We start from the raw sequence: 288,171 nt of genomic DNA on the forward strand, positions 1-288,171 counted from the left end.
TGCAAGATGCTCTCCAGCACTGACACCGACTTGTGGGTGCGTGACCCTGTTCTCCCTAGCTCACAGCAGGTCATCAAGCAGGTCACCCCTGTCACAAGTGGGGTCTCCCAGGGATTGATATTGGGTCCAACACTATTTAATATCTTCATAAGTGATCTGGATGATGGGATCAAGCGTACCCTGATGAAGTTTGCTAATGATACCAAACTGAGTGGGGAAGTGGACACTTTGGAAGGAAAAGTCACCCTGCAGAAAGACCTGGATAGCTGGAAAAGTGGGCTAACAAGAACCGTGTGAAGTTCAACAAGGACAAGTGTAAGGTCTTGCACCTGGAAAAACATAATCCAGGAGGGGAGCAGCTCTGTGGAAAAGGACCAGGGGTCCTGGTGAACAAGTTCAATATGAGTGAACAGTGTACTGCAGCAGCAAAGAAAGCCAACAGGATTCTGGGTTGCATCAACAAGGGCATCACCAGCAGAGATAAAGAAGTCATTATCCCCCTCTGCTCATCGCTTGTCAGGCCACACCTGGAATACTGTGTTCAGTTCTGGTCCCCACTATGCAAAAAAGATATAGACAGGCTGGAGAGGGTCCAGAGAAGGGCCACAAAGATGATCAAGGGACTGGGAAGCCTCCCATATGACGAAAAGCTGAGAGAACTGGGTTTGTTCAGCCTTGAGAAAAGAAGGCTTAGGGGTGACCTTATCACCATGTTCCAGTCTTTAAAGGGTGTCTACAAAGAAGATGGAGACTCCCTTTTTACGAGTCACATAGAAAAGACAAAGGGTAATGGGTACAAGTTACTCCCAGGGAGATTTCGATTGGACACAAGAGGAAAATTTTTCACAATGAGAACAACCAGCCATTGGAATAATCTCCCAGAGATTAGTGAGTGGATTCTCCAACACTGGACACTTTTAAGATTCAGCTGGCCAGGGTGCTGGGCCATCTTGTCTAGACTGTACTTTTGCCAGGAAAGGTTGGACCAGATGATACCTGAAGTCCCTTACAACACGGTATTCTATGCTTCTATGATCAGCCTTGGGCATTATCTGCACGACCTGGCCACCTGTAGAAATTATACTACTTTTTTAGTTTTCAGTGCATTTTTATCCTCCTGCTAAATGCAATAATCAAATGCTTAGGCTAGTTTTAAAAAAAGTTAGTATTTTCCTATGAAAGGATTCATGATGACTTTTGAAGGCAGTCAGGCATCTCTGTTCTCTCATGAGGCTACCTTTGTAGCTTTGATACAGCTTATCAGCAAACCAAGCTGGAATTTACAACACTGAAATTAGAGAGATTCTTCCTCATTATTTCCCATCATTTTTATGGTTAGCCAAGGTGGCCAGTCTCTCCACATGAAGGCTGAAGACAGATTTTTTTTCTGTCAAAGCTACATAGTTGTGGAGGACTAAGAGGAGACAGTTAAAAATAAAAAAGCCACCTAATATCATTCTTCCCTACCTAATCATTTTACCAATAAGTTGATAACTTGGACATCATCTTCCAGAGCTCTGGAACATGCAGAGTTTACCGTGTGGCCAGGCACACTTTTGGCCAGTACAAGCCACTCCTGTGCCTAGCAGGTCCCAGGTAGGGTTCCTACCAGGCAGCCTGCATGTAGCTGCACTGCTTGGACACCGTGGCTGTTTACTGAGACATGGGCTGTTTGCACTGTTTGGCCTCCGTGCTGAGGCATGTTTAATGCTTATAGATGTAGCAAGCAGTCTTGGCTATACAAAGTCCTTTGCATTGCCCAAGGCATCTGCTGGCTGTTGCAGCACAGGTGCAAGGATGCATCCGAACAGCCCTGAGCTCCCTGGCCTGGGCTCAGGGCTGGCTGAGCTCAGCTAGCTTAAAAACAAGATCTCTCCAGCCCAGCAACTCCATGCTGGGAGTCCCAGGACACGCCGGTGCAAGCGCCCAGCAGCCACAGCACAGCTACATGGGCTCCAGCTCACTGCTAGCTGGGCTCAGCCGATGTGGAGGGCAGGCGGAGCCAGTGCAGCTGCACAGACCTCTGCAGACCCTGGAGTCAAGGCAGAGCTGGCACTTTGTCCTCCACCAAACTCTGGCTGTTTTTCCCCCAGTGCAGCAGATTCCTCTGGTCAAGACTTCCTATGTCATGGGTCCCTACTCTTCCTGCAGCCAAGATGGCTGCTCCTGTCTTTTTCTACTAAAGCCCAGTTAGTCCTTGGGGCTTTTTGTGAGTATTGAAGCAGATTTGATTCCCTCTCTCCTCCAGGAGGCATCGGGTAATTCCAATTGTCTGCTGTGATGCTGAGGCTGACTCCCAAAGCTACTCGGCCACCTCACCCCTTCATTGAGACCTCCACCAAAGGCATATAGGAAGGGAACAGTGCAGGCAGGACTTGAGGGATTGTCCTGTAGCTCTGAGCAGTGCTCCCCAGCACACTGACCAATTTTTGCAAGCTTTTCCGGACTCCTCCTATTGTTTCCTTCTGATTTAAACAAGTACCAAACTACAAGAATGATGTCTTACAGGTTTGATTAATTCTGTGTCTTTTGAACCCTCACTTGCAAGAGTAGCTGCACTGGGTGAGACCAAGTACCCGTTTGGTCCAGTACTCGGTGTCTGCTGGTGGGCAGTAGCAGATGCTCGAAGACAAGTATAAGAACAGTATGGGCTCATGGCAATGCTTCTCCAGCCTCCAACAGTAGGCACTCCTGAAGCTGCCTGAGCAAGAATTACTTAATACAGTTAACATCCCTGATGGATAGTTTCTTTTATTAATATGTCTAATCACTTTTTGAGGCCACTGCAAACTTCTGCTATCCATAACAGCCCACGACTGTGAGCCCCACAGTTTGATTTCACCTGGTTGTGGTGTTGATATCTGCTACATCTTCAAGCAGCTCATCAGTTCTTTCAAAAAAAGAGACAGGCAAGAAACTTTGAATTTGTTGGCAAAGAAGGGAAATTTCCTGAACCAAGTTATTCTGTTTCTCCAGACCAGCAGCTCACCAACTCTCTGAACCCTACTCATCCATCCCCTACTGACATCATCACAAAAGCAGTCATCCCTCAAAAGTACAGTTTTCTAATCTATATGTTCCCAAATTATTCTATTTCTTCCCAGTTTAAGTGTAACTCTTGAGGATCAGTCTGTTTTAACAGACATGCTCCACAATATTACACAACAGAGGTACAGATGTGCCTTCCTGGCCAGCACAAACCAGCTCCTGTTCTTTATAGTCACCAGTCAAAGAACAGTCCTTCCCCCAAGGAGAAGGACTCTCTTTACACAGGGTCTCAGAAGTGGAGTGGCTCTTCTGACTCACTGAAAATGGATACCCATGCACACTTTGTATTTTCAAAGCTTCTGGCCTTGGGTGAAAAGCTGCTATGTAAAAACCCTCCTAGCTAACACAGGTCACCCAGAGATGCTACTGCTTACTACTGTAAGCATGGAGCACTGTCTCAGATCATATAGAAAACTGGAATTTTTTCCTATGTTTTAATACTGGAAAAATTCCTCTCTTTTTATTTGGGCCAATAAAATACAGGCAATGTTTTCTCACCTTCCTATTTTACTCCTTTCCAAGAGAAATTAGATTTTTCTTCGTTTGGAGGAGAATAAATCCCTAGACTGGAAGGGGATCCCCGCTTTCCCCTGTCCTGTAACACAGGGGGACCCCCATACAGTCAGATACTATTTTACCTATACCCTTCTACAGATTCTCCAGGCAAAGAGAAAAAAGCAAGAGGTTTCTAAATTGAGGATAATTACTTCCCAGAGGAATAAAGCACATACATGTAGCCTGTATCTCTCATTTTTTCCACCACATTTCAGACTATTTTCCAATGGACTTAGAGGCAGGACGAAACAAGAAAGCAACTAAGTATTCCAGCTTCTAAAGAGCTCTGTATGCATTTTGTAGCTCTAAAGTCCTATGCCCAGCATAGGATGACGTAGAGATCTGGAGCGTAAACAAAAATGAATGATTAAAAAAGAAACACACCATGTTTCTAAGCAATAAATTAATTTCTGCTGAATGTACTATAGAGCTTTCCCTCTCTGCAGTGGAAATCAAACATGAATACTCTGATACAGAATCCTGACATAGCTATCCCTGTAAATCTTTCTTGGTTTGTGTAACATGGGAAAACATGATCTTTCTCCTTATTCTGCTCAGTGATTTATTTGCTGTTCTGTTAACAATGACTTATTTTCTTTCCACTAGCCCTTTAGTAGAAGCTATAGTTGACTGAAAGCACAGAACAGCTTTTGCACAGTGCATGTTATCACACTAAGAAAAAGGCTTAAAGCATGCTTTTGCATCTTTGTATCACTGTGAAGACAGTATTGTTCTTCAAATGACCACTATGTTTACAGTGGTCTTAAAAGAAAGAGAACAGAAATTAAATATAAAATTATCTCCATTATACTTGTTCAGACAAAGGCCAGCTGAAAATACAGCTGCAAGTAGCTAGAGCAGTTGCAGTTTTATTCAGCAGCTGGCCTTAGAGAAAGACTATGAATTTAAGATATCAAAATGCCTAAAGAAGAGTTGGAACACCTCCACAGTTTTCTCAGAATTAGGTAAACTCATGAATCTTGCCATCTTGAGGGCTATTTCTGAGAAAATGCCTGGGGATGGAGATAAATCTCATCAACGAAGCAACAAGACTTTAGGAAGACAAAAACAAGTGTGTATGTGGGTGATATTATGAATATTCATGGAATTCATTGCATTGCATAAGGTAGCTGTTACACATCAACAGAGGTAACCATGTCAGTAACTGCCAATATTTTATTAAATTTAAATCCAAGGAACGGGTCCACTATGAAATTACAAATGTGGCACTTTCAATAGCAAGTGCAACAATCAGTCTGTACTAGAGAAACCATTAACCACATGTATTCATAGGCTTTGGGTATGATATGCCACTAAAGTAGTACAATCTATGAAGCATTAACAACTTCATATGGAATCATAAAATTATTTTCACATAATTATCAAAAAAGCTGCAGAAAAAAAAAAAACACCATCTGACAAGGGACCAGCAAGGAGGATTCTTCCTGCAGAAAAGCAGAAACAGTCTATAGTCCTGCACAGAAACGGTCTCCTCATGAACCAGTGCCCACCTGCAAGACACAGAATGACCACTCCTGAAAACAACAGGCCAGATAGGTACACGGTTCTGGTGAAAATGTCCTGCATTCAGGTAGCTGGCAGATTTTAAGCTGCATTCAGAAAGTTGCTGGAAGCATAGACACTATTCCTACAAATAGTATTAAAGTCAAGTCAACTCAAATAGAAATTAAAGCTTCTCTAATTTTGTGTTCTCACTCACACTTTGGATGACTCACATGCTGTCTACCTTAGTTAAGCAGGTCTCTCTCATGACCCTAGTCCTCCAGACAACTGCCCTAGGTACCATTACAAGCTACCCATCCCCTGAGTAAGCCTATGCATGGCACTGGGCTTCATTTGGTACAGCAGTCATAAGAGAATGTGGGTCCATGAATTTCTCAAGTGCTATTGAACGTCTTAGAAAAAGACACCCCCTCTTACTACAAACTGCTTAATATTTTCTGGCAAAAGAGGTCTCAGAGGACATGGTAGAGAAAAATATGTAAAGGAGAAGGCAGACAGTTCCTAAAATATGTCTGGTTTACTCCATCTTGTGCGTTTTGTCCATCATAGCATAAAATAAGATAATACTCACAAGTCCTGGTAAAAGTGTTTCATGGCAAATGCATGTCAGTCTTTGGGATTTGCATGAGGGAATGAAACAACATCAATAATAAGGTAACACATAATTTCGAGTGTTTGGACCTCATCAATCCACATGCGCTTCTTGAAGCAGTGCAATGCTTACCCTATGAAAACCTGTTTAAGTCACACACAAGGAATTGCACCGAATCCAATACTTGTTGTCAAACTGAAGAAGTGTTTTAGTTTGTGAAGAATTAACTTTGCCTCTCAAAAACCAGATGTGGATCTGCAAAATTACTTAAGGATAAATTTCTTTCCTTTTCTTTCCCATTAATCACAGTCTGATTTATTCAATTTAGTTAAACATGGACTTTTTCATGGATTCTTAAAAGAGAATGGATTATAATGAAAATGCTGTGGCATTATGAACATATATGGAATTCTTTAACTGGACATCACTAGTAAGTGCTGCAAATGTTTGGTATTATGTTAACATTTAATTGGTTTTGATCATTCATGTTTTCATTCCTGAGAGAATACTAAATGAATTTTTGGTGTGGAAATATTATCTCTGGTTTTATTATTCTAAAGAAAAACTGATGATACTGTAACAGTCACAAATAAATACATCCACAAAGTAAAATCTTTTTAGTTATAGATTTAAACCTTTTTATTTTGTCTATACTTGAAAAAAACCCACACAATTTAAAATTAACTGTAAACTTTATAGAAAAGGACAAAATAACACATAAGAGATATGGTCATTCATTCGATCTTTGCATGGTTAATAAAGTATCTGACCTCAATATTCACTACTACCAATAGAAATTTTTTCCACAATGTTAGTAAATGTTGAATTAGGCTCCAAATAGGTCATTCAAAATCTCATAGTTGAAAAGCTGAGTCATTCTAAAAAGGAAACATTGAATAAATAAGAAAAGGCACGTACTATGGCCCTTCAAACAACATCTTCTTTTTATCTAGATACCATGATATAATTTTCCCTAAAATGGAAAGTACATCACTGCTGATATTGAACTATGGCAATCATTCATTCATCACGTGTATCCAAACGGTACCTGTATCTGACTGCAAACTGAAAAAGCAATATCAGCAAAGGAAACACTCACTTTGGTTTTCTACAAAGAAAGAAAAAGTTACGTGCTTAAGTACTTGTGACCCCATGTAGGACTCAGCTCAGGAGCTGCATCTCTCCATTCTCTGACACAGATGAACTTTCTGGTTGGGCTACCTTTCTACCTTCCTGCTTGCCAGAACTCTCATGAGTTTATCAATCCTTGTTATGATATTAATGAAACCATCAGAATAGACATACAAAAAATAACAGACTCTACATCTCAACAAAGTACCTAAGAGTGGCATGTATTATGAACAAGTCCTTGTGTGTTGGATGCAGGTAACACTGGTCTCATGTGACAGCAAGAAGAAATGCATGGAGGAGTTTGCCTGCTTTACCATAACTCCTAGTCACAAACAAACCTATCCTCAAAGTAGAAAGTCAGGCCACAGCCCTGGGCATCCTATCTAATTCTCTCATCATGTTAGGTGCTAAACCTAAAATCAAAGACATGTTGTATATGTTGTAGTTAGGCATCTGTGAAAATGACTGCAGAGATTACTTATATCTATTTTAATGCACCCCAAAAATTAGTTTCTTTATCAACTCTTTTGGAGAGAGATGTAAATGATAGAACCTTTATGCTCACTTGGTTTAATGATATATGTTTTTGGGTGTGCTCCCAGTGGCCCATCACCCAGAACATTTGAGGGAACCAGAAGAAACTGCCAGGAGTAGGAGAGCTCAATAGTGATCCCACACGATTTAGGATTATTTAGGATTTTGGCAGCATACTCTCAAGTGAGCACAGCACCATGTAACAGCCGAACGAAGGAAGAACCTGGTTCATCCCAGTGTTAAAAAAATGACTGACCTTTGAGCAAATCCCCTGGTAGTTGTATATACCAGAGCAGGCCTGAAGTAAAGACAACAACAACTTATGTCTGGTGATGACAGTTAAAACCAAAGTCCTAAAACATGTATCTGCTGAACAGAGCCAAGCAAATCATGAGCTGGTGCCTCTGATCAAAGGCCACCAAATAAGAGCTGCAGCATTCCTTGGCACATTCAGGAGATCCCATAGCTATTTTTGACAACTACCATGTGGTGGCCAGCCAATATATTCTGCAGATGGGCAGATGATCACATCTTGTTGCCAAAAAGCTTTAAGAGATTTACTCTCTTAAAGAGACCCATGGTATTTCTAAGCTCTCTCCCAGGCAGTAGCATCTCAGCACAGCATGAGCTGCAACAAAGTGTCCAGGAGGTGATGGGGCACTTCAGCTCACTTAAAAGTTAACGCAGATCTTACGGTGCTCTTTCAACCAATTCAGGGGACACCTCAAAGCCACCCGTAGGCACAGAGGAAGGATCGTGTCAACGCCATGAAGGTGCCTTTGTCATGGATGAAATCTGTTTCAGGGCACAGACATGCTGTTTTGCAGTGCGTCTCAGGCAACCAGTGCAAACATAAATCTGTTCAAATTTGAGGGGTGCTTTATACAGAGCTGAAGTCCCTTTGAGTAACACTCTTCTGTCAGCAGAAAATAAATCGTGTGGATATTATGCCGACTGAGCATCCCTTTTAGCATTTTCAAACACAATGTCACGTAGGAGGATGCCAGAGAAGTAGTGAGAAAACAAAGGAAACGGCAAGCCAGGGTCTTGCAAGTCTCCAGTGGAAATTGTTTTCATGTCAAATGACATAAGTGTCAAACATGAGTCACTGCTGCCATTTCTCCCTGCCCAGAAGAGGGAAATGTATACTCTGTGGTTAAGTCAGAGCAGGACAGGATGATAGATATTATGCAGTTTGACTCCAGTGAAATGAGCTGTTAGGGTTTAATAAAGGTATCTCTCTATAATGCATATTACATTTCCATAGCACTCCATGAAGGGCTGGAAACTGAGCCTTCCAGCCAGTGTGAGTTTACCAACATTTCAGTGACAGAAAGCAATACTCTTGGAAAGCTCTCCAGAACCACTGCCTGCGTTTGGTAGCTGTAATGACTAATACAACGATGTTTTAAAAACAGCATTGGAACAAGAAAACTGTAGTTCTGCTTCATTTTCGTCCCTGATTTTATGCCAAGTGTCAGCAATGACTGACAGTTTGATGCAAAGAAAAGATTAGGTTGGGATGTTATTATTTAGACATAAAAAAGACGAAGCACCTGCAAAAGTGTGTACACATAAGACATGTCTTTTCTTTTGAGAGCATGGTCTTATATATAAAGGGCTGCTTAAACTGAAAGCAAAGTGGGGCAATCCTCAGCCATTGCAATATTTTGAGCAAAGCTCCACCAGCTCACGAATGCCAAGAATCTGGCCTATTGTCTGCCTTTCAACTCCACTTCATTGTCTGTGAGATCTGCCTTCAGTTTACCCAAGTTTAGTGTACTTCAGTAACTCAGTCAACAGAGGGAAGTAGATGGCAAACATTCCCTCCCAGAAGCATGGGCTTACTTTCTGGCAGTTTAGCAACATGAGAGCCGTAACTGCTGCAAATCCTCCGGCCAGCACCACTGTGCTTTGACATCACTTTTCCTCTCTAGTCAAGGCATCACTGCCTCTTAAAAGTCAAAGTAACCCGGTTAGTTTTCAATACCAGCAGTGTACGTGGTTTGAATCATATCTTACTTCTTCAACGATTTGTCCAGAATGAAGCATCTGCCAGGAAAAAAATTTGAACACTGGTCCTTCCCTGCTCATCTGGGCATCTTAGAGGCATGCGTGTCATTAAGATCACACTGTGTCATCCCTTGCTTGTGATGCGCAGGCTGGGTTATCTTTGACATTACAGGAGAAAGTTCAGGGGCCATGAGGGAGGATTTGCAGTGATGCCTGCAACTGCTGTTGCTTTTTAGGTGTGCTTGTATGTGAGCCTGCAGCACTCTGACAGTTTAGTGTGACCACCAAATTTCACTTTTCAGACTGGGCTTCCCACCACTATTTTCTCATTTTTTAATAACAATTAATTCAAACCTATTGATAGTGACTATTTCAACTGAGCATAAACATAACCTCTCATCTGGAATAAGCATTTGCAGGAGTGTAGCACTCTCGCTCCATAGACATGCCAGTACAGCTCCAGAGCAGAAGGATATTTATTGACACTAGATTATTTTCTGTAAGGGATCTCTTAGTGCTCAGTGGCACTGAAATTATTATTTTGCAGTTTTGACCACATAACACTTGATCCCACAGGTCCCAGGAAGAAAATGCACTCTTGGACTGCAACAGGGATCTCATCCCCAGGAAGACAGCAGGGTGAAACTTTTAATTATTACCCATTGTGCCAAGCCTCTGCACAGGTTTGGTTTTGTTTTGGTTTTTTAAAGGAACTCCTCCTTCTCTTGTGCCCTACGTGTTAGAACTGAGCCGAGACACAGTTGCTGGCCTTAGAGGGACAGGAAAGAAAACCAAGGGGAGTCAGCATACTGCACCCCAACCTGCAGAAAGCCACAGAGATGTCAGGAGACAATACACACTATAAAGTCCTCCACTGGAACAAAAGCACCCTCATTGCACTCTCATTCTCTTTTAAATCAACGGAGTTGTAAAAGTTATTTCTATAGGCATCTATTTTCTCTCTCTCCTAAAATCTTATGAAAGTGTTTCCCAAACAGCTCCATGGCTATTGTGCAGCCAACACCCCCACCCCAAACAGCACTCCTTCGCTCCCATGGGCCATGCCACTGAATACAGCAATTGCTCTGCTGCCTCACAGCCTTCCTCCTCTGTCTCGTTACAGTCAAAGCATAAACCAAAATTGTTCCAGAGATACTAATCTGTAATGTGTTTTCTGTACACTCCACAAGAAGAGACATAACTGACATATTTTTGTATGTCCTCCAGAAAAGAATTTTCCTTCTTGCTCTAGAGAGATATAGTGTTTCTTTCCTTACAGAGGATCCCTAAACAAGTCTCCTATCCAAATTACAAATTTTCCTGACATCATCATGAGGAGACCACTTGCCCAAGGTTATAAGGGCTCCTTGTTCATTTCCTGAACAGGATCTTGCCATCACTGCAAGGTACAGATTGGCCATTTGAAGCAACTGAGCCATGTGTAGGCACAAAGGCTTTGCTGAAGCATCTAGTTCTTTATTTAGTGCTACACATTTGTGATTGTTCCTGCTATCAGGCAGTAGAATTACAGAGGCAACAGAAGGGAAATAAGCCATTAATAAGGGGAAAAATAACCTACTATGGCACTGCTTGTGCCCAGGGAAGACTGTAAGAGCACACCTGTGTCTGTAGCAGTTCAGGTTCTGCGACACCTTGCACAAAAAGAGTGATGTTTGATTGCCAGCTTCTCATCCAGGTAATTACGTTCATTTCATGAATAGAGGCAACTTCAGTCAGAATAAAGGTCCAGCCCAACTGATTGTGATCCTACCTCTCGTGTCCAAGTTACTGATGAGTCACACAGGGTTGGTAACCACCATGACATTTCTGGTAAATGAAGAGGATTGAGGGGAATATCGTCTCCCTTCACACATGAGCCTTTTCTCAACCTCAACCTCTTTCAGCAATCCCAACCATGCCTTTAACTCCTCTCAAAGCTGCACTCTAACTGCCAATTTTCACATCCTAGACATTTTTGTCACTGCAAGATTTTCCACTGGGATCCAAGCTTGCACCTCCCCATGTCCCTACCATGACCCAGCGCCACACTGACAATCTGTGCCATCTCAACAGAGCCTTCAGTTGTGTATGCCCCACCCCAAGCTCCTCCAATGGATACTTTTCTCTCCCTTAAACTCACTGTTGTCTAGATCTGGTCCATATGAAGGTAACTCACATGTGTCACCAATTATCCCTCCCTGTTGAAGGGGTCTAAGCAACAAATCCAAGACCTTCAGCCCTACTGATGAACCATACACGTGATGATCTGAGACATTGTAAGGGAAGCTATGCCTTCAAATAATTTATTTAAGACCTAGTACATTATACACAGAAGACTATTAAAAATACAATGTTGAGTTGTTAAGTCAAACACACAAAAACACATCTAAGGGGAGTATTAATTTTGCCTAACCACTGGCTGGATTTTCTTTCATCAGGGAGTAGTGAGGGGGTCTAGTTGTTGCTGAAATAGTTGAATGTGTTAGGAGACTTTGGAGTGTGACATACACTGTGGGAACTGGATTCTTTTTTTGCTTCCATTTTCTTAAGTGCTGTAGGAGACTATGAAAAGGCTTCCTAAATATTCCTGGTGCTCTTCATTGCCTGAAACTCTGACATGGGAAGTAGCTCAGTCTGATGTGAAGAAGTACGCACCCTCTGTGTCTTTCAGAAAGTCAAAAGCAGCTGTGCTTTGAATCCAGCAACTGCTGCAGAAGTCCTGAAGAAAAAAAAAAAACATCACAGTTTGCAACACCTCAGCCAAGCAGCTCGATCAGCTATTCAACTTTCAGTTTTCTGAGTCCTAACTCCCTATCCAGAATGTAGTGCTACACTTCCACGAGACATTGAAAATATCATTTAACTTTGGGGGAGCAAATGTAGTAGTGCTGAGACTGAAAAGCCCTAGGGATAGGGAGAAGGAGGCTTATTAAAAAAAACCTCCTCTTTCGAGTCAGGCTTCAACACAAAATGAGTCTCAACTATTCCCCTGTGCCCTACCCATTCCCCTGGAATACATTTCATTCTGCAGCTTCTGCGATCTTGAAACAAAGTGTGGCTAGATGCTGGGTACAAGTTCTGTGTACAAATTTATCTTCATCATCTCTCACTGTCCCACAGGATTAACAGCAGTATTGCAACAGTTTAGTACAAATGAGTGAGAAGCAGACGATATCGCCAAAAGATTAAATCTGAGGTGGCACTAGCCCCTGGAAAAGTCTTCTCTAGCCTTTTTCAGTCAGTCAGACAGTTGTTAAAGGAACCTCATTTGGGGTGTGTCAAATACAATCTCATAAAAATCTCCTTTTTGATGGGAGTTTTGGGTTATAAAAGTTAATGCAATGCAGATAGCTGAGCTGAACAGTCTGTTTCCCAATAGTCTCTGGTATAAAAAGTATTTCATTATATAAAGCTTGAATCACAGCTTTCTCAGCAACCATTTGATACAGACTGGGTTTCTATCTCACGCAAGGCAATGAAAATAGTAGGGAGGAAAAACTGCACTTCCTAGCAGAGGACCTGGCAATAAGAATGGATTTTAAAACTTTTTTTTTTGTATTAGAAAGTACACAGCCAAAATGAAAGCTAAAGAATAATTTTATCATTGCTCCCTTTCTGCTTAAAAAGTGCATAAAGTCAGACTGTCTGGCTAGCACATTATGAGGATATTGATGCTGTTCAAAAAAAAAAAAAAAAAGTGAAACAGGGATTTTTCTACCCGGAAACCTGATGCGTCATTCCTTCAGCTTTGTCCCTGGGGACAGACCATGGGAATTCCCAGTCTTGGGCCCCTGTGGCTCTCAGCCAGCCCTGTCATTGAAGCTGTGCTTTCAGCCTGGGATGTTGCTGTGCTGCAGGGGCACAAAATGAGGCCTGAGTTTGTTAACTGGCAGGATGAGGTTGGGCCTGAGGGGGCTGGGTAAAGAGTCCTGCAGACCTCTGTCAGCACCACGGAGAAGCAGGAAGCCTTCTTACTTCCCAGAGAGGAGATAAAAATTGGACAAACATTGCCTAAAACAACAACAACCCAAAGATTTTTAAAGCCCCATAAGAGATTTTGCTTTAACTTCTTTCAATGAGTATCTGACTCATTCGGGGCTCTCACAGCTTCATGGCTGGTTGGGCTGGAGTGGACACATGGGATTTCAATCATCTCCTTTGAAACAGGCAAGGATTTAAGAGATGAGGGAGTGACAATCATTTAGCTTTAGATCTACAACCACACCTTTCAGTGTGCTTGATTGATGTGGTGCCCCAAATCTCGGGACACAGTTGTGGCCACATCGCAGTTCAGCCCCTGGCTTCAGGTGGGGGCTGCACCTGCCCCTTGCTGAACCCATACTGGTTTATGAGGTGGAAAAGATCTGTGCAGCTGGAACTGAAGTACTGAGGGTCAGATCTTGGAAACCTAATGGAAGGAAAGGGTTTGGCTTCAAAAGAGCTGCTCTTTCTGCTAGAGTGGCCTTTACAACATGCCCCTGAATAAAGCACCTTACCTCTGCCCTCACCAACTTAACGGATATTTGTTGTTGTCCAACAGGTATGTGCACCATTTGCATCTCCACTGATTCCATTTCTTAACAGGTTAAAGTTTAATTATTATTATTCCTGGTGCTATTTTGGGGGGAAAAAAGAGTAATTTTGTAATTGCGTGCTCCAGAAAACATGAAGGTCTCTGAGGAACCCAAACTTCCTGTTACCAATGCCTTAAACTTTGCCCCACCTTTGGGAAGCACAGGCAGCTCATGGAAGAATGTCATCCACTCTAACAATTGATTTTCTTATGTACAATAACGTCAGACCTCTTAAATAAAAGGCTGACCCGTCTCCTTCTAAAATAATTCGTCTGTTTTATGGAGTGTTGTTCTGATTATATACAATTCCCACAAGAAGGGAAGTACCTTTAAAATAAGGACTATTCAGTACTAGTACAGGATTTCCTCTTGTTGTTGATAATTTCCTCTTAACAGAAGACGCAATGAATCCCAGAGAAATTCAAAGGGGCAATCTACAGACAGTTAGGCATCTACATTATACGGGGAACATTGTTCAAACACATTGATGTTTTCCTGATGAAGTAAAAAATAGATCTACCTGCTGTGTAGCATGTAAAAGGGTTCCTACAGCACACACTTCAGTTCCCTTTGCTACATTTTTAATCACTATCCAATCCCACAAGCTTTTACATAACCATTGCTGAACAACAACAGATGACAATTATTCTCACTTCATCTTTTGATCTTGAAATTCAGCCTCTGAAATGGTCTCTCTGTTAAAGACAGGCTTGGTGATAATAAGAAGCAGTATTGCCAAGTTACTATCTGCACTATCAATAGCAGATATATAATACAAAGCAAGTTAGCAACTCTGCGTTCTCTCTACCAGATGTTCCTTATCTCAGAAGTGGGCTCCATACTTACTTTCACTAGAAGAGCTAGTTTTCCACTACAGGTCTGAACATGCACCTGCCCTACTCACCTGATGGTGAAGGAGACCTCATACTTACCTAGATGGCTAACACATGCCCAGAAACACCATACCAAAATCCAGGAGCTAAGCAGCTGCACCAACAGCTAGGCGATAGCTGCTGATGAAGTCTGTGGGATTTGTGGAAGCAGCTGCCGGTCACTAGGCGCTCATATCAGTTATCCTGATACATCAGATTCTCTGTCAAGTTGGGTCACAAGCTCCCTCTCATGCACGGACCATGCTTTAATTCCTTGACCTCTGTACACTCACTTGACCAGATTGTACAAATGCAATCTGTAAATCATGCTGTGATGCATTCTTATAGCCAGTGATAATCCATCTGAGCCCTGGTTCCTCCCTAGCCAGCGACATGACCCATCAGATTTGATGAAGACATCCACATGCATTTGTTTCAGCACCTTACTGGTTTTAAATCATGTGCCTCAGTTTTTGCACATTGCTCATCTGATTCTGGCTTACTGAGCAAAATTATGAGTACTAAGAGTATTACCTTCCCCATTCTGAATCATTTACATACTTGCATCCATCTTATTTTGTCATCTGACATCACTCATTTCCATATCTTTGCAACAGGCAATGCAAACAATGCAACTCTTCATTCATCTGTTCACAGCCTCAGTTTTCCTCTGATCCTGTGCATCAGCCTTCCTTCCTGCTCCCTGCCGCTCTCTCACAGAGCTGTTCCACCAACTTTTCTACTCCCAACATCCTTTCTTCGGTGAAAGCAGCTCAAAACAGAGAAACACGTGTAATGTCAGTGTTTAACCTGTTACTACTGTCTCTGCCTAGATTTTACAGCTTACCTTGGAGAAGTACAAGCCACCTGGAAAGCTCCAAGAAGCCTTTCCAATGAAGAGAGAAGAGAATGGTCTGCAGAGGCCTCCCTGTGTTGAGGCTGCCCCGACAAGCAGCAGTGCAGAAGATGTGCAGAACTGGCTCCAGCTACCCCCCCCCCCCTTCCTTTCCAGGAGGCTTCATGTGAAGAAAATGACCTGGTGAAAGACTCTGAAAAGCTCCAAACAATGTAATGTGCTTAAGGGCTCTAAAAGCAGGGCAGAATGCCCCTAGTGCTCAGCTATTTTGAACACTTATATAAGCCTCTCCTGCATTATACAGTTGTGTTACATGATGTGTTGAATAAAAAAAAAAACCCAGCTGGAAGAGAACCTCTGTCTATGAACTTTGAACTGCTGGGAAGGCTTGGGCAGGCTGCACACAGCACGGGTCAAAGCAAGGCAGTTTGGTCCCCTCCTTCAAGCCGCATGAATAATTAGTAGAATTTGCTAGAGAAAAAATTGCGTGGGACTAGCTGGAATACGAGAGAAAAACATATAATACCCAAGCACTTCCTTAATAAAAGCTTTCACCAAATGAACACTTCAGACTCCCAAAAGACACCTTCAAGTATCTGTATCTTACTAGGCATTGACATTTCAACATTTATTACCGCAGTCAAACTACTATATTGCAAGCATGAGTCAATGGCTGCATCTTCTGGCTCCAGAAGAAAGGGACTGTTCTAATTTTTATTTACAAGCTGGGCAAGTGGAGAGAGAGGCATTCAGTTACAGGCAATGCACACACTGCTCTACGAGGCCAGGTAGGCTGGTTAATACATGGACATATTCATGCCTTAGCGTACTGAGTCACAAGTACCACAACCCATCTCTGCAACCTTTCATGTAAGGCCTCAGAAAAAGGCTTTGTAAATCATTTTTGTTGCCTTCCAGCACAAAGCTCATGACCTCCACATTATTCACTACAGACTTCCAGCTCCACATAGAGTATGTCACGATCCAAACCGGGAGTTTCTGGCAAGAAGCGCTTGTGAATATGCACACAATATAAAACAGGAAGAAGGATTTCAGTTTATCTGTGCTCACTTGGGCTTGTTTGTTGCTTGGGAAAAAAAAAACCTGGCAGGCTTCCCACCACTGTGCAATAGTCTAGGAAGGCTCCTGTCACCTGGGGACTCACATGCTGATGTGTGAGTGAAGAGAGCAATAGCCAGGATTCATGGGGTTTTCAGCATGATCCTAATAAACTCTGTCATGCTACTAGTGTTAAGATGGGAGAGCTGAACAGAAACTGTCTTAAGAACTACTGACAGCTTCTTTCCAAAAGCTAAAAAATGTCAGTTTCATGAGCTATCCCTTTACGCCAAAGCACGTAATGGGTTTCCAAAGGTTTGTATCTGGTTTTATGCAGCATTTACCAGCCTCTTATATTTATTCTGCACTCAAATCCAACTTCCTCGATAAAGGCAGATAATATTAGCTTATATGAAATACCACATCATCTTACATCCCACACAAAGCTTTAGCTTGAGGATTTCCGGACAGACACAGTTCATCCAAAGCAATTGAAGTAGCTGGGGGGGTGGTGGGGGGTGTCACGGGATCAAGTCACATATGCATTTCCTTTCTTCTCCAGCATCCCTCTGGTTAAGCTTGTGCTCCTGAATTGCTCTTTTGCAATAGGGTAAACAAGTAAATGTTATGGGCTCGGGAGATATCTGTTGTCTATAGAAGAAAGCTTATTTTGCCTTTCTCAGTTTGTCTTTAGAAACCTAGCATCCTATAGGAAACAAAAGTAGCAGAACATCTCAGAACTGTAGTTTCTGAGAAACAACAGCATTTGTCATTCATATAGAAAATTTCCAACTACCTCTGTCTCTTGATGAAAGGAGAACAAGCACTGCCATCCCTTTTCCACAGGTGACAAAACAGATACGGATCAAGTGACTGCCAGGCATGGCTTCCTAAGTTAGCAGCACAAGTAGTAATACAGCCCTGGGCTTCCAAACCTGATAACAATCAGTAGATTTTGAGTCTCTAAAAATTAATGTAGACTTACAGCAAAAGTTGAATAAAATTAGTACTTTTCATTAATACCTTTCCCATTGGTAATGGAAAGAGAAGACAGTGGATATAGAGACAAACACCAGCAGCTAAACTTTGATTGCACTCTCTGCTTCTGAAGTCCATTCAAGAGTAGGACAGTGGGACAAAAATAATTATAGGGGTCTTTCTACACAAAAGAGCCAGCTATTTAGAGGCAGGCAAAGTCATTTGAATGTCAATGAAATAACCATTAAAAGGCTGAGAAGCATGGCCATTTATTAAAAGATCTAAAGAATAGTTGCATGCACTATAGCAATCTTCTAGGTAGGAGTTGTTAATTTGGTATAAAAACCTATTAGGGACAGGGCAGAGCATAATTAAACAGGAGACAATACACACTGTGAAAAGGAAACTGGATTTGGAATTTTACAGCCTCTTATTTCATGTTTCTACATGAAATACTATGCTCTGTAATCTCTCCTTAATAACACCTATGTATTTCTAGCTCCCACAGTGGCTTTTTGCGTTTCATTTCTAGCAGTGGTCTCCTGCAGCCTAGCGAGGAAGGTAAAACAAGGTTACGCACTTGAATGCCCTCCCACTCTTTCCAGCCTCACGGCAATCCTTATTCCGAGAAAGCCTCTCATCAATGCCACTCCTTAATTGGCCCAAGAGCCCCTCTTTAAACAAAGCTCTCGTCTCCCACAGGGCCGAGCTCTTTCTACTATTCAGGCAGAGCTAAATCCAGACAAGGATGGGCCATTTACTAATGCAAGCGTCCTATAAATTCAAATGCACGGGATAGTGAGGTACTTCCAGAGCTGTTGATGTTCTGCAGGTAGAGATTTGCAGGTAGGACAGACCGCACCTGGAGAAAACCTATCTACGTGTAAGCCTGTCAGGTTGTTACTTGAAGAAATAGTGTAAGACTCTAGTAACACTGCTCAGTAACAAATACAGGATCAGCCAGAGACCTTGGGTAGATTCTGCACTCATGCACTGAACATGAGCTAAACTGGACCGTTAGGTACAAAACTTTGTTACAGAGCTATAGGACAAATAAGGATTTCATGAGTTAGATAGGAAAGGACTCCACATTTGTAAAGATCATCACTTTTTAATATTAATACAAATCAGTAAGAATATTCAGGAGCAGTGCAGCTTTAACCTCTTCATTAGCAGTAATCCTGGTCTCTTTGCTGTCTGGCCACACACTGCCAGGCAAGTGGAAGTGACACACAAAATTGATCCTAAATTTTCATTCCCTTGACTGTTATTCTGAGGCACTGCAGTTCTTTATGTATACTACACTAGCTGAGTATACCGTAATATTTGAGAAAAAAGTAAATACAAATCCCCACAGCAAGACTAAATAGCAATTATTTGACATCTCCCGTGATACCCATAGGCACAGAATTCTCCACTGATACATATCAAACATGTCATTTAAAATAATTTGTTCTTTCTCCTTTATTTAGCCACAACACAAATACAAGAGCAGTCAAACCCCGTCCAGTGGAACTCACTAGATAAACCTGTTCAGATTAAGATTCTCGTGAAATCAAGCAAAATATACATGTACACGCACACACTCTCACGCACACAAGAATGCAGCACAGCCCTTACAAAATGAGGAGTGGCACTGAACTGCACCTAGAAGTAAAATGCAATAGAAAAATCAACTGGTTATGATACATCTGCTAAGCAACAAGGCTGTGCACTGAACAGGTGCCTGCTGTATCATTCCATTGGCTGTTTAAATACCAGCATCACTCCTTTCAGGTGCAAATTTGAAGCTCACAGAGGAAAAGTGTCAGATGTCAGTTACCCAAGAATACGGGGTAATGGAACAATTACTCCACTGTAACTCAAAGCAGAACCTGGCCCTATGAAATAAGTATGCGTATGACCTGCTCCAGCCGGAAGACTACTGCAGGTGACAACTTTTTTTTCCCCTTCACTTCCCCAGCAACTAAACCCACCACTAATACAGTGTGTCATTTGGCTTCTGCACCCTTCCCACTCTAGTTTGCTCTAAAGCACATACTGCTCCTTTTGGTGGAAGAAATAGTGTAGCGGTTCCGAGATGTGAGTAAATGTCCACTAGGGACTAGAGTAAGACCACCAAATACACCAAACCACTGCAGAAGAAATAGAAATTGGGCTCTTAGATAGAGGTGGTCAAGCTGGTCCATCTGATTTGTCAACGCTTTGTTCAGAAATATAAGACTCAAATATAGTTTACAAAAAGTAATTCTTTACAGAACATCTCAGTGTCAAAATACTAACAAAAACACAGTTTGTTAATGCTGAGAAGAGTGGTCTTGAAAAAACTAATAACTAAAGTAGGCCGTTGCTAACAGTAATAGGTGATATCTCTTCATAGAAAGGCAGTCTGATGTACTCGGGAAAAATGAAACATTTGAAATAAACTGTTTACAAAAGTGATTTAAATGCTCAGCACAGATCTAACACAAGTGTTAACAACCACTATTGTAATTTTATTTTTGGACAACATCAGCAACTATTTAGAAAAAAACCAAAACTGCTAATACAAAAATGTAGAAAACAAAAAGAAAAATCCAAAGAGACAGTTTTTAGACAAACTCAGTTAAGATGAAGCTGTACCTTTGTCCCAGTTACTAAGAACTTCAACTTTTAAGTGTTGCATAACCCAGCTCAGCTAGGTTTGTAGGCTTCCCCACCCTTACTAAAGAGTTAGTTCTTAGAAGGCTCCAATCTCAGTCCCCCAGGGTCTGTATGGTTTGCTAAGGGTTGCTGACTGCGTTGGTGCAGACGGGCTCAGCACGTTGGGGGACAGCAGATGGAAGGAGCCAAACGAAAAGGGGAACGCAGACAGAGACGCCATGGAGGAGAGAAGAGGAGGAGACAGTTTGGTAGTAGACGTGACCACGGGGAGCACTGGTCCAACGCTGCCATTTGGGGGCACTCTGAGTGAGGAAGTTTCAGGATGTGGGGCGGCAATTCTGGTCTGGTGATGTGGTTCCGTGGAAGATGCTGTAGTACTGGTATTACCGTGCCCATTTTGAGCCAGCAGCAATGGGTGAGATATGTGAGGGTGATGTCCAAAGGCACTGCCCCAAGGAATGTGTCCAATGCCAGTGTGCGCACTACTTGCTGCTTCCCGTTGAGAGGCGTAGTTATTGAGATGAGACACAAGTCGAACTCGCAGAGGATCAGAGGCATCCAGACCCTCTATAATACTAAGGTATCGAGCAACTTCAGCCAGGCACTCTCGAAACCCTAGACTCCGATAGTCCATAGCCAAAGCATGAGCATCAAAATAACCTAAGAGAAAAGAACAAAGAATGGAGTCTTAAGATGCTGTTTTCTAGTCATTGTCTACATGTAGCCTCCCCACTCCACCCTCCCCTATAAGCATATTTCACTTGGATGTGGTTAGTATTCCCAACCATAGATTAGCTGCCAAGGTCCTTTTTTTTTTTTTTTTCTTTTTTTTGTCTAACAAGCTTTTCTTTTATATCTGTGCTGTGATGCTGCAAGTCCCAAGACCAGTCACAGACTGCCATTTTTAAACTGAAATTGCACACTACCACTGGAGGAAAGTACTTTTGTTCTTTTCATGTCTCCCCAGTGCAAGCAAAACCACAGCCCAGTGAAATTCATTAGAAACACAAGTCCTAACTTATCAGCGGAGACTTCTGCAGGCAGAAGTCTCTTCTCCTAAAAGGGCATTTCACCATTTTTTGCTAATTCTCTTCATTTCATCCTGTATTTTTTTTTTCTAATTTCCGTTCTGAACTTCCAGAAAGTTAGAGAAACAAAAACTTGACAACAACAAAAACTTTGTGTTCTCCAAGTTGCCAAAAGCCAATTCACAGTGCTGACACACTGCTAGAGAGACTTGTAATCACTCTCCCTGGAACAACCTGAAGCTAGCACTGTGAAATGTTTCAGTGTTAGTGATGCTGCAAATCTTTTCAAGTAGAAGAAAGTCCCAAATTCCTGATGAAACACCAGAGAGTTTCCATTCACTTTCTCCAAGCGCTCCCACAGCACACCGCACGCCAAATGCTAAGGAACGCACTCCTCTCACAGCACCCTCTGCAGAGCTGCTGACCCACTGTCAGGCATGAAACTTTACCTTTCCCTCCTGCTGTATGCAGCATTTTCAGGTGATCAACAGTCATCTGCAGAATCTCTGCCTTCTCCAGCTTGGCTGATCCCTAGGAGAGAAGGGGAAGGCACGAAACTTGTTAGGCAGAATCTGAGACGTTAACGAGGGGCGACTCTTCCTCCCGGGACCGGGGGGAGGCTGTGCGGAGGGTGACTGGACGCTACCTGCTTCTCAAAGGCGCTGGGCACCAGCCTCCTCAGCTCGGACAGGCTGTTGTTGATGCGATCGCGGCGGCGCTTCTCGATGATCTAGGGCAGAAAGCGGGGGATCAGGGGGTGGGCGGGCCGGGGCTGAGGGGAGCCGCGGCCGGCCGGCAGGCACTCACCCCTCGGCGCCTCTTCCTGGCCAGGATCTGTGAGGTGGTGGAGGGAGACATGGAGCCCGCGGCCGAGCTCAGGTTCCTGTGGGGAGCAGCGGGACACCGGTCACCAGAGGCACCGACGCCCCGGGGAGGCTGGGGGCGGCGAGGGGGGGGGGAGGGAGTCGGGGGTCCGCGGGGCTGCGGGGAGAGAAGGGGCGCCGGGCCGCCTCACGGCGCCCACGCTGCCTGCGCTCACCCATTCTCGTCCGCGCTCTCCTTCTCCACCTCGATGGCCTCGTCCAGCTCCTCGCTGTCCGACGAGCTGTACTCGGGGTGCGCCCGCTTCACGGCGGCGGCGGGGCGCGGGCGGCCGTCGGGGAGGCGGCGGGTGGCGCGCGGGAGGAGGGCGCCCAGCGCGCGCCCCGCGCCTCGCCCGGCGCCCGTCTCCCCCATGGCGTTCCCACGCCTCGCCCCTCGCCCGCCGCGAGCGGGCGGGAGAGCAGGCGGACGGGCGAGCAGACGGACGGGCGAGCAGACGGACGGGCGGGCGGGCGGGCGGGCGGACGGGCGGGCAGGCAGGCAGGCAGGCAGGCAGGCAGGCAGGCAGGCAGGCAGGCAGGCAAGCAGGCAAGCAGGCAAGCAGGCGGGCAGGCGGGCAGGCGGGCAGGCGGGCAGGCGGGCAGGCAGGCAGGCGGGCAGGCAGCCGGGCAGAGCACGCCCGCCGCCGCCCGCCACCCAGCACCGCCACGCGCGGCCCCCGCCACCCCCATTGGCCGCCGGCGCCCCGGTCTCAGCCAATTGCCGCCGGCCGGTCGCTGGGCCCCGCCCTCTCGGCTGGGCGCGGGGCAGCGGGGGAGGTGCGGCCGCGCGCCGCCGGCCGTGGGAAAGCGGCGAGGGGCGCGGCGTGCGGCGGCGCTGGCGCGGGGCGGCGCGCGGCAGCGGCGGCCGCCGCGTGCGGGCCCCGGCGGGGGGGGGCGGGAGGGACGGGGGGGGGGGGGGGCACGTCCCCGGCTGGGGAGCGGGCGGTCCGGGTGGGCAGGGTAGCTCTGGGGCGCCCCGGGGGTTGCCTTCAGCCCTCACGCCGCGGTCCCCGGTAGCCCGAGCCCTGCGGGTTGATTACACCCCGCGTAGGCGAACGGCCTCTGCCGAGGCCGGCGTGGCGGCGGGGCGCTGCCCCGAGGCAGGCTGCAGGGGCCCTGGCCGTGCTGCGTGAGCAGGAGGGGGAGCTGGAGCGGGGGCAGCTTGCGCTCCTTCGAAAAAATGAGTTAAATGGGTGGCTAAACCCCGAAAGTTGAGGAGGCTTAAACTTAGGGATTTGGGTTTGTTTTTTTTTTTGTTGGCAGTGCAAAGGAAATCACGGCGTGTCTCTTGACTGTGCCTATCTAAACCGCAAATCTGCCAGCCAGATCCTTTCCTTGTTCCCCACTCCCCTGTATTTTGGAGGTAGGGAGAAGCAGGAGCAGTTTTTAAGAAACTGAATGCAAATGTGCTTTGCTGTGCAGTTGCTGGCAAGGAAGGAGGGATGACAGGAAAGGTCAGCGCTGCGTGCAGTGTGTGCAGAGCTCACAGCGAGTACACGCTGCCTTGCACTAAGCAGGGCCCAGAGCCTGGATGCAGTATTCCTCCAAATTGCCATGTTCCCCAGCACAAGTCCTCTTCATTCTGCCAGCTTTCTCAGGCTGAGGTACTGGCAAAATGGGACAGGTGAAATGAGGGTGTACTCTTTGAGGTGGTTTCATAATAATTAAATTTTCATTTACATGAAGCCTTTCAACTAAGGCTCCTTTTCTAAGTTGATTCTTTCATATTTTGCAATTGGATGGGCTGGAAGATAACCAAGACGTGCACAGTGTGACAGCAAAGAAGCGATGAACCCAAGTTTCCCCATTTCAAGACCCCGGAATAGCTGCTTTTAGCCTCCCACTTGTTTAATTAAAAGTTCCTTACACAGAGTTGCTGCAGATTTTGTGGATTTGCCCATCTTCTTGCAAAGCATGTCTGGTACGGAGGGAAATGGAAGCAAGGACCAGGCTAAAGGTAGTAAAAGAACTGCAGTTAAGAGATAGAAACAGTCCTGCAGCCACCTCTAAGTAGCTAACAGAAAGCAATAGAAATATTCTGTTCCCACATTATATTTTTCATAAATCTATCCTTTCTGCAGTGCTATAATTAAGCTTGTGTCAGCACTTCTATTACATCCACCTTTCCAGCCTCTATATTTTTGTTGTGAATCATCTCTGTCTGCACCACTTGCTTTTAGAGGACCAAAAGCAAGGTCAGTGAAAGGCACAGTGACATTTATGCCTTTTTGACCTGCAGACTACACATCTGACTTCTCCCATCTAGGCATGTATATGTCTTCTTCCTACTATGGGGGAAAAAAATGTAAAAGTTACTTGTCATTAAGCATTCACTGCTTGTGAGCAGAGGTCTGTGCACCCAGGTCCCCAGCAGTCACATCCTGGAGCTGGTCCCCATCCTTAGCTCTGTGAACCACTGAGGCCAGGCAGCCTCCAAAGATGTTTTCAGAGCTTGTGTAGACACAGACTTCTCTGACTGATTTACAGGAACGAGCAGGTAGAGGGTAGCTGGGCCTCAGCATGAGCAATTGCAGTTGGCTATCAGCTGCCATGGGTAGATAAGAAATGTTTGCCCGTGTGTGCTTTTAATCTTTCCATCCAGCACTAGGAGGAACAGCAGAGCGGAGACTCAGGTTTGAGACATGCAGGAACTGTTGGTCACAACTGTCCCTTAGAAGGGAGTGGTGTCACTTTTTGTGTGCACCCCCACCCATTTTTCTTTGTTGAACACCTCCTGCGGTGATTTTGGTGCTAGTCAAAGTCCCACTGAAAGGGAGTTGTTTATTGCTGCTGCAGGCTTCCCTCCAGCAGAGACCTGCCACTGCTGACCCTTGCTCTAGTGTATGCGCTAAATTAACTCCCATCCCCTTCCTTTAGGTCTTCTCTCCCAAGGGAGCAAGTGCTTTGAAGAGTAATCCCGTCAACCTGTCACCCCGAGTCCCGGAAACTTGCTGTTACTATGGTTACTGTGCCCAATTCAACCGGTGGCTCTGGCACTCGCATTACAGACAGGCAAAAACATCAATGCCCCCCCCCCCCCCGCAATCCCCCATGTATATCAAGCTGCAGCATCAGCTCTGCAAGCAAGAAGTTGCTGCTCCAAATCTTGTATTTTTCTTTACTGACTTCTGGCTGAATGGGTCGATTGTTGGTGCCAGTGACACAGTTCAAAACTAGTTATCACGGCTCGAATGAAAGTGCTTGAGAAGTGAATGGGAGGGACAGAAGAGTTTTTTAGACTTCTTACATGGTCTGTTAGCAGTACTATGACTGTAAATGTGTTTTGTCAGGAGCTGAACACTGAAATTCACATCTGCACATCTCTGAGGTCCAGATATCCAGTTCAGAATTTAGTCTTGGGTGCTCTTAAAGCATGCTGGCCCCAAGTTCTGCCATGCAGATGCTGTGCACCTTTGTGCTGGAGCAGCCACTGCAGCAGCAGAACCTAAACATTATGCGTTCACACTCGTGCATCTCTAGTGATGTCCAGGTCATCAAGACATTTCTCTTCAAGCTGTCCAAGAACGGGGATAATTTTTACATCAAAGTCCTTACTGCAAGCAGAATGCCTCAGCCACAACACTTCTGCTGCAGCATAGGTTTCAGCTCTCATTTTTTGGAAGAAGTGTATAGCTATAAATAAGCAAGACTAGCACTGTCAGCGTATTAACAGCAGCAGCACAGATAGATTTCTGTTCTGGATGGCTCTGAACAATGCAGGTAGTCTTTGCATTTACCTGATTAGGCTTCAGCTCATCTCCAAAACCAGACCTGGGCTATAACTGTGAAAAAGGCTGATCTGTGAACGCACATTCAAGCTGCTAACAGGCAAAGATACCTCATATTCAATCAGCCCTCGGATTGAGGGGGAAATGGGCAGATTGGCTATTCTATCACCTGGTTTCCTTTCCAACCAATTCAACCCCTTTTCTCTTTTTATGCAAGCCTCACTCTTAGCCAAGGCTCTTACAGACAGCAGTTTCTTCCACTAGACATTCCTTCTTCCATTCCCAAAGCACAGACTGTCCTGTGCACTGAAGGAGGCCAAGACCCTACAGGAGGATTGAGGCCAGGTCCTGTTAATTAATGGCTGTCTCATAATAGATGCAAAAGGAGGCTGACTTGGGGTGGCGCAGTGTAGAAAATTCTGGTTTGATTTGCAGCCACCTTTGCTCTTAATTACAGGAAAATGATGTAATATCCACGTGTGTAAGAGTGTACCTTGTGTGTAAAATCATACAAGAAATTCAGTAACATGTTATTGGCAGGACAGCCTCTATCAGCATTGCCAAATGCCAGAGGGGACAATGGCCACAGATGTGTGTCACCTACAGACACCAGCACACCAGTGACAATTTTCACCATAGATGGGCACTTTATTTATTCCTGTGTTCATTCCTCAGTATCACAGTACAGTTTGCACCAGATATCACAGAGTAAAACCATCTTTTGCTTTTTGCTGATCTTTTTTCAGCCAAGCTCTCTGTAGTTTGCCAAAATAGTTTTCTTCTGTTCCTACAGTACTTTTCTCATAATTGGACCGAGGAATAATCATACAGAAATTTGCTCTGGTTTCCTGCTGTCAAAATCCTCACAGTCCATCAAGGAACAGCCCGACTAGCCATTTTCCTGTTCAATTTTGCTTCAGTGTTCTAAAAGCAGTGTTCAAACCATGCTTTTTTCTGTTATGCAGTGAAGTCCCTGCTCCGAAGAGTTTACAGTCTAAGACCTACTTTGAGTTTTCTTTGCCAGTAAGATGCAGCTTTGAGAAAAATGTACGTGTGCTATTCATTCTTGGTAGGAAACATAGGATAGAAAACAACTCCCGGACCTTCTGTTCCACCATGCAAACTGTTATTTTAAAGTATACTCTTTTAAAGGGAAAACCTGACTTTTTGGCAAATAGAAGCAATCATTTTTCCTAACGAGTTTCCTAGAACTAAATTTCATCATGCAAAAATAAAAACGAAAGTTGAGCATGCCCTGTAGCTGTTGGTAAGTACGGTTTGGAATAAAGCAAATCAGAGTAATAGTTTATTGCTTTTGAAGGTACCAGCTATTAAAAGCTTTGATGATCATCACACAGACAAGTTAAATGAAAATGGTGGATGTTACCTATCTGACGTGGTGAGCACTGACTCTCAGAAAAGTGTCTCTTTATTTTCTCTCAGATGATAACTTGTATTCACCTCACACCTTTCTGCCATAGCATTTACTAGACACCTGCTGTCCCACAGCGATCAGCCACCTGAGCAAAAGTTAGACCTGGGGAAACAACCACTACATAAGACATCCCCAATCACAGCGTAATGAACTGTGAGGGGATGTTTAGCATGTGTGACAAGAGTGAGAAAGTGCCAGGGATTTTTAATTGCCACAAGGCAGTCAGGATTTTGGCTGAGGTTTCATCATGGAGATCCTGGCAAAGTAACCTGATTTGCTTACTTTAGATAAACTAAAGACTAAGCTTGACTGGTTTGAATGTGAAACCCTATTCCAGGCAGGCAGAGTATTTGGACATTGGAGGATATCAAAATCAAATCCTATTATCTGTTGTCTCTTCCATTACATTATGGAATACCAGGATAAAAGTAACCAACAGAAATGCCACTCTGGTTTTGCCAGAACAAAGTTAGATACTGAACCTACTTTTTGTTAGGGAAACTTTTATTTCCTAAATAATCTACATGTGTATCAGCATCTGACCTGAGAGTTTTTGACTCCAAACTGAGGGGTCATGAATCATCTTATTTTGAGATTCAAGCCAATTTTGAAGTGCCACAAAAACACAGTAGCAAAATAGCAACGACCTGCTTTGACACTGAGAGTATTTTCCTGTGAGGTGCCTTATTTCAGTCTTGCTCACAGTACTTAAAAACTGCAGCATTCCTACGGTTTTCAGAAAAGTCAAGACTTGTGGACCCTGCAGAGCTGACCAGTATAGCAGTGCAAAACCAATATCCTGTGTGGATCCAATGTTCTCAGAGTGACCTTCATTTCATCTGCTTTTAAAGAAGAAAAATTATACCGGGAGAAATAGTTTTCTTCCAAAATAACACCCATCTGAAAGATTTATTCCAGATAATCTCAGTTATATGGGAACAGGAGCTACCAAAGCAGGATGCCAGGTCAGCTATAGCAGTAACTTTGCATGCATACCCAGGCCTCTCTTTTGATTCATACTGCTGTAGCTGTGATAAAAATCCCTTGTGTTTACTTGTCACAAAACCAAATCACTGGGACATGCCTCTCGATACATAACTGTCTAAGCACTGCAATACCGTGATGGTGAGCTCTGTATGAACACCTCCATGGTCAGTATTAATGATGGTGCTCTAAAGCAAGTGCAAACAGTCACACGCTCTTAATGCTTAAACCACAGCAAATGTGTTTAATCCCACACAATAGCCCCGTTATAATATGTCTTAAAGCTGTGGTCAGCTGGGGAAGTGCTGACCACTTCTCACATATATAACATATACCAAACATATTCAGCTTGGCAGGAAGACAAGAAGCTGGAAGTGTCACAGTGGAGCCTAGCCCCCTGACAGCATGAGACATGTGCTTGTAAGCTGTCTCAAGGAGGATATTTGATTGCCCTCTTTCTTCTTCTGCCTCTCTCCCAACAAAAGTGGACTGACCTCCCCCATGACCTGGCAAGTGCTGAAATTCCCCAAACACATTTTTCTGTTGTGCCCCAATGCTGAACAAAAGGAAATGAATCAGCCTCGATATACTTGAAGTATGGAATGAAAATAATAGCTGGCTCTAGCTCGTCCTGCAAAACGCCGATCTTCACCTCCTGCCCAGCACGGTTTGCACTGCCTCCCACGCTTATCTGCTGTATTGTCGGCAGTTCTTTCGTATTTATACACTTATTTATTTATTTATGCCTTTATTTATTTATTTGGAGAAAGGCAGAGTGGGGGGCGCGGGGGAGGAGGAGGGGGGTCTATGTAATTGCAGTTTACACTGCGTTCCCACGCTACTATTGTTTGTGACTTTGTTTCCTATTCCCATCACGTGTGCTAATTAGTTGGAGCTGCTGGCTAGCTGGGAGGCGTGTGTCTGGAGTAAAAGCAGAAAGATCACTTCCTGGAGGGATCTAGGCAATCTGAACAATTCTTTGCTTTACTTTCAGCCCGCTCCCTCTCCCTGGCTTTACCACTCAGGGAAGAGAGAAGAAGTGCTGATTGTCAAACGCTAGCCATGGGAGAGGCACAGATTTTCTCTTCTGAAAAGGAGCAACTCATAGAGTCAAAGAAAATCGGGCTGGAAAGAACATCTCATCTGTGTTTAACAAACCTGAATTATTTTTTTTTTCCTCCAGAAATCCCCAGTGTCTTTCTGTTGTGGCTAAGAAGGTAAAAGCAGCATTTTAAAAAATCCACTGGTTATTTTAGCCTGCCCTTAGGAAGTGAGTCAGATTTTTATGGCAAGGCTAAAGCTAGCTCATGCCATGGCTTGCAAAACAAAATGAGACCCAGAGAGAGAGAGAGAGAGAGAGAGGGGGGGGGAGAATTACCTGAGTCATGGCATTTGCTTATTAAGTGCAGGCGCCAGATGGTAAGGCCAAGTCACATGGCAAGACCAAGTACCTGTGCATGGATCAGGTTTTAGACTCAAAGTTTGATTTGGTTTAGGTTTTTTTTCCTTTTAGATCTCCAATTAAACCCTCCTACCCATAGCCCTGGTGCTTTTCAAATGTCGAGCACACTAGACCCTCAGATCATGCAGGCAGCATGCAGCCCACACAGGCACCAGGCTGGTGCCCCTCCGGTGGGAGCTGCCAGGGTCCCACCGACCCCTGGTGTCCCATCAGTGGCCTTGGCCAAAACCCATCCCTCTCGTTTGCTCAGCAAGCCCTGGGGCCATGCTCCTCTGATATTAGTAGTCCTTGTCCCACTGGTCTAGAGTGACTCTCCGTGTTCTCCAGTTTCACATGCTGAAGGAAAAAGTGGGGGCTGAGAGCATGTGAGCAAGGGCAAGTGCCGCAGCTGCACCAGGCAGGGGAGGAGTCTCCTGCAGTCAGTGACCCCTTGTAGGGACAGTCGTAGCTGGGGCTCTTCTCATTTCAACCGCGGGCAACTGGCTTGAGTGCCTAATGCCTGTGTTTGCATCACAGTCAGGCTCAGCAAAGACACAGGCGTGCTGAGGAGGAGGCACTTCCTATCCTCTTATGTTGAAGGGGGAGTGCCAAGTGCTCACCCAGAAATGGGAGAAGGTCTAAGACTGCATTTGCTTCCCTTTCACCAGGCACAAGCTTGTGAAAGCAGAGGTTTCCTAATGATAACCATAGTCAGGCTCAGTGCAAGTATAGCCTGTGCTCTCCTATACAGCTTCGGTAATGTCTAAGGAAAAGCCCAAAGAAATGGCTATCAGTCTGCCCTGTGGTTGTGGTATTGCAGCTAGGTAAAAATCTAAATTTCCATCCTCTGGGAAATTCCAATATTTCTACACTTTTGTTTTGGTTTTACTTGGGTCAGGGAGAATTGAAGTATCTTAAGTCTGTTTGGTTTGGGGTTTTCCTGTCCTTTCTGTGGGGAAAACAAGTCCTAGGTTTGGAAAGAGTGAAACACTTCCCTGTGAGTCAGCTCAGCTTTAAAGGGCATCTCTTTAAGTGTCACATTAATACTTGGACGTTGTCATTTATGTCATCCCACAACCCTGTTTTTTGTTACAGACTGGCCCCCCTTTCTGGGTTACCTGTCTCATGATACCCTCTTCAGCTCAGGGTACAGGAAAATATTTTGAATTACTTAAGGTGTAGCCTGGCTGGCTGGCCCAGAACAAGGCTGGGTAATTTTCCTGCTGTGGAAAGAATTGTTTTACAGAGTCACTGTGCAAGGCTTCAGAGCTGTCATCCTCACACCATCATGCACATCCTGCTTTCTGTTCATAACCACTTCTGCCATTTACAAACACTTCACATCCGTGCAGTAGTTCCAATTGCTTTGGTAGGTAAATTGGGAAAATATTTGCAGTCTAGCTTTTGATGAGATAAGGAGCTAGAATTTCAGGAGAGATGTGATCAAGTAGCTGGTGACCCAGCCCTCTGCAGATGAGCAGGCACTTCTGGTGCTCCAGTAGGTCACAAAGCACAGTCTGCCTTGGAGCCAGGTTCACCCACCGTGAATGTGGAGAAGCTTCATGAGGCAAAGACCTGCAGAGTCCACCCTGCATCACAGCCTGCTTTACTCAGGAAGCAGGTGGCCAGTGAGGAACGGACCCTATAGAAATATGGAGGGCATTCGCATGTGCATTGTTAAGTTCATTATTTGCATTAAATAAGCCCTGACTTGGCCCCAGGTTTATTTCTCTGGCAACCATGAGAAGCAAATAGTCCTGAGCAGTGTCCTGTTAGATCTTCCTTTTCGTGGTGGAAAGCATCCCTCTCCTTGTGAATGGCTACAGTATTACCGACGGAAAACTAGGCTTTAATGTAGCACTAACTGTCCATAGAGTCTGCAGCTTTTTGCACCTGTGGTCTTCCACTGGCCTTAAACATTAGAATTTGTTATGAATTATTTCTTTTATAATACAACTCACAAACAGTTCCAGCCACTGACCTCCCAGAGAGATTGCTAATCAGGCAAAATTGCACTGCAGGGAGTGGTGAGTGCTGTGTTCAGATATCTTTCAAGGATTTGTGAGGACCACCAACATCTTTGCACAAGTAACCTGAACCAAAGGAAAAATAATCTAGCAAAGCAACTCTCTGCACTGTAACAATTACAAAACTTCATCAGGACTTAATCTAGTTAATGATTTTTTACTTCTTGCAACTCATTATTTATATTTAGAAATGAAAATGTTCCAGCAAGGACAAAAAACCCCAGCCCATCAGTGAGTCATTCAAAAGCTCTCTGTTCTTTTTCCTGTTTTCTCACTGAATATGGAAAGCGGCTCATGATTTCTGTCCTGATATGCAAAGCCTATTTGAGACTGGTTTAACTGCCTGAGGGAGCTTCACTCAGACTTCATGGCCACAGTTGCCTACAACAGCTACTGCAATGGAACAACAGAGCTCCAGCTAAAAGAGAGGCTTCTGGGTGTATTGGTCACGATAATTGCAAAATGCTCTGCAAAGATACCCACCCCTTTTGGAACTACAAATTAAGTGAACGCCCTCATTTCAGCTTTCTCTGTGTGTGTATACCGGTACCTTATACTCAGTTACACACAAAAACTTTAAAAATAGTGCTTTTCCATAGTCAGCAGAATTAATCAAACCTTGTTTCCTATGGAGTGAAGCTCTACATCCTGATGCTGGCGCAGTATCTGTACCTGCCAGTTCGCTCCACGATGCTGCTGCCTGTGCCCACAGGCTGGCATATGGGCAGGAGGCAGACTATGCTGCAGCGGGCACGAAGGCCTGGGCGTGCTGACTACCCAGATCGACTCCTCTGGCATGACTAATCTAGGTTCCTCTTCTTCACCAGTTTTGCATAAAGCCTGTAGAACCTTCATTAGTTTGAATCTGTCATTTGTCAAAGGCAGTGAGCGTTGGCCAACAGACTTCAACGTTATTGAGTGGGGAGTGACTGATCAATAGACAGATAAACAGCAAGGCAGATAAATGAGATGGTCGCCAAAGGCTGGTTAGCAAAGGAAATCTATTTAAAAAGAGCCTCTTTTGAGTACTAAAATGTTTCCCCATGGATTAGGAGGAAGAAATTATTTCTCTCCTTAGAGGTAGCGGTAGCAATGATATTGCTGTAGACCTGATGATCTAAATAAATGAGATGCAGGGTTTTTTAGGAAGAGTCAATATCTTTAGATCTAAGATTAGTGTGCCCAGTTTATCCACTTTCTCAGCATATCACCTGGTGTAGTGAAAGATATTCCCTTTATTTGCAAACTTAGCCTCTCTTAAGGATTTGGACTGGAGTAATGGGCCTCAGAGTAGGTACACAGATTAGATAGTTAATCAGTCACTCGCAGATTGTTTCTGAGATAGGAGAGCTTTCACACGCTCTCTTGGAGAGTTCTCAGGTTTGTGATGACTGAAAATGGGGGGATGGTTTCAGTACTGCATTTACAACTACAGGAATGTAGAACCCACCTTTACTTGAAAATATTTGCATAAAGCATTCAGGTAATATAAAGGAAACTGATTACTTTATACCAGCTGGATTACAGCAAGCCAATATTGACTTCAGGTTTTGGATGTCAGCAAGATTTATTTTACTCGAGGTAAATATTGACTGTGGCACAGCCAAGGCCAGTATTTACTTTGGAGGAATATCAATCTTATGGCTCAAAACTGGAAGTCGATATCTTCATTGTTATACTTTTTCATAAATACTAGGGAAGGGGGGCTTTAACTAATGGGAAACATATATATACATAATTTAAGAGAGTAGTTCTGATGCAGTGAAAAAAAAATATGGAAAGAAGGTTATTACCTCGGACCAGTAAAAGATGGGAGCTGCTGAAAGGAACAACACAGATGGAATATTATAATTCCCAGGCAAACCCTCCCAGCAGACACTGGTTGTTGACCTCTTGAAAAATAAACAGCAAGAAATGTAAGCGGTAGCTGCCATCAGGAATGGTATATTGTATGGAACAAGAATTTCTGTTCCCAGCCTCCTTTGAACTGTCAGTTGGTTTTGCCTTAATACTCTGTAAGCCCTACAAAATACAACACGCCTGCTCTGTTATGGGGTAAGTTTAGAAAGCCATTGAATTGTGCTTATTGGAGTCTTTGTCACTAGTGTCTTTGTAAAGAAACACAGCATCTAAACTTAAACCAAGAGGAAGACAGGGAGTCTGTTTGGATTTGGGGTCACTAATGCAGAAAATGCTCTATGTTGCTTTTCACTCTGTTGGCAAAACTGCGGAGGAGGGCATTAAAATCCATAACTATTATGTTATCCATGAAATCTCTTGGCACATACACACACACACCATCTTCCTTGAGGCAATGTACACCACTTTCCCAGTTAAAGTGCTACAAGAATATAAAAATAGTCCCCTGCTCATGTCAGTGATAGTCCCATTAATTACAGAGATAGACAAACAGCCTGCAGGATCCCATGGAGCTGGAAGAGGAGGGTTGCTCCTCAGCACAGAGACTAGGTGTGTGCAGGAGGTGCTAACAGGTAACTCCAGCTGTGAAGAACCAGCCACCATCTGGACAAGTCTACGAAGAACTACGGCTGGTTTCCCCGAGGCCTCGCTCATGCCACCACATTGCTGCTGGTAGCAGGATGAGTTTGATGCAGGCTAGCCAAAATACACCTTTTTAGATAAGAAGCCCATGGAGTGATTCCTAGCCAGGTACAGCTTGCAGCTGCTGGAGCTGAGACCTTCTGACCTGGAGCTCAGCCCCCTCCAGATGACACAGGTGTTCATGGAGTCAGAATTGGGTCTCTGATCTGGAAATCCAGCCTTGACATGGACGCCTCTTCCAAGCAGTGCCAAAGACCACCTGTAAAGAACAGGTACCAGCAAAGAAGAGCTACATGGCCCTGGGCTGCTTCTCACCTGCCTGCTGCATCAGGAGGCACAAGCAGCAGTGGGGACACTCACTGAGCCCACAAACATGACAGGAATCAGGTCTCTGCAGCAGGCCATTTGCTACCTCAAGAAAATCCGTAGTTGGTGGCTTACAGCTGGATTTGCCATCATCTTTGCTTGCCAGCCTTAATGTTTGCCTTTCAAAAGCTCTACAGACTTAGCAGCTGTTGTGGTGATTGCTGTGAAGATCCAAGCTGAGCTTGTTAGAAAAGCCAGCCTCCTTGCTTCATGTGTTATTTGTCTTTGTATGTTGCAGCCCCTCTGAAATGTAGACATCAGAGCTGAGAAAACTCATACCAGCCTTCCTGCATCTGTCCACTCCCTCGGCTTCTCTGTGCTTGTGGGAGCTCTAAGCGTCCAGCGTAGGCATGTTCCTGTCTAGAAGCCTTGCGTGAGCAATGATGGCTCTTCAGACAGCTTTCAGGGAGCTCAAATACCATGAGGAGTTGCCCACGTCATCCAACAGCAACATTAGCTTAGGTCCACCCTCTCTTGAAATAAGTGACTCTATATATCTGGGATCAGCAAATGTCAGCTTGTTATGAAATGACTTAATGAGATTAAGTTACTGTACGTTAACAAGATAACATCGGGGTAACATGATCATTTATTGCCTTTGATCAGGCAGCAAATTGCTGTTTTATTAATTTTTCTTCTTCCTGTATTTTTATGGTTTGGTCTAGAAGGTGGAAAAAATTTTGGCTATGGAATTTTACATTTTTGAGGTAATAGATGTGAATTTTGTCCCTCAATTCACATTAAAATAATTCACTCCTGACTGATGCAAGCGCCAAGAGAAACACAATGGGTTTGGAATAAGATACTCCCCTGCATGACTGCCTCAGAATATTGTAGGAGGGAACTCTAGAAAGTAATGGACAGCAGTCCTTTCATTACAGCATCTACAAGACAGAGGGTTGTTTAGGAAAAAAGATAGTTGTCACACAGAGGCATGTGGTCCTCAAGATGAAAAACTGTCACATGCTGAAAATTCATCTGAAAGCAGCTTGTCTTGTGAAACCCACTTGCTCTCGTAGCGGCAAGGGGCTCAGTTTTGGCTCAGACAATTGACTGTGTGTATGTTCACCTTGATCCGCTGTAACTTACAGATCACACCTTTTTTTTCCATGCAGACTTCTTCCTTTCCAAGAGTGGGACACATCTAACCCCTTCCCGCATGCCAGGTCTTCAGCCTCAGTCTTAAAATAAACGTGGGTTCTCCCAGTGGGCTCATGTGAGGGGTAACCAGGCTATAATTGGGTCCCTCGGGAGGGTTTTACATGAAGAGGAGATGAGGTTTGTGGCTTTGTCCAAGCCAAGGAGCTGAGGGAGGAAATGAGCGGGGACCCAGGAGGAGCTCTCCCTTGATCTCACCTCCCATGCCAAGAAAGGCATAATGATGCATTTTGAAATGAATATTTGTCTTCTGTTCCTGGCGTTCAGAAATATTTCACTCCCTGTGTTTGTGTAGTTTTAAGGCTTCCTTGGCTTTAGTGAAATCCCTTCCCTTGCTCAGATTCATAACATTTTTTTATAACTGGCCATGCTAGAGGTCTGGAACGCCGTCCGCCTCTTTGGGAAATAATTACCGTTTGTGTGGTCTAATAAACGGTCCCAGAGGGTTCAACATGAAATAGCCAGGGTCTACAGGAAAGAAAACTATGTGGAAACTCGCGCAGCCCCACTAATCTGCAAGGAACAAAACAAAGTTGTACCCTGGGGTAAGAACCAGTAGCGACTCGCTTAATTGCTACCATGTCAGCGTGTGAAACTACTACCTCCACACAAGCTAATGCAAACCTGATGCGGTTAGATTTCTGATTAAGACCAGCTAAATTTCACTTCAAACGAGCAGATAATCCCCGCGACAGATCTGCTGTGCAGCCAGGGCTGTGTTTGTTATCTGAGCCTGGTGAGGCAGCCGGTGGGGGGGACACAGACACCCCAGGGCGGTCACCTTTAATGTGCAATGGGTATATATAGGGCAGCCAGTGCCTCTGAATCCATGTCTCTCCCTCACCCGCCTTGCTTATCCTGCCCGTGCAGGGGAAGCTCAGCTGGAAAGTGATGAGAGCAGAAGGCGAAGCCCCTTTGATTAGACCACAAAGGGTCCTCTACATTTCAATCCCGTTTTCTTCTTTCCCCTAAGAAGGTATGCTTCAATGAGGGCAGCTTTACAAAGTCCCCCAGGTCCAGTAGTCTCCACTGTGACCGCATGAGGAAGGACTGCGAGTGCAGAGGACGAGGCCACACGCTGCTCTGCTGCCCCCGAGCAGCACAGATTTGGGCTCAGAAAGTCATAACTCAAACCCCTGCTTTGTTCCAGCTGCACAAGCCCCAGCAGGGCCAGCCAGCCCACCCGGAGGCAGTGATACCATGGCCAAGACAATGCTTGTCTCCCCTCCAGCATGAGACACCCTTCCCATGGTGGCTCTTCCCCAGATCCCTGCCCCAGGCTGGTCTGTGCAATGGCCTTGCACTCCTTGGATTGGATTTCAAGAGCAGCTGATGAGCTGCTCCAAGAGCAAAGTCCTGACCCCACAAGCGCCCTGGCCGCCATCCCAGGGCATTGCTCCCGGTGTGCGCCGAGACGTGCTCACGCTGTCCGGCCCTTCAGCGCCTGCCCAGTCACACAGGAAGCCTGTGGTAAAGCCAGAAATAAAACTGTTGCCAGAAAGACCTCCTGGCAGTCCTGTGCCTGCCTTAATCACTAGATTGCACTTCCTTTGCTTCACCCGTTACACAAGATTTCTCCTTTTTTTTGGTATTTTCAGTGGGCCACTCTCCAGTTTCCAGTGGGTTTCGGACATGGTAAATAACAAGGCTTCTGTTTGTTTCTTTTAGGTGTACGTGAACACTTTCAGATACAAATTCCTGTAGTCTCTGAAAGGAATCAAAATTCAGAAGTGTGGAAAGCTTTTCTTATAATGCTTTCAATCTCCTGTAAATCTTTCCTTTTTTAATTGTATTTACAGAAAAGTGTACATTACAGTCATGCCGTAGCACCCACATTACACACTGCAGCCACTGAAGGAGAGATCCCATGGGTGCCTGGTGGTGCACCAGGCACCTTTTAGTATATGGCAGAGGTGTCCTCATTCATCACCAGTGGAGATGCTATGGAGATGTTAGGTAGGTGCAACAAGGAGGGGCAGTGCCAAGACGTTGCCCAACTCTGCGTTCTGAATGCACCATATATTTTAAAGAAAACTAGTTTTGTTTTATCTGAAAATATGGAGACATTTCATTATTAGCTCTCGTGCAAGGAAACTCTGTGTTTGAAGGCAGTACCAGGTGCGTTGTTAGGAGGAAAGGGGCAATAAAAGAGGAGAGAGCAGCTGTCTGAGACTGGTCAGAGGAGCTTTAAGTAGGTGAGAACAACTACCCAGCTTCTCTTCCAGGTCCCTCAGGGTCCTGTGTCCACAGCTCTTCACAGGACCCCTTGTCTGGGTGGCATGTGCAGACAGGAGAGGGGGGCCGTTTATCTCCTGTGGCCAGACAACATCCTGAACAACTTCTAGAGGAACAGGTGTTGAGGACCACAGGCCATTGCTGCTGTTGTCAGCAGCAGGGGAGCCGGCCCACACTTGCAGTTACTCGGTAGATGGTCTCTGAAGGCGTGCATTTGCAGATGTCCAACTGGATAAGCTGTTTCATCGGTGACCTCCTCTCCAGTGCCCCTCTGAGACTCACTTTCCTCTGCCAGCAGCCGATCAGCTCTGATGGGCACACCACTCCATTTCTGCAGCATCTCTCTTTGCCTGCCCAGGAAGAAACGTCCTGCTCTGCAACCCTTTAATGCACACTAGCTAATCTCACACACCCAGCGAGCCGGTGCCGATAACAGAGTTGACATCAAAGGGATGAATCCCATGTCTGATTTACACTGCCCGACCATAAATTAACTGAACTCTACCCCCGGCACCCCATCCTTATGACCTCTGAGGTGCTATATTTACCAGGGCACTCGGCATGCTAAGTCAATGTGGAAATTGGGTTAGTCATACTTTCCTGGAAGTGTGATCTTGCCCTGCTTGGCTGCAACCCGTGAGCTTCCCCGACGCCACAGGCACTTTCAAAACTGAATGCTTTTCCAGTGGAAAGCCCTCCTCCTCCATTGTGAACCAGGACTGAAACAATTTGCATTGCGAGCCAGAAGGAATTCAGGTTATAAAAAAAAAAAAAAAAAAAGAAAAGAAAAGAAGGGGGTGTGCTGAGGTGGCTCAATCACTGCATTTCACACGGAGGTTTGCTTTCAGCTGAGAAAGGGATCAGTGCTTATGTGAGATAGGAGAGTCCTGCAGAGAAGTCACAGGACTGGGTTGCTCCCTAGTTGAACTGCTGCATGTCTCATGAAAACTGGGGCAGCCCCAACACAAAATGTAATTGCTGACCCTTAAAGTATCATGACAATGAAAAGAGAAATTATATTGCTATCAGGCAGTAAACAAGAAGAGTTAGCTGCTTCAGGTAAATGAATAGTCAGGATCTCATCTAGCCATGATAAACTCAAGTTGTCTGAAGGACAACATTGGCGTGTTCCTTGCTATTCCTATTGGGTGGGTCTTCTGTGAAGTTATGGGGTAAGCTTTGGAGGGCCCCCATACTAAACATTCAGACTCCAAACTGAATTTTCAAAAATGTTGGCAAGTTGATAATATAGGAAAGATTCACAACAAGTTATTGAACAGCAATTTTATTTAAATTGTGTTTTAGAGTAAATTAACTAAAATACCAAAACTAAGTTATATCTCAATGACTTGGATCACATCAAACTTTGAAAAACTGAAGCAATTCTCTCCAAAATCCTGTTCTGGAAAGAGTTCTGCTTTGAGGAATTGTTTGCTGTTGCAAAATGCTCCACAGAAAACTCCTGATGGCCCGAGTTTGTGGATTTACACTGATTCAGTCCTGATAGCACTGGAAACTCAAAGGTGAGTTATTTGACCTGCATGCCTTGACCACCCTCTGCAGAACCACAAATGGACCCCATGCTGCCTCCTGCCCTTCCACACTGCATCGGCACCTTCACACTCAAAGGCCAAAACCTGCCAAAATGTCTGAGACTCAAACGCATCTGTGGCTCTAACTTTCTACCTCATTTGATGGTTACTTCTCATAAAAGGCCATGAAAAATGATCATAAAGCCATGAAAACTTTTCTGACTTTAAAACTTACACAGTATAAAAGTCTGTTTTTTCACAATCTTCGCTGTTCTGTACAAGAAAATGCCTTCTGTAAAGCTCTGCTGTCAACTAGCAGATTCTTCAAAAGAATTTGTTCCTCTCTTTTCAGGACAACAAACTTCTTAGCTACATCTGCAAGGAGGTGAAAGTAATCTTGCTTTGCCCTGCAGCCCTCTCAGAGGGGTACCTGATGGTGTACAGTTACTCCTGAGTGACAGCAGCAGGGACCAGAATCAGTGACTTATTCAGCAAGTGAGCTGTGATGAACCCCAAATCAGTCAGCAAGCTGGAGAAGCACCTCCTTTCCTCCTTGCAGTCAAGGCTTTTGAGTGATGTAGCACTGAACAAGGTTTTCTAGTCCTATACATGGGGTCAACCTGAAAGAGTAACAGCTTCCCTCCTGGAAGTCCTAGGCTGACCTGGGAGACTTCAGCAAAAACCATCTACAATGTACAAAAAGAAACGTTTTCCAGTGGTTAGCGCTAGCTGGAGGAGGCCTGGTCACCGGCCAAAGAGTGGGGCACCTAGACCCTATTGTTTGCCCACAAGGCTGTGTCAGCTTCACCAGAAAGTTGGGATGATCTCCTCCAGCAAGTGTAGGCGAAACAACAAGATCAGGCAGTGATTTGGTGGGTGACAGCACAGCTGTGCCCATGGCAGCTACCGGAGCCTGAAGGTAGAGAACTGGGGGATGCTGCCCCACGTATCTTTCAAGTTTTCATTTTATAAGCATAATAATGCATGAATATCAAAACCACATGAATTTGGGGGTTTCTGTCTACCAACAACTTCTGGAACAATTCTTACACTCTTTCCAAAAGTGAACAAACTATAAACAACTGTGAAATTGTAACCCCCTCCCCAATAACATCGCAGACAGCACTGCAAGGTACTCTGGGTAAGATACCCTGTCTGGACAAGGCTTGCAGCAGCCCGGGCTCAAAGCTCCCCTTACACTGAGTAACACAGACATCTCTTACAGAAGGAGACATAAAGATCTATCCATCTTCATGTGTCTTTCCCTGACCTTGGCTGCCCTGCAAGCAAGGGAACTGAGCAAAAGATGCACTGCAGGGGACACTTTCCTTGCAGAGTCTGCCAGACTCTGTCTTGAGATTTAATTTCCTGTGACCCAAAGCAATGTCAGAGAGTCTGTCATGTGACAGGTTGTCTGTGAACTGGGAGTGCCAAACCTCTTGCTGTAAAGCTCTGGGTTTACTCTACCTGGACTATGTCTGTGTTCATAAATAAACAGGCCAGGGCTCATGAGGCCAAGTACCATGACACTCCTTATATCCATACAGCTAAACTTTCTTTCCCCTCAAAAGAGGGTGGACTCATTCCTTCTGCATATCGCACACTGGATGCTGCTGAGACAACGTGATTGCACAAAACCATGCTGGTGAGACAACATGGACAACCATGGGAGACTGGCCAAGCCGAGTGTCAGCCAGCTTGAAATCCTGGTGCTGAGGGACATCCTGCTGTGAACATGGATCCTGAAGCTGGTCTGGCTGCAGCTGAGACAGCTGAAGCAGTTGTGTGCAAAGTGTTCACCATCCCTCCCTCCCTCTGACCTCAGCAGCTCTGCCACCATAGCTGTGGGCATTATTTATCCAGGCCAAGCCAGTCAAACCTGAGTTTGAATGGTTTTGGTAGGACTCCTAGGTTCTTTGAGGACCCAGGTCATTCAGAGAGACAGGAACAAAGGACTGATTTTGCAATCAGCTGTGATGTCTGTAGGAGGTAAAATGACCTGAAGCCGGGGAAGTCTCCCTCTGGCTGATGTGCAGGCAGGGGATGATGCATGGCGAGCCTCTGTGTGCCCTTCACACTGAGCACAACTCATTCACTGCTCGCTTCAGTCTGCAGCTCAGTGTGACAAAATGTGAAGGCACCAAGGGTCTGCCTTTACGGGGAGCATTGTATCAGTGGAGACGGTGGGGCTCCAATCCAGTCTGTAAATCCCTAGGAAGAGCAGGAAAAAAATGTCTCTGGTTTATATATTGCAGGGTGACTTGCTACAAATCATAGTGTACCTCTCTGTCTTTCCCAGTTCAGGACCCACAGCTGCATGAGCTTGGCAACTGCCTCTCCCTGCTGCGAGCCGCTCCGGTTTTCAGCCGGGCTGCAGAGATCAGCCTCGCAGAAAGTCTCTGAGACTTCAAGAGCTGCAAAGCATAGGTCTGATCCTGCCCCATAGCTGAGGGCAAGCTGCCCTCTGGAACTGCAGAGTCCAGGGAGCCCTGGCTCCACTGTCAGGCATTGTCTTGCTCTTTGGCTTGTGTTTTATTTGTGAGAATTAGCCTGGAGGTTGAGAAATTACAAATGGACTGGCCAATGTTTGTGAGTAGAATTGAGCAGAGGCAATTATGCAAAGCAGGAGACATTGGAAAATCAAATTAAAAGTACTGTCCTGGAAAGTGGGTTGCATAATAAAAATAACAATTAAAAGAAAAAGAAGAAATCTGGTCTCTGGATACAAGCCTTTATGGTCATTTTCTGACCCCTGCTCACCCAGCCCTCAGGGAGATGTGCAAGCACAGGCAAATAAAGGGGAGGCCAGAGGGCCGCTTCTTCCCCATCGGCAGGTCCCTCTTGCGGCGGGGCGGTGGAGGGCGAGGAGGGGTGGTGGCGGGCGAGGAGGGGTGGTGGCGGGCTAGGAGGGGTGGTGGCGGGCTAGGAGGGGTGGCTGGCAGGCGCTGAGGTGTGATGGCCCCACAGAAGGCCACGCATTGTGCGCGGCATGGCGAGCCGGCGCTTTGGTGCCAGCCAAGAAAACAAATGCCTTCCCGCTGTCTCCTGGAAATGCTTCCACCGCTCCTGCTGAGCGAGTTCATTTCAAAGCCAGCTGACTTTTTGCCCTTTCTAATAGAGCTTAAAATGTTTCTGTTCTCCAGCTCCCCTCCCCGACCCTCAGCTCGCAGGCATTAATACCGCAGGTTTGTGAAATGCCAGCGGAGTATATGGCAAATCAAAAGGATTAGGAGGGCGATTGGTATCTGAGGGGGCCGGTGGGGTCTTAAGATTCTTCCCCACAGCGGTAGTGAAACGCTATAAACGCGCAAATCTTGAAAGGTATCGGTTAAAGCCAGCGAAATCCCCTTTGGAGTCTGGCCCCTCCAGCTGCGGGGCTGCCATCCCGCCTTTCCCACCCCGGCCATTTTCCTTCTTTTTTTTTTTTCCCCCCTTTTTTGGCCTTTCTTCCCAGCCGCGGGCCGGGCGGGCGGCGGGGGCGGGCGGCGGAGCCGGGGCCCCGCGGAGCTCGGCGGGAGGGGCGGGGGCCGCAGCCCTCCCGGCGCGGCGGCGGCTCCTCCGCGGGCCGGCTCTGCCCCGGGCCCGGCCCCGCAGCTGCCCGCCCGCCGCCCGCCCGCCGGCCCCCGCCGCGGCCGTGTGTGTGTTTAGGAGGTGCCGTTTCCCACAGCTCTGATCTAATGCAGCTGTAATTCAATCTCCGTGTGACCGACACTCCGCCGGCGCTCTCCCACCCGCCGGCAGGCTCCTCTCTCCCAGGCTGTGTGTGTTACACATTTACACTGTCAATCTGACAGGCTCCCCTCAAACAACCCCTCTGTATAGATTTACAATGTCAATCAGGCGGGCTTCGGGGGCTGTCTGCGGCAATAACTCCCGCTGCTGCCTCCCCTCCGCCTCCGCCGCGCCCGCGGTATAGTCACCCTATACCTGCCACTCAGCCCCGGCAAAAGGACTTTTGTTTAATGGCATTTGTGTGCAACCACAAAGAGTAAAGGCAGCTGAGGCTGATAAGGCTGAGAACCTGAAACAGATGTAAAAGAGATCAGATCGAGTTTTCTGCGGATCCTCGACTCCTGTAGAGATTTATGACCCCTTTTAACCCCATTTTAAATAGGTTAAACTGGGCTTGTTTTATACGGACGAAATGAGACTTGTGTAGAAATTGACCCAGAGGAATGGATCAGCCCCCCAGTTTTGCTCCGTTCCGTATCACTAAGCCAACCCCTTCGGCCACCGCTTTGCTCGTCGTTTGAACACTTTTCAGTGATCTCATTATAACTCACATCCTCCGAAAGATCGCAAAGCTGCCAGTTGACCTTTAGCCCCTGAAGAGTCCTAATTTTGGGTTGGCAACTTACAGCTCAACAAGTGAGGCAAGGCAGGCGGACAATAGCGGCAGCCGAGGACGGGGAGCACGGCACAACAATAAGCTGTCCTTGGAAGTGCTGGGCTGCGATTGTCATCCCAGACACAATCATGGGAGACTTGGTTGGGATCGTTTTCTTTTGGCAGACAGCTTTGAACTCTGCTTTTCCCTTCCTGCTTCTCCGTTAATTATAAGTTTCTGCTTCTTCCCAATGACAGATGAATCCGCCAGGGGCTAGAAAAACCAAAGGGACAAATTCTGCTCAGTTAGCACCACTCAGACTCCATCCACTCGCACCAGATTACTCCAGATTTACACCAGAGGGCCTGAATTGAGAGGTGAATACAGCTTAGTAGTTGGCCAGTGGTTTGTACAAAAGGCACAAACCAGTCTTCCTTGCAGAAGGTTTGGCAAAGCGCCGTGATATTCACTACGGATAACAGCAAAGCTTTTCTGCTCATTTACTGCCACAGAACTGCCCTCTTCCTCCTCCTCCTCTTCCCGCAGGCACCAACAGCACCAATTTCTAAAAGATCCTGGGGGTCATTTCTTGAGGGCTACACCAAAACTGGAGCCCCCAGTAAGACCCATTCTGCACGTCGCATCCTCAGGCTGGGACACAGGCTGAGCTGGGGCAGGGCAGTGCTGGTCCCTGGGCTGCATTTTGGGAATCACCAGCCAGTATAGTTGGGCTGAGCCTTCGGCTGGAGCCCTCTAGCTCCTGCACTGCCCAATGGAAGCGGTGGTGGCTCTGCAGCCCCCTTACAACTCCAATGCCATTGCCCTTACCTGTGTTTTTTTTAAACAGGAGTATCACAGTTTCACTGATGTCAGGAAGGGGCTTTTAAAAAAGTGCTTTTCCCACTGTTCTCCTAAAATGGAGGCTTGAAACAAAGCAAGACAGAAGCACTTCCATAAGAAGAACCATGTGAATTATTTTCCTTTCATGGGTATTGCTGACTCATCACAGTTCTCCAGCACGCTGAGTTTTTGAAGCCAGCTGTAAGAGGTGAAATATATTTCATTTCTGTCATACAGAGCTTCTTCTGAACCCCTGTGTTTTCTCTGGTTGGGGATGGAGGTAGAAGAGGAAAGTCCTCTAACAGCAAAACAAAGACTGTTCAGCTTGTGGCTGTGCCTCTGCTCTCCCACGCATGCACCTGTGTTCCCAAGCCTCTAACAACAGCATCAGAGCTAAAAAAAGCTTTGCTGTGCTCAAAGGAAAATAAGAAATGTGACCATCCAGCCTGGGAGGGAGAGAGAGAAAACTTCTAACTAGAAGTCATGTCTCAAATCAATATTCATAAGGCACATGCTACGGGAAAGATCTCCAGAGAAGAAGAAAGAACATACACATAACAAATAGAAGTGTCATAAAATAGAAATGGAGGCCTCTAAATTTTCCCACTTTTGGGGTGGGTATTTTCTGCTGAACTTCTGCCCAGCACCTGACTCACACCCATGCAAATGACCACAGATGCCAGTATTTTTCCCCATGTTTTGCACATACATGAGAGAATTCAACTTGCAGCGAGGGGGCAGAAAACCAAGTTTTTGCCACAGCTGCCAGTGCTGTGGGTTCATGTCCATCAGCAAAGTCCCAGAGCCGGGAAAAGGAGGCTCTGCGGTGGGTACGCTGCCTCTCTGGGAGCATGTCTGGCAGCCACGGTGGGGCCCGGGCTCAGCCCAAGTCCTGGCCTCTCCTGTCCCGTGTTGCTGGGGGGGTTGAAGTTCCTCTGGCTTTGTGCAGACAATGTCCCAGCACCAAGAGCAAGAAGGCACAAGGAGATCTTGCTTCACCAGCAGGAGACCAGGTAGAGCTCAGCCTAACTCCCTGCTCCCGTCATCTCTGCCTCAGCCTGCAAATTAACACCATCACCCTAAATCCACAAGCTGAGCAGAGAGAGTTGTTTTTATTTAAAGGCAACATAAAAAGCTTATAAAAAAGGTTAAAAGCCCCATATAATTATCTTATTTTATTTTATTTTCAGTCCCGTGGTATTAATTAAAAAAACATTACCCAGCTTGAGAATTTGATTCCTTCTGCCTGATATGGGGAAGGAAAGGAATCTCTCTTGAGAAAGGTCTCCAGAGTCCTTAATCACCATTTAGGGGCCCTGCTCTTTGAAGGGCCTTAGAGGAACAAAGTGGTTTGGGGATTAGCGAATGGCTTTTATTTCTTCCCTAATGATGAGAAAAGTGCAACGAATGCCTAGGGCAGATGATAAATTGAGTCAGAAAATGTTGCACGAGTGCCCTTTACTAAGCTAGAGGATCAGTGTCAACAACATAAAAAAATGCCTCTGTTTGCTCATAAGAAATAATGTTTGAATCATTAAACAGTAGAGACGGTATTGGCCATATTTAACTGCCTTGTACCTGCAGCCCCTTTGCAAACAACCCCTTTGAAGTTACTTCAAAGGGTCTGTGCACATAAGGAGAGGCTGCGGTATCAGTCACTTCATTGGTTACTCACAGGACTGCGGAGCAGAGCACAACAGGGCTGAGCTTCCTCTGCCCAACAACCTCATTCAGGGATGGGAGTGAAAAGGAAGGCCATCCAAAAGCCCCTGAGAATATTTTACTCCAAAGAAGAGAAAGAAGAAAATACAGCATGTTCCCTTTGACGTTGTCCCCCAAGCCACTTTGAGCCGGGGTTTCCTTCAGCCATGGGAAAAAAAACAAAAAAAAAATTAGTTCATTCTAGGAAAAAAAACCCTAAATAGTCATGATGCTCTGTAGAATGTTTCTGAAAGCATCTGTGGCGAGGCTGAGGAATCCAGGATGGAGCCAACGTCCCCAGAAGTCATTGGAGACACTTCCGGGTTTTAGAAAGTGCCAAGCCAGGCTTGAGTCAAAGCTAGCAGGCAGCACAAGTCAGAAAGCTCTGCTGGCAAGAGGGGTACAGATCAGGAGCTGACTTAATAGAAAACAACCAAATCTGCAAAACAGACTGTAATTTTTTTTTCCTTTCATAAGGCTGAGGCACAACTCCATCTCAGAGTGCAGACAGGAATTAACCCACCCAATGATACACCAGGATTTGTGGAAGCACCTTTTCTTCTTTCCTTCTTTTTATAGACAATTTTCCCCTTTTTGCACAGACACCGTATGAGTCATAGAATTCAGGCTGTGTGTGCTGTCCAGATAGGCAAAGACGGCATCAGGATGCTACAACTCATTGTTTTTTAACTTGGAGGAATGATACAAGTTCTTTGGGTAGATCTGGAGCTCAAATCACCTTCTTGGGAAACTATTGAGATACTGGCAGGAGGCTAATTTTATGTGTTCATTTTACCTCTCCGTTCATTAAAGAGGAAGCGTACAAAGACAAGATGTTCAAAAGTGCAGTGTTTTTATGTCTGGGGTTATACATTTCAGTGATATGTGATATCCTTTTCCTACTTATTATGGCCGTTTAAAAAGTTCAAAAGCACCTTCTGAGGAAAGACACAATATAAATACATGCTACATGATTTTACTCTGCACGATATTCTTAGTAAGTAACCATCGCCAAAGATGTGTAAATGTCCTTCCTTTTTTAAAAATCTAAAATCAGTTTTTAGGTTTTTATGTTTAGAGGATTTTGGGTAGGATGAGGAATCAGGCCAGAACCTCAGGATTTCTGAGATAATTAGTATTTTTAAATGATGAAACAGCATGAATAAAAGTGCCAATAGTTTTATCTCCATGGAGACAAATAAATTACCTGCTACTACAGCAAAGCAACCTGGTTAGCACCTTAGCTATTTGTAAGGAGTGAGAAAAACAATAGGGCAAGCGCTCCCCAATTAGCAACTGGCAGAGAAAGAAAATACGTTGTAGTGGAGAATGAAGATTTAGCAACATGCTTTACTGCACATTACCTGAATGTATAAAATAAATGCTGAGCTATCATTATTGTCTACATTAAAATACCTATACTGTGCAGGTGAAATAAATGGATGAAGTGGGAGAATTACTGAGGAATTTTAAATATAAGGAGCTGGAGAGCTTGTGTTTGCCTCTTTTGCATGAAACTAAACAAATGTGGGAGCAATAGCTTTTTGTTAAGGTTGAAATCGGAAGCAAATACTTTGACTAAGCCAAGGAAGTGTAGAGATTAGGAAAACATTGTGGTCAAGAAATGTAAAGATGGATGCTATATAGACCTCCAAAGATGCTGAAAGAGAAATTTAGGAGATGGTTTTTACATGTGCCAAGAATGTAACACTGCCAGTCTTCACGTCTGTGGAAAGGAAAAGTGGAAGCATGTATCAGTGGTTCAAAAGGGCTTCTAGAAAAAATGAAAATGGGTTCAAAAAAGGGTTCAGGCAAATTGTCGTGGCTGGAGGGAGTGGAGGAAGAAAGCGAGAAGGAAAGCTTCATGGTGAAAAGCAGTGCCACAGCTTATGAAGCCCTTAGGTCATGGGAGGGCTAGGAATGGAGACTTGATTTCCAGGAATCAATGCCATGGTGGTCTCTTCACAGACCAGAAAAAGGGACCATTGCCCTTAATCAGGAGCAAGCTGGAGGATGTCTGCCTCAGACGTAAGACTGGTGGGGGAGTAGGTAGAGACAACTTTGGCTTTGGAGCTAGTCTTAGGAAAAGGGATCCTTCTGCAAGGTAAGAGTTAACCCTGGAAGCATGATTGTGATCCTGGAAACTGCAAACACATTGTGAATAGCCAGAGAAGTTAAACACACAAAGAGAGAGAGAATCCATAAAGAGAGCAAAATCAATTGTAGTAAAGTGGAGACAGGGATGAGGGCAATAGGTTCAGCGTCGCTAAGTAAAGATGCAAGAGATTAGGATGAGCAATAAGCAGAAGGCCTTCCAACTATAAACAAGCTGGGAAAAGACGACTCCGGGAAAGCTGTACAAATAATCAGAAATTACTTATAAAGATACTTAGAGGAGCAAAAATAAATCTTGAATAGAGTCCTTCCAAGAGAGCTTGCAGAACCGTCACGTGGCATCAGGTGCTCAGAGAAGGGCACACTGCCCCTCCCCATACCCCCCTCTGCCAATACATGTCCAACGAGTGAGGCCATACAGTGGCATCCCTATAGAGCAGACTGAGGTTTGGATCTCATTTCTGTAGATGCCGGAGGTTGTGTGAGCTCTTAAGGAATCCTTCTAAAGAAGGATAGCATGGGATACAGGAGCTTCCTGGGCAGTCAGGTTTTGATTTCATCTGAATGAAAGAAAGGCAAATAGTGGAATAAAAAAAAAGAGATAAGCCAAATTTACTCTATATTTTATTAATATTTTGAAATGTTTTTTTATACTGAGTTGATGAACAGGTTAATAGACAAGCCAGGACATGAAGCTTTAATCTGTCAACTACCAGTGTTTCTTAGACAACTTTTCAGCCCTCCCAGTCATGATATTTTATGTATTTACATAAGAAAACATGAAGTAGAAAAGCCTGATAATTTTAATCTTCTTATAGCCTGAATTGCTGCAGAGAAAAAAAGGGAGAAAGATGCTTTTTCATTATTTCCTTCTGGGAGAAAATCAGATACCACATGGTCATAAAGCCCTGAATTGAGAGCGATAACAAGTCCCCTTTCCCAAAGAGCTTACAATGTGGAGAGGGGGGAAAAAATGGTTTTGTGTGTAGAGGGGATAAATGGTCTTTTCATATCCAGAAATGCTTTATTTTTGTATGAGTCATAGCGGTTTGAGTAAGTCCTTTAAAATGCCTCACATTTTGGCTCTGGGCATGGAAAGCCTCTGTCAGAAGTCAAGTTTCTTAAAGTCACTCGAAGGATGTGTATGAGCTAGGGAAACTCAGAGCCACTTCTGCCACCGCAGACCCCATCCCAGGTCACTGGCTGTGGTGGCACTGGTGACCCCGCAGCCATCACCACTGGGAGCTTCAACATGTGCACATCAGCCTGCTTGGGTCACACCAAAGTGATATGGCTTTCAGATGTGAGCAGGGACATGCAAGCCCATCCGTGGAGGTGGAGACTAACTAGTGCTAGCAACCAGTTTTGGGGTGTTCAAGTGATTTTTTTTCTTTATGTTGTGTTTTTGTCTAGAAAATATCCCTAGGGATGGCAAGGGTGGCTCCTGCAGGGGAAGTCTTTTGTGCCAGCATTTAAACAGGATTTGTTCAGGATGCTCACACTTAATTCATACCGTTCCACATTTTCAGAGCCTTTTTCAGTCCTTTTACCTAAGCCTGAAAGCTTTCAATTGTTTCCTCAGCGTTTCAAGATTGGAATCAGCTCAGGTCTCTGGGTGGAGATATCCTCTGGGCCACAGTATTGTTGCCCTGTCCCCCGCGAGTGGCCGCGTTTGCTAGGATGCCCAGCAGGCCTCCCTGTGGAGCTGTGCAAGTGCTGCTACAGCTGTCAGGGATGTACATGGCCGATTCCAGTCTGAGGGGTTTGGAGGCATGAAAGAAAGCAGAAGTGATGGGAAGCTTTGTAGCCCTCCTGGCTGACTTTGCACCAGCCAAGAGTACTTCCCCATCCGTCTCCCTGGGAGAGGCAGGGGAAAGAGGTGGGAAGAGCCTTCAGGAGCACAGATATCTGCCACAGCTCTTGTTACAAGGTTTCTGGATCACTTCACGTTTCCCTTTTATCACTAGGAGCCATGCCTGAGGCATGGAGAAGCCCCCACAGAAAACCTGCTCTGAGTAGCTTTCCTTCTGCAATCGGAATTGCTCTGAATTATTCTGGGGAGGGAGGCGGGGATTTTCAAGCAGAAACTTTGGAGACAGCACTTCGGATGATGAAAATAATTCCCTTACCCAGTGGAAGAGCTTTGCACCTACCCTTTGGCCTGTCTGGCCTCTTTCAAGGCTGAATAAGAGTTATTAAAACTTCTGACAGTTTGCTGTAAGCCAGGCCTAATGTTGAAGCAAGGCTATCCCTGAGGATTTTATTGAACTACATATAAAAATAAATGATACAGTCAGTACAATAGCCCTGCATTGCCTCTTTGATACTAAAATCAGCTTTGTCCCATCTATTCACCTTCTAGTACACTTTGAATATGTCTAATGAGAGATTTCCACCACGGAAATGAGCAGGAGAGGCTGTCCTGTCGCTCAGACACCTTTCTCTCATTGCAGCCACCAGACTATGGCTGGATTTGTTCCTGACATGTTGGTGCCACATCTACCACATAATCACATTCATTAATGAGCCTCTCTCCTATTCTGAATGTTACTTGTCACATGAGGAAGGTGAATCTATTATAAGGTGAGTCATGAAACAGTCAAGACCAAGCAGAAAAAAACCACAGAGATTCCCTTAACAAGCAATGACTACAGGATGCAGCCAAGAGAAGACAGTCTTCAGCAATTATAATGAAAAATCATAGCCAAGACACCAGTGAGATCTGAATTTGTCTCTTTTTATCTCACTGCATTGCTCTGCGGCCATGACATCACCTAATTTAACGAAGTCCATCATTGCCCTGCTATTAGGCACTGGCAAGGAGCTGCAGGTACCCTGCAGAGCTCAGCACTGCCAAGAGGGAAACCTCTGAGGGTGCATTTTTGCTCCATTCAATCAAACCAATTTGCTGACAGACCAACATGCGTGTGACACACTTAAAACCCCTTCAACCTGCATTCCCGAGAGGAGAGCTCCTGAGTTTATAAGGATATGGCACAGCCCAATCCTGCTGGTATTTAATTGCCAGCACCCTCTGTAGTAGGTACCACAGTCACCATTCCCACCTGCCAGGCTAACCCCAAAACAAGCACCGGGGCTGTTCATCCCACAGGGCACTCCACCAGGAAATGTCCAACCCAAAGAAGCAAATTGCAGTTCAAACTGGGGGGCTCCTGTGGCTGTGGTCGATAAGGAGCACTGCCCAATTTGCCTCCAGGACTGTCATCAGGGTCAGGTAAGTCTCTAAATTATTTCAGAAAATGAAAACAGCTAATAAAATTTGGAGAATGGATTTGCCAGAAATATGAGAAGAGAAAAAGCAGTAGTGAGGCCAGGACACCATCAGGTTTTAGGAATAGCCCAGCATGCCTTGGGCATCTGATGGATCCTCAACAGTGCTGGTAGTTTCTGATCTGCCTCCCTCAAACACCTTTTTCACATGAAAATGTCTGTGTAAGCCATGACCTCAGGATACAAATGCCACCCCTTGCATCTCAGGTCCTTGTCACAGTTCTGTGAAGGCACTTGGCCATTCTCAGCCTGTCCCCCTGCTTGTCTCACCATGCCAGAAATGAGGTTCAGACTAGACTGGGCTCACAGCAGCACTGCCAAACACTTTTATTTTTTCCAAGGAAACATATCTTCTGATTTGAGTCCATCTATACATCTTCTCTGGTTTTTTACCCTGTTAAAGAAAAGTTTGAAACAGATATTGATATAGCTGGATCAGCTCCACTCTAGAAATTTAGCACTTTGAACTGTTCTCAGTTGGTACTTCTAAAAAACTCTAGTCCTTGTTTTTTTATCTCAAGAATAACCCTGCCATGAAACCAACACGCTGGGTTTCCTAAAGCAGGACCACCACTGTGCCTCTTATTTAACACCAATGATCAGATCCAGATTTTCTTCCATGAAGACTCAAGAATATCTGTCATCCTTCACAAAGAAAACAACAGTAGATAGATATTACATGACCTTTCTTTGAGAGTAACATGTAGTTCTCATGCACACCTTTATATCTGCCCCAGCCTGCATGCGGGTACAGCTGTGAGTGAGCAAGGGAGGGAAATGAAGAGCCAGGAAGGACCATGGAAGACAGGGCAGGACGAAGAGGAATCTTCCCTCTGCAGTACAACATTATCTGACACTAGCATCACCTTCCTCTTACCTGCCTTAGCAGCAAGACCTCATTCTGTGCCCTTAAACACCCCCTTTGATTTAGAGAGGAGACCATCAACCAAAGCTGGAGCTTGCAGTAAAAAGCAGCGGGTGGACTTTAACTCCTGCTGGACTATTAATACTCTGTGGTGGTAGTGGTGATGGTGGCAGTGGCCACAGTGGTGGCCACGGTGCAGGGTTGCCTGAGCCTGGGGGTGGGATCCTGGGTGCTCTGGTCGGAAGAGAAGGGCTGGTGCCAATGCCAAAGCTGAAGCCAAGAAGGATGACAAGAAAAGGTGAAGCAACCATCAAAGCCTCTGGGAATGCTGGTGTCCCCTGTCATGGTCGAGGGGCGGGAGTGGGAGTTGGTTTGGTATCTGCAGAGGGGAAAAGAGAAAGACAGTTAGGTGAGAGGAGGATCATCCACATCGAGGAGTGAGAAGGAGAAAGGGGATCTACCCGACCAGGTGACTGCCAGATTTTTCTGTACTTTCTCCCACAGCCAAGAGAAATCCTTCTCCAGACCCTGCAAGTTCATGTACCAGTCAAGCTCCTTTCCATTCATCTGTTGACATACACAATTGGAAAGTTTCAGAAAGATCTAGTTAAACTTGATGTAAACCACAGTCATATTTTCTACAAACCTCCCACAAAGCCTTTCAAACCTAACCTAAACCTAACATTGCCAACTCTCCTGAGATTTTTCTTGATGTCTTGTGATAATGGGTGTTTTTCCTTAAAGCCCCAACTCCCAAAAGGTAATCATTATGTAAGAATCTCAGCTTTCATTAAAAAGTTGATTTCTATCCCTCAGGGCCATGAAAGAAAGCACAAAGTTGTGAATCAAGCAAATCATACTGGCTTAGAAAACAGAAGATAAATCAAAAGAAGCCCATGGTAACTACCATGCCCACAGCTCAACATAGCTCCTGGGCTGGGACAGCTGGGGCAGTTACTGCAGGGCTGTGACTCTGTTCTTGGGTGAACTGCTCAGTGCCACCACGCACTGCAAAATAAAGGTGTATAAACTTTTATTTGGTAGTTGTTGGGTGATTGGATGTCTTTGTTATGTTTTATTTTGGAGTGCATAGAGGTACAAAGAGATTCACCAATATAGGCACACACACAGGCACATACTCACATCAAGTATCAGGTTTGCTGGTGTAGACACATCATCATTTCAGTTACACCGATGTAAAACTCAGACAAATTCATCAGTCTCACAAGAGTCCCACTATAGATACTGTGTTCAGCTCTGGGGCCCCCAACATAAGAAGGACATGGACCTGCTCGAGTGGGTCCAGAGGAGGCCATGAAGATGATCAGGGGGCTGGAACACCTCATTTGTGAGGACAGGCTGAGAGAGTTGGGGTTGTTCAGCCTAGAGAAGAGAAGGCTCCCGGGAGACTTTATAGCGGCCTTCCAGTACTCAAAGGGGGCTACAGGAAAGATGGGGAGGGACTTTTTACAAGGGCATGTAGTGGCAAGATGAAGGGTAATGGCTTTAAACTGAAAGAAGGTAGATTTAGATTAGATGTAAGGAATAAATTCTTTAATGAGAAAGTGGTAAGGCACTGGAACAGTTTGCCCAGAGAAGCTGTGGATGCCCCCTCCCTGGAAGTGTTCAAGGCCAGGTTGGACGGGACTTTGAGCAACCTGGTCTAGTGGAAGGTGTCCCTGCCCATGGCAGGGAGGTTGGAACTAGGTGATCTTTAAGGTCCCTTCCAACCCAAACCATTCTATGATTCTATAATGAGGCTACAAAAATAACCTGAAGATTCTTAGTTTTCTGATCACAATATTGGGAACAAATGTTACACAGTAAAAAATGACAAGTGCTTACATGTGGCCTCCTGACTTCTCTAACTAAACTCCTCTGAGTACAAAAAAGGAGACAGAAAGAAACAATTTAACCCTTGTCCTAATGTGGAAACACATTCAAAAAGAGCAGGAGCAATAGGACCTGCATCTTTAGCTTGGCATCTCTGTCAGTCTTTTATATACAGATTTCAATCTCACTTCAGTGCATGCTTAAAGTGTTATATTTTAATTCTGAAAACATAAACATCTTTTTTTCAGTACAGAAAGAGCTGGTTGTTCCCAGCCATGAATGCTTTGGTGATTCCTTTCTGCCAGTGAGGGACAGTGTTTTTCAGAGCAAGTACATCACTGACTTTGCTGCCCAGATAAAGGAAAACACAGAGGTAGGTGCTGCACTCCTGCATTGCTACTGTTTTCTCTGGGACCGAAGTGAAGTGCTATAGAAAAGGAGCAGGAAAAGAAATTTCAGATTGATCAAAAAGGCAAAATTTTTTGTGACCTTTGAAACAATACTGCAGAAATACAACCATCTCACGAGCAAGCACCAGACACAGCAATATTAGTAAGCTTTGCATCAAGGGACTCAGTCCAAAGGTTTGCTTGGAGGAGAAAGTGCTGGTTTAAAGGTTTTTTAAATCTTAGCTCACATGTGTGCACACCCTGCTCAGCAAATATATTCTGAGCCTTTTCTCTTAACACTTCTTATTTTCTAACTAAGATAATTGAATGACTCAGTGAACATGGCTGGCATTAAAATCTTGGGGGAGGGAAAAGCAGAGGTAGCAAGCTCTAAATCCTCTGCCAAATCCCCTTTTCATAATTTATAGTCTGTCACCACTTTATCACCGAGAACTGTCCCTCTTTTTCTCATTCTCCAGGCTTCTTTCCCAGTGGACAGTCCATGCCAGCTGTCTCGGCAGCAGGAACGTCCTTTTTTTCCCAAGCCTCGACCTGTGGGAAAATCTTCATTGGCCAGTAATTGATTCCACCCTGCCAGCTCCATTACTTTACTCTACAGTCAAACTGCCAGCAAGCTGGAGACAGGCAGCCTCAGCCCTCCCCTGCTCCCACTATTGAAGTCCGCTCCTACCCAGGCCGTTAGCTACCAGGGATCTGAGTTGATGTGTCAGCCTGCCCTGCAATTAGCACTAATCTGAAAATTGGCCTTTGGTAGCAAAGCCAAGCACCTGACAGCTAATTGTTGATGTCAGATTGATGTGCATTTAATACGGAAAGGTTATTTATCAAAGGGTACCTTTTTTCTGTTGGTCTTGGTTTGTCTCTGGATTGCCACAGGCGCTTACAGCCCACAAACCAATAAAGATCTTATACTTCATTTAACTTAAGGAGCCTTCTAAATACCCTTTTCAAAGTCTCAGTGTAGGGCAGTGCAGTACTCATCTATTTATATTGTTTATAAAGAAACCGCTGCTAACCAAGCAGTTATTGTTTTAGTCTCTTTTTTTGGAATCAAAATATTGGGGGGCGAAGAAAGGTTGATAACAGAATAGCAACTGCCAGCCAGCCCTGGGATTAAAAATGAATTAAGTTTTGACTCATCCCCAGAGTCTTGCCAGCCCTTCTTTACACCAGACTACTTCAGTGTTTACAGTATTACCTACGCTTTCCCTGACTGCGTGTATCACAGAAAACACACAGGGAAAAATATCGGTCTTGTTGATTTTAACACAGGTTTTGCCACAACAGAGCGGGGACTTCCCTGGTGGCTTTTCAGAGACTAAAGGACACGCTCCTTCATGTCCTGACCCCATCATCAGACAGCAGAAGACAAGCATCGTGAGCATGGAAACCCCTGCAAGCTGCCATGATGTTGGCTGATATCTATCTACTGTAAAATGGGGTCTCTTGCTTATGAAGGCTGTTATCTAAATGCTTTCCAAGAGTGTAGTGCAATCACTAGACTGAAAACAGGCTGCACTACGAGCATTACCATTGGGAGCATCTGCCTGATGCTGCACAAGTTACCATCTAGCACCCGTGTAAATAGCTTAAAAAAGCAAACCCACCAGGTATTTAAACAGAATCACGTTTGTTCAAATTGGACATGCATATTTCAAGTCATGATAAAGTCCTGCTAAAACAACATTAAAGTTTTGCAATTGTTCAGAGGAAATTAATATATCCTACAGGGCCTAGAAGGCCAACAAACATACTAGTGGCACACATAAAACTCTAGCACACAAGCACACAAGCTAAGGAAAAAAAGCTGATGGTTTTAAATGAAGCAAAAGAGAAGACAGTCTCCAGCACGGAAAACATGTATGAAAAGTGGTAAATCAGACAGGACAAAACCACAACTGTTTGATACAAATCATATTCTGACAGGGAAAAGAAAAGTACCAGTGTGAGTTCTGTGAAGCAATTGATCATATTCATTTCACAGGTGGAGGAAAACATTTTCCATGTATATTGAATGTATCTCCTTTTTGAATGAAGGTGGTCAAATATTTCACAATGTCTCTGTCTTCTAAATACTGTGTTTTAAAATATAAAAGTATGTAATTTTTATTCTTCCACTAACTTCACACTGCAAAAATTTAACAGAATATATCCAACTGTGCAAGATCTAGAGAAGGACTTTCACACAAAAAAAAACTTTCAAAAGAAAAAATTAATTCACATTTCATTACTTATTAGGCTTTGCCTCGATAACAGCATCTGTGCATTACTTTCAGTATTAAATCTTATCCTCTGCAGTGAGGTGTTTAAATAATTTGACAGATTAAAAAGTTGGAGGTGAATGAAAAACACGGTAGAGTTTACTCGGAGCAATGAATGGGGCAGTATGAGCAGATGAAGTGGAGGCACCTGACTTACTGGGGCTGGGTGTTGGGGCAGGCGGGAGCTGCTCTCAGCACCCAGGATCCAGCAGAGCTGATGGCGAAGTCCTACACATCCTGGTGTTCCCCTGACAGACAGACAACAGACAAAACTCTCATCACCGTAAGGGCCACTGCTTTGCCATGCCCACTGCACTCTGTTGAGACCAGAAATCACGTCACTTGCTCTGATGGGTCCTGGGCACACTGGTCCTCTTGGGCAGAAACTCCAGGCCACTGCAGATTTTGGGAGAGCAGCCCCTGCCCAGGGCTGCATGTCCCAGCTGCAGAGCTGTGCGTGGAGCGATGGGCTGCCAGCAAAGGCTGGGCACATCCGCACGCCTCCGCCACAGCGTGTCCTCCTGCCGGCTGAGCACCGATCCCCGACATGAAACACTCCACCTGGCACCCTTGCAGGCAGCATGTAAACTAAGCAAATGCTTCATATTAAATATGTGCTTAAACCCCTCTGCGTTGGTCCTTGTCCGGAATTTAAAGATGTGTTGGAAAGTGTTGGCAGCATTGCTTTCAACTTGGCCAGCGAGGAGATGTTGAAAGCTACACAACTGCATCCACACTGGAGTTCTGAAATGTGTTAATTAAGACATTCTGTTACCAGCCCTTTCCTTCCTATACAAGACAAAACCCACCGGGTGAGAAACGTGTCTGAAATGATTCGTATGTTTTAATGCTTTCCTGAATATGGATCAATTTTAACACTTTTTATAACACTTGTATCTTAGCCAAGACAAAGCCAATGACTCCAGTCTGATTCAAGCACATGGTTAGCACCCTCCGCTGAATAGCTCCTGGAAGAGGAGAGAGTTCAGGAAGTCATCTCACTTACTCCCCTGCTCAGGGCAGGAGAGCAGCCAGGTAGATGTTTGTCTGGGCTGTTCTTAAAGATTTCCAGTAACAAAAGCTGCACAAATTCCCTCAGGCAATTTTTCCTACTCCTTCAGTTTCCTTACTGATAGAAATGATTTTATGAAGTCTAATGCAACGCTCCCCTATCACCATTTAAACCATCGCTTTTCTTTCCTGTCTTCCATGGACATGGAGAACGCTGCTCCCCACAGCTGATGTGTACGTAGTTGAAGCCCTCTATATTGTCATTAGTCCAAACAACACTGATTTTTCAATACTTCCTCAGAAACATATCCCAGGCCTCTGAGCACTGTTTTCTTCTGCATTCTCAACAACTGACCTACCTCCTTTTTGCAGTACTGAAACTAAAATTGGAACTGGTGCCTCAGTGGAAGCCACACATGTGTGAGCAGAGTGGAAGGATGAGGCTGTAAGTCCTACCAAGCTATTCTCCTATTACATGTCCCAGTAGGACACTTGCCTTCCCTGCCATAATGTGACAATGCTGAATTGTTACCCTCTGCAATGACATTTTTGCAGAACTGCTGCCCCTCCTATAGCTGCACTTTCATCACTTCACAAACTGGGAGAGACACTGGGCCCAGGTGCTTCCCCACCACCCCTCTGCAGCACTAAGAGTTTGGGCAGGATTCCAGAGGGCAGTTCTTCCCCAACCCAGATATCTCTCCACACATCATCTCACATCACAGGGACCTCCCTCTCCCCTGCAAAAATGAAACTCCCACCCAGGCCAACTCCCTCTGCAAAAGTCACCCTGGCACCCTCCAGACCCCACATGGCTCTCCCTCCTGGCAAGGTAGGATGGACCTGACACGGAGGTGATGCACATGTGGTGTGACAGACCCACTAAGATTTCCTACATGTGGACAAGCATCCCTCATGGACTTCACAGAGGGGCTCTTTGGGAAGGGCCAGTTCCATGAAGGCATCGATTCCTTCATTGATGACAGCACAGAAGCATTGTCTTGGAGAACACTCTCCTCCTGCAGAGCTGAGGGCAACCAGCAGACTTGAGAACTGAGGTGCACATGCAAAGGACAGATGTCAGAGCCTGACTCCATTCTCCTCACCTTTGAATACAAGGAAGCTAAGAGCCCTGCTCTCCCACCACTCAGTTGGCAAACACGGGCACCTCTGGGGTGGCTGCAGGTGGGTTTCTTTCTAATTCCTCCATGACAAGCCCCAAAAGATGGTTCTGGTGAAAGACTGTCCTAGTATCATTCTTGTTTGCAATTTACATAATGTAAATGCTATTTCAACACCTATCAGCATACATCCTGGTATGGAGTACAACAGCTGCTAGTTCAGCAAGAGTTTCAGCAAAAAAAAGGGGGAAATTTTCATTATATAAAGTTTTCTCTTACTTAAGTATTAATATCACTCGATAATACCTATCCCTGTAATCTGGAACAAGGGTTTACTTCTTAGGATGTAAAAGCTTCTTTCTATCAGATTGGAACACATGTGTGTCTTAGTTAGCTTATATCTTGAGTTACTTAAAAAAGAAGGAAAAAACCACAATTTTAGCATCAGCTAAAATGAGGAAAAGATCTCAGCCTGTCCAACCAAAACAATGACCTGATGCAGGACTCAAGTCTATCGGGTAATGCTCAAGGGAACATTTTAAATAAGGAAAAAAGAGTGGAAGTGGGAAAAAAAAATATCATCATTGTATTCTTATTCAGTAATGTTCCTCCACTAGCATTAACAGCTTATCTCGCCATCTAAGCACTTCTAGATAACAGACTGGGTTTTATGTTGAGTACAGGCTGTACTAAGTCACTAAAACCCTTCTATTGTTAAAGATTATGTAAAATGGTCAATCAAAGTGTCACTTCTTCCTGCTGTTATGTTGCATGGTTCTTTATAAAAGCCAAGCATAAAGGGGGAGCAAAGAACTGAGATGTAGAAAATGGCACATTGCAGAGCCAGCAGGCACTCGGAACATCCCACCACCACAGAGATGCATTTCAGAGGGTCGTACCACAAGGTCACCTAAGTGAAGAGAGAAAAATATCCAAATTAAACTTGTTTAGTGAATTTGTTCTTGTAAAACCATTTGAGTTTAGCAGCCTGTGCACCTGCAGAGCTGCTGAGGACCTTTCCACGCCTTGGCTGGTACAACAGGTCCCAGTGCAGCACAAATGTGGAAGACGAAGCTGGAATAAGTGTGGGAGAAGTACACTTTTCTAGCATTTCAAAATAGATTTCTAGATATCTACACCATGACCATCGTTCACAAATAAGATGTCAGATCAAAACAATGAAAAAACATTAAATTTGTTAACCAAATTCAAAAAGTTGCTTGCTTTCGTAGTTGTTGGTGGCTGATTTTTTTTTCCCTGAGTGCTTTCTGAGGAGGCCTAAGCTGCAAGGTGGCAGTTGCAGTTTGGAGCTCCATGGCCAGTGTTTACGTGCGATGGGAAACAGCTCCTCTGAGTCAGAGAAATCCCACAGGCAGGCATCATGAGCAGCAGGGCTTTGGGGACCAACTCCTCTTCCACATGAGGGTAAAGTAATCACCTCAGCCATGGAAATACCCAGAGATCTTAGAGCGGCTTTGACTGCAGGAAGATTGCTCAGAAGAGGTGTGTGTGCCAGGCCTCAGAGAGGTGAGAGGTCTAGGTAAAGAGGATAAATTCAATATGTTGTGGCCTCTTCTTTTTTCCTTTTTTTTTTTTTTGAAGATGCCCGTTCTCCTTCACAGGCCAGCTCAGGCAAAGTGATTTTCAGGCCAGTCACTGCTCCTAGGTTAAACACAGATATGCATTGATAAATGCCTTGGAGGATACAGCGCTCTTGAAGCCTATCCAGAGGAATGGTGGGGTTAGAGGAATGTCATGGATGAAGCTCAGTTTTAGCCAACCGCAGCTGGTTGACACAGCACATCATAGGATGTGGCCCAGACACCTCATCCGAGAGCAGATCCCCTGTTTGAGGTGGATGACTGAGATAAGAACAGCTGTACTGGGTCAGACCAGCATTGCCCAGCTTCCAACCATTGGCAGATTTGCCTCAGCCAGCAGCGGCTTCTGTGCATTTAGCAACCCCTGACAGCTTTCCCCTCCTTCAATTTGTGGAGTCTCCCCTTCAATCTGTGCACATTTTCAGCTTCCCCAGCATCCCACAGCAAGAAGCTAGCTAAGCATCATCCGAAGAATGTTTTTTTTCTTCTGTTCACTCTGAACTTGCCTCTTGCTGCCTTCACTGGATGCCCCTATTCCTTGCACTGGAAAAACAATCAATCCCTACCATAAAACAATGTTACAGACCTCTATCACACCTGCTCTCAGTCGTCTCTTTTCCTCAGCACCAGAAAGACGCAAACCAGTTGCATCTCACCCTTAATTCTCATATTCCTGGGAAAACTGAGCAGGCAGGAGAGCTGCATACATTTGTGCAGGGCTGAAATAAGCCTTTGTTAAGTATTTGCTTAACATACAAATGCCTTTCACATTTCAAGATAAACAAATCAAACCTATGTTCTAATTAAGGAAGGGATCAGATTATGTGTTTTCCCCCCAGCAGAGATTTTCCAAAATTTCTGCTGATATTCTAAGCACATGGATTGACAGGGAGGGGAGATGGGTGACAGAGGGCTTGTGCTATTTGTGATTTGTGCTAGAGTACATAAAGAAAAGGCACAAAAAAATGTCCAAGAGTTGGTCAAGACTAAATACAGTTTGTATCAACAAGAGTAGCAAACCACCAGCACATCTCATTTTCACCTGCTATACATGGGGGCCTGTCATGATAGATTTAAAGGAAACCTGTGTATCATTGCACCAGGATACATGTCCTCTTATATACAGCATGCACGCACACACAGGCATAGCTGTATCATGTGCTGGCAAGTAATGGAGAAGTTTAGCAAACATACCTGAAATAGCTCACATACTTAGAGATGCCAAACAGGCTCATTACACCATTTCCACAGGGTTTTTTTCCCCAGCTCTCAGCATCCCCCAGCCATTCAAACGACAGTTGTTCATGTGGGCTTGCACTCTCACACAGTCATCAATTAGAAAGTGACGACTTGAAAAACTATCATTTGTCACTACAAGCCAAAACAAGCAGCCCTGCTCCTTCGTGCCCAGCTCTGATGAGGAGCTTCCCCAGGCCCAGGCTCGCTCTGAGGCTGTACAGTGCTCTTGCCCCCTGTCTGGTGCCTCTACTGCCTCCTCCTCCTCTTCCTCCTCCTCCTCCTCCCTCGTTTCTTGTCCACTGCACCCACCCTCGTACACTCTCGCCTCCCTCCCTCCCTCCCTCCCTCCCTCCTTTCCTCCCTCCTTTCCTTCTAGCCCTCTTTCCCAGGCTTTTGCAGGGAGTAAAGCTTTCTCTTCTCTTTTCTGCCTCTTCCCCTTGCTCCAACTGCGTCTGCTGGCAAATCACCCTCCCGGGTACTCACGACAGCCGTGATAGCTGAGCAGCAGCTACAAATACCCCAATACAACATAACTGCTGTGTTTTGGGAGCTTAATCCTGCTGTGCCCCCCCATTGCAACAGCACCCAAAACAGAAATCTAGTGCGTTCACGAAGAGTTGATTGATCAGCGAAGAAGACGGATGTCCAAATCTGCTTTGCAGAAGAACCTGCAGGGTTTATGGAGCAGAGAAGTTACCTGAGCAATGCAGAGAGGGTGTCTGAGCGATTGTACAGGATGGCCCAGTTAAGGGTGGGGAAGATAGGCTAGAAATGGCAAAGAAAAAAGGAAAAGAGAAGTTGAGCTGTCATGAAGAAGCTTCTCGATGAAGAAATCTAAGAGACAAGACGGGGAGTGGATCTTCCTTTGCTGTAGCCATTTAAAACTGGACTGGCAGTTGTGCTAGGCACTGCACTGCAGAGAGGTGGGGAGGCCCTGGAGAACAGTCCCCTGCAAGCCAGACAGGGCTGGTGGCCCTGATCCCATGCAGTGGGACTTGGGCTGGGGAACCTCTTCTTCCACAAGCACACAGTGTCCTGTCCATCCCAGGGGCAGCCCTCACAAATCCCTCCGGCGCCAATGAGGCCCTGAAGGAACCCCGTTCCCCTGGGGCGGGGGCTTCTCCTGCGCTGCCTGGGGGCTGCAGCATATGGGAGTCACTGGGTTTGGCCTTGCAGTTCAATTAAATTAAAAAAAAAAAGAAAAAAAGAAAGAAAAAAGCCCTAGCCCCCTTTCAGGGGAGGGCGAGGAGGGGGACGCTCTCCCCGGTAGCTGCCTAATCACTCACAGGGTGACGGCCCTACTCCTGTCAGCACAAACTAGCAATTACGATTAATGGGCTGTGGCAATCGGATCTCGGCACTAACAGAGACAGCAGGTCCCACCATTTGCATGCAGTAAATTATTCAAGCTGTCAGCTGTTCGGATGTGAATCGGTAATGTTGCGGTTAAACGCTGGCCACATGGCTAATTCGAGGTGTGCCCACCAGCCCCCGCACCGGGGAGAAGTGGCTCTGTGCTGGGGCGGGCGGCACAGCTGTGGCATGGCACAGCCCCGGCAAGCCCCACGCTACCCCAGCCAGATCCTGGCTGTTGCAGCGCGTGCACGGCTAACGACATGTCCTTCTGGGAGCAAAAAGGACTGGGAAAAGCTCAACAGTCTCTCATTTAGTTTAAGTTTCAAGGGACTGTGAACTTGAGAAGATGGGGAGAGCTGGATGCCAGCAAGCAAGCTCCAGTGACTAAACCTACCTCCACCTGCAGCCATGGCCAGGTGTTTCACAGGAATCAAATGCATGGCTGGACTCAAAATTGGAGTATACTTACACTAAAAATGTAGCATCATATAATAAACTCAGGGTTTGCCAGTTAAACCTGATTTTTAAAAAGCCAAAGGTAGTGCTCCAGAAGGGCCTCCATTCAGGTGAGCATGCAGTGAGTACCTGGCATGAGCAAACACAGCCCACTCCAGCTGAACTAGATGTGCACTGCCAACATCCCATGCTGCCTATCTGGCTGCAAGAGATGTGCCTCAATGTACGCACCCTCATGTAGAAAATAATTCTTTCAGAATAACCCTTCAGGGTGGAAAGACTGTCCTAAGGTGGAAAGACTATCTTAAGCTCAGCTACTGCTTTTCAGGAGCACAGCATGAAGAATAGCGAACATGGGGCAGAAGGGAGAAGAGAGTTATTTGGAAAGTAATGGGAAAAAACATCATAGGCAGTTGTCTACTTGCGCATCGATCCAGTTCTTCATCCCTCTTTTCCCACGAAAAGAAGGGATGGTGAAGGATCTGGAACAACACCAAAGCCAGGACCAAGCAGTTTCTTCACTAGCACCTCAGTGTGGACAACTGCAGCAAAGTCCTTCATTTACACTCAGATCAGACTTGTTTTATGCAGGGGTCTGCCCGCTTTCACTGGCACACAGCCTGAGAGGGACTATATTTCATGTCATTTCATGAAACTGTTCAGAGTTGTCCAATATGGCTCAGTAACCCAGAAGCACCTGTACCCTTGCTAAGCATCATCCTCCCAGCAAACATGCTGGGCTGCAGTACTGGCAGCTTTCTTGGGAGTACTTGGCTTTTTCAGCTATGCAGGTCTTTTACTAGAAAGGAAACATTTGATTAAGAAATATAAATCATGACAGACATTCTTCTGAGGAAAAGAAAAAAAAATAGATCCTCAGACTTTCAGCATTTGAAATTGAAAATGAAGAGAAATAAAAGGGGGATGGCAAATAGTAATACTCTGTAAGCACAGTAGCGTAAATTGGTAGGAAAGTCATGATAATGAATAGCAAAACCTAACTTTAAGGGCATGAGGTCACTTTGCTAAACATGTACCTACCTCTGAATGTATGGGCAGATCAAGGTGCCTGTGTCGGCCCGATCTCATCAGTACTGAGCTCACATCTGTTTGAAAATGTCTGGGCATATCCCATTCAGTCTGCCTGTATTTAGGACAAGTAATTAAGAGAGTGTGATTGTCAGAAGGTCAAGCTATTTCATGTCTACAAAGACTTAAAATCCATTCAAATGCTCAAACGTATGCACTGAATAGTCCCATCGTGACCAAAGGGCCATGTAGCAGCGTGGAAATTTAGGCAGCAGTATGTGTTTTCGCACATCAGAACCATATTTTTATCCTCATTGAGGCCCAGAGTACTTATGCATATATACACTAGCAGTAAAACAACAGAGTGATCCTTTATGACAGTATGACCATAATCTAACTTGACAAATGCAGTCGTCAGCATCCCTTAAAGTAAATTATAACTACGCCCCCTTGGCTAAATCCTGAGCCCTTTCAAATAACAAAACAAACGGCTCTCTCCCAAGAGTTGTGTTCTCTGCATTGTATTTTCTGACATGCTTTCCCACCATCAACCTTTCATCCTGTTGAACTAATTTCCATTGTAAGCGGTGGAAGCCAGGGAGGATAACTCCCGTTAACTTGACGTTGGTGAAGTGAGGGTCTGCCCAGAGGAAAGTCAGTAGAGGGGGCACATCCCTGGCAGGGTTGGCCACCAAGTCCCATATCAAGGAGCTCAAATAGGGTAATATGTACATACAACTGTGTTTTTCTATAAATACCAGGTAAGCTGAGGCTAATGAGTGGGAAAATGTCCTCCCCAGCTGATGATCTTCAGAGCTCACAAGGTGCTACCATGGTTTGCATCAAGGTGCTTAGTCGCAGCTCTTCCAGCCTGGTGCCCTCCCTGCTAGCAGCAAACAAGGCACCCAAAATAAAGTCAGAGATATTGCAATTGGTTCTTTTACAGGAGGGACTTGGCTGAGCTCTGGGTCTTACCATGACGTTAAAGGGAGACGTAGCAAGGTGCTGACACAGACACTGCTGTGGATGGCCAGCAACACACTTTTATCTTTGTGTATAAATTGAAGAAATATGCCTTTTACATCCTATTTTCTCCACCCAGTACCCATGCACATTTGTACTCTGTACTGTACACTATACACCTCTCTGGGTTGCACAAGGGACCATGCTCTTGTTCCACCCAGTTTCATGCACCTGAGACTCAATCCTCCTCCACAAGACCTCCTGCCCTTTCAAAACCATTTAATAAATGTGGAACAATAATGGCACTTCTCCTGAAGACAGGACCCCTGGCTCTGTGCATCCCAACTGGGCCTGGCCCTCCACCAGGAGTGAAATGGCAGTGATGCTCTCAGGGATGTGTGGGTGCTTTATTGCAGGGAGACTTCCCGTGCAACACTTATACATCTGCAGGGAGGATGGATAGATCCCGAGATGAGCAGGAGTTTTGTTAGCTTTGTTTTCACTTTGTTCTCTGTATTTTCTTTACCCTAATGTTTTGGTTTTCACCTGTAAAAATCCAGCTTTTGCTTCCCTTCTGATTTGTGTGTCAGACACAGCAATGCACAAAGCTGTATTGACATTAGTATAACTCATAGAAAATTTAATTCCACGGCCTTGCCAGAGCCTAACCAAGGCTGTCAACGCTGTCATAGCTTGGATGGATAGGATAGTTCGAGGAAAATCATTCTTGTAATTGGCAGTGGCAATTCATTAGAAAAACCCTTCTTTCTGCATCAGTGTTGGCTCTCATCCCCAGCCTGTGTGTGGTGACAATTTTAGGGGCAGACGAAGGCTTAGGGTCCTGCTCACACATATAGCTTGCTTCACCAGGAGAACGGCTAAACCTGCCAAACCCTAACCCTGGGGTTGCATCTTGCCCCTAAGCTGTGCCTGGTGGCCTCACCCATGGGCATCCTCTTGCCCCAGTGCTCAGCAGCACTCTTCTGCTGGAGTTAGAAAGGCAACTGCCCCCAACCCATGACAGATGCCCTGCCTCCCTCCCTCCCACTCCCCACCCCTGCCGCTGTAAGCACATCTTCCAAAACAAGCAACAAGAATGACCAACTAGCCTTAAATTGTACAAACATCAGGGTCAAAGTTGTTTGGAAACTCACCCAGGAGTGAGTTTCTGGGGTGGGACGTAGCAGAGCAGCTGTGCAAGAGCAGCAGCCTCTCCAGATGGCTCAGCAGGACCCAGGGAGGATGTGTCCATGGCCTTAGCACACTGCATCTATCTTAAGGTATCCAATGTTGACCTTGAAAATCATCTTAGATATGGACCTCTCCCACTCCCATGCTTTGTGTGTGAAGCTTTCAGCAACAGGATAAAAATCTGGACGACTAACAGGTTTATCACATCATGCTTTAGTCCCCACTGTACACGTCGGCCACTCCTATTGCTGCCTAGAGATGCAGTGAGAGGGTTTGTCAGCCTGTCCAGCTTCCAACGCAGCCAACTGCTGGCGCGTACGGCGGGAGCAACAAAAGTGCTCTGCCATGCTGCCTCTGCGAGCCCTTGCCCAGCCGGCAGCAGAGCAGAGGTCCCGTCTGCAGGGGACAAGTAGGAGTCAGCTGAAATCCTTCTTCCCCGTCCTAACAGCTGAGGATAAACAAGCCAGCCTGGCGTGCATGGTCACTGCTGCCTTTGCCCCATTGGGGGTCTCAGATGACAGTATCCAGGCACAGAGAGGAGATCTTCACCATGTCATGTAAACAGGGTCTGAAACAGTGATCTTGAAGGCGCAGACCACAGCTATCTGGATGTGGCTAACTGCAAGGTTGAGTCCTGATCAAAGTCAGGAAGGATTCAACCAGCCAGCCTACCCCCTGCACACCATCTCAGGTACCCTTAGGTGACTCGGGATCAGTGGTGCCCACAGATGCAAGACCCTGGGGGGAAAACGTTTACACCTGCAAGGCAGCTTCTGCTCACTGCTGTTTTCAGAACCTCAGCAGATAGAAAATAGCAGGTGCATTAAGCTCCAAAATAAGATTATAATGTTGTAAATTAAAATATGCTCAGCTCTCCACATACAGTCAAATAACGAATGACGCATGGAAAACAACAGGGGCTCACATTTGTCTCAGGATGATCATTCACAGGATGCACAACAATACAATTCCACACACAGAAATCAAAGAATCTCTCTGAAATGAAAGATCTGCTCTTTCTGGGTGGGTTTTTTTTTTTTTTTTCCAATAAAGATTTCCAATGTGCTAAAACCCTTTATAATAATAATTGGGAAAAAAGTCTCTGGGAAATTATCGGCATGAACTTTCAGGGCTCTAAATTAAGGCCAGCCTAATTTTCCAATTAGGCAGCTTGATAGGCAAGATGACATGTGCAGAGTAGAAGGGCAGGCTCTAAACAGCATTTTTATGAACATTTCTCATGCCTGCAGCAGCCTTTCTATACCCAACAGCTGAGGAGTGCACTTTCCCATGCCGTCAGGGGTGAGGAGGTTACGACTCCAGCATTGTGCCCCTTGTTTTTCACACAAGAACCCGGCGCGCCGCAGCTCGCTTGAAAGGGTCCAGCGCCCTGGAGAGGGGCGGGTGCCCCCGCGCCCCCCCGGCGCGCGCTGCCGCTCCCCTGCCTGCCCGGCGGCTCCCCTGCCTGCACCCCCCCAGCCCCACGCCCACCACTTGAGCGGGCAGCTCACTTTAACCCACCATTGAGGCAGACGACTGGCAACGCTAATTGGGACGGGGGGGACCTTTTTCAGAGTCGTTCAGTCGGTAAATGAAACTTCAGCTCCCTGGTGATCCAGCGTGTGCAAAGAAGCCGCAGCCCGAGGTGCAAAGGGCACAGCAGAAAGATTTTGAGCCGACGCTGCTCTTTCACAGCTCGAGCTGTCAGGCAGCTGCCTGCCTTCGCCCGGTCCAGCTCTCGCCTCCCTGCTGCTCGCCCAGCAGAGGGAAACCCCGAGCACTGGGGCGACACATCCTTCCTAAGCTTGCTGAAGCCCCTGCCACCCCAAATGCCGCTGTGAACACAGCGGTGGTCTTCTGGGGGCAAATGGGAACCCAAATTGGCACGAGCCCCTCAGTCACAGTCGGCAAAGTCTGGCCCTCAAGAGACAATGAAATCACATGCCAACGCCTGCTTGGTGCTTACACGATCCTGAGCAAACCATGCCAGGCCTATTTAAATGTCCTTCTCTGGGTCAAGCAATTTAACAGCTAGATCCATGCTAGCTTGCAACAAGCCAGGGGAGCTCATGCAAGGGCTCTGGCAGATGGGGAACGCAGGAGAGGACGTTTAAACATAAGAGTCCATGGACCACTGCCACTCTGAAAAACCGTCCTTGAAGAACAGCTGTGCCAGCTGCAAGAAGCTTCTGGCAGCCACATTGACAAAAACTGCCCTTTAACTTGGTGTGGCTGATGCCAAACTCTGAGCTAATACACACCCTTATCACAGTGTACTGGAGCCTAAACCTACGGAAAACTAAGTTTGACTGAACCTATTCTTGATTTACCCATACACGCAGTAGGAATAAAGCAGACTGAACGACACCTTCAGTGGAAGGGGGAGAAGGCAGCAGCCACATGCAGCAGCCACACACAGCAGTCAGTCTCCCTTTCACTACAGGGAAGGCCATGCTGAACAAACAGCAAGCCAGCCTCGAGGAGATACAGAAAGTACCAATTTCCACCTTTGCCACTTCTGGAAAACTCCAATTCCCTGCACCCCTTCACCAATTGGATCCCAAAGTGAACATCATACCCTCCTAGCGCAGGAACAGATCATCTATTTCCATGCCAGGGCATATAGAAGAAGCTCTAAGCTTTCACAAACTTAGAGAAACAAAAAGAAGCAGTGTTCAAACACAGTGGTATAAGAAAGAAGATGCCAACAGATCACAGAATCACGGTATGGTTGAGGTTGGAAGGGACCAGGCTGCCCAGGACCATGTCCAGATGGCTTCTGAGTACCTCCAAGGATGACAACTCCACAATCTCTCTGGGCAACCTGTGCCAGTGCTCAGTCACCCTCACACTGAAAATGTGTTTCCTGATGTTCAGAAGGACCCTTCCCTCCTGTGTTTCAATGTGGGCCCACTGCCTCTGGTTCTGACACTGTGCACCACTGGGCTCCTCCTGCAGGATGTTTTTGAAGATAGGAGTGACATTTGCTTTCCTCCAGTCCTCAGGCACCTCTCCCAATAGCCATGACCATCCAAAGATGTTCAACATGATGCCCATATGCTCACCTGTGTGGCAGGTCAGGACATATCCTGAACTCTCTTCTCTGATGTCTCTGTTTCTAGCTTTTGGTAACCGGCACATTAGATTGTGGCCTTCAACTTGAGTTAGCTTTTTGTTGTATTTGTATTCGATCTAGTAATTTTGATGAGAAGATGACAACTCCTCTCCCTGGGAAGAGATGTATTAAGCCCTTAACTTTGTCATGCTACTGGATCAAGACTGTGAAGTAACACTTAAGTTCCTGTATGTGACATGTCTTAAACCAGGTTTGAGGCTGACAAGACAAGCAAAGATTGAACCAGCCGAGCTGCTGTTACGTGAAAGAAAGGCAGTCAAAAGGGAACTGCTATCTAACAGAGCTGATTATTTCAATAGTGCTTTGATTTCTCATTAAAGACAGGAGAAAAAAAGACCTTTTTCACTACTTTAAATGTCAACATTTTAAAAATAATTTAAATATGTGGCCACGTTCAGAAGTTAACCCAAAGCTACAGAGTGACTACAGCACCTACCCCAAAGGGTGCGTATGCCTTGGATCGATTAACCCGTTTGGGAAGTGTAACTCTTGGCTGCACTTGACACCCAGCCTGCTGCAGCCAGGCTGCAATGTTAACAAACGGCTGACTGCCTCGCTATAGCTGATGTGCAGAGCGAGTGCATCAGCCTGGTTAACTCTGATCGAAAAAGACACAGCCCAGAAGGAAACAAGAACATTTAGGATTATTTAAGAACTTAGTGATGTTAGTCTAATACAGTCATATCAGGGATAGTATTTATTTTGGGTTATGGCCAAATGACAATGTTATAGCCTCAGCTGGTCAGTCTAGACCCTCCATACATGATAAACACTTGCCCAGAATGCATAATTTACTGAAAAACACATGCAGAGTGCATGCTTGTATCTAGCAGAAATGCTCTCTAGTCAAAACAGAAGACCTGAAAAGCCTTCCCAGCATAAGGGAATAATGTCAGAAAAAAAGCTTAAACAATAATTTGCCTGATTTATAAATGTGACAGTATTAAGAAATGAGGAGGAACCCAAACTTTCCAGAATGCCCTAAAGAAAAGTAAAATGTAAAGTATTCTTTTCTTTAGAAACAAGCTCAGTGCCAAAGCTTTGGTGGCAAGATGTTAATTTGCTCTCAATAGGCAGGCCTGATTTCTTCAGCATTTCCCTTCTTCCCCATCTCATCACCTAAAGGCCTGGAATATGAAAGGGCAGACAAGCCCAGAGGGATTTACTAGGTCTTGTTATAACACATCAGTCATCAAAAGAATATTGAACTATTTTAATTTTTCTTCCAACTTCACATCATGATAAAGCTATTTTGCTTTCCAAGTATGTGTAAGGTGTTTTAATGTTCTGTTTGTAAAATAAAAGATAGAATTTTAGGAAAACCTATTAAAGTCTTCAAAACAGGAACTGAATAACACAGAAGGCAATGTATTGCTTCAGCTAAAACCCAAACCAGCTTTGGTTCAATTTTTATTAAAGCTGATCTTGCTTATAAGCACATCTGTAAAACCAGAAAGCACTACGGACATTCAGGTATATTATTTGGGTGGAGTAATAAGTGGATGTGGGATATGGTAAAGTTCATGGGCACTTCAGTCACAGGCTCAGAAGAAGTAAGCATCCTCCTAGCAGAATGTGTGGCAACATTTCTGGCTTGTGTAGAAGTGAAGATTTGTACCTGCCCACAGCTACCTGCTGCTGAATCACCGTGCACTCTATCGCCAGTGTGTATGTAGAGCACCCGACTGAGCGGCGGTGGCATTCCGTGCTTTCTCAAAGCACTCAGCGTTACAGATTCAAGTGTAAATTTTACACCACACCAAGCATGAACTACAACTACTTGAAGTGAATCTGTCACGCTCATCCAAATCTAAGTGAGAAATTTGTCAATTAAGAGATGTGGGCAGCACGCAAAGGAGTATCTGATAGAGAAGGATGGAGAATTGAGTATCTGCTAATGAAGTGGGGTTTGTGTTGTTACCTGAGAATTTTCAGAGCAAAAAAACCTTAAACGCTTTCAAAAATCAAGACTGTTATAGGAAAAAAAACTTCTGAAAAACAGATCAAGAAACAAAGATCTGCTAACACCAAACGTCTTCTCAGCAGCAGCATCAAAAAAATGAATTGTGCGAGATTAAATCCGTATGATTTTAGCAGTTGTCTTTGCCCATCTGGTCAGTGCTTCAGAGTAAGACAAAATTACAAAATTTAGAAGAAAACACAGCATGGTATAGAGAGAAATTCCTGATTTTGGCAGTCAGATGAACATAGTTGCAGAACTCTGCTTATACCGGCCTTGGGATTCTCAGCACAATAATGGATTTACACTTACAGCCACAGTCTCGCTGTGTTGAATCAGTAGCATTCATTTGGTTAATATTAGTAATACAGGTAGTATACTTATGTGATAAGAGTATTGCAGGTGGTGGAGCAGGCTAGACACAGTGTTGCAGGAGCTGCCGGGACGGCTTTACCCTTCCTTTATGTTAGTAGAAACAACTATCCTCATACATGAAATAAGGGTGACCTCCAAACAAAAGGTCAGATTCATGCAACTGCCCAAACCAAGGCACATGCAAGGCCACTCAGGAATCTGAACTATGTGGACAAGGGGACTTCACTGTGCATTGTTCAAGGAGAATGGGTTGTACACATGATTGTGTGTGTTTGGCAGCAGAAAATGCAAAGAGAAGGAGCAAAAAGGCATGTGGCCATGAAGAAAAAGGGAACTCCTGGGGATAGGTGGCAACCACCAGAAGAGCATCTGCATTTGTCATGGATGGCCCTAGAAATACCTGTTTGCATTATCAATTTCTACTCTGATAAAATATTGGGAGTATGAGAACAGTCTTAAAGACACAAGGGCATGCAATTATACCATCATGGTTGTAATGAACATTGGAGGTTCCTTACATTGCGTTAAGGACATGTAGTCTACACATTCTTGGCATACGTAGGTGTCACAAACATGAAACACAACCCCAACAGCCCACCACAAAGACATTCAGAAATCCCTGCTCTGTCATTATAATTCTGCATTTGGGAGTTGTACAGAATTGAGGCAATGTGTGATGGGCACAGGTTACCCCAAGGAGAGACTCCTACATTGGACAACTCTTGTCTGAACAGGTTGGAGGTCCAATAAATATCTGCCTTGAAGGTCACTGGAGATGAGCTGGGAGAACAACTGGTTCTCCAAAGCCCAGAACAGCTAGCAGCGGCCTAAAGCCATTGAAGGTTCAACCACATGATTTGAAAGACTGGGTCAGTTTATGTGAACCTGTGGGTTTCCAAATAAAACACTAAGCTTGATTTGAAAGAGCAACCACTACAGTCTCTAAAAGCCACTTCTCTAAAGGTTATCCAGAGGAAGATTTGATAAAATCACTATTTGATACCCTACTGTGAAATAACTCTTAGCCTGCCCCCAAAACGTTAATGCATATATTTCCTGCCAAATCACTCTTATTTAAGGTTGATCGAGCATGTAGGATGAGGTACATTCAACAGACAGGATTTCTCTTTGGTATTTTAAATCCCTTCTGGCTTCTTAAAAAGGCCTTCTTTTCCTACTCCAGTGCTAGGGTAACTCTTTACCTGGAGGCTAACACCCCATGAAGTTCATGTTGAAACTCCCCTAATTAAGATCACTGAGATGAATGAGCAAATTAAAGCAACAAAATAAGCTCACATTGCTTGTTTCCTCTCGCTTGGATCCTTACTGATTTCAGAAACAAAACTTCAGTTTGCAAAACTATAAAAGGATCTGCTAAAACATGCCCATTCTCTTCAAAATGATTATGCATTTTCTATGTGATTCCTCCTAGTATTTTTGGCAAATAACTACCTTATATTAAAAATATTTTCCTTGACAGATCACGCGTGAGATGTATTTTGGAAACTACCCATAGCAGGTGATGTCTGCACTATACTCCTCGGTGTTACAAAAGGGCAAAGGTAGGAAAGGAATTTTCTTTTGTTTCTTTTGTCAAGTTTTTATTTTGGGCAGAGGAGTAAGAAAGAATCAAACCATTGTGTCATAGGGCTGTGACTGCAGGTAAAAAGGCACTTCAGCTTTCCTTTTGCTTTTCTTTCTATATGTTTTCAAACAAAAAAAAAATAAAAGGCAACAACCTTTAAAAGAGAAATGACAATGTTTTTGGAAAAGACCTCTAAGCAGATTAAAGCTTTTTTATCCTGTTCTAAATGAATTTTGCTGGACCATATGAAGACTTGCAGAGTTTGGGTGGCAATCTGACCCACAGCTGCAATCTAACAGAATTGCTCACAGTTTCTGCTCTCTGATGCCAAGTATCCAAGTATCTCTCAGATGCAGGCAAGGAAAGGGGTGTGTGAGCTGTGGCAGCCTGGAGCGGGCTCCCTGGTACTCTGCTTGTTCAGGGATCCCTTATCTCCTCTTCCCTCACGTGACTGAAATACCAATATAGTCAGTCATAAGAGGCAGAAGGAGCTATACCTTCCCTTGCTGGCTCCATCACTGCTCACATGGCCTGCTCCAGCAGAAAGATGAGGTGTCTGTAGATTTGAGTAATATATGCTTAAGCCAGTGTGCATTTTGCTGAATTAGTACATATAGTGAGAAACACATTGTCACTGGACAGTCACTGCAGACAAACAAGGCATACCACCTTAACAAATCTCATTTTATTCCAACATTTTGGAAAAATACTTTAAGATTAAACAGGCTTTTTTTTTTGTAATTCAGTGGTATAAATGGCAAATTTCACTTGCCCTCACCACACCTGCAAGGCACTAGGCAGATCACAAATGACTATGCAGAATTCAGACTTGGATATACCAGAAATCAGAAGAAATGCTCTCTGATAGCAAATGCTCCAAAAAGATACTGGAAAAACCATAGCATGATTCTTTAGTTTTGCATTCAAATACCCATTCCATTTATCTTAAATATACTTACAGAAACCCAAAACCTACAATGGCCTACTACACCAAAATAGTTTCTTTTCCTTTACATTAACAACCAGAGAAAACTTACTAACACACATTGGAGAACTCCAATTAAAGCAAAGAATAATCTCTAGTTCTTCAGGCAGACTGAGATAAAAGCATGATGTATTATAACAGAGATTAAAACCAGTATCTGCAGTAAACATTCTGCACTTCAGCTTGCAAATCAGGAACCCTTGACATCGTTCTGTATGAAACACTGTACTGGAAGGAGCACCGCAACAGCAAGCTTTGGACTTCCTCCATGGAAGTACAATGTCTTAAATCAATGTTGCTTTAGGATGGAAAGATGGACACTGGAATTCTTTATACAAGAACATGAAAACAGTCAATTAATATTACCTACAGAAGCTCAGTTAACCTTTTACATTTAAATCAAAAGAAAAAGTGCTAGAAAGATGAGTGAATAAAAATAAAGCAAGAATCAGGTACGATGTGCTTATTGTCTTTTATTGATCTCATTATTTACATAACCATATGGACAGAAACTTTTATTTCCCAAAGAAACATTTAATTTGCATAATTTGCTATAGGGCACAAAATGCATTTATTTACATGACATTTACTCCTTTTGCTTTGTTTGCTTGCTTTCCACAAGCCCTAAAAGCACCGCATCAGCTTCCAGCAATGTTGTATCAGTAGTTGCACCCAAGAATCTAGATGTGAGTTCAAGATCCAGCAGTCTCAGGCGTACTCGGGTTCCTGTCCGGTATTTTCTGTGAAGAAAAGGGAAGGGGGAGAAAAAAGTTTTGTTAAGCAACAGTCTTGCAACCCCTAAGGCTGCTCTTCTGTCTGCAGACTGAAGTAGCAGGCCCACAGAAAATAATGTGCTGCAGTGGAAGTCCAACACCGTTGTAATGCATCAGCACTAAAACGGCTGGGACACGCTCTGCGACGCTGCAGAACCAGTCTCTGTTGATATAATCCTGCCCATGGAAGAGCAGATACCACCAGATCCGCTGAGGGAATGCAGGCTCTATAGAAAAGCAGTTTATTATATAGGAAACTGTTTGTGTCTTCCACCAAAATATTTTACTGTATCATCGGCTATCATGAACACAATTATCTGCAGGACAACATACCATTAAAGGGGAGGACAAGTCATCATTACATCACTAGTGACATTGCTATTATTAAAAAATATAATGCCAGCTAACTATGGTTTATATTTTCAACTCTGGGCCTCAGGCAAGGGATCTTTTCTTGTCTTACCCCCACCTCCAAAGAGTGGCTATCATCTACAAGTTTTTCATTACATATAATTAAAAAGAAACCCCACAACTATTGTAATGAAACATTCTGCCTACAGGGTTGAGTTTTATTGTTTTATGCTCTTTTTTTTCTTTTTTTCCTTTTAAGTCAGAAGATGCGAGTGTTTCAACGTGTTTTAAAAACAGACCCTGTGTCAAGATGGTCATGCCGAATTAGTGAAGATTTCTGAAATACTAGCATCTTTTATAATGCACCTGGAGAGCTACTGATCAAAGTCCAGCAATAAAATGGAGAATTATTCTTATTTTGAAAGTTCAAGCCATACTTTTTTTTTTCCATAGTCAAAACATAAAGAGCTGAAGACGCATCAAGCTTGACCACCTTGAGCAAAAGCAAGAGAAAGTTTGAAACATTCTTCAGTTACAGACTGGAGAAAATGTAACAGGGAAGTCTGGTCGCATGCAAATTCACCTTGCTCATTTCCACCTTCAGCTTGGGCAGACAATCTTTACTGTCTGACAACTGTTTGCTAGCACGGAGCAAAACTGAACCGGGTTTCAACTTTCTTCGGCACATCAAACCAAAATCCTTTTGGAAAACTAAACTTCTTAAGAAAAGATGCTGGATTTGTATTTATCTCCCCCCCCCCCTTCCCCCTCCCATTTTCTGTCAATTCTGTCTTACATTAAATTCCTGTGGCTCTTGGTTAGTCCTGGGTAATATACTCGATTACGTTAACAAACTGCAAAGGATGATCAGTTGATACCTCCACCCTGAACAAGTAGTTACATAGGGTACTCGGCCAGCAAGGTTTCTGCCAACACTCATCCCAGTGAATCCTGTGATGACCTGCACAAATCAACACAATGGAAATACCACACATTTTCTTAAAAACGTAACAGTGAAGTCCTTCATCTGTCCAAAATGTGAGTAACCACTGTTGCAGTGAAGACTATGGCACAGCTACCAAAGACAGAGAACAGCTTATGTTTGGTTATTAAATGAATAGCTGGTAAGGATCAATTCTGCCCCTTTCTCTGTAAAATACTTGCATTTCAAAACAAAACAGTTTCACAACTGATGATAATTATTCATGAAAGCTAACATGCAACATTTCAGAGGAGTAAGACAAGGGCAAAAGAAAATTAAAAGACAATGCCTAAGACCTTAAAAATGGATGGTATCTTCTGGGTTTTGTAAGGCTTAATAAAAGAGAAAGTTCCCCAAAGAAGTCAGGACGTTTTGAGATAAGAAGGGGAATGAAGAGGAAATCTCCTCATTGAAGAACCTTAAATGAAGATACCAGCTGACTAGTGATTTTAGCCATTTGGTTATATGGGAGTAATCTCCAGAAAATTCTTCAGCATGAACCAAACCTTCACCTTACTGACAGCTGCTAGCTAGACGGCTTGCCTTTGCATCCAACCATAAAGTTATCCTGATCCCTAATACTATCTTTGCCATAAATTATCAGACTTTTCTGCCTTTATCAACGAGTATGAGGAGTGGATGAGACATGAGAAAAGACAAATGTTTTTTTAAAAAAAGAGAGATTAGGTTTTGGGAGAAGGCAAAATAAGAGGGAGAGAATGAGAGGGAGAAATGGTCTGTGGAAACAGAAAAGAGGGAGCAGGCACCTTATAACGAGAAAAAAGAAGGCCTGGGAAGATACGAAAGAGGGGATAAATGGTAAAGCAGGTGACAAAAAACCACTGAAAACATTGCAGGTAAATAGTGTAGAAATGAAGGAAACTGTATACAGAGTCAAGCCACAGAAGAGGAAAAAAGTCACTTGAAAAGTAAAGACTGCATAAAACCATTAAAGTTTGAGCGACACTAAACTCAGACTGAACTACAACATTCTGTGCTGCTTTGAAAAAGATGGACATGTTTTTAACCTAATAAAACTTAATACTAGAACTAGTGGTTCTGTGATGAATTTTAAAGACCAGTCAACCCTCTGCCTTCTTCTCCTCTCCTTCCCCCTAGAGGAAAAGCAGCTCACCAATAATGTAAAGCAGGATGCTACTGCAAAAACTGGCTTCAGGATCCAACACTTTTCTACAGAAGATCAAACTGAATGAGGTTTAAATTGAATTAGAAGTCCTCTCTCTATTTGACAGCACAGAGTGGGAGAGGTATCGAGCTCCATCTTTGTAACTGAAATACAAAATACTACTTTCATCACGGAACAGCTCCTTTTGGACTGGTTGCTACACTATAGTGCTAAGTATTTTGCAAGTGAACAGATGAAACTAATTTTTTCTAATCAAACCTTTAAAAGTGCTATTTAGAACCAAGGAGGTCCATGAGGAAAATCTGTGAAGAAACCGTACGTCTCATGATTAATACATCTGATTTAATAATAAATTAATAATCATAAGCATGACTTCACCCATTTTAGCATTATGAAGACTTTGTTCATTGTACGGTCTGCAGAGAACTTTGCTCAAATTTCCACACAACTTTAGCATATATTTGTAATGCAAAATCCAAGCAATCGTATTTTCATAAAAAGTACAATAATCTTCAATGTTGCTTCAGTAACTCAAACAGATTCCAGATACTTTAATCATACTTAACTCAATTATTAAAGAAGGTTTACCAGGAACAGCACATCTGCTTACAAAGAGATCCTGAAGAACAACACTTTAAGGAGCTGACACAACTGCCAATTTGTATGAATATAAACGTTTGGTTTCGTGACAGATGTTCCCTCCAGCTAAAACACTTTAGAATAAATGATTAGTGGAAGATGTAGAAAAAGTAGAAACATGAACACAACATGCAGTGGTGGTCTATCCACCACATTTAGAGCAAGAGGAAATGATAGGCTTCTCTATGCATAGTAAGCATATTCTATCCACAAAGGTATTTATCCCTAAAACAGATAAAACTATCCTATGGTTAAAGCAGAAGCTTGAAGCAGGACCCAGAAACAAAGCAGGCATTTTATTATTTTCAGGAACAGTGTCCTAGGAGACACAGAACACCAGTGTAAAAGGAAAGAAACCATCTACCCCATTTTGCAAAAGGACTTGCTTTATTTTTAAGTAACAATGCTCTTATTCAAGATCATCCTATCTCATGACCATCAGCAGGAACCATTAACCTTCCCCCAGTCCCCAAGCACTGTGTTTGTCAAGGATGCACGTGTTTTCTTCCTACCACTTCCTATTGCCAGGTAAGAGTATTAAATTCAATTTGAAGTAGACAAAGGTAGTTTAGTTGCATACAAAAATGAAGGTACAAGAATATTCTACAGAACTTAAAACAAATATTTTACAAGTAGAGTCAGCTTTCTCCAATTCTATAGAATTTATTTACAAGAGCTACCCATTTTAACCCTTTGGGAACACCAGTTTTGCATGGAAGGACTCTGCCTAACTCCCAGCTTCAGAGGTGGAAATCCACCAGCTGCTGTTGCTGAGCCATGACCCCGTCTCAGGCCAGTGTCAGTAGAGCACCCACTGAAGCATCCACCAGAAACCTTCACCTGAACTTCAGACAGGGGTCAGTGGGCTCCGAAAAGCTTTCTCTAGTTTGAATGAGTGCTTGCAGGCTCCTCTCCATCTCTTCCAGCGTGGGCAAAGCCCTGGGTACAGGTGCAACTTTCCTCAAACACCCACTTCCAGAAGATGACTTTAAGTTGGAGGCAAACCAAATAACTGCTTCAGTGTTTTTTGTAATTTTTGAACTGTCATGGAAAAGAATTTGAAAAGCAGCAAGATGAAAATCCTTTTTCTTACGTGAACTGTTAAGCCTGTACAACCGTACATCACCAAGGTAATACAGTATGTATGAGCACAGAGAAAGCATACAGTACAGCCTTGCTAATGCTGCTTAAAGAAACTTAAAGCAAATACAAGAAATGAAGGTTTATGTCCTCTTATTACATTGAAAGTAGGGCCTTTTATCTTTGCACGCAAATATCAAACTACTGTGTCTTAACTTACATAAAGTAGGTCTTCTCTTTGCTGAACACACATAAATGGCACAGCGTGCACTTCCAAACTTAAGCAACTTGGAAGCTTCCTTCTGACTGACTGTATCCCTTTTATTGCAATTTGGTCCCTATTCCAATCCTTTCATTTTTGCACTTAAATCTCTCAAAATCTTAATGATAAATTAAATAGCCAAAACCCCAAAAACTCTTCAGTCAAGATTTTAAACCTGCAATTTTAAAAAGGTAAGTAATTTTACTATGTGCCCTTAAAATATATGAATAAACAAAACCCCCAATATTTTTACATAGTAAAATCTGAGGGGGAGGATATGGAATGACGTCTTTCAGCTTTTGCTAACTTTCAAGAACGCTGAGGGGGAAATGTTCTTTTCTTAATTTAAAAGCCATTTCAGGCTACAGTGAAAGGTTTACAAAGAGAGTTAACTTGGAAAGCAATGAGCCTGTAAAAACAAGGAGGCTGTAACTAAAAATGTGTTTTGATCCTAATTATACCGTTTGCTACCAAGAAAATGGGGCACTAGTTTTGCAGGTGTGCAATTTCACACGTAGAGGAAGCATCCTCATTACTACATGGCAATAAGAATTTTATTCAAACTCTAAATTATAGGTGTAGACATTAAAGCATTTTGTTAAACTATCCAATATTTAAAACTACATGTGATCACAAATTAGCAAGCAGTCCTTTTTCTATTAAACTACAAGTTATTAGTTTAAAATTTAAAGCAACAAACCTTCTATTCTTGGAAACAGTGCTACAAAAATAACAACGCAATTGCAGAAATGGTTGAGTCTCACCAGGTCTTGGCTAGTATTTCCCACTCATTTTAAAAATGCATTCACAGATACGCTCTATTCCCTACTATAAAAATACAGGACTGCTATTTTGAGGCAAATGGAATATTTTAGCTTTTATTCCCTCTATTTCATTACTACTTTTCAGTCTCCATTGCTTCCTTTTGGAATGATAACCTTTGCAATGCAAAGCTGAAGGAATGAGCTAGGGCTGGCTACAACTACTCTCACCCACCATTCATTCTTCCGCTCCATCTGTCCCACCCCTCACAAACATGCAATTCTTAATGGAGTAGGAAGGCAACTATTAAACCTGGTTTATAATTCCTATACCGAGGGTGTCATTTAGAGAATTAACTTTAATTTTTTACATCATTATTTTTTAACATCTCCCAACACATTCTAGTGACGGCTTTCAAAAACTGCAATAAAAGGAATCCCTGGATTATCTCCCATACAAAATAGATTAATATAAAAAACTCCAAAGATAGGGTTAGAGTTGAGCCACGGTACTCCCAGAGAATGCCATGAGAAGTCTTGATGTCTTTCATTTTCCTACTGTGAGAATTTCAAAGTGTGTTTTTCAGATCTATTTTTCAAGAGGTTTTGTTTCAGTGCCTTAACAGTACAGTACAGAACAGTTTACAAGATTCTTAATGGTTTCGTTTTCTTTTTTTTTTTTATTATGTAGAAGACATCACATTATCAACCTCAGAAAAAATACATCTAAAAAGGTAATGAAATAAATTTTACCATCCATTTTCTCCAGATTTTTTGTTCACCATTCTTACCACCATTCAAATCCACTCGAAATTACCCTGTAGCTCCTCATTAGTAATACTGAAACTATGATGCATCCCCAGATGCAAGCCCACCTCTAACTGACCCCAGCCAGCAGCAAAGCAGTGCAGCTGGGGTGGGACAAAGCTGTGTGTGGAACAATTCATCTTGTTTCTCAAAAATGTTTTGAAGCATTCACAGATGCTGCCCAAGCCCACATTGGTCTCAACTTTATCAGCAAAGGGAGGCCATATAACTGGCTTAAGGAGCTACCCTGGCACAGATCTATATGATTTTTGTATAGGTCACCCCCTGATGCCCTACAGGGAACAAGCTCAGCAAGAGCACACCGCTTCCCAGCAAGCCCATTCATTGCCAGTATACATAAAATTATTGTTCAGAAGAAATACGGATGAGATTTGCAGATTGCTGTCAAGTCGAAGGCAGCGTAGTTCAATGCAGCAATCTGTATCTTGCTGAAGTGGCTTTCTCCAGTGAGGTACACATTGCACATCTAGTGATGGGGGGACGGCGATCCTCCTTACAGCAGCTCAATAAAGCAGTCATAATACACACACACACCTCTCAGTATGAGCTCCTAGGCAATGCTGGGGCAAAAAGACCAAATACTAGCTTTGTACGTACAAGCAAGACAGCAGAAAGTGGCAGTAGAAAGGTGGTGTGAATTCTACAGAGAGCGGAACATGGTATAGTAAGAGAGATACTAGGAGAGTGTGTCCTCCTGCCTACCTTTCTTTAAAGGCTACTAAAAGAAGGACAAAGAACATGCATAAAATTGAATAACCACGTAAAGATGTTGCTATGTTATTAAAAAGATTGAGCTGTCTATACCTTTACAGAAAGAAAATACTGGTATTAAAAGGTGCTTAAATTTATCTGGGAAAAGCATGTAATGGCAGGAAAGTGAAGTCCAACAAATGCAAATGAGAATCACAATTTTGCCAATAATATTGATGAGCCACTAGAAAAAAACTCCAAGCACTAAGACTTTGCAGCCATTGATGGCTTCAACTGAAGAGATCTCAAAACAGATGTGTTAGTTCAGTTCAGGATAACCTGCTGAAATGTCATGTCCTGTGATACAGTGAAGTCCTGAGAGATGACCTGAAGGTCCCTTTTGGCTTAAATTTTGTTCATCCATGATTTATTATCACAGCACCTAGTCATTCAAATAAAGGATGGATGCTCAAAATAGGATTCTCAAAGCATCTTTGTTCTCTGCAATCAAACACTTCACAAAAAATGCTCCAAGGTTGCTGGTTATATTCCATCAGAAAATGCAATATTTCTTCTTACGACTCAACAACCCATTGCCACTTCAGCTGTATTTGTTTCCTACTTAATTTGTTTTCCCCTTTCCATGAACTAAGCAAGCAAACATGCTCTCATTTCTTCTGAACATTTACCATTTGTGACACCTGCTTAGTAATTTTTCAGAATATTTTTGCTGCTTGTGTCAAAGCCATCCATTTACAAAGGAAAAGGCTAATACTCTGCTAGATACAAGCAGAGATCTAGATACTCTGCTAGATAAAAGCAGATAAAGCCTCTCATATTCTTGGAAGCATTTAGCAGAATGCTGTAAACCTGTGTGAAACCATTGGCTTAAACAACAGTCATTTTCACCTTGTGTTTTCTAACAGTGCCTAAGTAGAGCCTATGGCAAGCATCCTTAAAACCAACAGCTCCTTTATGCATCTGAGGAAGTCCAAAGCCAAACCTCACTTTGCTCTGACCACTGCTAAAGCAGAAATTTTAAATGAATACCAGAAAGAGTTTGGGAATATTAGCAAGATCTTGATATGAAAAACACCCTGAAGCATCTGAATATATCCCTGGTCATCTGGAGTTTACAGAAGCGCGCGCGCACACACACACACACGCGCGCGCACACAGACGTGTGCATGCTCTCTCTCTCACATCAACTGTATGTACTGACACTTGGTGGGAAGATTAACTACACTGGTAAGAGCAGCAGAATTTGAGGGTCACCCCGTCATTAGGGGGTAAAAAACCATCTCCATTTATACTTATGGAGCTGCCCAAAACTGTAGCATATTGGTCAAGCCCTGGCATCTTCATCCTATGGGACCCAAGTCCAGGGACCCTGTCACCCTTCCCTGTGTCTCCACTGTTGGCTATTGAGATGACTGGCAGCTGACCCAAAGCGGCACAGACACAGGTGAATGAAACATGGAAATTTTCATTCCTATAGCTAAAATAAGGTAAATGCAATATCTGACAAGAATTGTTTTATGATTGTCATGGAAAAGCCCTGAGCAAACCACAGTGAAGACACTGTCAAGCTCTGCTATTACAATATCAATAATCTATGGCATTTGTTTCTATGACAGCAAAAAAAATACAGCCAAAGGTGCCAAACATTTTAATCTAATTCTGTTCCACTCAGTATGGACATTTAGACTCTCTGTAAAACCTTCTAAAAAGTAATATGCTTGCCTTCAATTCAGACAAAACCCAAAGTATCCAATATTTACTAGAAAAGACCAAAACCATCTTGCTGCAATTTTTGCTACAGTCTTCACAAGAATCAATATGCATTCACTAAAACTTTTGGGACAGGATTGTTCCCTTTTTAGAGAAGGAATCCACAGAATAATCTCTATTTTAAAATGTACTTCATATCACATCAAAGATGAATGCTATAACCTTTTCTCTATGGCATGGTGAGGTAAGCTTTGACAAGTGAAACTTGCAATAGGTGGCTCCTGTCTTCTAAGAACTTGTATCAGATATAGTTATGTCATCATACAATAATTTATGCCAGATGCGTTCTCAGTCTATAACGTAAAACATACCCTTTAACTTGAGAGGAAACATCACTCTAAAATAAAAGAAACCTGAGTCTTTAGTCCAAATTGTTGGGGGTTTTTTCTGCTGTTTACGAAATGAACTATTTTGATTAAAATATTGCTTTGTAACTTACAAAATGCTAAAAAATAAAGATTATATACTTAAATATATAGAAAAGCTAGCCAATTATACTACATTAAAAAAATCCCATAGCCCTTCATGCTTATGGGCACCAGAAGCCAGGCAAACTGCTTAAAAGATGAAAGAAAAAGGTAGCCAAGTGAAGGAAAAAAAAAAAAGCAAACAAACTCATGTGAAGCATGCTCTAGCTCATACTGTTCTGTCCATCTTTCCACAAGTGATCTCTATTGCAGTTCCTGTCCCTTCCCTTTCCCATGCTGGGACCTTGTCTCAGTCAGATACTTTTCACGTACATACTCCTAAACCTTCAGCCCTCCAAATCTCAAATGCAGTTCCACAATACTATTCTAGCTTCCTCTTAATACACACGGTCTCAATATTAGTTTCTACACTTTGTTCCCTTAATCATTATTTCTCCTCTGATCTCTCACTGTCTCCCTGGGATCTCTGACCAGGCATTTCCAGTTTTCTTTTTCTACCCCAGGAAAAACTATTAGACATTTTTTCTTGTCCTCTTTTACTTACTGTCTCCACACTGATCCTAGTCCCAGCCCATTTATTCAGCCGACCTCATTCTTCTTTCAGTTTCTTACCCCATCACAGTTTTTTCTTTCACCAGTACCAACTAAAATCAGTTGTCCTCTTTTTCTTGCAGTGCTGCTCAGTTTTCTCACTCAGCTGATTTCAGTTCCCTTGTACCAGCCATCCTGGCAGGTCTCTTATAAGGGATTAAAAATAGTAGGTTTTGATAATCCAGACATGGTTATTATCAAAATTCAAATCAGACTGTGTAGTGGTTTAGCCCCTGCTGGGGTCTGAGACCACGCGGCCGCTGCCCCTCCCCCACAAAGGGAGTGAAATACAAAGCCCCAAGACTGAAATAAGGAAAGGTTTAATACAACAGTGCAATAGCAACACAACAAACAACAGCAATAACAATAACAGTAATAGTGATAGCAATGAACAGAGCAAAATAGCTACCAAATACAGCAGTGGGAAGCACGATGTACAAAACCACGAGTGCACCGCGCTCCGCGCCAGGAAAATGTGACCTGCCAGGATGTGACGTCCGCATGGTATCTGAATAACCCGGCTAGAGCTCCCCCCCACTGCTGGGGAAACTTAACCCTATCCTGGTTAAACCAGGACATAATCCACCCCTTTATTCTATACCATGTGCGTCACATCCAGCTGCCACTTAGCAATGAGCATTGACAAAGAAAAATTAACAAAAGCACAGTATAACTCACGGTGTGTTTTCACCCACAATCAAGTCCCCTTGTGGCACGCATCGGACCTCTCCATCCTTCTGCATCACCCACCAGGTGCACCCAGGTCCTTGAGCAAAAACAATCCTGTGGATGGGTTTGCCTTTGCCTGGCGCAGGACTAACCCAGACCATTTTTCCCAGCAGGTCCCTCATGCGCACCACAGGGACTTTATCCCCGTCCACAACACGTGGAAGTTTTGACTGAGCCAGGCCAGCTCGATTGGCAGATCCTCTTGTGTTCACTAACCAAGTGGCCTTTGTCAGGTGTGTGTCCCAGTGTTTGAAGGTTCCACCCCCCATTGCTCTCAATGTAGTTTTTAACAGCCCATTGTAGCGCTCGATCTTCCCGGAGGCTGGTGCGTGGTAGGGGATGTGGTAGATCCACTCGATGCCGTGTTCTCTGCCCAGGCATCTATGAGGTTATTTCGGAAGTGAGTCCCGTTGTCCGACTCAATCCTCTCTGGGGTGCCGTGTCGCCACAGGACTCGCTCTTCAAGGCCCAGGATGGTATTTCGGGCGGTGGCGTGGGACACTGGATAAGTTTCGAGCCACCCAGTGGTTGCTTCCACCATTGTGAGCACGTGGCGCTTGCCTCGGCGGGTCTGTGGCAGTGTGATGTAGTCGATCTGCCAGGCCTCTCCATATTTATATTTCATCCATCGATCTTCATTCTGCTGGGGCTTCACCCGTTTGGCTTGTTTGATTGCAGCACACGTCTCACATCCGTGGATGATCTCTGCGATGGTGTCAATGGTGAGGTCCACCCCTCAATCTCGAGCCCACCTATATGTTGCATCTCTGCCTTGGTGGCCCGAGGTCTCATGGGCCCACCAGGCTATGAACAGTTCACCTTTACGCTGCCAGTCCAAGTCCACCTGAGCCACCTCAATCTTAGCAGCTTGGTCTGCCTGCTGGTTGTGTTGATGTTCATCAGTGGCTCGACTCTTGGGTATATGGGCGTCCACATGGCGCACCTTCACAACGAGGTTCTCCACCCGGGCTGCAATGTCCTGCCATACTTCAGCGGCCCAGATGGGTCTGCCCTTGCGTTGCCAGTTGTTCTGTTTCCATTGCTGCAACCACATCCACAGGGCACTTGCCATCACCCACGAGTCAGTGTAGATATAGAGCCTCGGCCACTTTTCTCGCTCAGCAATCTCCAAAGCCAATTGGATGGCTTTCACCTCTGCAAACTGGCTTGATTCACCTTGTCCCTCAACAGCTTCAGTGGTTTCTCGTGTGGGATGCCATACTGCAGCCTTCCATCGTCGATGTTTTCCCACAATGCGACAAGACCCATCAGTGAATAGGGCATATTGTTTTTCTTCCTCTGGCAGCTCGTTATATGGTGGGGCCTCCTCAGCATGTTTCACCTCTTGTTCTGGTGACATCCCAGCATCTTTGCTCTCTGGCCAGTTCATGATCATTTCCACTAATCCTGGGGGGTCGCGGTTCCCTATTCGAGCCCGTTGTGTTATCAACGCAACCCATTTACTCCATGTGGCATCTGTTGCATGATGTGTGGAGGGAGCCTTTCCTTTGAACATCCATCCCAGCACTGGCAGTCGAGGTGCCAGGAGGAGCTGTGTCTCAGTGCCGACCACTTCTGAGGCAGCTCGAATTCCTTCATACGCTGCCAGTATCTCCTTCTCAGTCAGGGTATAGTTAGCTTCAGAGCCTTTGTATCCCCGGCTCCAAAAGCCTAGAGGTCGGCCTCGGGATTCCCCATCTGCTCTCTGCCAAAGGCTCCAGGAAGGGCCATTCTCCCCGGCTGCGGTGTAGAGCACGTTCTTAATCTCCTGCCCTGTCCGGACTGGTCCGAGGGCCACTGCCTGGGTAATCTCCTGCTTAATTTGTTCAAAGGCTTGTTGTTGCTCTGGGCCCCATTTAAAATCGTTCTTCTTGCGGGTTACGTGGTAGAGAGGGCTCACAATCAGGCTGTAGTTTGGGATGTGCATCCTCCAGAACCCCACAGCGCCCAGGAAAGATTGAGTCTCTTTTTTGGTGGTTGGTGGGGCCATGGCTGTTATCTTGTTTATCACCTCCATTGGGATGTGGCGACGCCCATCTTGCCATTTTATTCCTAGGAACTGAATCTCCCTTCCAGGCCCCTTAACCTTCTGTCGCTTGATGGCAAAACCAGCCTTCAGAAGGATTTCAATTACCTTCTTTCCTTTCTCAAAGACTTCCTCAGCTGTGTCCCCCCATACAATGATATCACCAATGAACTGCAGGTGTTCTGGAGCCCCACCTTTCTCCAGTGCAGTATGGACCAGTCTATGGCAAATGGTGGAGCTGTGTTTCCACCCCTGGGGCAATCGATTCCAGGTGTACTGGATACCCCTCCAAGTGAACGCAAACTGTGGCCTGCACTCTGGTGCTATTGGGATGGAGAAAAACGCGTTAGCGATGTCAATCGTGGCGTACCACTTGGCTGCCTTCGACTCCAGCTCATACTGGAGCTCTAGCATGTCCGGCACTGCAGCACTCATCGCTGGCGTAACTTCATTCAGGCCACGGTAGTCCACGGTCAGTCTCCATTCGCCATTAGGTTTTCTCACTGGCCATATAGGGCTGTTGAAAGGTGAGTGAGTCTTGCTGATCACCTCCTGGCTTTCTAGTCGACGGATCAGCTGATGGATGGGGACCAGGGAATCTCGGTTAGTACGGTACTGCCGCCGGTGCACCGTCTTGGTAGCAATTGGCACTCGCTGCTCTTCAACCTTAAGCGACCCCACCACCGAGGGGTCCTCTGAGAGGCCGGGTAAAGTGGACAATTGCTCAACCTCCTCCAGGGCAGCTATACCAAAGGCCCACCGGTACCCTTTTGGGTCTTTAAAGTACCCTCTCCTGAGATAGTCTATACCTAGGATGCACGGGGCATCTGGGCCAGTCACAATGGGGTGCTTATGCCAGTCCTTCCCAGTTAAGCTTACTTCAGCTTCTAATAGGGTCAGCTGTTGGGACCCCCCTGTCACTCCGGAGATGCAGATGGATTCAACCCCACTGTGGCTTGATGGCATCAGAGTGCACTGTGCGCCAGTGTCTACCAAGGCCTTATATTCTTGTGGTTCTGATGTGCCAGGCCATCGGATCCACACCTTCCAGTAAATCCGATTATCCCCTTCCTCCACCTGGCTGGAGGCAGGGCCCCTCTAATCCTGCTCACCATCACTCACTTGATCTAAGAGTGACTCCTGCAGGAATGACTTACTGGTCCCCTCAAGAGGGTCAAGCATACTGTTGGCCATTCTATTCTGTCTGGGGGATTTCTGACTAGACACTGGAGCTGCATCTCTCTTGGAAGACTCCCCTTTCCTGGTGGTCTTCCCTTTCAGTTGCTGTACTCGTGCAGCTAGGGCGGAAGTGGGCTGTCCATGCCACCTTCTCATGTTCTCCCCATTGTCGCGGAGGAAGAACCACAGGGTGCCCCGTGGTGTGTACCTTCTACCGCCCTTCTCTTGGGTGGGGAAACGCCTGCTTCTAATGGCTGAGACATCGGCCCGTGCAGGTGAAACATAGGACATGTCCTGTTCCATTTTTTGGAGCCTCTGAGACAGTTCCTCTACGGCTGAAACCCAGGCATGTTGGGAGGAAGGGAGACTTCCCTCATAGTGCCGGAGCTGCATAGTCACTTCATCCACTGTCTGATTGTCTCGCCACCAGGATGCTGCTGCTAATGCTTTGGAATGTCCCTCTGGTCCACTTTGCAGGAACTTCCGCCACATCAGCTGTGTGCAAGGGACCTGATCTGGATCCAATGGTGACTGCTCATCATTCAGATCACCATAGATCATATCAAACACAGCCATTTCCCTGAGGTTTTGGATGCCTTTCTCCATGTCGGTCCACTTGCCTAACCGACATAGAGAATCATCCTTGTAGGGGTACCTCTCCCTCACAGCGAGCAGGAGTCGCCTCCAAAGGCTGAGGGTTTGAGCCTGTTTCCCTATTGCCTTGTCAATACCAGCCTGCTTGGCCTCTCTCCCCTCCAATTCCAAACCAGCAGCTCCAGTATCCCAGCACCGGAGCAACCAGGTGCAAATTTGCTCGCCTGGACTGCGGCTGTAATCCTTCCGCATATCTCGCAACTCACTGAGGGATAGAGATCGGATGATTACCTCCGGCTCTTCCTCCTGCTCTCGTGATGGGCCTGGTTCATTATCACCGGTGTGCACTGCGAGGGGATTTTTTGGTATATTTGGTTTTCCATATCGGGGCAACTGATACTGGTACTGCTTGTCCCTTCGGCTCAGCTGCTGTGCTGGTGGAGGCGACCGGTACTGGCGCTGCCTGTCCCCCTGGCCCAGCTGCTGTACCAGCAGGCTCACTTTCAGACCCTGCAGCTCTTTCTCCCCCTTGAGGGCAGTGATCAGTGCTAAGGGCGATGCGGTAAGCATGGGCAAGCCCCCAGCACATCGCAGCGAGCTGCATCTCCCGGGGTTTGTCAGATTGGCAGCACACCTTTTTCAAACACTCCACCAGTTTATCAGGACTCTGCACTTGTTCGGGAGTAAAATCCCAGAACGTTGGGGGTGACCACTCACTCAGGTACTTGCCCATCTTCTCCCACACACCTTGCCATTTATAACTATCTGCCCCCGGGGCAGGTTTCCGGGTGGTGCTATTGTTGGAGAATTACCGCATGGCCCAAAACAAGATCTGGCAGGCATTTAGAAAGCATTGTGCCGTGAACACAGTGGCCAGGAGGCTCCAGGGATAGCTAAAACTCTCAAAAACCGAGAGAATCTCTTCCCCTGGCTCACCCATAGAGGGGCTGAGACCCCAAACAAAAGACCAGGCAGCAAACAGGTAGTGGTGCACCCCCACAAGCAGCGAAACGAGCCCATTATAAGCAGACAGTAACCAGTAGAGCAAAACAAGTCCCTTGATACATTTTCCACCGAGAACAAACACCAGCACTGGGAACACACAGGGGATATGAGGATTAATCCAGCCCCACCACGCAAGCAAATTGCCCAGCATTGCAAACATTTCCTATCAAACAATACAAGTAAAACCAGAAAAAATTACACCTAACAGATTGCTCTAACACTTCTCCTTTTGTCCTTATTTCAGTCTTCTCCAGCCTCATGTTGGAGCGCCAGAGTTGTGGTGGTTTAGCCCCTGCCGGGGTCTGAGACCACGCGGCCGCTGCCCCTCCCCCACAAAGGGAGTGAAATACAAAGCCCCAAGACTGAAATAAGGAAAGGTTTAATACAACAGTGCAATAGCAACACAACAAGCAACAACAATAACAATAACAGTAATAGTGATAGCAACGAACAGAGCAAAATAGCTACCAAATACAGCAGTTTGAAGCACGATGTACAAAACCACGAGTGCACCGCGCTCCGCCCAGGAAAATGTGACCTGCCAGGATGTGACGTCCGCATGGTATCTGAATAACCCGGCTAGAGCTTCCCCCCCCACTGCTGGGGAAACTTAACCCTATCCTGGTTAAACCAGGACAGACTGTTTCTCCCCCTTGCTGTCTGGTTAATGACACTAGCTATGGGAACAATGACAATGAATTTTAAAACCTGCCCAGCCATGGTGCTCAACCCTCAAGCTTTGTACAGCTTGGAGAAGCTGTCACACAGGAAATTCTTCAGCAAACCAGGATAATTCACATACTGTCAGCAGGTTTTTGCAGATACGTCTTCTAACCTTGCTCCGACGCTCCCATCTGTGCTGATGGTAAGTACTGTCCATGTCCCTTCTTTGTCTTTAAAGCCCATCATAGCTATAAATCGGATTTATTCTTCTCTTGGGTGAGCTGGATGCAGAAGATGGGTGGGGAGGCTAGAATGGCTATCCAGTGGCAGTGAGTGCTGGTAACCGTGTTAATGTAAGGGCTGCCATATACAGACAGACAGAAAATGGAGCTGCTGAACAGCTGAAGCTGAATTCTCAGTTGCAGTGAATCCCACAGAAGAGATGTGAAAGGTGCTAAAGATGGGGGGGAAGGCTGGACACTAATGGTTTGGGGTCTCAGAGAAAGACTGGGAGGGGGAAGCAGAGCCTGGAGGAGGTACAGGTTGAGGAATACAACTCTGGAGAATGTGGGTGAGGTTTGTGGAGAATACTGGGTTGGTGAGAGTTGGTGAGTTTGAGCGAAAAGGAGGAAGAACTGGATGGGGCTCCAAGACTAGAGGAGCTGGGGGTACCATACAGTTCCCCTTTATCAATCAACTAAGGCTGAGGAAGGACTGCTCCTTCCCAAAGGACTGCTGAAAAGTACCAGTCTCTTCCCCTCAACCTCCCTACTCCCATGCCTTTTCCCAATTCTCATTTTGGCTGTTGGGGTCTATACAAAAGCACTGCCTGCAACCTCTGGCTTGCTCAGTCACTCCTGTTCACCTGTGGCAAAAGTCAAGTCACATTTACCTAACAGTTGGTCTATAAGATGCAGCATATGCAGATTGCTCAGACAACTGCAAGACACTCACTGAAGAAATAATCAAAGATATTAGCTAAAAATATCTGACAGTATCAACATCATGGTCTGACAAAGTTAAAAGAGGATAAAATGGGATCTTGCAGGAAAAAAGCACCATTGTAACAACAGATTATAAACCTATTTCCAGTGCACACAAATCATCTTGAAGCACCATGGAGTGTGCAAATTTAGAATATACGCCTGCATTTAAATACAAGAGAACATTACCCAACATTTAAGGTATGTCAAGTAATACTTCTTTAAGTTTCCTTGTCAGTGTCCATTTAATCTGAATGTCCCAGGAACAATCTCAGCTACTTACATTATGAATGAACAATACGGACTAATAGTGAACACAGTTTTTTATGAAAAAGAGGTCATGGTGCTCCTGTAAAAGGGACATTTTCAGATTTGCTCAGGAACATTTCTTTGTAAGCTAACACTTGCATTATTCATTCAAATGGCTTTCACAGTTAATAAAAGCCTATTCAGAGACAACATGAAAATCCTACTGGGGAGTGGTGCCTTAAAAATACAACTGGTTTGACATCATCAGTTTGATTTTCAAGAACTGGCAAGAAAGAGTGTGAAGCGTGGGGAAGGCTCACTTCTCTGCAGAATGCTATGCACCTGTCTTTGAGAAAACCCAGTATTTGATGATTCCACTTTCTGCTAAAAATAACTAATATTAAGAGATCTTAACTGGAGTCTGGAGAGAGCCAGTTTTGCAAAAGGTGTGTTTCAGATTTTAAGAAAATATGTTTCATGAAACACTTGAAACAGAAGAGGAAAATGTATAAAGAATATCCATGAAGAAGACAGTGGGTCTAGGCAAGGAGTTAACAGTGAGACAGCTCACCTAGCAAGCCACAACTGTTGCACACAATGATGTCAGGAGTGAGCTGAGACTGGTAAGGGCAACTTTTAGAAATACTAAAGGGAGGGAAAAAGCATACAAAATAGCATGAAACAAGATATTACCAGACACTACTAAGATATCAGAAATTACAAAGGTTAACCTAATGCTATAATGCTTGAGGTTAAGGAAATACAGACTATCACTGAACATAATTATCAAAAGGAACTTAGAAGTAACATCAGAAAATTTAGTTTTGGAGGCAATAAAGATGAAATGAACAGCTGGATATATCAAAAGACATGCAGGCAAAAATGACAGGTGCCACAGAAGTAGACAAGGAGGAATCCCCAGGTAAAGCTAGGAAAGAAACTGTGCTGCTGGGTACAGCAGCAGAACATGTCCTGAGTTCCTGAAACCAAAGGCAGCAGAAGGGTAGGAAGGGTTTCCAAAGGAAATTCTCTTCAAGGGACACCAACACAGGAACTTGCATGCTTATAGTTTTAAAAGGTGGAGTGAAAGAAGAGGGAAAACCTTAGAGTAAGTATAATCTAAGCAATACAGTAAAATTGAAGAGACAAACAACCAATAGGCCTCGGGGATGAAAAAAGCTTAATTAAGAATAGTAAAAAGTAGGTGTATTCGTGACAGCAGAACTGCATCCAGTGTGTGGAGTATACCTGGAAATGAAGTAGCAACAACTGCCATGGCACTGTATATGGAAAAGAACCATCTTCCTGATCTACTTGTTTGCCTTAATGCATTCTTTTATAACCACTTTATCGTCTTCTGGTCAATAGTGAAACCCTGGTAAGTTTTCATGAAATACAATACACAGACATGGAATGAGAAAACACACCAAATCAGGCTGTGGTTCTTTTTTTTCTAGATGTGGAAAGATGAAAGCTCCACAGAAAATTAAACCATTACATCTTTCTCCACAGTGAGGAAACTAGAGATAGATGAAAGTATCTGGGGAAAAAAGGAAGAAATAGAGTTTCTGTCGTTAGAGGAACAAACTGAGAAACAAAATAATTAGTGGTTATTATACAGAGTCAGGTAACTTTCTCCTCTACACTCTCACCTCCAAATTCTCCCTATTCTTCAAATTCTCCAAATTCTTCCTCAAGGAATTTTTAATCTATAAACTCTTTCTTGAGCCATTCTGAAATGGAGCCATACCTCATTTTCTCCATCTTAAGCTGCAGTCTTTCAACTGGATCTACATAGGCAGACCTTTCACATCAGAACATATTTATTATGGGGGTATAAAACTGCCAACCAAAAGTATTAAAGTCATGACAAAATATGTGTGTATTTCAGGAAATGAGATAAAAAATAACATGATATGGACAAAAGGAACTTAATCTAGACCGTTTCTCTTGCTCAGTACCACCGACAACAGAAGAGTTGGATTCAGAGCTTTAGGTTGGCAACATCATCAACTGTGTCCAAAGAAGCACCGCATTCTCTGGCAGGCTGTAGCACAAGAAACAATTTGAAAGGGCTATATCCTTTTCTGCATGAAAGCTCAGGCAAACACTTAATGCTATTAGTTTCTAATTTTAAGCTGTTTTCTTAGAACCATTACATAGAAAACAAATGTCCTAAATATTATTTAGAAGGCACGTATTGTATCAGATCTTCATACAACTAAAAAAGGAAGAACTGAAAGTATGACAGCTCTATCTTCACAGTCAGACCACTTTTGTTATCTCACCAAATATCTCTGGTAAGACTTCTACTCAACACAGCAGAACCACTGCACATGCCTGGGAAAAACACTGTGACAGCCCAAACTATGCCAACCATACCTTGTACAACTGCTTGCCAAGGAGAGAGTGTTATTAGCCAGGCTTGGCTCAAACAATTCACTGCCCACAAAGCTACTTTAATGTACTGTCTCTACTGGGGCAAAAAACACAGTAATCCAACAATACATTACGATACTTTCCCATCACTGCAGCAATTCCCACCACAGGCAACACTTTGTCTCCAACAAAGAAGCCTCACATTCTGCGCCTGCAAAAAAACCTATCCACACTGTAGGGATGCCAAGAGGAACATCTGTGTGCTCAGAAGGACACAAAACTGGCTTTTTGTGAGCGTGTGTGTGTGTGTGCGCGCCTGGGTGAAAGAGATGGGGGTGGGGAGCTCACAGACAATAGTTTGTGTGACTGCTTGGTAAGGAAATGCTCTTTCATTCCCTTCCTCCTTCCTTTAATTTATTTTTTAATCTGAACAAGGGCCTCAAACAGCCGCAGCACTTATCAACTACTTCTCTAAGCCCAGTGAAAAGGGTTAAGTTTCTCTCACATTACTAGTTTTAGCCTGGATTTATTCTTACCAGAAAGGATTTCTTTAGGTGTTAAACACATATATCTACTTTTCATCAAATAATCTGAGGATTCTGGGTCTACTTGTCCCTTTAGCACAAATTATTATGACTGCAATGTAGATCTTATTCATGAAATGCTTAATTACAGATAGTAAAACGTCTCCTACAAGACGGATGCATTTGTGGGCTTTGATTATGAACAAAGTGAAGTTTAAAAAGGAGGAAAAAAAAAAAATCAGACAAAATACTTTCTGAACACTGGGTCAATCACTTGGGAGAGCAGTGCAGGAGAGTGGGATCCAGGAACTTGAACTACCATGAAATTAAAGCTGTAAAGTAATGAAAACCAGCCCAATGGACGCAAGTGATTATAGAAGGACCCTCTACAGAGGACAAAGACCATCGCTTACCAGTAAGCATTTACATTTTGTTTTTATAAGATTCATGTTCAGTTGTTAAATAATCCAAAAATTCTTTTCTGATGGATTGAAAAATGCTGATTTCTTCTCCAGTTTAGAAGGTGCTTTCTGGTGGTGGGCCTGTCCTGGCCTAGTCACATTTAAAAATGTTCAAGTTCCTGGCTACATGCAAAAATCAGAAGAGACTGTAAGGTTTTTTTCTGGAGCCATGCTTACTAATGCCATATTCTCCTTTTTCTTCCTGCCCATTCTCCAGCTACTCCTTCACAACCTGTGTGGTGCAATCCAATAATCCGACAGAGACCATTAACAGGGACTGCTTCATGCCTCATCTTTAATGCCAGCAGTACCTCCAAAACTGGGAACAAGCGTCCCAGGGAATCAATTAGCAGCGACTTATCTGTTCTCCCAAATATTTGTAACTCTTTAACCAAGGGTCTGAAATTACATCCCCTTCCCTTTGGGGAAAACGGAGCCAGGAGATGTAAATCTGAAACAGAGCTCAGCCTTTCCATCAGCCTCTCAAGCGCTCACATTGCTGGGAACGTGCTCGAGCAAAACAGGCAGGTTTTGACATACCTGTCGCATGTCAGACAAATACGACATTTTCTGCTCACAGTATGCAGTGTTATCTTAGCGTGCCTTCTCCAGAGAGGAAATGTGAGTTATAGGAGCTCCTACAACTCCTGTCCATGAGGAAAGGGAACAAAACACCTCTGTCATCTGGGAGAGGTGTCCATGGCATTTTACTCTGGATTGAGTTGCTGGTCCAGCACTTCCACTTTAGGACGCTCAATGCAGAGAGGGCTGAACTCAGGCATGCAGAGTTCAGGTCAGCAGGGCACCCTGGGTGTGGGAGGCAGTCCAAGCACCTTTACTGGGCAGATCTTGACTACCAAACCATGCAGATCTAAACTGCTTCTCTATGGTGCCAGATCCGAGACAGCTGCACAAGTCTCCCAATACCAGGAGCTCCGAGGTGCACGGTGAAAAGTGCTTTTCAGACAGGCAGTTAAGGACAAAGAAAACTTTTTAGCTCTTGTTTATCTAAAACTAATCAGGACTGATTACACATTTCTGCACTGGGCTCCAACTTCCAGAAGGTGTTATTGACCCAGGTCTAATGCTACATGAATGGGAAGAGTCAGCTCTAGTTCAGCATTGCACTTAAGTGAATATGTCCTGCTAGAACTCAGGATGTGAAGGGCTATGACAAGCACTGTAAGAAACCAACCCGCATCTGAAGGGGCTCGAGGTGAGTGGGCCAACATCTCCTGCATGGAACCACTTGGATTTACTTTCTAGTGCATCCTGCTATAGCTGTGAGATCCTGGCAAATGGAATAAACTGGACATCTCTGCCCCAATCACCCTGGAAAAGAGGTAACTGCAAAGAATGAAGTCCAAACTAGGACTTACTTAGATAAAACACAACTAAATACTTGAATAAAGTTAGAGCATTTACTTGGGCTTAGTACTGTGTGAAAGAAAAATCCTTCACCTGTTCTATGCATGAATAAAAATTACCAGAAAATAAAAATAATTGCTTAACACAGTATCTGTGTATGTGCAGACAATATATTTTGATTCTCATTTTGCAGATTTCAGTGAAACTAGTTGATGTAAGTGCTCATGAAAACAAGATTAAAATGGTTGAAGTCAGTCAAATTAAGAAACACATATGATTCTTAGAGAATTTTCCGTTTTTCCCCTCATTGTTATTGCCAAATCCTCAACCTAGTTTCAGAGCATGAGTGTGCTAGGTGTTTTGTGCAAATGTGTCCAGAGATGGCAAATCCTGAAATATCTGCAAACTAGTGCTTGCATTCTCTAAGAGTTCTGGTCCATGTCATTGACATGGATAAGCTTAGTGATTTCTGTGGGACTACCATACAGCTGTGCAATCTGCCTGCACAAGTGGCTGCTGAATTGGGGCTAAAAAAAACCCCAAACCAACCAAAATAATGAAAAACGGATAGAAAAAAATAAGAAGGCAACATCTCTCATTTGCTGGACTTTTTTCAGACGAGTAACTCTTCTTTATGAATGTAACACGTTTCTATTCTACTTCTCCTGTTTTCCTTCAAACTTTAGGCTGTTAAACTGAAACTCCCCATATAACTTCCTTCACTACTCCCCTTCTCCTTACCAGCATTTATTTGACTTTAAAAATAAAGTGACCAAAAGTTTCTCTAGCTGGTGTCACAGGATTCAAGTATTCAGTGAGAACATTTGCTCGCAGCTAATGCTCGCACCAACTCCTAGAAGACCAAGCACCTTGGCCTATATCCTGTATTACTGGAGTGAAAAAGGGAAACTGTTAAACTGCTCTCTCATTTGCTCTCTGTTACCTACCACTGCTATAGACTCTACACCCAACCCTTGATAATACACAAAAAATATTCAAACCCTGTATCACGATCTCCTTAATTCATCACTGCAGTTCCTTTGTAGTGCCTCCAAGTCCTGATCTTCAAGCCCTACTGCCAAACTGCTCACTACTTAAGAAAATAAAAGTCCACATCTCCTTTGTGTGCAGTAATTCTGGAAGGGTCTTCACTTGTTCAATCAGAATTTATTTGCACTGCGGCTCTGAAAGATTTCCCCAAAATTATATGCAAAATCACAGGAACATACTTCAAGTCTCCTCCCCATTTTTCTTTTATGTGCAAAATATTCTACTGAATGTTTATGTTTATATTCTTATAAACACTGAAAAGATATTTCAAGACTCCAAAGATTTCAAACACTTATAAAATGCAGTATGCCTTTTTATAAACACAGGAAACCATTCTACAGCAAACTGTAATCAGATGTTTGGTATGTTCACCTTTAGTTTCTGACAAGAACCAACGAGTTTTGTATTTTAATAGGTTTTGAAGTTGTTCAGGAATAGTAAACTAAATACATCCTGCCAGTGAATTACTGCAGACTTGAAGAGTGGTGGCACACATGAACGAAACAGAGTGGTTTTGGAAATATTTGCAGAGAAGCCCAGCACATCCACCCTTCCATACACTTTTCCGGGTCACGCACCCTTTTGCTTTCCATTTTTAACCTTTTACTCTCTTTTTGTCTTCCCAAGCAGCCTTGAAAACCTCAAACGCTTAACTTACCACCCTCAAACTCTGAGGAACTGTGCTATAGAGAGCTGTGGTAGAGGCTGTGCATGCACTGGCTTTGCTGCGGTGAGCTATCTCAACAGAGCTGAAGGAGAAGGTTGCACTCATTTGCAGTTCATGTTCTTGTCCTGCCCTGCATGTAGTAGGCACGTTGGAGTCTATGAGGCTGGGACTGCCTGGTCATACTCACCCAGCACAAACCTGAGCTGCTGAAAGGGCAGGCTGAGCCTTCTTCATTCACCCCCACCTGACCACTCCTGATGCTGTCCTTGTGACAGGGCAAGCTCTCTGGCTGCCAACCTGATCAGGAACTGGATCCATTTGAAGACTAATAAAAGGAAAAAAAGGGCAGTTTTTTTCTCCTTCAGCTTCCTGACCCAGCTCTAAATGCAGCTGCACAAGGGAGATGGCCAGTGCAAGTGGCTGAGGATAATGCCAACATGGACCCTGCCTGCTTCTGCTCACAGCAGAAGACAAGGCTATAAAAACAGTTTGGAACCCCTCCATCTCTCTGTCCACTGCTAACTGAGATAAAGAGGAACTAGTTAGCTGGAGAATAGGATAAAAGACGACAGACTTTGCCTGTGTACCATACTGAAGGGATTTCATTACAGCAAATGAAAGTCAATGGAAAATTGTCAGTTTATAAGCCTGGAATAAAATGGGCACCCACAATGTTAGAAACTAGTCTTGTAGCAAAGGCAGCCCTTCGTTTAAATGCCAACTTTGTACTAAAGATTCAGTAATACTAATAAAACAAAAACCAGTTTTGTCCCAATCAATGCTCAAATAAGCTTGGTCATTGAAAAGGGACCTGCTTATCACTTCCATCTATCTCAGAACTCAGAGCTTGTGGTTATATTTGTTAGCAAAAGTAAGAGATTTCAAGACGACTGCTTCCACGCCTTTCTCTTGTTAGTCTTTTCCTTCCCTCTGTCGTTCAAGAATTTCAGCTCCTACTATTGCTTACCTTCTGGTGGAATATGGTAAGACGCAATTAATCACGATAACAAAATCCTATTCTCATTTGTGAGTAAAACTAATTGTAGTACAGTATTTCTTCTCCATCACCTTAGAAGGTGCCTTGCAGCTTTCCCACAGTATCAAGTTCCCGATACATGCATACGCACAGAGAGCACCTAGGTGACGACTCATTCTGGCTTAACCTACCTTTCAAACAAACTTCTCCAAACAATGTATCATCTGCATTTTAAACGGGGGGGGTGAAATTCTACCACTCTCTCTATAAAAAGGACAGGGAGGTTTATTGTACTCCACAAAAGACTTAAGGAAAGTATTGACGGTCCAAGCAATCCGTAATACTCTTGGGGTGGAAAGAATCGTTCTGAAAGTTTTCTCACACGAGGAAAAGGAAAAAACTACACATAAATGACTTCGCCTATTAATGTGTGAATTCCATGAAAATATTTTATCAACTCTGAAAGAATTTACTTATGCATTTTAAAAGATTATGCCTGCAGTAAAACACTTTTGAAGCTGATGGTGTTAATTATAATAATGACTGTACAAGGCAAAAACAGGCATTCAGTCACCCAGGTCAAATTCAGTTTCTCTTATACTTGGGAATAAACTCAGATTACGTGGGTGATAAAACATCCACAAAGCCCAGAGCATGGCTGAGCACCAGGAGGCAGGTACAGGTTTACGTTATTACAGGACTGATCTTCAGTACCTGCTTGGCCGTTTATCACCTGCAGAAATTCAACCAGCAACCAAGACACACAGCATATGTCCATCCACGGAGACACGTACGTTTGGCACTGTTACCACCACTGTACTGCAATGCTTATGGACCGAAACCTTAAATCTAACTCCAGTAAGGCTGACAGTATTTCAGCACCTTATCTATCTACCAAGTTCTTTAAGCACATTGGACTTGAACCTTTTCAGACCACGTTTTAGCCACATTTCACTTTGTCCCATTTCAGCATTAACCACACTTATGAAGTTAAGTGAACTATTAGGAGACACTTAGAAGAAAGCATGCTGGTTAAGGTGAAGTTATTCAACCCCAGTACTGATGTATGTGCACAACTAACACACAGAGAAAATTATGTCAGTTAAAGTCATTATTTATTCCACGTGGTAATTAAAAAGTCTGAAATGGAAATGTTTAAATAAATTAATTAACTTTCCTTTTACAATACGTGATCAATTTGTTTAGCCTTTCATCCATGGGCAGAACAGATTCAATCAAATCAAATCATCTCAATAATATGACATGACAAAATAGGAGTAATTAACTAAACCTTAAAATATCACTTTTTGCACAGGAATCATTTTAATATATGAAAAGTCATGTTGTTTCTAGTATGTAAATAAAACCATTATAAATATACATAAAATTTTATATATAAAAGGTCAGATTTATTTAACATAGGATTTTAGCAACATGCCACAATTAACACCCAATAAAACAGCAAATAAATGCAAGAATGATGGTTTCGCTTCATCAACTGCAGTAAAGATCAGAAAGAAACCATGGAAGTTTTACGGTTCAGCTAGCACTGCAATTACTGTTAGACAGGATTTGGAAATCCCTGGCAGGGGACTTAGATTTGTCTGTGCATTGGATTCTCTGCCCAAGAGCAATTTTTGTGGCCAAGAGACATAGCAGCAGCATTTCTGAATGGCAGTGGGTGACAAGCAGGCCGGCTCACCCCTGCAGAGCTGGGATAACGGTAAGACAGCAGCTACCGTAACCTCACTCCTGCAAGGGAAATAGTGAAGTGGCTCGGGGAAGTCCAAGGGTTCCCCTTCGCTGTGTGAATAATTCCTCACACTCCTGTTGTGTAATGATACAGAGAACAGCTTTAGCTCCAAATAATTATTTCAGTGGTTTTCTTCCAGCTTTATCAGGCGTAATTCCGATGTTTCAGTCTTACTTAAGAAACCAAATTAATTTTGCTGGGGGGACTGGAGAAGAGACCAGGGAAATATTTACTGAATGTTCCTGGAATACCATCATCATAGTCTACATGTCAAACGCATGCTCACCCATTTTCACAATGAAAAAAGAACAATTCATAACACTTGTGTCATTTGATATTGCAGGATAAGCACCACTCTGACTACAACCTATATTTTATGTTCAAACATAACAAATGAAAATGTAACACTGGACTAAAAATCTCTTGTAATACTAATATTTTGTAGAAATTTGGATAACGTACAAAAAAAAACATAAAAAAGTGAGGGCTAATAAAATTAAAGAGTTTAATACTCAAATACCTGGGTTTCATCCTTAGTTCATGACTTGGATATTGCAAAACAAATGTTTCGCAACAAACTGCTTTGTGCAGTAATTGTGCAGGTTGTGCAATAATATGCAGTTTAGCAGTGTGATATCAAACACAGGTAACTAAACTGCATCTCTAAAAAGACTAAAAATATTTATAGACTTTTTAGTGTAGCATTACATTAGTCTTAAAGATGTCATCCTCCAACACATGGGAGTGAGACCCTGCTGTAACGCAAGCTGTTAAGTGACGGAAAAAAAATAACTCTAAATTAATAACTCTTCAGCATTTTCAACACTTATTTTCTGATTTCAATATCTAAATAACTTCTACGAAATGAGTAATTGATACATTCAGCAATAACAAGATACCTTCTTAAAGAGCTTCCCTTCCAGGAGTCAACTGTTTTGTGCATATGCGCACATGCAAGCAGGTAAGCAATCACAGATTTTAATTAAATTATAACGTGCATGTAGGCTCATACAAAATATGGCTATATGATGGTGATATTGGATATTCACATGTTTTTATTCCCCCTCTGCTCCCCCCCCCCAACATTTTCTATCCTAAACAGAAAACAACTCACATACTGAAGAATGAATATACTACTTACAGCTTTGTAACAATCACTTTTCTTCATAGATGAGAAAAACAGGGAATTAGAGGGCCAGAAGCTGAGAAGGCACATCACAAGGTTATTTCTTGTTAAATAGTGCAAGCTCTTGGTGAGCCAGAAAATACATATTTACTCAAGTTACAGTTTAGCAAAGCCTGCTAGTAAATTGTTTTAGAGATAAGGTCATAGGATTGATCACCTCAGCTTCTTCCAACAATTACTGAGCAAATGGAAAGGAATGAGAGCTAAGAAAATGCATAAAATGAAATTGAGGTGGCAGAATCAATTCTGGGTAATAGTTGTATCAATATTTCAGCCAAATGCTTCCCATCTCACTCCTAATTATTTCATGGTCATTTACAAAAGAAGTTGAGCAGATTACTTTGAGATTGTATTTATGAGTATTTCTCATCCATCTGGGTCACTTATAAGGGAACATAAAATCTTGGAGAAAAGACAGTATTTTACACACAGGAGGCAGAAATTTTTATTACAGGAATTACAAAGTGTTTACTGGCACCTAGTGTATTGAAAAGTTGGATTTTCTACTGTACTTGCCCTAAAGTGTCTCAAATGCAAGTCTTGTTTAATGACCAGTCACTTTTTAAATGCTTGACCAAAATCAGAAAGATTAAAGGTGGGAGATGACTTCCAGTCTTACCTCTTATCCTAAAGTAGGTTACTCCTTACAAATATTTACTTAACTTGTTTTTAAGAAACTTCTATGAAGGACAGGTTTTTTTAAACAGCCCCTAGGTAAGCCCTCCAGATTTTCACCATCCTAACAGTTGAACTTGTTTACCTAATATCTAAGCTAATTGTCTAAGCTAATTGTCTAAACCAAGCCAACTTTTTTTTGTTCTTCCTCCAGCAAAGATCAAAAGATACAACTGAATCATTTTCTATACTGGAAATAGGTTTAGAGTACATGCACTAATTCTTTTCATATTGAAATGATTAAAAAATTACAAAACACAAGACTTCCTTTAATACTTTGTTACTTCTGGTATTATGACATGAAGGAAAACTAAGGTGGCAAAAATAAGCTTTCAAAAGCTAAAGATGAAAATGAAGTTTTTCCAACATTCGCAATTCAGTCCCTTAGGTACACATTCAAACTCCATTCAACATCACTGGTTTTACTGCTATAGGAAGCATGTCATAGAGCAAAAAAAGAGCCTAACTTTTCTAAATCCCAATTTGGTTTTCAGTTTTCCTCCCCTGAGAAGATCAGCATTACTACAAGCTCTTACTCTTGGTACTAGCAGAAATTACCCCATGCATACCGTCTATTATCCAACACAAAAGATGATACTTGATTCTCTAATCGCAAGACTGATGACTGGGACAGCAATCAAGGGACTGTGAAATGCAAATTTGCCATTCTTTTTCTGTGCAAGAGAAATAAGAAGTAGTCTAGTAATCATCATTTCTTCCTGCCTACTATCAATCCTCCCTCACTGGGCTCTAGGACATCAGTCTCTACAGTCAGTGCTCAAGTTGCCTTTCTGGGAGAAGAACCAGTAGACACCAAAGGGTACTGAAAATAATGGAGATTTGTCTGAAGATGACCTTTGCTCAGAGAAGCTGATGCATTTGAAGATCCTCACCAGAAGCACCTATGAAATTTCTATGCATGTCCAAACATCTACTATCTTAGCTCAGTCTATACAGATTATCAAGCAAGTAGCATGAGGCACCTCCCTGATGAACGCTTTCCCTGTCAAATTTCAAGGTTTTGCCCAGAAGCAGGGCAGGATAACACTTCATAAAAAAACACGCACAGCAGTGTACTTCCAGAACTGCTTGAAACATTTCTGCAATACAGAAAGTAAAATAAACAAACAGCAGACTCAAGGAAAAATGATGACGGGTAATTTAATTTCAAGCATTCAAAATCTGACAGAATTCAGCATGACGAGTAACAGGAGGTATAAAACACAAGTGTGTGAGACAAGCTCACTTAGGTAGCACCACAGTTTTGCCTATGTAGAATAAACAGATGTATACATTTAACAATTGCTTGTTAATAATGAACTGCACTGAAGAGCTGTTTTGCTATGGGAACAACCACCCCACATCAAAAGAATCTCATTTGCATATCAAAGGAGAAATTACACTCAGTAATAATGTTTCTTTGAATTGCCACCTAAAAATAGTACAGGGCAAACTTAACTTCTGGTCTGAAGACTTCTGAAGAGAGAAGAGATTTTCATTATAGCCAAAAAAAGAAAACACTTTCACTGTGCATACTGAAAATACCATAGGAAAGAACAGAAACTAATTTTAACTATGCGGTGGGAGGATGGGGGTATGAAAAAGAGGAAGACTACTTCTTACACGTACTCCAAAACCTCTCAGCAACTTCAAAGGAAAGCACACCACATTCTTCCAAGGGGTGTTTGTTTACGCTCCAAGAGCAGCTTATGGCGCGTAGGACTCCCAATCGCATGGAGGAACACGCTCCTGTCAATACTGAGATCCTCTCACGCTTTCCTATTTACTCCTCAAACACCTCCTTTATTCCACTAGCCCTATATGAAAGCTTACTAGAGACTCAAGAGGTGCACAGTACTGCGCCATTGAAGTCTGCTTTGCCCACACACAACAAAGTATTACGTATCGCCTTGCTCGCTCGCTCTCCACTGCTTTCCTCTTTCAAGAAACACTTTGGTGCTCTCTGCAGAATTTTGCTACTTCATTCAACACCATCCACAAAGTCTGAAGTAGCTTAGTGGTGAGCTTTATGTCATTTACTGATGATGGCGTGGCTTTATGTCACACACAGCACTTTCAGGCTTTTCACTAATCCCCATTCTTCTTTCCTTCTAAGCCTTATGTTACTTGAGAATTTGACAGGAGGAAGTTTCATATGGACAAGACCTTCCAGAACCAAGCTGCCACTGGCTGTTGATGACCAGATGACATACAGCACAGTAGAGCTTTCATCTGTCAAAGGCTGCACAAACTAATGCAAGCTCTCATTCTTTTTCTCTAAATAAGGGCACAAGTAAAAGCTCAAGGTTCAAATTCATTTGAGTCTTTAAATGCCACAGAAGTACTCTGAACAAACAGCCAAGTGCTACAACCAAGGATGGCCAGGCACTACTTTCCATTTTACCTCTGTGTGTATGAAAATCACAAAAAAAGTTAAAACTTTTCTGAACAGATCCTAACACTGATTTTACAATTAAAAGATAGTACTACAAGATTTTAAATTCAGTACAAAAATTCAACTCAATTGGTTAAAATTAAGCAATAAAAACATTTCTGCTTAAAAAAAAAAAATCAAGTCACATGGTGACTTTGTCACCAGTCTAAACCCATAAAATGCAAAAGAAAAAAATGGTAGCTAACTTCAGTGTACTGAATTACTTCCATTAATTGTTTACACTTCCCAATGAAACCAGTTTCGCAGCCCTAAGCAATATAGCTTAGAGATGAAAAAGCAGGCCATACCCTCCTTGTTTTGAAGTCTCTCCACTCTTATGAGCTGTTCCTAGTAGGAAACACCCTTCCTCCAGCTGTAAGGACAGTCAAGCAGCTGCCTTAATAACCAATGCCAACTCCACATATTAATACATAAAAGCAGCTGCCTGCCTGCCTATGCAGCTGAAGGAAAAGTGCTGGAGGCACAGGCCAGTATCTAATACTGGCACTGATTCCAAAGGCAGCTGCTCAATTCATACAGCTGCAGGAAGAGTGCTAGGTATCAAAGTCAGAGGAGAAATGAAAGATGGAATGGCTCAAGCTGTGTAATCATAATTCCCTGAATTTATAATAGATACTTGCATCCTTCACCTCTGATCCTTAGCTGTCCATTTGTGAATGGGGATAAATATGGGATAAATATGCCCCTCTGTTCACAAGATCCTGAAAAATTAAATTCATTTGTGACTATAAAGCATATTAATATAATGATATCCTACCAATGCCAAGAAGAAATAGGGAATTCTGTCTTATTTGCGAACTGTTCGAAGCATGGCATAGCTGTTCATTACATAAATCCCATTCATTCTATGTATTAAACAATAATAAAGACTTAGAAAAATTTAAGATTAAAATTAAGCATGGATAGGCAACTTAAGACTCTTCAACTTCTGAGCGTTACCTAGATTTTGTAAACAGCTATAAGGATCTCCTCTTTGGTTGCTTTTCAAGCACATTTGTGCATGAGAAAGGAGTGCACGTATATGCAACACATATATACTAGAGAAACATACTCTGGTTTCCCTGCTCTGACTCATCAGGCATATACTTCAGTCTATACTTCACTGCATAATATAAACACTGTATGCAGTTTATACCACTTTTGGAAAAAGCAATCTCCATCAGTATTTTGCAGCTGATGACAAACACTGAACAAGCTATATTCTCAAACTGGTACAGAAATTGCATGTAACTAATAGCACAAAGGGCTTTCAGATCCCTTACCTTGCTGAAAGGGCAACTACAGGGCTAGCATAACTGACCAGACTCTTTGAGTTGGAAGAGAGGAAGAAGTGAGAAAATGAGCACAGAACTGGAAAATAGGTGGAGATGTCTCAGAAACACAGGATCTATGCTGGAGTGGACTTCAGTATATGAGGCACAAGTGAGGGACCAAACACAGGATAAGAATCAGAAGTGGAGGGAAATCTAGCGGCAGAAGATGGAATGAAGAGCTTTGTACAGTACAGGTTCTTCCTCTTGTGCCACCTCTTAACTTCAGATCTCATTTCCAGAGTGAGACCAAGTGGATGCTCTGATTCAGGTGCAGAGAATCTCCACTGCCTCTGAGGGAACCAGCACGGGGCTGGCACGACTGGTAGGTTTCCATACAGTCAGGTACACCTGATTCAGGCCCACAGTGTACACCACAGTATCAACACCACGCCTCCCCCAGGTCTCCAGAACATCCCAGACTTTATTTAGCTTAAGATGAGATACCCCACCTTCCTCTCATTCTGGTTTAATTTCTGAACAAATGTCTGGGGAAAGAAAAAAACAACCTCAACCATTTGGAAACTGTCATCTCTATTCTCAACTAGTCACATACAATTACTGGCTATGCAATGGTGTAAATGCAATTTAACAACTACTACAGCTGCTAGCAGAACACAGTAACAGCCAATACTAGTATACGGACTTACTATAAAGTGTGCCTTTCAAGAGTTTCCAGAAGAGATACCTGATACACAATGGAAACTACCTTCCTTCAAATCATTAGAAATACTCTATATCCTCTTGGATTATTCCACACAGCACTATTAAGAAAAAATAAATTGATCAAAAAGTTATTTATCTAAAAAAGTGCTACATTTTTATTCAAACACATTATTAAAGAAGACAAGCAGAAGCAAAATATAAAGAAAATGAAATCTCACAGTATTACTAACTACCCCTCCTCAATTTCTCTAGGCTTTTGCTAAAGTCTAAAGATCAAATACTGAGAATGGTATACAAGAAAATGATCAAAGCTACTTTGCAGATACTTTGTGTCCCAGCCTTGGTCATCTGTAAAACATTCTTCCTCAATTTTACTGTAAAGTCACTATGAGCAAGTGAGCTCTGTAGGCTGCTGCTACAGCAACCCATGGCTGCTTGATGACCCATTCATGTAAGCTACTTTAGCTCCTCTCACTCATCTGCTGACAGGAGTCAAGTCCCACAAAGCGATGGGTTGCTCCCCAGTGCTGACAGCATAGTGTAATACCTTAGAGATGGGCTACTGGTGAAGGATGCCATATTTCATAGGAAACATTAATATTCACTTGCCTACGTCCTGCTCAAAAATATTGTTACTGCAGATAAACTGGCACTAACATAAATGTTAACAGCTGTATACATGATGTTAGCGAGCAGATAACCACGCTCACAAGCAACCACTGTCCAAATATGGTGCAATTCATTCCACTGAAAAGCCCTTCCCATCAAAATCTCTCAAGGGACAGAGACCAGGCAGAACCAGCAGGTGGCATAACCAAGGAAGCCCAGGTGGTCTTTTTTGGTTTCAATATCCTCCATCCATCTTTTGTCTTCCCCCCCAAACTGAGAATATAACTATATATATCGTATAAAATGTACATTTAAATGACTGGTACCATTATGTATGCCTGCAATGCAATTTTAATACCAAGTAAGTTTTGACTTTGGTATCAAACTGAGTGAACTTATGAGGACAGCTCTTCATTGTGCTGCTGGCTGTGTTTTTATGTTTCAGAACTGAAGCACAGAGTAAACAAACCACTCACACATCTCATTATAGACCCAATTACACATAAAACTCTGGCTGATAATTAGTGCTTCCTACTCAATTCCCTGTCATTCACACAACACTTCTAATGAAAGAGAATACATCAGTGTGTGACATGCTGCATTTTTATCAATACTCTATATACAAAGATAAAATTAGTTCCCTACCAATAATGTTATCTTCCACTATTCTATTAGTCAAGAACTTCCTTGTCCCCTCTCCGAGACTCTGGTAAACGAAGAGATTCTTGTAATTTCTTCCCAAAATGGTAATGGCGTTTCCCTCTTTCTGGGATACATCTGTTGTGTTGAATGTTAATGTACACTGAAATAGCTGAGGAAATCAAGCAAAACTTTTCAAAATGTCACCAAAACCAAAGATTTAGAGCACAAGAGGAATGGCAAGCTACACAAGCTAAAAGGTAACATCAGTGGCAGCCAGCAGGTTGAGGGAGGTGATTCTGCCCCTCTACTCTGCTCTGGTTGAGACCCTACCAGGAGTGCTGCATCCAGCTCTGGGGCCCGCAGTGCAGAAAAGACATGGACCTGTCGGAGCGGGTCCAGAGGGCCACAAAAATGATCAGAGGGATGGAGCACCTCTCCTATGAAGAAAGTCTCTGAAAGCTGGGATTTTTCAGCATGAAGAGAAGGCTCTGGCGAGACCTTATTGCAGCTTTCAATATATTAGAAAGATAGAGACAGACTTTTTACTAAGGCCTGTAGTGACAGGACAAGGGGCGATTGTTTTAAACTGAAAGAGTGTAGATTTACATTGAACATAAGGAAGAAAGTTTTTATGATGAGGGTGGTAAGACACTGGAACAGGTTGCCCAGAGAAGTTGTGGATGCCCCTCCCTGGAAGTGTTCAAGGTCAGGCTGGATGAGGCTTTGAGGAACCTGATCTAGTAAAAGATGTCCCTGCCCATGGCAGAGGGAGTTGGACTAGAAGACCTTTGAAGGTCTCCTCCAACCCAAACCATTCCATGATTCTACAATTCTCCTAGATGAAGATCAGATTCCTAACGTGACAGCCAACACACACCAGTTCTATGAAAAGGATGACTTCCATCATTCACCCAAAACACCAGTGAAGGATCTTTAGCACATTTTAGGGTTTTCTTTAGTTAGCTTTATAGAAATAATGGCTAGAATATCCTGCTGTTAGGCACTCTCCTGCTTTCCTAAAGACTCTCCATTTGATTGCTATCAGACAAGTAGTGGACTATCATATCTACAGTACCAGAGGCACAACAGTAAGAATGGCTGATGTGGATCTGGAGGATGTACAGGACAGGGAAGAAATAAGAACAAAACTCTTCCACTCATTTCTGAAATAACTATTATCAGCAGAATATGCAGTCCTAGACAGTAAAACCTCAACATAAGAAACACTCCCAGATGCACTGCAGAGACAGGCCAAATCCCTGACAATGATGTAAACAAGCAATATGCACTCTATGGAGAAGATAAGTCTTAAGCTGTTACTCGTCTATTCATAGCACAATTACTATGCCACTTCATATAGGTTAGTTTTGTTATATTCTACAAGTGGCAACTCCAATCTGTACGCAGGTTGGGAGAACAATTTGACTCTCTCCATTTTCTTTCCCTAGGTACTGTGTGTTTCTATATATTTCAGAGGAGCTCAATACTCTTATTTAGCTTTTACTTTTCTAAAATGAAAGCAATTAGGGTTTTAACAGGAACCTTTCTCTATGAACAAGTCTTAAATAGAAAAAACCCACTAAACAATTGCAAATGACAATGGACAATAAATACTGGGATTATAGCAAAATCTACAGGTTTTTTTAAAACATGCAATTCTCTATACATCTTTATCCAAAACATAAGAAAACATCTGTTTAGAGGACCATACACAGCATTTTTATCTTAGTATTCAGAAATATTTGTCATATTAAGCAAAACATCAGTCAATGTTTAACTCTAGCAACTGGCTGAGGGATGATGATATAACTACATACTTTCATGTAGTATGTTACACATATTAAACTACTAACCCTCCTAATTTATTCTTACAAATCTCAAGTAAGCAAAATAAGAATCGAAACACTAAGGAAGAAGGCAGTGTTGAGTTTTTCTTCTCGCTGTAAAGCGGAGAAGAATCCTGCTGACACCCTCCATTACAGCACAGTTCTGGAAACTGGCACAAGCAGAGGTAGACGCTTCACCAGCTCCAAGCTGCTCTGCAGTCTGACTGCCAGAAAACAGATGCTGGGAAGCCATAGCAACACTTATTCCATTTATCAGAAAAGTCCTTTTCAATTATGACATGAATCAACAAATTTCAGCCAGGAAGAATAATGTCTCCTGGTTAAAACACAGAAATAATAAACTAATTTACTTTCTACTCCTGACAAAAAAGTTTGTAATCAGGGGTATCTTACAGTTTCCATGCTGTATTTTTTTTCTTTCATAAAATGGGAATAATAGTTTATCACAGCAGTGGGATACTGAAAAACATGTTTCATTAATATTTACGATATTCGTCTTGAGGATTCCAAAATCAGAGACAGAAATTACTAATTTGATATGACAACTTGTATGGAGACACATCTTATTGACAGTTATTCATATAAACTAGGATATGTACATGTTTCCCCTATAATGTCATCAACCCTTCATATGAGCCTAAGATTATAAATAGGAACAGGCATTTTATTACAGGGATGCACAAAACTGGCAAGATGATACAATTTCTACCCTGAAAAGCCTACAAACTTATTTTTAATGAAAAATTAATTGAGCTTAAAACAGCAGGAGGGAAAGACAGGTCAAGATGAAAAACAGGCCATGAGGTTACTCAGGACTTATTTTAAAAAGTACAGATCATGATAATTCAGAACAATTTTAAACAAAATAAATATGGACTGAGGTTCATTGTAAGGATTATCCATACCACGAGGAGGTTACAATTAGAATGGTAGAAAAAAAAAAAAAACATTCCTAAGTCCAGTCAATAAAAGAAAGGTAGGAAAAAAGTAAAAGAGACAAGGACAGAAAAAAACCCCAATTTTTTCTGTAGTCGGGGTAGCTAGACATATGTCTTTATGGTTCCTAGGAATATGTATCCATATATTTCTGTACTGCAATCTCTGATGGTCTAACGTGACCTAAATATTCAGCAACCCATCCTGTAGGCCAGCGAGCTCTCCTTAGCCTCTTCCCTAATCTCCTGGTGGAAAAATGCCCTTGGACACGAGCATCACTCGGGGAGGTTTGGCTGAGTGGAAGCAGTGGCAGCAGGTCACATCTTGTATGTGGCCGTGAAACCTGGCGAGTGCTGCCACGTTTCACCCTCCTCATCCCTGCTCCCACCACAAGCCACGCAGCTAAACATTTAAGCAAGTGAAAAGGTTTTTACCCTTCAAATGCAGTTTGTTTTCTTACAGAGAGCTTACAAAGGAGGGGATGCCGATACATTTTGTGCAGTTTTAAAAGCTATTTGGAAAATAATTAGGTTTTCATGAAGTATTTCAGGGTGCGATGGAGTCACAATTTGCAGCGAGACACTGCTGGTCCCAGGGGAAAGAAGCAGAGATCCAATGCTTTTATCTATAACAAACTCCCTCGATTTGGCTTGTGCTCACAGTGTGCTGGCGAGGCAGGCTGGCTCTCCTCGCACAACGGCACTTGTGTCTTCCCAAGGCTCCTCAAGTTCCCACCAACCTCTTGCTCCGCGGGAGAGAACAGCGGCATACTTGTTTGCTTCAGCATACTTTTTCATTAGAGAAGAAATGTTGATTTCAGGGGACGTCTCAAAAATAATTATGTAGAACAAAAGCATCTCTTCAGTTTGGCATTACTACCTATGAAAACTTTAAATTTTACTTCCACATGCCAAAACACAGACCATGCAGAATATGGTAACACCAGATATAACTCTTAGATTACAATTCAAAACATCAAATTTAAACTTATGTCTGTGAAAACAGCACCAGTTTGCTGCAGACTTTAATCTTGAATAAGATAAAATTTAATAAATAAATAAAGTACTAAACACACAGTCACAAGATCAGGCTTAAAGTGTATCAGCCTATATAAAAAAATTATTCATAATATTTTGGATGCCACCCTTCACCAGCCCCCCTACTATGTCTTCTCCAATTCCAACATATGTTTGTGCCTCTGCTTGAGATAATTTTTGATAGCGGGCAAACTAATTAAACATTCTTTAGAAGCCACAGGGCTGAAGTCACTGCGTGGTGACTAAACACTGCAGCTGTCAGGAGAGGCAAAGTGGGTTCCCATCCTAATCCCGCGCTGACCTCGGAGCCGAGCCTGAGAACCTGTCAGAAAGGTGCTCTCACAGCACAAGACAGCGAGCAGCAGCTGCTTATGCTCAGCAGGCTGCAGCCAGTATTTTTTTTTTTTTTTTTTACTGTCACTCTGGATACATACTGCACAATGCTCACCCATGTACATCCCTGCTCCTGGAGAAAAGAAGCTGCCTGTGAGCTCAGTTTTTCACGTGCTCAAAAGCTGCTCAAGCTCAGATCGAGAAGAAACCTGATGTCCTCTAGCCAAACTGCAGGCAGAAAACCTGCACCCACCTTGTGCATGGGACGAGAAGCATGAGAAATATATTTAAAGATATTTTCAAATCCAGTTAAATGCAGGTATTTGACAATATTAATTCTTTTATGTAATTATCAAAAGTATTAAGCTTTTTTCCTTGAAAATAAAGAAAATTAATTTGAAAAGTACATCAATAATATAAGCAAAAGGGAAAGAAAGCTTCTTTAATTATACTAAACTAGTCACTAAAGCATAAATAAAGAATATCTAACTTATCTTTAATTTGAAGGTGTGATTTTTTTAAAATACAAGGTAGAAGGCAGAGAGAAAGCAAACTTTTCTTCATATTTTCACTGAGATGCAATGCAGATATAATACTAACTCACAGTGAAAAACCTGACAACCAGACCCAACAGAGAAGGAAAACCTGAATAACACCTTAGGTTCAGAAGGAAAACCTGAACAAACCTCAGCAGTTCAACTCGGTATGGTCTGTGCACAAAGGCACAAATTACGAAACTGACTGGAGGACAGCAGTATTCTGTCTGCAGATCAGTAGAGGAGGTGGTTTATCAGTGGTGACAATACTCTGCTCACCATGCTTCTCATCCCAGTGAGTTCCTCATGGCACCTTAGAGCAGCCTAATTTTTGAAAATAAAAAAGAATGCAAATGTGATCACTATTTATGGAAAGCTAATTCTGAAACCAAGCGACTGTAAAAGGACACTTTTTTTGGTATGACTTACTAGAACACAATTTAAAGAACTACTCAGCATCTCAGCATTCTCAGCACTGCCTCATCAGTTGTGCTGCAGGGTCTAGCCCAATGCACTGCAAAGACCTGCTCTCATCACAGGTATCCAAAATTCTCCTTTGGCCCACCCTTCCACCACTAAGCAAAACAACTTGTCAAGTCTCCTCCAGTTCAATCCTTACACACATAATGAAATACTGAACAAGCCAAAAGGGATTTCAATACAACTTTTGCAAATCTGACTCGTGTGCTTCCTGGTGGGGTATTTCCTAACTGGAGTTTATACTGTTTTCAGTGAAGAAAAACTTGATTACAGATATAAAAGTCCCACCCGCACTAAAGTCTCACATAAAAATTAAAATAATACTTAGTGATATTCACGACCAGATACTGAAAAAAAGACATCGTGTCATGATTGATACCGGTCTGACCCCAGAAATAAATACATCTTAAATTAGGCAAGCAGGATTACTGCCTTTTTCTGAAGTAATTTTCAGACACTCCATTTTCTTACTGTTTCTCAAAGGTACCAGTGCTCAGATGACAAAATGGTTAGACATCCACTAAGTGGTGGAAATTGAGGACAGCACTTGAATTTCACCTTCTCCTGTGAATGTTTTCCTGCTTCTTTCTGGGACTGCATCAAACCATCCAGACTTAGTTTCCCAACTCTCAGGGCAATAGGAGAGAGGTGAGTAACAGGCAGCTGGACAACAGCATCCTCACCTCTTCAGGCATCAAGCCACTCTTGAGGAAACAACACCTAGAAGTTCCTTGGCAAAACAGGCTAGCAAGAGCACATCAAACTCCTCCTTTGATCAGCACGCTGACTTATAAAACACAGAACTGTATTACAAGACCTTCATCCCTTGGACTTAGAGGCCTTTCAAGACACAGGCTTGGATATATGTGTAAGATCTTCTAGTGGGCAGATTTCTAATATTTAAATGCATTTTTGAAGCTGAAGCACATGGAGTTGTTTAGTCACAAATCAAAACTTAAGTCTGCAACACACAGGCTCTGAAAAGAGTGCCTGTCTATGTGAGAACCACCCCACGGCACACCTTCGTGTTTCAAGTACAAGCTGCATTCCTTCAGCTGGGGCTCCTCCTAGGAAGCAAACTTAACAAATGAGATACGAATTAAAATCTGTAAAAACAAAATTCCATATGAAACCTTACCCCTGGGAAAAGGAAAGAGAAACAAAGAGCGGATTGCATGTGACAGATGTTAGCCATGCCTCTCGTGGCGTTGCTGGAATGTGCACGCATACATGGCAATGGGTGCAGGAGATGGGACCTAACCAGAATAAAACTCCACTGTCCCTCATCTACAGAAGAACACAGGCAAAAATTTGCTTTTAATCTTCAAAGTGCAGTTGGGATCACTATCCCATCGTATTTAGCTAATATTCAAAGTGACTAAAACCTTAAGGTAATAGGTTTATAAACTATGAGAGGCTGAGCTTGGATACACTCACTATACAACACGAGGTTCACTGCTACGAACAGCCCATAAAATACTTACTATAACTCTCTGTGAGAAGTTTTAGGCTTGATAACAAGAGTGAGCACAGATGAGCTCTGTTAAATAAAAAATATTTTTTGTTGTGAGAATCCTGAGTATGAAGACCATTTCTTTCCAACCAGAGATTTTTAACAGCCTCATTACTATCTGGATTAAAAGATGCTTTTCTCATGAATCAAAATTTTGACTGTAAAAATGTATTTTTTTATTATCCTAGAAGTTACCTGATTTATTGATAAGAATATTGAGGAAAGATTTTATACTTTTGTCGGTACATGTCACATAGTTCACTATATAATTCTGCTGTGATTTAAGTTGGCTACAAAGCAACCTTCTGCGAAATAACTAAAGTTGTACTTTACTTTCAAATCAAGAAAGGAGTACCAGAATAGGAGATACTCTGTTAGGCAAGTGACTGATTGATAAAATGGTGTATCTGCCATATTACCAGTTGACCCAGGTGTTTGCCTTCAGAGAGAGGCTGTACCACTATTCATATAACTATAATCATTTGCCAGTGTATACCTGACAGGTGCCAATTTCAAGCCCGGTTAAAACAAAAGCATTCTTACCAGCAGTACTTCTGAGTTCATATCCTTCTATCAGCTGCAGGATGCAAAAAGCTAAAATAAACTATTCATGTAGAAGCTAGCCACGCTGCTAGATTGCATGTTACATGCATTAACTGTCAATTTGCCCAGACAGGAAGTTTAGAGTATATTTAATATTCTAAGGGGGAAAATAACTGTCGGGGGTGGGGGGGGTATCTTTCCAAAACGTAACCTTCTGAAACCTGATTTTCTCTTCACAGTATTGATTGAATAATTACATTTTACCCCTCCGCCTCAACAAACAATAGCAACTTCTTATTTCATATTCACATAGAAACAGAGTAGCGTTCTTGTTCTCCATCTGCTGGCTCTGCAGCAGCAGTTGACCATGATTTCCAGAATACTCCCATTGCTGATAAGGCAGCAAGGAAGAACAAGGAACCAGACGCAAAGGTTTTATCCTACACCCCTCACTATTAATATTTGATGAAGTTGTGTCTGTAATGAAATGAAAGCAGACATAACAGAACCAGAAATAATCCCAGAACTAATCAGACAGAAAATATGAAGGTGATGACCTGGGCTTTACAACTGCAAAGAATTCACTGCTTTAATCATAGTCATTTCTTCTGAGTAAATTCACTTCAGACTGGATATCTGCTATGAATGCTATTTATTTTTATTTACTACATCATAATTGTGATCATCACTGATTTATTACACTGATATGACATTATTGATCTCACAGCTTATATTGTGCTGTATCCTGGAGTCCTTCTACTTGATCCAAGTGTTAATTTAACATTTACCTTCAAAATAATCCCCCACATGGAGCCTACCATGAGAGCTGGTATCCAATCTCTTACTGACAGTTTCTAATACCCAGTACATTGACTAAGTTATTTTTAAAAGCTAATAGCAAATTAAAAGTTGTAGATACTTACTTGCACCCTTGCAATTATATGAGAGACAGGCATATTCCAGCACACACACTAGCTCAGAGCAGGATGCTTTAGAAGATGGACTCCTGGACAGGCTAGCCTAAAACAGCAGTCAGTGGTTAAATACGATGGTTTCACTTATCCAACAACCTCTAATGTGCAGCACGATCAAACTTCCAGTGGAGTCAACGGGACTACTCCAAAGAAACTGCTTCTTCAGCTTCCCCAAACAGTCCCATATCACACAACATTGCTCAAACTGTGAACAAGAATGGCCCAGGTGCCAAGAAAAAGGTTACTTTTAAAGAACACTAGCAATGATTGCCAGCAGCCCATTTATGTCCTTTTAAGTTTTCACATATCTCATTTCTCACTTGCTGGATTTACCTCAAATTTTGGTTTTCTCTTCCCCTAGCCCAGGGCACTGGTTACCTTGTAAGACTAGCACGATGTGGACCAGATGGTGCACCGAGAGCCACTCCAGCTTCTACAGGGAAGGAGAGGCAGACCTTACTCTCCTACCTCCCTTTTCAGTGGGAAAACCAAGAGAGACTATGTAACTGGGAGCAGATGGTTCAGTGTGATGCTGAAAGGAGCCAAACTACAGATCTGTATTACTCTAAAACAGTTTATTTGAATTTCCAGAGGTTTTCAGAAGTTCCCTTCCAGAGAGATCATAAAAAACCCCACACCACCCAGAACACCAGGCTAAATTGTCATGTGATTAGAAGGATAATCTTCACATTGATGAATGGGAAAGACAGGAAATAAAATGAGGTTAATTTTCTCAATAAAGGGAAATCATCAGTCAAGCCCCACAGGAATCTAATATTGCAATCTGTATACACTCTCCCCCCCCAAATTAGTAAGGAGGTTATAACTATTTATGTTAGTAAAACTAAAGTTAGTCACAAAAAGCTGCATAAGCTCCTCACAGAGTAGTATGAATGGGATATAAAGTGACAGATGAAATTCAACACAGAGAAGTATGAAGCGTTGCACATTGAGGGAAAAATATCCAAACTTTATATGCACACTAAACTACTTTCTATCGCTCAGGAAGAAGACTGTGGTGTTACAAGAGATGATTTTAAAGAAAACATCTGCTTCAGACTGCTGCAGTCAAAAAGCAAACTGAGTATTTGGCTTTATGTAAGAAAGTGAGAACTGAAAATATTTTATGCTTCTGTACAAAATAATGGCCTTAAAAAGTGTCCCCTTTATTCATCCTCTCTTCTGTAAAAGGATATAGTTAAACTTCCAAGTGTCCAGAGAACAGTGGAAAAAATATCTAGGACTGTTCAGCCTCAAAAAGAAAGGACTGAATGGTGTGACCAGTACTCCCTGCTCCTGACCCCAGTAAACTTCAGTTTTGTGTGACAAACAGAAATACATTTGCGTCTTGAGTCATGGAAAGTATGGAGTGGGTAAAATGGTTCATTGTTGCTTCTAATGCAGGAATAAGTGGGCATTAAGTAAAACCAGCATGATAAGCTAAGAAAAAATGACTTCATTTATCACACAGGCTGTGATACTCTGTCATAAGTTATTGCAGACACTGAAACACTTGACAGAAGTTCAAGGAGTGTTTTACTAGGGCAGGGAAGATCAGTGGAGGGTTATTAACCACGAGGACACTACCTCTTGCTCAGGAAGCCCTGCTAGCTACAAGCGGCTGGAAGCTGAACAAAAGCACCACTCTTATTGCCCTGTCCTAAAAGCTTTCCCCAGGCTACTGCTGGAGACGGGGTACTGCAAGAGGTACTGATGTCTTGCCCAAAATAGCTGTTTTTACATTCTTGCTTCTGTCACCAGAAGCCATAGGCAGCCAGAATGAGAGGTGTTGGGGGTAGGAGATCAGCTCCCAGGCAGGCTGGAGAGAGATGGATGCAACAGAAGTCTGGAGTCCTCCTTCCTTTCCTCTCAATTGTGTTCTGCATCCATTCAAAACACCTTAAAAACCTCAATTATTTTCAAATATCCCCAAACATGAGTTAAATAATTGTGATTAGAGGGAAGTAAAGTCTTTAAGAGCTACCCTTAAACTGAAATACTCAAAGACCAGGAATCTCATCACTTACCTTGAAGCAAAACTTAGTCACTGAAAACACAGATGCCCTGGAAACTTTCTGTTGTTCAAACCAACATGAAAAGGTTTTAAAAATAATTGGCTTAAAATTACTGATGCAAAAAATAAGTCTGAATCTAAACTGAAGGTAATTCAGCAAAAAGTTGTTCTTTCTTCTCACCGGGAATGTACCCTTTAACTGGTTTAACTTTTTTTAATGGTTTAAATTTTTTATGCTTGTACAGCCTCTTTCATTTGAAGCAATAAAAACCTAAGAAATGATTGAAAATTGCACACTGAACAAACTGTTACCCCTTTCGTGTATTTATACCTATTAAACTGCATGCAACTGACTCAGCACTTGTTTTAACATAATTTAATCAAAACCAAGACATCCTACATTAAAACTGTACATTTTCTGTCACCAAATAGCTGTAGAAAAGAGTTTCTCCAAAGCTAATCGTTTTATATTGAAGGAAACCCTCAATAACATACTTTATTGACCAAAAACGCATTGTGACTGACTTTCATCTGATGTGGGAATGGTATCAGAGCTTTGATGAATTAAAACCATACTCACAGAGCAGCCTGAAAGGCCACAAAAGTGTCTTTTGACCAGTGACTGTCTGTCCCGACCGCAGGCTATCACAGATATGCCATGACGATGGCAGCTATGAGGCTCTCCCCAACAAAACGAAGGCAGGCCGATGCCACCTTCCTAATCCAACACATTTTATGACACCTAAGGATCTGTCCCATCACCAGGCCTAAGAAATCCTCTTGACAGAAGGACTGACTCACTGATTTCTCGGACAACCAGAGGTGGACAGGAAGGATGCAGAAAAGGGACTTGTATGGATCACCAACATGGGAACGGTGAAAAAAGTCACCATGGATCAAAATAATAACATTAACTAAAAAGACCCCTTCTTATTTATCTGGAGAAGTTATTCCTTATTACTTCTTTTTTTTTTGGGGGGGGGGGGGGGCATGATTTTCTTGCTTCATATTTAGCTTCATATCTACAGGAACATCAAGGTTTTACTCTGCAGAACTACTGCCTACCATTTGATCTTCATCTGCATAACTGATTTCTGCATATATCCAACACTTCGTAACTGTTCCTTCTGATTGCAAATTTTTTTTTTCAGACCCTTTTTTCAACTTGTCAACTTAATTTTGAAACCTAAGGCCATATTACAGTTTAAAGGAATCTGAAACTGGATTAACAGCCCCTCTCAACTTGGTATCACCTACACATTTAATGAGCATACTCAGTAGTCCACCACCCCTCTCATTAACAAAAATGCTGGTAGCAACCATTAACCCAAGGCAGAGGACTATAGAAACAAACTCAATGTATCTGTTGTATTTCAGACAACAAACCATTCACTGATAACAATGCACTATGGTTTCAAAATGAGTTTTGCATGTATTGTATAGCTCCTGCCTTCCTAGTTTGCTATCAGAAGGCCACTGAGATGACACAAAAACACTTAGTGATGGCAAGCTTCTGACATGCACTGTTTCTCTTCTCTCCACAAAACCTGTTGACCCCAATATTATTTTTTTAAAGAAAACTAAATTCAGTTTATATAATTTTTAACAAATCCAAAGGGACTGTTACTCATCTCCCTGTCTTCTAGGGTTTTGCAAACCATAATGCAATGAAAGAAATAATTTAATTTCCTAAACCAAAAAAATTACAACTATCATACAGTAAAATTACATTATACATCTAAAAGTTTACAATCCCCTATGATAGGCTGAATGAGATTCTATTAGATTTAAAAGTGAATTAGATTAAGTGTAGATAGATTTACTTATCTTTTCAAACTCCAGCCCTTCTAATTTTGCTGTCCTTGCTTCACACATCTGATTTTAAACAGAAAATGCTCTGGACAGGAAAGAATTCATTTTCTTTGTGGAGATAAAACTTGCAGCAAAGGTGCTATATAAAATACTGTGTAAGTACACAACAAAGCCAAAGATCAAGTGCTGAATTTTTTACCTATGAATTCACTTCCTGTTAATATCAACTGAAGTCACCCAATTACAATAAAACTATAAAACCCACAGCTCTATGCGAGGGCCAGATCTGCCCAAGTTTATATGTTGTGAAGCTTCACTGAAGCTAAACAACATTTAAACCACACTACCAAGACAGTGTTTCAAGTACTCAAGTTTGGTCCAGAATGGTTCCATGTTCAGTTAAACCTCTAGACATACTTATTCCATTAGTCTCTGAACCACACATAATAAACCACAACATACACAGGAACCATAAAACTCAAAAGCACATGGCAGAAAGCACACAGGCTCTTTCCCAAGAAATGTCTGCTGATGTTAAACACCCACATTGCACATAAGATTTTGATCCCTATTTCATTCTTGCAATCTACTGTGCCCCATTTTACCATGTCAAAAGTAGATGAAGATAGAAGTAAGGTGTGTTTCTCACCCACCATCAAGTTTTACAGACCCATATGACTACACTTCTGCAAAACAAGAAACACGAACATGTGCCACGCCCATTATAATTTAATAACTGACTTGTCCTCTTACCTGACAACAGTTTGGCTACCACCATCCTCTGTTCAATTGAGCTTGAAATAAAACACATAATCCAAGAAATAATATCTGAATTGAATACATTTTCATATAAATGTATATATATGCACACATACAATTTTCAGCCACTTAATTGTAATTCTAATACTACACAAACAATTTCACTACAATCAATACAATAAAATGAGCAAATCTGGCTCCCCAACAAGTATATCTAAAAAGCAAATATTTTTGTAAATACTTATTTTTCTCTTCAGGACTTTTTAAAATTCAACTTTATTCCTTAATACATTTTACAAGCTAAGGCTCAAATATGAACCTTTATTCCTGGTTTATAGAATCACAAGCAAAAGGGTTTTATTGAAGAGAGTGACATTAAGCATTGAAAGTATCAGTGAAACACACATGCTACATTCCTAATTTTCAAATAATTTAGCTATGGAATTTTTTACTGTAAATATTCATTATGTATTCCAATATGTATTTTCTCATGGTAGGTCTTAATTGATCCTCAGCAGTTCTTTCATAAAACAACTGCTCTCAGATAACTGGGTCAAACTGTTATTTTTACAAGTGTCTAAATATAAATTTACACAGACCTGTTACATTCCTTAGAATAAACAAACATGCAGTATATTTGAGTATTGACTATTTCTATTTAAAAATAATTGCACAAACATTTGGAAAAGCAGAGCAGATCATTGCCTATCCAAATATTTCCTAGAAAACATATGCAGAAAATGTAAACATACAGCTTCTGCAGTAAAATTAACTTGGCAGTAGCTGCATGTACCCAAGACCAGTCTGGTCAGAAGAAAACATCCATCCTCAAGGATGTTGTCCATTTTTCATGTGGTTTCTTTAGAAGTAATCTATGTCTTCACTAGGCAGGGAAGAGACACTTTAACTATCCATAGCATACAACTAAGTGTCCACATAGAAAGAGCTGGCTGTCTCAGAAGCAGAATGCAGGTGGATAAATCCAAGATGCTCGATCACTTATATTCCAATCAGGTACATGTACTGGGAAATCTTCCATAGGACCCAGAATTCTTTACTATCTATGCTTACTATAAATTAAAAGAGATCACCTTTTCAAGCAGGAGGTAACCCTTCATGCAGTAAGACCTAAACAGGTGGTGTTCTCCACAAAGAAGGTCCTCCTCTTCTGAAGCAGCCTGTGCTAGGATTGAATGCTATGGAAACAGGCCCTTTTTTAACTTTGCAGGGTGGTCTTTCACTGCCGGAAGGTTCTGATGGGTTCCTCTGAAGTGATGCATGACCCCAGGCAAAAAGTCAAACTTATGAGTAGAAAGCATTAAATGGGAGATAGTCTTTCCAGGGCCATTACCATCTTATTCCAAGTGTGTTTTTATCAGAGCAAACTGCAGATTGTAATTCACAGCTGATTTTTTAGATTTCTCTCTTTATAATCAAAAACTACTCAAACAGTGCAGAACAGGTCCATAATGGTACCCACCAGCCTGGCACACACAAAGCCAATATGAGCACTGCCACTCTGCTGTCACTCAATAGGCAAGGGTAGAGTGAGAAACTTGAGAAATGCTCCAGTGAGGTGTTAAAGTAACAGATTACTGTTATGCACACAACTGGCATGGATTAAATAACCATTCAGTGCCTAACTAATTAGCAGGACTTCTATGCTGCTGTGACCTGCAAGTCTCCTCTGATGTGATTTACTGTGTCATGCAGAGTCCCATTGAAGCGAATAGGGTCTACCTCGAGATTTAAAGACACACACAAGTATGTTTTTGACTCGATCTTGTTACTTATTATAAAATATTAATACCAGTAAAGACTATTTTTGGTACTGTGGTTTTGTAGAGTCAGCCTCCAATGCATTATTAATGTTGTTATACCTATAATGAGATGACTGTCAGGCTTTCACAGACTGGATTTAGGTGTTTAATTTCCACTGAAATTCAGTGAGAGATAGAAGAGCTTAACTAGTGTTGGTATCTCTGGAAACTCCCTCAAACTTACAACAACTTTTCTTCTCTTCAAATACAAGTATGGGGCATTTTGACATTCACACAAGATGCAGTCTTACAAATTCTGGTGTTTTAAAAATTGCAAAAATACATGCTTTTCTACACACTTTACAGACACACCAGCTTGAAGAGTACCTACCCTACTGTCTCGCTGAATATGTGCCTCTACATACACAATGTTATCAGCTCAACTTTATCACAAGTCTGTATCTCTATTTCTCATTGTAAAATCCAGCAACCTAGTCCTGAACTTATAAGCATTTTTATTGTTTCATTTTTAAATAACAGGCTTGGTGTTACTGGTTTTACATTTAATCTGCATCATCCATCCTGTAACAATATATGATTAACTTGGGCAACTTGGTATTATGTTTTCCCTACCAGGACTGTAAATAGGCCATAACCTTGGAAAGAAGTATCTATTAATAATTCTTGTATCATCATAATTCTTAAAAAAAATGCAGTAATTCCCAATTTGAAAAGCATCACCACAGGTCATCAACGTTTTAATATCTTCTCAGACTCAAAGTTCAAATTCTCCCATTTTCCCATTTTAAGGCAAATATTGTACTCATTCTCTACAGTGTGCAAAACCAGATTTGCTCTGCAGTTTTAACTAGCCCTTCCTTCAACTGCGAGCCACTATGTGCAGCAAGTCACTGCAAAAGCTACTTTTATTGGCAGGTATCTCCCCCCTCTCCACATCCCCACATCCTTTCTTTTTAAGGCTACAATGGTGAAGCTGGATGGGAAAATGCTTGGCTGCTTTGTTTCAGGTCTGGGCAGCATGTTGCTTTCCCACAACAGGTAGGCACAAGCAGAGAGTGCTGCTGAATGCAAGGAGACCTCGCCAGAGGCTCAAACCACTAGTTATTGCTGCCCTCTCAGGCACAGCATATTTTCTACTGACCATGGCTCTTTGCCAAGCTCTAATTAAGACACTTCAGTATGTCAGAGAGTTAACCCTCTGCTGCACCTACCTTCTCCAGAAGCAACCAAGGTAGAAGCATCTTTCTAGAAATACACAAGCAGTTTTCCCATTACCAATACTGTGAGGGCTCCAAGCCCTCCACATTTTAACTCATCAATTCTGTAAATGAAGATGAATTAACCAGGTAGTTGGCACTATGACTTTTAGCAGCATTTCTAAAAGTGAGTAAGTATTCCTCCTGAATGAGTTTGGTGTGTACTGCCATGTCTACTTTCCTTCACAGAAGAACAGATGGATCTCAAATTATCAAAAAGCAGAAACTCATTTTAGAAAATAAAGCAAGAATGGGCTGTTAAAAATTCTCTACTCTCCAAATAGTTTTTTGTTTCATTCTTGAAGGCTGCAGAGCAGTAACATTGTCATGAGGGAAATGAGGAATTCTGAAGGATCCAGAGCTACATTTTTATTTTACAAGAGATCAAATATAAACACAACATTTGCTGATATATCAATACTAGCTATTGGTCTCACACAAAGAACTACCACCAGCAAACTGAATGAGGGGAAGCTGTGACAATAGTCAGAGGGGGTAAAAGGAAGCCCATGTCGAGGCTGACTTGCATCGATTATAATCTATATTTTCTTGTTCCAAAACCCTGTTTTAACTACTGCATCCTGTCTATACATTGAAATTTTCCCTAACAAAAAGCAGTAAGTCACAATGCGACTGAGATGAGCTAAATTAATTTCATTCTAGTAACTGGGGAAAAAAAATAAATCTTGAGTATCAGAAATGTCTGCATGCAATAAAGCCAATAGGAAGAAACAAACTGTTTCAACCTTTAAAGAGTTACAAAACCAGCAAATTTAGTTGACTAGCCAACTGCTTTCATATTACGGAGGCATTCGTAATGGAAGCTTTGATTACTCTGAGGCAATAAATCTGGGTTTTACACAGTCTAAATAAGATAATTTGTAAGTCAATCCCACTTCTTTGCTCTTACTGTGCATTAAGTACCCATGGCAGGAAAAAGAGAGCTGTCTTCCAAAGCCATTACTGATCTGATCTTGGTTGTGGACAAGTTTTCCTTTTTTGAAGTGAAATTCTCTGCTTTAGACAGTATGTTAACAACTAAAATATCTGATCCTCCCTATAGCTGTGTTTCTGTAAAGCAACAGCTGAGCTCTTCATTTCGACACATCCAGAAAACTACATTACATGAACATGCTCATAATGTTGTCTCAGTATTTGATGATACTGCACATTTTTAAACCTAAATAAACAAGCTACCTAGTGGGCTTAAGAACTATTACAATTTTTAACAGTGAGTAAGAATAATTTAAAACTCCGGTTTTCTGCTGAGATAAATGCTGAAAAAAAAAATCTTTATAAAGAAAATGGTTAACATTCAGTAGTATTTCAAGTTCACAGAACCACAAATCCTTTCCCACAGGCTGTACAAAGACAAATCCTATAAAGAGCAGTGCTGACAGGTTAGCTTTCATCTATAAGTATTGTCCATTCCTGTGCTTCACTGCTGTATTTTCTTCATAGCTGAATCCAGATGCTGTGTATCGGAATAGGGCTGTCCCACAGTGTGTTACCAGAACGTTATTTCCAGTATTCAAAGAGTATGCCCTCAAATATATTTTTAGAAAGGTTATTTCAGTTTCCATAAAGTTCTTTTGAACTCACATGGGCAATGCATGCCAAGCGTACTGTTGTTTTTACACATAGGTTATGATATCCTAGGGCCCTTTGTTGAAACAAGCCAACTAATTTCTCTTAGAAACCTTTTTTCTTTTTTTTGACTCACATTTCATTCTCCTTCTAAGAAAGGTACGTGAACTATGCCCATTTAGATTATGGCTACATATGCATCATATTTAGGGCTGACTTTACCAGTAAGTATACCAGTTTCAAGAAGAATATTATTCATTTCCATTTCCAATGCATAAAGATAGATAGCAGTTGATAGGTAATACTATTACTTTGTGAATAGTCTCACATAGGCTAACATATATTAAACTAAAATAGAAAAAGAAATATATTAAAACTTAATCATAATCTAATCCACTACAGAAACAAATCTCTTTTTAAAAATTCAAGCAGAATTCTTTGTAAAAGGTTATAATAAATCTTTTCCATGTGATACATGCTGCTACTGTGAAAGAAAGGAAACTGTTAGGCCTTGATCAGAGACATCTTGTTTCCCACTTAACAGTAAGCATTTCAAGTACTACCACCTCCAAGAGAAAAAAAAAGAAGACAAAGAAAAACCCCTCATTATTCATTTCAACTGAAATTCTTTATGCTTATTTCCCTTTTACTTCTGCAAGCTACCACTGCTTTGAGAAAATTAATTAGACTAATGAAGTAATTATGAATTTTCCATTCTGGGAAAACATAGAAGCCCACACTGAAGTTGTTCTCCATGAAGTGCAGGCCAGGATGTTTAGTACACATACTGCACGTGCAGGTAATCAGTTTTCAGTGCATATCCAAGAAGTCTACATTCTCTGCTCTCTTACTTTGTCTAGAACTGTAAGAAGTTTGTCTATAACACCTTGTTTGCTGAAGCATGAAACCAAGCTACATATATACCATGGAAGGTTTCCCCCGATCACATTCATGTTACTACTTTAACGCTCCAAACCACTGAGCTCGCAATTATTTCTACATCTAGTTTTCAACCTTCCTTTCATTATACAGTGCCACCTTCCAAATGTACAGGAATGGTGCAGTGGTTAATACCTATTGCAATAAGTGAGGTGACTTAGCTAAAGACAAGAAGTCCTCTTTGCCTCTTTGAAAAATGTATTCTCATAACTTCTTTTGAATTACCTAAAGAGACACTCAGAATTACAGCTGAGACATCACAAGATGCACATAGCATGAAAACTGGCGTACCCAAGCTAAAAGTTTGCTCAAGTTTTACTTATCAGGGGGAAAAAACATTTTAGCCAGGAAGCTTCTTGATCTCTGCTGGGAATTCTCATTTCAAGTTCTTCCTGACTTCTCATATTTGGAGTGGAATGGGTTTTCTTAGTTATAGAATTAAAGTATTTTAAAAGGTGTAAGACATTTACAGACTTCTACAAGATAAATCTTTAGTCTCATTTATCTCCTCTACAGGTAACACAGCTGAGAAGAACACTGTTTTAGACAACTGAGTTCTTTAGATAAATACTATTCATTGGTATTCCCTTTACAATAGAAAAAACAACAGGTGCTGAAGAGGAAATACTCTATTTAGAATATTTTCTTTTTTTTTAAGCAGAGAAATGGGCAAATGGTTTAGGAGCTACATAGGTGAGGAACAATAAATTCCTAAGACTATCTAGTATTTTAATTAATAAATCTACTGGGGAATGAACAAATAGAATTTTCTGCACATCTGGAAGAAATGTGTCTTGACACACAGGCAGCAAAGAGACTGTATATAGCCCTGGTATGTCCTAGAAAAGTCCCTAAGGACATTTATTCCTTCCTACAGCAATAAGTATCTAAGAGCCACAGAATCAGATAATTGTGAAGATGTAATTTAACTGTCTTTTGCTGGTAGATGGACCTGGTCTTTCCTTGCTGTCCTCTGCCTGAAAAAGATGCTAATGCCAACACATTTCTGGATACATCTGAAATACTTTTGGTTTTCTTTTTTTCACCTTTGCTTCTTACATAACAGTCAGTAAGTTCTATAGAGGCCTGTAAGACATAGAAAAAGGTATAAATCAAGTAAAAAATAACCCACAGAGAAAGAGAAAAAGCTAATTGCATAACAGATGCCTGTACGAGACAATTTTAGAGATCCACAATACAAGCAGGTTCCCATGAGTCTAAGCAGACCAGCTTTTCTCCCTCCCTGCTCCGTGAGTGAAGAGCCAGCCCTCTGCTCTGAAACAGTGGACGTGCCTTTGCAGGAGGAAGTTTCACACTTTTACCAATTACAGTCCTCCCATAACTGTGAAGGATTACATATATATACATTTGCCATAACATATAATACCTACTCTCCCTGTTTCATTACACCCCACATTGCAACCGCTCTCCAGAGTACTTGGCTCCTAAGGAGCAGCACTGGGATGCAAACGCAAGGAGAAGCAGCTAACCATTCACTGCTGCAAGAGATCCCTTACAGCGGGGATTTATCAGCTGGCTGCGCTCCTGCAGCCAGGGCTGCCCAGCACTGAGCGTGCTCCCAGCTTTGATGTGCCATGAAAGTCACCCAGGGCCATGTAACCCTCTCTCCTAATTTCCATAGTGGTTGTTGTCTTCCCAGTGACTGAAAGTTGCACAGGACAGAAAAGCACACTGTTTTAATAATTATGTATGTAATGTAGAGACTTCTCTTCCCTCCCAGCAGAAGGTGGGAGAAGAGAGGGATGAGCGAGAAGATGTGTCAGATGAATTTACATGCAAATACTATGCCTCAATTCCAAAGTACATTAAAAGAAAAAAGCAGTTGCCCTAAAATAATTTACGGCCAGTAATGTTTTATTACCCTTGTACACTTACCACTAAGTTTTGAAATGCTGGCCTGTTGATAATGAAGGTTTGTTATCTGAAAATCCTGGCAACCCAGCCCCTAGGGACAAGAGCCATTGTAAGCCATTTGGTTTAGAAAAAAAAAAAATAAAATTAGTTAACGTGGTAGCTGTTTGCAGAGCTGTTCTGCACAGACATTCTGCAAGACAGGATGACAAAAGTATTCTGCAGCCTCTCCTGATCTAAAACTGCTAAACAGTAACTGCATCTAGAGCCCAGCCAAGCCCGCCGCTATGGGAAAAATCTGATGCATAGGTAGCAGAAATACCCAAGCAACTGTGCTTGGACTTATTTCTGCCTACATGGATAAAGTATCCACCTTGTTGACCTGTCAGTCTCACTAATCCACCCTCTACTTTCAGTTAATATCATTAAAGTTCAGCGCTTGAGAGCCCAGAGGGAGCGGCAAGCGCCCCATCCCCTTTTTCCACGGGGCGGTAACCAGATGTCAATGGCCGCAGCTGTGACTACATAATTACCTGTTTGCATGAACGCGGACCGCAGTTTAGATTTAATAGGTCAGACGACAATGCAGCAAAACGCATTTAGCCCACGATTACCCCTTTTCAAACATTCTCTCGCTCGCAACTTCGACCCTGGGAACATTGCGGGCACAGACTCGGGTCAATAAGAAACATTGGCCGGCACAATGGGGCTGGCCTCAAACAGCGCTGTTGACAGACACCGGCACAAAGGCGGTGAATAGAGTCCCCCTCAGTTCTCACACAGAGCGAAGAATGAGTCAGTGTACTGCCGCCTTGGTGCTCTGTTTGTACAGTGTATACAGCTTTTGTCCCCCGCCACTGTTCGCCGCTCAATGGGGGCTAAAGAGCCGAGGAAGTGAAGGCGGAAGAATGGCTCCACGCTCGCCCCAGCAGCCAGCAGCGGATCCCCCTGCGCAGGACAGCCCCGGCAGGAACACCGGGGCCGGCGGGAATCTCACGCGGCTCCCACCACCCCAGCGCACAGTGGCAGCCTTCTCGCTCCGGACCTCGGGCCAAGCCTGCGCCCCACGATGACGCTGCGGAGACAGCACCATAGTTTTAAAGTAACCTACTTTATCTTCTTCAAAAACAAAACCACAGTAACATGCCCCCCAACACCCCTTCCCTTCCACCATGACCCAATTCATGGCTGCAACTTCAACCAAGAAGAAAAACTGAGCATGGGATATGGAATTACAACAGCCCTATGTTCCTTCAAAAGGTCTATCAAAGACAGTAACAATGTACTTGTCATTTTAAATCCACACTGCAAAGACTTTTAAAGGAACTGAGAAGGGTAACAAAAGACAACCATAGCGATACATCTGTATTTCACACAAAACATTCAAATTGTGCAAATAAAGGGTCAGGGAAAATTTATCATATACATAATATTGCATATGCACCTCTACATTAGTTACCTATTAGCAGAGAGGAAAAAAACACTTCATATCCTTTACTGCTACCCTTCAAAAAAATTATTTTTGTCAACTTTCCCTTTATGGAAACCATACTTCTATTATTTACATTACCATCCTTATAAGTATGTTAAGAAACAAAAGTACCCATCTAGCACAATGTCAAAACTGTTACTTCGCCTACTTCATATACTAGAGTATGAAACAAAACATGCATACTTTATTCTAAGGAGTGAAGTCTTTGCTTGCAAAAGGTATGTAGACCTTGGAACGATTAGCACAGAGCTAATAAGGGAGTTAGCAACTGCTCTTTAATTCATGCAGACTAAACTACAGATAAAGTTATACATGATAAAGTCTGAGTGAAAGAACTGTTTTACGTGTTTTAAGACTATGAATTGGTTAAAAAAAAAAAAGGCAAAGAAGAAAATTGCATTTTAAATTAAACAAATCCCTGGATTTCCATGAATGGAACACAAATAACATTGCTCATTTTATCACTAATAGCCAAGATAGTATTAGCACGCTTTCCAGCACTCTTTCAATTTTATTTTTTAAGCTCGAAATACTGGAATGTTATTACATTAACCAGCTACAGAAGAAAGCCCCAAAATACTAAAAAATAAATGTGTTTAATGCCAGAAAAAAGAATAAATCCCACAAATTGAAAGTTTCATTATGTGTGAGCTAGTCATAAAGATTTGGGGAATCTGAAGCCATGACTTTCACTCTTGGCAAATGAGTTGTGAGCGAGTAACCTGAAAGATATGTGAAGACCATCACCTTATTCTCACTTTATTTTAAAGCAGCACAAGAATTTCTACTTTATATGTTTACATATAGCCTTATTTAAATAAAGCAGGCCTGCCTGCTTTGAACACTAGCTATGAGACACATGACTGCACTTGAGTATACGGGCACTGAGTATGTAAAGTAGGCAAACGTTTGTATGAATGCCAAAGTATGCCTGAAAGCCTACCAAGGATCTGATCAATCACAATCCTGAACAGACAGTTTTTACTTCACTTTAAAGGAGGAGATTCCTCACCTTTCAACTACTATTAGGTTTACTACATACCCTACCACAGGAATTCTCATGGATCTAAAGGCTAATCAACAAAGTTGGAAGAATTAACATCTAGCGCAATTTTTTTTTTATAATGAATGGTAAATTCTTAGGAGAGAAAGACCTTCTAAGTTTGCCCTATGATAAGACAAGCCAAAAATGGAGACAGAAACTCTGCTCGACAAATTCCTTTAACAGAGTGATTCTAAATCACTGCAAAACTCCTTTTTTTTTTTTTCTTTTTTTTAAGCTTAAATCACTGCTTAACAAGTTAAACCTTGCCTAACCTACTTCAGCCATACATTATTCCTTTCCACTGGCTTACTATAACTTAGTTTTCGCTAAATGCACCACTGGTGTGTATACCAGGCCAAAGCTTAGCATACTATTAATACATCTTGCAGAAGCAGAGGAATATTTCACAAACCTTCACACTACAGCAATGTGTGATTCAAGTCACCGAAAGACCCAGAAAGGGATATTGTATTTGCTGCCACACATCACCGCTGCTCTGCATCCCCCAGAGGCTGGCAGCAGCGGCAGCACTGCCTCCTGCCAAGCAGAGGATCACAGCTTGTTTAACTGAGCTCTGTCTGGAGGAAGCAGAGTGCATTTCAGTCTCGACTCCAGCAGCCCTGTCAAGCCAGCTGCCAAGAACAGTCCTGAAAGGCTTTGAAGGAAGCAAAATCTAGTACTTAGGTGGTAAGTAGACTGGTCTGGCAACAGGGACCCAAAGATGAGTGAGGGGGAGCAGTCACTACCCAATCTGAAAGATTTCAGGTAACTTCAAACATATAAAGTCATAGGAAAAGAAGTAACTGAACTCCCTAAGTGGAAGGACAGATTAGCAACCAACTTATAATTACCGCTCAGATTAAGATCTCTACCTGAATACTTGAAGTTAATGAGTACAAATTGCAAATAAATTAAACTTGTATGCTACTTGCATTTCATTATGATGTATGGAAAAGGCCTGAAAAGTTTGGCTGGTATTTCATCTTGTACAAGATTATAGTTTAAATATTTAAATTTTTAAAATTAACACTCCCTTACTTCCAGAAGATTTCAGAAGGGTTAAACATGTGCACTGTGCATTTCTATAAAGACACGCTTTATATAGGTTTATACAAACCATGAAACTGGATCGTAAGATCTCATTGCCTTTGGAAGAGCCCACTAACTATGATGAAAATAAAGAACAAGAGGTTTCACGAGAACAAGTAAGCAATCCTTCATTCCTTCTAATAAAATCATTAATCAAAGAAAAATTGCTTAAGCCCTTTTCCTCTTACACGACTAATGGGAAGTCACCAAACACTAATAAATGATAGGCATTTTTCATTGTACCCAGTGGTTATTTCCCTGCCTTCAGAGTCGTATCTCAATTTCTCGGTTAAGCGGGTACGTGCTCACACAGTGTGACTGCATTATGTGTGCTTTTCCAAGTGATCAGAGCCTGCCAAGTCTCAAAGCAGGTCATTTAAAATATAGCTTCAGTATTTTTCAGAAGAATCCCTTCAGGATTTGGAGGACTGGGGCAGGGGTTTATTTCTCAACCAAGCTGGGTGGCTGGATTTTGAGCTCTTTAGATAAAAAATATCTGTAAAATTCTAAGACAGGAAAATAGAAAATTTGCCTCTCTTGACAGGTATCACAAAAGGAAAAAGAGTTTTGGTTTTGTTAAAAAAAGCTCCATGTTTGACTATCATCATACTTCATATTTCAGTCTCATAAATCATAGCTATGTTCAGCAAGTTCACAAAGCAACAGCCATCTGCATCCCTGCTTGGCTGCTATCATGTCTGAAAGGCTGACAGAGCCATGGCAGCAGTGACCACACACAGACTCCAGAATCTATTAAGGCAAGTTTTAACAGCTACTGAATACTCTTAGAAGAGTAACTTTTTTTTTTTCTTTTTAAATATATGAGTACTTACACTGCAGTTCTTCCAGCACAACAGCAATATCTGCCTAGGATTTTAAATTTAATCTTGAAAATTTAAGAAAAATCTGGCAAGTAAATACAATAGCACGGATTGCATTATCAGAGGCTCCTTACTCAGTAAGGGCAATTACATACAACCTAAGTGTTGCTTTAGTTCTTCTATTGCCTCTGTTTCTTCCTCCAAAACATTTTATACAAAAGTTATACCCAATTGCTATTCCCATCCTAATTCCACACAAGTGCATGTGAAAAGAGAGGCGTAAAGGACTTTTTTTGTTAGCATATTAGCAAGCAGAAAAGGAAAATAAATTACTCTTAAACAATGGACATGCAATAAAATGTTATTTATTTTTGCCTCTAAACAATTTTTTATTTTTATTCAGATTTGCTGAGCTGCCTAATAATAGCAAAGCAGCTGAAGTCCCTACACAGCTCAGAAACACTCAGCCTTGAAAGGCTTACTTTGATTTGTAGGAATTTACCTGCTTTTGTGCCCTCGTTGGATAACGGCATCTAAACAGGCTGACAAGGAGTTACAGAAAGCGTCAGGGGAAGAAAAGCATCTGTCAGGGGTTCAGTGTGTAGGAGTAACATAATTAATTTTATCAGTCTTTCAGGCCTATTCCAAGCATCAGTCAACACCCACTCCTCCCTCTGATGAACCATTCCTCTGTACAGACAGTTGACTGCAAATACAAATGCATGACTAAATCATCAATGGCCACAGACAGCTTTTAAGTATCTCCAAGGACGGTGACTCCACCACCTCTCTGGGCAACCAGTGCCAGTGCTTGGTCACCCTCACAGTGAAAAAGTGTTTCTTGATGTTCAGAGGGAACCTCCTGTGTTTCAGTTTGTGCCCAGTGCCTCCGGTCTTGTGACTGGGCACCACTGAAAAGAGCCTGGCTCTGTCTTTCTACACACTGATGAAATCCCACCTGAGCCTTCTCTTCTCCAGGCTGAACAGTCCCAGCTCTCTCAGCCTTTCCTCCTTGGAGAGATGCTTCCGTCCCTTCAACATCTTAGGGGCACTTCACTGGACTGTCTCTTGAACTGGGGAGCCCAAAACTGGACCCAGCATTCCAGGTGTGGCCTCATCAGTGCTGAGTGGAGGGGCAGGATCACCTCCCTCCACCTGCTGGCAATGCTTTGTCTAATGCAGCCCAGGACACCATTCACCTTGTCAGAAGGGCACACTGCTGGCTCATGTTCAACTTGATGTCCACCAGGACCCCCAGGACCTTTTCTGCCAAACTGCTTTCCAGCCAGGTGGCCCTAGCATGTACTGGTGCATGGGGCTGTACTTCCCCCGGGGAAGGTCTTTGCACTTTTCTTTGTTGAACTTCACGTGGTTCCCATCAGCCCATTTCTCCAGGCTGTCGAGGTCCCTCTGGCTGGTGGCACAACCACCCTGTATAACAACTCCTCTGAGTTTTGTAATCTACGCAAACTAGCTGAAGGTACACTCTGTCCTATCACTGAAGTCAATAATGAAGATGTTAAACAGGACTGGACCCAGTACTGACCCCTGGGGTACACTGCTAGTTACTGGCCTCCAGCCTGAGTAATCTTAGTATTATGTAGCAGACTGAGAATTATCAATTAAATAATTCTGTACAACATCTCTAGCTTTGCTAATATTAACAGCTTTATCATACCTTTCTGACATTTAGTGTCTTAAAGTCCTGGTTCTTGCAGTTATACTGTTACACAAGAAGCTCAATTGCCTTGGTTTAATTTGGTTTAATTAAAAATTCCTATTCTGTCAAGTTAAAAAAAAAAGTGATGTGAACCCAAAGACTAGAGAACCCAAAAAGAAATAAAACAAAAAAATAAAAAAACCTTGAGTATCATGACTTGTGGGAGGCTTGACTCACACCTTCTGAAGAGCTCAAGGTTGATATATTACTTGCAGAGTATTTCCCTAGCTGCATTAATTCCCTTCTCAGACTCGCTTACTGAAACTATTCCAGAGGGATGAACAATTACCACTCCATGGTTATATGATAGCATTAATTTTCCTGAGTAAGATCTATGGTATATGAAGACTTATAATTCACATTTGGTCCAAACCATCATTAATTCAGTTTCTCAACCTAGAAACTAAATAGCTTCTGTCTTTGGGCAAGTCTACACCTCTCAGTGGATTGCTGTGCAGGGCCCATGAGCTAGTTTAGACCAAGCTGGCTCCCAAACTGAAATCAAAGGCCACATCAGCACAGCACTGCAGCTCAACTCATTATGCTAAGAAGAGGGTTTAGCGCAGTTACACCCAACCTAATAAAGCAGTTATACTGCTTTGGTAACCTGTTTTTTCATCTAGCCCTTACCTCCGTCACAGGAACAGGTCAAACTGACCAGACTTTAAGCCAGGAACATCTACACCTTGCTCTGTGGTCTAGTAAAGTACAGGTCCCTGTACTCCTGAAAAGTATCACATGCTTATATAACCGGTATGTTTCTAGCTCATGCACTGTCACCAAGAGTCACTGGTCAGTGAAACATGTTGGGGAGCACTGATTTTCACTAAAATTCACCATCTTCTGCATCTGGAACAGCTGAGATTCCTTAAGCCTTGCCTAGCTATTGAGGTAATTAATCATACTTTACTGGAAGTATTTAAGTGAGAGAGCTCCTCCCTGCATGCAAATGGCAAGGTTTTCTCAAAGGGGGGGGGGGGGGGGGGGGGGAGATTTTCCAAATATGCTGCATACAAAGATTCAAGTCATTTATTCTCATTAATTTCAAAACAAAATACTAGAAACAATTTTAATTCTTCTGCCAAGTCATGAGTTTGTAATTCTACTTTCTACAGTTCTTGACAGTCAATACCTGGATTAGGGGAAAAGAGAGAATTAACCTACCTCATCTTCTATAGACAATACTCATGCCTTCCAATGCAATAGTAAGTTTCCCAAGCCTTTTTTTCCTATCGTGTATGTGTGCACGTCCACATATGAGAAAAAGTGTGGCTTAAAGAGTATTTACAGACTTTGACACTGCCAAAAAAGCCCCAGGCCACCTATGGACTGCTTTGTTCTCCCAAGATGTTTTATACAGCATATTCCATCTCCCATTTATCATGATGCCCTGGGAAGACAGAGCTGACACAATGTTTTCACCAGTAAATGCTACTAGTTTTGTGGGGTTTTTTCCTCTAAAGACCAAATCCCATAACTCTCTGCTACTTTAAACTAATGATACAAGTGAAAACAAAGATGAAACAGTGATTAGCAGGGTCACAAGCAGTGCTGTGGCTGCAATCCATATCAAATGCTGCACACTCTGTATGAAATGCTGCATAGGGTACCTCATTAATATGGATTAATTGTACTTTTGATAACCAATACCTGTCCCATGGCATTATTACATTAACTAAACCCTAAAGTATCTATCCGGGATGAAAAATTTACAGTATAATCCCAAAAATGTTTACAGGCTTTGGGCTCCAGGAACTCTGGAAGCACAGTCTTGTGTATTACAGAACCACACAAAGCCAACACTTCCATTTGTGGTTGAAAATAACCACTGAAGAACGATATACAGTGGGTGGCAAAAACAGTCACAATTGTAAAGTAACCAAGCAAATAACAAGCTATGTCCATAGGGGATAAAAATGCTATAATTTCCAAAATGCATGCTGCTATAAATAAGTTAGAGGTTATTTGCTGCAGTACACAGATTAAGTTTGCAATCACATGGCTATTCTGCATGCCTGTTTTTAAAAAAGAAGAGAGCTGAAATTGTTTGACAGCAGACAGACTGGCACCACATGCATTGTTTGGGCTCCGAGCAACTGCGAATTGCGCTATGTGGAAGCTTTGTAAAGGGAGTTCATGTCACCCCCTTGAATTTAGCCCTTGTGCTGGTTTTGGCTGGGATAGAGTTAATTTTCTTCACAGTAGCTGATACCGGGCTATGTTCTGGATTTGTGCTGAAAACAGTGTTGATAACACAGGGATGTTTTCGTTATTGCTGAGCAATGCTCACACAGAGTCAAGTCCTCTTCTGCTTCTCACCCCACCCCACCACAGACTAATCTGGGGGTGCACAAGAATTTGGGAGGGGACTCAGCCAGGACAGCTGACCCCAAACGACCAAAGGGACATCCCATACAATATATGACATTGTGCTCAGCAATATAAATCTGGGGGAAGAAGAAGGAAGGGAGGACATTTGGAGTAATGGCATTTTGTCTTCCTAACTAACTGTTAGACATGATGGAGCCCTGCTGTCCTGGAGGTGGCTGAACACCTGGCTGCTGATGAGAAGTGGTGAATGAGTTCCTTGTTTTCCTTTGCTTGAGTGCACGGCTTTTGCTTCACCTCTTAAACTGTCTTTATCTCGAACCACGAGTTTCCTCACTTTTACCCTTCCAATTCTCTCCCCCACCCCACTGAAGGGTTGAGCGAAGCGGCTATGTGGGGCTTAGTTGCCAGCTGGGGTTAAACCACAACAACTCTCTTCAATATAAACACTAAGGCTTCCTTTTTAAGTTGCAATGGTGGTATGTGGGAACAGGACAACAAGATCAGTCCTGCTTACCATTTCTCACAGGAATTTGGGCAAAGTTTGAGACCAAAGGCTGACCAGAGTGCCAAAATCCAAGTTTGCTGATGACTAGTGCAAACCACCTTGGTCCTCAGAGAATTTCAACATGACATTCTGGTAATTTTAATCACAGCAGGAGACTGGTTTTCACAGTGTGGAGACTGGCTGTCTGGTTGTTTTCCATAAAAGATACAAACTGGAAGAGATTCAGGAAAGTGTGTGTGCACACTTTGGTTTATACTTCAGCAAATTTGACCAGGTCATAATTATTCAACAATTCAAAAATAATGTGGTTTAAGTTCACCTTTCAAAATGCAGAGGAATTTTGCCCTCCAATAAGTAGGTACTTACCTGATAGGCAGGACAACTTGGAAGCTAAGGAGGGTGAGGAAGGAGCATGAAAGTACAAAGATTGCATTGATTTCAGATAGCTATTTAGTATTACAAACGTATTAGTCAGCAACATGGCACTGATGAACACAAACCATTTGAAGTTATAGGCACAAAGGAAATCATTGTCATATAAACTTACCAAATTCTCCCAGGTCACTTACTTATGCCACTACTTTTTTTTTTTTTTGATAGGCAGGAAACACTTTCCAAACAAAACAAAACAAAATCAGAGCTGATGACAAAAGAATCAAGCAAATTTTGTGTGAAAGGCCAGGTGAGTGTTCATGTTGACTGAATAAGATTATGTTAATAGGTATTTTAGCAAGTTCTGCAATTTCCACTTTGATTATGTATAAATGAGCAAAAATTATTTACAAAACCTTCCAAAAGCATTATTAGAAGGAACATATCATATACTGCTGCAATACAGCCACGTCTAAAACATGGTGACTGCTTAAAAACACACAACAAAACTACAAGTTCTAACAATTCAGTGGAAATACACTGATAAAAAGGTGAGCAATAATATGGAAGATAAAAAGGCTTACTAACTTATATAATACTGAATAGATATAATAATATAAAACTGTAATTAATTATAAATGTAACTACATTATGTTTGTATTTTAAATATGTATTAGCAATCAGTATTGGAAAAAAGGAATACAAAGAATAAGGCTGGAAGGGGTGCAAATAGTTAATAACGGAGGACATGAGTGAGGCAATGGCAGCAAAAGATGATGAAAGGAAGGAAGATAACGTATTCCCTGTAAGAGACTGGTTATACATTTTCTCCATCTTGTTATCAGAGTTTTTCTACAGTGTGGTTACTACTAGAAAGACTTGGGAGAAAAAGACTATCTGTTGGGAATGAAAACTACAACAGAAGGGAAGCAGCAAAGGAGGAAACCACCTATTTAATGCCCATGAGGTAACAGCAACAATTTGAACACGTAAATAGAATGGAAAATGCTGCTAGTATAGTTACTGTGTTCATTCTCCTCACTTACCAAAAGTGGGAGTTAAAAAAATTTTCCTCAGCAGACCTTGAGCCTTTTCTAAGCAAGACTACACCACAGAAACCAAACGTAATTTTACGCACTGACCCAGCATGGTGTAAATTCTATCAGTTCCTTCAACATGCATTAATAATTTTTTTAAAAAATTACAAAATTTCTGTAGGTTTTCAGTCTCTTTCATGTGACCTGTTTTTTCTACATTTGCATGATTTTTAACATTGTACTTGCAAAAGCATCATTTATTGTATCACTTGTACTGCTGGTTAGCAATTTCCTTCTTTCCTCTGGAGAATTACACATTACAGATAGATGCTATTTTGCTGGCAACAGACAGTGAAAAGGAAGTAGACCACTGTAAAAACAAACATGTAAAACTAAAATCAGCATTAATGCAGCAAGAAATGTTTCCTTTATATATCACATTAATTTTTTTTTTTTTTTTTTTTTTTCAGTAATAGTTCCAACATTTGAAGTTTGACATGAAAGCTGTAGGATGTGCCAGGCTGCCAGAACAGCACCACTCCAGTCAGCAGCAGTACAGGATAGGGAAGAAATACTCTAAAGAAAAACATCATTAAGTCTCTCCACTGCCACCAGATCTGTATGCTAGGTGTTACCCATACTGCTGGTCAAGAGACTTTGCTCCCATTTAGTCACAGACACCAGGTTAACCATGAATTTGATGCTTGTGATTCCTCTGGCAATGGAAAAGCAAAGGCCCCAGGGAAGGGAGCGCGGTGCTGGGTCTCTTATCAGGCCAGCCTCCTGCCAGTTGTCTGGTCTTTATTTAATTTTAAAGGAAAGAGTTAGAAAGGTTATGTCTTTAACATCGTCTCTCTAAACCTTTCCACAGTAATCTTGCACCATTATATACACAACAGTCAGGGAAACTAGAGTTCAGCAAGCAAAGGGTGAATGTACCACACACTGACATCTTCCCTTGTGCAAGTATCTTTGCCACACACTTAGAGGTACAGGTAACTTACTAGGTGCTTTGAGTGAGGTAGCTCATTCTGGTTGAAAGATGCACTAATTGTTCAAGAAACATATTCACATGGCATCAAAATGGAGTAGTTAACTCAAAACCCACCCTGCAGCTTAACACACAGTGACTTTGTTTACTACACAAACTGGAACTAAACCAAATGGTGTCTTATTGAAACCCTCCCCCCCTCCAGAGCACCTCTGGTTTTTATTCAGAAATTGATTTTTTTAATCTTACAAGATCTTTTAAATAGTTTCACCTATCACTATTAACTTAAATTTAAGACTGTCTTAATAAAATGAATATGCTAGAAAACAGCCAGCCTTATTCACATTACCTAGTCTAAAAAGATACATTATTTTTAATTGGATTCCATTCTGCCCTTATCTATATTTTAAAAATAGAACAAAAAGAGAAGAATTTAAAATGTTTCCCAAATAAAATTTACCCTGGCAACCATTCAAACAGCATAAATATTTTGATACAATTTACAGGAACAGCATTAAGTAATGTTTTATGATGCTCATTAAGCTGTCATGTTCTAAATCACAACCGGCATCAAATGATTTCTTCCCTTCTCTACTATTTAAGTTTGGCAAATATGCACTGTATAAAAGGTGTCAAGTAAAATCGCCACAGGATATACTGGAAATCCCTATACCAGCTGCATACTCAAACATAAAGGAAGTGTCTTTCTGATCCTACAGCCTGATAATACTGGAGTTGCTGGAGGGTTCCAGCAGTCTTTGAAAATAAAGCTTCATTACACTGGCATTGAGAGGTGCAGTTTAATCCTCTTTGGAAGCTGGTCCTGCAATCCTACATTTTAGAAAATTGCTGAAAGCCATTGCACTTTTGATGGGAATTGGTCATTAACAGTACAGGTGCAGACCATGCAACAGGCAGTGTCAGCACAACCCCTTCCCACATTCTCTGGTTCTTAGGAATTCCATCTGATAATGGCAGAAGCAGGTTGTAACAGCACCTTTTTGCCATGGATTAAGTTGTTGCTCATTTGGAGATCTAAGACAGATATTTTCCTCTTTAGGACTTCACTTCCTCTGCACGGTAAAAAAAAAGCAAAAAAAAATTACACCACTTTCTATAGTTGAAAAGTTACTTCAGCCTTACCTTCCTACACACCCTTTCTCATTTGTATAAACTCTGGATGCTTTACAGAATTGCTACATGTTGTTGGCATAAAACACAAATTTAATAAAGCATTTAAGTCAAAGTGTATCAAGAAACATGTTTTTACTAATTACAGTATATATTAAATAAGTACAGTAAGTACAGCACATATTAAATAAGACCTTGAAATCATAATGGTAATAAATACTCCTGTCACATTAAATAAATCTCAAATAACAAAATGCTGTTGATATTGATAACCAAATACACCCTTGCCTGACCCCAGTGAGATTTTACCAACAATATCTTTGATCTCTAACTAAGGTGATGCATGCTTCCAATCGTAATACCATCAATGCCGATAATGAAATATATTTTTTGCAATCCTATGAAACAGCTTTCCCAAAGAGGATAAGAAAAAGGAAAAAAATCGGCAAAAAACAAAAGAAAATAGCTAGCAGTTTCTTCAAACGTTTAGTCAATTTAAATTTTGTATCATTACTGTTCTAAGGTTTCTTTTACTTAATAGTTTGTGGTGTTTTGGTTTGGTTTGGTTTTTTTGAAGATTGAAGTTCACTTTAGAAGAACTGATGAAAAAAAATGTATTTATGTAGCTACTTCAAATTTTCCAAGGGAGTTGTAGTTGCTCTTTTATCCAAGACAATCTTGAGGGTGGAATCCTTTCTTACAGCCACATGGTGGTAACACTGTGGGGTCTTTCACTTGGACATCCCAAGAAATCACAACTGTTAGGATCAGGATTGAGCAGTTTAAGAGAACAAGCTTTACAGACAAGAACCTCTTGTAGGATTTTTGTTTATTTTCAAGGAATTTCCAGCATTTTCAAAGAGCAAAGGATAAGAAAAAAAAAACAACTGTATTATAGTGTCATGAAAATAGTTTAGTTCTGGTGAAAAAAAGCCAGATGACCAAGGAAATATCCAAAGCACAAGTCCTTATGGAGACACCTCCTTACACAAATGGCAAGAAAGAGGGTTTTTTCCTTTAAAGATGCTAAACAAATATTTTGGAGGGGTTGCTAAATACCTGAAAAGACAATACAAGTAAAACCAAAGATCAGCATCAGAATACAGGTACCAGAAGAGCCATGCTCTCAAGACCGACTTTATAAAAACGGTATCATGAATTTCTGTGTCTGAAGATTAAATCTGGTTCTTCTATTCTGAACTGGTGGCCTTCAAGAAACCATCCATCATATGTGAATCAAAATATCCATTCTTCTTGGCACAAACAACAAATGTTTTACAAAAAAACCCCAGTAAACAGTATTACTGACTACATGCACATACAATATGGTGATAGTCACTTTTGTCAGCAAGTGAACTAACAGAAATAATACGAACAAAGTCTTACCACAGTCACCAGTATAAGCCGGTACAGATCTAAATACACACTACAAATTCTATCCAGTTTCTTTCAAGCTTTAGAAGAGACTCTAGCACTAGTTTGACCTTTATTCTGGTGACCAAAAGCAGTTACTGCCTTCCAAAGAGAAGTCAGTGTCCATCAAAAGACTAAGCCTTCATGCTTACTAAGAGGCTAGAGTATGAAAAGATTATATTTGTTTTGATAAGGTAAACTTTACTCTGTAAATAAATATCTGCTGTCTTTACTATGTAAGCAGACCAAAACAATTGTACTAGCAAAGGCGTAAGTCTTCCCACTACTTTTTAAAACGCAGGGAGACTCAGATGGAGCAGCACCTAAATGCTATTGATGAGATAAACATGGAAAACTATCTTACCTGTGTATTTTTGATTCCACAAGTACTTTGCAAATTTGTGTTACAAATCCCAGTTAGAAATTAACTGGTACAACTATGTTATATGACACAGCACCTTATGACAAGCTACAAGTTAAACAACAGAACAAGAGATTCCCTGTGACTGCACTTTTTTTTGTAAATCCAGATAAATTCCAGAAACACAATAAATAGGAAAAAGAGGGCAAGATTTATTTAAATTATTTAATTTCTTATACAAATATTTTTATTTAGAGGATTAAGTCCACATAGCATTTAAACACTTAAGAAAAAGACAAATTCAGGTTCCTGAACTGAATTGAAAGTGGATCTGAATCAGTCACCTACATCTCAAATGAATGCTCTAAGTCCATTAGATAATCAACACTACTACTTCCACTGACACTACATCCTCGGTGTTGTAAATGCTGCCTATATCATTTTGTGAACTACCGCCTTTAGTTCCAAATTTTACTTCAATACCTCAGCTGTTCATTTCCCTCTCTCCACTCCCACTCAAAAGCAGCAAGAGCGAAGTATAAACAAGCCTTATGTGGATCTGCTTGTTTTTATCATTGTAGCAGGCAGCCAAAAATATAACTGGCCTAGATCCTCTCAGCCCCAGGTTTATGGTCCCAGCGTTCAATGGACAACCAGGTCTGAAGCCTCTCTGCTCCAACAATAGTTTCCCTGGGCCTCATTTCCCCCTGTACCACACAATGTGCACCAGAAGAAAACACATACAGCGTTAGGAGAAAGATGAGAGCAAGGAAGGAGTGGACAGACACTTGACTGCCTGTGAACTTTTTTAGGAAGACGTATTTCATTACTTTCCCCCAATCTGTCTTGCCACCCAAGTATTCCAGAGCACCACGACAAAATGAGATGCTAACACCACACAAGGAAACAGCGAGTGGTGGGCTCAGCATTCACAAGGTGAATGAATCCTAGGGATTTGAAGACAATGCATGAAGTTGTGGGCTCCCCGAACCTGGGAGGAAGCATGCAAGTTAACATGGGACAAGATAAAGGGGGCTGCACTGGAAGCAAGGAAAAGGCATGAGTGCATGGAGCCCTGCTATGAACCATGCAAGGAGACAGTTGAAAGCTACAGGCTGGAATCAGAGAGGAGACCATCAAAGACAGTGTCACGGTGGATGTCTGCTATGGGCTGCCTGATCAGGAAGAAGGAGTGGATGAAGCCTCAGACAACCAGATGCCACCTCATGATTGCAGGCCTTGATTCTCACAGGGGACTTCAAATGTCCTGATGTCTGCTCAAGCAGAAACAAACATGGAAGGGAGCAAGCAATCCACAGTGAGTGCCCTGGGGACATTTTTTTGCCAGAGGTACAGACAGCCCAACAAAGGCAGGTCTTCTGTTGGACACATTACAGGCAGGAAAGAACTGTTTGGGAACGTGGTAGCTGATGGAAGCCTCAGCTGCAGTGACCACCAATGACAGAACTTAAACACTGAAGGAAAGTGAGAAAGCCAAGGGGCAGATGAGAGATCTGGGCTTCAGGACAGTAGATTTTGATTTATTCAGGGTAGACAAGAAGCTGTCCTGACACAGGAAGATGACTGGAAAAGGCCATGGATCTGTAAGGACAAACTCCTCAGTGCTCTAGAAGGGTCTTCCCCAATGAGCAAAAAATGGAGCAGGCCTGGCAGAAGGCTAGCTCAGCTGAACAGGGAGCTTCAGTCTGAAACTCTACCACAAAACCAAAATGAATGGTCATGGATTGAGATGAATATGGAAACACTCCTCAGGCATGCAAGGATTGGGAAAGGCAAAGCTCATCTCAATTCAAAATTAGCACGAAATGCAAAGAGTGACAAGAGCTTTACCACTACAGCAGCAGCAAAAGACTAAGAAAATCTTCGCCTGCTGCCAAATGTGACAGGCACAAAGGACTCCCTTCATCATGGGCCAATCATATTTGCTTTGAAAGTCATAGACCTGTCAATAAAAGGAAGTTGAGTATACAAATGCTCTGATAAAATACCGTCACAAACTTGCACACAAACGTGTGATTATTTCTGTTAAATCTTTTTTTAAAGAAGTCAACTGTTTCAGAACTGTTTATCACAGGAATCATTATTTAATGTTTTAGACACAGTGATCTTGCACATTAACAACTATGCTCCCCACCTCTCTCAAGTAAAAAAAAAAAAAAAAAGAGGGAAAAGAGATGGACTAAAATATTCTGATGTAATGAAATCAAAAACATGGTATTTTGCCTACATATTAAAAACTAAGCGTTAAAGCAACCTTGAGACAAATTAAATAGACAAGGTATCTTTGAATAATACATAATCATAAGGTGCTAAAGACAGTTTAGAAAGCTTATAAATGCTGTTTTCACTAGAATCCATTGCTTCCCTTATCTTTTAGCTCTAACTACTGCATTCCCCAGCACAACTGTTCCAGTTCCACCACAGCTCTTCTAGTTCAGGACACACAGTGAAACTTGCCACCAAAATCTATATAAAATCTTCTTCTACAACATAAAATATTTGACCATATTAGCACTGATCTATTATGACCAGTATTATCACAAATAATGTGCAAACTCTCCAGTACATCACCTCATGTATGTATATTTAGTATAGATAGTTCCTCTCTAAGTGCCTTACAATTTACATGGGATTAAAGTTCCACATTCACAGAACTCCCAAGTATTACAATAAAAAATGCTTGTTTTAACAACTCAGATGATAATGATTTCCCCTTTCCTCAGTGACAAAACACCCAGTAACTTCCTTTGGTCAGCATAAGTTGGAATAATGTAGATAGCAATAACACAAATTTGCAAAGGAATATGCATTCAAGACAATGATGTCTGAGCTACGCAAATCTCTTTGTGATCATACTTTCATTCTGCACAATGCAGTTTAAACCACAAAATTCATACAAACTATACAAGCTCAGACCAGAAGATGGTCAAGTCCCATTAGCTAACCATTTTAGCATGTTGTTCACATATGTTAATTGCTTACCATAAGTTTATTACTTACTTTCCATCTACTTCTGGTCTTCTGCACACACAGTGAAACTTGCCACCAAAATCTATATAAAGATCATCATCTACAACATGGAATATTCGACCAATGGCAATTTTATCTTTGGCAGGTCCCATCTGAATTAAAGGAGAGCGTCTCAACATGGATGCAAAGGATTCCGATTTCTCTGAAGGAACCTACAGATAAATAAATTTAAAAAAAAAGAAAATTCACAAAACATACTACCTGAAGGCAGAATTAAATTAAACTTGTAACATACAAAAATAAAGATATCATGTGTCCAAAGCATTTTTAGTAAGACTTCTAAGGAGACAACTGGTACATTTCTCCAACCCCAAGCATTTTACACATTAAAGGTAAAGCTTTCACTAATTCAGTCACACAAAAGCGTAACACTTTGCATTTCCTGAAAACATCTGCCAGTTCTACTATTGGTTAGGTAAACTGATTTAAAAATCCATTCCCAATATTAGCAGATATTCCTGAAAAGAACATCTCTCATCTCTTTGTTGCCTCCTTGATGAAAACCAAAACAGAATTAATACCCTTCCAACCCAAACCATTCTATGATTCTATATCCTGAAGCTATTCATGCAGCTATTTAATAATAAATAATACTTAAATCTTTACTTTAAAGAACAAAATCATTTATTTTCCCAAAGCAGTAGAAGTATGAAGAATGCACAGGACTGATCTAACACATTAAAAAAATTTGAACCATCACTTCTCTAATTTTTCACTCTACAATATCAAAGTAAATATTTGAATTCAGTAACTAAACAAACAAAATGCCAATGCCTTCTCATAAAGCTTTGGGATAATGGGAGAGCATAAATACTCCTGCTCTTCATAAAGACATCTGTTCTGTGATCTCAGAAAGCTATCACAGGCTTCCCATCATATGCTAGGTGAAAATATCCAGCTATATCAAAGTAAGACTCATTCTCACATACACTTTCCCTGATACACTAAATCTGACCACTTTTTAAGATTATTGCCTTTGAAATACAATTAGTAAGAAAAGCCTTCTTGCCAGTAACAAACGAAAGGCGAGATGCTTTTCGGAAGCAATATGTACCTGAAATCTTAAAAGTGAATGTAAGGAAATCATTTTATAGATGGATAAACAGATTCAAAAAAAGAGAGCCTATCAATTTTCACCTGCATTTAGCAGTAATTAACTGATTACTTCACACAAGATTTCAGACTATTTTCAAGCCAGCAGAAGAACTAAACAGAACAAAACAATCAAGCAATTAAAGGTTTAGAGATCTGTTGGCTTCAGCAACACACTGACTACTTCAAGTGGATGCTGAAAATCCATCTGTATTTTATATGAACACAGAATAATGCCATCATTTTCCACTTGTAGCTTTGGAAACATTTATTCTTGGGGAAGTCAAGACAAGAGACAGTTCTGAATTCCAGCTCTGCTGGAAGGCACAAACAGCATGGGTTGTTCTGACATGACACAGCCTCGGGAATTATAAACTAGAGAGATCTGACACCTGGTAAATTTGCGGCTTCAGAAACAGGAACTGTGAAATGTAGCATCCCAAGGACAACAGCTGAACAAAGTGCAACACACACACACACACCACAAAAAGAAAGTGGCTGGTGATTGTAAACCGGAAACAGTAGGATTTTATACAGGAAAGCTAATATCGGATAAGTTCCCGAACACAGAATTGTTTGAATTTCACAATGCAGTCAAAATTCAAATACATGAAAATTAATTGCACAGGATGCATTTATAACTGCTTCAAGAATAAATGCAGAATAGTGGAAGCAATAAGAGGAAGTATTTAAGTGAGTTTTAGCATATGCATTGAGGGGGCAGCAGCAATCTATGTGGAACTTTCATTCAATGTATAAGCCATAAGCTAACAGTAAACATTTCAAAATTAACATCTCAAAATGACTCCATCTGGGCAGGAGATTATAAATCAAACCTCATATTGAAATGCCAAAACCTGTTTTAAGAGAAACTGAGGTACAAAGTGCAAAATTCCATTGTCTTTCACTGACTTTCTCACTATGAACTCACTAGAGTTTGCAGAATCACCCAACTGCCTTGGAAGTCAACTGCTTGTCCCTGTAAAGTAATAAACATTTTTCCATCATCCTGTATGCTCACAAACATTGTTTTCAAAGATTATACATCTCATCTTAGTTATACCTTGTCACTCAACACCAAGTTACAGCAGTCAAATACAACAAAACTCCACGGTCAACTACTCTATCCCTTGAGTTGATCGTTCAATTCCCTACTTCTTTAACCACTATTACCCCATTCCCCCATCCTTCACTCCTGACCTAACTCGATTTGTCTGAGGAAGATGATGTCCATGAAAACAATCATCCAGAAAGTGACAGTAGGAACATGCACAGCAGAGGATTTCCAAGGGACATTCAGTCTCTCAGATGGGAGCAGCTGAGTGCTACATACAAAAACAACTTTCCCAAGTAAAAATTAGCATTATCAAGGCAGGATGCTTGCAGGGACACATAATGTAAATACAGAAGGGAAGCATATATGATACTGAAGAGACAGACACAAGCACAGTATCATCAAATATCAGAGATGCTGGCTTTTCAGAATCTCGTGTTTTGGAATAGATCCTTCTTCCAAACACTTTACCTGCTCCATCTATGAGACTGAACATCTGACAAAAGTCTTTCTGGGGTCCTCCAGAAACTCTGTTAAGTCTTCCTAATTTAGAACACAGACCTGTGAGCGTTTAAACCAACCAAGCTGGTACTGCCATGCCTCATCCTGCCCTCTCACTCCCTCCCAGAAAGAACTCCTGTCCCCTTATGCCACCACTGAAACTTGTCCTAACCTGGAATAAGCCTGTTTCAGGAATGTAAGAAACAAAAGCTATTTACTTTCTTGTAAGGACAGCTTTCTGTTGGTCTAGTTTCCAAACTAGATCACCAACTGACCGAGTATCAGGATGAACAAACGTGCGAGAGTGCCCACAGACGAGGGCAAAGGTAAGAACATGGCAGCAAAATATAAACTCAGAATGATAAGGACTACTATCATTTCATCCCAGAATATTTTCAGTCATCCTTCATAGCAAGGCAAACTAAAAAGAAAATTGGTCTAGGAAACAAACAAACAAAAACACCAAAACAAACAAACAAACAAAACACAAACCAAAAAAACCCCACCAAACCCCGAAGAAAGGCAGATGTTATCATTTGTAGGCTAATGCATATATACTCCACAGCTAAGTTCAGGTCTCAGGGAAAGAGGAGCTTTGTTTTTCATATTCCAACAGGATGCGAGGACGTCCACCTATGCTTTGAATTAATTTAATGAATGATAATGGAATCAGACAGTACACTAGATGATCCATTTCCAACAACTTTTCTTATATGTAGATCAACTGGAAAAAGCCTCAGCTAGTACAGAGAATAAAGAGAACTTCTGACTGTGGTTTGAAGGAGATATTCCTAAATTATCTGGAAAGATGGCATTAGTAATGGCCATTGAACACACTGAGCAACATCAAGCTTTTTTTAAGCAATAATACAATTCACAGTAAGTTCCTTCATGTCTTGACAATTACACTCATTAAATGGCATCCACCTCATTCTTGTTGCCTTCATAGGATGGCACACACAGTGGGCTCTCTACCCTAAAAAAAACTTGCTGCTTGTGAAATCTTTATCTCCACATCATAAGATGGGTACAGTAACATCCTATAAATTTCCTGGTTTTATCATCTAAAAATGGTCCATTCTGGTTGATAACATCCCTCTCTATCTCCCTGCCAGGAAAAAATACAGATACAAAATTCTCCCATGTGCAAACTTGCCTGAGAAATAATCTCTGTACAAGACACAAGGTGCTATCTTTACACACTGACAGATGTGCTCATTCCTTATTAGAACAGAGATCAAACTCACTAAGATATAGACGCTAATGTACAAAGAAATCCTTGGCCATTCTTCACTGTGGAGAGTTTTCCAAGAAACCACCGGTAATCTGTATGAATTCTATCCCAGGTCTACAAGTCTGCAGCAATCTCCATTCTGCTTCCTGGAGAGGAACTTCTCAAGAGCACAAATATCTAACTAACGTATACGAGAATCCTCAAGAGACTCCATTGGTTACAGCCATCAAGGATTCTTTTGTGGAAGTCTAGAAACAGAGTGAGCTAAAATACAGTATTTTCTCAAGTTTCCTACATAATCTAAAGGAGATCTCATTAAACAATAATTTATCCCAAGTGTTTAAAAAAGATTTAATGACATTTTGAGTACTTTTCTCCACGATTTCTAGATCTCCTTAACTGGATTCCCCACAGCAGCAGTACAGAAAAACAGTAAGACCATAAGATAACATGGCAATATACTTTAATAAGCACTCTATACTTTTCTGATTCTCGGGGACTGTTGGCTGTGCAGCTGTGATAGATAATAACACGTCAAATTGCAAAAACTGGAGAATATTACAAAACTCAGAAGCACCAAGGGCACAATATTTTCAAGTACTTGAAATATTAAGGCTTTTCTTTCTCCTCCCCCTTAAATACCTAACCTGTTTGGTTTTCCTTCTAATTTCTAAGTTTTAAAGTTTTTCACAAATATTTGATTGTCTTTTACTTCTGTGCACATAGCTCAATTAAAAACAGTAGCTCTTTCCACAACAGATACTCTGCAAGATGATACATATTAACCAGAGAGTGGAAAAAGTCATAGATTTAAACCCCAGTCAGATCCATAGGAAAGAAGTAACTCCAATGGAGGAATGTAACATACTACTTCCGCAGCAAAGCCTATGATTATACAGGCAGGGTGGTCCTGTCCCACCCAGTGAGCAGTATGTCTTTAAACCCTAGCTACATGTTTGGTGTTTGCTTGCAAAGGCAAGTAGCATGCATGTTGGAATGTGAGAGATATGCATGAAACATGGAAAAGTGAGATGGGAGATTGGTAATCTGCTACAATTAAGGGGTGAATGACGTATTAACATCAAGCAGCATGCAAAGAATGCAACCCTCTGTAACTATCAAATTGGTTTTCCTCAGCACTGCTATTCATAGCTAGAAAGATTTTTCTGTCCGAAGTTAATTACACAAAACAACATTTGCACTAACAAGTTAGCACGATGCCACAAGAGCTAAAGGTCCAACAAGCCGGCTTGGAGATACTCAAAACTTGACTGGAACTGATCAACCTGAACCAAGTTTGTCCTGCTTGGAGCAAGGGATCTGAACAGATGACCTCCTGAGATCACTTTCAACAGGTATTATTTTATTTAGGAAAGAGACAAGACTGACCCTGCTATAAAGAGTATTAAAACAAAACCCAATACTTTGAGCTACTCTGTGACTAAGTATATTTGATAAGGCACTTATTTCAACCAGCAACCTACAAAAATTTCACTATCTACTAGCCCATCAGACCTTAAGTTTCCACACCTTCTAACTATTAAAAGTGTCTACTGTTGCTTAGATATAAACCTAAATCTCAGGAATTTTTTAAAAGTCATTGTAGGCATTACTAAGGTAACAGGTCATAGTGATTCACGCAGTTCATTCACCAAATTCCTCTCTGGTGTACTTTCACTGGTTTTTACTCAAATGAATGCAACAAACTCCATTTAAGTCAAAACTTCATTGTGCAGAAGGATATCGCCTTAAAGGCAACAGGACCAGACAGTATACCACAAAACCTGACATTCACGAGTTAATGGCCTTCCATCCAGAAGCAGCAAAACAAGCATTGCCAACTCCCAAATTTATCAAAAAACAAGCATCGAGCTTTGTTTTCACCACCATGGTTTCCCTGCACACTGAAGCTCTTCCAAGAAACAAGGGTGAAGGCTCAGGAGGAGTGCTGAGAGGACTGATATATGACTACAGTGACCAAAATTCCAACACACAAGCATACAAGCAATTACAGTTGGAAGTAATTTCTCTGGGTGCTGCCTTCTTTTCATACATTAAACTATTCGGTCTAATACTGATGACTCTTTATTGAGAAGTTCATTATATCTTATTCCAGTCTCAGAATATAATCACTCAAATTATAGGCCTCGTGACTTTAACTCATCTCAGAGATGTACAGCTCTCAGTCTCCTCTTCACCAAATAAGTTCAAGTACGTCCTATACCTCTAACTTTGAACACCTTCACAACTTTGTGCCTAGCAGTAATCAGTGATTTTAGAGCTTTCTCAAAGCAAAAGCTCTGCTTCCTGTATTAGTAGAAAACAAAAATTTAGAAAAAAAAAAATTAAAAATTAAGAGCTGACACTAACATTTATTACTCATTTACTCTAAAATACTGTCAAGCTCTACTAAGTGCCTAATCTAGACCTCTTAAAAAACAACCCAGTCTTGCATCTTCAGGCTCATTCCACCGTACATGGATGTTGTCTACCTTGACTTTAGTAAGGCCTTTGACACCGTTTCCCACAGCATTCTCCTGGCAAAACTGGCTGCTCGAGGCTTGGATGGGCACACGCTTTGCTGGGTAAAGAACTGGCTGGATGGCCGGGCCCAAAGAGTTGTGGTGAACGGAGTTAAATCCAGTTGGCAGCCGGTCACGAGTGGTGTCCCCCAGGGCTCGGTTTTGGGGCCACTCCTGTTTAACATCTTTATTGATGATCTAGACGAGGGGATCAAGTGTACCCTCAGTAAGTTTGCAGATGACACCAAGTTGGGTGGGAGTGTTGATCTGCTCGAGGGTAGGGAGGCTCTGCAGAGAGATCTGGACAGGCTGGAGTGATGGGCTAAGGCCAACTGTATGAGCTTCAATAAGGCCAAGTGCTGGGTGCTGCAAAAATGACAGGCTGACACAGAATTGTTCTTCTTCCTTCAAATGTTTTAAATCCTGCCCCACGGTTTACAAACATCGCAAGATGAAGAAAACACCATCAGTAATCACCTCAATATATAGCACTAGCTACAGTATTATGCATCCTACTCCTTTGCAGAAGGCTTGTGCCTACCGTTATTTTTTCAGACAACACATGCTATAGCTCTGCAGGCCAGGGGTTTACCTACTTATTTGTTATCAACAGATATGTAAACAATAAAAAAACCCCACCAAAATCTGACAAATACTTGTACTTGTCATATACAGCACATGATTTGCTTATATTTTGTAATACTGGGAGAAATGAGAAGTCCAAGATGAAATATGACTCTGGAGCATCATTTGGACTTTCATGTGAATAGTAATACAAAGACACAAATCATCTCTTCAGTACAACATACCTTCTCTTCTCCATCTCCACGCTATCATTTGAAAAAGAGACATTTTCCAAAAATACCAAATTACTTGTTAACCTCTTATTTGCAAACAGCATTCATCTCAAGTAGTATTAAAGAGGACAATTTGCAAACTGCTAGCTAATATAGATATCAAGAATACATACCACAGACACCAGCTTGGCTCCAGTAACTAAAAGATGTACAAGGCTATTTTAGTCTTTTTTTGAAGCCTAGTGTTTAATTCTGCTATATGTACCAAGGCAAATATTCAAATGTTGTTATCTGAAAAACCCAAACGTTTACAGATAAAGCAGACATGTGAAATTATAGTAGAAAATGGGAAGATTATTCTTATACAGCTCTGCATAATTCAAACTAGGACACAACTTTTAGCTCGTATACAAGTAATAAAATACAACTGTCACAAAATTCACCTACTAATGCTCATAAGTAACAGCAAAACATCATCCCACTTACAGCACACAGTTATAATCAAAGACAGCATGAACTCAGAATTTGTTCTTTTAAAGTCCACTGTCTGTTTTGCATTTTTCCCCACCAGAATACAGCTCTTTTTCCTCCACACTTAGTGGCCTGAGGTTTTGTTCTATTAAAAAAATATCAAACAACTGAAGTTCATACTGTTTCCCAACAGATTCAATTTACAACACAAATTGAAGAGATCTTCCTGGTCTTTGTGGTTGCCCAGTTTCCTTTAAACAAGATACTTTTTCCATTTTATTCCATACAAACAGATAAAAGTGAAGAACTAATATAAACTTCTGGCTAACAAAGGGTTTTGAAGATTAACTACAGTATAAAGCTGAAACAAAAGCAAGATTTGTGTTATTTAATAAAACTACTGAAGGAAAATAGTCCAAAGAGAAAGCATAAAAGGAGGATTCGTGATTCAAAGCAGAAATAAAAGCAGTGATTTAGGGAAAAATCTAAGATTAATGACTGCAAAGTCACAAAGGAGAGCTCTGCAAGCAGTCAAGGAACAAACTAGAGGCTTCCCTGCTAGTAAGCAAGAAGATATTTATAAAAAGCTTCATATGAATCACTTCCTATGCAAAGATTGCTGCAAGGCCAAATTTCTGTAAAGACAGCACTTGCACACCAGCTTACACTATGATGACCTGAATTCTTTGAGGGAATTATTTTAGTTGTAAGGATTCTAATATATTCTAATATTATTTAATATCTACAGTCCAGTAGAAAAAATATCAGTATAATTAAAAATTCCAGCAGATACAATATTCACTAATTTCTGCCCATAGATAAGTAATGATTTGAATTGCACCTTCAATGGCAGCAAGCAAACCCCAATTATACAGTTTCGGAATAAACATAAATAGCCTCTGTACCCATCTTTCTAAAACAAGTTTTGAAGAAAGCAGAAGAGGGGAGAAGAAAACAGAATCCCTTTTTAATACAATATGGTACTACAAAACCTGTATCCAAGAAGAGCACAGTGAGCACTGAAAGCTCTTCCTCCAAAACTTTAAACTTTGGAGGGAAAAAACTCACATTTTATGACTGGAAAAAGCAAAGGAAAACAGCTCTTTTTGTCTAGAAGAGGATGAAGGAAACTGACTACTATATTTTTTATTCTCACCTTTATTAAATCTTTATTAACTTTCAAAAACCTTGCATACTTAGGGTTTTAATTGTCCAGTGTTGTTTTCCATCACAACCTTAAAACTACAAAGAACCGCCAGAAAGCAAAGCAAACTTCTGCTGTTTCAACCAAAAGAGGAACATACATTCTCCTCAGCACAGTGAAGAAATGTTGTTTTATTTTAGAAATCACAACAAACAAAATTCTTCAGCCAAAAAGGCTGCAAGTAAAATGCTGAAAACAGGCATTTAACCATGCCTTGGTGAGAAGCAGTGACTAAGTGTTTTGGCAAAGCATCATTTAAATTACACTGTAGATATTAGGATTTTTTGCGACTAATTTACTGTGCAAGTCTAATAGTATTTTGTAAAGGGTTCTTCATTAAAACTCTGACTTATTTTTTTAAATACTGCAGGATTAGGCTTTAAGGAGCATAGGTACAGAAGCAAAGGTATCTTCATACTCACTGCTAACTTGAAGGTAAAATCTGGCAGTGACTTTGCTGCATACAATGTGCCAGAAGTCTCAGTATCCCACCGTGACTTGGGAGCACACCTGACTTGAAGTCTCTGAAGAAGAGCACCCTCTCCCCTGTGGAACATCTGAGAGAGCATGATTTACTCCGTAAGCCTTCTATGCAGCCTGAACAAACTAATCAGACAGTATTTTAAGCCTCAATTGTAAATCAGAGAACTTAAAGCTGCTCTTGCCAATCCATTTGAAACCAGCTGAGCTGTAAGTCCCGGAAAATGAAGAATATCTTACTTTATTTTTCAATTTAATCCTAAGTAAACTACAATAATACTGAAAAAAGCCTCTAGGAAATCCCATTTAGATAGTTACACTAAGTGGTTATCCAAGCTGCCCTCATAAGGCAGAAAACACCAAAAGTAATACTGGAATAGAAACTCTGATGTTGCTTTCTTACATGCACATATTATGACTGACACTCTTTTCCTAGAAAGGTTTGGGTTGGAAGGAACCTTTAGAGATCATCTATTCCAACCCCCCTGCCATGGGCAGGGACACCTTCCACTAGATCAGGTTGCTCAAAGCCCCATCCAACCCAACCTTGAATATTTCCAATAATGGGAGCATCCACAACTTCTCTGGGCAACCTGTTCCAGCATCTCACCACCCTTCATCATTCTTCCTTCTGTCCAACCTAAATCCACCCTCCTTCAGTTTAAAACCATTGCCCCTTGTCCCATCACTACAGGCCCTGCTAAGAAAGATGGAGAGAGACTTTTTACAAGCCCTCTAAGTATTGAAAGGCCACAACAAGGTCTCCCCAGAGTCCTCTTTTCTCCAGGCTGAACCACCCCAACTCTCTCAGCCCGTCTTCATAGGAGAAGTGTTTCAGCCCTCTGATCATTTTCGTGACCCTCCTCTGGACCTGCTCTGTCTTTCTTGTACTGGGGATCCCGGAATTGGATGAAGTACTCCACATGGTGTCTTGCGAGAGCAGAGTAGAGGGTATTTATTTTTAAGTCCACAAATTTATCTGAAAGACATGCTTGCTGGGGTAAGTGCAAGACTCTCTGGCTGAAGTTTAGTGCCTTATGTCAGTCGAAGTCAGTCTAGTTGGCTACAGTGATCCTTTCCATCCTAAAAATCAACTGTTTTATCTTCAGTTACATAAGTACATGTTATACTTTCAACAATACAGATACCATTTTTCCAACATCCTATGTAAGCAACAGAATCTTCTGGCACATAACTCCTAAAGAAAATCTGTAAGAACTGTATTGCTTCACTGACTTCCACCTAGGAAGAACTGTGACTAATTAAGAAAGCGGTACTACACAAAAATATCTACAAAGCTATTTCGAAATGCATGTAATGCAGAAATAACTGATTTTCAGTGAAGAATATCGTCATTTTGTCCAAGTCACAGGTCCTATTTACCAACCTTTCTCATCCCGAAAAGAAAAAATATGAAAAGGACTAAACCTCGGTTTTACTAAGAATAGGACTATTCATATTTCATAATATTAGCCAAAGGGAAACAAACATAGTTATAGGAAGTTATAAGAGTAATAGTTAACATACTTGGCAAAGAGCATTGGAAGATTTTGCCTGGCTACACACACAAATTTTAAGCCAACTTCACTTACTGAAATTACACTTTTTAAAAAAGTCTTTTAAATTATATTTTGATCACAGATTAGAAAAGGATTACACCTGCATTTCAAAAACAATGGAAGATTTATCACACACTACTTGATATCAGTTTATGTTCATCAACATCCTTCCATCAAGCTCCATATTTTAGTACTCATTGCAATGCTGACTGAATAATAGAGTATATTCCAAACCTAATTTTATTTTTGCATACAGAATAACTTCTAATTAAAAGTATCTCATCTGTGCAGAGAACACATAATATACTTGTATGTATATATTTGTATATATATTGTCCTCATAATAACAAACAATGTAATATTGTGAACTAAGCACATTTTTAAAAGAGATGCAAATAACAATTAACCAAATACATGTAATACTTAACCAGTAAAATACCATGGTGAAAACAATCTTTGTCTCTCATAATTACATTTTTCAAGTTGGATCATGCAGATCTCAAAAAAAAAAAAAAAAGATCACAGGAATAGGATTTGTATGCTGTGCATAATATTCAACAGGTTTTACCAAGTTGCACTTTTAATATCAAAAACTTCTTTGTTGTCTAGAAATCTCTTTCTGTTGTTGTTAAGGCTATCTGTAGCTTGTTTCTATTTGAAGATGGATCTCACTTAGACTTATCATCAAGATGCACTACATGAACTGTTTGTCAAACTCATGAAAGAGCGTAATTATTCAGAATACTCTGCAAAATAAGTTACCAATGTCTTATTACATGCTGCTAAATCAAATGTGGCAATACTGTTCATAAAACAAATGTATTTTCTTTTCAATTAACAGACTAACTTCATAAGTCCAACAACAAATACTGCGCTATCATAGTAAATCCAAAGACAGGTGATTTTTTTAGTCAATTATGGCTATACCTTTCCCTTATCAGAACAGCCAAAGGTATACTCTATTTTGTTTGAGCCTGAATTTTTTTATATACAGCAACACACGACTAAAATTTAAAACTATACTTCTTTTTCCTGTCACTTTATGCAACTGTGCTTAGGAGGAATATCATGAAACAATAAAGTACATCTGGGATAGGGAAGGACATCACAGCTGTATCAAGAAAATTAAGTATCTACAGCTGCTTCTAGACCCTTTTTTGAAACTTCATTAATCAATTGTCCATTTATAATACCAGAAAGCAGCAAAGACATAGGGCTAACATGCTATAATGCTACCCAAACCACCAAGGCTTATCCAACAAATCTTATAAATGTACAATCTGATGCACCGATTGACTCAATACCAACTTCTTTGTGTTTGTAGTAAAAGGAAGGTTTTCAGTTATCTTCACGTTTTGATTGGATACACAGTGCAGAGACTGCAAAAAGACTTCCATAAAGAATTTCAAGTGCAGCTTTGAAAATATGCTGTTGACTAGCCAGAAGCAGCATTTGCTAAACAACGCTGAGCTAAGAATTTATTTCATAACATAAAATAGTACACAATTTGGTCACAATAAAGCTGTTCATTTTTCTTGCATTTACATAACTTCTATATATAATTTAAAACGTGAAGTGTATCTTTCTTTCAAGGATTATTTTATAGCAAGAAATCAGAACACTGCAATGATATCAACACAAGATTAACAAAACAAAGCTTTCAGAGAGGTGGAGAGGAAGAACAGATAAAAACAAAGAAGTGTAGACAACAGTACAGACGAAAGCTCATTGATGATCTGCTTAAAGGAGTAAAAGGAAAGCCAAGTCTTATTTCAATTTCTTCATCAGTAACAGGAAAGGAAACAAATTCAGATCACTTATAGTTATCTAAATAGGTTTACTAGTTCACGTAATATATGGAAAAGAGATGAAAAAAAACAGGAACCAAGACACGATTCCTACAATGCCCTGAACCTCTACGTCCATGGCTTTTCACGTTCCTCCCAGCTACCTCCAATTCATACAGACTCCTCCTCTGGGCCTGCACCAGTTCCTAAATGAGGTGGGATCGGCTCTCTCAACAGTAAGATTCCCATCCAGCTAACATGCTGCCAGCCACCCCGAGGAACACACGACCACCAGGTCACCTGCTGGTGTGAGTACACCGAAACAGCTCACAGAACACCTGAAGTGTCTAACTCTCCAGTGTTAACTCTCCAGTGTTAACTCCCCAGAAATCAGGGAAAGTGGGAGAACCTACTGCATGGATTATGCCAAAAAGAAAATCATACCAGATGAGCACACACAGTCCTAAGAACAGCCTAGCATCTGCCTGTGCAGCTACATTGCTTAGACAGAACTCTGCACCATTTCTCTGAGCAATTACATGTTTGTGTCCTCGCATTTTAGGTTGTCGTATGGGATCGCCATGCTGAAAGGGGACACTGGCAGTCCCACACAACAGCACTGTCTTATCTTCAGCCTGACAATTTCTCCACTTATTACCACCCTTCCCCTTCCAGGCTTTTTTTCCCAGGCTCCTGGAGGATGGGATGCTGTTTCAGTAGTCATAGTAGAAGAGTAACTGGGATCTCCCACAGCAACAGTGGATGTAAATATCTTGTTGATAACAAAAAACACTAGAAAGGATTTCAATTCCTGTTTAACCTTTACATGATGGGTCCATGCACCTTCTTCCAGAGAGCTCACATGTATCCGATCAAGAGTAGGTAGCTGGCATTCACTTCCTTTTCTCCATGATCCTGGTAGTCCCAAGACAGTGTGAATTTTGGGATTCCACTCTGACACACAGTCGTCCAAGGCGTATCACATACTCCTACCACTAATGGACCTCCAGCAATGCCAAAGCGATCACTCGCCAACCCAGAGCTATCTGAAGGAGCGAGTTCCCGAAGACAGCTGCAACCTGCTGCTCCTCCTCATGCCAACCAGGGACAGAGCTGTGCAAGGTGTTCAGGGCCTTCCCACACAAATTCGTGTTCTTGAGTCACCACTGCCTATCACAGCTGTGTACAATTTTACTGTACTATAATTATGTCCTCCAAAGGGGCTGCATGCATCATTCCTATGCCATCCAACAACAATATTAGAAGTCCTGTCTACTTCAGAGAGTGTTGCTCCAACACCGTGTGAGTTTTACAAAATCCTGTCATGCAAGCACTTCTGTCATATGCAAAGCAGGTCATCCAACAGACCCAGCTGTGCTCACAGCTGGGGCAAACCCAAGTCAGAAGAGCCAAGTTTTGGCACCTCAGCCAGAGCATTCACAGGCTAGAACTGCTCCTTCACAGAGGTCAAAAGAAGGACAGAGTCATTCCCACTGTAATGCAAACCAGCGTTTCGAGCAGACACAGCTAAGAGGATGCTGAGAAGCCTGCGATACAGCCTTTATTTAGCACAAACCTGAAAGCACCAGGATGTGTTCACAGCGTAGCAGGAGCAGATATAACCCAAGTTTTTCAAACACAGCCATATAAGCTGGCAAAGTAAGTCAAGAGAAACTTCCAGGTAAAGAAAACTCATTCCTGCTCCCACAAATCCCACAACTGCCAAGTCCTGCTCTCAGTTAGTCAGCAGTTCCAGTACTTGAATGTTGGCCAGAAGGTAATCTACCTAAAAGAGTAATCTCTGTGCTTGGCATATAGGTTTTATAAAATGCTGCTACATTTGTAATCAGATCAAAGATGTTCTTAAGTTATTCATTAACACTGGAAAAGCACTCCATGCACACAAAGATTATAGGTGTCCTAAAAATATTACACTATAAAAATTACAAGTGGAAACTGCACTAAATGTAAGTATTTTTGTTCTCAAATAACTGCAACTTCAGTAAAATCATCTTCTAAATGTTAACTTAGGTGGGAAGATAGTATTTCCCATCAATAATGACATTAAAAATAATTCTGCTTTTTTTATAACACTTGATTTCAAAATATCCAGTGTTACACATTATTTTAAACAGAGGTTGGCAAGATACTGCATAAGCAAGACAGATACACATCCTTTATAAACAATATCCATGCAGCTTTCAGAACAGAAGTGTAATATATTCCTTTAAAATTCTCAGTTTTCTGGTCTAGCTTTTAATCCCTCCCCTAAAACATAAGTACATTAAGCAACTCTCTATGCCACCTATTAAAATAGGGGTTTTTTTCTTCTCTTGATGATTGCTGGTATTTCATTTTTTAAAATAGTGACAAGAAATTTAAATACATGGACATCCTCTTCAAATTTCTGAATCCTTTCAGGAAAGAACCTATGGCTGACCAAGCAAATGTAAAAATATATATAATTTTGGAAGAATAATTTCTATTCTCTCTATTTAAGAAATCAGTTGAGACATACTGATACCAATCCAGTCCCTTCCATCTCAATTTTAGTCAGTTACGTTCCTTCTTAATAAACGCTTTCCCTTAAAACACGGTATTCAAGGAACTAAATAGGAAATTCCTGAAACGTGCTACTTTCCCTGCGACATCTAGAAAGGAGCAATGCCCTCTGCTGTGCCGCGCGCGAAGGTTCAGCTAAACCCGAGCGCAGGTCGCTGCCCTGCTGCCTCGGCAGGACCCGCAGTCTGGCCTAGCGAGAAAGAGCCGGCACATCTCTGCTTCTCAACAAAGACCACATTTCTGCTTACATCACTGATCTCTGACGTGCGCCCGATGGTTTGTACCCCGTCACTATAAAGTAAAAAGGTACCAACAGAGAAATTTTATCATGCTGTGACTCATAATGCAGACCGCTAGCAAAGCTAACACAGCAATAACCCATTTCTACCAAAAAATGTATTTGCAAATGGCATCACTCATTTTTTAAAAACATTTTTTTGACTATTTATAGTTCACAGCGCAGGAAAATATACTATTTATTCTTAATTAGCTACTACATTCTTACGTTTTCTTCAAACATTCGTAACTCAGCTATGAACATAGCTCAACAACCACTTCTCTACCCATATCAACAAAAATCACCACCTCCTTCCTAAAAGGCAAGGTTTCCTATTTTGCTAGGCAGGCAGCTTCAATCTGCAAATAAAGGTAACACCTAAAGCATTTCCTGTCCTTCTGAAAGATTTGTTTAAGCAATTCCACAGAGAATAAAAGAACATTAAACTTGTCTTTTATTTTGTTCAGTATTGAATGCAAAACTGAGACATTGTAAAAATGCAGAAGGAAAAGCAGAAAAAAGTTGTCTGCTGTAGGCAAAGGTAAACATCATGTGGGTTTATGAGAATATTTTGCTTATCAAGTTGCTAACATTTTACCAATTTTAATCAACATTTAAGTGCCCTCTCTATAAGTTTCAATATTTGCAAAACAGTAACAACAGAACTGTAAACTAAAGGTGAAAAATAAAACACAAAACCCTAAGAAATTACCAACACAGCAGGCAAATGTGAAGCAAGGCCAGCAGTACACATTTGGTACTGTGCCCAAAAAACTTAAAAAGCTACCTAGGAAAAATATCATCATGCTTTTTGAATCATCTTAGACAAACACGTGTCAACACATCCATTTATCAAGTTTCCTGACATCTGCCTACAATAAGGCACTGCCTACCAAATTATCACAGCATTCATCCAGTGTCAAAAATGAGGGAAAAACAACTGACATAGGAAACCAGTACAGAAACATCCCCAAACCTCTCCCCCCACCCCTAAAGAAACATAAACACTAAGGACCCAAATAACATTGCTGTGCTCTTACAGGGTGTAAGTACACAAAAGCCAGGCAGTGCTTTGTACCTGTCAGTTTGCCAGCAGAGATAAGGAACAAAGCCCTCCTCTGGATGCGGCTCAGGTAAGGGATGAGCAGAACCACATTCCTCCCGTTTGAAAGAGCAGATCCTGCAGATACACAGCACCCCAGAAAGGGACTGCAGCTAACACCACCACACCGTCTCCTGAGGACAGCATGTTGCCCCCCTTCAAAGGATTTTCTCAAAAGGTCTTCTAATGCTTTGAGTTTTTTCAGCAGCATTCAGTACGTAAGTATAACTCAGCTTTATGCCACACTAGCATCAGGGCTCCTCCCAGCTGTAGAAAGTTTATTTACCAAATAAAACACTTCCTAGCAATCAAAAATCAGTTAAAATTGGTAAAAATGTGATTTCAAGAAAATGACACAGAACCAGCAGTTTACATTGTTGGGATATCAGGTCAGGTATTGGGACATGAGCAGGAAAAGCTCTATATGTGTTTTACCCACTCACACTAATTCTTTCACAAGTTTCATTCACTCACATTCTCATACCCACAGACTCACCAGTAGCAGTGTGTACCAAAGTGGTCTGGGCATGATTATTTGGGTGCAACACCAAGGACAAAAGACACCAGCTATCAAGGCCTCACATCATCTCTTGAGATTCCTCCTGTTTAGCAATGATGAACCAGCTTTTGCACAAATTTTTTATACCCTTCAGGAATCAACAGCTGTTTACAGGGTGGTCCTTTGCTCTAGAATCTCACTGCAAAATCAATAAATAGCAGACTGCTGCTCATGATCTCTCTCTCCATGCTTGTTTCCATGGTGGAGTAACAGGAAAACTAAGGGCACATAAGATATGATACAAGCCTGTCACCCTCCTCATGTTGTTCGGAATCAGGGTCTGCTTTTGACAAACCATCTGTGTCCCGGGCTTATCAGAGTGCAGGCCTTCACAAGAAGGTAATGATCCTCAATTTTACTCCCAAGAACAGCATCATAGAATCATTTAGGTTGGGAAAGACCTTTAAGACCATGGAGTCCAACCGTTAACCCAACACTGCCAAGTCCACCACTAAACCATGTCCCTGAGCGCCACATCTACATGTCTTTTAAATACCTCCAGGGATGATGACTCAACCACTTCCCTGGGGAGCCTGTTCCAGTGCTTGACAATCCTTCTGGTGAAGAAATTTTTCCTAATATCCACTATAAACCTTCCCTGGTGCAACTTGAGGCCATTTCCTTTTGTTCTATCACTTGTTACTTGGGAGAAGAGACTAAGACACACCTCGCTACAACCTCCTTTCAGGTAGTTGTAGAGGGTGATGAGGTCTCCCCTGAGCCTCCTTTTCTCCAGGCTAAACAACCCCAGATCCCTCAGCCACTCCCCAGAAGTCTTGTGCTCTGTTTTTTCACAGTAATATATACTATTCTTTCAACCCCTGCCCTGCTGTTTCTTTTGACACCTTTGCACACACGTTTCATTCATACCAGCCTTCATATTTCCACTAAAAGTCTCCAGGGTACTGGCCTAACAGGTATTTGACCTCACCTGCTAAACTTAATTAAAAATTTTCCACATCCTCCCTGCCTGCCTGTAAAAGCCAGAATACAGTTTTGCCCACAGAGCTGTACCTTGCATTCTACACACCTATATTAGATTTTTGTAGGAGCATGTTAAAAAAAAAGTGCAAAAACTGCCCGCATTTCTGTAGGATATTCACTACGCAGGGTGAAGCGATGATATGAGAAACAAACAGGCGAAACCAGCCAGGTGCGCAGACAGAAGGGCTGCGTACGCAGTCGGTATTTCAAGAAGGTAAAGCGAAGCCAGAGGGAAGCAGGCCGCCTGCACCCCAAGAGGCAGAAGAGGGCAGTAGCAGCCCGAGAGGACGCACTGCAGGGGCGGCCCTGCCGAGACAGCCGGGCCAGGACCGCCCCCGGACACTGCCCCGGCCCGGTCCGGCCCGGCCCCCCCGCCGCGCCCTCACCTGCTGGGGGCCGGTGGCCGTGATACCGATGCCCGGCCGCTCCTCCGTCTGCTGCGGGAGGGTCCCAGCAATCGGGGCTCCCGCCGGCGAGGCACCGCTGCACCACCTCACCAGCGGCAGCGGCCGCCACCACGGCCGAACCCCCGCCCAGGAGGCCGCAAGGGCCCAGCTCGGCGCCGCCATGACTGTCCGCGTGGGGGGCGGAGCGTGAACTCTGACCCCGCGCTACGCCCGGGGCACCGGCGCGTGGCGAGCGCAAGCGCACGGGCTCGGCTGAGGCAGGGCGGCCGCCATCTTGGCTGAGCGGCCCTGGGGGGCCCGGCACGGCCCCCTCTCTCCGCCGGTCTCCCGCCGGGGCAAGCCCGAGGCGGGGTGGCTCGTAACCGCCGTGTGCCCAGCGAAAGGGCGAGCAGCCGCTCGGCTGCCCCGCGGCTTGAGGAGCCGGTCGGGCAGGCTGAGACTAGAACCGGCGGCAGGGCTGCCTCGGGGACCGGGAAACGGATGCCGGCTGCGACAGGAACACGCACACCCCTGACAGTAAAACTTCAATTGCAAGAGCCACCCTAAGGCTATTTGCACTCGGGAAATGCGGAGGAAAATGCAGCCGAAGCTTATGTGGGGCTGCACCTGCAAACCTCCCTGTAATACGTTACAGATCCAACAATGTAGACACTTGGCTTTAAAAAAAAAAAACCAAAAAAACCCCCCCCCAAAAAAAACACCTTCATAAACCAGAAAGCCCAAGTCTGCACTAAATGACCCTCGTAGAACAAGGACCATACTGACCCTATAAAGAAAGAGTTGCACTCCCTGTGTTACTCCCTTCTCTATTCCCTTGTTAAGGTGGAGCTGCCAGAGGCTGAGGGTACATCTCAACCCATTTTCTCAACTTCCCAATGTAATCAGGGCAGTTTAATTTGATGTAAGGCATTTGAAGTCAACCCAGGCCTAGTCTTCTCTAGAAGTGCCAAGCTCATCCATGAAGATTGGCCTTAGGACTGTAATAGATACCAGCACTACTTTGAAACCAAACTTAAAGGACTTGTTTCCATTAGAAATAAAAATTCCTTACACATATAACCCTCCATATTCACAGGACAATACATTCCTTACATACAGATTTTTATTAAGCTTCTCACATGTAATTAAGCATATATACTACATCTGACATGCTAACAACGTTGTCAGGAACCAGCATTTTTTTCCTCCAGACATCTATGGCAGTTGAAGCTTCATGGATTTCACAGAACTGTTTTGAAACTTGCTTCCAGTTCTAAGCACGGTGATGAAACACTTGCCGAAAGTTCTAACCATACCCACACCACGTGCCAGAACATACAAAACACAAGAATTTGAAAAGTACATCAGATAGAGCAACATGTAGGAGAATAGATCTTGTAAGAGAACTATGCTGCGGCATGGCACTGCACCTCTTAAAACAGATTTCTGTGGTCTTAAACAGGAATAGGGGTGTAGTGGCACAGGCCTTTAACACATCAAAAAAATAAGACAGTGTAGATGTTTTCGATGGTCAGCCTACAAAGGAAACATTAGCATTTGCGAGCAATTCTCCTGATGCCTGAAAAAGAACCACTTTTGTGCTGAGGCTTATTCTTACAGTCTGTGCTTTGTTAGTGTAAGTGTGACACCACCATGTGTGAATTAACATGAATCTATTCATGACTGATCAAAAGTTCAGAAGAATGTATCTTATCACATTAACATCATGTACAGAAAACAAGACTGAAAATGTTATTGTAACTGAACCAAACCGGCACTACTAGGCACCTCACTTCCATTCGCCACGGTCAGAAGTTTCCTAGGTGGATAATCCACAGACAAATCAGTAAGTTTTAGATGTTATGTATTACCCTATCCGCACCTGTTGTATGAGGAACATGCTTGTAAGACAGTACATTCCTACCCATGTATAATCCTGCTGCGAATAACTTGTTTAAAGCCTGCTGAAGCAGAAGTCCTTTCTTTAGCTGGGAGTGATCCTCCTAGTCCAGTGTCCCGGGCAGGCAACACTTAACTGAAATAATCACAAGGGAGTGAAGCTTCGGTTTGGCAGCAGCAGTAGATTCATAATGATTAAGTTGAACAGTAGTTACAGATTCAAAACAAATTATGTATCCACAGTATATGTACAGTATAATTAACTTCTCAAAAGTTTTTTCTCATTGCTATATTTTAAAGGTTGCCTTCAAATTACAGATAAGTCCTTTAAATGTTTGAAAGGCATAAAAATTCCCCTTCCCACACAAAACCCCAAACAGTGTATTTTAGTTTCAAAAATATTTTGAACCCATGAACGAGCTTGGTATCAGTTAATCTGGTAAAACAGCTACGTGCTAAATAAAAGCACATCTGGTGGAAAGAGCGCAAAGAATGTTACAAGTGTGCTTAGTTTTTGCTTGCAGCATCTGGCAGTGGGTAGCAGGACAGAGGCAGGAATCTCAGTGGGTCTCCTCCTGTGTCTGTTCTGCAATAGTTTCTGTGGCACTGGCATTGGCAGCAGAGTTGAGAACTTCTCCAAAGTCTCCCCCAGCAGGTTTGCTTCCTCCAACTTTAGACTAGAACACAGAGAGAGCCTCAACATAAAAGTGCAGTTACTTGGCACGCCAAAATGTTTAACTGTATGAAACCAGTACCTCTGCATGAGTAAACTTAAACTTAGTAAGTCCTTTCCAGCAGAGCAGCTTTTCCAGGACTGAGCTACCTCCACAATACTCTAAAGACAAGTCTTTAAGTATCATGCAGAAAACAAATCATCAGCAGCAGATTAACATAGCAGTCTCCCTTTGACTTCAAGATACACGAAGCATGAAGCAGCCCCGATTCCCAAGGAGTCTGAAGGTTGACACACCCTTAGTTAAAAATGGATATAGGCACACAGCCTTTCAAGCCATTTAGGCTTTGGAAAGATTCAGAGTTAAAACTCTGCAATTTCTGAGATCTTTAGTGGAACATGGCAACTATTTTATTTTCTCCAGGTAATGTTCCCTCTACGGTATATACCCTGTGGGATGGCAGGAGTGTTAATGTCAATTAGTTTGCAAGGGAATGCCCAGTTCCCCATGCTGTTGCCTACATGCTTCTCATCCAACCCAGTGTGTCCACAAGAACAGTCCAATCTGGTTCCAGTTACATGTTCTACTAGCTGTTTGTGCAGGTTAACTAGCTGTTAGTCCTTCTAATTAAAGGCATCCTCCTGGAAGAGGTGCAGGAAGCCCATTTTTTATTCTCAAGTCATTAGGCAGAGAAACCATTTCCACAGTACTTAAAAAGATGTCATCTAAGTACCTTCAAGAGTTTACCAATAACTAAAAAATAGGCTGCCCAGAGCCCACTTCAGTCTTTTCTCCACATCCACAGTTCCACAATCACCAAGGTGTTTTAGTAATGCTTACCTTTAAGTTTTCAACTTTTTCCTCAAAGGATTTGAAAGTAGGAGAATTTCTAGGAAAATAAAAAAAGGAACCACAAAATTAAAAACATATCAGGTTAGTCTATAAATATCAGAAAACAAGCAGACAGTTGCTTCTTCCAGTGTCAACATGAGTTTTGGTTGTCTGGGGCTCTTTTCTTATTTTAAAGGTAGCCTAAAAATAGTTTAGATCTGGCTCTCCCCAAGTACTACAAAACTAAAATTCAAACACACTCAAGTTGCAGCTCATTTGTATCTTTGGCAACTAAGCATTGCCAGGCTCAGCGACAGGATCTTTCATTACAAGGAAAGGAGAACTAGCAAGTATTTTAAGTTTAGTTTATTATTCCCAGTGATTTCAAACAGGTTTCTGGCTTAAAGGATTTGTTCAGAAAAGCTTAGTCACCACTTCTGGTTAGCCTAGTACATTACTGCTGAAGAAAGCTTGTCAGAGTTTTTTCACTTGTTATAGGAAAACTAGTTTAATCTAATAGGCTATGTGTTCAGTTAACAAAACATGGTTCGCAGTGGCATTTTTCTGCTGTTAAATTTAAGGGAGACTCCCCCTTTTTACGTGCTGGAGACAGCTGTAATTTCAAATGGTAAATTCTGCATGTCAAGAGCAAGACAGCTTGGGATTTTCAATGCCGAGGGCCAATGTATTATTTATTAGGGTCAGAAGAGTGGCTTAATGCTCCACCTAGCTGTCAACTACCATTTGCAAATTCGCGCAATAGCTCGTACACCTCTTCTGCCTTCATGCAGGATGGAAAATGCTTACCTTCAGTGGACCAGGACTAAGGATTCATAGCAGATTCAAAAACAAATTATGAAGATGAAAGACAGGAGGTTTTTTTTCAAAAGAGGTCTTAAGCTTCCCTTCCCCCTTTGTGTAGGTCACCCACACTCAGCAGCACTCTTTCATTTGGGAAAGCACAGTGACATACATATCTCAAACCAGACTGTCTCAGGAGATGGAGTGACGTAGTGCCAAGCAAGGGGAGAGAAAAGGCAAGCACTCCAAGTCAGCAAGAGACTTTCTGTGAAACCACAGTATTTTTACTTACTGTCATTGTTCTAAAACAGATGCCAAGCTATTGCCTTTTAAGCTTGAATCATTTAGTAGCATTACATTTCTAACAGGCAGGGAAAGGTTGTTACAGTTCTCCAAACAGCAGGGAAGTACACTTGGTCACATTCCAGATGTGCGATAGCCACCACCATTAAGCAGAAATAAATCAAATTTTATCCTGTATATTAGTACAGGAAATCCATTACAAATTTGGGTGGGTTTTTTAGTTGTTTTAAATCTACATTAATTGACTTGAGTTCAATTTGACTTGATTCCACACATGAAAATAAACAAACCCAACAGCTGGATTATGCATACATTACCTCATAATAGGCATGCTAATTGAATGTTGTATGGAGCGTATACTAAATGCCAGCATTAAGAAAAAAGAAAGCGATATGTTAGTTTAAGTGATAGACTGAGAAGAAATTGGCTTAGAGAGCTGACTTCTGGATACTATCTTTGGTAAATAGTCAGTCTTATACACTAACTGCTTGGTTTTGCTTTTTTAAATTGCTTAGCCATGCACACACACAAGCACAACAGAGCAAAAGCTGCAACAACTTATTTTGCTTTTTAGAAATTCATGTGCCATGCTTGTTAGTACATATTCTGCTTCACTGCAACAGTCTGTCTACTCGCTAAGTTTCTCAAGCAATGAGTTATGCTGCATTTAGTTTTGACAATATCAAGTAGAAAGTGAACACTCAAGAGTCTTATCAGTCAACTGATCTTCCTACTGAAAGAATTATTCCTACATTCAGAAGGCTTCCATTTCAATTCAGTGTAAGATTTCCATACTCATCAATACAAATTATCTACTCATCAATATAAATTATTTAGCAAGAGCAGTCACATCAATCTATATTCAAGCTCAGGTTTATGCTGGGGGCAGGGAGAAAGTCCTAGTCTCAACCCTGTTCTAAAATTCATGGAGGATTTCTGTAACTTTTGAGTGTTGCTATACAGTTACTGTTTGTTTAGTGACACCACACACCTACTCCTAGAAGGTGACTAGATATAGATTAAGGAGCTCCCAAATAACTTCAAGACCATCTGGAATCTAATTTATTCCATATTCTAGAAAATCCCTGTTTACTCTTGACTAATTTGTATGTTAAATGTTTCTTGTTAAATACCACAATACTAAGTTGGAAAAAATTATGATCACAGTTTTTCATAACTATATTTGGAATGTCAAATTTTGACTGGGCTTTGTGATGTCTTTCAAGAGAATACTTTTCAGGCAATTGCTACAGGAAATAAATAAAAACCAAACAAACAAAAACCCCCCCTCTCACATCTGATGCACCTCCAGAACTCCAACTGGTATTTCAGTACAATGGAAGATACATTCACAGCAGCAAAAAGGTTCTGTGTTCATTGCAGAATGAGTTCTAAGAGATTCCTTTGGGAGGCTCATCAGTAGAATATACAGTGCTAGGAGAAAACCTACGCACATAAAAAGTTCCCTTGAGGTTGGGGTCCCTTAAAGCAGATGCACAACTGAAGTCTGGTTTGTAGATACAGTGTACTGGGAATCAGATACACAAAGGCCAGATGCTGTCCTGACATGTCAGTAACGTGTGGCTGTGTTACATCCCTTTCCCCAACCCCATTTCTGCTGTTTTTCACCTTCGTGGATGGTTTGGCTTCCACAAGCTTTTCCAGAGCACGTAGAAGCTGATTGTCTTCTGGAGCTCTGTGATGCAGATTACTACAAGTTCTGAACTTGCTATGTGCCAAGTTTTTGTACAGAACTAGGCTGATACTAACTAGTTCTCTTTGTCCAGTCATGCTCGGCCACTTGCCCTCACACTGCAAGAAGTAGCTCCATGCATGAAGTTTAAGGCTGATGAGGGTGAAAGTTACTTTCTTTTCCCCATACATATTTACAATCTGTAGACCTGCTCACACAGAAAAGCAACAACCCATGGCGTATTGCAGATCTTTTAACAGGTGTCTAGGGAAGTTTAGTTTAATTTTATAGAGATCATTTAATGGAAGAACTCTTCATACATTTGTGAAGGGTTTACTTGCTGTTGTACAATACACTTCCGCATACTCAGTATCCATTTTGTAAAATGTCACCATAAGATAGTATGTACTTTTATCACAGCATGATCTGGTTTGCAGGAGAACTGCATTAGTTAAGTGCAGGTCATCTTTTTTTAAATTCAAATCACCTATTCTTCAAGTAGTGCAAAGAAGCATGATTAAGCCTTGAAAAGCTTTACAAAGAAGAGAAGTTGTATTTCTTTTCACAAATGACAGAATACCACATCAAAGCATTCGCTGAACTAGGCCATCAAGTTGGGCGGTTTGAAGAAGAGAAGCCCTTTTTACAATGCTCACAAGCAAACCCCTAGCTCTAAGAAAATATAAAAACAGAAAAGGCACAATAAGTTGCTCTCCAGACTTCCACATATTTTGCATGGCATTAAAAGCTTTCTTATCCTTTACTCAATTATTTTTACAGCTACTACATTGCCTCGCATTTTGAAAATGCACAAGGAGGTATGCCAGAGTCCCTGCCTGGAAGACATGGGCTTAAGAGTACACAAGCACCAGTTAGTTGCTTTTGTTAATAGTTAGGTTTCCAGCTGATATACGATGATACTTAGGAGTCCATGATCATATCAGATTTCCAAAGCAAGCAGAGAAAGTTATTCTGCAATCTCAGAACAGAGCAAAGATGAGGACTTCTGCTCCATAATATGGATGCAGAGCAAGAGGAGCCAAGTGCAATGTCATGATTGCTCAGGAAGTTTGCAGAGTGCTACATCTTGGTACTACTGCTGTTTTGCACATAATACTGATGCTGCCTACAACAAGGATGTCTAGCTCATCAAAAGTTCAAGACTTTCTTAAAAACGAGAATAAAGGTCTCAAGAAAAACCTAAGAAGGAACAGTTCATTTTCAGCAAAACAAAAAGCAGAGGAAATAAACACAAAAAGGAAGCAATAATACACTGACTTTGCACTACCAATCCTCTCTCTTCCTCTCTATTTCAGTACTTTCAAGTTCACAGCTCCACCAGCTGCCTTACTCCCTTTCGCAACTCCCTCCAAAATCACTTTGCTGTGCAAGAATGAAGACCCGCATGTGATGTTTGCTGCATGGAACATGTGGTAATAGTCCAACACAGAAGAAATCATGACATTACAGCTGAGAACTCCCTAAACTAAAACAGTGCAAGAAAAGCAAAGCCATGATGAAGCAGCCATATAAGAGTTTAAGAATAAAAATGCACCTGCATATTCGGTATTTGTTCAAGTATCAGGCCCATCAATTCTCATTTCCAGGAAAGAACTTTGGCATCTAAAACTTTCTAAAGTTCAGATTTGTGCAGTCTTAAAAGTAGACACCACTGGAGCAGTCACATAACCCCGGGACCTGAATTCACTGGTTGAATCCCCAGTGAACTTGGTCCTCATGAAAGCAAAAAACTCGAAGGTTTCTCTTGTTTAAGTGCAACTAAGATCTTGAACAGCACTAATTCTTCCCACTTCTTTTTGTTTTTAAACCCCGCTGCTCCTGAATTTATAACAATACCTTGAATTTCCATTGCCATTATTCTTCCCAGTAAGCACACCAATGGTGTGGACTCTTCTGCCCCTGCTACATTCCCTCCCAGTGGCCCAGTTTCTGACAGAGAGTACTCAACGCCACCTAGCCACTAACTTGAATAATTAGGACACTCTTCTTTTGAGATATTAAATTCCTGAAACCAAAGAGAGCTATGAGTCTGTACTTGTCCTTGTCAAATGCAATAGTCTAACACTAGTAAGGGAACACCATAGCCTTAAGGAAGAAAGGTAAACAGTGAGCAGCCAAGCTCTGCATCCAAAAGCAACAGAGACATCACCCAGGCTCCCTTTGTCTTACTGATGCTAAAGGGGAGGTATTTCAGACAGGCTGCTATTCTTATACTTGAGCAAACTGAGCTCCCTTCAGTCTGGGTTCTGACAGCATCTGGGCACTGCTCTTAGTATTGTGGGAGCTAGATTGCTACATCTTTATAGAGATCCTACTGCTGTCTTTAGCTACTTAGTGGGAGAGTACAAAAAAGATGAAGCCAGATTCAGAGGTGTGCACAGATGAGATGAGAGGCAATGGACAGAAATTACTACACAGGAATTTTAACTGCTGAAAACTTAACATTGGGTATTTGCTTAGACTAGGCAGATAAAAGGCAGTACAGACAGGGTAACTAAAATACTCGGTGTCTGGAGCTGCTAAAGTAATCAGCTCAAAGATAAGAACTGTTTCACTAGACAAACTATGAACAGTGAATGCGTAAACTATTTTACATTTAGACTAGCAATTTGATTAGAGTCACAATGCTAAACAGCCATTGTAACAGACACAAAAAAGGGAAAACTTCTACTCTGTCAAGGCACAAACACTGTACAGACAAAGAGAAGGAGGAATTTTGCATGCCATTGACCTCAAAACCATATTCTTTCTCTTTACAAAAAAACTTGCAGAATCATTTTAACAGATTCCTTTCTTACAAGGAAGAGATTAGCTGATTTATTATGTATGCTCAAGATTTCATGTTCTGGGATAGTTACCAGGTGAACATGAAGAAACATCTTCCCTGACATTAAAACAGCTTCAGCTTTGCATTAACTAACACTGGAGAAATAAAGAAATTACCTTTTACAGACAAAACTTATTTAAAGATTTTAGTGGAGACAGTCTGACTACATGCTTAGTTTCAGAAACAATTCTTGCGCCCACCTTACCTAAAGGAATGTGAAAATGCCTGTAGTCTGCACAATGCCAGAGTAAGCATTAAAAAGAGAAAGGAAGTTCTGATAAATCTGAAGAAAAATACATAACTGTGTAGCTGCACCTCAAAGTGTTTTCCCAATAGACTTAAAAAAGCAAGAAAGAGGTTAATGGCAGCACTAAAACAGAGGGCTGATTTTATTACACTGCTTTCCAGTGCAGCAATATTCTGTTAGAATGTGTGAATTTTTATTTGTCCAATAATTGAAAAATAAATTTGATCCACTATTCACAACAAATTACAAGCAGAGATGAATAGTTGCACATGTTCCAGTAGTAAAAATTATATAAAGACTCAGGATATGATTGGATTGCATCCAGGAAGAGTTTTACATGGAGCTCACAATAGTGTTAAAAATGACAACCAAACTTACCTAATTTGCGTGAAGGGCTGTGTCATTTGACACAAAGTCAAATATGTTGTATGCCAATATTTAAGAATTAAAAAGTGCCAACAGTCTATTAAAAAAGTAATAAAATCAAGCCACTGCAATGAGGTAGAACAGCTTACAAAGAAATAAAACACAACTGAAAGAAAACCACACACAAGGGAAAAAAACCCAAAAAAACCAACAACCAAACCACAAACAGTTAAAGATATCAGTTGTTTAAACACAGTATTCCACAAGCTGAGAAAGAGAACAGAAACGACAATGCTATGTGCATCACACAGAGACACTGCCACCTGCAATCCTACCAGAAAAATAACAGTAGCAGTGGAGGTAATAGGATACGTTGCTTCTCTTGTACATACAAAATACACACCACAAAACTCTTCTGCATCAGTGAGGACATACAAGCAGATTTTGCAGCAAGTTGCTCAACTCTCCTGAAACAGATGCTGAGGGTTCTTGATAGATTAACTTTTAGAAGTGCTAGGTACATTAACAGCAAATTTATTCCAGTTATCACCTGCTTAAATCAAAAATGCAACTACTTGGGAAAATCTAGGAGATACCTACCTGACATCTTCAAACTTCTTGGTTATGACTGAACCAACAGATGAAAAAGCAGCAGAAGCCTTCTGACCAGCCTGAGACAGGGTTTCTGATGTTTTCTTGTATCTGTGTTCAAACAAGATTAAGTCTATAGTCATTTTAATAGAACACATAAGGAACCTTTTAGCATATGTAAATTTGAATTAAATCCAGGGGTATACTTCAACTTTGGGGTCAAATAGACAAGCTACTTAAGAGATTATTTTAAGTCATTGCAGTCCCTTCTGGATACAGCATCTCTGCCACCTCAGACTTCAGATCACGGTCACCAGCATGTACCTACTACCCACCCCCAGAACAGATGCTATTTGCTATTGTAGGACTTTAACAAACAAAAAAACAAACCAAACAAAAAAACCCAAACAAAACCCCCCAAAACCAAGAAAACAACACCATGCACACACACTGAAAAAGAACAGAGGTCTATTTTTTGTGTGAAGCATCTACAGTGTTGTACTGAATGATTCTGTTAAAGTCCACCATAAAAAGTTTGAGGTACATCCTGAGTAGTCATTAATTGCAGAAGGCAGGTCACTCTAGACCTTAAGCTAACAGTTGTGTTTAGCAAGAACATTAACCGTGACTTTGCACTCTTCCTGCATGAGCTCAGTTTACAAAAATTTTTCAGGCTGGAAAAGAAGGGTATTTTGTTGGACTTAGGACACCTTGGTATATCAGTAATGGTATCTCAGATCTGTCAGACAAAAAGTGTATTACAATCGCCCATATTATGCTTAATTATTATTTTGCATGAGATGGTATGGCTAATAGTGGCCTTTTTAAAAGAAATCTGTGATGATTTATCCAGATAAGTTTTAGTGCAACTTAACCCTCTGTTCTTGTGAAATGAGACTAGTGCAGATAACACAAAGTTTAGACATGACACAGGAACTATATAGTTTTCACCTCAACAGGCAAGATAATCATTGTGAACCGGTACATACGCTGTAGTTGATGTAACATCTTGCCAGCTTTTGGTAATGTTCTGCTTTAGTTCCTGTAATGAGTTAATCCCCAGCTTTCTCTTGATTTCTGCTAGATGCTTCTCTTTGGCAGCTAACACTTGTGAGAGCGTCTGGATTTCCTCTTCCACCTGTGGCAGCAGAGTTGATGAGAGGTAGAGTTACCAAGTGATACACCCAGCCATTTAACTATGCATTTATTAAAACATCTAGGTAGGCATCAGTAACGGGAGGGCTAATGCATTTTTAACGTTGCCTCACAGTTGTTTCTAAATACTGAAAGGGAAATCCAATGTAGTCCACAACAAGAGCTAGTGAGACAGTAATCTACCTGCAGCTAGCTCCGTTACTGGAATATGCACAAGGAAGTTGGCAACTAAAAGACTGTGCAGTTGGAAATCATTACCTTTAGACAACATTAGCCTATGTGAAGCTTGAAGACTAGGCAAACCTGGGACAATCGCCAATCTACTTCCACATCAGAAGAGATACCAATGTATGACCAGTATCAGGAAGCTCAGAGCATGTCTGATCCATACACAAGTTTTGTCTCCTTGCTTGAACAGAAAGGTCCCTCTGTGGCTTAAGCCAGCAGCAACTGCAGACCGGATCGAGCCACAGGGGTGCCTTCCCCAGAGCAGGGGTGGAAATGGTGACAGACTGAGCAGTTGGAAAAAAAAAAAAAACGAAAACAACAAAAAAACCCACCAAACCCACAAACAAACAAAAAACCCCACCCACAACAACAAAAACACAGCACCTGTTCAGAAACCAGAAAACAATATTGCTTGTATACTGCCTTCTTTACACAGATGGTCACTTAAGCCTCTCACTGAAGCAGGACCAGATCATGATCAGAGACATCAAAATAGTTTTATGATCCCATTCTGTGGGCTATACAGATGTGACAGAGGCACTAAGGTGATACGTACAAAGGCAAGGCATATATCCAACCCTACTTCCTCATCCAGACTGGGCCACCCTACTTCAGAGTATCAGACTGCACACCCATTTAAGCTCCTTTGAGTAAATACCACTATCTTCAATGCACCTTTGTTTTGGATACCTGTCCGATGTCCAGCATGACATACCCTAGCAGGACCAGATTTCCCTCACCATCTTCAGCCAACTGGCATGAAGTAGTACTCCGGACTACCAAAACCAAGACTGCATTAAATGTGCTTATTTCACAGCTAATCTTCATTTGCCAACCTTAGGCTTAAGTTAATGTCTTTTAGTAAGGTCCTAAAGTCACAAAGAAAAAAGACTGGCGACTCAATAAAGTTTGACTTCAACAACTTTTGAAATGCATGCGGGCTTGAATATTTGACTGTCCTTCAACTAGTGCTACTTCAACTTGCTCTTAAAAAAAATTCTGTTATGTGAACTATGGGCAAGAATAGTTACATGGTTAGACATTAGAAGAACAGTGTCTACATGGGTATTACTTCATGAAAACAACAGCTTTAGTTACTCCACACCAGTTGAGACAGTACTTGGTTTTGGCTTCCAACCATGTTCTCTTTTGACAGCTTATTTACCTGCTTCTTTCTTGAGAAAAAAAAAAAGGGTAAGGCATTTGTGCATCTTGGTTTAAGATCTGTACACTCAGCACTTCTAGCTTAATTCCCCATAGCTAGAACTGGCTGTTCTTTTATCCTTTGACACCTTCCCTTTCCCTCCCCGCAATAAACAAGTGCCATACCTCACTTTAGACACTCACAGAATAAATATGCAAAGCATTAACTATATGTTCAAAGACAGCAGTAGCCCAGATTTTCATTCTCAAAACCAATTTAAGAGCTATTTGCAAGAAATTTACCTTAGCAAGCTCTTTCCTTAGCTCATCCTGTTCTTCTTCTGAGAGTGTTTCTGCCATACCAACTGTAGCAGCAGCATCCTCTCCAACCTCAGGTATAGAGTCACTTCTCAGCAGTCCTTGAGGTGAATAAACCATTAAAAGTCAGATCATCACGTGTCTGTCAGCAGCTAACATTAATATACAGCCCTTTTGTGCCAGTGTACAAAGAAAACTGATGAGACGACACCAAAGTCACGCTTCCCAAGTACTACAGCACACAGGAAACCAGAGGCATTTTACTGTTTCGTTCTATCAAGTTGTATTAAAGCTCTATAGAATTGCAACTGCTGCTATAATAGGAGACTGGAAACATACTGGGAACGATGCATCCCACTACTCTGATAGAAACCAAGGCCCAGAACGCTACGTCCCAAACAACCTCTGCCCAGGAGTCCACACACTCCCTGCTCTCTGTCGCTCATGTGGCACAGAAACTCTGGAAGCACTGGAGGTGCTCAAGACCAAAGCAGAGGCTCCCTCCCTCACTGCTTTCTGGACCGGATTTAAAAAATGCTCTTTCTCAGCACACTGGGAGCAGTCATGGTGACAAGCAAGCTCAGCAACAGTGGAGAAAAGGGTTGTACTGCAAGTACGAACTCTTCCCCCATACCCTGCCCAACCTCTCTGTGCCTAGTAACTGGAACCACTGTGGCTAGAAAGTTGCAGGTATCGTGGAACTAGAAGTAGACTGCTGTTTTGACCCTGGACATTAAGACAGGTAAGAAGCCCGGAGAAGGAGCCTGGGAGCATAAGGTTGTCACTTTCAATGAAGCAGTAGAGTGCTGAGGAGGGACTGATGAGGATGTGCATCCACTCACATTGCTGCCTCTTCCCCTTACAAATCCAGAAACCAAAACTCTGCCGAACTGCTCTGTATGAATCCCAAATATCCCTATGGTCTTCAACTTCCACCTTCACAGCTTCAGCGAAAGGAAGGAGAATGGTATTATTTGTATTACTACGATGCGCTCACTTTGAAGATTCATTAATTCTTAGTCCTTACTACTTGCAGTAAGATCACTTTAAACACCTTTTAATGCAACAAACAGGTTTTCCAGGAAAAGATTTCCCCTTTTGAATCTTTGTAGCTGACACTTAAACATACAGTTTGCCAGAATTAAGGAATCCTGTTCTAATCTGCAAAGAGACCAATTTGCAGAAAGACTGCATGCTGGAATGGTTGTGGATTCCCAGAACTAATTCTCTATTCAAGAGGTAAAATAATTTTATAGACATTAAAAAAATAAATGAAATAAAAATCTTAAAATAGAAGAAAAAACCCCAGGAGTATTGTTTGTTTGTAAGGAGAGTGAGTGTGTGTATGTATATATATAAAAACATATAATTCAGAAAAGTTGAGGACATATTAAGTAATCTTCCTTTACCAGTCACTATAGTAATTAACCAGATAAAATTCCATCCTCATTTCAGCAGCTTCTGATGGCACTCCATACTACCATTTGGCCTAGGAATCCAAAAACTTATTAATGTGCAATGAGACCACCACTATGATTTCATTGTGAGGCTTGATATCAAATAGCTACATCACAATCAACTGAAAAGTCAGGGGAAAAAAGATCCTGCGACTCTGTAATTAGTTGTAGGTATTCTATGAAACATGTTCCTAGCACCTGTCAAGCCTAAGAAAAGCAGAGGCTTTGTTCTTGATCAAGTTTCTAAACTCAGGTAAAGGTCAATTCCACAAATTCCTTCCAAAACAGTATGTTTTCTGCCTGTATTTGTGTCCAGAACGCTCATCCTCTAGAAGCACACTGCGACATGGGCAAAACATTTGTAAATGGTAAGTTACCATGGAGTACACTGACAAGGAAGCATACAGAAAGCAACTGAAACCCCACTCTGCATTTATTCATGAAATCTATACCATGTTTTCCCAGAGATTTACATCTGTCTTCTACAAAAACATAACATAGTTCCTACAGGTTTCCCAATACACTATTTTCTGGCAGAAATCCAGGGAAGCAAAAAAGTTTGAGTCTAATGCCCAAACCAAAGCATAGCACTACAGCACAAACTTCCCACCCCCCCCAAAAAAAAGCAAAGCAAACAAAAAAAACCCACCCCCAAAAAAAGGATTATGGCTCATGTCTCACAATCAGATAATTTTTGTTTTATACATCAACATACTTCCTTTTCTTAACATCAAACGGTTCAGAATGCCATACTTTTTCATCAAACTGCTATTTATCCTATTTATTACATATGTCTACACTGAAGGAAAACTAAAAATTTAAACTGCATTTTCCCCTGACATTCTACGACCCCCAGTACATTAGCCTCCAATACCTGACCTTGCTCTCCACCTGCAGGGACTACAGAGCTTGCCCTTGCAAAAGCCACTTCAGAAGTTTGCAAGTACCAAAGACCACACTGACTCCACGAGCATTAGCACATCCAGCTGAAAGTCTGTTCAATCTGGTTATGACAAATCATCTGGATTATCTCACCAAAAATAGATTAAGTGAATCCAGAAGTAGGAAAACATGCTGGTTGTCTCCTGCAGCAATAGCTTCTGTTTGGGGAATGCACCTTCTCTTTGCAAAAACAGCATTTTAATGGAGTTTGTGCTGCTTGCTGCTTACACTGAACTTCAGACAGAATGGTAAGAAGCAAGGGAACGATCTCTCCTCCCCTTCCTATTTCTAGATCTTTCTGGCAGACAGGAAATCACTGCTACTCAGAGTCCTCCATACCTTACCCCGTACATCTAACCATGCCTTCCTCTCCCCTCCTCACCTTCTGCCCCCCTTCCATTCATTACTTTTTCTTTAACTCTATTTGAAGTACACAAACACCTTCCCACCAGTCCTTATTCTGGCACCGCCCCTCTCATCTTGTTACTTTCACCTCTCTGCTCACTTGGCTCCCGTTCCTCAGTTCACTTCAATACTTGCAGGACACAGAGTTCATATGCGCTATGGGAAGGCTGTGCTAGGTAGCCTGATCAAGAAGCAGTTGTCTATGCAGATAACAGCCCACAGCCCTCCACAATGGCATGGCTGGAACCCAAATGTACCCCATAAACTAGGGCTGACAAAGTAAGATCCTGACTTTAAGCAAGCTTTGTAAGGAAAGGCACACAGCCCACCTTAAGATATTTTTGTGGGGTGGGGGACAAGAAACCAGGGAAATAGCAGTCAGCCAACAGATAGAAATACTTTGGCTCAATCCATTATTAAGAGCATTTCTCAGCTGTGGTCTTCTCTGGTCACCAGCAGAACTGTTCTTACTGGCTTCCAACTTGTTACCCTTTGGTATGTTAGTTCTCTTTCATCTTTAGAGTTGCAAAGGACTTAAAATTCAGTCACTTGGTACTCTGCTACAACCAAGCTTAGCTGAGCATTTCACATCTCAAACTCTTAAGCAGAGTAAAAATTCTGTTGGGGGAAATACTAGGAATACTTACCTAGTATTGGGAAAACTTACCTAGTTTTTGGGTCAGTTTTTAGGTGTCTGTATTTCTAAGATTAACATATTATCACAGCAGTTCATTAGATCTACTTAAATGAACCAAATAAAGACATGAACAAGTTACTTGATTAGGACTCCACAGATCACGTTCAGGGAAGTGGCACTTCAGTCCCTATTATTCTGCCAGGGTAGGCAAAGCGTTAGAGTCATTCAATTTACACTCAGGTTTCCTGGTTTGTGGTTTTCTTTGGATGGTTTCAACACAAGTTCATGCTCTATTTTGACCAGAGGTTCCTACCTCTTTCTGGCCTGAATTCAGAGATTAGCAGTAAGGACTGGCAGATTAAGGAAGTACTGGTCACTTCAGACGAGTGGCCTTTGGGGTGGGGGAGGGTTAGCCTTCACAAAGCTTTATCTTTAGACAGACATATTGTGTGTCAGACACTCAGAATGAGCATTTTGGCTATCACTATACAGTTGGCAAAGCTAAAGAAAAAAGGCAATTGTTAGAGTTCAGGAGAACAAGCTGTTACAAGATTATAAAATCACGCCAACACCTGAGTGATGTACAGTGCCACAGACGATATTTATTTTGCAATATATAAGAAAGATCAAAGTTAAGTATTTCCCATTTATCTCACTGAAAAAAACCAAAACGAGACATATTTCTTCAACTCAGGGGAAAAAGTTCTTGGGCTGCTCCCAAACAGTAATCATATATTCATTCAAAGTGAATGAAGAAGAAAAAAAGCCCAGCAAACGGTGGTGATGCATCACCACCAGATACAAAGCACTGCTCCCCTTCCTTTAGAAGAGGTGGGAGATGCAGTAATTGCAGAAGTGAAAGCTGACCGCTGTTTCCCAGAGGCCCCTAGCTCATCGAGCTCATGGGGTGTTTGTTTTAGTTAACACAGAGGTTCCCCAAGGGATGCACATTTCTTTCAAATTTTAAAGAATGAGCCCATCAAAAACAAAGTCAATGACCTGTAACTTTGCTTTGTCACACCTGAAGCAGGGCTAAGCCTTCTTCTATACTTTTAATTACTCTGGAAGATCACATCCAGCAGCACAGAATGGAAAAGAAAGGTGGTAAAACCAGGCTAAGATGTGCTGGGAGGCATGGCTGTAGACGTTCTGTACAACAGGTTACCAGCTAAAAACTAGTAGCGTTAAGCACTAGACAGATGCCGCTGCAGCACAGCGCCCAACAGCCGCTTCCTCTGGGGAGTGCAAGTACAGTTAGTATCTGCAGGCGTTAAGATTTACAGCATTTTAAATGCTAGATGGAACAGAGTAAAGGTTTTAGAGGGCATTTTCCTTAATTGGTGATATTTTCAGTACTAAGGCAAGAGCAGATGTTAGACTACTCCGAGCTCTGAAGTCATACTAAGTATGCAATTCCTACACACACACATACACACACCCCCGCCAAAAAAACCTAATAGTCAAACTAGGCCAATTACTCCAGTCTTGCAGAAGTTGCCCTTTTGTTCCTAATTTTTTTTGTTCACTTCATCTTCCCCTCAAACTGCCTTAGAAATAACAAATAAGGTAAAGCTGGTAAATGCATAGCACATGAGATTAGCTACATGACACACCAAAGCTAATAAACTATCCCAGTTAACAGGTCAGATTTTACCCTCATTTACACCTGTTTCAGCCAAATTTTACAGATTCTTAATTTGAGAAGTTCCTTTTTACAGATAGGAATCACTAAGCTTTCCATGTCAAGGTTTTGAAGAAGAAAGAGAAGGAAGTTACCAGACTTGGCCAGTGTAGGTGATCCAGGTGGAGAAAGGTTTATGCTAGGCGACAGGTAAAGATAGTTTCTGTTCACTCCAGCATTGAAATCAAAAGGTGATTTGTAATCCTCATACAGATCCATGCCAGAAAATTCAGAGCGCACAGCCGTCCTCTTCTTCCACCAAAGCGTTCATCTTCACTTTCTGGGGTGACCCCGACAGCAGGATTCAGAAGCCCTCCGTTTCTTCACATGACACTCACTGTACCTTCTCATAAAATTCAGCTCTCTTACACCTCAGTTAAATTTGATAGAGCCATCTAGCAAGTGATTTCTTACAGCTTCTGCTGTTTACATGGCACAAAGTTAAGTTCCCGTAAATTTATAACTGGGGTTGGACTTAAACAGACCGTTCCTTTAACAAACATCCACAGCACACCATTCGCCGCTTCTGGAAGAGCCTTGGTCCTCTGCAGAATTGCATCAAGAATTTTCAATCATTTAAATAAAAAAAAAAAAAGGTCAGCTGACTGCAGCTACACCAGAATATCCTTAATCTTCTAGGACACAAAAGGATTACTAGCCATAATCTATCCTATATACCATCTGTGTGGGACTTTTTTCTCTGATTAATGGAAAATTCTGTGTGCATAACTATTTCTCCAGCTGCTTCCACCAGTGTAACGACCACCAGCCAGAACTCAGTCTCTGCTGCCCAGGTGTCACACTGTAGTGTGAGCTCAGAATAGGAGAGCAGAAACTTGTCTTTGAAGGCTATGCTATAAACACCACCTAGGTTTTTTAATGAACGTGCTAATGTGCATTATGATTTTTGCCCATGAGGCTAAACATAACTGGGTATGAGGGGTTTTTGTTTGTTTGCTTGTTTTTTAAAAAAATTATTGAAGTCCAGTGCCCTATGTCCTTGCTGCTTCGGCCAGCGTCATTTAGGGCAGCCAGTTACACCAAGAACTGGTCACACTGAAATGCACTGTCCTGATGAAACGTATTTATGTTTTGACACATATACCATAAAGAAAGGTCAACTTATGTAAGCTATTTGACTTCATGCTGAAGGTATAAAATTTAGCCCTGGGAGGCAGAAGTGTTTCTTGCCTAAAAGAGACACTCAGCACAGTTTTGCAGTACTTCACTACTTTTTTTTTTTCTTCCAAGGTCAGCATCTTTCACTAAAAAAACAACCTTACTGGCAGTGCAGATCACCTTTACAGCTAAGCAAAAATTTCTTCCCAACCCCACACCTTCACCTAGGCTCTTCACTGCAACCTGGATGCAGAGGAGCATAATCAAATGGAAGTTAATATTTTTCCCCACTGTAAGAGTGAGGTTTTAAAACAGAGCCGATCAGAGACATTACACCACCCTCCCTCCGCTCAAAGCTGTAGAAGTGAAGGAGCCTTGCAGCATACCCAAGTCAAGCTGGACAATGTGTTGCCTGGGGATACAAGAAGAAAGTGTACCACTTCTGAGGTTTTAACTTCACATTTCCACTGAAGTCAGTGGGTGCAGGAACAGACCTTCCAGCTAATTAAAGTGCAGTTCCTTTAGGCTGCAGACCTACATTGGTTTCTGGTGCAGACTACCTGCAGGCTCATAACAATAAAAGTGCCGGAGCCTGAAACACAGGTATCTGCTATTTTCTGAATCCATTGAAAAGAAATTATAATGCCCCTCTGCATTTCTGACACGTGGCTGTGGCATCTGCCAGAAAGACTACAAAGTTCACCTGACAAAGATCAAAGCTTTGGTCACAGATTCTAAAATTCACTGCATCCAGAGGCAGCAGAGAACTGTAACGTGGCTACAGTAATAATATACTCCCTCTTAACCAAGCACGCTAATATGAATAGCTACCAGTTCTGCTTTGCAGCCTTTCCTTTTTCCTGTAACTCAGCAGGCAGGGACTGCCTTCTGTACAAAAGGCTCAGGCAGTGGTTGCACTAACTGGGTTAGGCAAAACGACGTTATCCAATGTGGCACACTGGGTGTTTTCTACCATCGCTCTCCCGACACAGAAAGAGGGTGAAGGAGAGTCTACCACCTAGGCCTTTTTCCCGACCCCAGAGAATCACTAAAGGTAACCAATGCTAGCAAGCTACTACAACTGAAAGCAGCTGTGACAGGAAAAAGAAACCCTTGTGGAGATCTGTTCATCCCTGCTAACAATCAGCAATACCGTTTCCTGGCCAAGGGCATTTACTGGAGTCAACACATTCTTGTCATTTACAGGAAACTCCCTGCGTTCAGTTTTACCTCATACTATGCATTCAAAGAAATCTGGTTCACTTCCTGCATCTTATTTGTGCAAAAGTTGGTTTCATGTCCCTAAAGACATCTGGATCGCCAGTCTAAGACCACTGATCTGGCCTGTCACCACTACAGACAGAAGTGTGTATGGGCCAAACTCTCCAACACATCTTCAGTGCAGTCACAGAGACAAGGACAGGGCATTGCCCACCACTAGAACATAGCTTTGGCTTACAGGGAAGGTTTGCAGAGTTACAAATCTGAGCCTCCATGTGAGAGGCTGAATTCTGCTTTTGCCTTGGTTTATGCATAGTCTGAGCACAAGCCCAGAAGTCACTCAAGACAATTCCCTAGTTTTTAGAAATATTACTGTCCTAAGATCAATGCCAAGAGAGGGACCATGCAAGCACTCCTTATTTCAAACTACCCTCTTTGCTTAGATTAATCTAGTCTATGGTGGCCATAGAGCTGAGCTGCTACAGCACCTCCCAAACAAGCTCCCTAAACACATGGACCTCCTGCTCCCTTACCTGCAGGAGTCTGTGGAAGCATTGCTCCTCACTCATTCTCAGCTACTAATCCTTCCTGGGGATGAAGGAAGCTGTCCTGCTGAACAAGCTTCTTCCTCATCACCTAGGGAAGTTTGATGTTCTTCATCCTGAAGTACAAGCCAATCCAGCTGTAGGGAGAAAGGACTGCAGTTCACCCATCCAAACCTGCCGCAGGACAACTTCTAGGCTACCTGTCATCCCCAACTCATCCACTTCAGGGAAGACAAGTACTCCCCTGCCAGCCATAACAGCCAGTTTATCCACTTCCTCCCCATTAGCTCCTTAGCACACCCAGGGATTCAGGGCAGAGCAGGGCAGCACTCCCCTCACACTGCCTGAAGGCAGTCTGAAGAAGTGGTGTGTTTGGAGGAGGAATCAATTTCTCTCCAAGGGACTTTCCAAATTAAAGTGATAGCCCCAAGGAAACAAAGCAGAATGTGGATGGAAGACAGAGCCACACAGAACCAAAAAGAAAATTTTTGCTTCGCAGCGTGAAGCTTAACGAGTTTAGCAGCTCTCAACAGCCTGAACATAGCTAGGCAATGGCAGGAATCAAGATTTCTCTACACTATGAAAATAGGCTTTATTATGAGGCCTTTCTAAAGGCCCCTCCCATGACCAAAATTTCCCAGCGCATGGCCCTCCTCCTTCTCACTCTTCCAGGTAATTCAGAGCACATACAGCTGGCTCAAGCTGGAACTGGAGCCGTTGAGCCATACCCTGTTAGACATACCCTGCCTTCCCAGTGCAAGGCACACATTTTGGAGCTGAAGCTTAAGTTTAGACTTCTGTTATGAGGCTTAGAGCAGTTATTGTGCGTGCTTTGTTCTTTGCCCTGCTTAGTAAATTCAACTGTTACAGTTACACCTTGGTTGTTACTGCAGGTATCAGCTGCAACGCAGTATACGTGAAGAGAACTTGAAGCCTAAGGATGCACCTGCTCCAGAGACAAGTAGCAGTGGGGTTTTGCTCACTATGCAAGAGACTAAAACTGAAGATATTGCTGTTCCAGAACAAGTACTCATTTGCCCTTAACAACTCAGGATAACTGAGAGGTTGGTACTTAAGTCGTCTACGCCATTTCAGAAGCTGGTGTTTGAGAGACTAGCATGAAGGTAGATAACTTCTGTCGAGGGTGCGTGAACCAATTACTGACAAGTTCAATTGAATGTCACAAAGTGGCTCAGGAAGGCTTGGCAACCCTGGCAAAGCGTTACCATCACAATTCCTACCATTAATCATTTTGTAATCTCCTCTGTTAAGGTTAGAGAGTGTGTGTAAAGCTTTCCCAGGTAACTATTTAGCATCAACAGCAAGATTGTGCACATCATGAATCATAAGGGAGGGAACTTCCTGCACAGCTAGAAAAGATGTTAAGTTTGAGCAAACACTGTTAACCAGATATTTGCCTGCCTAGTCACGGACATTGTTCTTTCTTCAGATACCACCTGCTACCCAGGTCTGCAGCTTCACCTTAGCCCAAGGCTCTAGCAGCAATTTAAGTAAGGCAATATAATATTAAAGCACTTCTACCTTATTGGTAGCTAAGCAGGGATAAGATGTTATGGTAGCCTTGCAGAGAAGCTGCTTTTCCCACATTTAGTTTCTAGCAGAACAACAGTTTGTTTATATGTGAAAAAGGTATATTGCTCTTTCCCTAAAGAAACCAAACCCCAGTACAACTGAATACCATCTCTGGGCTTTGAAGAAACTAAGCTATGCATTTAGTAGTGTTTCATACAAAGAGTTAAATTCAAAATGGAAAGGCTACCAATAAATGCCTTGGGACTGGAGGAAGACAGAGGCTACCCTGGGACAAGATCCAAACAATACTTTAGATAAAGCTACCTAAATAACCAACCCACAAGATCTGTGCCTAATCAGAGTTCTGCTGCTACATAGGCTTTTTCACCATCTTGGACATCCTGTGTTTGTGTCCTGTTTAAGCACAGAGAACCTAAACTTGTGCACCACAGCCCATACTTTTGACAAGCCTATCATAACTCCAGCACTTAATTCATCAAGCAAAACAGGATGGGGGAAGATGAGGGGAAGAGTTTGCTGTCAAAGAGGAGGAAGAGGTGCTTGCTGTTTTGGGGGGCATAGCAAAAAGAGTCAATCTCTTATTTCAAGGTTGATTGTTAAGATTCAGCTGCCTGCTCAGCCTACACCTGAATTTGCATCTTCTGCAGTCTGCTAATAGGCAAGACCGACTGGAGGCCTTCCAGTAACTGCAGCTGGGGTAAAGACTTCCAGCCAGATCTTCCCACACACACACCTTTCCCAGGTAGATCCCAATCAGGCAGCAACAGTCAGGCTCCTCTCCCCACTCCAACTGAGTTTTATAGGGCATAAGCCATTTTAAGAGCTATAAAGCTACTTAAGCATATTAAGCCAATCTAGGTTCTGTAGCATCAATTTGATGTTCAGAGTCTTATCAGTTTACAGACGAGTAAAGCCTTGCAGTGCCTGATCCAAGGCCTTAAAACTCTATTAAGAGAAAGATGCCATGAAGCAACAGGACAGAAGCCCAAACACTAAGCAAGCCTTAAATCAGTACATTTGTACTCCTATTCCCACAATGTGCCCTCTCCCTTCCCTTTAACAGCAGATACCTCTTTCGGCCCCCAAAATTTGTGCATGACATGAACTGAGCTGCACAGCTACAGCAGTTGCTGAACAGTACAAGTACAGGCTTCTGCAGCCCTGTTAGTAACGGTCAGCAAGACTGGGGCTTAAAGGTTTAGGCATTTGCTGTCTTCTAGCAGAGTCCAACTCAACTCCAACATATTAATCTCATTACTTCAGCCTCCCCCCACATGGTTTCTGTGGACTAGCTCTCCTTGATGCAACAGCATTGTCCAGTACGGTTCTTTGTATAGAAATACCTTCTCCAGCATTATCTTAAGGCTAAATGCTGCCTTCATTAAAAAAAAAAAAAAAAACCAAAAAAACAAACCCACAAACAAACACAACCCTCTAGAATGTTCAGTATTCTCTCAAGATGTATCACCCTGCAACACAAACACTTCTGGGTGTTACAGTTAAGGATTACGGGGTTGCTAGTATTGCTCTTTTCTTAAACCGAAGTCTCAGCCCACAGCATTTCAGACAGCTGACGCATGTCTTAGCAAAGGCAGCAGTTCTCTTCTCTCCTCCTCCAATCCAATTATAAACTCAGACTAATTTCCTGAGATCTTGCAAGGGAGCAGATCCACACTCCAGCATATTTTGCTGCTAGACAAGCTGATACCATGGTAAGACTCTTAACCCATTCGTATCAGACAGAAGTCTCTGTATTTGCACAGGTTCTCCACTACCTTTTGAATACATCTGCTCCAGCACGTATAAGCTTTTCCTTAGGCAGAAATCCCTGACTTATGGCAAAGTTTTGTGTCTCAAACAGAGGTCAAAGTAGTCACATTTGTCAGCTCCAACAATAAGAGGTGAAAAGTGTTTCCAACCTACAGGAAGAGTCCAGGCCAAAGGACACAATAGCCAGCACCCCAGAGCCTGTGATCAGGTGGGGCATTGCATTGACTCTGTAGAAGTCAAGCCAAACTCTGCAAAAACAGAGGAACATTTCCAAGTGAGATTAACAGAGTAGAAACACTGTAAAGTAGATTTTAGAGGAATGTATTTAGTTATTTGACTTCAGCTGCTTATCCCAGTTATGCTGTCGTTCTCTGGAGACTCTGATCCCTGGTAGAGACTGAACCTGTCAAAAATGCTGAAGAAATAGTGCTGAGCTGCAGCCAGGCGACAGTTAGAAAAGATTAGGAAGAAAGGGCTGTAGTGCAGAACGGGATTGTTTTAAATGAAGTTTTAGTATGTAACCTTGCAATCTAATTAAAAGCTTTACTTGAGTGAGTTCAATTGGAGTGACTCCCAGCCTCCCTCAGAAGACAAGTCTGCTTTTTTGCACTCTTAAAGCAAACCTCCCTCTTTCAACAGTGCACCCCAGAGCTTCATTTCTGAAAAGCAGCTCCAGAAAAGCCCACCATTCCCACTCCACAATATCAGGTCCCACCATGAAAATGGTACTGAAGTTTTAAGAACAAAGCAGATTTAATTACATATTAGGCTGAATCATGTACTGTGATATCTGAAAGGATAATCACCAAAAAAAGCACCATCTGTAATCTTAGCAATACCTTAATAATACCAGCAAACACTCTTCAGTGCTTGAGGTACACACTAGCTCCCACCACATAATTACAAAGTTCATGCCTGGATTTGATGTAACACAGAATTTGCACCATTTACTATCAAGGACAGAAGTACAGAAGCACTTACACAACCAAGCAGCGCACAATTTGATGCGAGCAACGGGGCTTAGGGTAAGTACTTCACAAAATCCATCCTTGAAGATATTCAAAACCCATTTGGACAAGGGCCTGGGCAACTGGCTCTAGGTGGCCCTGCTGGAGGAGCAGCAGGGTTAGACCAGATGACCTCCAGAGGTCCCTTCCCACCTCAACCACTGTACAAAGTCACAGGCTGCTCACCCAGATCCTCCAAGGAGTGCAACCCTGTAGAGACTGTTTGGAAACATGAGGAGTCCTGATGCCCTGCCCCAGGAAAGGCCTGTAGCCAGCCCTTCATTTTGTGAATTAGATTTGCAAATATCTACTTGCTGACAGAATAAAGTTCCATTTTCTCCCATACTTTCTAAACTGAGGTATGGACAGAGAGTTCACAGGAGACTTGGCACTTCCATACACCTCCCCAGCGTACAGCAGTATTATGACAGCTGACAAGCAAGGCAAGAGCGTGTACAGCAGTAGAGACTATTTTGATTTCAGTTAGGAGTCTGCAGGAAAAAGGTAGCTGACCAGTCCAGTTGGGCCAGATTCTGCAGAAAGAAAAAAAAAAAAAAAGTCCTGTATTTGCATAAAAGGGACTTACATTTTGCTCACAAGAGGAATAAGCGAGCAACTTCTCAGGCCTGACACATGGTTCCAGACCTTCAACACAGAAGAAGCTCTTGGCAAATATGTTTTAGAAAGCCATCCACTTCTCCCTGACCTCCCTTTTCCCAGGAGGGAAGTGAATGTATGCCTCTGCTGCAGGAAGAGTTCACTCTTTGTATACAAAGAAAAGCTTGAAGTAGACAAATTAGCTATCAGTGTCACTATGCTAAAGATACCTTATAGCAGGAGCCTCTCTTCCTCTTACCCTTTAATCTATCAATTAAACAGAGCCCAGAAAAACTAGGCTGAAGTGAAGTCTTTGAATTCCCTTCTCAGACTCCTCAATTTATTCTTCACCCACTCCAGCGCAGCTCGCTTTATTCCTCCAGCAACTTTCCCTAGTGTTTGCTCTTGGGTTCTCCTAGCAAAGCTCCTCAGTCCAGACAAAAACTGGCAGAAAAGTTTCCAAACACGTGTCAGTTCAGCTAGAGATGTTAGCTTGCCCTTCAAAAGCACTGGGAGAGTCACTTCTGTGCTCAGGATATAGTAATTTGTAGCATGGTAGTACAAGTCACCCAGGGATAGTCAGAACACAGTAATCTACAGGTGGGATCCCATATAGGATACACACATAACACCAGCTGGAGTGAAATTTGTTAGAACCACTGCTAAGTTTACCATCAGAAGACACAAAGCATGGAAAGCTCCACCTTGTCAAAATAGCCTTCTCCGGCTGACACAATTCCACTCCAAACACCCCTAACACTAACAAAGGAAACAGCTAGGCTGTGCTCTCCTAAGATTCCACTCAGTTTTCTAAATGCAGGCAGTGTTCAGAGACCTTCATCCCTGGATACCTCACTGCAGATTTGATGGGACTTAACAGAAGCATCATTTTGACTTCTGTTGTTACACACACACGCACTGCTTGGTGGCAGCCTTCATATGGAAGCCTGGCAGCCAACCTTTTGACAGGTTGTTTGGATACTTGACTTTTTTTTCCTGCCTAATTTCCTCAATGGGCTACCCTGCCCTCCTCTAGGCTCTCAGCATCAGCTGGCTTAAAACAGATGCCAGCAATACAACAGAAGTCAATTGAAGGTACTTGATACCAGCCTGGAGCCATTTCAGTAAGCTACAGAAGTGAACAAGAGCTCAGGCTTCTAACTTACCCTTTTCGTCCTCAAACCCAACTTTAAGCTTACTCAACTTGGGAAAGAATTACACCTCTCCAATAAATGCATATTAAAATTGAAAACTTACACCTGAACTGAGCCCTTATTGTACACACTCTTACCAGAGGTGGCTATGCGTAAGTTCCTGGGACACCAGTTACTTTTAAGTGGTCCCTGCTGAGAAGTACAAACCTTTCTAATTTCTCAAGTCTCAAGCTCCTTGCAGTCACATCATGTTCTTGGAAGCTGCAAAGCTGTAAAACGTTTTTTGCCAGAACTTCCATACACAAGTTACTGGTTGCATGGTTAAGCTGCACTGCTGCTGTAGTCTGGCACATTATTCCGTTATCCATGACAAAGATAAGCTTTTTGCTTAATAATTTGACATGATGATGGCAACCACCAGGTTGATACTATCTTCCCTTCTCAGGCCTTGACTAAGCAAGTTTAAGATTTAGACTGGTGCTGTCAAACAAGTGTAATTTCAAACACTTAAAAGTATGATTTCTCCAACACAAGCCACTGCAAGTAGCAAGCTGTGTAGAAATCATATTAACATTTTTGCTCTTGGCTTATCTGAGAACATAGTGTGAAATGTCCATGACACTGTAAAACCCTGCCTAGACAGCAGCAGCTGTCCACTGGTACAATAAATATGCAATCATATATGCCCCAGAAATCCCTCAGAAGATAAGAACATGCTCCTGATCACCCTTTCCCAACTGTTCAAATCACACCTTTAGACTAGTAATGCTTTTTGCCACAAACCCTTCAGAGAACCAGCCTGTCCGTGAGGTACTTAAAAGCCAACAACAGCCACTGAGCCAGTTATGTAGCTTATCCAAGGAGATGAGCCCGTAACAAGTCCATATTATTCACTTACATTTCTCACCCACTGCAGAACTTTGTGAGCCCACCTAAACTTAAGAAAATTAGACTTAACATAGGAGTGCTAATGGCACACCAACAGATTGCTGGTGTAAAGTACTCTTGCACACTGATGTAGCAGCTCATTATTACTGGATATCCCTCATTGGAAAACACAGAGTAAGTTGTGTTGTTTTCTCTGCAGCATCAAACAAGATACATTATCTATTCCTTTACGGTCCAGCATTTTATCATTCACCCATCCAACCACGTAGTACCTGAAGCGTCCTTTTCCAGATGGAGTTTGCCTACTACTTGCCTATACTGCTACATGGCATGCTCAGCTGGGCAGCACCAATTCCTGCAGAGCTTCCAAGCAGATTGGGAGCAAAGGCTGTCACAAGCAAAGGGACCTTCAACTGCATTCTGCCAGGGCTGCAAATTGGTCAAACTCAAGACATGGGGCTTGAATATTTCTGCACTGCTCTTAATCTCATTTAAGAGGCAAGAGGGAGAATCCTGCAACTGTGCATGCAATGAACCAGAAGCAATTCACTAACAAATCAACTGCACTGACTGGCTTTTTTTTTTTTCTAATATAATGCAGATAATGCATCTACCTTTGAAGTATTATGACCACTGAATTTCCCATTATATTAATAAGTACTCTGAAATTTCATCCGATTGATATGTCCTTGAATGACTTTTAATGCTGCTTGAGCTGAGTAAATCCTGTTAAATAGACATTTGTTCCTACTCCAAGTCAAACTAGGACAGTAAATTAAATGAAACTCTTAGCCTACAGAGATACTGCTGTCACACAAATCAACCTACAGACAGAAAAAACTAATCACTCCAAAAGCAGAGGAAGGCAAAGAAAAGGATCAAGAAAGTTTGTCCAGAGATGATTCCCCACAAAGAGATAAAGCTCTCAAAGATTTGCTGGTCCTGGAAGAACTTGAGCAACTCCCATCAGATCGGACTTTGGACACGAGCCATTACTTTTCGCCTCTGCATGACATGAGAGGCAATCTATAGTTGCTTTTTTACAACCTACACAGGTTCAGATCAGGAAAGTACTGATCTCAGATCATAAAAGTACTAATCTCTCAAGACTTCCAAGCAGTATTCATATACGTACGCATGATCTAGTTGTGTCACAGTCCATTCCACACAAAGATAAGTTTTCCTAAACATCAGCATGCTTGGATAAGCTGATCTCCAACCTCCTCACTTATATTTCACAGCAAAGTAAGTAGAGCAAGTTAAACCATTTATTTTACTCAAGTATATGAGAGTGGACAAAAGTGGAAAGACATATCTAGATAAACACAAAGTCGGGCAGATATTTTTCCTGATTCTGGTACAGCCAATGTGATGGAAACTACAGGTGGCGGGAAGAAGTGCAGTGGCTCTGAAGGACATGTCTTCAAGGAAATTGAGCTTCAGCTTTAAAAGTTGGGGCAGGGAACAAAGAAGGGAAAGGGGTTTTGCTGGGGTTTTTTGTTTGGTTTTATGGGGTTTTCTTTGTTTGTTTTTTAAAAAAAGCACACCTCCACTGCTTTTAGTGAGCAGCTGGTCCAGAAATGCACTGCACTGTTTCTACACGTTGTCTCCTCACAGTATTTAACCTGGAACTGAACATCACAGCAAACCCTAAGATGAAGCTTTGCACTGCTAAGTGAAGTCTAAGTTTAGCATCATTCCCTACTGCACAAGTTAACCCATCACACACCCCATTCCATAACTGTAAAGTCAAACAAAACATGCATATCTTCACAGCCACTTCAAATACTGGTCATGCTCCAATCCAAGTTTAATGGATCAGTTCCATTTAATGAATTAGCCTGGTAAACTTTTCAAACTTTATGCTGAAGGATTGGTGTAGCTGATACCCAGCAAGTTACTGTTACATCAGGTTTAGCACATCATAGCTCAGCCATCACCAAAGAAACTGCTCAGAATAATTCAGATCTTAAATAGCTATTAATAATGCAATTCACAGTTTTTCCATTCTGTCTTGCCAGATAGAAACTGGATCACGATACTGAAGAGGTGAAAGTCTAAGCACTGACTTGCATACTGCTTGTTCCCAGTTGTCAATCCCCAAACGTTTTAGCTAGGGAGCTGTGATACGGCATTATTATTAAGGAGCCATCACACCTCTCAGAAACACTCCTGCCACCACCTTGCATGAAAGGGAAACAAGACCTCTTTGGGGACATTGTCTTGGAACAAGCAGACTACAGAGTTTAGTTATTTTACAGGATGCTTGCTTTCTCCTCAACTTATCAATTCTCCCTTGCAAAGGGCTTAAAAAGTCTTCTCAGCTCCTCTTGACAACACACAGAGGTCTTCCTTTGACTTCTGTATCCCTTTTCCCATCCCGTATTTTCACTCTCTCAAAAGATGCATCTTAAGTACATACATTGGGGATGGAAATACGTGTCTGCAATTCACCAAGGTGAAGCTTGCTCTTGAATTGTAAATAACAGAAACATATTAAAGACTTCACGGACCAGTGCGCTAGAATGGAATTTAAAATTACTGTAGATTTATTCCAGTAAAACTCTCCCTTTTGCCATTTACTCCAAAAACTCTACCTCACCACTGCAGGAAGCACTCAACAGGTTGCTCTGCATATTCCACTGACATTTGGGTTTCCTTCCTTCTCATACAATCTTCAAAAATCTTTCACGCCCAAAAACCTGCTCAGTGACAGGCATGCAAGCCAACTGAAACCAGTCAGCTTCAGAGCATTAATTCCAACAGTTTTCACTTGCTACTGTTTAGAAATACGCAGAAACGAATTCTCCCTGCTCACCATTGCTCTTGTCAACCACAGCACCCCTGTTCATCTGCAATCCACAGAGAAAGGTACCAAAGCAGAATGCCCCAAATACTCCTTCAGGGTGCTGTAAGTTTCCCAATTAACCATTCAGACAGTGCCTGTGATTTATCACAGAACGGTTTGGGTTGGAAGGGACCTTTAGCGATCATCTAGTCCAAGCCCCCTGTAATGAGCAGGGACATTTTCAGCTAGATCAGGTTGCCCAGAGCCCCGTCCAACCTGACCTTGACTGTTTCCAGGGATGGGGCATCTACCACCTCTCTGGGCAACCTGTTCCAGTGTTTCACCACCCTCATCGTAAAAAATTTCTTCCTTGTATCTAGTGTGAATGCACCCTCCTTTAGTTTAAAACTATCACCCCTTGTCCTATCACTAGGGGCCCTACTAAAGTCTGTTCCCATCTTTCTCATAAGCCCCCTTTAAGTACTGGAAGGCCGCTATAAGGTCTCCCCAAAGCCTTCTCTTCTCCAGGCTGAACAACCCCAACTCTCTCAGCCTGTCCTCACAGGAGAAGCATAACATCCCTCTGATCTTTTTCATAGTCCTGCTCTGGACTCACTCCAACAGCTCCATGTCTCTCCTGTGCTGAGGGCCCCAGAACTAGACACAGTACTCCTGGTGGGGTCCCAACAGAGCAGAGTAGAGGGGGAGAATCACCTCCCTCGACCTGCTGGCCACACTTGTTTTGATGCAGCCCAGGATACTGTTGTCCTTCTGGGCTATGAGCACACATGGCCGGCTCATGCCCAGTTTTTCATCCACCAGTACCTCCAAGTCCTTCTCCACAGTGCTGCTATAAATCCCTTCATGCTTCAGCCTGTACTGATACCAGGGGCTGCCTCAACCCAGAACAATTTGCAGGAACAAATTATACATTTAGTGTGAACAACTTACAGCTCACAAGCTGGCGTTTTAGAGGTGTATTAAGCAAAAGGCTCACCTACCGTCCCAGCCACGCTCTCAGAGCACCAACTGCCTTTCCTGTAGGACTGCTGGACTGTTAAAACCAAGTCTTCACAACCATCATTTGTGGAGAAATATACTGCACCAGCACACCCACACACAGTCCAGAAAAGCCATGAAACTTGTGCCTTTACAGAAGCACTCTGTACCTAACCTGTGGGTAGTTTGTGTGGCACTGCACAAAGCAGCAGTGTCCTGCAATGTATGCAACATCTCTCTGGCAGTTGTAACACGCCTGGTGAGCCTCTGTTTTTTTTCCTCCCTTGGTTGGAAACACAACTAAACAAGTTTATATTGAACGGTAGCGCTGGTTGCTGGAACTGAATAATAAAGGATGCACTTGGCAGTAAACGTATTTCTCTGAACAAATTAACTGTTGGAGACAGTGCAGTCCAAAACTGAATTCTGCTTCTAACATTAAATACTCAGAGATTCCTCCAGAAAAGATAAAACATAGCTGACTATTTAAAGATTAACACGAACGGCAGGAAAGGAGGACTTGTTTGCATCTAGAAGTCAAGATCTTATTCAAAAAGAGGCATTCAGCCACATTTTACTTTTCCAAAGAAGTTTACTACTACCTGCTTAGTGCCTACACTCATTCTGCTAGACTGAGTAAAGTGCTAACGTGTTTTCTAGCAAGGCACTGAACCCAGTAAGGACCATTATCTAGATTGATCTGCAGTCCTGGCAAAGCATCAAGATCAGTATACAAAGGTCAAACAGCAGTTCACAAGATACAGACAGGTCTCACTGCTGTACCTCAGCATTTGCTAGAAGTGTGTTAAGAAATGCAAATGTGTTTCAGAAAAGGCTAGTATTTAAGATTGTTTCTAGGAACAGTTATTTAAATGGTAGCAGCGACTGTTTATTCCTTCCTCAGAGGCTTCAGATGAGGAGGTTTAAAGTGGGTGTCCAGAACACACCTTTTCTGCAGTTAAGGATTGATTTATTGGAGAAAACAACAGTAAAGCTTTGAAGTCTTCCCCTCCTTCCAAATTACTGCACTTGAATCATACAACAGTAGCAGCCAGCTAGTAGCTGCAGTAGAGTTGTTAGCAGTTAAGCTACATAAATTAAAGGCCAGCTTCTGTGTAGCACAGGATCCCTTACACACACATCTGTAACTTGGGGGAGGGGGGGGAGCTGAGGTCCACACACACCCTGGAGCAGGAGCTGGTGGGAAGATAGCGTGCAGGGATCCAAACATGGCCTGACACCTGGGAGAAGTAGAGAGCTGGACCCATGCTGTGCTCGGTCTTGCTCAGTAAGATTAGGGATGAGCAACTATTTGGCAAGCAGCAGCACAACCTCAGCTTGCCATTTCAGACTTACCACCTGGCCTTCTTCAGATGTCCAGACAGTTATCTTTTTGGGATCCTCTGCAGTAACTTCTGCTCCCTGCTCCTTCAAGTGACTCTGGAGGCGGTGACAGACCACACAGCAATGCTCTGAATACAGTGGGTGGACACATCCAGTATGCATCCCTTGCTCCAGAGCCCATATGCTACATACTTAGGGCACTGTAGCTGCACAGCACCTGAAGAGTCCGCCCAGGCAGCAGACACAAAGGGCTGTCACAACCCAAAGGACAAGAAGGTAAAACAAATACCTGCCAGGCAGGCATCAGAGCGGTCCTGGGCGAAGAGAATGACAAGAACTCACTGCAGATCTATCCTTTTACTCAAGATCAAATCCCCTCTAAAAAAAGTTTTGGAGCACAACGCTGCAAGTGGCATGTTGAGGAGATGAAACACACAGTGTGAATGGTGCTTTTAAGAGCTCATGGCTCCAAGCAAAGCACGTTGCAGTGAAACAGCCTGTTTTCCTTCTGCCAAGACAGTGACATCTGGCAACAGGAAAGTTAGTATTTAAAAAAAGTCTCCTTCCCCACCCTGTGCACTAGGCTGGTACTACTCCTGATGCAGCTCATCCCTGAACACACATCAGCTGCTCAGCAAGCCTCTTCAGGGACTGCCTAGCGCAGATTTGAGGGGTGCTATGGAAACAGCATGCAGCAGTGTGTGATCTACTCTGAAGCCTGTCTATGTTCAGGCATAAAACTAAGCTTTGCAAACAGTAATCAAAGTGCACAGAAGAGTCAGCAGGTTAGCTAAAACCAGCAATTAATTTGGGGGCTTCTGCTCTGCTTTCAGCCTGCTTCTCAAGGCTCCTCAGATGTAGGCAAAACGCTTTGGATCTGTGAAAGGATTTGTCTTCTATAGAGCAATACAGCGACTAGAGAGCAAGATGCACTTCAGCCAGTGTGAGCTGTGCCCATTTCATATGCCCGACCCTTCTTTTGGGTTGGAAGTACTGGAAGAACTATTTACAGGACAGCTTCTTTAAAGATGCTTATAAGACAAGTCCTTGTACAGCTCCTGGAAGGCTGTGTGAGGAAAAGCAGGGCACTCATCAGGACTCTAGACCACTCTGGAAAGACTACAGGGGGCCAGAAGGTGCAAGTTTAGAGAAAGGGCCTTCTTCAAAGGCAGCCCTTCCTGCCACCAGCTGCAGATGTCCACTTTTATATGAGTATCCCCAAGGGCTGGACTGCTGTAGAGCACTGGAATAAACATCAGACAGCAAGGACTCAAGTCTAAGCATCAGGGGTGGTTCTTTTAAATTCTGCTATCCTGATCAAGTTAATCAAGACTTTCTAATGTCGTGATGTGAAACATGTTTAGGCAGAGAACAGCCAAAGAGAGGAATGAGTAGGATTGCTTTTTGCTCATCTTAGGACTCCTGCTAGTAGTTTAATTAAAGTATTTCAGAAAAAAGTAAACAAAGCAAAACAGACATGAGCAACATCCCCAATGCTCACAGCTGAAACATACAGTTTTGCCATGCTAAAGAGCTTTTTCAAAGTTTTTGAGGTTTTTCTCATGAACCAAGATCACTGACAGGAGTGGGGTCTGATCCCAGCAAAGCACAGGGGAAGCACCTGACTGAAAACAACAACTCCAGCCCAGGTCACATCCCTTGGCACATCTTTCCATCTATATCCCGGGCTTAGGGGGCTCTGATGAAACTCCACTCCCCTCTAGCTGCTACAGAAGGGAAAGCAAAACAGGAAAAAACCTGCTGTTCTGCCTCTGCTAGCCTCTCCCACCTCTCCCAAGCTGCAGCTGCTCACCAGGCTGTTTGTTACCCCATGATACCATATTGCCATCGCTAGTAACAGGCCATAAGCTTTGAACTAAGTCTGCAATGCCTCAGGACTAGAGGCCTGTCAGGCTTGCTCTGTCTGAACTCTTCTTGATTTGCCTGCAGCTTTGTTTTACTCAGAAAGTAGAGACATGGGATGTGATAGTACAGGCATGGTATGATAAGTAATAAAATAAGGCACAGGGTTGACACTGGAGGCCCCACAGCTGTAAGTCAGTCATCAATTGCCAGTGGAGATCTGCAGTTGAATAAAATTATTTTAGAGGTAATAAAGAGAGCAAAGAAATAATATCTAACATATGTGTAAGAGACTTTGTGTAATAGATTTGGATGTAACATGGAGCTTGTAGAGCAATCAAAGAAAGCACGAATGTGTAAAAAGCAAACAGAAGGACCCCAGTGGAATCTACAGTGAAGAAGCTGCCACCATCAACATCCTATTCCTCCCAGCAAAGGAGTCACAATCAAACAACTTGCTGTAATACCCCTGCCACCACCAAAATGACACTACCAGCCTCAGAAGCCAGGGGAAGGATGAGAATAACATCAGTAAAAGGTGTAGAAACTAAGCGCATACAACATTATTATTACTAAGACTTCACCTGCCTAAATCATCTTTTTCTGTAATAACATCCAAACTAATAATCATTCTTGAATTAGATTGTTAAAATTTCAATTCCTCTAACAATAAATGATTGGCTTTCTTTTATATATATATATACACACACACACACACACACAGAGCATGCTTCCTCTTTGTCTATGAAGTTTTTAAGCATAACACACATTTGTTGTGCTGCTGGTAGGCTACAAGCAGGAGGGGGGCAGTTCAGAAGCCTGTCACTCCAAACCGTGTGTGGCACGGCATGCTCCTACAGACCTCAGTTCCGCAGAAATTAATGGAGCATCCCAGGCTCAGCCGAGGCACTGTATACATTTGCCAGAGACTCTGCTCTCTGTGAGCACCCAAGGACACTTACTGCTCTGCTTTCACACTCTGCAATAGAGAAGCCAGCTTGTGAAACAGGAAAGCTGCCTCTTTCAGTGACAGCATTCACACCACAGTAGTAGCGCTGGTTTCTGGCGAGATAGCATCAATCCACCCCTTTCTGTTCGGGAGCAAGTAATAGCACAATGAGCGTTTTTCCGCACACCAGCATTTGCTGGCAGCCAGTGTACTCTCCGCTGCACTGCCCCCGCCCAGGGGCAACTGGCTGCAGACTCATACAGATGATTGCCACCACTTGCAGCTGCAATAGCAGAAAAATCCATACAGCTGTCTACACCTCTGCCAGAGGTAAGTGTTTTCATAGCAGGGCAACCATATTCAACGCTAGTTACCCTAGCTTACAGTATCACTCTGCCAAACTGCCAAAGCCAACACACAGCTGCATGTTCTTTCAGCTCCCTTAACCAGGGGCAGAGGAAAAGGATGAAGAGGAGCAAGAGGAAATAGCAGGAGTGACATCAAACCTTCAGGAGAGATCCAGATTAGAAAAAGTTATGGGTAGCTGCTCTGTTACTGCAGCCCTTTTCAGAAGACAAAGCTTGCGGTTTAAAGCCTACTCTCCGATAAAAGGTTTTTGAGTGAAGGCTCCCAATCTTTCTGGCTAATACACACCTAAATATGAGGGACTTTGAAGACGCTCACTACCTTTAACAAGAGAGAAAGCTGTTCCTCTGGAGTCTTAAATTGAAGCTGACACAGAGTGACAGTTTTGGCTGAACAAGAGCATTTCAATTTAGTGCTTAATCTCGCTTAATGCTTGTGTTCCCTTTCAGTCACCCTTTGTTTGACATTTTTCTGCTTACTCACTGCAGGATATTAAAAGGACAAGGGTAAACACCGCCTTTCCTCCATATAGCAAATCTCAAATCAGAAGTGCCCATATCACAAATACTCTAGTGGAGGCAACAGTGGGGTCATCATCATCCTGCCTGGAGGTGAGCTTCTCTTAAAAACATGAAAAACCCCACACCCATCAGGTCTGCTGCACAGGGTTCAGCAACTGACACTGTTGTTCTTTTCTATTAAAATAAGAATGAAGTTGCCTGGGTTTTTTTCTTTTGAAAGCTGGTCAAGAAAATATTGGCTTTCAAGAAGACTCCCTGCACTGTATCTGCTGCCATGGAAACATCACTTTTTGAAGAGATAGAGCTGATATCCTCCCTTACCTGCAGTAATGTCCAGCACCCTCAGGAATCAGCAATCCACAAACAACTCGCTGATTTTAGGTAGCAAATCTAGTCTCTTGACTTCACACAAAATTTCTCTGTACTGGCTGAGAGGCTCCCTCCCCACAAAAACTGTCTGGCCCCCTGCCTGTTAAAGGAGCAAACGGTTGTGAAGAAAGAGGACAAAGGCTACCCAGCACCCCAGCCTTCACAACACTCAGGGCAGCCAGAGCAGCTTTTGGGGTGCCCTCACCCAGCAGGGTCAGAACATGGCAGAAAGCATGAGAAGCCCCAACATCGGTTTCCCTCACCACCCGGCTCCTCCTAGGACTACACTGAGATCTGGCTCACGAAGTAGAGGCTCTTAGTCAAGGGCTACTGTATTTAGCAGCTGTAGAAAACAAGGAAAAAAATGCACGTACAAGATAGACACAAGCTAGAAAATGAATACAAATAAAATTCCCAAGGCATACTAGCACAGCACATGGTTATTGCCAGCCCCTGCAGATGGAAGGGGCCGTGCTCAGAAGGCTCCAGGCACAGCTGAAAGCAGCTCAATAGCACGCGTGCCCAGGCCAGCTTTGGGAGAGGTGTTAACATATGGCAGCCAATTTCAGCCATAAAAATCAGCTGTTCCCACTTTACCCACAAAGCACCCAGATCAAGCTGAGCAAAGCACTTGCCCAGCCTGCACCAGCGCAGTTCTCAAACTAGAGCCAAGGCGCAGTGCTTTTTTTTTGGAGCCAGCAAGGTCAGACTGAGCCTCCAAGGGCTCTCATTGCTTAGATAGGCGTTTGCAGTGGGAGAAAGGGGAATCCATGGGCTGTTTCACAGGGCTTCAAAGTGTGGGAAACTGGAACAAACAGGACTTGCATCAATTTCATGTCACTGGGATTTTAAAAGCCCCAAGCATTTTGTATCTTGGCCTCATTGGAGGATCAAAGGAAGCAGATCCTTAGCTAAGCTTTCCCTACCCCAAAATGTCTAAGAGCAGGCTTTACTTTGGCCGGGTGAAGGACCGCCTTGACTGCATGTGACAGCACTGGTTACAGGGAACAGGGACAGAAGACCCATGCATACCACAAGCTACAGACTCTTTCCACTGTTGGAGAGCCGGGCAGGCTCCCTCCTCCACATCCTCCTGAAGAGGGTGTGAGCATGAATGAAGAATTCAAGTTACCCTTCAGCACCCAAGTGTTGGAGTGGGCAGAAACAGCTGACACCGCTCCAGTCTCTGGCTGCCCAGCCCAGTCCGATGCACGGGGAGCTGCTTGTGCATCAGCTGCTCCAGCGTCCCTCCACCACAGTGCACCGATCCCCTGCATTTCAGTACCTCTTTCACCCACCGGCTGAGCTGGGAGGATAGCGATGCCATTAAATAACTCACATAACGCCACCCTGTCAAGCTGGGACCCTCAGCCTAAGTCAGAAAAATGAGATTTCTCCCCCTGCCCCCGAAAGACTTGCTGCTGTTCAAGGGACCTACTCATGTAACTGTTCTTCTATTTTTTTCCTCTTTCATCTTTGAGTCAACTGCTACACTCAGTTCAGTGAAATCATTCTTCCTTTGCAGTTCTGACAACAGCTGTCCACTCTTATTTACTTACAAGTGTTTGATTTCACAATTGCAAGTTAAGGAAAAAAAGTACTGCAAGTACCTATTGATAAAGAAAACAAATAAAGCAGCAGAAAAAGGTGCAGCTTCGTCCATTAGGGCAACAGGGGAAATCTCGTCCTACTGCCAGCAACAAGTTCTTTCTGCACAGAAGGAGCATTAAAGTCCATTTTGTCAGTCCCAGAAATGCAAGTCAAGGCTTTAGGAAAAGAAAGGCTTACATACTCTCAAGAAATCCTGTGTAGTGTTTTGGGACTCCTGAGTCTCACAAAGCCAGAAAATTTTGAAATACACAGGTTACGCAAGTGAAGAGCTGCTGAAGCATAAGAGGAACCCCCTAAACGCTACATCAGAGATGCAGTATTACTAGATAACTGCTTCACGAGACAGCTCAGTGGCACGGTCTCCTCATTCAGAGCACATCAGCACATTGCTTCTGCTGTTGGGGCAGCTTCATCCTTATTTCTCCAGAAATGAACCATACCAGGACTGACAATAACAGTGGCAAGCCACAGAGACACTTTTTTTGCAAGCAAAACCAAGTATGCAATTTTTTATGGGGAAAAAAAAAAAAGCCAGAATCTTGATGAAAACACAACTGCAGTTATTAGTCCATTCACCAAGTCCACACAGTGAAAGACCAGATGTTTCTTCACAGCAACTTAACGCAAAGCAATAGAACATGGGACCCCTCATCTCAGGAGAATATTGTATCCATTCGGCTTGAGCCAACACTACTGCTTTGGTGCTTGTAATCACAGAGCAAGAAACCCCGAGCAGTTGCAGCCCAAGACTTCCAGAGCAGTTGGAGTGCACCCAGCACCATGTAGAGGCATACAGTCAGGCCAAACATCCCATCACTGAAAACAAAGACACTTCAAGTGAAAAATTGCTCAGTGGTTCTGATGCTGCTTGATGGTAGGCTAGTAACAACTGTTGAAGGACTGCTGCCATGCCTGACTGTTCAAGAGAGAGAGAAGACTTAAACACGTTTATACACCTGGAGTATTAGCCCTGCCTAGTTTGGCTGCAGTCTTAACTATCATCTAGATTTTCCTCCCACCTCTTAACTTTTGCTAGCTGAGAAAGCTGTCATCGTAACAACGAAAAGTGCAACCTCTGACTCACACTTTTAAACAAATTAATTTCTAGTTAGAGGAGGCAATGCAGGATGTTTAAGCCAGCCCCAGAGACAGGCCCTGGCAGCCTGGATTTTAGCCAAGTACATGGCTTGGGTGAGTAATACCATATCATCAAGCACAATTTCCAACGCAAGCACTCCGGTTTGCCAGGAAAATGGGTGTTTGAAGGCTAACTAGCAGGGTATTAGAAGCCATTAATTGAACAGGCACAAGTGTGTTTGTTGGCTATTCTCAATTTTCCCGCTGTACCTGAAGGTCCTCACCTCAGCCAAATGAGAAAACAGCATCATCACCTCCAAAAAGAAGGCAAAGAAGGTGTTGTACCATGTTTGCTCCATAACAGTCACTTACATCACACTAAATACACTATTTTGATATACAACTTGCAGTGCAGTACCCTCTTCATATAAAGCAGTACTTATACAAAAATGATAGCAAAACAAGCCTCTAGAAAGTGTCAGCACTGTCACTAAAGCTTTTCAAAAGATGAGTTTTACTCCCCTTTTCCATTAGAAGTTGAGACGCTGCAGTTGCAATAGAGGTGTTTGCCTTTTAACAGGCTCAAACACAAAAACAGAAGTTCAGGACAACTACTGAAATCTGTGTTAACGCTCCTGCAGTTGGAATTAAAATCCTGATCAAACTGACAGTTGTGCTGTTTTCTGGCTGAACAATTCTGTTTGTCAATCCCCAAGAACAGAGTTTGTTTACTTTTTTTAAATTTATATATATTGATAGAGACAGGACTTCAGAATGGTTGAAGGAACCTCCCTGAGGAGCTTCAGCCCCTCACCAGATTATCTTCTGCTCTGTCAAAGATAACTTGTTCTTTTTTCCATATACAGAGAAACACAGAAGTCATTGCTAATTGTGCAAGTGAACTACAGCAGCCTCAAAACACTTAAAACAAGAGCATGGACAGATCAAGGTTGGTGCCTGAACCAGCTCACCTGGCAGAGCAGCGAGCTTGACCACGCAGAGGCAAGGACTACGCTCCCAGCGCCTTACGTGTCCACAGGTGGACACATCCTACCATCCCGAGCACGCTCAGCAAGAAAACACTGAACGAAATCAGTTCAAGGGTGCAGATGTCGAGCTAGGCCGAGCAGCCCTACCAGCTTACTCAAAGGAGCTTATTGACCCCAGCCTGCCTTACTCTGTCTGGTGCAAAGCAGCCGGTATATCATTCAGTACTACACCATAAAAAAGACTCCAACTGATACATGGATCAGCAGGATATATGTAACACACCTTTGCGGGAGAAGCTTTTACAGCAAGAGATCCTGCTTTGCCCACATTCGGGTCAGCCCTCATCGAGGTACCAACCACCCTCTTGGGCAGCAGTCCCAAGGTTTTTTTGTTTTAAATAAATCACGAAGTTTTAGGGAGAGCGTTGCAAGCGCGGTAGCTGGGACAAGAGTCTTCCCCGGACAAAACGCACACCGGTGAAGCACCACCGCCTTCCGCGGCCCCCGAGCCACGGCGGCGACCGCCCGGGGGTGCCGGCCCTGCTCCCGCGCCGAGGAGCGGCTGCCGAAGTGGAGCTGCCAGTTGCTGGGCAGCCCCGGGAGGGAGAGAATTAAGAAGGCACAAACCGTACAAACGGTGATGGCTAATCAAAAGTTACACACTCGTAAAATGGAAGCGCTCTACTTTTACTCCTGGGTGAAACAAGAAAGTTTATTCTCCCCCCTCACCCCGGCGGGAGGGTCGGGATTTACCGCCGGCGCCCACCGCCCAGGCAGTGGCGGCACTCACTGGGGGGGGGGGGGGCCGGCGGGCGGGGGGGGTCGCCCCAGGCTCTGCCGCCCGCCCCGCCGCCAAGCCAGCACCCGCCCCCCGGTTCCGCATTTTCCGAGCTGGCGGCGCGACGGGAGGCGCAGCCTTGCGACAGGCCGGGGTACCCGGCCCCGCACCGGCCCCGGGCTCCAGCGGGGCCACCTCAGCCGGGCGCGCTGTGGAGCCCCTCACGCCCGCCACGGGAGTTACCTCATGAGGGGATTGACCCCCACTGCCCCGCCGCCCAGCGCGGAGAGGGGCACAGAGTGCGCCGAGCCGGGCCCGCCGCGGGCGGGCAGGGCAGGGCAGGGCCGGGCCGAGCGTGCCGGCGCGGAACGGCTGAGAGAGGAACCGCCGTCCCTCGCCGCACGGCCGCGACAGGCACCGCCACCCGCCGCGCGGGGCCGCCCGAGGCGCGGCGACGGCAGCCCCTGCCACCCCTCCCCCGCTCTACCTTGGTCCCTGGGGGGCTCCATGGCGACCCCGACGCCGGTCCCGGCTCGGTTCAGGTCTCCTTTCCTCGGCTCGGCCCGGCCGCCGCCGCCTGCCCCCGCCGGCTGCTGGTTGGCAGCGGAGGCGCCGCCCGCGCTCTCGGAGGCGGGGCCGCCTCACGTCAGTCATCGGCCCGCCCCGCCCCGCCCAGGTGAGGGCGGCGGGAGAGCGCGGCCCGGCCCGGCAGCCGAGGGGTGGCAGCCGGGGTTCTCCCGCCCGGCCCCGGCCCCACGCCACTGCGAGCCGGGACGGTTTGCGTGCTGGAACTGTGAAGAGATGAGAGCCGGCCGAACAAACCCGCAGCGGATCGGGTCTTCGCGTTACGGGACCGCAGCGCTTTTAATCCGCTACTAGAAGTCCTGAAGCTAGACCTAAGGTCTTTTCCCACCACAGCCCTGTCCGTGCAGCCGCAGCGCCTTCCCCTCGGCCAAGCCCTGACCTGTAGTAGTTTCCACTCTCCAGGGCAGCCCCCGGGTCCCCGTGCAGCGCCTCTGCACCTCGGGCGCTGCGCAACTGGTGCCCTCCTGCCATTTGCGTGTCTTCCCCCACCTCTGCACGGGCTGGATGAGGGCAGACAAGAACAACCTGCGGTCTGGAATTAATCCGAGGAGCAGGAGGAGGCTGCGTACGCACAGCAGCTGAAGAGATGCAGTTGTGCTGCTGTGGAAGCCGCCGCTGCCGGTGGTTCTCCCTTTTATTTGTTATGCATTCCCTAGTAAAGCATACGCACCCTCACAAACTGCACCGCGTTAGGGAAGTTAAACTGTGATTTTATTTTCGTTTTGGAGATGCCCCTGCGACGCTCACGGGCACTTACAGCAGACAAGCTGATGCATTGTGGCTGCATTAAAGAGACTTCAGCAGTTGAAAAGAAAACCAGCAACAACTGTCCTAGCTGCTATCTGAGCTCTTTCTATTAAAATGACATTAAGTGCACATAAGTTTTCATTACGTGGTTTGCCCAGCAAGCTGCTTTACAAGACCACCAAGAATTAAGCTACCAAACAGATCTTTTACTCCACCCTTTTCAAATCCCTGGCCTTGACATCTATGGATTTGTTTGTTCGAAAAGATCAATGCAGAACGAGCAGCAAGGCCTCCACGGCGTGTGGCTGTGTGAATAGCCAAATTGTCACCAGCGTTCAGCATGCACGGTCACATGCTAAAGCCGAGCACAATAGAGAGTCAGGAGGTGCCAACTCAGGATGTCCTTGCTGTGGATAACAAACAGCAGCAGCAAATCCAGGTATTTTTCAATCTATGAGGCAGCTGAGGAACGTGAGTTTTTCTAGGGTAAAGGAGCGCTTGCTTCTGTTCTAGGATCTGCACAGCTGCAGCAGGAGGTTGTTAGAATGGTGCCATAAAAATAGCAAGTAGATCAGAATATATCCCTGCATGTTTATACCTTGTTTTGTCTCATAGCACAGAAATTCATTTGTTCAAATACATGATTCTCATTACAAGTTCATCCCACGTATCTCAGTTATGTTTTATGACTGTTTCAAAAACTAAACTCAAATAGATATTTAAGGTACATCTGCCTTTTTTTTTTTTAAGAAAGAATAGATTTTTTCCCACGGTACTCCCCTTGAAGTCCCAAGCTTTCCCACTGAGCAGCTGATACGTGATACATGATCTGTAATCACAATGGAAGAATATCAACAACATTAAAATTTGCCCCCCTTTGCAGCTACTTTACACTAGCAGCAGCCCTGGCAGCGCTGAAACACCTGTCAGGAAACAACCCACAGAGCAGTGAAGCTGTCAGCGTCTCGCTGCTTCTTTTAGGGGCAGGGATATTTCACCAGCACATCCCAAAAAGCAAGAGCTGGCGATCAGGAAAGGAGTGTTACCTGGAGAGCTGATTCAGTACCCTCTGCCAGTGACACTCCTACCAGTCCACCTGAGCCAGAGTAGAGTGGACCACTGCTGACTTGCTCACCAACTGCCCAGCTGAGGAATGCCCTGTTCAATGCAGGTGTAGCCTTAATGTACACGGCCTTGCACCAATTCTGCTGAACTCGGTGTCTAAGTTTAGAAATCCCGCTTCCCAGTTTCCTTAGGCACTCTGCAGTTCGGTTTCCCTAGCAGCCACTCAAAGTGGTGATGGGGCTACATGTGGGATCAGAGCTCAACCAGGTCCCCAGCTGTCTTGTCCAAAAAGATTTTACATGGGAAGACATTCAAAATCCATCATCTCCAAATACAATGATGTATTCCCTTTTTACACATAGCCCTGACTAGCAAAGAGACGGAATCGTTGTAATGAGCATCTGTTACTCAAACCAATGCCTATTAAAAGTAATAGGAATATTGCCTACGTACTCCAATTATGATCGTAGAATATAAACACATGAACTGAGAAGAAAAGACTGAATCTGTCCTGAAGGTCTTGTCTTCATGAAAAAGAACAAAAGTAAAGGACAATGGGACTAGGGGTGTACTGAGCTACTGAGCTTTGTGCCTGGGACTTCTTGTTTCCATCAGTCAGTTATAAAAATAAAAACAAACACATACATGTATAGAAGGCAAGCGTATTTGAACTTGGGACTATGCACCTAAATACAGGACTTCAAAATACTTTGTCCTGGGCGGGACCAGGCCTCTCAGGTGCACAGGACATTTATTGTATGGGAATATGAGTAGAGCAGCAAATGCAGAAGCAGCTCACATTACAGCTGTATGTCACGTTTCATTTCACACTCACAACACTTGAGCCTTCCCAGTGCTCTGCTGTACAGATAGGCTAGGTCTCCCACTGTGGATTCAGAGCCCAGTTTTAAAATACATTCCCCCTAGATCAGCTGTTTATTGAAAATAACAGGCAAGACAGTCAGAAGTGAATAAAGGCCAAGGTTTCAAATAATTAATACTGCCAAGATCAGTGAAGAATCCAGATTTAAGAGAACTAATTATTTTTCAAAAAACTTCCTGCCCTTTATCTTTCCTGCCGTACTTGCAAATGCAATTACCTCCAAGCAGATACCTTCCTATGTGCACAGAGCTGTCTCAGATGATGATAGGTTATACTAGTTCAGGGTAGCAGTTATGCTGATCTAATGGCATACACAAACAAGACTGTACAACTATAAGTGTGTCTATAACTATGTCTACTGAGAGGGCGAAGTCCCAAAGCATTTTAGACCTGAATCACATCAGTCATAGAACTTAAGCACTAGAAAGTGCTAAAGAAATCTGTCCCCAGTCATTTGCCTTGCCAGGGTTGTAGTACTTTACTTGGCACAAAATGTCCTCCATTCATTCACAGCCTTGAGTCATCTTCTGGGAGAAATCCTTCCCAAGGAACATGTCCAACACTTTATTTCAAAATGCAGCAAAAGAGCACCGTCAGCTTTGCTCCTTTGTAAGTTAGTGCTTAGAAGGATTTTGTTAACCTAAACCTGAATTCAACAACCTTTTCTAGAAAGGGAATTAAGTTCTTCTCTCCCATAAAACTGTCCCAAGATCAGGGGGAAGCACCCTGCCATGGGTTAGGATGACGTACAGTCCCTCCAATGGAAATGGTTCCACAGCATATGAAAAAAAGTTTATGGGATCAAAAGAGTCTGACATTAAATTTTAGTGAGAGAAGAACCTAGTTGCTCAGCTGCATTCTACTAAGGGCATTATTAAATATTCAGTGTGATGTAGCTAAACCCAGAAGGGTTTTTTTTTCCTCCCCACAGAACAGCCCTGATGGCAGGCCAGTATTCACACAGCTCTCTGGCTCACCTGGGAGCCCCTTCCTCATAACCTGCTGGCTTGGGCACTCTCTTGCAAAGCGCAAATTCAAAACCCCTTCATCAGGGGAGACAAGTACATACTGAACCATCAGTATCACCGGTAAATAAAAACTGTAGCTACTCAATGAACCTATATTTGCCGTATCCTAGGTGAATATCAATGGGATATTAGGGAAAGGAAAACAGACAAGCACACTGCCTCCCTCTACGTTATTGCCTGATGCACCAGGCATAACCCTGAAAGCACTTACTGGATCAAAGTCCTGGCAGCCAAAGAGGGGCATACACTGGATCAGAAATCTCACCTCAGGCAACATTAGAAATCCCTAAAAGCAGAACTGCCTGTGCCCGATTATCAAAAAGAGACACTGAAGGCTGGGTATCAGCTGACTAGCAAGTCAAAGAGTCTATAGTTTTGACTCGTGTATTTCCTGATAAAAACCTTTCATGGAAAATAAATCCTTCACACCTCTTAGTGTCTACAGGTCAAGATCCTACCTATGTACGCACTGGGATAGATAAGCATATGCCTAGTGGGATTCTAAAATCTCACAGGCTCCCGCTTCACCACAAGCTAAGTGTGGTACGTTGCTGAAAATATCTGCAGATGCCTTTCTACCTCTTTAAACATCTGAGTGTCTCCAAGTTCAAGACCATTTTTGCAAGTGTGAGTTAAATTCTGAATTGGTTAAATGCTTTAAAAGAGGATTACCCTGCAGTTGTAATCATTTGGGTGTTGATACATTTAGGGCAGGGCTGTTGGAGATGCCTGCAAAAGAACCTGGAGGTCTTCAGCGAAGTAGTCCACCATACAGAAGCTTCCATGAGCATTGCACAGTGGTCATCTAGCTGTAAGACAAGTTATCTGTCCTGGATCACATCCCAAAATCCTTACAGGAACTAAACCTTCCATCAAAAGACCAGGCTTCACGACACCCACCTACATAAAGCTCGTTTCCTGTAACTAATCTGACTGGGTGCATGCAAAAGGCTGTTAGTTGGAAGTTCATGCCTCCAATCTATAGCAGCGTTTGACACCCACTCTGTACAGCTGCTAGCAAGTGTGGGATAAATAAACTGGGGGCAGGTTTTAAAAATAAAAATAAATTTAAAAAAAAAATCAAACCCCGTGTTAAATCTGCTGCAGAGGCACTAGAGGGAGAGCTAGAGCACCCCATGGGTTTGGATTTTGTCTGTCTCCTGGTTATTTCATCATTTCACAGTGAAGGAAGGGTATCTACATGCTTATGTTAATTAAGACCCCAAAACTTGCAACAAGGCTCATTTTGCATGAGATGCAAGTTTGGCATAGATGTGCACACAGATGCACAAATGCTATAAGCTTTGTAATATGAAAGACAATGGTATAATGCAACTATTAATTTGATGTTAATGTCACTACTTTTCCCATTTTCAAAGTTACTAAAATTCATGTATATCTAGGAATACTCTATTTCTCCTTCCCTCCCTCCCATCCCTTTCCCACCCCCACTCTTTACTTTCTCTTGTGAGCAGAAGTGTTTCTAACTTCTCGTTACTTACTTTTGTACCACAACTTCCTTTGATAGCGTTTGCTCAATTATAGCTCCAAGAATGATGTGATAAAGTGTTCTCAAGCCTCTGAGCTGTTTCCAGTTATGGCATAAATATATCGATTGGGGAGCACAGTCCTTTCTTGCCACATGTATTACCATCTGCAACAAGAGCCTTTACTGCTATAGTAAAATATACTGTAGATAAAGCTTTAGCTAAACTACATCCATGTCAATTAGCTGCTGCTAATTAGTCAGTCACAAATACTCTATTCCAGAAAATGGACTAAATGGAACATGTTCACATTCTAAAATTTGGTACTAGGAGTAAAATGAGGTCATGCCTTCAGTAACTCATTACTAAATTATTTTTAAGGCTGCAGTGCTGTATAGTTACTATATGGTAATTAAGAACCAGAGGATCTAGGACTGCTTTTCAAATTGTAGTTAACTTTCAGTGTACTCTTGTGAGATGACTAGGTATTATCAGGTCTACTTTATTACTGGTAAATCAAAACACAAAGATTATTTATAATTTGCTAGAAGCAGACAAAAAAACCCAGAACTGGAGCCAGAAAAATTATATAGGAGTTCAATTAAAAGGTTACACGGGAGAAGAAAAAAGGAATGACCCAATTAACTGAAACTGATGCAAATTGTTTATGGATTTTAGAAGCAGAAAAAGACTATTGCAAAAGCATGCTCCCTTGATTTTATAGCACAAAGCATAGAACTCCAGCCTTTAAATTCCCTTAGTAGACACTTCTTCCTTTCCTATTTTGCAAACAAAAAGTCAAGCTTTGTAGTTCCTCGATAATGTAGCATATAGCCTCTTGAAGAGAGATAATCTTTGTTTCAAGCTTCTAAGCATGTCACTGTTTTCATTGATAAGGCATTTCACTGAGCTAGCCAATGTAAAGTGAAAATAAGAGCAACAAATTAGACCATAAACACTGAGATTAAAGATTCATTCATCTCATTAATCTTTTACTAGTAACACTCTCTACTCCCTGCTGCCATTACCCAGCCAGTAGGCAGTTCCATCACAATCTCACTTAGAAGTGTGTTTCCAACACACGAGATCCACAAATCAGATATAAATTGTGTAAGTTAGTTTTTCTTTCAGACTGTTGTGAAACCAACTATGCTACATCTTAACATAGTCCCTACCTGATCTTACAAAGCTCACTTTGAAACTCCTTGCAAAAATGCTGCCTCGAAATTTCCCTAAAGAAGACAGACCAACCTTCCTATTTCAGCCACAATAAAAAAGATAAAGCAGGCCTCCTCTGTTCTTTTCCTACCATATATATATTTGTTTAAAAGCAGCACAGTGTTTATCTGATTTCTCGGTGAACCTAAACATCCACCAGAAGTTCTCAAAAATGTGGCAGCCACTTCCCTGCTCATCAGCATCAAGAAGGCACAGATGTGGTTCTGCGAAGTCAGCCACCTGCCATCCCCAGACTGAGCGGGTTCCAGTTTTACCTTTTCTCCCTTCAAAGAGAAAATCCCAGTACTTGTTTTATTTGCAAAAGCCTGTATATTTTGTGCCTGAATTATACATCGGTGCACGTGCTAAATGCAAGCATGAGGGTGTTCTTATTTGCCCATGCAATCACTGAGGGGGTGTGCATGTAAGCCACAATAAAGAAACACCGCTGGCCAATTGCAGGCAGTGTGCTTGGAGTTACATGACCAGTAACCTTAAGGAGAACTTGTGCCAGTTACAGTAGTACCCTGCCTTCCTACAGCACTAACTGGGCCGCATATAGATGTTTACACCCTCGTTCAAATTTGCATCTCTCAGCTCTTTCTTTCAGCTCCAGATGTGCTCAGTTGATGCTTTGAGAGCTCCAGTCTCAGTCCTCACTGCAACAGCAGCAGCTGTCTAGATCAATACATAAATGCAAACTGGGTGAATAGCTGTGAAACCTCTGTGCCTGAAAAATCCCCCTACTCTCCCAAAACTGTGTTTTTGCATTACACATTTTTCATTTCCATTACTTCACTAAATAAACAGTCTGAATTTTGGTATGAATCTGATTAGTAGCCAGACTTGGTTTCAGTACAGATTCTGCTCCCTTCATGGCAGCAGAGGCTGTTGAGCATTCCTGGCGTGCTGTTAGCAAGGTGGCTTTCCTTTGTGATTTTGGAGGAGAGTCATTGCAGGCATGTTGATGTACCACACTGCAGAGTGGCTGCCTCTTGGTGCTAACTGGAAGTGTCTGGAGATAAATAATGTAAAGCTCTTTCCAGAAGTCCTGGTGTGCAGTACAGCCAGGGATAGAGCTACAATCTGGATTTGTTTAACCTCTGTGTCTCCCTCTGTAATGTAGCTATTCACACACCCATCCAACCCCTCATGTGTGCGCTTGTTCCCCTCTTTTGCATATGCTTCAAGTCCCAGCTGCTCCATTTCTCCCTCACAGCGCCATAACCACACTTGGACACTCCAACTGACAGTTACCCTTATTTCCCTCATCCTCAGAGTCAAAGATGTCAGCTGGGGGATCTTGGTCAGATTCCCACAGGCAGGACCCCACAATGCGTGCCAGAACTTTGGTCACAGCCTTGTCCTTTTACACCTCTACCAGGTGGGTGTGTTGGGCTCGTGGCTTGAAGCAATGACATGTTACACTTAATGCCACTCACTTTGTACTGCAGTAAGGGACTACTACAAAGGGCAAACTTTTAATCCGCTCTGTAAAGCCCCAGGAGCATGCAAAACACAATAAATAATAACATCCTCAGCACCAGTAAGAAGGTCTCAGAAAATAGCCAGTTGCCTGTTCTTCCTTCTTCTGCTGAAAGGCTTTGTATGTACCCCCTTCCACACAACCAGAAGTCAATGCATGACAGCCCCCCTACATGCACACAGATCCTGAGGTGCCATAGTTTGAGGGTATAAAAGAGTGAGCTCAAAAGCCATAAGACAGCATGTCCTGCAATTCACCTCCTAAAATATCTACAATTAATCATTTAACCAAGGTCTTCACAGTAGTTTTATGAGCAATATTTTGGTTTGCTGTGAAAGAAAGAGGCATGTGAATGGTTTTGTTGCTCAGCTTGGAACCAGTACCTGCTTACCTGGGTGAAGAACTAATATCTGCAGCTGTTCTCCCTGAACACTGAACTCTGTATTTTTATTTCTCTTGTGATGATAGTGCACAGTGGTGTCTCCAGTGTGCTCTCCACTTAATGTATTACCTACTGCTGTCGACTTAAAATAGCCTAGGACAAAGTTCATAGTTTCTTTTGCAGCTCTGCTATGCTTTATCCTTAGGGTTTATGAAGTAAATCAGTATGTGGCTTCGTGTCTCCACCCAATTTCAGCGTTAAGAGAAAATATCACAGATAACATGCCTAATTCTCTTCTTGTGTGTACCAAGAATCAGAGTCAACTCACTGTTGTGAAGTTTTCACTGTTACCAAAACAGAAAATGAGAGGGGAATCAGGCTACCCATATAGCATGCATCTTGAAGAAATTAAAGACGTGCCGCACGTTCTTTTTCCTTATTGAACAGAGCAGTAATATAGAGGTTTATTTAATTGTGAAAAAGCAAGTAACTTTTGAAGATGTTTCCTGCTCCTCTGAGGAAGCTTGATTTTGTGCAACATATTTCTTTCAAACTAGAGTCTCCAAGTGCCTTTCAGTATTAAATATGTCAGCTGAGGAACTAAATAATAAATAAGACTGGGGGAAGACAGGCCTTTTAGCAAAGATTCCTCTGTCTCTAAGTGGTCATTTCTTTCATTTTTAAAGAGGATGTACATTCCCCCCTCCCAAAAAAATAAAATAAAGAACATCTCGAACTGCCTGATGATAAATACTCCACCTATTTACATGCTCCATTTATCTGCACACAAGGGCATACAATAAGAGGAGGTGTGTATGTTTAGGAAGTCAGTTTACACATGGATGATTTCTTTGACTTTTTCTTGCCTAATTGCTTGGCTCTTCCAGCGACCTGTTTCTGTAGCAACTGCCACCTCACTGCAATTACGTTGTCTCACAGTCATCGGACAACATTTGGAAGGGACACATACTCATTTATCAAAGCCAGGGAAAACGGTGGTACCTTCCATGTGATGTTTATGGGTATCCCCCCAGAGCACCTCCAGGTGCTGTGCAATGAATGTTTACAGGGGCTGTGGTTCAGCAGCCTGGTCTGCCGGCAGTGAATTCCCTTCTTGCTGCTCATCATGCATTGCTTGCAACCTCCCAGCCTGCAGACCATATGGATCCCTCACCCAGAGCAGGAGGAAAGGAGAGAACAGCAGACCAGAGGGCAGAAACAACCCGTGAGACCAGCAGCCAGAGGAAGGTGCCCTGAGGTGGCTCTGGTAGGGGAGAAAAAAAGACAAAGCCCCAACAGTCTTCCTTTCTCATAAGGCTTCTTACATGGCTTGTCTTTTCTTCTTCATTGACAACAGGACTATAAATACTAAAAGGAATTGGCAAGAGTGTACCCTTTTACAGCATTAATGTACTTGGCTGCGCTGGACAAGTGAACAGCACAACGTGGCCAGGTTCACACTCTCTCACTAAACAGCCACCTTATTGCCACTGTTGAAGACAAGATAAAATCTCCAAAATCATGAAAATGGCTAAAAAAATGGTGCTTGATATCATTCTGATTCTTTTCACTTTCTTTTCCGATACAGAAGCTTGAGGGAGTACACTGATCATGTCCTCAGACTCATCTTTCTGCCTCCTGGGACATTTTAATGACATGGTGCTGTCCTCATCTAGATCGTGTGCACATGAGAGTCAGAACAGCTTAATTAACTCTACTCCATAAAGAAAAGACGAAAAATCGAGGTGAATGTCATACATAATCAAGAACTGGGAGTCAGTGGGACTTAGAGAAAAAACACCAAATGCTATAGCTCACACATCAGGCTGCAAGACCTGCTCACCACAGATCTGATGCTTTGTTCTCAGAACTCATTTTCCAAATGCATTAGTTACCATTTTTAGATCACTACTACAAGCTTATTGCTATCATTTCTACGGACAAAACAATGCTAGATTCAAATGGAAACACATTTTGCAGGCCCAGTCAATCATGCTACTCTATTGCTGTCCCTCTTGTTGTCTATCACCCTGTTGTGTCATGGCAGGCTGAAGAACCTGCTGTGCCACATCACTGCAGTGACTCCAGGTCAACTCTGAAGTACCTACCTTTGGGATTTTCACTAATGTAACTGTAGAGGAAGGAACTGAATTGCAGTTTACAATTGAATTGTAAAATCTACCCAAGAAGCAGCATAAATATGGACAGCAGCATGAGTCCCAGGCTTGCACAACTACACTTAATCAGTCCCTGGACTAGTCAGGATGTGCCTCCATGAGACAGAGTTTTGGTGGTGAGTCCAGTATGCAGAGTATCTTTGCTTTTCATGAAGTACACGCTGCAATGGGAGATGTCCGAATAATCTCCACGTAATGCATCACAACAGAGTTCAGAGTCAAGTATGAGAGCATTTATTCACATGAGAAATGGAGTAAAAATAGTGGCTCTAAATATTTGTTTAGTACTTGATATATCCATCTGGAAGGTGGATATCACACCAGTCTCATACAGCTTGGGAATTCATATGTCCTGTGCCTTCGCTCAGGGTCACCCACAAACCAGGAGGGGCGAATTTGGGTCTCAGGACCCCCATACCCTTCTTTCTTGATGGTTTGGTATCCTTACAGCCACTGCAAAGGCAACAGCAGAAACAGAGTCTGTTTGCATATATGACATTGCTTCACTAGAAGCCCATGATGATATTTACATGTGACATTGCATGACAGCTGAATAGTCCTTTTAATAAAAACATAATTCAGTCAGTGTCTTCAGCCTGCTGACTGTGCTTTTCATAACATGCTTTATCAATGTCAGGAAGCTGTCAAAAGCTATAAACGGTGCTGAAGGAAAGTGCTAATGTCATTTCCCCAAGTCTCTGATCTACATAATGGGAAAATATTAACACAGAGATATTAACACAAGATGTTTCTTCTTCTAAAGGTGAAGGGATTTTAACCCGACTGAAGTGTTTAAAAAATGTGGACAGATTTTTCAACCAGCATGAATCAGTGTAGTTTATATTGACTTCAGCTTAAACAAGCTGACTTTTACTGAGGATGCAGTATAAATATTGACAAATCTGCTATTACTCATTGGAAATAATGAGCTGCGCAGAAACAGCTTCATCACATGGCCACACAAAGCCAATTCAGACTCACTTGAGTTTTGAACTGGAGGGTATATTAACGAAGTGGGTTAAATCCTTCTCTGGAAGGCCCAGAAGTGAATCAGGGTGCTGTGAGGACTGCAGTGCTGCTCTGTGGCAGCACAGCCAGTGAGACAGAGCCTGCACTGACAAGGAGCCAGGATGCTGAGCCGCCAGTCTGGGACAGGATCAGGCCTGGGGCAGTGATCAAGATCAGGCACAGCTTTGTGGTCACCAAGCAAGTCCGCAGCAGCAAAACATGTCCAAGGGTGAACCGGGAAGCTGAGCTGGAGGAGCTGGGTCAGGGCCAGAATCACAGCAGCAGGAGCCCGGAGCAGGCATCACTGCAGCACAGCACAGTGCTGTGGGGGCTATAGCATAGACAGGGACCAGGGGTAAAGCCTCAGGTAAAAAACAGCTCCCACAAGGCAGGAGGAGCAGGCCCTCTCTTCTCTATTTCTTCACAACAGCCCTTATCAGCAGAGGAGCTGACCTTGGACACAGCCAGCTGTGCTCTGGAAGAGGATGTGCCCAGCACCCTGTCAAGGAGGTTCATTTTTTTCATCCCCATTTAGAAACATCATTTTCTCCACCTTCTCCTAATCTCCTTGGACAGATAGCAGCCATAAGAGAACTGTATCTCATTAGTGTGAATTAAAATTTTCCCAAATCTTCAGCAGGCTAATTCACAATAAAAGGAGAAAGAAAGCGTATTTTAATTTCAAGACTAAAACTGGGGGATTAGGCAAAGACAGGTTTAGATAAGCTACTGTGAAGAGCTTTGTAACATACTGCTTACTCTTCTTTGCAAGGGAGTGTGAAAACCCAAGGGGTTATCCTTGTATATTAAAGTAATCCATTTAGAGGAGCTGGTCTGTCCTTGGCAAAAAAACCCACAAAATACGTGTTATTGCTACTATTGCTCCCACTGCTAAACACATCTGCCACCGTATCTGGACTGTGTAGAGGGGCTGTGCTATTAATGTGGCTTTAATGTCAAGTGAGGACAGGTATCTCAATGGGCAGCCCAGCATCTTCCCTCACCCCTTTGAAGTTCCCTGCACAGAGACCCCGAGGAACGACTCCGCACAACAGTGCTGGGATCATATCCAGCAGCACTGGACGGAAATACATATAGAGCAAGCTCTCCTTCCCCATTCTTCTCTACAAATGGTAACGCCTGTGAAAAGAGGCAGAAAAACTCCAATGAATGAGGCTGCGTTCATTTTATTCTTGTTATGCTATGTACTGTGTGTGGTGATAAAGAAACAGTAATGGAGAAGACAACAGGCACATTGAAAGCCAGAGAGGGGACAGATGGCCCCCCCCTATATATTAAATATACTGACATTACAGTGCTTATTGTATTACTTAAACATCAGCAATTTGGAGGTGAGCAGTCACATGTTGTAAATGAGATGGAGCCTAAGTTAGGTCTGAAGAAAGGAGAAATTAGAGAGTGTGCAGAATCAGACAGGAAAATCCTGACCCAGAGGTTAACTTTGATGTTTCACAAGACTCCTCACGGGCAGAGTAGCCACCACCTACTGCTTCCCAACAACTGCCTTGGGAAGGGGAAGCAACCTGCCCAGTTGTGGAGGCCAATGATTCTCTCCTGAACCAGCAGGAATCTGATATCACTTACCTGCCTTTGAGGGTGGGAGACCTGTACCCACCAGAGAGCAGTTTTTCAGCTGCGGTGGCCTGGAAAGCTTCAGGGACTTCTGCAGGGGACAGCAGGCAGAACCCTACGGGGTATGGAGCAGACTGCCCAAGGGAGTGTTAGAAGCAACCACTTTCAGAGCATCTGGACCTGAAATGATTGAATGCCCCAGGCTCTTCTTTTCTAGACGTAGCAGGTGGACATGTGGTTTGTGATGGAATGGGAGATCAGGAAAACTAGGGACATTTTTCCCCATCCTCATTTTACACATTGCTAAGATCTAACAAGAGACGTCCCACAACCGTCTCTTTCTCAGCACCAGCTGATACAACCTGAAGCCTGGACATTGCCATTTGATGTTCAGATCCTACAGAGATCTTACATCTGTGTAAGTCAAGATAGGTATTTGATCCATGCTGGCTTTCTACCTGAGGTAGGAGAGAACTACAAAGTTTTAGCTGTAAATACAGCACAGAAATATTTCAGGAATAAATATCTGAAAGTTACACGAAATGATCAGTGCAAGTCTCCAACCATTCAGCTTTCAGACATTCACTGAGTTTGACTTGTATTTCTGTGTGCAAATTAGAAAACTCAGTACGTATATTTATTGATCTAGCCGTTTTCATTCCATGACTAGGTAAACTGCTATGGGAAATGAGCAGTTTGAGCTTTTCTCATCTGAACTCTCATATATGGGTCACTCTGAGCAAGATTCAGCTGTGGCAAAGAGGCTCATCACTGCTGCAATCTCACATAGAAAATATGTGGGGAAAAAAGAGCAAAAGTGTGTGTAGGGAATGTTACACAGTTAGGTAGTCTCAAAAGAGACTCTGCATATGCCAGAATGCAGGATCAGATGGGTTTAATAAAAGGCAAATATTTCACAATAATTTGCATCCTTTGTTTCCATCTTCTCCCAGAACAGATGCTTTTCCAGCCTATAGCAGGAAATTGTAGTCCTGGAGAGAGGAGAAAGGGACAGGGAAAAGCAAAGCTCTTGTAGATAAAGCTGTTGTAGATGCTACTCTGGCCTGCAGTTGGACTCACATCTCCAAACCTTCCAGAGCTAATCTGGCTAAGAGTTCACTTTGATTAACTCATGGGGGAATTCCAAAGAAATCAAGAAACTAGTTCCTGATTAAATTCAGGGAGATCAGGCAATTTGATGCTTTAAACTTGGTCTATTCCACTCTGGGTATCCTGCATGTTTTATATACCAGGTTACAACAGTGTAAGATTGCTTCCTCAAGCTGTTGGAAAGAGAATTGGCATGGGATGGAGGCTGATCATATGGAAAAGATTCCAGGGACCAAATGCCAGGCCACCAACTCTTCAGCTGAAAAGAGCTAAAAGAAGAAGACATCACAGGCAAATAAATACTAAGAAGTAACAATGTGTTCAAGTCACAGAAAGGAAGTGACTGCAGGGATCCCTCATTTTACTTGACCTAAATACGCATGTATTCATTCTTTGAATATTTTATACTGCTCTGGCTTGTAGCATGCATTCCACTTCTGTGCCCTGGCTTGCATGTTGTATTTCATATGTCACTTGCAACAGTCTCACGAAAGAAAATATAAGAAAAACCTTTTTAAAGGAGAAAAAAAAAATGATCCTGTAAAAGAAAAATTAGCAAAATGGGCATTTCCATCCCTAGTATCTGGGGCAACAGATGGGGTGGTGAAAAATGTGCCTGCAGGGTAAAGTTCTGCTCTGATCACTCTCCTGGCCACAGCAGACAGTTTTAATTTAAAGCACCAAGGATTATGCACTATGAAGCTACGCTTTGTTAATTTATTATCCCTCATGTTAATCCAGTGTGTAAATCATAACAACAGGCAAGTGCATAGCAAAGGTGTGGACTCCTCTGCCCTAGCAAGCAAGCAGAATTATATTAGGAGGTTCAAATATGAAGGCACATTTCAAAGAATCACAGAATCATTCAGGTTGGAAAAGACCCTTGGGATCATCAAGTCCAACCATCAGCCCTACTCTACAAAGTTCTCCCCTACACCATATCCCCCAGCATCTCATCTAAACGACCCTTAAACACATCCAGGGATGGTGACTCCACCACCTCCCTGGGCAGCCTATTCCACTGTCTGACCACTCTTTCTGTGAAAATTTTTTTCCTAATGTCCAGTCTAAACCTCCCCTGTTGCAGTTTAAAACCATTCCCTCTTGTTCTATTGCTAATTACCTGTGAGAAGAGACCAGCACCAACCTCTCTACAATGTCCTTTCAGGTAGCTGTAGAGAGTGATAAGGTCTCCCCTTAGCCTTCTCTTCTTCAAACTAAACAGTCCCAGCTCCCTCAATCTCTCCTCATAGGATTTGTTCTCCAGGCCCTTCACCAGCTTCGTTGCCCTCCTCTGCACTCGCTCCAGCACCTCGATATCTCTCTTGCATTGAGGTGCCCAAAACTGGACACAATACTCGAGGTGTGGCCTCACCAATGCAGAGTACAGGGGCACTATCACCTCCCTACTTCTTCTGGTCACACTATTTCTAACACAAGCCAGGATACTGTTGGCTTTCTTGGCCACCTGGGCACACTGCCGGCTCATGTTCAGCTGTTTGTCAATTAGAACCCCCAGATCCTTTTCTTCCAGAGAGCTCTCCAGCCACACCTCCCCAAGCCTCTAGTGATGCACGGGGTTGTTGTGGCCCAAGTGCAGGACCTGGCACTTGTCCTTGTTGAAGCTCATCCCGTTAACATTGGCCCACCGATCCAATCTATCCAGGTCTCTCTGTAGAGCCTCCCTATCTTCATGCAGATCGACACTCCCGCTTAACTTGGTGTCATCTGTGAACTGATGATACACTCTATGTCCTTATCCAGATCATCAATAAAGTTGTTGAACAGAAATGGTCCCAGCACCTTTACATGTCAATTTAAAAAACTCCCATATTTTCTGTGTTAAAATATCCCATGAGCCCACTAGCAGTTTTCCAGGCACAGGGCAGAAACTGCTGCATACAAAATGGAGAGAGGGAAATGTTGATAAAGAAACTATTTTCCGTATCAAGTCTCTAAGAATTTCTCAGGATGAGGTAAAGAAAGTAGTTCAGAATTAAAGGAGAATTTTTGGACAACTATGGTTTAAGTGATAACATTGAGTCAAAAGAGAAAACTTTTTTCTTTTTTTTAATAACTCCATGTTGCTTTGGTATGCACAGTGATGAAGCCTTCCCTTTGCCATTCAACACAAAAAGGGAGTTTCATATCTTTCTGGATTAGGTTTTGTCCATAGATCAGTTGGCTCACCCCTTTGGAGGTGTCTCTCTCCCCACCGCTGACTAAAAGAGAGCCTAGATGACCTACTTATGAGCAGGATGTCAAACTTGGTGATGTCTAAACCTAAATGGGACACATTAGAGCTTTAATCATTTACATTAAGCAGCTAAAATAGGCCATGTGAATTCCCCATGAGTAGTTTCTTATCTGAGTACTGTCTATGAACATTCATAATTTTCACATCTCAAGGAGGAGTTTTACCTCACATTTCAAGCAAGGTGTATCTTCAGACATGACAAACTGGCTCAGAAATCACATGGAGATTTCTGAAAAGTGTGCAAAACCTGTTCTTTGAGATGCCTACTTGGAGATACTGAAACTGTGGATTGATAAGGTAATACATAAATAAGTTACTGGGTCTACAGATAAGATGATACTATAAAAAAGCACTTCCTGGATGTTTCCTGCAATATATGAGGAATCAAAGGGAAACACCAAAAACCACAGAACCATCTTTGTTGTTACCTGGTGTGCAGCCACATACTGAATTTCTGTCAGCTTCAGTAGAGTGTAGTAATGGTTATGTCCACCTATAGCTGGACATATTGCCCACCTGTATGGTGTCCACCTATGGGTGAAAGAATTATCATGCATATTTAAAAGGATCTTCTCCGTGTTTGGGGAAGATGAAAACAGGAGCTCTTGCAACACAGTATGCACAAAGGAAGTGTTCCACAGAGGTGCCAATCAATAAATGATGAATTGCTTTGGGCACATCTCAGCTGTACCAACTGTGCTCATCTGATAGGAAGACTTTGCTTTAGGATACATCAGTGAAAGCTGAGTGCACAAAATGTGTGGGATCCATACAGAAAGGCTGGGGGGAGGCATGTAGTAGAGTGCAAAAATAATCAGAGATCTGGGAAGTGTTCAAAAATATTTGCATATGATAATAATAATAATGATAAAACCACATTTTTTTAAAAGAGATTGCTTACACATCAGGCTTACCAATTGTTCTAGGGGAGGTGGATTAATGAGTAGAGTGCAGTGTAAGTGTTCAAAGGTACCTAAAAAATGTGATATATTTCTGAGCTTTGTGTACCACTAGTATAATACATACAAAACCATTTAACTGTCCTGGGCAACGTGCTAGAATTTCCAAGGCTAATGGTTTGAAAAATCACTTGCTTCTTCATTACTAAAAACTCAGTCCAGTACCATGAATTTAATCATTTGCTTGCATGCTGCTGGATGCAGACAATCCCTTATATCTGAATAACAAGTTTCTAACTATTCTTCCTCAGTTGATGGGCAGGCAATAAATAGGTGATCTACCTATCCACAGGTCACTGTCTGATTTAGCTAGATTCTAGGTTAAAAAAATTAGAAGATTGCATTGCCAGTCTTTACCCTGCATTCCCCTGCAGATGTTTGGAGCAACAGTAACATCCAGTGGTCAAAATGTTAATTACATTATACGAGGGCATTGCATGCTGGCAGCATCTTACAACTGCATCTTCCTTGCAATAATAAAGCAGGTGAGAGCAAGCCTTGAAAATTCAGGATCATGCTTACATTACACAAAAGCAAACTTACACACAGTAACGCATCAGTCTTCCTACAAGGTTGGTGTGTTTTTTCTGTTCATGCCAAGTGAGATGTACTGACCTTTAAGTTTGTAAATACTAAGATTGAGACCTTCCCATCTGGCTGGATGTCAGTCAGTGCACACGGATGCCATGCACCAGGTCATGTTATGAGGAAAGAGGGAGGGTAGGGAACACAAGGAAGGTGTAGTGGCCTTGAGCTGATGTCTGGGGAATGAAGCCCTGAGCACAGGACACTGCAGGGTAGCTGTGCTGCAGTGCTGTGACTCATCCCCAGCTCGGGAACCTCAGGCACCAGGCACAGCTCAAAGCAGCACAAAAGCTAGAGCTCTGTCTTGGAAATAGGATGCCAGCTCTGCAGGGGGCCATAGGTGGAGTTTGACTCATAGTCAGGGAGGTAGGAGAGGGGATGTCCTTAGAGAAAGCAGACAACTACCTGTTCATTGGTGAGGGCACACAGTTTGTGGGGAGGTGAAACTGTCTTCCTCCTCCCCAAATGGTCTTTATCTTCACCTGAGCTGGGGAGTGACAAATACAGTCAAAATATGAGTCCCACACTGAGGACAATCCTTGCTTGTGCTTTGTGGACTACAATAAACAAGTGACCTCAGATAAAGGCTCTGCATGTGCTCAAGGTCATGAGGAAAGGAGGTGACTTTCTGCTCTCATCCAGGAGAAAAGTCTTCATTAATTGCACTGCAAGTGAGGGAGCTGCCAGGTATTTGTGGGGAGAGCTGGGTTTAATCTTCCCAGCAACACAGGTACTAATGAGAGAGCAGGAGGCATGTTGTCCAGTCAGGAAAACAAGACCTTGAACACAAGGCAACTAGACCCAGTTGTTAGAAATTTAGAAGATGGTGACAACAATTAGACATCTAGGGCTAATTTTTCCCTGGAACTGCAATAAAAGAGAAAAAATAAAATAAAAATAATAATAATAAAAAATAAAATTAAAGAAACAGCTTTTAGGAGGTCCAACGTTCACATCCTTGTGCAGTGCCAGCATTAGGGATGAAGAATCCCAGGAGCAAACCTGGCTGCAGCTTGATAGGTGTGCGCAGAGCTCTGCCTTTCATGGACAAGGTGCTCTGGTCCCCCCAGCACCAACAGACTTGTTTTGCTGCACTCCTGTAGTCTTCCAGTGCACCATTGCTCTGTGACCTTGGGGCCATGAAACTTAGCAGGGGCAGTTAATGATTCTCTGAGCCCCATTGACGTCTCCCAGCTCCCGTGCAAACATTAGCCAAGGTAGAGGGGAACCAGCTGCGAGGGCTATCTCACTTTCTTTTCCCTCCTCCTTTTTTAACAGTAGAAATTTTGCAGATCTCATGCAGAACCACGCTTGCCCAAAGTTCTAGAGAGAGGAATTCTCCCTCACCATCTTTCCTGATGTGTACACCTCCCCACAAAAATATTGTGAAGGGGTCAGTTACTGAGGCATATGCAGGGAGAGCTTGCGCTGAGGGCAGGTATGTTATTTAGATTCCAGTCTGCTTCACATGCCTGCGTGGATGTGGTTTCAAAATTATTTCCTTCAGGTTCATACTATCGGACATGAAATGAAGCATCTCCACGAACAACAGTCTTTTACAGAAGAGCTTCTTACTGCTTCCCTGAGAATGCATTGGGAATTTTCCACCATGTATGTGCTTGGTGCAGTGATGCTCTCTGTGATGTGCTGAGTCCTGCGTGCCACAGGATCGCTCAGTGAGTCTCGGTGGGATACATGGCACAGGTAACTGCACTGCAGTCTTCGGGAGTAATTAAAGGGCTGTTCTCTCCCTGCCCCACCCAACTGCTCAGGTAGGCTGTGACATTTTCAAACTGCCAGCAGACAGCTATGGGCATGGCAGCTCTTCATGCTGTGATGGTGTTAGGGCAGTAAATGCCATTGCGTGTGTCTCAAGATCTCTCAGCTGTTTTCTGCAAGGGAGAAGGGAGAATGAATACCACACACAGCAGGCAGATGTAGCTACATGAGCACAGAGATGTGTGAACCTCCAACACATCGGCTAGTCCTCATTGCATGGGAGCCTAAAGCACCTTAACCTCTCTTCCGTCTGATGAATGTTAACAGAATCAGCCTTCCTGCTCCTATCCTGAGGCACCCTGTCCTCTCCTGCAGCAAGGAATGAAGCCTTCTGTTGCCTCACAGAGCAAAACTTGTTTAACTCTCCTCTCTGAAGCTGAGATTGAAAGTGACTGGGAAAATGAGCTGTACGTGGTAGCTATTAACAGGAAGATTAAGGCAACAGAGCAATACCTGTTTCAAACCATAATTGTGCACTGCATCCCACACAGCACCTGGGATAGCAGAGAGCTTTGCCATGGCTGGCACGTGAAGGCTCAGTGACTCTCCAGAGGTTTTGATGTCCCTTGTGAAAACCTGACCATGTGGGACACATTATATGGGATGCATACATCCATCCCATGCTGCATCACATTTGGCTGTGTTATGAATCATCAGTGGGGCCTGCTGGTTTTTTGGTGCCCCATGAATATTAAACACTGGAGTATGAGTCCAGGGTAGGTTCATAATCTATACAAAGGCTGTCCTGAAAATTCTTTGTGAATCCTGTGTGGGAAACCCAATATGTTCACAAAAATACTCCTATACTTAAATAAAATACAACTTCAGTATCCCTAAAGTGCACCTACTAAAAGAGCAAACAGCAGTAAATGCACAAACACCAATAACATGTACACTGTGGAAACTGATAGGTTTAAATTAATGGATAAAAGTGATTTACACTGAGATGATGGAAGTTAAGGAGAGGGCTCACAGCTTCACTGGGCACTTTTTCTCTCTGAGACTCTGCAGGCCTCTCTTGTGCCTGGAGCAGCATAGGTCTGAGGGATAACAAGAGTTGGCTCATTCCAGGTTGCTTAGTTTCCGTGGTAACGATGATAAAAATCACATCACATCCAATTCTGGAAAGCCATGTCCCAAGGACACTGCACAGATATGCAAGACCCTAGAGGTAAGGAGTCCTTTTCAGATATTCCTCTCAGGTTTCTTGGTATGCTGATACAGGAAAGCACCCTGGCACGAGCATCTGGTATCTAATGGGCTGCATACCGGCTGCCTGCTGCTTTGCATTTTATTGATTCTTGGCAGAGGCTGCATTGGTTCTGAGGCTATAGGACTAGAAGTCTAATTAGCAGGATAAGCAAGTGAGGTCTAAGAGATCATCTGGGTGAGAACTGCTTGCAAAGGCAGGCAAATGGGTGTTATGCATTTATACTCTGCACACTTGCCTATTAGACCACGTCTCTCACACTTGCCTATTAGACCATGTAACAAACAGCAGAGAAAGTGCACTTATGAACAGTCGTCGGAACCAGGCACGATGGGGTGCCCGGTGCTCATCGCACTGCTGCCTCCTGCCAGTGTGCCCAGCCAAGGGCGACATGACCATCTCTCCTGATCTAGCAAAACAGGAAGATCTGACCAGCAATGAGACCACCTTGCTAGAGCCCTCTTTGAATCTGAAATACCATTTTTATCTCCCCTGCGTCCATGATCAGATTCCTTGTCCAATCATCAGTCCTATTTTGCAAGCAGTTCCAGAGACAGAGGGGTTCGTGGCTTTGCTTTGCAATGTGCTCCTTCTTTGTACTTTGCTGGTTACCAAATTAAGGCCAGCAGTAAATTTAATGCTATGTAGGTAAGGCTCTGCTATCAAAAGCTTATTATCATAATAATATTTTAACAGAAAGAAAAATAACTTCCTAAGATTTGTGAAGGTAATAAGTTAACCCTGGGCTTCCTACACTGATTTCCTACAGTAACTCCCAGCACAGCCAAATAGCACAATTCACGGCTCTTTTGTCTGTAAACACATTTCAAGGCCATTTGAGTAGAATCGGGTGTGGGTGTTCAAGCTGATTCTTTTAGTGTTTCCCAGCTGGTCCCATCCTCCTTTCTGTCCTTGAGCTTCTCAGCTATGTCTAAGATAAAGTGTGATTTCACTCTGGGGTCTCATGCCAAAGTCCTGCTGCAGGGTAGCAAGGGCTTGTTTTGTCTTGCAACGCACCTGCGAGCCATTTTCCAGAATCATCCTAGGCACTTGCAGATGTAACCAGAATAGCCTGGGAGTGCAAAGTAATGTAGGAAAACACTTGTAGTCAAATCAGATAAATGTTTTCACTTTCTCCAACATAAAATTATTCTCAAACCGAATAGCAATAAAATCTCTTGCCAGGTTTTCAGTTCCACTGATGTCAGGACATGTACACCGTTTCAACATACCTCTGCCTCTGAAATGCAAAAATCTTTGGCCCATACAAAGTGCATTTAAAGATAAGCCCCAGGCCTGAAGGTGGAGCAGTAGAGCCATTGCATAATAGCATCAGACTAGGGATAATAGCATCAGACTGTGAGGAACACCTTCAAATTCCTGCATATCGTAAATACAGCTGCAAAATAGAGCTCCCCAAAACTGGAGGGCAGCTGCAGTTTGTTGGGAAATATGGTATAACTGATACTAAAGAAAGAAGAGCCAAAGAGGAGAAACACTAGCTGCAAATATTAAAAATATTTTCCTGAAATAGATCCTTTATCTAAAGGCCTTGAAAGTAACATTTTATTTCTCCAGAGTTTAAAATTGTCACTAAAGTAGTCATGGGAATGCAAGACGAAGGTTTTGTTGCTGCTTGTGATTCAAAACAATGTGTAGTTGTTCAAAATCTTTGAACCAGCCCAGGATTTATAATGCTTGTAAAGCTGGTTTAACTAGACTGGCAGAAGGTCAAGGTCTTGCTTTTAGGACTCAAATTTGAGTGTTATCCTGCACAAAGACGTTACTTCAAGAAAGAAGACTCTGTATCACAGACTAAGGTTGTTGCTTTTGCTTTTACAAGGAGACACTTCATGACTGTGTGTTCCATTAAATGTACCTGGGAGGATTTCATACTTCTATTTTCCAGGTCATCTGTTCCTCGGGAAAAAGAAATTAAGGGGGCAGAGGACTTATGGCAGAGGCTGATAAAATCATGGTTGATGCAGAAAATAAAAGCAGAGAACAACATTCTCTTACAACACAAAAAAACAGGAGTCATGAAACAAAACAGTTAAAATAATGGAAACTACTTCTTAGCACCATACAGCCTTAAGCTGTGAAGCTCCTTGTCACAGGACAATGGGAGTGTGGGAAGTTCCTATAAGTTCAGGGAGCAATTGGACAAAAAATGGAGAAAAAGCCATCAAATACTGTTTAATACAAATCACCCCTTCTATCTGCTGGTCCCAAGCTGCAAATGGCTGCAGAGCAGGAAAGTATTTTACATAGTATCTCTGTATTTTTCCTCGTTTTACATTCTTCCTTAGGTATCTACTATTGTTCAGTGTTTTGCTTTTTGTAAAGAAGGGATGGAGATGAGGATCAAAAGATCAAACCTTTAAAATGATAGAACTGCAGAGCTTGAACATGAGCATCCTCAACAACCCCTGTTGCTCCCTGTCACTGAGCTGCTGAAAACTACCCGCTGGTGTACTGGCCACTGCTATCAGTTTCCCCTTTCAGGATGCTCAGCCCTAACAACATTAAATGCCCTCTCCTCATCTCATTCCACCCAAAACCAGGAAAAGCTAAATCATGACAACGCATAGTAGATGAAAATCACTGGGAAATCTTTTATTTCCTTTCTCTTTTTTATTTGCTAATTGACTGAAATTTCCTAATTTGCTGAAATACGCAGCTATGACTCCCAGTAATTTAAATTCTTTAATTGTGATTTGGGTTTTTTTGGAAGAGAGCAAAAAGGTTCACTCTAATGCTCTGCACACTTCCCCACCCCTGCCTCTCCCTTGCTTCAGTGTTCGCTGAGACCTGGAGCGGAGAAGGAAGGTAAGCAGGGATGGGATGATTTCATTGTAATGTGTACAGGGCATTTTGTCTGTCTCTTTAAAAAGAAGGAAAGAATTACTCTAAGCGCAATTAAAATCTTTAAGACTTTATTACCCTTTACTAACCTTTCCAAGACTAGTCCTTGTTTGTTTTGCAGAATAGAGCTATGCTACCTGGGAGCAGGAAGCTAGCGTTCTCACTGCAGCACCGGCTCAATTCCGTGTATCTGCATTGCAGACGTATCCCAAGACCAAGCAAGGATGAGCCCTTATTGTACAAAACCTTGATCTTAAGACAAAATTACAAGACAACTGGTAACTAATTGTTCATACAGGTATCTCCAAGTGCCGAACTAAATATTCAAACTACCTAGGGGAACCAGCACTAGGGAAGAGATGCATGAACTTTCCACACTCAGTTCAAGGTGACTGTGCAAAAGCCATGGTGTATTTTATCAGACTGGTGATTTCAGCTGGTATCTTCCAGTTGCCACAGATGCGGTCGCTCTCCCTGTTCTCCGCAGTCCTTCACAGCTGGTTTGTGATGTGCCCAGCGAGCATTCACACCATGGGGCTGCCACATGTGCAGAGTGCATTCCCCAGCCTCTTCCCTCGGCATGGGCAGAGCTTGGAGCTGGCAGACAAGCAGATCAAAGGCCAGTTTTTCTAGCTGTCAGAAGGTTATTATCTCCCCTCCCAGTACTGCAGAGCTGTAACATAGCCCCACCACAGCCCCCGCAGTTTCTCAGGGACCCACTCCCTAGCACGGCTGTCAGTGCTTAAGATTGCAAGATGTAGCTAAAGGCAGAATTTGGCTCAGGATCTATTTTTGGTCCTGTTCCTTTCAAGAATATAATCTGTTATATTAAATCAAACATTTCCTCCTGAATAAACAAACCACTACATATTTTCCTTTTGCTCCAGATGTACTGTTTAATTACAACAGAAGAGGGCTTGGCAACTTCGACTAAAGACTGCCCCCCGAGCAAGCAAACAAGCAAGTAAATAAAAGAGCTCTTCAGAAGGCTATCTTTATATAAAGGACTGCTTTTCAACCTCATTTTTAGATTAAGTTTATATATAAAGTATCAAAATAGCAAATCAGAGAATAATGAATATTCCGAGGTTAGCAATACCACACTCAGAAATTATAATTTATAACTGAAATGCAGCAGGGGAGAAACTTCAAAGGATCTGATCAAGCCCATTGCACAGGCCCTCAGTCTTTGAAATACCCCCAGATCAACAGCTGCATGAAAAGAATATCAGTGTTGTCTGAGAAGGCTGGGATATTTCTAGGTCCACAATATTTTTCCAAAAGAACAGATAGATATATTTTTTGCCTTAAGTAACTCTTATAAGCCAATGAGATTTGTTTTGCATTTTTGAAATTCTATACAATGTGTTCAATGTGTAGTGTTCTCTATAAAGTTTCCATGAATTATTTGGTTGTGAGGAACTTAGACCTTTGCTTTATAATAAGATTTTAAAGAAAATTCTTCTTCACATTTAAGAAAGCTTGAAAATGGGAAGTCCTAGCCACTAGAGTTAAAAATTTTAAATTCTATTGTCAGATAAAGACCCAATATCTCCTTTTATACCTCAAAATTTATGTGCTGATTTCGGGAACAATGGGGTTGGGGGTTCAGCCATGGTTTGTTTGAACTTAAAACTAAGGTATCTACCAGTTCTGTTTGAAAATTACTTTACACTTTTCCAACAGAGTAACCTATTCAAAATAATAAAAATAAGAAGCATGGTTCACAAAATAATGAAGGAAAATTTACAATTTAAATGTGAGTTACAGAGTCTGATGTAACTCTTCTAACATGTATTCCTAAGTATTGAGTGATTTTCAAAGGCAATAAAAACTCAATCGCTTTGCCATTATAGGGAACAATATTTTCCTTTTTTATAGAACAATATTCTAAGCTTTTTCATCAGGCCTTGTTTGGAAAGTCTTTTTAGCAGTTTCAGCTCAATCCTACACACTACTGACTCAGCAGGGCTCAGCCCTTTTTGGAAAAATAAACCAAATCATTGCTGGCTCCAGTCGCCATCATTTCCCCAAAGCCCTTACTGGGAAAAAGTCTTAAAATTATGGCAGTGGGTTCCCGTTAAGTTGTTTTTCTTTAACTGTTCAAATTAAATTTTTTCCATTGCATGGGTTTGACTTTTTGGTTTGTAAAATAGGTAGAAGAAACCAGAAGGGTGATTATGCACTCCTGGTAATACGTGCAGTAGTAGAGGAGAAAAGAAGGAAATTATTTTGTTATGTTCCAAAATGCTAAGGCAGAATTGGTACAATCAACCAAAAGATATACCAAAAAGTAACACAAGCTACTTTAAAGCTCAAAACAATCAGTCCTTTACAATTCTGGGCTTTGTGTGAAAGAGAAACAAGGAGAAAATAGAACTGAAGTTCTTTTGCTTTGAAATACTTCCTGTAAAGGTGACTCCCTAATTTTGCCTGCCAGAGATAAGAAAGTATTTAGTGAGCTAATTAACCCACCCTTCCCATGAAAACTATCACAATGTAAAATTTCCACAGCCAACTGGCAAGCTTTTCCCCGGCCCCCGGAGTTGGGGCAGCGGGGCTGGGGAGTCCTGGGACCCTGTCCCAGCCCTGCCAGGCTGGGCAGCAGCAGGCAGCAAGAGGCAGTGTAGGGTACCCAGCAAGAGGTGGGAAGCGGAGCCCTGCCGGGAGAGAGGGCGGTGGGGAGAAAGGAGGGGGAAATGTAGGAAGTTCAAATGCAGAAATAAATTAAATGGGCATATATAAGGGGGGAGGGGAGCACATGCATCAGACTGCAGCTGATGTGGCTCCAGTTCCTTGTTTACTCTTTCTTCCACCTCAGACTTGACAGTATGCAAAGGTTCCTACGTAATTGCTTTTATTACAGTATTTGACATAATTGGAAGAATAAGCGACCTGGTGCTTCAGAATAATCCCTCTCCCCCCAAGATGTTGCCCCTATTACATTTCCACAGTACTACAGCTCTGACACTGCTACCACTGCAACTCCATAAGTCAATACCTCCTCCACCATCTACCTTCTCCTTATGTCTTTGTCTTGCTTTCAAGGGGCCACCCATGCCTCAGGCTGGTGCCAGGGATTGTGCAGCGCCTGTACCAAGGGCCTGCTGGCCCCACAGTGCCTTGGGGGCGGCCAGGGCAGGGACCCAGGAAAAAAGGGGAAACACCCAGCAGGCATGGCAGGACGCGCTGCCTCTAGCCCCACTCTGCCTCTGGCTGGACAGGGAGGAACCACCAGCCAACCTATCATGCATGCATCAGGACTGGAGAAAAGAAGTGAAAAAGCTGCAGGAAAAACAGCAAAATAATTTAAAATCCCAAAGAAAATAGAAGGAAAAAAGGCATCAAGGCTGTGAGGGCACCCGCAGCCCTGGCTGGCCGTGTCAGCCCCCCTGGGGTCCTCCCACCAGCCCCCATGTCAGCTGTCACCCACTGCCCCAGCAACACTGCAGCAGGGCCGGCCTCCAGCTCCCCGCAGCTCTGCCCTGCCCGGCCATGGGCCCCACCAAGCCATGCCCACTACCCAAGCCTGTCCCCATCCCCAGGGAGGTGCCCAAAGCCGAGGGCTGGGGCTGCCCTGGTGTCCCCCAGAGCCCTGTTCCTGGCTGGGGCAGTGGGAGAGGTCTGGCTTAGCAAGTGGGTGGTCTGTAAAGCCACACAGCAGAGGCAGGAACTGGCTACTGTGCTCACTGTTTTCCTCTGGAATGTAAGGAAATCCACCATCCCAGGAGGCCTGGAGGTGGCTGAGTCAAAGAGGGGCTTTGGCCCAGTCTTCCAGGACAATCTGAAATTTAAGAGCTCAATACCTGTCTTGCCTCTTCCTCAGCTTTCTGTTGTTCCCAGTGTTTTCCTTCCTCACTTGAACCCCTTATCCCTCAGATAAAATCTGTCCTCTTGTGAAAACGAAGCGAAAAAGTCTGTCACTTATGGGTCTTGTTTTTTCTTCATGAAAACAGAGTTACACGTTAGCTACAGCAGTGGAGCCCTAGACATTTTTTTACTCATTTCCTCCTTATGTAGCCCAAAGGAATGCTCATTCCCATCATTAACCACTAAGGCCACGCCAAAGGAGGTTTTAATATTCTTTGTGGTTTGGAAGAAATTATATGAGATTTTGTTCAAATGAAAGTGCTAGTAAATGCTTCAGATTATCCATTCTAGATGCCTTTTCCTTGTTTACAGGGTTTTTAATAACAGGTTTAAGGTTTATAATAACAGTTGTCACCCTAGGAATAAGCAGGCTCTCCTCTCTGTATTCTCAATCCCCAATAAACACATTCAACCGTAGCAGGATCATGTTTCCACCTTGGACACTGTGGCCCATTTATCTCATCAAAGTTAAACCAGCGGAGCATGCCTGAGGGATTTGGGAAGTACCATGCTGAGGTCTGATAGAAGATGAAAGATCAGGGGTATCTGAGTGGGCACAAACGCCTTCCCAAATGAGGGTCTGGACACCTCAGAAGAGATTGCTAAAGAAATGTTAGAAGAACGCTGATCCTTTCTATCTATTCTCCCTTATTTGAATTGTTCCCCTCTTTCATCAGCAGTATCTCTACTCCAAATATTTTTCTTCTTAACAACACTGTTTCCTTGGGCTTTTTTTTTTGAAAACCAAGGTATTATTTCTTTGAGAACAAAAGCCCTTAACTTCTCTGGGCAGGATTAGTAAAGATGCAGCTTAAATTATCAGAGGTGCTATTTCATGAGTACAGATAACACCAGTTTCCCTATTCAACTGTACTACAAGATAACTTTCATTACCCTTGTGTGAGTCCACAATGAAGTTTTTGCAGATGCAAGTATGTAAATTAATATGCAGTTTGGGTCTGTTCTTCTTTTATGCTTTCATCCATAGCTATGCCAACACCATATGCTGATCAACCTGTATTTTATATGTCATATTTAGCATGGCCTTGCTACTCTAGCCCAAGTTTAAATTTCCTGTTTCCCAGGAGAATGTGGAGCCTGGCTCTCTAGTCTTCCCTGCAGAGTACAGTGAAGCCCTTTCCCTTCCATGTCCACGTGCTTTAAAAGTAAACTTTTGCCATATGTAAAGCAAAGGTCTTGGAGAACAGACCACAGCCTCCTCACCAGCTCTAATTAATCCTTGGAGTAGATCACATCCTGCACAATTACAAGATGATACAACTGAAGGCCACACCTGGTGAGTACAAAGGAGCCTCAGTTAAGATTGAATGAACAATGGAATGGTGGTGGATGTCTTTTACGATACCCAGCACTGGGGGGAATGTGGACAACTCTGCCAGCGGGTTTTCCAGCTGTATCTTTAGGACTAACCTAAATTCTTTTCCTTTGTATGTTTGTAGATTTGGTCTATACTTGAGACATTATATCAGTTCCCTTTGGTGCCCAAGCTCTAAAGAGTTCCAACTCTACAGCAAACTGCAGGGTGTAGTAGAGACACAGTCTTAATCAGTGCCTGCTGCCCAGCTTTCTCAGCAACTTGGTTGTATGTGGTTTCACCCCACAGGTGATGTCTCAACACAGCTGAAGCTTCACCATGCTCTGTTGCAGGCAGCTCTGTTAGTTTCTAGCTCTACATGCTGTCAAGCATGTTTCTATCTGCTTTTCCCTTCCCATCTCCCCTTCAAAGCTGATTCTTGTGGACAGCGAAGCCTTGAAAAGGACAAGCCCAGAGCAGTGGGTTCCCTGTAGAAATCAGAGGCAAAGGTTAAAGACAAGGTAAGCTATACTCCATACCTTGTTAAACCATAGTGTATTCAGGTCTTAAAAAGACTCACTTTGATGTAGGATGTAGTTTAAAGGTTGACTTGGTAGGCCACAGGGCTTCCAAGTAATAAGAGATGTAGTTGAATTTGAGCTGTACGTGCCATGAGAACCTCCCCACCACTTCCAGTTTTCTGAAGCTGGATAAATCCTCTCAGAAGTCTATGTTTGCAGAGGTTTTTGGCTTGGCACAATGATTTATCTGTATTTGCCTGTGTAGGTTTTATCTTCTGTTTGTGCAATATTTTAATGGCTTTGAGTTTGTGCCTTTCAGGTGCCTAAAGTGCTGCAGCAGATGGGCACAATAAAGTTTTTATTAGAAAGCCTTGACAATTTGGGGTTTAATTCAGACTTTTCCAGCTGCTGATCTGTGATCCAGTGACTGAAATGTATGTCCAGTGCATTTTCCTTTCCATGGGTGAAAACAAGAGAACAAATCCTGCACTTTCCATTTGGGTCCAAACTGGGCCTTTGAGAGTCCATGTGCAACCAGAGTAACGTCCCTCTAGCAATATAACTCCTATGTAAGGTCATACTGTGTGCCCACCAGTGTGCCTACTTTATAAAGAATATGAATACCCAGGCTTTACAATCTGCCTCTTTGTTTGCAGGTCCCTATACAATAAGTCTTGCTGTATGATCAATATAAAGTTCCCCAGCCTTAGTCCTGAAGTCTGTAAAGTGGGTGCTGGACAAGGGACTGTACAGGGACCTCCACCATTCCCTTACTGACCCAGTATAAATGGCCAATAAATACGAAGCAGCTTGAAGCTGTGGTACTGGGTTTATGCATGCTTTGTTCACTAGAAATACTCTTAAGCAGGATCCCAGGCTGGCCTGATACCACAGCACCCTGGTTGCCAGAGAGTTTGAGCTGAGGGAGAGAAAAACCAGCACTGGATGACTTTAGCTACCGTGATTAATTCTGAAGAGATTCAAGCTAACTCGTCTCCAGTCCTACCTCACAGGTCCAGCTTCAAGAAGGTATCCTAGGCCTCCAGTTTTATTCAGGCCTCACTTTGGCTTCTACATTTAAAAAAGTTTGCTGAGCTAATACTGTTACTTTATCTAGGCTAGCAAGTCCCTTTTCATGTAAGCAAGGGATTAATCAAAAAGTTATCTTGTTAGCATAGCTGCTACTAGTTTTCCCAACAAAATGAGTTGCACCAATCAAAGTACTTTTTGACTCAAAAATTTCAAAGTTCCCCAGCTTCACTACATTTATTTGGTATATTATTTGTCCACATCCTCACCAGAACCATAACCAGTGATAAATATGTCAATGGTAGACCCAAACTTCAGGCAAGTCTTGCTGCATTTAGCAGAATGCCTGCAAATTCTCTGCAAATTCTTCCCGTTCATTACAGCAAATATTGTACTGAAGGGAAGAAGAGCAAACCAGGTGAGCACATTAAGATTCATCTCTTTGTGCTTAACCTGGATACCATAAAGCATCATAGTTTTTTTTTCCCAGCTGCTAGCTAATACTTGCACACAGTCAGGTAACATTTTCATGGGTGATAGTAAAACATGCTTTGCATTTATTCAATTATTTTTTTTTCCTTTTGGCAAACGCTTAATAGCAACTTTTTACAAGAAGGCACCCATCTTTTTTAGCACAGGTTAACATTTCACAAATACAGAAGTGCAGAGATTCCCCTCTAAAATTTCTACCCAGAAGAGAACAACTTAAAATTGTTCAACTAAAGACAATAGCAAGTCTAAGACTAAAGCTAAGGGAACAACAAGAAATTAAACAGCATGGTCAGCATATATCTCAGCATTGTACAATGTAACAGGGTCGTAGTAACCCTGGCTCTGGCATTTGTCAGTGTTCTTGTTGCTTTGTCCCATATTCCACATCAGTATTTGCTAGTAATGCATTAACAGAATTCACATTTCCAAGGTATGGAAACACTTTTTTTAGCTCCCAACATTATGGACCTATCTTGAATCAATAGAGCTGGCCACTTACTGTGATAATCGGAAATATTGTGGAAGGTAATTGCTTCAGAGCAAATGACTTTACATAATTTGATAATCACTAGGTCCCAGGCATTACTCTTGCTGTTAATCCATTGTGATTTATTGTCCATTTCTACTCTATTTATCATCACATTATTGTTCCAAGGTTCTTCTTGATCTTTGGTTCTCAGAGACCAGCTGCACATTTTGTTGCTGGCAGTTTAAAAAAAAAAGTAGGTTAAATATCAGTTGAAATGCTGTGCCCAAAGAATATGTTCCACTTGTACTGTGTCTGGAGGGTTTCCTGGGCAGTCCTCAGTTATCTTTCCATTTTTCAGTCCTTGTGGTAAGTCAAAGGGAGTATGTCGGTAAAACTCCCCTCTAGCAAGTAATAATAATTAGATTTCACTTCACTTCCAAGTCTGGCTACAAATCATAGCACTGCGCCTCTTCATTGTGCAGCTGATGTTTACTGAATGTGTATCAGAATGTTTTGAAAATGTACTATTATTTAGTGTTTGTCTTTTCCATGCTTCCTGGCGTTTAAGGGTTGTCAGATTCAACTGCTTTTGGACAGTAGATAAAGGCAGTTCTAGCTGACCTGCATTTCCTTCCACTCTTCTAACATTTTAATTCTATTAATATTTCCCAAGTGAGAGTTGCACCTTGGAGATGCTGGTGAGAGCCCTCAGGTCCTGCTGCAGGTGAGGAGAGGGAAGAGTGGCCACACAGCAGAGTCCTATGCAGCTTGCCCAGAGCTGCAGAGCTGGAAGTGGGCTCTATGTACATCCCTGGGGAGCAGGCAGGACAGCACCAAATTGACTCTTTGCTTGGAGCTTTCTGTCCAGAATTCCTGGGACATACTTTCACAACTGTCATAGCTGCGTACGAAATAAGACTTTGCATGAACAGGGAGGAGAGAGGTCTTCCCTGTGCCAAGGTGGCAAGGATCAGCATTAGGGCCTTGAATAATGCTCTTTTTTCACCCCAGAGGGTACAGTGCTTTTGTTGGACTGTTTTATAGGCAGTAAGGCAGGGGGTGCAGATGACAGAAACAGTGCTAAGTAACCTCTCATGAGGCTCCTTCTATTTGCCTCTAAATAAAGCTGAAGTATCTGGAGCTGAGCTATGTAAAGCTTCAGAACAGAAGGAGGCAACATTTCCATCAGGTTGGTCTAAATGACCTTCAAAGCTGTAGGATGACACCCTCCATCAATACCAAAGCAAAAGCAGAATTCTAGCCTGTGAGTGACTTGAGTAGTGAAGTTCATTCACCATCCCAGATGGTGACGTGGTAGCTGGACTACTAGCTGGATTACTTAGTCAGTGGGTTACCTCTAAAGTTACAGGAGGAGAAGACATCTTCTTTCTCATGCCTTCAGAATGGCAGGAGGTTTGCCAAACTGATGCTTCATTTCCCTTTCCAGTGAATGCAGTTTTTCTTGTGTTATACACAGACTCCTGGCCTATGTTTAGGAATGCGTGGCCATTAAAGATGCCCAGAAAGATAGGTAAAACTGTAGGCGTTTGTTTTGACAGAGATTCTTTTCTGCCTAAATGAGACCTTTGTTTCAGCTGACAATTCAACAGAAGGCTTGCCTGTGTTTTACACGCTTGACATTTTTTGTGGCTAAAGCCCATTTTACATGGTAGCAATACATCATCAGAAGAGTACTGAGCTTTTTTCCTTGACCTTCTGGGCTTCCCGTTCCCATTTTTATAAGTCATTTCAAATGTTGCTGCTGATTATGTTCCATTTATATTCAATCTGTTCCTCACGTCACTGTTGTCACTCATACTGGCTAACTATGAAACTGAGAATCGAGATTTTTCTTTTTCAATTAAAATGCATTTTAAGCCTCCTTATCTATCATTATTAATTGGAATTTCAGCATTATCTGCAACACAGTTCCTATTTCTGTCTTTACTCAATGCATGGTATATGCAAATTGCAAGCTACTGCTCAAGAAGGGATTTTTCTACAGTGCAGTCAATGATAATTTGTGACTTCTATGGATTTTGGGTAAAGCCCTCATCTCCTTCTGGTAAAACTGTGACATAATGATCACCAACACTGAGGGTGTTGCATCCACAGCCTCAGATGTCCCTATGGCTTTGCTTTTTATCCCTTTTTGAAGCAAATGTTGTCACAGCCATGGTATCACCACTTTCTGGTAGGATGGACAGAATTTCCCCTCTCCTCTTCCCTTACTCCTAAGCCAGAGATGCGAAGCTGCTGGAAGAACTCTTCCCCCAGGCCTGCCTGCCAAAAGCTGGTCTTGTCACCGCTTGTTGTCTGCAGGCTTGATACAACTGCCCATTTTCCTGAGGGGTGAGAGCCTAAAGGTGACAGTTTCACTACCCAAAAACCTCCAACTGACAGGCAAGTCTGTCACTAAGTATAGCATTTTATATCCTCTGCCACAGTCACTCTTTTTGCCACAAATGTACCATTAAGCAGGGTGTTAAAAATGGACTTAATTTATATTATAAACAGAAGTTTTATTGCTGCACATACCAGAGATCTTTATGGAGCAGTGAACACTATCATTGTTCTTGTGGACACAATCTGAAGGGACAATGGGTCTCCACAGAGGGCCCTGTAGGAAACAAGACCTCCACCAGCTATGCTCAAACAGATACGTGTCCTCAGAGCTCATTTATTTGAAAGAGGAACATCCTGTTTGAATCCTCCTTCTCCAACCTCCATTTCCTTTGTCCCCTTTAAGGTGATGAGCAGGCTTGGACAGTGTTGTGCCACTAGTGTGAGAGCACGTCCCACTTTTAGCAGACATGAGTTTGTTACTAAGCTCTCTTCCCTGTTGGGCTTTACACTGTCTGGGTGAGTAAAGCACAAAGTTTAAAAACACCATGGCAAGATCTGACCATAAGAGTTTGACCCAGCTGACATACACCCGAGAGGAGTTGGTCTTTTAGGGGTGTAACTACATGAATACAGTTAACAGGAAAGAAAAGTCTGGAAATAGCTGCCCTGGAGACATCTATGGGAAAATGAACATCTGGTCTTGAGAAGGACTACCCTGGACTAGACACAGGTAAAACTTCCCAGGTTAAACCTGATTTATCTCACTGAAAGGTATTATATCATGTAGGCATGACTTTTAATTTTCTTTGAAACAGCTGAGGTTTTCCCAAGATAACTTACTCATGGCCAAATGACAAGGGTTATATTTAGTGTTATACTGAAAGTGAACAGGCACTGATATTCCTTTGGAGCTTGCTATACTACGACTGAATTATGTCAGTAACAGTTTGCTGAATCTGAAACTAAAATATATTTTGCTGTGGCTTGTCAAGAGAGCTATTATCCAGGATATGATTTGCACAGCGAACCCTGAAACAACCTGAGCTATGTGACTATCTAGCATGTATAGCTTTGGCCTGCATTTTTAAACAAAGTTTTAATTTTCTTCATGTTTCCTAAGTGCCAAGATCTTGATGGTTCTGCAGAGCAATAACTTGGCACACGAAATGAAAGTGCACAGTGTTGTGAGGAATCATGAGTCATATCTATAGTGCTCTGGTAGGTCAAACCTGAGGGTGCCCCTTCGGGTGCCTCATGAAGAAGCACTGTACTTACGTACCTGCTGCAGATCCTGAGCACATCCCATGCTCTTTGTTATGACACTTTCCTTCTAAGTCTTTGCAACCTGCCCTGCAAGGCCCTTCTAATATCATCTCTTCCACCACTCTGACTTATTCATACCATATACATGGAGTGATGCAAGGGTGGGCAATATCCTCTAAATGCTTACAGCAGTACAGGGGAAAAAGGAGCTCGCCCATTCTGGCAAGGAGCTAAATGTCTGGAGTAGCAGCCTTCCAGTGCAGTGACCCCAAAACCTGAATGCATTTGTGTTGACCTGCATGTAAGCTACAGAGGGCATCTACCTCAGAGGTTCAGCCTAAATCAGAGTCCGTACAGATCAGAAGGCTCCAGATTTCCCATATGGGACAAGATCTTATCTCAGGCATTTGCAGGCATGTGGTACAGGTACGTACAGGAACAGGTATGTTTGCAGTACAGCTTTGGTATGGCATAGTTCCCCCTCACCACCTGCAGTTCTGGATAAATGCTCCCAGGGGTGCTTAAAGAATTTTTTTTATTATTTTCTAAGTGCAGAAGACTATGACCAAAGAGACCACAGCGTGAGTGCATTACACATACTTCCATACAGAAGTGAGTGATCGTGCAGCAAGGAGTGGGTGCCCTGTGGCAGCAACCACTGGCTGGTCTGGCAGCAACAGGGAGCTGGCAGCAGGCTGGCAGGCAGTGTGCCACCTTGGCAGGCATGAGGATAACAGAGCGGGCAGAAAAACATTCTGCAAGGCTGTCCCAACTGGACCCTTTCTGCCTTGACCGCTCACTTGGCAGACTGTGCTCAAGCCACAGCCCCTGTCCCTGGAAGCCCACCTGAAAGGCTGCAGTGCCAGCCTTGCTACCTGCCTTCAAACACTGACTGTGCAGAAATGAAGGCTCGGGGGGCTGAGGCTTTGCAGGGACTAATGCTGAGAGGTAGTTAAAGGTGGTCCCTGGCAGGAGACAGGGACTGCTGAGTGGATGGGGCATGGCTGGTCATGGACCCCAAAGTGTCCTGCTTTGTTTGTCCCTGGGACATGACCTTGTCATCCTAACACAACCTGCCCTGTACTGTGTTGCTGATCTGTGCTCGCAGCCCCAGCTGGGGCGTGCCCAGCCTGGGAGCCACACAGCTCCACCTGGGTGACGTGGGACTCATCCAGCATCGCAGCTTGGGGTTGGTGGGGATGGAGGACAGGGCCGTGGGATAAACACATGGGCTGGAGCAGCAGGAGTAGCTAAGGTCCACATATCACAGCAAAGGATTTGCAGGCAAGTGAAGAGCCCTTCTGCTGAGGTTTCCTTTGCCTGTGCGCAGTGCACTTGGGAACGCAGGTTCACAGCTCTGCTGACGCCTGTACAAAGATAAGGGGCAAGCCAGGCCTGCCTCCCGTGCTGGGTAGGGAACGAGAAGAGACAGTGAGGAAAACAGCTGAGCAGGCATGAGCCTCAGCATGTATGGTAGAGGCAGAGGAACAAAATGATATTAAGCCTATGTAAGCACCCAGTGCTTGTCATCTGGGGGAACTAGCTGGTTGGTGTCAACACCAAGCACTAACTCAGCCCAGATCTGTCTAGCTGCCATCTGTCAGGGAACCAACATTTTGGAGCTCAGTTATCAATGTTGGAGTTTTTAAGCAAGGAAAGGCATGAGCTACAGAGGATGCAGGTGAGCTACAGTATGTTGCTCACTAGACAGGTTTCTGCTCCTTAGTCCACAGAACTGAGGTAAACTTCAGGGGGGCCCACATCTTACAGCTTTTCCATGATGACTTTGGGGTGAGGTTCTCCTGCGATGTTCAGGAAGTCCCCCTTGGGGCAGTACAATATTGTTAGTGTATCCTGTCGCTAGCAAAGTAACAAGGTTATGTCAGGGTGAGAGCCCAGCTTCCTGCCTGTGCCATGAAGAGCGATAGGTGTACTGTGGCACCTAAAAATAGTGAACTTCAAGTGATCTTAAAGCTCAAGACCATGTAGACTGTCAGAGAGCTTAGTCTCAAAGGCACTGCAGCATGAAGATGGTGGGGGGTGCTATAAACAGGCAGAGTCCAGCCCTCTGCTATCATAGCAACCATGTCATATAAGCCCCTGCACAAATTCCCCAAGCTTACTCCTAAAGTAGCTAGATTTCTGTTCCCACACTTCTGTTGTAAAAGGCTGCTGTAAAAGATGTTAAATGTCATGCACTCTAGCAAAGCAACCCAAACAAGCCCAACTTTCAACAGGAAATTCAGTGTATCTCCCACAGTTTGCTGAAAAGTAGCATTCAGAAGGACTACACCTCCAGCATCCTGCCTGCCCAGGGAAACATGTCATTTGCAAGGAGCTACAGGGAGGATCATTGTCACAGAAAGTTTCACTGTTGGCTTCGCTCCAAGGCTTTAAAACTGAGATCTTCATTTATATCAGTGACGCTCTGTAGAAACACACACGTGGCTTCCAAGATAGCAGACTTCAGGAGAAGCAATGGGCAGGGTGCTCAGTAGTTGACCCTGTAACTGCAGTGTAGCTGTCTCAGACCTTGCTGCTTGGCTGCTTCCTGCTCACCAAAGACAAACCTGGACCTGGATGTGCGATCAGAGGCCACCAGTCCCAGAGCTAAAATGCTGCTTAGAGGTGGATCGATGACTTCCCAGACACATCTGCTATGGGACTGTGCTCCACCTGAATTCCTGTGCATGAGGGATCAGATACAACAATACAGCTGATGCAGCAGGAGCCAGCTTTCCAACATGCTCCTATTATATGACTATTTTGTTTCAGTCAGCCGGTATTCAATGGCACTGTGGGTTTATTTCTATCAAGAAGAGAAAATTACTATATGAGTAAGGTTATTCTTGGTTGTTCAGTCCTATTTGTTTACAGGGAAGTGCATGCACGCCCCAAAACAACCTGGAAACGAACAGCACATAGTTGTGTCACTCAGTCTTTCCAAGACTGTTTTTCCTCTCAACTCTGCTTGCCCAAATTTTCTGTCTCCAGGAGATCTGTCCCAGGGCAACTCTATTCATTACTTTTTCTTATTTTTCCTGGCTTCCAGCCTCTAATATGCGTCCAACAGCCAACCTGCTTTCCTCAGCAACTCATTCCATCAGGCCAGGTTTTAGTTCCTGATACTCTTTCATGCCATGTATTATGTAAGTTCCTACTCTTTTTAGCTATCATGGACTTCAGAGTCTGTTTTTCTCTTTCCATTTAACTTTGAGAAACCCTACACAGATTACCCACTGTTTTTAATAAGGTCTCTGCCTTTTGTCTATAGAAGGCTATTTCATTTCAGATTGAAATAGCCCCTGTTAGAGTAGTAAGATAGACTTTTAATCACTTGTGTGAGTGGTAACTAAAGGCCAGATCCAACAGGAGTCAGGAGAAAGTTTACAGTGAAAAATTATTGTGAAATAAGCAGAAGTATGTATTGCTGCACACAAGTTATTCTGCACTTCCTTCTGCGTTGTTCTTAATATGCAGTGAGTTCAAAGAGGTTCCTTCAGTTTTGAAACTTCAGGTGCTAAAATTATACTCATTGCAATCTGCTCCATCTCCATAGTTCCACCTAAGCCAGGAAATTCCTAATTTCAGGAGTTGATTCCATTTCCTTTCCTACTTTATCCTCTCACAAACACCTAAGGTGCTGCTTCAGAGCATGCTGTGGTGTAGCCCCCCCTTGACAGTGGAGAGCAACTCAGCACCTATCTAATGCTGAAGTGCCCGAGTTTGAGAAAGGTTCTTCACACCCATACCAGCCCAAGGGACATCATCTGCTCTGAGCACGCTGAGCACGCCCACAGGATGAGCTCTGCACAAAGGCATTCCTGCTCCCTCTCACCAAGCACATTTCTCCATGCAGAAAATGCTAGCTGGGCCAGGGAGAGGAGGAGGACCTGTCAAGCTGGGCGACAGGAACACTTTGAGACCCAAATTGTCTACGTAACTCTGAGCTAAACAGAGGCATTTGGTTATGTAGCATATTGATATTGCTGATCATATACAGGTATCTAATAAAAGGCATGACTGTACTAACGCAAGGTAGCTGGGATTTGCCAGAAATCCACTCTCACATGTACTCCTGTGTTAACAGATTGCTGGGAGAGTTCAAAGTGTCAGTGATTACGCAGCTAAGGGGAAGTGAAGCAGACACATATTGAACCTTTTAAGATGTTTTTCTTACCAGTCAATAAAGTGCTGATTCTCACTGTCTTTTCCATAGCCAGGAGACTTGTTATTCACTACCTGTCAGCTATCTACTAATATTTGATTTGCACTTTACAGAGACAATTCTTTTTTTTTTTTTTTTGTGCAGCCATTTGATGATTTCTGAAGAGGCAGTTGAATGCTGGTGAAGGTGAGAGCTAGCTGTAGGACAATGGTAAATGGGAAGCAGAAAAATTTTTCAGTCCAAGCAGCCTGCAGTGACCTGAGAAAAGGGCTCTGTCTACATCACAAGTAATGCAGCATAATAGGAGCAGATCAGCAGAGTGAAACAGTTCATGCTGAAAACCTGACATCTACATTAGGTGCCTTTTAAGAGGGTTACTTAAGATGAGCTCGTCTGGTCCAATGGACTGAACACACACTTGTGGTTTGAGCATATCAGACATCCTCCTGGAGCACATCTCATGGTTTAATTTAATCTGAAAGGAGTCTAGTCTACAGACTCCAAGCATGCTACAACTGATACAGAAAGTGGGGGCAACTGGACAATTTGTTTCAAAAGCACATTCCTCAACTGTAACACTAACATAGATAAGGTGAAAGACTGCTTGAAACAGATAAAATTTAGACTAAATGAAGCAAAGTTTGCCCTGTGTGATGCATGGGAACAATGAAGCTGCAGGTTCACAATAAATTGCAGCTGACAAAAAAATCCCAAAAGAGTATGCGGTTTCTTCTTCTTTCTTCATTCCTCTACTTCTTTCCAGGTACACCGCAAAGGAAGCTTGGGTGCTTAGCTCTGCATTCTGGATCTCACTAAAGAAGCCAGCCATCTAGAAGTTAGATATTGCAATGCAACCTTACAGCATCTAATAATAAGCATTTTTGGTTTAAATTAAATATTACCTACCTCATATTTTAAACAGGGGAGAGCCAGATTTTGCTTTCAGATACTCTGAATGCATACTGGAGCAAGATTTATTCTATAAATATTTAAATAAACCATATTCATTAAATTCATTTTCCTCCCAGTCTTTCTATTTACTTCTATTTGCTATCAAAAGTTCCATTATGGATTCAGCTCAGTTTTTCCCTGGAGGCTGTAGCCACAATAATATTGTTTGATGTAAATAGGTTGTGGTGACTGAATTTTTTACTCCAGTAAGCATATTGCTTGGAACATGCTGCTCACCCCCATGGGCCAAAAAACTGTGAAGGGGTGACTCATACCTGACAACTGCTACTGATCTCATTTCCTTAGTCAAACTCCACGGTTTATGTACAGTTCTATTTTGAACGGTAGGATGTGTGAATGTGTCTCCAGTCTTTCTTTAATCAGTCTTAGGAGCAAAGGAGGAACTTTCCTTTCTTCTAGTGGTCTGGTGCTCATCTCACTAATGTTGAGTCCATTTACAAGAACATAATGGAAGTTTAACTTCAGTTTATCCCACAGCAACTGCATGTGTTATTTTTAGAACAACTTTCTGAGCATTTCTGAGATAGATTGCCAGGTGGGTTTGCACTAGCCTAGATTTTAAGGAGTTATTTACACACTGTATTACCCACTCTTTGCCTCTGTGCATAAAGATCTACATGTACTTGATGTGCTTCCTTCCTGGGATGTAACTAGATTACTGCTGTGGTCTTCCCCTGCTAAAATCAGCCACAAAGATTTTATGCTGCAATAATCCTTCTGTGGTCAAGTTTATTTTAGTGGTTCTCCCGTTGCCTTCCCAACATGGCTTTTGCACTGTGCATGACCAGCTGACGTGTTGGCCACTCCAGGGTCACTGCAACTGAACTCACGGCACTGTGCCAACATCAGCACAAATGCTGACACAAATGCAAGTACATGCTTCTGCCTCAGGAATGAGCACACCGGACTTCATCTTCTCCCTTGCCCTGTATTTCTGCATTGTGTCTCAACCTGGAGCAACTCAGAGGGCCTCAGAAAAGGAGGCAACGCAGGCAGCTGCATGATCCAAACTACAGAAGCTGCTATTTTTGAGAGAAGCAGTAAAGAGACTGGCCAAGCAAAACTATAACTGGGCTCCCATGTGGTGCCCTAATAACCCAAGGCTATGAAGATGACTTGGAAACCTGAAGGGAAAACTATTTATGGTTGAGCCCATATTATGCGTTGGACTGGATTTATTGACGTGAGTCACACACACTAATCCTCACCTCGAGCCTTCCATTTAGCACTGAGCATCTACTTTTCAGTCTTCACTGTCATCCTATAGCTAAGCAGTTATTTTCTATCATGAATTCAGTAAAACCTTTAGCAAAAGCTTTCATCATCCAGGTTAAGAAAAGGTAAACAGATTCTCTTAGAATAAGACACAGTTAGCTGACGCTCCTTATCCCACATTGCTCACCATGCTAGCAAAGTCAGCCATTAGTGGAAAGAAATGAGAATTCATGCATTTTCCAGGCAAGCTGTATTAATATTATTAAATCCACAATAGGACTAACTAGGCTTTGGTGGAAAGTACCAGTTTTTATCAGTGAAGTCCAAGGTTTTGTACAGGAGAGAAATCAAAATATAATTTCAAAAAGCTATTCCAAGCGATGCCATAAATAACCTCATGAGGAGGTCACAGACCTTATTCATGAAATGACATTTGTCATTTCATAGAATAGTTTGCACTGGAAAGGACCTTTAGAGATCATCTAGTCCAACCTCCCTTCAGTGAACAGGGACATCTTCAACCAGATCAGGTTGCTCAAAGCCCTGTCCAACCTGGCCTTGAATATTTCCAGGGATGGGACATCTACCACCTCTCTGGGCAACATGTTCCAGTGTTTCACCACTCTCACTGTAAAAAATTTCTTCCTTATATCAAGCCTGAATGTACCCTTCTTCAGTTTAAAACCATTACCCCTGTCCTATCACTACAGGCCCTACTGAAAAGTCTGTCCTCATCTTTCTTGTAAGTCCTCTTTAAGTACTGGAAGGCTGCAGTAAGGTCTTTCTGGAGCCTTCTCTTCTCCACACTGAACTCTCTCAGCCTGTCCTCATGGGAGAGGTGTTCCATCCCTCTGATCATTTTTGTGACCCTCCTCTGGACTGGCTCCAACAGGTCCATGTCTTTCCTATGCTGAGGACTCCAGAGCTGGACACAGTACTCTAGGTGGGGTCTCAACAGAGCAGAGTAGAGGGGCAGAATCACCTCTCCTGAGCTGCTGGCCACTCTTCTTTTGATGCAACCCAGGATACAGTTGGCTTTCTCAGCTGTTAGTGCACGTTGCCAACTCATGTCCAGTTTTTCATCCACCAATGCCTCAAAGTCCTTCTCCACAGGGCTGCTGTAAATTCCTTCATCCTCCAGCCTGTACTGATTCTGGGGGCTGCCCTGACCCCAGTGCAGGACTTGGCCTTGTTGAACCTCATGAGGTTCACATGGGCCCACTTCTCAAGCTTGCCCTGTCCCTCAGGTGTGTCAATTTATTGCATAACTCTCCGTTGCAGTAGCTCCAAGAGTTGATCTACCCCCATAAGTTTGTCAGTAGCAGCTGGCACTTACACATGTCCACATAGTAGGGACCACACACTTGCGATCATGTCTCATGTTATGTGCTGACCCTGTGGCATTGATGCAGGTTTGCAGAAAATAATGCTTTCACTGCCTATCATACCAAGTTTTCACCTGAACCATGTCTCACCACATCTGTCTTCTACTTCAAGATTAACTTGGTAGTGAAACATGCAGAAAGTTGTCAGAAAGAGAACATGGGGGAACATTCAAAGAAAGAAGATAGAAAGAGCCACACTGTACTCTGCAGTAGTCCCAAACTGGCATTTGAGCCCAAGCTCGTCTCCTGTCCATGCTGCTTGGAGACAAACTTATTACTTAGACAGAAGCTAACACGGGCCCTGCTCAGAGGTAGGGGGGAAAAGAGAATATTTTTGAAAAAGCTAAGAGCATACCCATTTGAAGGGCATCCTAGGCTGGGAATGCTGGTTACAGCTGAACTAGTAAATTAAACATGCCAGGAACTGCCTCTTCACACAGAGGTTAGCTGTGCAGGATGACTTACCTCCATGCTCTTAAAGTCTCTTATCCAGATCTTATCCAGATCAGAGTGGCCACAGGCAAAATGCCTGCTGGGGATTTGCGCCAGTTCCTGATCTGCTCCCAGGAACCGCTTAGGGTAGCACAAACTGGCCTGGGCCAAACCACTCCTGCACCATGCTCCCAGTGTAACAGTGCAGACAGTCATGCTCCGGGGCCCAGAAAACTGCTGGTTTTCTCTCGATGATGTATCTACTGTGTCCAACAATCTTCCCCCTCACCTGATCTTTTGCAATGCCATTCTGAGCCCAACATCTGGCAGACAAGTTATGAAGTCTCTTTTAGGAAAATGTTGGTGCTGCATATCAGAAGGATCACTGTGTGTGTAGGCAGCATACATCTGGGTTGTCCTCATAAGTGTGGCTATAGGGGACCAAGCTACAGGCATCCTATAGTGAGCAACATGAACATGTAGAGCACACAGCAGTAAGCAAGCTCTGTATCAGCTTATTCCTTGAGTGTGGACCAGGAAATAAAAAGATAACCTGAGCGATGATGGGCAAGGCCTTCTAAGGAAAAGGCAAGACAGAACTGGAAAAGAGAAGAAGAGAAGAAAGAGAAGAAATGAAGAGGCAACAAGGAGGACCTAAAGAAGACAGTGCACTGAAAACTGTGCTATGAACAGTATTATAAAGATTAAAGAGAACTGGCATGAAGTTCAGGCTTTAGACAAATATCTGAGGCATTGGTGAGAGCTTGTTGCAGGAAATGAAGCCAGGGGAAGCTGCACTTTAAAGATTCATGATGCTATTAGAAGAGATTTCCCTGTCTCATGATGTTTATTAAATATCCAAATTTAGACTAGTGATAAGGTTAGTACCCAGCTTCTGTGTTAATATTTAATACTTATTGACCCCCATTCTCATGTTTCAGGGGAACATGCTGGAAACTGTCATAAAAATTACATGGAGATGTGGTACATAAATATATGGAAAGACTAGCTGTAGTACTAATTTCTTTGTTGCCTGAAACTAGACTCATTTGCTTCTCATCTGCAGCTTAGTAGGACAAATATTTGTCCTCTGCATAGCATGTTGCTGCATGTTCAGAAAGGTGGTGGCTGTTTCTCAATGCTCCCTGGCTGCTGTGTCCATTCTGATGTTGTTTGGTGCAAAAAAAGAGATGATCAGCGGGAGCACTCATTTCGGCCAACATCACCAGTTTACAGCATCTCCTTAACTACAATATGCAATGCCAAACACAGACCCCTTTGAACAGTTCTGTAGCCAAAAAGAGAATCCTATCTGGCAGCACAGTTTCAGTTACCAAGGAACTAATGAATACAGAATTAGAGATATCTGATGATTGTTAGATAAATGTGATAGTGACAATGTGTTACATACATAATCTGTCCCATGTTACTGCCACTTGCTGAAGTTAGCCCCAAAATGTGGATACTGGATGACCAATCACTGCATCTGTCAATGGTTAAAACCAAAACCTTTTAAAAACATGTAAAAGAGACTTCAGTGCCTGTATTTTAAGGAGAAGGGAGAAGCATACCTGAAGGTCATGCACACCACCCGGTGATAAGTGGACAGCTTGTGAGTCAAGGTCTCAGTCTGCCACATGTGAAAAAGCCTACGAAGATGAGAGCTTCAAGAAACTATGAAGATGAGAAAAATAAATCATTACAGTATTCATGTAGTTTTACACATTCTAACCTCAACAAGACAGAACAAAGTAGAATAAGTACTGAGCTTTAGCATGACAAAATCAGCTTGGAGGTGCTACATATGTTACCACCAATCTGCAGCAGAAGGTCATACACAACAGCTGAGGTGCCAACATTTGCCAGGTGACTAATTTTGTAGATAGGTTGACCTCAGATAGGACTAATTTCTAAATGAGCTGGGAGACCTGCATGAATCACAGCATGATGAGAGACTGGAAAGGCTAACTTGAACTAGTTCCAAAACTGTAATAAAATGAAATGCAAGTATTCAGCTGAATATGGTGCTTGTACTAAAGGCATACTGGTTGGTAGCTTTTCAAAATGACATCCTCTCTCTGCAAGACAGGTGCCTTATACACAAGCTGTAGGCACTTCTGGGGTGAGACTATTTCTTTTGTTTATTTAGTACACGATTAAGAGAGGCTATGCTCCATGTTTGAAGTCCCAAATTCTTATAATGCGATAGTGCATGACAGGAGGGAGGACATTTTCTCTGTATACTTTTTGGATGTCTCACTATACTTGGACCTGAAGTGGCCATTCCCTGGAGGGGAATTTTTTTCAGGCACATAGCTTTTCTGCATAATACTAATAATAATGATACTAATTATATTATAGTAATAATATATTGTAATAACATAATAAATAACTAAATAAAACATAACAATAATATATTGATATGCTATAACAATATATGGTAATGATAATATAACACTATTAATATAATAATACTAATTATAGGAAGACTAATGAGAATAAATATAACAGCAACAAAGCAAGAATAGCTTTTCTCTCATCTATGCTGATTCATTCCCTCTTTATTGTTCTAGACAAAGTAACAGTGCTGCCTGGGCCCTCTATCCTTATTCTCCCTTCTGTCTTCCAAATCATGGAGCAGGTTGAAGTCAGCTCTTTTAAAATGCAAATGCAAATGCTGTTCTTCCTACTGCAGCCCTCTTGCAGGTCGGGGCAGATAAGCTGAGATCATAACCGGTAGTCACAAACACAGTTTGCTCTGATTTCTTGAGTGCTGGATCATTCATCTCAACACCAGCACAGAAGAACAGATATGGGGTCCCAATCGCATGTCACTCACCAGAAGATGCTGCTCATCAGGAGCATCTCCACGTCTCCAGCTTCTGGAGGAAATCTTGGTGGCTGTTTCCAGGATCATTCAGACATAAATAGCAGGTACTCTGGGGTCAGCACTTGCCTGGCTCAGCAGAGCAGCTGCCTGTGTCCTAGTAGTGAGTTCCTGTGCCCTACATTAATCAGAGCTTTGGGCTTCTTCTACACACTTCAACACACACAAGCACAATTGCTCCTACCTTGGAAATCCCTAGTACTTTACAAAATACACAGCTTTGGGGTCTCCAGCGTATAATTTTATAACACCTCTCTCCTTTTTATCTTCCACCCCCCCCATTAATCTTACATCTCTGGCTCCTGGAAATAACTGATTAGATGGGAATCTCAGCTTTCACTGAATCATTTTGTCTTTGTCTTCACTATAAAGTGTGAAACATTATATCGAAGGCTTAAAGAAATTAGAACAAATAAGCCCAAAATTCCTTGCATTTTTGAGAGCCTAAATAACAGTTCTGTGTTCTGATTCATTATTTGGGGATGTTTGAGGTTAGAAATTATGAAACCAACAAACGTTTCAAGTCAAGCAAGTTCCACAGCCGTAATTACTGAGAAACTTTTACAGACATCGCCTTCAAGTTAGGCACATCTGTCTTGAGGCTATGTGCATGTATATGTATGTATATGGATGGACGGACGGACAGTTTTTTCCTGGAAACCAGTTTGGTTTCCACTGAAACCAGTTAGGATCATTTAAGCCAGGGCAGGCTTAATCATAATTTTACAATCAGTGTATTTTTTATGGCAGTAGTTACATGTTCGCCACTGTATCTGTAGGGAGTGCAGTACTGGGTCTAGCTGCGGGGAGCGTGGGTGCGTGTGCGTGCAGTTTACACGTCAATGAGGCCCCCAGCTGGCTTTAAACAATGGCCATTGTGGCCCTCTGAAGGCCTGCAAAGCGCTCATTGACTTGCCCATTCTGCAGGGCCTCCTCTCCAGGGCTGCCTGCTCCCTGCAGAACTGGAGCTCCCGGTTCCTTTTCTTTCAGGTGAGTGCTGATTACACCTTGTGGGGAATTGCAAGTTTAAACACTTGTAAGAGAAAAAGACAAGGGAAGTCTACTGCTGATAAAAGATAAAACCACCACACATACTTAACTGGGCTAACCTTATCTTGTTATCTCTTAAATTAGCAGAGTTCAATCTAATTAAGTGCTCACAGGGAAGAAACCCAAGTTGTGGTGTGACTAATCAGCCTGAAGGCTCTTCTAACCGCAGAGTTGATAGGGCTCTATTGTGCTGGGGGCTGAGAGAAGATACAATTCATGCCCCTAATGGTCTGCAAGCTAAAGCCTGGTCTCCTCTCAAAAGAGTGGGCAGGCAGTCATTTTATCGATGCAGTTTGTATCTTTAAAAGGTAATTCTGCCTGGTTATTATAACTCTTAAAAACAGTATCAGCATAGGCTTGCGCCTTTTTTGCTGTTATCAGCTGCATTTACTATGCTAGGGCTATTGCCTAATACACTTAAACTGATAAGTTATATTACATCTAAGGCAGAAGCTTCTATAGTATGATTCGTGGAAACAATCATTTCTTTGTGTCAGTAGATAAGGCTAAGGGAATCAAACTGGTTTATACCTCGATTTATTTATTTATACTTCGAGGTTTATCAGCAACAGAATAGTTGATAATTTGCTGTTGTGGATTCTTCAGAAATGCCCAAGAACCAGTCAAAACCATCATATTAGGAGCAGATTTGGATCCCAAAGCTGTGACCCGGTAGATTCAACAGCCAACAGCACCCAGGGGACCGATGTGTCTATCATTTGCATCTGATGATTTATTACTTCCTGTTCCATATAGCTGGATGCCTCCTTGTAGCTAGATAGTCTTTTACACAGGGCCTTGAATTCACACAGCTGGATCTCTCAGTAAATTGGAAGCACTGTCACCATGCCCCAGTTAATAGATTTATATTTGTACAGATGGATATAGCAAGTCTGTTGTATACAGGTATATTTTGTGATATCAGTGAAGCTACCTGTCCATTACTGGGTTTTGATACATTCATCTAAAAATTAACTGAACCCTCTTGAGTGTAGCACAGGCCTCAGTTACTTGTGCCCAGGCCTGAAGATGGTATAGATCTTGAGAATTAGCATAAACTTCAACAGAGTGTGTCTAGAGTAGACCAACATACATGACATACAGCCTGGTGCTGGTGCACATCATCTGGTGTGGCATCAGACTTCTGCTGACAGGTTGCTGGCCTTTGCTGTCTGCTCCATGCAGAATACAAGCCCCAGGGAGGATGGGAACCAGCGTGTTCAGTTAGGAAGGAGAACAAACTCTTGTATTTCTCTCCATTTGCCTGGAGGGGGGGAAGCCTGCAAATGAAAAAGTCAACCAGCTCCTTCATTTGAACTAACTACAAAAAGAAAAAAAAAAAAAAAAGAAAGCAGCTGTAATAGCAGCTACAGCCTCCCACGCTTGTTCATCTCAGCTACTAAGGGGGGGAAATGGGAGAAGACAAACAAGCGTCTGGTCTTCCTGATTATCGTCTGACCAGTAAATTTAAAACCCTGTGAAATTAAGAGGTGGGAGGGTTTCTCCCAGGGAGCTCTGCAGCATTCCTGGGAACAAAGAACAGCCCAACACCCAAAGCAGCTCACCTGCAGAACAGCTCAGGTATTCATATCCCTAAGCAGAGGAGAAGATGACAACTCCTTTCTGCACCTTTTTTCCCTCATTTGGGCTATGATAGTCCAGAGGTTCAAAGCCCTCTGGCTGCAGTCCAGCTTTTAAATCGCCTTCACAACCCCCCTGCCATGACTGGCTGCTGTCCTATTGACAAGCCTCATGTGCTGTCGGAAAGGATCTTGGTACCTGTAGGTTGCTAAAAGTCCTCAGGGCTCTTAGTACCTCCTGCACTCGAAGGGAGCAGTGTTGAAGCCAAGGACAGGCCCGTTTTCCATGCACAACCCTATAGAAATGGGCTTCAGCCAGGTGCGCAAAGCTGCCAGAGCTGAACGATACCCATCGGATCTCTACTGCTGGAGTGTCTACTGCACATCTCCGATGGGCTTCACCGCCCACACTGAGCTCCCTGCTACTGAAGCCAGACTAGTGCAGGTGTAGGGGCATACAGGTACGGGGTTGTCTTAATTTGAGCTGCAGGAGAAAGGGAAGGGGTGCAGTCAGGAGACAGATGCAGCAGATGGAGTTAGTGGTGCCTGGTCACAGTTAAGAGTCCAACCCCAGCTGCTGCCTCTGCAGAAGGTAGCCAGGACCTTTCCCATCACATACTGAAAGCTGTGAGAAAGAGGTACTGCCTCTATTCACAGTGTCCTAATAGCTGCTTCCCAGACTGGGAGTACCTGGGGCCACAGACATCTGCATCGTGGCAGCTGTGGGCTTGCAGGAGGCAAGGGAGAGATGGAGGAAGAGATGGGCAGGAGGGGGCCCCCACCTTCCTTTATTTATTTGTTGGCTCCTTCCCTCGCCCCACCTGGGTGAGAACAGGGCGTTTACATACCCATGGGGTGGGATGGTGTTACCAAATGATAAGAAAATAGTTTTGAGTGTATAGATGAAAGAGTACACTTGAAAACTGCTGCAGTGGCTACAGCATGTATTACAGATATACACACACACACATCTGTTCCTTCTTTTCAATCGTACCTATGAGACCACACCCCCTCCTAAAAAGAGGAGAGGAAAATAAGATCAAGTAACATATTAAGAAAGGGATCCCATGTTGTGTCAGCTGGAGTACATATACCCAGATCCCTTTACAGTGGGCACATAATCAGATGGTCTCTCCACCAATATCTCTGGTATGTTTAAAGCAAAATAGGCCAGCGGAATTCTTCGATCTAATTTACTGGGAGGAGCTGCCCAAGGAATACATGTGCCACCACCCTCTGTTGGATATGGACAGGACTGCACAGCCATGGACTGCCGGCTTCACTGCCAGCACCCAGCATCACTGGCACCCAGCATCCACCCAGCATTGCCGGCAGACAGCATTGCCAGTACCCATCATCGCCAGCTCTGTGTGCTCTGGCACTCAGCACCTGAGAGTCTGGGCAGCCCCTGGGAACCATGTCTCTCCTACACTAGCAACTTTTACTGTGTCCCTCTTCATCTGTGGAAAACTGACCATGTGCAACATCCTCTTGCTTTGGGACACAGACCTTGCAGAAAAGTATTATCAGATTCTGATAAGCTTTAAAGCAGATGCTGTTACTGTAGCTGCTCACCACCAGGAGTGTACAGTACTATTTCAGATAAAACGCATGTCATGAGTGAGCTACTGTGAAGTTTCATCCATTTAAATATCTCAGTGTTTAAAACAACAGTACAATTCTTTTTAGATTTACCATACCATGCTTAAAACAATTAGTGCCAATACTCAATAAATTCACATCCTTTATGTTCCATTTTTAAATAAAATGAACCCTAATCTGTTGGCACTGGATAGGTCTATGGTCATGACAGATTAAAATGAAACATGCTGTACAAAGCATCAGAAGCAACAGTCTCAGGAACTCTCCACCCCTAGGCCATCACACACAGCTGGTGAGCACAGACCTGGGAGTCCTGGGCAGGGCCTGAGCTCACTTGCGTGTTACACAAAAGGCTGCCTTCAGCCATGTACTCTGTTGGGCTTCTCACTGCCCTCTGTCCTCTAACATCACAGGGACCTGAAGGTGCTCGGTATGTCCAACAGTTGCCCACTCATCATGGATGAGCATTGTTACCATCATGAGAAGCTTTTGTTGCTTCTCAGACACGTGAAGCTGAGCAGGATCATGCACTGGCAAAGCAGCAAATGTGTTAGAGGGCAAGAAATGGAGACCCTTTGCCAGCCAGAGGATATCTCACAGTGTGCTGCAGACCAGCTGCTTTGTTTGGCACATGATAACTTGGGATTAATTCTTAGAAACTGTAGTACCACAGAGAAGATTCAAGGGGAAACGAGAACCTAGATAAATCAAGCTTACACTAAGCAGGTTTACCTCCAAACACAAGCAAATTATGCACTTGCAGAGTGCCAGGGACTACCTATGCCAGTCTCAGAAAGCCAGGTGTCTTTGGCAGATGCAGCCTGACTCTGTATCCAGAAACAAGAGCAGTAATACTCAGTGGCATGTGTAATGCTGCAAAGCCTGAACTGATTCCTAGGATTAATTACTTCCTCTCCCATCACCAAAAGAGTGACAAAAATTATCCACTGAGAACAGACAGGTAAGTAACTCTCAGTGTAGCTTTACTGAAAAGCAGAAAATAAAACCAAACCCAATAATCTTATATGGGTAAGGAAAAGATACAAGCCTAGCAGGAAAATGTCATGTAATATAAATGGAATCAACGGAAACTGGAGATATGCAGTTTAGCTCCAAACATGCTACTGAAGTTTTCTTTGAAAAGCCTGTTACAGTTAGATGTAAAAGCGTGTTGTCCCTCTGCCCTCCCCAGGGCAGATAAGCAACCAAAACAAACACATTTATCTGAGGGATCTGTTAATCCTCGGCATAAACAACATTTCACCATGCAAGTTATAGTGGGCTTAGTGTTCCTTGAGCACTGAGAAGCTTAACGCTGCAGTTCAGTCCTTATCCTATGAGCACAACCACAAAATCCAAGCCACGTTTGCATGTCCTAAGGTTACCAAGGAGGCAGGGATAAGGGCCATATTTGGTCTCTCTCAACACGAAATGCAGCACTCCAGTCCACCAAAAAACAGGCTTTATGGTAAAAGTGAGTAGGCAGAGGGAGCCTGGCACAGAGTTTGAGGCAGACAAAGGCTGTATATTCACTTTTCCTTAGGTTAGCAGGAATATTCATGAGGATCTCCTTCTCCCAAAGGAAAAGAGCTCCTTAGCTTGTTTCAGTGCTCTAAGATTGGAGTGGTAGATCTCTGCATACCTGACGGGCAGAGAAGGGTAAAGTCTGGCACAGGGAGAGCATATGCCTTTAGGGGCTCCGGGCTGGAGTCAGGGAGGCAAAGCTTTACTGAGGAAAGGTAAGCAGAACCCTTTCAGAAATGCTGCCAAACCTGAAAGCTCAGGAGAAAGTCTACAGAGCATACCTGCAGGGCACAGGCTGCTGCTCACCCTGGCTGAAGAGTCTGAAAGGTGAATAAAAGGGTGGCCCTGCTGAGAGGTGAAGGCATCTCCCCTCAACAGCCTTCCCCAGGGACTTCTGTGAACTGGTCAGCTACGGACCTCCCTGGCTCTTGCCCTGACCTTCCCTACAGGCGCACAGGTTCCTTCTGGATACAGGACTTAACCAGAGAAGAAAAGGTCACTGGCTGAATCTGGGGCATCCAGACACAAGCAGGTCTTATTTGGAAGCACATTACTCCATGCTGGCCCTGACCATGTTAGTCATTTTTGAACTTTGTGTTGGAGGGGGCTGGTTTTGCAAGTTAAGCTGCAAAAGCACTGAAAGGAAAAGAAGCTGCCAGAATATAGAAGTGCACTGACATGTGCTCCGCCAAATGCAGAGGTTTTCATTCTGAAAGAGGAACTTGGAAAGGCTGTTAGGGAGGCTAGGGGAAAAGGCAAAAATAAGAGGTTTTTCCTATATGCCACATTGTAAGATAATAAAGCCATTGCCTCCGGTGTTATCCAGAAAGGAGGAGTTGAAATCTGATAGTCACTTGTGGTATCGTGAATATGAAGTCAAAAAGGCAAGCCAGCTTAAGGCCATGTCTCTAGTGATGTTCACTGCTGGAGACAGGGTGGAGACATAGATGGGCCCTTTGCTGAAACCACCACATACATAATATACCACACAGTCACCGCAAAATACTTACAGTCTGTGAGGAACGATATCACAGAGAAAGCCCAGAGCTGAGAAAGGGGAAAGGATGAGCGAAGTGGCTGTGAGAACTCATCTCCTGAGCTTGTCCTGAGACACATGTGATGCCCGGGACAGGCTGAATCAGCTTTAAGCAGCTGTTAGGTAAATCTGTTCTCCCCTGAGGGCACACTCAGGAGTGGGGTTGTTTCTGGCAATCAAAGGCTGCTCTCTTCCCCTGGTTGAGGACCTTATCATCAGCATCTCAGTAGGGAGTGGATCTTCCGCTGAATAAAAAAGAAGACTTGGCTTTGATCCTATGGTCTGGACTAATCTTTCTCTGTCAGGCAACTGTTTTTATTTATCGCTGCCTTCTTAAATGTCATTATCTCAATCACAGCAATGTTACATGTCATTCTTTCAAATACCTGTGCAGAAACGCAATTTTTTTTCCAAGAAGTAGGAATCTGATACCAAGTTTGGGAAAAGATGTAATCAAAAACTTTTCAGATACTACATATTTGGTGCTGATTAAGAAATTTTATTTATAGCTATGAAAGGTAACTGGTGATAAAAGGTATCTTTATTCCAGTTTTATGAATAACTGAGGCATGAAAAAATTAAGTGTCTTGTTCAGGGCTGTATAGAAAGCCTTGGCCATGGCTGGGAGCAGATTCATTACTAACCTCCAGTCCCAAGCCTTTTAAGTGTCTTTGCCACTTTCTCCTGACAAAAACTCAAGTCTCCATTGAAGATGAGAAAATTCTGTGAGAACAACTTCAGAAAGTTTCCTGTAAGCAGCAAACGAATGAATCCTACTTTTCCTATGGATTTGCATCCTGAAAGCCAAACTTCTCATCCTCAGCAGACTCCCATGATAACCAGCACCCTTTCCTCCAGCTCCTTCCCACATCTGCCTGTCTCCCTGGGCCCTGCTGCAGCCCTGGCAGCTCTGCTGCTGCAGGAAAGCTGCTGTTGACAACCATCCTTCTCTTGGGGAAAGAGGTGACTTTGGGTCTCTCTATTCTACACAGTAGCTGACCTTCACGGAAAACTCATAAGGAGTGTTGTCTCTTTACAAGCCCTTCTTTGAAATGTGGTTGGATGGGTTCAATGGTAACTGGGAGATCACAGTTTCTTCAGGGAAGCAGGTTAAAGCACAATCAGGCTTAAGTTAAAGTGCCTGCCACAGTCTGGAGTTGTGGAAAGCACTGCAAACTTTCTCATTCAGCAGAAGTAGAGCATTTTGGAAATAGTGTAGTTTATGAATGCTGACCCCATTTATCTTCCAGGAAATCACAGCAGGGGTTACAGTGCTGCTTCATGGATGTTCCTTATCAGCACCAGCTCCCCAGTGTGTGCATCACTGCTGGAAGGCCACAAAGCCATGACTACTCTTGGTCACAGGGTAGCAGCCATGTGGCTAAGTGCCATCTTATCCCAGCAAATACCTGGGTCAAGCTTCTAGATGCTCTGAGGTTTACCTCTCACATTTGTAGTGAGTGCACTGAAGTGCACTGACAATGAGGATTTAACAGAAGTCATTATAAGGCTGTTAATTGTGTTGTTTTCACTGCTCTTCACAGACTGTCTTGTTTACTGGCTGAGACAATGATACTGATGGGATAGAAACAGAAGGGGAAAAGCAGCCCAGATTTATCAGCCTGCTCTACTGCATTTTCCCCACTCCAGTGAATTTTGCCTCGTTTGCCCCACTCTACTGGATTTAGCCTCACTTTGGATATGACCATGGTCCCAGCAGAACACTTACCCTCTTTAAATTTATTAGTCTTACTATACCTGCTAAATGGTTACAGGTGCTCTGATGCCTTTTTTCCTTGTATATCATTCTATATGGTTAATTATATACCTTATTCTGCCTGATGTGGGAAGCACAGCGTAGTGTGCCCTGGTTGTTATGAAAAAAACAGGACATTTAAACCAAGTAATATGGCCTGAGCAAGAAGCCTCAGAGTCCATCTCACCGTATCAGCACAACTGCCCTTCTTTCTGTCTACATCACACTGAAGATAGCACACACTGCCTGGTGTAGTCCAATAGTAGAGATTATGGCAGCACTTCAGACATGTTTTCTGAAAAATAAGGAACTTCTTTCCATAGTAAAAATCCACATTTCCTTCTGCACGCTTCAGTAGTGACAGTAATTGCAATAGCTGGGGGGGGAAGTTGATTGCCAAAAGCTTGAAAAACTTTAAAACAGAAAATTGTGACCTGGCACCTGAGAAGCTGAGAATGATGGAGCAAGATCCATACACAGAAGTCAACCACAGAACAGCTATGAGACATCTCTGTGAAATGACCATGGAAAAGACAAACTGTGATCATAGGATGTATCTACTGAGGTATGTCTGGGAGACAAAGGGCAGTGTGAACACCACACTGCAAGGCCTTGCTTAGGCATCCTCTGAAATCATGAATATGACTCTTTTCACCTGTACACATGGGTGTGATTTCATACTAGAACACAGAAAGAGAGGAACTACCATAACTCTTCAGGCATGGCAGCAGAAACTCCAGCTTCAGGCAAAAGAAATCCATAAACTGTAATTTGTACAGCCTGGCTATGTGAGGCTTTATCTATCTTATTTTATCTCTTTATCTTATTCTACTCCCTTTCCTTGTTTTCTCATTTAATCTTCCACTGTTCTCTCTTGTCTCTCCTCTTCCATCCCTGTTTCCCCTTCCATTGATTTCTGTCCCACCCACCAAATGGTGCTACTCCTTACCTCCCACTCTACCTGGCATTATTGCCCAGTACGAAGCAGAACACTCAAATGGCAAAGAGACCTCCATCATGAAAAGGGACCAGTTTAGAAATGAGATTGAGAAAACAGAAAGTTCAGAGGAGGCCTCTGCTTTGGGCTGAGTGGGACGTTGATGTAGGACAGTGTTGTACAGCCTGACAGTGCTGCCTGTGCCGTTGCACAGCAATAGGCAGAGACTCAAGGAAGGTGCATCGACTCCTCCTTTGGAGGAAAAAAACTTTTTGAGTGAGCATGTGATAGGGTTGCCTATGATAGAAAGGGTTAGATTTAGTGACACAGGTAGTCCCTTGCAGTTGCATGTTTCTTCACTACCTCTCACATATCCTCAACACCCCCAGATTTGCAGTCTGGGACTTAACAGGAAAAACAAAGCCTTCAGTTTAAGAGACTCTGCCTCCAGTTATTTAATTTTTAAGAACAAAACAAAACAACAAACCAGCAAAAACTCTGCCTTGCAGTTGGGCATAATTGTTGGTCTTTTTTTTAATGTCTAGGTACTTGTCAGATACTTCTGACAATCGTGGTAGCAATCAGCTCATTAGTCTTCTAGAGCTTTAAAGATCATTACTAACCTCTTGAATTGCTCCTGCCAGGGCAGAAATCCAAACCCCAGAATTATGTAGTCATCCTAAACTGTACTATCATAGCTGGGAAGGGAAAACTAGTCTGTACCAGACCCCATTTCAAGGTGGACTTCAGTAACAGCTTAAATTTGAAGACAGTGTAGCATCTAGACTCACAGAGAACGAAATCGTGGCTGAATACAGTAAAGCTCACCTTACAGGAGATGGCTCCAATCCCTTGCCCCATCATAGCAGCTTCAGGTGATCATGATGGATTCAGCAGGACCCATTAGCTGTCATCTGTTTCAAGGGTAATCTCAATATATGTCTCTGAAAGACAGTTCATATAGAATAGCTTCATTGCACATCTTCCCTTTTAGTTTCTTTGGGTCACTTGTAGTTCACAGTCATCCATATGTCTACTTTAGCTGGGTTCTTTCCATTAAATGGAAAGATAATGCTGGACTGAGTATCTTCTGTACAATGGTGAAAATAGAGCCCCCACAACATCCTATCAGCCTCACTGCCTTACTTTAAATCACAAATAGGCAAAGTAACCCCTTACACATCTCAGGCAGATAAACGGTTGTAATCTGCCTGGAAAGAGGATGAAAACCCTGAAGGGTCATTCTCTATTATTGGCAAATGGCACTCAGTGTCTCACTATAAGAGATCATTCCAGCACAGCATTTATTAGTGAGTAACTCTTACCATACATGTCCAGAATTACCCATGAAATTCACCAGGAACCTCATGCACACCTTAGAATGGCTTGTTAATGGCTTACACTGCTATCCAGCCCACTGCCTGAAGTGTTTTCATCGCAGAAACAGATGAATCTAATATGTCTTTCCACTTTGAAAAATAGTCTGTACTAGAAGACAAATGCTTAGAATAAAGTTTCTAATTACTTTCTCAACATACTATTGTTTGTTTTTTCATAAAACTTTTACCAGATGTGGCTTCTTTCTTAGATACTCCTTTCTCACATTTCCTCTTTAGAAACCTAAGTGCCATTTTAGCCACAATTTGTGGGCAAATATTTGTTTCCATTTCCTTTTCTTTCATAAACACTAACGTTGGTTTGTAATCCAGTTTATTTTTTTTACAAAATAAAGTGAGAAGCAGCAGGAAGCCCCAAGTGATCTTGAAATGCATTTCTTTATGACTGTTTATTTTTCTGAATACCTAATTTCTCCTATTTACTTACCTTCCTAAGTATTTAACAAAACAGGGATAAGGTGCTTATTTGCACAGCATTTGCTGGTTTCTTTTTCAGTTTTATGCTTCCTCACCATCCACATGAGGCGTGGATAAGACATCACCAAAAAGCCAAATGGATCAGCTTTTGGCTTAGGCAGCTTGAGCTCTTCCAAACTGAATAGGTGCATCATTTTTGCTAAAGCGTCTTGTGAACTGAGGTTGGGAGTTCAAAGGCAAGTTCTTTATGAGGGTTAGCAAGCATGAAGAGTGCACAGCTCTCCTTTCTCTTTCACCCACTGCAGTCATGTACAGAAATCCATTACTTTTGTTCATTCACTGGTCAAAGATTCACTGGATAACAATTCACTGTTGATGAATCTTTAAGCCATTTGCTGCCACTTACTGGATAACTAGACATCCTGCTTCATAAAAAGGAAAAAAAGAATCAGAAATGGCCTTACAATGAAATTCACAGTAGGCACTGCCTTAAGCCTGTGTCAGTGTAAGAAAAATGTCAAGGGTAAAATGAAAGTTGTTCCACTCACTGGAGACCAAGTTCTTCGTTAATGAGTTACAACCATAAAATGCTTGTAAACTATACTGCCCTATTTCACTTTTTCCTTCTCTGCACCACTTTGTACTGGCTGTGCGAACCTCTTGGGAGTGGGAGCAGGCAATCAGAATATCTAAGTGAAAGGAAATTGAATCCATTTACAGGAGAGTTAGAGATAAAGTAACACCTACCAGGAAGAGAGAGTACATTTTCCTGCCTTTTTAATTTAATTTCCACATTATTTTATTTCCTGAGGATACCAGTACTGACAGCATTGTTATTTCCTTAATGAAATGAGAAGTTCGTTTTGTTTTGGTGCATCTGGAGAGTTTTAATACTATCTGATATTAAAAAAGAGATGGTTAAAAGAACATTAGAAGCTGCAAAGTAAAGTATTTACAAATAGTATCCAGGAGTAAGAGGATAGAAATGAGAGTGCATTTACACTACAGTCTAGTCTTTAATTACGCAACAAAGTACTGTTCTTGCAACTGGAATTGTTGCCTACTTGGGAACAGGAGGATGAGGTACATCCTTTGGTCTATCCTCAGTTTTCAATCCTTCTTCCCTTACCTAATACACACTACTGAAACCCTGATCTGAAGGCAGAATTACTAATTTCTTCCCAGGCTGTACTGCAGAAGTGTTCTTATTATCCAAGCACACCGCAACCACAAATTAATTTATTTTTCACAGTGCCTGCCCGGGAAGAAGAGAATTGCTGTGAGTTTCTCATTTCACAGCTGACAGCTGAGGCGCAATCAGCAATGTCCACAACATTTTCATAAATTAAGCAGCCAGCTCTCAAGCAGGCAGTCTAGAAGAGAGAAACACCACCAGTAGCAATTTTTGAAAAATCTGATTTTAATAGAGGGTATGAGGTTTCTGTGACAGAGCCAAGGACAGGTTCTGCACTGCAACACCCATTTCCTTGGCTATGACTCTTTCAGCTTCTTAACTAATATGGCCAGGGTCCAGCAGCTTCCTTCAATAACACCTGATCTGATCCCAAAACAGGTCAAAGATGTCCATCAATTGAGATGTGATCTCGGGACAATACCAAGTGATCACGTATTTAAAACTTCTGGACTGAATGTCACTAGCCAGACTGTGAAGTTGGAATAGGAAAATTTCAGCTGCCCAGAAGCCTTCCTGACAGGTCAGGGGATGCCAGGTCTTGTTTTCTGAAAAGACAAACCAGTTGAACTGGGCAAGCAGGGAAGATCTTAGGTCAGTTCAGAATGTCATTCCCATGTACGATCACTTTTCAGTGAACTACAAAGTATAAGAAGTGAGATATGAACAATGATGACTATTCAATGTTTCCTGCTGCACAGAAGGATTTAAGCTGCAGATTAAGATACTTCACCCTGATGGTGTGACCAGTAACCAACCCATTCCTCTATATTGCTTTCTGACTTTCTCGATAATTCATCTCAGCACTTTTACTAATAACAATTTATGGTTTTTAACAGCAGAAAATGTTGAGTAATGAAGAAATGAGAAATCTTGTTTGTCACCCAGGGTCACCCTGTAACACCAAAGCTGTCTCGAGTTCTACGAATACACAACTTAAATAAGTACAGTGTTAAGAAACTGCAAAAAGCAAAGCCTTCTGGTGCAGAAGGAAGTGTGAGCTTACACATGCTAGACTTCTCCCAGACAGGTTTACATCCCTCACCTCCATAAAGCGGAAAAATATTCAGAAGTGGGGCATAAGGAGTGAAGTAACCTCCAGGGCAATCATACTGAAATTAGTCGTTAATTGTTTCATTTCTTCATTGTATGGCTTTTTTTTAAAAACCAAACCCAACCACACGGTGTTTTGCTGGTGCTGTGCACACAGCTGGCTACAGACCAGCTGAGGAGAGATGTTGTGCCCCGGACCTCTTCCACGGCCTTCACAGCTCCAAGCAAGAGCTTGCCCAAGGAGCACAGAGTCAGCTGCTGCGTCGCCTGCACTGCCTGTGTGGGCAGGGAGGAAGTGAGGAATGCTGCAGTGTGGCTTGGGGACAGAAATGGGGAGATACTGCTAGTCGGTATGTGGGGTGAGGGAGCTTCTTTTTCCTCCCTGTTGGGCTTAGGGTGAGGACAGCCCAGTCTATGAACAGCTCTGGCGCAGGGTGGTGTTTGGAGAGAAAAACCTCTACATCCATGGAGGAGAGAGGTGACGTTTGAGCTTTGCCTGAGGGCACAGCCATTTTTAACATAGCTGCTGGACTGTTTTCTGGTCATAAAATGGAGTAGGTCTTATAACATGACAAGCTTTATCATTTGTTGCATGCAAAGAAAGCTGCACACTCACTGCATGGGATGTTGCATTTCATGCCTTACTTTCCAATGACCTCACTCATAGCACGATCAAAGAGCACTATGAAGAAAAAGAAAAAAAATCCAAACCCTCAGCCTCCTAAACTGTCTTCTGTTTACCTTTTTTTGCTATTTTTTAAACTAAATCTTGAGCAAAAAATGAATTGCTGCAACTCCACTGAGCTTTAGCTTTTCCTTTGCCAAAGATCTAACAGAAAAATTACTCTTAGCGGGGAGCGGCCACAGTGTCCAAGGGGAAAAATATGTCCATTGCGATTCCTCCTCTGAGATACCCTTAGGAAGTGTGTTCTGCCAGCAGATGCCAAAGGTAAACCTTACCATATGCCTGACACCACATCCACCTGGTTAACATATTAGGATCAAAACATAAGAGATGGCACATACTAACGTACACACATACACAGACAGAAAAAGGGATTAGGAACAACCTACCTAGTATCTCTCTGCATCAGCTATGCTTAAATTTCAGCTTCATGTACAACTACTGTAACATAGAGGCTCAGGGACCACAAGAAGGATGCATTACCTACAGAAATCACATGCAGTACTGATGTTTAGAAGAAGCTTGAGGGAGTCGGTTTCTGCAGTGATATCATACACACCACATGAAACTATTTCAAAACCACATGAGGTCTGAAACCAACAGCCTGTCCTGCAGCTCATGCACTGGTGGGAGAGTCTAGCTGTTATTAAAACTGCAGACATCAAATTGGCTGCCATGTCTGGCAGACTGTGTTTTAAAAACCCTTGACAGAGGAAAGTAAGCATGAACTAGATTGGATACAGATCTGGTCATGGACATGCTATGAGCTCCGGATGCAAGTTGCTGCAAAGTTAGAAGCAGATGCATTCAGCCTTTCCCAAGGCTGAACTTAAAAGCCAGATGAAAGGACAGATTCAGCCATTTAGCTTCTCCATTTTAGCGTGTGGCCACCAGGATTTGGACTCAAATCTCTGTTCTGAAAGAGGTCTTGTTGGTTGGCTGTGCACGGCTGGTCTGCACACACCAGCACATCTGTCCAGACGGAGCCAGGAGACTGTAAATACTATGGATCTTAGGAGCCAGGACACAGACACTTGCCATTCACAGACCTCCAGACCTCTGAAGGTGGCCCTAGGTTCCTCTGTACCTGGAACATTATGTGAAAGAGAAATTTTACAGAAATGGGACAGCAATGGGTTTTGTTAACCTGCATGACTAAGACTGTGATGTTTGTCTTACATTTTCTACTCAAGATAACAGCTTTCCTCCAGCAACGGCTTTCATTTAGTTCTAAGTGGATTGGTTTGACTGTAATAAGCAAAATATAAACAGAAGTTATCGTTTCTCAAAACAGTTTTCTTCTGACTTATTTGCACTCTGGGTTTCTGCCTTTTAAACAACTTTTCCACCCCAGCTTGTGCATATTCTTTATTTTGCAATCACGTGCATATATATATTTGTGTGCAAACACACATATAAATACACTCATATACATATATATGCACAAATTCCCTATGGTATTCACTAAACTGCAAATGTTGGTTCTTTAATACTTGTGTATATACAGTCCAGTATACTGTTACAGTGGAGCTGAGGGAAATAGTTCATTACTGATGGTACAGTAATTTTATTTTCTTAGATTAGATTTTCAAGTTCCTCTTTGCAATTTCTGATTAGTTTTTAAAATACCAATAAATGTTCAAAATGCAGTAGGAACTTTTCATGTCTGTTCTTCTATTCTTTTCAGCTCTTTTAGAGGAATAAAATATTTTTGAAATACTTGAAATGTTTCAGGTTTTGATTGCTATTTGTTGCTCTCCTTTTTTTCTTTGCCCAAGACTAATTCCATTCTGTCTTCCATAAAAAGTAAACCTATCAGAATGAACACCTCAGAGAAAAAAACTTTATGTGTGATTTTGCATATTTCATCTACAAGTTAATTCCTATGAATTAATTAATTGAGTATTTCTACAAGTTATCAATTAATGAGATTTTTTTTATATTACAAATCTGAGAGGTAATATTTTGATTGACCAACAGGTCACATGGCATTTCAGTATTCTTTGACCTAAGCCTTTACAGGCTTGTCAGGATAGATCTACTTCTTCACAGCTGTTTTCAGGCCTCAGATTTTACAGGGAGACATGCAAGATCAATACACAGCTATTAATTTGGGAATTGTCTTCTTTGCAAACATTGGTCAGTCATTTTTCTTTAACAAGAATTTGCATTTAAAAATGAAAGCAAAAGAGGAGCAAACTCTAACAAAATTTATATCAGAACTCAAATATACATGTAGGGAATGCTTTGTAATTTATTTTAATTATGAGGGCAAGTTCAGAACATGATCACAGCAATTTTTTGTGGATTTGTGTCTCTAAATCTCTTTACAAACAGGTTTTAGCACAGAACATTCAGCTGATCACCACTGACTTGCATTCCCTCGTGTCCTTGATCTTGACGTTTCCTATTGATAAGCCATCTCTGAAAGTTCAGAGACTCTGGTGCCATTTAAACCATCTGCACATAACTGCTTGACCACGGTCCTTTGCTTCTCTAGAACTCGTTTCTACTACCCTGAAGTCGCAGGAGTACTGTAAGACAAACACATGAGTTTCTGAGAAAAGCGGTTGTTCAGCAGGAACATCAGCTAGCACAGGACATGGGCAGTCTCTGGAGGCTGCAGTCTGGGGACCGTCTGTTCTGGTTGCTGTTTCAGCTGAACAGTGGCTGAAATACATTACAGCATATTCATAGGTCTTGGTTCTTCAGGTATCCAGACTGAGTGCTTGCTGAAGCTCACATTCAGCCCGTGTATTTGTGCCTTGCTCAACAGGACATGGCCAAGACATACAGCCCGTTTCAGGAATCTGAAAGCACACCTAGGTGTTCCAGCTTAGACGGAGCCTCTGTGGCCACATCAGGGTAAAGAGATGTGACTGGGGTGTCCTTACTCCTTGGCAAGTCCCAGCTGCCTTATTTCATGTCAGGCAGCCTTCCAGTCCCTGGCTAACTGTAAGTTCTGCACAAGGACTCTTTGAATTCCTCCTTCTGCGGGTGACTCAGATGACAGGAACTTAACCTTATTGTAATTCATGCTCAGTTGCCTTTATAACTTGTCCTTTAATTAACTGATGCATGCAAGAAACCTGTTCTCCTAGCTATTCAAAATGTGGCTGTTCAACATTAATCCATGGTCTTTTACTATATCAACAGTCACCAGCATAAATTATTGCAGCTACCTGACTTGGATCAGTTTGGACAGAAGTGAAGTCACTGTAAGTAAAGGAACATTGTTTCAGACCAACCGCTCGTATGAGCATGATTATAGATTTACAGCCAATTCAAAAGTGAGTTCCCAAAATGTCATGGGATACTGAAGTCTATTAATTACATGAATCCTGAGCTGTTGAGAGTGATTATCTTAAAGAACAAACAGGTCAGTTTTCTGGAGTTGAACTCTGGTGGGAGTATTTGCTAAACCATGTAGCCCCAACCCAAACTAGTGAATAGCAATATACCTAGATAATAGACCTGAGTCTCTTCCTTCAGCATTAGTTAGATTCTTTCTCTCCTCCCAACTTCTGCTTTTGTACGGTGTTGTTGAATATTGTTAACTGTCCATCATATTTAATTCTGGAAATGACTGCATTTTACTTATGGGTGAAAAACGTATGATGTTATAGTTTCAAGTTATATTTTCTTCTCCAACAAAGCAGGCTGATAGGCCTGTCCAGAGCTGTCGGTTCCCACCCCCACACTGTTATCATGCTGCCCCTGCCATTGTGCCAACATTGACTGTGTGCAGGGCTGCCCAGTAAACCGGATCAGTGAACTGATCTTTTAACTGGGTTAAAAGACCTCCAAAAAACCCCCAAACAAAACATATCCAGGGCTGCACTGCTCACAAAGAAAATGTAACATGAAACTATGGCATCCCTCAGCCCCTCTCTCAAAATGGTCTCTGTTCTTTCATGAATAAAATACACTGAGTTTCCTCACTGTAGCTGTTTTAATTCTAATTCAGAATGGAAAATGTCAGCACATCAGATTTTTATAAAGAACAGAAATTCCATTTCCTTATCGGGGTCAATTAAACAATTGGGGTTCTTTCAAAGCAGGAAAAAAATATTTTTAATGGCAAAAAATGAAAATGGTGACTCTTAGTGGTATTTTTGAACCCTATACATTTTTTTCCCTTAAGGCTTTCCTTTTTCCTTTCCTTCGTTTATCTTGTGGAGGGAAAGAAAAGCTTGAAAACATGCAAATATAAGCTCCCTATCAGACCCGTCTTATCTCATCTTGAGGGTTTCCTTGTCTTTGGCAGAGCTGAACACAGGAGGAAGCCACGTGTCTCCAGTCACTCCCCTGCTGCCTCCCGAGCAGTCAGGGAGAGGCATGCTGGCACCTCATGAAGAACCAAGCACAGACAGACCTCAGAATCTTCTCACCTGCCATCAGTGCAACTCCCTCGTCAGAGGAAACCCAGTCTCTTCTATTCCCTGAAAAGTTTCCTTCAGCTCTCTTGTTCTCCTAAAATAATCACAGGTTGACTCCATATCTCTGTCCTCCAGAGTGATCCAGCCACTGCCTCTCTCTCTCCCAGCCTCCAGCACATTTTACCTCTCCCCCCCAGAACTGCATGTCCCTCCACCCATCCACCTGAGACCACCAGGCACCAGGACTTCCACTCACCCACCCTGCCTACAACCAGCACCCTCAAAATTACCCGCAAATCCTGGCCATTCCTTACTGAGCTCTCGGGCAGCAAACAGAAAACACAGAAACACCAGATGATGCACATACCCACGCACCCCCATACATCCACCCTTCACTCAGAACATTCAGCATCCCTGACTGGAACCCATTCCTACTCTGCTTCCCCAAACTTCATGACTTTGGGCAGCCAGTTGCCTTCCATAGATCTGAAAAGATGTATTCACTGCAAGCAGAGGCATATGTTCATATAAATTATTTGCAAACCTGCACATTTGTTCATTCCAAAACAAGCTTAAGATATCACATGTGGAGCTGTGCAGAATTCAGCATCCAGATAAGTGACGGCAGCCTGCCTCTGCAGACAGCTGAAGCAATAGGTCCAAGTGAACTGCTTTGGCCATCTTTACTCTGACATCTGCTGCCTCCTCAGGGATGGGCAAGGCCCTCAGATGGGATTGAAGCCCAGCAGGGGCAAGGGGCAAGTAGGGTACACCGAAGTCCAAAGTAGGGAGTGCACTGGGCTTTGTTTTGCTTTACTTGAGACTGGATGAACTTGGTTTTTCAGAAGTCCCGGTCCTTCAAAGATGCCTTCACTCCACCTAGTTCTGGGTAAGGAAAAAAACATCTCCAAAGGCCAAGTTTTTCAATGTGTATTGCAGAACAGGGATTTCTACATGAAGAGGATTGACAGAGTTTGGAAGTACATCAACATGGAAACAAGGACCTTTTACCTTCCAGCAAGAAAAAACATCTTCCAGAGAAATTTAACTGCCTCTGCCTTCAGACAGACAGTCCAATGTGGGTAAGGATGTGCTTATTTTGGCAAGACGCTCCCAAACTGAGCTGTTTTGTGTGTGGTTAGGAGTGTTGGATGCAAGCTCAGTAATTTGCCAGTGGCATCTTGTGGTAAGTTCTTGCAAGGAGGTTGACTAGACAGCCAAAATATAGGTCACCAGTGGGTGGAGTTCACAACCTCCCAACTCTGCTGAAGTCAGGATGCAGAAGTTACTTCTCCCACAGAATCTGAAATTATTGATGAAGCCTGAAAGCTTGGTCACTAAGTATAAGCTTTTAGGATGATAATTTAATTGGTTACTCATTTATGTATGATGGCATATAATGCACAGTCTGTTCCTGGATTACTTGTTATTTAGGAGAACTTCAGGCCATGTGCAAAGACATGGGTCTTACTTTACAGGGTTTAAGTGTACACGGGCATTTACAGTTAATAAATAAAACAAATTTTGATAATACAGTTGAAGATCATTAGTCATACTTCCAAAGTGCATCCTTCCTATTGTGCTCATAGCAGTTCAGAGCAATCTTCTGGCTCCTAATCTCTGGTGGTCACTTAACTCTGCAGCAATGATGGGTGACAGCCATGAGGTTGTCCATCCATGCCTGTCTTTCAGTTGCCTGGCCAAGTGTTTAGCAAGGGCAGTCAGAGGAGGGCACTAGTTTCTCAAATGGCCATTTAAAATAAGTTCTGTGTAGCAACATGCCAGCCTTTATCCTTCCTGCTGCACGTATTTCCGGGAAAAAAAACCCTTAATAATTTTTCTAAACAAAGAAGCCAAAACAACACGCCCTTTTATGTTTGCACACCCTCCACAGCCACCTTAACTCCAGGCTAAACCACTCCTGTATATCTGCATAATCTTAAACCTTAGCAAATTAGAAAATAAATGTATGTGCATGCATTTGAAATAGCACATTCTCCTCCAGGCTTTATCTCTTTGTAACTGCTGAAGTTGTCTGACGAGGATATTCCTTGGAGTCCCATCACACGAATTTGTGGTGAAAAGGTTTCAGCAGTTTGGAGTGCAGATGTACCATCAGAATTGTCACCAGGATGTTTTGGGGGGATTTGTAAAAACCAGCTGCCCCTGGAGAAGATTGCTTCACATGAGCCAGTCTCTGAGTGCACTGGCTGCACAGACATGGAGTTACTGCATATAGCAATTCTGATACATCAAATAGTCAGACTTACTGCTTAAAAAAAGGTAGCTTGACTTTTCTCTGCCAATAGGAAAACCGACTATGCCAGTTAGAAAGTGGCCTGTGTGATGCCTGTGTGAGATGTACTGGTAGGATTCATGAAACAAAGCTGGTGAGGATATCTGGTGCTTAAGGCTTTAAACAAGTAGGACTTTTATTCTGACCAAGTAACATAAACAGAAGCTTGTGCCGCAGGACTTCATGTTTGTAGTCTGCTACCCTGTGGGAAAGGATTAATTGTAGACAAAGGTATTTCATATAAAGGAAGCACCAACAACAGCCCTATATCAGGACAGATTTTAACATGAATGCCTGTCCTTGCTGCTGACTCGGAGCGCTCCGTCTGGATTAGGCATAATCACCTATCAGACTGGTCCCTTCGAAGGGCAGAGATGCTCAGTTCATGAGCCCAAAGCTGGAAATAAAATAGCAACAAAACGACCAGCACATATTAGTCCAGGGGGGCTGGGGAAATAAGAATTTATTAGGTACCTAAGAAACTTTTCAGGTAAAAACACAGGTGTCCCAGAAGAGGTAGGTACTGCAGGAGGAGGCAGTCACTTTTGCTGTCACTTGGGTCTAGGCAGCCAAATTCCACCTGGTGCACATTAGGCATCTGATTGCTTTTCTGGATCAGGCTGTATATTGATTTTACGCAGGAAATCTGTGGTGGAGACTGATCTCTGATTTTCCAAATCTCAGTCCAGTGCCTTAGCCACAGGCTTCTCCTCCTCCAGTGACTCTGACCTCATACAGATGCTACCGTGCCATTGCTGTTTATTTCACTGGAGCTCTTCCATATTAGCACTGACACCAGAACAGAAATAGGCCCTTTCAGCACAAAATAAATATGAATAGTCCATAAATGTTAATGATACAATTTAAATGTCACTGTGTTCATCGAGTACAGCCTCCCACCCCCAAATGCTGGCAGCTGGACTTTTGTCTAAGATCAAACGCTGACTATTTTAATGGGTTTTGTCTCAGTAATCTATCTTAACATTATGGTTAATATCTGACAATTATGCTAGATTAACATCCAAGAGTAATGAAAATGCTGAGGTAAATGTATTCAGAACAGAGTGACCAGGAAGTTCAACATAAAGATGTCTGCTGTCAAAGAAAGGTTTTATAGTATAAACATGTTATTATTAATGCTGCTGTATAACTATCTAGGAGTAGCAAGTGGGACCTTTGCCACTTCTAATGTCAAGTAACTAAATCATGCAAAAGTTAAGGCTTTAATTACAAAATGCATCAGTGTTTCTCATGAAAAAAAAAAAAGTGGATAAAAGAACAACAAAAACCTGCAATGCTCTGCCTCTTCTTGTCTCCCCATCATGATCCCAGCCTTTGTAGTTGCCCTGCCTGTCCATTCAGTACATACATGCCTGGTCAAAGATTGAAACCAACAGAATGAGATTTCATAGGATGCTTTGATACCTAAGGAATGATGCAAGGGTGAGACAAAGTACAGAAAGGAATTTAAACCTCATTTAAAAATAACAAGAAAGAGGCTTGTCAACCTGAGAATACGCAGAGTGAGAAATGAGGATAAACAGCCGATTTTATTTATATATTTATGTTCCATTAAAATGACATTCACTGAAGCATGTCATTAAAAATGTCCCAAGAGTTTCCAGGTTCCTTAACTAATGTTTCTGCCTCATGAACTACAGACACTGAAACAGTGCAGAACTTCCACTGGGCTGCACCCAAGAAGTCACTGGGACAATACACATGTAATATTTTAAGCACAATATTCCATAGCAACGTCTTTTTTAAAAAACAGTTTCTGCTGTTTTCACTGCTTGTATTTCCTGAATTGTTAAGCAGGAAACATAGTTGTGTGTACAAATACTGAAGTCCAGGACAGTGGCAATGTCGCTGTAGAGACGGACAAAGCAACACACACACACACACACACTCACATGGGTGAATAAGCAGCTAGTTTTTTTTATTACTAAAAGCATGCATTTTTATATATTTCAGGTGCCAGAGTGTCACAATATAATTGGTCAAAAAGTTGTTTTTAACATTCTCATTGGATAACCTTTATCAGTTTTCTCCCTGCTTACTTCATCCTGCTGTGTAGTCTGCAGCTCCTTGAAAGTTATTTGCTTGAAGCAAAGCTTCCCTTTCTCAAGGGTACACCGGAATCTTGTCAAGGTCAAACTCCTCTTCAATCAGGTTGTTGGCAGACCAGCTACCTTCTCCGACATGGCAAAGCCACAGATTTCCACTTCTGTTGTATGGCAAGTATTTTGATCAGTACACTGACCTATTATTTTCCTTTGTTACTTACTAGTGATCAAATCCTACAGTATAGGGACAGAAGAGATCTTTGACCTGTTGTTTACCATGATTTTCCATAAGTTATTTAATGAAAGCAGTATATTATATAAATGCATGATTTCCAGTGTGCACTGATGCCTTTCAGCATTCAACCTGTGGATCTTAGACTCTCAGTATGATGATTTGGTTGTCACTGGAGACAGTGCTCTCAAGGCTGCCACATTTCTTCTACTTTGGAAGTGAATTTCACAGAACCACAGAATCACAGATTATCCAGTCCACCCCCTCCTCCAAGCAGTCACTTAGAACCGGTTGCCCAGGACAATGTCTGTTTGAGTTTTGAATATCTCCAAGGATGGAGACTCCACACATCTCTGAGCAACCTGTGTCAGGGTTTGACTGCCCTCACAGCAAAAAAGTTCTTTCTTAAATTTAAACAGAATTTCTTATATCTTTAATCTGTGCTTATTGCCTCCTGTCCTTTTGCTGGATACCACTCAGAAGAGTCTGACTCTGTCTTTGTTATTTGTTATTAGGTCTTATGTCATACTATAACATAATATGTTACTATGTTCTTATTAGACATATTATGCCTTATGTCATATTATTATGTCTTTATTATTAAGCTTTATTATATCCCCCCATCAGGTATTTCTCTGCATTGATAAGACACCGATCTCCACAAAAATCTTCTATTCTCACAATTTGTTTGCTTTCTCTCTGTGAACTTGGTGGTTTCCTAAATGCTGGCCCTAACTCCAGAATGCATTTGAGATCAAGGACTGTTTTTCTCCTTACTCAGATGCATTTCTTGATGAGACAACAGTACTGTCCTTATAAATACATTGCAGGATCAAATCTCAGGAACAACATGATGAATAAAAATACACTGTTTTAACTAAGTTTCATTTTCTCCTTTCACTGAAGCCCATATGTCTTTTAAATACAGAAAAGGAAACTGCCTTCTCCTTTTGGCAAATCCTGTAAGAAAGGTTCTGTGGGAAGGAAAAAAACAAGAGGTGGAATATAGATGCCACTTCATCATAATTTTAAGCACTTGGCCCTGGGAAGAAATCCAATCCATATGACATACTGCTCTATACAATCACTGGAGAGTAATCAAGTTCAAACACTTCCCCCTCTCCTCTGGCAACATACCACAGGGACTATATGCACCCCAGCCACAATTCAGTCTGCTCGAGTGTGTTGTTTACCTCCTTCACTAACAACATATGGAACTGGGGGAAAAGTTATGCCCCTCCATCCATTTGGCATTGTAGCCACAGGACAGATGCCAGAAAGACTACAGCTGGAGCTTATACAGTAGTCCTTCAAGGTCTAGGAGTTAGAGGCTGAGTTTTGAGGTATCTGTGTAGCCCCATGTCAGATGAGAGCTTTAACCACCTGGGCTGGACACTCTGGGTGAACATGCTCATGGCTGACCTTTGGAAGTCAGACAGCAATTGAAATCTGCAGGACCAGGCAGAAAGCAGGGTAGAGGGATCCTCATGATCGCCTGGCAGTTGGGTCACTTTGCTTATGGTAAAGCAGAATTGATGTTCAGATGCTGCTTTCTGCATCAAACTACTTACCATGGGATAAAAGATTGTTTCTCTTCTGCCACTGACATGATGTCCTATTCTCCAAATGCATCAATCTTTTAAAAACTGAAAGCAGCCTCAAATCCCACCTCCAGCTGTCACTGCTTTGGCTCTGAAGCTTCCTGGCACTGTACTTGAGAGGCTTCTCTGCCTTTTTCTGATCCCAAGAGCTTCAGAAGCTTCATTGACTCAGTAAAACCCAAGTCATTTAAAAATAACATTTTTTGGATGGCAAAGTCAGTCACTTAAAAGTTAGGAAATACTAGATCTGTGCAATTTCAGTTTTGATCTCTTTGAAATTCATTTTGCCCTGTCCTGTCAGTGAGTATGTGAACTACTTAGTTTAATTACAGTTCTGACATTACTGTCAGCACCGTCCTGAGCATGCATGGAAGGGAAATAATTACAGTGGCACAAGCAGTCAAATAATTTCCTCTTCTAAGCATTTGCCTTTGTAACCTAAATAACATTAAAATGGTCTTCCTCCCACCCTTCCTCTTTCTGTCCCCTTCTTTCTCTCTTTCTTCCTTCCTCCCTCTCTTCCTTCCTTCCCAGCCATAGTAGCCCTCCCCATTGAACTATCAGCAGCATTTTGAGCTCTGAACCTTGTATATTGCACTAAGATTCACGACTAACACTAACTAGCAAAAAAGAAAGCTATACTCTTAAAGCCATGGAGAGTTTGTAGACCCCCAGCTCAAGACTGAGAGCATCAGGATAAAGCCTGACCTGATAGTCTTTCTGTCTTGTGCAAAAGACAGGGAACTTCTGCTGTATGTGTTGCTGCTGATATACACAATAATTAGGTACTAGGGCCATGGGCCATGTCCACTTGATGTTAGCCTATCCGCTTCTTTCTGCTTAGGAGCTGAAGAGTGAGAGAAGGATTGGTGCCTCCAGTATCATGTTATTCCTGAAGAAACCATAAAATAGGAGCATGTGTGCTGTGTGAAGGAGGTAACCCGAAATATCTCTCCCAACCTTCAAGTTTTTTCCCCTCAAAATACAGTCTGAGTGTCTTTGTTCTACATTAAAAGATTCAATGCTTTATGCTTGGAGAATAAATTCATATTCAGTTGACAACACGTGATTTTAATCAGTAAAGAGGTTCATGATCCCTTATGATCACTTATTTTCCTGAGTAAATAGGTTAGCTAGTTCAGCTTACAATTAAGTAAGTTGGACATTTTAAGCACCTTCCTATCTCAAAATCTGTGGAGGATATTACAGGTTAAAACCTAAGATCTGTGGAAAGCCAGACAGTTTGTAAAAAACTAATTAAAATCTTATAAAAAAATTATAAAAAAAATGTGGACGCAATACCCACTGTTCATTACATTCATTATCTCACCTCTTCCTCAATAGGTTCCATTTGTAGTATAATTACTGAAGTTCTTTATCTTGAGGATTTTTGTTTCTTGATTGACTGCCTTGTGTAGATAAAACCTTAACATAGGTCATGGTACACACGGTTGCCAGCCATGTGCTATCCACCAAGCTCAGCTGTGTGACCCAGCTGTCAGGATCAGAAGTCACTAGGACAGATCTCGTGCTCAGTCAAACTTAGTTCTCTCCTCTCCCTAGTAACTGGTTTACACTGGGCATGTAGGAACACCATTTTATATTGAGACATATACCTCTGTATTAGATGTGGTCAAAGCTGTCAGTAGACTGAAAGATGTTGATGGGAGGGACACACAGACGTAGAGGTGATTATACAATTTTCCTTCCCTAGAAATGGTGGTGAGTGGCATGTTGCATGCTGGTGGAGAAACAGATGGAAAACACCATCAGAGAGGCTTAGTATTGGATTGCTCCTTTGCTTCCAGGGTTGTCACATCCAGCAGTGACTCCATGGGGTGCTAATTCCATTGGAAGGGCTCCTGCTGCCAGCTCAAATGCATCACAGCCATCTGACAAAAGGTGTTGAAGGGGTGCAAAATCTTTCTTCTGCCAGTTCAAGTGTGTTAAAAAGAGGTTAAAAGAAGCAGTTTTGTCCCTAAAGACTTTTTTTTTTTTTTTTTTTTTTTCTGATCAGGTGTAATCTGTCCTCATCCAGATGGCATTAACATTACTGTTCTGGGAAATTCAACAGAAATACAATCCTGAGTTCACATCAGACCTGCATTAGAGTAGTTAGTGGGTGGCTATCCACAGTTTTAGCAAGAGCAGAGCTATGTCCTGATATGCTGTATGGTGTCTGTATGTGCAAAGGACTCAGAAGTCATGAGAAATAAACTCTTATTTCAAGCTCTCTCAACTGCCAACTTCACCTTTGGCAGGTCACTGAATCTCTTTGTCTCCCTTTTCTTACCTGCAAAACAGGAATGATAGTTTCCCAGGTAATGAGCTAGGGATTTCAAATGGGAAGCATTGCTATCGTACAAACGAGTCTTAGCTCCTCAGTATTAATTCACATCTATTAATCTGTTCAGGAGCACCTTGTTAGTCTCAGGAGTTGCAAACATTTTTGCTTCTGCTGTCACATATATAGGAACAGATCAGGATTAACTCTGCTGAAGTTAATAATAAAGCCTGGCTGAGTAAATGCAGAATCAAACCCTTCCAGTAATGAAACACCCCAGACCCACTCTTACAGGAGCTGAACTTTCTCTAGCCATTTTCAGCATCTTTACAATCTTCCTGTGACAAAAGACACCTGTTTCGCACTTTCACTCCTCCAGAAACCCATACAGATCTAACATTTCTCAACCTGACCTGCTTCCCAAGTCAAGAGTTTAATTTTCTCACCTGGAAAGCAGTTAGGTCACCGATCTTGGTGTTCTACTCCCACGCACAGACACTTTGCAGCAAGAAGCTTTCACAACCTTTACCAATGTTGAAGACCACACACTGAATAAATCCAGTCACTTAATCTCTACAGTATCCATTTTACTCAGCTATTACTCAATGTTGGTGACTATTTCAAATGGAGAGTCCGTGACTGTACAAAGGACAGTGAGCACCAGCTCTAACATCTTCACTGCCCATGTAACCATGCTGTCTGAACTCAAGCAGTCCTGTTGCATGTCGTACCTTCCAGGCTCCTTCTAGGTTTTATATGCCACCTTTTGCATCCAAAACATGCCGGGCAGAAACCTGTTAAGATGCATTCGGCCTCTCAGCATAAGATATAAAATAAGACATAAAACTGCACATTTAGCTGCAGCTATATTACAGTGCTTCAGAGAGCTGAAACATAATAAGTAAATCCCATATACATCCCACTGCTTATAGATCTTGAATAGGTTTGTTTGAGGTTTTTTTAACGCATACTATATACCACCTCCCAAAATAAAGAAAATTCTCTCTGTAACATTTTTATGTCTTTTGTAGGCTTCCATCCCAGCCTGAAGTTAAGTAAAAATGTCTCTGCTTCGGTGTAAGGTAGGTTTCTTTTTAAGGCATGCATTACTTTCTGTAAAGAAACCAGGTAGTCTGTAGCTCTGGACTCCGTAACTCAGAAAGGAGCCCTCAGGATATACAAGAGGAGGTGGGCTGCTCCAGAGCAGATGCATGCAGAGCAACCGTGCCTCCCACATCAGGGACAGCAAACTTTTAGGGTGATTGACACCAATTATATTTGAGAAATGACTGTAGCTTCTGATTGCTGGACCAATACTGCCCCTCTATATAAGTAGCCACAGCACAGGCTAAGGGCAGAAGACGGCAAGCCAGTTGCATGCTAAGAATTTAACTCCAAATGCAGTGGGGATCCTGGCTTTTATGCAGCTCAGAGACCACCGCTGTAGCAACACCGATACCATTTCATTCAGCCTCTGCTGCTGCCAAGAATTTAGTTTGCAAACTACTTTTCCCTCTTTCTCCCTCAGCTATGATCCAGCCTTGGCGCCTTCTGCATGGTGGCTGCCAGGACGCTCATCTGCAGGACCCCGAGATCCCCCTCACCTCAAACGGCCCGACCTTGCTCCAGCGTCTACGCTTGGGCTCCCACTATAGTCTCCTCACCCAGCCCCCCTACCCTATTTTACCTAGAGGTGGGAAATGAGTGCGGGGGAGCGTGAGGCTTCTCCACCCGCCCACAGCTGCGCAGCAGCAGGGCACAGATCATCCCCGCCAGCACTGCCTCGGCTGCCCGAGAATTGTTGCCTTATAAAGACCGTTTTGTCTGTGGCTCACACCCATGCCCTGTATACATAAAGAGAAACTGAAATTTTCCAGGCTCCACCGTCATCTTGTAAGCAAAGTAATAATATTTAGCCCTGTGTCTCCTTTTCACCAAACCAGCTGCTTCGGTTGGGTTCCTCTCCCCACGTGTAGCTTCAGCGCTGGCCAGGACAGCAACAGTCCGGTGAGCCAGCTGCCATGAGGAGCTCCCTGGGATGGCTTTACTCAGTCTTCACAGTTGTCACTGCCGTTTTTTCCCAAGATGATTGTTGGTCTGGAGTCTTGATAAGAAAAGGTCTCAAATTCCTGGTATTAGCAATAGACCGTGTTGCCTTTACAACACACAGACCATTCATACAGCTAACAACCACCCCTACTTTGTCAGCTACCTGGTAACAAAGCTGTACAATTTGCTGGAGGGACTTGTAGTGGAAGATACCTCAAAATCTCAGGCAGGACAGCTCACATCTTTCCACTTAAAAATCTGCAAGAGCGCAGAAGAGCAGTGTTTCATCCTCAGCAGCTCATCATGTATTTCATGGCAATAGAAGGGCACAGCCAGAGGTTGGATACACCAGCCCTCAAACTATAACTCACTAAAACAGCTCAGAGCAGAAAAAAGGCTGCTGCCACTGAGAGAAATGAATTTGGCATGATTTCTGTTCCAAACATGTCACAGCTGAGGCTGTGGCATCAGGGGGGAACATGGGGAGCTGGTTCTCGGCCCCTCTCCTCCCTCCTTCTGCAGTTACAGGGGCTTGAAGGGAAAATCAGGCTCAGCGGTTTTGTGTAGTGCCTTTTCCAGTGAGAACGATCAGGAAACTCTTCCTTTATTTACAGAAACACTGGGCAACACCTGTTTTGGACACAAGTATATTTGGCTACTGGTGGTAAAGAAATCCTTCTGTTTTATTGATCTGTTACCATTCACTGCAGACAAGAAAACACTGTGAAGTCTGTGACCTAAACCTCTCTCTTATAAGCAGAGATTTAGACTAAATATGTATTATTCCCCTTAGACATATTGCATTGCGTATGCCAACATATATTCTGCATTCGGTTCTAATTATACAAGTAGTGACCTCTTCTATTTACAGAAGGGGAAGCTGGTCATGCAAGCATTTCTCTTTTTTCCCTTTTTGGCTACATGAGCCCTTCTGACACAGATATGTTAAAAGCTTCTAGATTAGTTGATTTATGTTGAAAACCCAGCTTCAGCTTCAGGCTTATGTTAACTGATTCCTATTGAAGCCGTTCTTGTTAGCCCATCAATGCTGTATTTCCTCAGCAAAGATGTTTCACAGCAAAACACTCTGTACCTTTCCATATGATACTTTCTGTTGCTCCCAGGCAGAACTCTGCAATACAGAGAAGTGGGAGACCAGAGGAGACCATCACAGCTTACCACGCTTTGCTGTTTTGCTTTTGCTTTACCAGGCTAGCAGGGGCTTTACTGCCTTTCCTCAGGATGCGAGTTGGCCATCGTCTCCCACTCATTTCCCAGTGTGAGAGAGAGGTGGGCAGCCCAGGCCAGAAGGGTCCAGGTCCTCTTGGGTGGCAGATAGTCAGGAGAAAGGAGAGGCTCTGCATGCAAATGTAGGGAGAGAAGATCTTGACATGACACAAACTCAAATATACTGCTGTCCTATAAAGACTGAAGTTGGGACAAAATTATATATATATATAATATTTCTATGACATATATATATAAACATACAAGAAGCAAACACTTTCAGGTCATTTACAACAGATTAGCTCCTTCTTGGTTCAGTAGCCTCAGAAGATCTGTGTCAATAGGAAGGAGAGAATCAAGACAAAGTTCCTGACTTAAACTTGAATTATTTTTTCCCCCACAAAATAGGCATGTGTGTTCTGCAGGCTGGCAAAAGACCAAGAGCAAATTCTGGAGGACAAAGGAGATAAACAAACAGTGGTTTAAATTAGCAAACCACAGACTGATGCACAGCATACACAGCTAGAGCAAAAGTGAAAGCTTAGGGAGAAGCTTCAAAAGGCAAGAAGACTGTTTTGCCAGGAGCAGGATAAAGACTTGCCTGCAGCCTGGAAACAAGCTTGCATCAGGAGCACCCAGCTCCCCACAGCTGCTATATTTGCAAGACTAAAATTATTTTCTGCAAAAACTTCAGACAGGTTGATGTGGTATCTGCAGTTACAGTCCAGACTTTGCAAAGAAAATCTAGGCATGCTGAATATAGACTAGTAATACCTTTTAGAGTGGGGAAAAAACAGTTATTTTGGGAAAAAATATGTTTGTAGTCATTTCAGCTAGAGGGAAGGGTTGAAAAACATGAGTTCAGTAATAAGGACTCAGTTCGGTTGCCTAAATAAGTCATTTACTGCACTTAAGGTGCCCCAGAGAGTACTGTCTGACCCCATCTACTGTTTCAGTAGGGCATGGTGTCCTGTAGACCCCATGCTTTATCCATCAGGGTACGTGGATGTCTCACATGCCAGTCAGGACACTCTGGGGTACCAGCTACCAGTGTCCAGCAAAATCAACCTGATCCCTCTGTGTCACTAGCAGAGCACTCATGATAGTCAGACAGGCCCATGAGGACAGAAGAAAACAACACTAAATACAAGTATAGAAATTACGGGGAAATGCCCCCCAAATTTACAAGAAGTAATGAGTAGCAAATGGATAAAATTTTGCTACTGCTAAGTGTGACTTAAAAAAGTTACAGCAAAAACCAGAATCCAATGTTGTGTAAACTAATGTACTAAAAATGTATTTGCACTGATGGATGTAGATTTGACCCTTGGTCACAACCTGGGCCCAGAGGGCTGTGATGGGAGGCACAAACCCCAGCTGGAGCCTGGCCACCGGGGGTGTACCCCATGGGTCCTGGGCAACCTGCTCTAGCAGACCCCGCTTTGAGCAGGAGCTTGGACCACACAATTTGCAGAGGGGCCATCCATTCTGTGATTGCATGTGGAAAACAGTTACATGCTGTCTCTAAGTTATGATTTCTTCTATCCAGAAATATATGACACAGCTGATGAGCATATAGTTGACGTCATAGTCAAGGTATTTGCCAGAAATAGCTTACTGATAATGGCAGTGGCAGACAATGGACCACAGCTTCATTCTTATGAGTTTAGAAATCAAAGCCTTTGCAAATCATGCAGACATTTTACTTGGAGTGCAGGATGTTCACAGTATAAATATATTGTGGATAGTGGTGCTACAACAGCTAATCGTCTAAGGACATTACAGCATGCAGATTTTAGGGAAGCCACATGTTTTGTGAAAAATAACTAGAAAAATGTAGAAGAGCTCATATGAATGATAGAAAAGAAAGGAATACTCAAGTGTCAGCAGCCTATAAAATTGCCTAAGGAAAATCTGGAATGAGTTATACCAGAGGAATGTCTGTGAAGGGAGGAAAAGAGATAGAACATAACCACACAGAGTAAACTTTGCCAGTGCAGGACATTCAGAAGGACTAGTCAGAAATGTAAGATGGGATCTATGAAAAAAAGATGGACATAAGCAGCCCATGACAGATGGTAGCAGCTGAAAGATTGAGAAGGATATGAATAAATGAGAAATTTATTTAAGGAAGAACTGTAAAGGAGATGCAATCACATCTTCAGCAAAATGCTTTGAAAGAAAGTTGCTCAAGGGGATCTCCAGTAGGAAATGGGATGGAAGAAAGATTGAAAACTGTGAAGCCTCTAATGTGAAAAGGAAGGAAGGAAGATTAGGCAATGATTGTTCAATCTATGACAGATTCTTGGAGAATGGAAGAGCTCATCATCCCACTGTGTGAGGAAGATAAAGACAAGGCAGAAAAGATTCAGATGCACATGCAAAATTAAATTTTGTAAAGGGCAATACTTTGAAAAAAGGAAACGTGTAAAAGCATTTGTTGTCCATGGAGAAGAAAAACTTCCACAGGACACATGGCCAGGTTCATCTCTGCATTTGAACTGAGCTGGCCACAAAACAGAGAAGGTGTCTGTGGAGTCTCTCAACTGTTTGAGCAGCTGGGACAGAGGAACCACTTCCTGACAAAGGTCTTTGTGCCAGGATTACTTGCAAGGGACAGACTGTTACCGAGACTGTTATGCTGACTCTGCCTGCTGAAGACTTTATTAAAAGAGTTTCTTAGGCAACCACAGGTGGTTTATAATTACCTTATTCACACAGGACCAAGGCAACCCAGTAAAATACAAAAGGACAAATTCTGTGGAATAGGCCATAAACAGGACAAGAGATCAGACAGTGAAGGATGAATAACAGGTAAAAATGCAGCAAAATGCATTTGCACAACATGAGACTGAAAACACAAGAAAGACCTTGGAAAGAGTGAAAGAAAGGTGGAAAAAATCGTGTGAAGATAACAAGTATCACTATTAGAAATGCTGGTATCACTATCTTCATTAGCCAAAACTAAAAGCCAAAACCAAACCTTCAAAGATGGATTTGATTTGAAGAATTAGGCACTTGAAAGGAGTCTGGACTTTCTCCAGCTCCATTCAACAGCCGAAGGTGTGAGTAAGATGAAAAGCAGAAACCAGTCAACACTAAAGAGTGTGACAGATGCCAGAATGTGAAACAAGAAGACCGAAGACAACTGCAGCAGGAGGACACACGAAGTCCACAACCAGCTCAGGGGAAACACTCCCTACCCCAGGTCACCATGTTATTTACAGGAAATGCTAGGACAATGGGGTTGATGGAGACTTTCATATGGAAGTTTTTCCAGTC

The 288,171-nt window shown here is 42.7% G+C and overlaps 2 protein-coding genes across 8 annotated transcripts; both read right to left on the bottom strand.

Moving 5' to 3' along the window:
• Positions 1-19,175: 19,175 nt before the first annotated feature.
• Positions 19,176-22,787, bottom strand: HEY1 (hes related family bHLH transcription factor with YRPW motif 1). The gene is made up of 5 exons (XM_074894072.1): positions 22,447-22,787; positions 22,215-22,290; positions 22,054-22,137; positions 21,857-21,938; positions 19,176-21,039 (listed from the first exon to the last, which is right to left on the bottom strand). The coding sequence occupies exons 1-5, from the start codon at positions 22,641-22,643 to the stop codon at positions 20,456-20,458; spliced, it is 1,023 nt and encodes a 340-aa protein (XP_074750173.1). The 5' UTR covers positions 22,644-22,787; the 3' UTR covers positions 19,176-20,455.
• A 53,055-nt stretch (positions 22,788-75,842) lies between these two features.
• On the bottom strand, positions 75,843-208,343 carry TPD52 (tumor protein D52). 7 transcript variants are annotated; one of them, XM_074883474.1, is made up of 8 exons: positions 208,226-208,343; positions 179,093-179,208; positions 177,253-177,401; positions 176,273-176,374; positions 175,265-175,291; positions 170,836-170,877; positions 169,424-169,472; positions 167,116-168,586 (listed from the first exon to the last, which is right to left on the bottom strand). In XM_074883474.1, exons 1-8 carry the CDS (start codon positions 208,245-208,247, stop codon positions 168,470-168,472), a joined length of 624 nt encoding a protein of 207 aa, XP_074739575.1. In that variant the 5' UTR covers positions 208,248-208,343; the 3' UTR covers positions 167,116-168,469. The 7 variants fall into 7 exon arrangements, with proteins under 7 accessions (XP_074739599.1, XP_074739591.1, XP_074739575.1 ...); XM_074883451.1 differs by lacking the exon at positions 208,226-208,343 and adding an exon at positions 184,325-184,512; XM_074883498.1 differs by lacking the exons at positions 167,116-168,586; positions 170,836-170,877; positions 175,265-175,291; positions 208,226-208,343 and adding exons at positions 75,843-76,129; positions 147,410-147,591; positions 184,325-184,481.
• Positions 208,344-288,171: the final 79,828 nt, after the last annotated feature.

This window comes from Strix uralensis, chromosome 1, assembly GCF_047716275.1.
Source record: "Strix uralensis isolate ZFMK-TIS-50842 chromosome 1, bStrUra1, whole genome shotgun sequence".
Lineage (NCBI taxonomy): Eukaryota > Metazoa > Chordata > Aves > Strigiformes > Strigidae > Strix > Strix uralensis.

Bases quoted from the DNA above. Each gene is read 5' to 3' on its own strand.
- TPD52 (XM_074883498.1), bottom strand. From the start codon at position 184,448: ATGGATCTGTATGAGGATTACAAATCACCTTTTGATTTCAATGCTGGA. The intron at 177,402-179,092 runs GTAAATTTCTTG...CTGCTGCCACAG, and splicing joins TAAGGAAAGAGCTTGCTAAG to GTGGAAGAGGAAATCCAGAC. The intron at 147,592-169,423 runs GTAAGCATTACT...ATTTATCTGTAG, and splicing joins AAAAAGTTGAAAACTTAAAG to GTTCCTTCAGAGAAATCGGA.
- HEY1 (XM_074894072.1), bottom strand. From the start codon at position 22,643: ATGGGGGAGACGGGCGCCGGGCGAGGCGCGGGGCGCGCGCTGGGCGCC. The intron at 22,138-22,214 runs GTGAGTGCCTGC...TTTCTGCCCTAG, and splicing joins CCAGGAAGAGGCGCCGAGGG to ATCATCGAGAAGCGCCGCCG. The intron at 21,040-21,856 runs GTAAAGTTTCAT...CTTTTCTCTTAG, and splicing joins GCATACAGCAGGAGGGAAAG to GTTATTTTGATGCTCATGCT.